Source organism: Oryctolagus cuniculus, chromosome 12 (genome assembly GCF_051225735.1).
Source record: "Oryctolagus cuniculus isolate XC-2025 breed Fujian yellow rabbit chromosome 12, ASM5122573v1, whole genome shotgun sequence".
NCBI classification, from domain to species: Eukaryota; Metazoa; Chordata; class Mammalia; order Lagomorpha; family Leporidae; genus Oryctolagus; species Oryctolagus cuniculus.
The window spans coordinates 25,744,748-26,030,657 of NC_142878.1; the positions used below are offsets into that span (position 1 = coordinate 25,744,748).

At 44.7% G+C, this 285,910-nt stretch overlaps 5 protein-coding genes and 1 long non-coding RNA gene across 27 annotated transcripts; 5 read left to right on the forward strand and 1 right to left on the reverse strand.

The window, feature by feature from the left end:
- The first annotated feature begins 7,887 nt into the window (after positions 1-7,887).
- On the forward strand, positions 7,888-77,388 carry CDKL1 (cyclin dependent kinase like 1). Of its 9 annotated transcripts, none has more exons than XM_089309733.1 (10): positions 7,888-8,183; positions 8,648-8,950; positions 45,247-45,368; positions 60,959-61,031; positions 63,283-63,373; positions 63,660-63,917; positions 68,431-68,513; positions 71,834-71,890; positions 72,859-73,014; positions 74,759-77,388. In XM_089309733.1, exons 2-10 carry the CDS (start codon positions 8,783-8,785, stop codon positions 74,864-74,866), a joined length of 1,116 nt encoding a protein of 371 aa, XP_089165859.1. In that variant the 5' UTR covers positions 7,888-8,183; positions 8,648-8,782; the 3' UTR covers positions 74,867-77,388. The 9 variants fall into 9 exon arrangements, with proteins under 9 accessions (XP_089165859.1, XP_051678785.1, XP_051678787.1 ...); XM_051822825.3 differs by having other exon boundaries at positions 8,052-8,183; positions 63,717-63,917; XM_089309735.1 differs by lacking the exon at positions 7,888-8,183 and adding an exon at positions 8,194-8,332.
- On the reverse strand, positions 76,866-90,500 carry DMAC2L (distal membrane arm assembly component 2 like). 4 transcript variants are annotated; one of them, XM_089309739.1, is made up of 7 exons: positions 90,444-90,500; positions 88,826-88,860; positions 81,959-82,042; positions 80,742-80,853; positions 79,665-79,873; positions 78,963-79,134; positions 77,389-77,745 (listed from the first exon to the last, which is right to left on the reverse strand). In XM_089309739.1, exons 4-7 carry the CDS (start codon positions 80,846-80,848, stop codon positions 77,631-77,633), a joined length of 603 nt encoding a protein of 200 aa, XP_089165865.1. In that variant the 5' UTR covers positions 80,849-80,853; positions 81,959-82,042; positions 88,826-88,860; positions 90,444-90,500; the 3' UTR covers positions 77,389-77,630. The 4 variants fall into 4 exon arrangements, with proteins under 4 accessions (XP_008267858.1, XP_089165865.1, XP_089165866.1 ...); XM_008269636.5 differs by lacking the exon at positions 81,959-82,042 and having other exon boundaries at positions 76,866-77,745; XM_089309740.1 differs by lacking the exons at positions 80,742-80,853; positions 81,959-82,042.
- Positions 90,501-90,572: 72 nt separating this feature from the next.
- Positions 90,573-146,734, forward strand: L2HGDH (L-2-hydroxyglutarate dehydrogenase). Of its 7 annotated transcripts, none has more exons than XM_002718232.6 (10): positions 90,577-90,798; positions 98,178-98,293; positions 98,930-99,081; positions 105,989-106,120; positions 117,939-118,101; positions 120,330-120,364; positions 130,460-130,627; positions 131,917-132,074; positions 134,103-134,234; positions 144,464-146,734. In XM_002718232.6, exons 1-10 carry the CDS (start codon positions 90,659-90,661, stop codon positions 144,657-144,659), a joined length of 1,392 nt encoding a protein of 463 aa, XP_002718278.3. In that variant the 5' UTR covers positions 90,577-90,658; the 3' UTR covers positions 144,660-146,734. The 7 variants fall into 7 exon arrangements, 6 of the variants coding, with proteins under 6 accessions (XP_089165857.1, XP_002718278.3, XP_069909777.2 ...); XM_089309730.1 differs by lacking the exon at positions 90,577-90,798 and adding an exon at positions 91,220-92,354; XM_070053676.2 differs by lacking the exon at positions 130,460-130,627 and having other exon boundaries at positions 90,583-90,798.
- Positions 146,735-157,245: 10,511 nt separating this feature from the next.
- Positions 157,246-262,587, forward strand: SOS2 (SOS Ras/Rho guanine nucleotide exchange factor 2). 2 transcript variants are annotated; one of them, XM_002718299.6, is made up of 23 exons: positions 157,246-157,378; positions 188,048-188,173; positions 191,834-191,965; positions 193,064-193,228; positions 201,814-202,017; positions 202,845-202,988; positions 206,364-206,474; positions 210,398-210,496; positions 214,468-214,595; positions 215,085-215,740; positions 216,127-216,208; positions 220,255-220,377; positions 225,840-225,943; positions 228,189-228,411; positions 232,397-232,516; positions 232,663-232,825; positions 240,103-240,220; positions 242,953-243,125; positions 245,714-245,830; positions 250,526-250,790; positions 252,326-252,367; positions 259,415-259,524; positions 260,871-262,587. In XM_002718299.6, the coding sequence occupies exons 1-23, from the start codon at positions 157,292-157,294 to the stop codon at positions 261,378-261,380; spliced, it is 4,002 nt and encodes a 1,333-aa protein (XP_002718345.2). In that variant the 5' UTR covers positions 157,246-157,291; the 3' UTR covers positions 261,381-262,587. The 2 variants fall into 2 exon arrangements, with proteins under 2 accessions (XP_002718345.2, XP_051678777.1); XM_051822817.3 differs by lacking the exon at positions 252,326-252,367.
- Positions 262,584-271,044, forward strand: VCPKMT (valosin containing protein lysine methyltransferase). 4 transcript variants are annotated; one of them, XR_016217866.1, is made up of 7 exons: positions 263,047-263,430; positions 263,508-263,607; positions 263,792-263,864; positions 263,948-264,068; positions 264,634-264,753; positions 266,691-266,795; positions 269,998-271,044. XR_016217866.1 is itself a non-coding variant. In XM_051822818.3 (6 exons), exons 1-6 carry the CDS (start codon positions 263,165-263,167, stop codon positions 270,010-270,012), a joined length of 690 nt encoding a protein of 229 aa, XP_051678778.1. In that variant the 5' UTR covers positions 262,584-263,164; the 3' UTR covers positions 270,013-271,044. The 4 variants fall into 4 exon arrangements, 3 of the variants coding, with proteins under 3 accessions (XP_051678778.1, XP_089165869.1, XP_089165868.1); XM_051822818.3 differs by lacking the exon at positions 263,948-264,068 and having other exon boundaries at positions 262,584-263,430; positions 263,508-263,618; XM_089309743.1 differs by lacking the exon at positions 263,948-264,068 and having other exon boundaries at positions 262,584-263,430.
- Positions 271,045-279,967: 8,923 nt separating this feature from the next.
- LOC149122985 (uncharacterized) lies at positions 279,968-280,975 on the forward strand. The gene is made up of 2 exons (XR_016217867.1): positions 279,968-280,106; positions 280,762-280,975. It is a non-coding gene; the product is annotated as an uncharacterized LOC149122985 (long non-coding RNA).
- The last annotated feature ends 4,935 nt before the right edge of the window (positions 280,976-285,910 follow it).

The window sequence follows — 285,910 nt, forward strand, 5'->3', positions numbered from 1 at the left end:
TAACACTGGAGAAGATGTCAATTTCATTAGATACCAGAGAAATAACAGATTTAAAAAAAAAATACAAAAAACCACAGTGTAATACAATCCACCAGAATAGCTAAAATGAAGAGTATGAAGGGATGAAGCTATAAAGCAACCAGAATGCTTACACTGTTGGTAGGAGCGGCAACTGTACAGTCACATTGAAAAACAAACTGAACATACACTTTCTTGATTTCTCAAATTCTGATGCCAGGTCTACAGCCAAAAGACATGTTCCCAAAAGTCAAGTACACAAAACTGTTCATTGGCTTTCACAGGTGCCAAAGTCTGGAAACAATCTGAACACCCATAAAGACTAGGAAAAAAAAACTGTGGTAAGTCACAACTCCGTGCTTCATCAGAGAGGACAAAGTACCCACCACAACAGGGGTTTCAATCCAAAACATAATGGTGTCCCATCTAAGACTCCAGACATGCGCTATGTGTTGTATAGTTTCATTTATATGAAGTTCAAGAGTAGACAAATGGATGGTGTCAGGGAAATGGTTATCTGAGGAGCAGTGAGGGAAGAATGATTGAGATGGGGGATATAGGTATGGGGATGCTTTTGAGGTACTGGAGATGTTCTATTCCTTTGTGCATTGTGATGGAAGACGTGTACTCCTGATGTATGCATTTTCTTTATGTGTGTATACATCAATAAAAGCATGTTATTAAAAAGAACCTGTGCTAAGACCTTTACTGGGGGGTGGGGGGGGTATTTAATTTGCACATTAAGTCTATGATGTAGACAGTGAGGTTCCAGTTTTACAAGAGAAAACCAAGGTTAATCACTGTCACAGAATGGGTTCTCCAGAAACTGCCATTGAGATGCAAGTAGAAATGCAAGGAACTTCTTTGAGGAAACACCTTGTATAAAGAATAAAGGGAGGAGGGACCGGGGCTGTGGTGTAGTGGGTAGAGCCACCGCCTGCAGTGCCAGCGGGCATCCCATATGGGCGCCGGTTCGAGTCCTGGCTGCTCCAATTCGAGCCAGCTCTCTGTTATGGCCTAGGAAAGCAGCAGAGAATGGCCCAGGACCTTGGGCCTCTTCACCTGGGTGGGAGACTCCCGAAGAAGCTCCTGGCTCCTAGCTTTGGATTGGTCCGGCTCTGGTCATTGCAGCCATTTGGGGAGTGAACCAGCAGATGGAAGACCTCTCTGCCTTTCAAATAAAATAGGTAAAATCTTAAAAAGTGGGAGTGGGGGCTGGGGGGAGAGTGCGCCTCTGACAAACAGGAAATGAGGAAGGAAGGACTGGACAGAGCCTCAGTCTGAGTGCAGCTCTGAGGACGTGTTGGCCAGTCACTGGGGAGCCCGAAGCCAATTGCCCGCGAGAGTAATCCTGTGTTGGAAGGGAACAACTCCGCTTTCTCATCTTCACAGAACTCCGTCATTGGCTGGGAGCAGCCTGGGGAGCCGGGCCAGTGCTGAAGTGAATTCCCAAAACGAGCTAATTGCTTGCAGCATGTTTTCTTTTCAAGGGAAAGCTAATCTCACGCATCCCTATCTGCTGCCTATCTTAATCCACTGAAAAATAGGGTTCATGCATCCAGTCATTTTGTGACTGCTTAAACAGAGATCTATCAGGAACAGCTCACATACCTAGAAAACCCTTGTCTTTAAGGGAACAGTATTTGGAAACATAAAGGTAACACAAAGATAGAAATAAAGGCTACTCCAAGCAGAGGAACTGTCAGAGCTGAATCAAGCTCCAGTGTCAAGGTTGTTTGGTTGTAATCGACGTAAAAGCTGAAGAGCTGACTCAGAGCACATGTAGGCGAGGGAGCCAGTGGACGGTCCCTACGGGCCATCAGCAGGAATCCATGCTGAAACCCTGCATTGTAGCCTTTCATGCAAGACAGACTCGGAGGGAAGAGAATCCGCCTGGCCTGGCTGTGATTACCCCTTGACCATGGACTGCGAGGAAACTGGAGTGACAGTGCCACTGAGACACATACCCGGAGCAGAAGGAACGGATGTTGGTTAACAGGAGGAGAAATGGACACTGAGCTAGTAAAAGCAACACGTGTCCCAGATAGCAATAAACCACCACTTGGTGAAGCTTAAAGGCACAAAACCACTCACCACATGTGAGTGAGATGGTTTGTTGGATCATGATATTTGACCACACATTCTTTCCTCATTTTGGCAAGTGTGAGATTTCACATGCTCTAAACAGGACATTTAATTTGGGGCCTATGACTTCATCCTGGTCGTGTTTCTCAAATCCGAGTCTTCCTGGACTGTTACTTGCCAGTGATGATGGTGGATGACTGAGGGACAGAGAATCCACAGGTCTGTGTTGGTCTCTGAGCACCAGCCAGGACGTCCCAGCCATCTGACTGTAAACGCTGGTTCAGGCTTTCAAGCGTGTGATTGTGGTTGCTGAATAACAATGGCCAGTGGAATTCTTTAAAGCCGAATTCCAAAATCTCCTCCAGGATCCCACAACCTCTATTAAAGCTCCTAGGAGGGGCCGGCGCTGTGGTGCAGTGGGTAAAACTGCCGCCTGAATCGCCAGAATCCCATATGGGGCAGGTTCAAGTCCCCGCTGCTCCACTTCCGATCCAGCTCTCTGCTATGGCCTGGGAAAGCAGTAGAAAATGGCCCAAGTCCTTGGGCCCCTGCACCTGTGTGGGGGACCAGGAAGAAGCTCCTGGCTCCTGGATTTGGATCAGCATAGCTGCAGCCATTGTGGCCATTTGGGGAGTGAGCCAGCGAATGAAAGACGTTTATCTCTGTCTCTCCCTCTGTCTGCGTCTCAGATAAATAAATCTTTTATTAAAAAAAAAAAAAAAAGCTCCTAGGAGTGGGCATTGAGCCTAGTAATTAAGACATGCACATCCCACATTGGAATTGGAATGCCTGGGTTCCAGATCCAGCTGTGCTCCTAACTCCAACTTCCTGCTAATGTAGACCCTGGGGAAGGTGGTGGCTCAAGTACCTGGGTCCCTGCCACCCACATGGGATACCTCAGTTGCATTTCTTGGTTCTGACCCTGCCTCAGCTGAAGGCACTCCCCCCGACCAAGGCACACACTTTTTTTTTTTTTTTTTTTTGACAGGCAGAGTGGACAGTGAGAGAGAGACAGAGAGAAAGGTCTTCCTTTGCCGTTGGTTCACCCTCCAATGGCCGCCGCGGCCAGCATGCTGCGGACGGCGCACGGCGCTGATCCGAAGGCAGGAGCCAGGTGCTTCTCTTGGTCTCCCATGGGGAGATAGATTTTCTAAGATCAGAAGTTAAACCAATGTAATAACATGGAACTTTGTACTAGGATATCGGGGGAGGGACTCACTGTGCTCTCCTGAGGTTCCTAAAATTGCCCCACACAGCGGAAATGGTGCTCACCCTTTGGAGAAAGGAGATGGGTGGCATCGTTGGCACCTGCCCTGTGCCAGGCACCGTATTAGACATTCCACGTGAGGGGTCTTGCTTCACCTTGAAGTCAGTGACGTGGCTATCACCACCCTAATTATGAGGGGAATGCATAATGCAGTGGGTGCCTCTCATGCTCTGTCTTTGCAAACCCTCCCCTCCATTCGTGCTGCTCATGGAGGATCTGGCCTCTCCAAGGCAGAAGCTGCAACTCCGTTTCTCGGCAGCTCAGCAGCCGGCCCAACCTCACCCACTCACGCCTCTCGGTGGGAAAGAGAGGAGCGTGAGGAAGCACGTGCTGTCCTCCATCCGTTTTCCTGGCTTGGATGGTGCCAAGGAGTCTGGTCTCCTGGGGCAGCTGGACGCAGGTTTCGTGCCCAGTTCCAGCAGTGTCCTGTGGTCCCTGCAGTGGCGGCACTGAGGTCTGACTGAGGCTACCACAGAGTGGGCTTCCTGTTTCTGGCTGTGCCAGCTCCAGATCTGGGTCTGACCCTCCTGGGGCTCCCAGAAGCTATTCACTAGCCCTTGATAAATCCCTGTCTGCTGAAGTGAGCTGAAGCCACTTCCATGTGTGGAAACTAAAATCAAAATGGTAAAGAGATACCGTCTCACACCTGTTAGGATGATCACTGTCAAAACAGTGGGGCTGGTGCTGTGGCAGAGCCGGTATAGACGCTGCCTGCAACATTCGCATCCCATACTGCCACGGGTTCGAGTCCTGGCTGCTCCACTTCCAACCCAGCTCTCTGCTCATGGCCTGATGAAAGTAGCAGAAGATGGCCCAAGTGCTTGGGCCCTTGACACCCGTATGGGAGATCCCTCCCTCCCTCCCTCCCTCTCTCTCTCTGATTTCTTTATTTGAAAGTCAAAGTTACACAGAGAGAGAGGGAGAATCAGAGAGATCTTCCATCTGCTGGTTCACTTCCCAGACAGAAGTGGCCAGTGGAATTCTTTAAAGCCAGCCAGTGAGAAGCAAGCGTGCTGACAAGACACATCTTCCTGGGGAACTTTAAGAGAAAAGCAGGAGGCTGCTCATTGTACATCACAGGTAGCTGGGTCAATGTCGACCCATTAACCACCGTGAGTCAGGGAGCGTTAGCAAATCAGGCAGCAGGGGCCCGGGGGTCAGCAGGTAGCTCATCTGCTCCAGCATCTCATCTAAAACCTCAGGTCGATATTGATGCCCACCTCCTAGGGTTAGGGTGAGGCTCCGACACAAAACCATCTTTGCATATGGCCTGCCACCAAGTAAGCACTGGCTAAATAGTAGTTGCTGCCCTTGGGGCGGCCACAGTCGTTACCTTGCACGAGATCAAGCACCAGGAGGAAGGCAGGAATCCTGCACACCTGGGCTCTCTGCGACCACGTGTCACTCTGCTGAATGTTTGTTATTTCCTTAGGTGATTAAAATTCCACAGGACTGTTTGTGCCGCCTCGGGGACACTGAAGTATTCCAATTACACAGCACTGTAAAGGCAAGATCGCTCTCCGTGGAAAATAACGTAGCCTTACCACCAGCGCTGCTTACGACACAGACCCCACGTAGCAGACCACTCCTCAGCCTCCAGAGGGCTGCACCTGCCCTGCCATCAGCCACCGCCATGGCAGATCGCTCGGCTGGAAAGACCGTTGATTGAGAGTATTGAGAGAGAGCATCCTCTCTCTCCCCAGTGCTAAATGGTGACACCAACTGTCTGTCCTCCCCAAAGCTGTTCTCTAACATTTTACTCCAACTTCCCCCAAACAAAACAACCTGCAGCTGCAAGTCACGCCAGCTCTCTGGTTCACAGCCCACGTAGCATAAATAACCGTACTGGCTCCGTACCCTACCTTCTAGTGGGCTTGGAACTCTGCCATGCTCCTTGGTAACTGAACTTTGTGGAATCCCTCAAGTTAATTTTTTATCTAACCTGGAATGAACTTCACACACAGAGGCAATGGAGAAATCTGCACTGACTTTCTCGCTTCATTCCAAAATACAGAATACAATCAAAATCGGCAAAAGGAAGCATTCACCCACACAGACCACAGTCTGGGCCATAAATCAAAGCCCAACACATGTCAAGACTTTAAATCATACAAAGTAAATTCCCTAAAAACAATGTGATTAAACTAGAAATCAATAACAGAAAGATATCTGGAAAATCCCCAAATAGTTGGAAATTAAACAACACACTTGACAATAACCCACGGGTCAAATAGGAAGCCGCAGGGAAATGAGAAAGTGTTCTGAACTGAGTGGAAATGAAAAATACAGCATAGCAAGATTTCTGCCCCGCATTTAAAGTGCTTATAGGACAAATTATGGCATTAAAGGCTTATGGGGGTGAGGGCTGGGCCAGTGCTGTGGTGCCGTATAGGTTAAGCCACTGCCCATAATGCTGCCATCCTGTAAGAGTGCCCGTTCAAGTCCTGGCTGCTCAGCTTCCGATCCAGCTCCCTGCTAATGGCCTGTGAAAGCTGTGGCAGATGGCACAGTGCTTGGGCCCCTGCAGCTCTCATGGGAGACCCAGATAAAGTCCTGGCTCCTGGCTATGGCCTGGCCCAGTCCCAACTGTTGTGGCTATCTAGGGAGTAAACTACTCTTTTTTTTTTTTTTTAAAGATTTATTTATTTGAAAGCCAAAGATACACAGAGAGATACGGAGAGGCAGAGAGAGAGAGGTCTTCCATCTGCTGGTTCACTCTCCAACTGGCCGCAACGGCCAGAGCTGAGTCCATCCAAAGCCAGGAGCCAGGAGCTTCTTCTGGGTCTCCCACATGGGTGCAGGGGCCCATTTGGGACGCCGACACTGCTGCAGGAAGTAGCTTTACCCACTATGCCATGGTGCTGGCCCCCATTTCTGATTTTTGAAAAGCAGAAACACACTGAATCACACTGGGAACCAGAGAACTTGCTCAGCTTCTGTGTTGTTTGTGAATCATTGCGTAACTACCCCAAAACCTAGCAGCCAACATTATCAGCTCACTGTTTCCAGAGCTCAGGACTCCAGGAACAGCTTTGCCAGGTGCGTGGCTCAAGGTCTCTTGCTGGGTTGAACCCAGGCTGTCAGCTGGGCCAGTCTCATTGGAAGGTCCCTAGAACTGGGGTGTTGCGTTGGACAGGCACTGCCAAGGTCATGCACAGAGCTGGCAGGGTTCCCATTGTCATGGATGACTTCACTGAGGGTTTCAGTTCTTTGGCTGTTGGCAGCCCCTCGTACCCTTCCAGGGGACAGCTCACAACATGACACCTGACTTCCCTCATAGCAAGTGACCAGCAGAGCACCCAAGAAAATCCAAGGCAGGAGTCCCGGTCCTTCCCCCCTAATCTCAGAAGTGACAGCCCATCAGGTGTCACCAAGTCTGTTCCTTAGAAGGCACCAGAAGGCCACGCCCACCCCTCTCTGGGGCAGGTGTCGTGGGGCCCCTCTGACACTGCCTGCCACTGTATCTACAAAAACATCAACATTACCCAGAATGGAACAAGACAGTGCTTTCCTCCTGAGATCAGCGATAAGACACGGATGTCTATCCTACCCAGTGCAGCGAGGCAAGAAAATGCACACCAATTAGGAGGGAACTGCACGGTCCGTATCTGCCAAAGAGGAGAATTTACCCAAATGTCCTAGAACCTGCAAGAGAGAAAACAGCCAGATGCAAATACGCACATGCAAAACTACTCAGGGTTAGTCACCAGGGGAATGCAAACTGAAACCACAGGAGGCTGTCACCCACCTATTAGAACAGCTAAGCTCTCGAGAACCCACAGGGCTGGCAAGGATGCAAACCGACTGGAACAGCCACTTAGGAAAACATCTGGGAGTCAGAAAAGCAAGTAGTTATCATACAACCCCGCAGGCCTCCTCCTAAGCATTTTCCCCAGGGACATGCAAACGTGTCCATAGGAAGGGCCAGGCTTGAGTGTTTACAGTGGCAGGTTCTACAAGGGCTCAGATAGTCTTCCCTGAGAATGAATAAACACGCACAGGGACATTGACAATGGAAACCTACTCAGCCCTGAAAAGGACCGCAGGCTGATAAATGGAACAACAGGGAGGAATCTGACCGCCACTGTGGTTTAAATGAAAGAAACTTACCCTCAAAGGGCTACAGAAAGTACGACCCTATTTACAGGACATTCCGGGAGAGGCAAAGTTACAGGGGTCGCCACGGGCAAGCAGCTTCAGGGGGGTTCACAGGCCACCTCCAGCCATCCTGGGCCCCACCCAGGTTTACACGGGGCAGCGGAGTGCTGGGCCAGGGAACCGCACAGTGATTCCGGGCTGGGCGGGAGGAATGGGACGCAGGAGCAGGTGCGGCGGCCTCTGCGCACTGGCAATTCAGCTCCTTTCAGGATCGCCCCAGGTCCTGCAGCTTCCCCTGCGGTACTCAGACCGCCAGCTGGGATCCTAAAACCTGGAACGTTCCACCTGGCCCACCCGAAGGCGCCTGGTCCGTGGGACCCTGCCTGCCTGGGCGGGGGCGGGGGGGCTGCCTCGCCTCATCTCTGGCTTCACTCCTCGCCCAGCGCTGGCTCCCCGATACCAAGCCCCAGTCTCGAGGAGCTGCCCCCAAGGCGGCCCCCAGCGGACGGCGACCCCGTTGCGGGAAAGCGCGGGCCGCCGCCCCCATCGCGGCCACCGGCCCCGGCGCCCGTGCCCGCAGCGAGCGCGGCAGCCCCGCCCAGGCCAGCCCCGGGGCGGGCGCGGTTCCCATGGGGATCGCGGGCCGTGCCCGCCGCGAGCCCAGCCGGGCGAGAGAGCCGGCGAGGAGGGAGCGCGGCGCGGCCGCCGCGGAGCCGTGAGTCCCGGGCGAGGCGGGAGGCGCGGAGCGGGGCCCGGGACCGGCCGCCCGCCACGTGGCGCCGCTCGAGGCTGCGCGGGCCCGGCGCGGGGCTGGGAAAGGCCGGCGGCGCCGAGCAGGGAGGAGGCCCCGAGCGGCCGGCCGAGGTCCGGGGAGCCCGCGGGTGTCTGCTTGCTGCGGGGAAATGAGCCCCGACATTAGAACCGGGGGAGCCCCTCGCCTTCCCGGGTCTCCGGCGAGCTCAGGTGTCTCAGATTGGATGCAGTGAACCGTAAATGACAGATTGTCTTACAGGGCGAGCCTTTTAGGGTGATGGGTTACAGGCGGGAGCCTCACCGGGCCAGCCCAGGCTGTGGCGCCTGACAGAGCTGCCATTGCAGAGGAGCAAAGAAAAAAACCAGAAAATCTTGAAAGACAGGGGCCCGTCCCTGACTCTCACAGGTGCTCTTGTTCTGTTCTAGGTCCTTGGGGGAAATAAAGCCCAGAAAACCAAAACCCTGGTGATTTGGGGCCTCAGTGCAGTCCGCGCGTGCCGTAGTCCACGGGCGACCTTTCCAAACTATGCGGAGATCCGTGTCCACGTGTCCCTCTCTGTGATGGAGAAGTACGAGAAGATCGGGAAGATCGGCGAAGGATCCTATGGCGTCGTTTTCAAATGCAGAAACAGGGACACGGGCCAGATCGTGGCCATCAAGAGGTTTCTGGAATCCGAAGATGACCCTGTCATAAAGAAAATCGCCCTTCGGGAAATCCGCATGCTCAAGGTACCAGCTCCCGCTCTCTTTGCAGTGAAGTTTGGGGCTTTAGAGAAAGAAGCGAGTGGCCGCACTGTCACAGGAATGCGTGGGACTCGGTCCCATCCGTCCCCGGTGACACACAGGTACAGTGGTACACAGGCTACTTCTCAAGTTCAGGGACAATGGAATTGAAAGACTCAGCTTATTTTGCTGCATTGTTTTGAGCTCCATGCATAGTTCTTTTCGTTATATACTCTTTCCCTGAACTCTCTGAAGACCCCCTGTGTGGGTGGGTATTTTGCCCTGGAATAAACTTATCTTTGCATTCCATTTCCACCAAGTTTTTCAAGAGCCAGAAGTTATGGGTAAGATGATGTTCACTTTCAGAGACACTCTGAATATTTTAATTTGCTTTCTTTTTTTTTAAATGCACAATACCATTTTTAAAAATATTTATTTATTTGAGAGGTAGACTTATAGACAGAGAGGGGAAGAGCCAGGTCTTGCATCTGCTGGTTCACTCCCCAAATGGCTGCAATGGCCGGAGCTGAGCCGATCCGAAACCAGGAGCCTGGAGCGTCCTCCGGGTCTCCCATGCAGGTGCCAGGGCCCAAGCACTTGGGCCATCATCTACTGCTTTCCCAGGCCATAGCAGAGGGCTGGGTTGTAAGAGGAGCGGCCAGGACTAGAACCAGCGCCCATGTAGGATTCCAGCACCGCAGGCGGAGGCTTAGCCCACTGCGCCACAGCGCCGGCCCCTAACTTACTTTTTTTTTTTTTTCTTTTTTTTGACAGGCAGAGTGGACAGTGAGAGAGAGAGACAGAGAGAAAGGTCTTCCTTTGCCGTTGGTTCACCCTCCAATGGCCGCCGCGGCCGGCGCGCTGCGGCCGGCGCACCGCGCTGATCCGATGGCAGGAGCCAGGAGCCAGGTGCTTCTCCTGGTCTCCCATGGGGTGCAGGGCCCAAGCACCTGGGCCATCCTCCACTGCACTCCCTGGCCACAGCAGAGGGCTGGCCTGGAAGAGGGGCAACCGGGACAGAATCCGGCGCCCCGACCGGGACTAGAACCCGGTGTGCCGGCGCCGCTAGGCGGAGGATTAGCCTAGTGAGCCGCGGCGCCGGCCCCCTAACTTACTTTCTAGTTGCTTCTTTCCTGTATCACCTGTAGACCTGGCTTTTCAAGAGCCGTCACGCTTTGGTAGAACAAGGACCAAAAACATTCTTGATTTTTTTAAACTCCCAGGCTCCTTTCTCTTGGCATTCTTGCCCATTTGAAGAATCAGTCAGTCACCTGTGGTCGGTCTGTTTGTTAGCTGTCAGGTTCTCATCACACCTCACGCGTATCTGCTGCCAGGCATCCCAATGTCCTGCTCTTTTAGGAAGGGAGACATGCAGCCGAAGTACCTGCGAGCTGGCCCCAGGAGACCGTGCTCTCCGAGCAGGTGTGGGGAGCTGCTTACCAGGAGCCCCTGATGGAAACGGCTTCTTTCCGGAATGTGGCGATGTGGAATGCATCCAGTGGGGAGTCACTTTGTCGGCACAGCCCTGGCCTCTGTGGCCTCTCTTAGAAGCTGACTCAATGACACGGGAGGCACAGGTGCTTGAGTGGCAGGTAGGGAACTCCTGGAGTGACTCTTATTCTTGCTCCTCCACTGCCTCTGAGCGTCTCTCTTTTCCCCGTGGCCTAGGGGCCTGGGGTCATTTCTAGGTCAGGACCCTGTGTGGGACTTGCCAGGCTTGGATCTGTGGAATGGGTGGATAACAGGAAAACTCGCTTTGGGTCTCGGTGTCCTTTGCCTGCCTGTCCTGAGATCAAGTCCTAAGGCTCACTCTCCGCACCCTCCCCAAGGGCCTGGGGACCACCCTACCCTGCGCTTCCCCCTCTCCGCAGGGGGAGAGTTCTCTGTGTCTCTCTCGGCTGCTGGGTGCTTGCACTTTCTCCGGCTTTCCCCCTACAGGTGATAATCGCATTCCCAAGGGTTCATTTGCTCCAAAGAGAAAAATCTGTTCCTAGCAGAGGAAGAATCGATTTCTGAGCCTGAAGGCCGCCTGGGAGTGCCCTGGAATCTCCCTTTCCAGGGAGCCAATTCTGTGTTTGCAGGGCACTGGCTGAGCTCCTCCGCCGTGGGGACCCTGCCTCCGCCTCCCTGTGCCCCACTACTCGGCACGGCACGGAGTGGGCCTCCAATAGGTGTTATTGTTAGACTGGGGGAGAAAAGCTAACAGACTACGCTCTCGGGAAGGGTCGGTGTTGCCATGAACTTGGGAAAGGAGTTTTGTTCTCTTGGAAGCAGAGTGTGGATGTGCTCTTCGGGACAGAGTTGCAGGCACAGGGCCGCTTTCAACGCACGGCTCCCACACCTTGTGCGCAGGCGCAGGCACCGGCACCCCCGGCTCAGACGAGGCGCTGGGAGTGCGTGGCTAGCGGTCGCTTCTTGCGAGCTGTTGCTTTTCAGAATTCTGTGATACTGCTCACCCGGAATAGCTGCGTAATCAGTAGTTGCTGACTGAGTGGATTAAGGGGATGCTACATAAAGTGTTTTCTCCGTTGATTTATTCATTAGACCCAAGTATGCGTCACGGTGTTGGCACGCAGCCGTACAGCCCGTGAGGTGACTTCTACACGCACACACACGCTCCCTCCCCTGGGTCTGCAGGGCGGGTAAGAGCCCTCCGTGGGTGCTGAGTGGCGCACATAGTGTCCGAGCTAGACTTTGAGATGTTAGGGAGGCCGAATGAGAGAAGGGGGATCCCAGGAACGGTGTCTGGGGAGAGAGCAGCTCTTTGAGGGAACCCAGTTGTCGAGGCCAGAGTCTTGACCAAGATGGCTGCTGGGTGCTAACAGGCTGGGAGAGAAGGGAAAAGAAAAACCAGTGTGTGTGGAGGGGGGTGATGTGGAGGGGAGGTGTGTGGTGTGGTGTGTTTGAGGGTGTTGTGAGTGTGGGTGGGTGGTATGGGGATGTGTGGGTTGTGTGTGTGTTTGTGGGGTGTGTGTGTGGTGTGTGTATGTGTTTGCAGGGGTATGTGTGTGCTGTGTGTATGTTTGTGGGGTATGTGTGTGGGGTGTATGTGGGGGGTGGGTGTGTGGGGGGGGGCGTGTGTGTGGGGTATGTGAGTGTGTATGTGTGTATGGGCTGTGGGGGGGTATGTGAGTGGGGGTGTGTGTGTGGGTTGTGTGGGGGGGTGTATGTGTGGGGTATGTGAGTGTGTATGGGCTGTGGGGGGGTATGTGAGTGGGTGTGTGTGTATGGGCTGTGGGGGGGTATGTGGGGGGTGTGGGGGGTATGTGAGTGGGTGTGTGTGTGGGCTGTGGGGGGTGTGTGTGAGTGTGTATATGTGTATGGGCTGTGGGGGGTATGTGAGTGGGTGTGTGTGTGGGTTGTATGTGGAGTATGTGGGGTGGGTGTGGTGGGGGTGTGGGGGGTGTGGGGGGGGTATATATGTGTGTGTGGGGTATGTGAGTGTGTATGTGTGTATGGGCTGTGGGGGGGTATGTGAGTGTGTGTGTGTGTGTGGGTTGTGTGGGGTGGGGGGGTATGTGAGTGTGTATGTGTGTATGGGCTGTGGGGGGGTATGTGAGTGGGTGTGTGTGTGTGGGTTGTGTGTGGGGGGTATGTGGGGTGTGTGGGGGGGGGTTGTGTGTGAATTCCAGGCAGCCCCGGTGGCAGCGTGGTGGTGGTGGTGTGAGGGAGGGAAAGCCCAGGAGGCTGGGCCTGCAGCAGGTGTGCAGTCAGCGACTCAGCGACTTCCTGGGGTTTTCTTTTACACAGCCCTGGGGGGAGGCTGTGAGTGCCCAGCTGAGGAGGTCGGCTTTCTTCTGAACAGAAAGACGCTGGCCAAGATGTCTCTGCTAGAAAATCGTCATTTATTTGAAGGTGTTTGGACTTCAAGGGCCAATAGAATTCCAAACATTTTTTTTTTCTTCTACAGATTAGGATAAGGTTGTCAGCATTTTAAAATGCCAGCTACAGGCCGGCGCTGCGGCTCACTAGGCTAATCCTCCACCTGCGGCGCCGGCACCCTGGGTTCTAGTCCCGGTCGGGGCACCGGATTCTGTCCCGGTTGCTCCTCTTCCAGGCCAGCTCTCTGCTGTGGCTCGGGAAGGCAGTGGAGGATGGCCCAGGTGCTTGGGCCCTGCACCGGCATAGGAGACCAGGAGGAAGCACCTGGCTCCTGGCTTCAGATCAGCGTGGTGTGCTGGCCGCAGTGCACTGGCTGCAGTGGCCATTAGAAGGTGAACCAACGGCAAAGGAAGACCTTTCTCTCTCTCTCTCACTGTCCACTCTGCTTGTCAAAAAAAAAAAAAAAAAAAAAAAACACGCCAGCTACCAGCCACTTACCAGCAGTATGTCCCTGGAGGAACACGTGTGAATACTGAACCAGGAAAGGCAGTGCTAGAAGACACACACAGTCCTTCCCCAGAGAGAGCCGGTGACAGCCACGAGCTGAGGCTTCTCTGACCCACCTGTGCATGCCCGTGTGTGTGAGTACCTGCGGGTGATTGTATGTATGGTGTATGTGTGTGTGAGATCGCCCATGTCCGTCCCATTTCTCCGGCTGCTGCCGAGAGCGGTGACCTCATTTACTTTTTGTACATCCTAATCTGATGACAGTAACCACTGTTTCTGGAAACAAAGATTCCCCTGGTCACCTGATGTCCCGCTTACAGGATCTGCAAAGGGACTTCAAAGTCTGGAATGAAATGATAAGTTGATTTTTGTGCAAAAAATCTGTAAAGTCATCTTCTTGAAGTGCTGTGGCATGTTTATAAAGATTTGTTTACTTGGAAAGCAGAGTGATGTGTGACAGCAAGAGAGCAGTGGCTTTACGCACTACGCCACAGTGCTGGCATCCCACATGGCCTGGGAAAGCAGTGGAAGATGGCCCAAGTCCTTGGGCCCCTGCACCCGTGTGGGAGACCCGGAGGAGGCTCCTGGCTCCTGGCTTCGGATCAGCGCAGCTCTGGCCGTTGAAGCCATTGAGGGAGTGAACCAGTGGATGGAAGACCCCCACCCCCTGCTGCTCTGTATAACTCTTTCAAATAAATAAATAAATGTTTAAAAAAATCTAAAAAAAGAGAATCTGATATCTGCTGGTTCACTCCCCAAAATAACCACGATGCCTTAGGTCAGGCCAAAACCAGGAGCCTAGAATGCCATCTGGGTCTCCTACATGGGTTGAGGGGCCCAAGTACTTGTCATCCTCCAGGGCTTTCCCAGCACATTAGCAGGGAGTTGGATCAGAAGTGGAGTGGCCGGTGCCATGGTTCACTAGGCTAATCTTCCGCCTGTGTCGCCAGCACCCCAGGTTCTAGTCCCGGTTGGGGCGCCGGATTCTGTTCCAGTTGCTCCTCTTCCAGTCCAGCTCTCTGTGGCCCGGGAAGGCAGTGGAGGATGGCCCAAGTGCTTGGGCCCTGCACCCCATGGGAGACCAGGAGAAGCACCTGGCTCCTGGCTTCGGATCAGCGTGGTGCACTGGCCGCAGTGCACCGGCCACGGCGGCCATTGGAGGGTGAACCAACGGCAAAGGAAGACCTTTCTGTCTCTCTCTCTCACTGTCCACTCTGCCTGTCAAAAAAAAAAAAGTGGAGCATCCAGAAGCCAAATTGGCTCCCATGTGGTATACCACTATTGCCTATAGCAGTTTTACCCACTATGCCACAATGCCAGCTCCAGATTTATTTATTTTTTATTTTGAAGACAGAGTTACAGAAAGCAAGGGACAGAGAGATACCTTCTGTCTGCTGGTTCACTCCCCGAATGGGCAGAGCAGGGCCAGGCTGAAGCCAGAAGCCAAGAACATCCGGTCTCCCACATGGGTGGAGGGGCCCAGGCACTTGGAATCCTTGGGCACATTAGCAGGGACGTGGATTAGAAGTGGAGCAGCCGGGACCTGACAGACACCCGTGTGGGATGCCGGCCTCACAGGCCGTGGTTTAACCCCCCGTGCCTCAGCGCCACCCCTTATTTGAGATCTGGATGAGAGGTGTTTGTGTGGAATGGTTGGAATGAATACTTCATGAGCAAGGGTTCCGGAAAGATGAGAGGAGCGAAGTGGAGACAGCAGTGTCGTGTCGGCACCTGTTTTTAACTGTCTCATGAGAAAGAAAGTGGGGAGGGTCAAGGGTTTGGGGCAGCAGTTTAGCTGCTTTTGGGGATGCCTCTGTCCCATCTTAGAGCGCCTAGGTTTGAGTCCAGCTCTGCTTGCCATTCCAACTACCTGCTAATGTACACCCTTGGAGGCATCAAATGATGGCTCAAGTACTTGGGTTCCTGCCACCTACAGGGGAGACCTGGGTTGAGCCCTTGGCTCCTGGCTTCGGCTTGGCCCAGTCCTGGCTATTGCAGGCATTGGGGGAACGAACGGGCAGAGGAGAGATCTGTGTTCATCTCTCTATCTCTTTGCCTTTCAAATAAATTTTAAAAATAAAATGAATAAAAATTTTAAAAAGAAGTAGCAGTTTATGGACAGAAACCTTATTTTGAAAAGGGAAGTGGAGAAATGGGGCCATAGGTGCTTGGAAGATGTGGAGTTAAGAGAAGTTTTTTCAGAGTGGCTGTTGTCTCTCACATGGGCATCGTAGCTATGTTTGTGGGCTGGTGATGTCAGTCCAGTAGAGAGAAAATGTGACGTAGGAGGAAAAAGTGCTGGAATCATGACCTTGAGTTACGATTAGCAAAAGCACATGTAATAGTGTAGTAAAAGGCCAGTTTATGGATGACCTAGGAGATTACATTTGCTCTTATTTATCTGGAATGTTGCCAGATTCCTTCCACATGCTACCCTTACTCTTTTTTTTTTTTTTTAGATTGTTTATTTATTTATTTGACAGGTAGAGTTGCAGACAGTGAGAGGGACAGACAGAGAGAAAGGTCTTCCTTCCATTGGTTCACTCTCCAAATGGCCGCAACGGCAGGAGCTGCACCAATCCGAAGCCAGTTTCTTCCTGGTCTCCCATGCAGATGCAGGGGCCCAAGCACTTGAGCCATCTTCTGCTGCTTTCCCAGGCCACAGCAGAGAGCTGGATTGAAAGAGGAGCAGCCAGGATTAGAACCGGTGCCCATATGGGATGCTGGCACTGCAAGCAGAGAATTAACCTAGTGCGCCACGGTGCCGGCCCACCCTTACTCTTTATGTAACAGGGTCTGTAAGTGGCTCCAAGCCATGCATGTAGCACTTCTCGTATGAGGGGCATGTTACACCTGCTGATGTGCAGATAACACATGAATCCCACAGGAAAGAGCCCCCCCCCCCACTTTCCAAAACTTGAACTTAAGCCTATTCAAGGCAAATTGGAGGGGTGGGGCAGTGGTCACAACAGGAGCCAGATGGCGGAAGACAAGTGCTGGGAAGGCAAATCAACTTGCAGCCAAAGTCAGACGCGATGGGCTGGAGGCGCCACAGGCCCTGTGGTGGGAAGCGGGCACTGGTTCTGTGTGATGCAGGTGGGGTGCACGAGCCCAGCTCAGCCACCTGGGGAACATCCATGTGCCCAGCCAGGAAAAGCTTGTAGATCAGAATCCTCGTTTCAGCAAGGCTCCACGCCTCTGCTGCTGGGCCTCCTCTCTCAAATGAAAGTGCGAGAAGGAAAGGATTCCATCCAGCAGGGATGGAACAAGTAGCACTCTTAGAAGGATTGGAGGCCAGGGCAGCACCTTGGCACCATGGGGTGCCCATGCATGCTTCCACATGTGGCAGGTGGTACCAGGGACGTTAGAACAGATCAGCTCCACGGCACTCAACTGCTGAAAGCAGTAGCTAGAATGTTACCCTTGATAACCCTTCCCCCCAAAGACATGAAACGTGGGAGAGCAGGAGAGGGAAACACGTATGTCAGTTGGCAGGTAGGGCTGTGACCCCGGAGACTTGGACAGACTGTCAGTCATCCCCCGGGCTGCACAGATTACACTCATGACGCTTTAGAAGGTAGATCTTGCTAGCCCCGTGTGCAGGTGGATTCAGGGTGGTTAATGGTTTGCCAAGGCCTCTTGGTCGAGCAGCGGGAATGCAGGCACAGTTCTGTCTGTCCCCAGGGTTACTCCACTGCTTTCATACGCCAGAGCCTTCAAGTAGCAAACACCGGGCTCTAAAGTCCCGATGACGGTGCGCTCCCTCCTCCCCCCACCCCTGCCTTGCTCCAGCTGGGGCCTTAGCTGTGAGATTTGTGGCTTCTGTGGAAGTCTACATGCAGTTCCTGCTGGGGCAGCCACTCTTTCTGTCTCACTGCAGAACCACTTGATGATTTGATTTGGTTTTACTTTACGTCAGAGGCAGAGAAAGCATGCTCCCATCTTCTGGTACATTCCCCAAATGCCTATGATGACTGGAGCTAGGCCAAGGCGTAAGCCAGAAACCAGTAACACAATCCAGGTCTCCAACATGGGCCACAGGGGCCCACTTACTTGAGCCATCACCATTGCTTCCTAGGTTTTCATTAGTGGGAAGCTACAGTCAGGAGTAAGAGCTGGTACTACAGTATGGGACATGGGTGTCAACCACTAGACTAAGCACCTGCCCCTGGATTATTTTAGAAGGCTAAAGTTATGTTTGCCTCAAACCAATATGGGAATACACATGGGGGTGGGGAGAATATCCATGTGAAACTCTACTGTGTTTCAATATAGTACATGAAATTTTTTTTTTAATTTGAAAGGCAAAGTGACAGAGATCTTCCATTCACTGGTTTATTCCCCAAATGTCTGCAATAGCACGGGCTTGATCAGACTCTAGCCAGGAGCCAGGAACTCCATCTGACTCTCCCATGTGGGTGCCAGGGACCCAAGTTCTTGGGCTGTCATCTGTTGCTGCCCAGGGCACGCACTAGCAGGAAGCTGGATTGGAAGCAGTAGCGGGACTCAAGCCAGGCCCTCTGATATGGGAAGCAGATGTTCCAAGCGTGGCTTAATCAACTGTGCCACCACACTGGCCCCTAGTGTATGCGTTCTTAATGAGAACAGTTTCACGGCCAAGAGGATGAAAGTTGGCTCTTGCAGGGAGGGGCAGAAAAGTCCGACCTCCTACTGGCGTAGAGCACAGATCTCTGTCTGGTGCCTGTGCAGGTACAGTTCTCTGTGGTATCAGAATTTCACAGTGCTCGGTGAGTGACTAGGAAAAATACGAAAAAAGACTCCTCTGGGGAACAGCAATGACGTAAGGTGCGTGGGGTGCGGGCAAGTGCGACAGCTGCACTCCTATGACTGTAGTTAGTCATGAGCAGCGGTTAGCTACAGAACGGTCGGAGCACCCCCTTTACCGCTCCGTCTCCACACCATCAGTAGTGTTCTGTGGGCACTGGGGCCATGTGACTGCCTGGGGACAGGGGCTGCGGCTGGGGGCTTTGGGTGCTGATGCTGTTCAAAGCTCTCAGGTGACCGTGCACAGCTCCAGTGCCTCCTGGGACCCGGCCCACCTTGTACCTGTGATTTCTGTCTCGGCATCGCCTCGCTGACTTTTTGCTGAGAGGGGCAGGGTGCTGTCGGGCCACACACCTAACAGCGGTCAGGTGGCTCAGCCATGGTGGCGGGGGGATAGTGGAAGAGGTCAGAAAGAGCAGCCATGTGGAGAGAAACAGGCAGAGGGTGCACTTCTTGACTTCTCTTTCTTTGAAAACTTTTGTTTCCTTTTTACTTGAAGGGCAGAGTGATGGGGACAGAGGAGCAGGGGTGGGGGAGGAGAAGGCACATGCTTCCATCTGCTGGTTCACTCCCCAGATGGCCTCAGCAGCCACGGCGGGGCCAGGAGCCAGGAGCTCCATCCAGGTCTCCCATGTGGGTGGCAGGGACCCAAGTGCTTGATCCATCATCTCTGCCTCCAGGGTGCAGGTTATCAGGAAGCTGGATCGGAAGCCAAGGCAGGACTCGAACCCAAGCACTTAGATGTGGGATGCGGGCATGGCAATCTTGTGACTTCACTGCTGTGTTACACTCCTGCCTCTTGGTGGAATTTCAACACAGAGGGTCCCACCCCCCAGAGGGCCCCACCTTTCAAACATCAGACCAGAAACACTGCTGGCAGATTCCGTGCCAGGCAGGCCTGGCTGCGAGGAGTAGCACCTGCGAGGGTTCCCCGTTACCCCAGCACTGACTGAGGACTCCGCTGGTGGTGCTCTGTGCCAGCGCCCCGGTCCGCTCAGTGCTGGCAGAGTGCCAGGTACACCCCCCCCACCGCAGAGCCTCACTTGAGCTTCCAGAAGTTTCCAAGCCGTCTGCTCCCCGGCTGCCCGCAGAAGGCAGGTTTCCCAGCCCAGTGAAGACCTCAGGAGGATGTTTGAGGAAATGTTGAAGAACTCGGTTGTGCTGTGGCTGAGAAGGGGCCTTGTTTGGGTACCTTCTATCCAATGGTGGAACTGCCTTGTTGAGATGGGTTAGTGAGAACGATCTGCAAATCCCTCTACCCACATCCTGCGTTCTCCTCCATGGGTCGTAGGGGATGAGAAACTCACAGGTCTCCGAGGCTCCCACTGTGAACGTAAATGAGTCAAGTACAAGAGAGACAGGTGCAGCCTGGGTGAACTGGAGAGCTCGCGTCCCTCCCTGTGCCTTCCCTTCCTTCCTTCCCCAGAAAGACAGTCAACTCCCACCCCACGGGGGCTGGGACTCAGCCAGGCCACGTCCAGGAGTAGAACGTCACTCCCGGGCTTCCCAGTGGCTAGCAGGAAGCTGGTGACCCGAGTCATCACCGCCATCTCCCGAGGTCCGTTAGCAGGAAGCTGGAATCGGGAGCCAGAGGTGGCAGTGAAACCCCGGTACTGCAGTGCGGGAGGCAGGTGTCTTCAAGCTGGGACCACGACCTGTGCCTGGGACCTCACGTCGGGAGTGGATGGCTGTGTGCTGCTCCACAGACTGCAAGCCCAGGGTGCTGGATTTTAAGTCCTGGCTAAAAAGCCAGAAATCAGAATGTAAAGTCTCCTCAGTGTTTCCCTGGAACTTTTTATTTTGGAAAACAAAACAAAACAAAACAAAAAAACAACCACCAATCCTCAAAATATATAGAAATAGGAAGAAAAGCACAGTGGTCGCTACTGTGCCATTAACTAGGTTCCTTCATCACTGTTAGAATCCCGCTGCCTTCCGGGTCCCTGCTGCGCCCTTACACACAGCTCACACTCTCTGGGCTCAACCATCTTCTGAAAAACTTAGCGTGAACCTTCTGGGGCAGAAACATTCTTCTAGATGACCACATGAAGATTTCCACACTCAAAAGATCATTGACTTGATGTTATTAGTGTTTGTAACTTCTTGTATTATCCCAATAACAGTTGTATAACTATAACTAAAGATGTAGGCCGGCGCCGCGGCTCACTAGGCTAATCCTCCGCCTTGCGGCACCGGCACACCGGGTTCTAGTCCCGGTTGTGACGCCGGATTCTGTCCTGGTTGCTCCTCCTCCAGTCCAGCTCTCTGCTGTGGCCCAGGAGTGCAGTGGAGGATGGCCCAGGTCCTTGGGCCCTACACCCCAAGGGAGACCAGGAGGAAGCACCTGGCTCCTGGCTTCGGATCGGCGCAACGCGCCTGCCATAGTGGCCATATGGAGGGTGAACCAACTGAAGTAAGACCTTTCTCTCTCTCTCTCTCTGTCTAACTCTGCCTGTGTGTGTGGGGGGGGAAGATGTATATAACTATATGTATGAGGGTACTTGAGAAGGTTCGTGGAAAATGGAATTAAAAGGTAAGTTTTATTTTGGTGCAAAAATGTGTTGAAATCCATCCATAGTTTTTTCAATGTGTTTATTTTCCATGAACTTTTTAAATACCTCTTGTATGTGTGGATTTTAAGGTTTTTTGGCATCAAAATAAACTTATCTTTTAATTCCATTTTCCATGAATGTTTTATAGTACTCTCCTATATGTACTTTTGCCAAATGATTTTAATATCCACTGATCATCCTTACCTGAATCGGTTATAATGAGAGTTTTTATAAAAGTTGTTTTTCTACAATCCTTTCTGTTCAGTTTTTTTTCTGTGCAAAAGAACTTCTCTTTAACTCCTCACCTGCCTCAACAGTTTTTACTGTTACTATAGATTCATGAATTTTTTAAAAATTCAGCACATTATGAACCATCACTATCATCATTCTTTTTGATTCTCAAATAGTCATGCATTAGACCATTGGGATCTCCTCCAGCCTACCTTCTGTCCCGATCTTTCTTTCTTTATTTTATTCTTTCTCAGGCAGAGAAACAGAAAGAGATCCTTCCTTCCCCTGGTTTACTTCACGAGTTCCTGCTAAATCTGGGGCTGGGCCAAGCCAGAGCTGCGAGCCAGAAACTTACCCAGGTCTCCCGTGTAGGTGAAAGGGACCCAACTACTTGAGCCTGATGCTTTCCTGGTGTGCAGTAGCAGGAACCTGGAACTAGGAGTGGATCCCGTATCTAAACTCAGGCACTCTGATCTGGGGTGCAGGCATTTCAAGAGGCCAACCTTTTGTTTTAAGATTTATTTGTGGCCTGCGCCGTGGCTCACTAGGCTAATCCTCCGCCTTGCGGCGCCGGCACACCAGGTTCTAGTCCCGGTTGGGGCGCCGGATTCTGTCCTGGTTGCCCCTCTTCCAGGCCAGCTCTCTGCTGTGGCCAGGGAGTGCAGTGGAGGATGGCCCAGGTGCTTGGGCCCTGCACCCCATGGGAGACCAGGAGAAGCACCTGGCTCCTGCCATCGGATCAGCGCGGTGCACCGGCCGCAGCGCACTGGCCGCGGCAGCCATTGGAGGATGAACCAACGGCAAAGGAAGACCTTTCTCTCTGTCTCTCTCTCTCTCACTGTCCACTCTGCCTGTCAAAAAATAAAAATAAAAAATAAAAAAAATTATTTGTTTATTTGAAAGGCAGAGACAGAGAAGGAGAGAAAAAGAAAGAGAGAGATCTTCCATCCACTGGTTCATTCTCCAGCAGTTGCAATAGCCAGGGCTGGGCCAGGCCAAAGCCAGGAGCCTGGAGTTCTGTCCTGGTCTCCCAAGTGGCAGGGGCCCAAGAACCTGGACTTTCCCAGGCACATTAGCAAGAAGCTGGATTGGAAGTGAAGCAGCCAGGACTTAAGCCAGTGTTTGTATGGGATGCCCATGTCTTGGGTGGTGGCTTAACCTGCTGCACCTCCATTGCACCACAACGCTGGCCCCTCAGGCAGTCAGTTAACCACAGTGCCGAGCGCCCACCTCTCTCCTGCTCTTCACCGTGTGGCACAGCAAAATGTCCCAGGCTCATCCTGCCCTAGCCCTGTCACCAGCCGGGCCTTCGGGGACACCTGGTTCCTGTCAGTGAGAGTGAGCTCTCTTGACTTTCAAATGTTGAAAAACCATTTAAAATGTTTTAGAACACCATTCAGGCCAAATAAAACACACTTGCAGGCCTACAGCTCGCCAGCCTGGAGCCTTCGGATCGCACGGTTTTCACTGGGCACAGAGAGGCGTGAGCTGGCACCTGACGGTCACTGCCAGCAGCCGGTGTAGGCAGGCGTGGGTGTTTCGTGACCCGGGTGTCAGTCACACGCAAGACAAAGCCGAGCAGTCCCTTGCCCACAGTGATGGAAACCAAACAAACCCCCTTATCATCACCCCTCCCTGTTTGTTCAACAAGTGGAGACCTGCTTCATTTTATTTTTACAAGATAATGTACTCCCAGCAAATAGTAACCGGCTGTTGTGTTTGTCCATTGGATGATTGTTCGGCTCGGCTGACAGTGCATTTATCTGGAAGGACTGTTTCCCTGCCATGCAGTGAACTCCTAAGTGATAAAGCTGCCGCGAAAACAAAAGGAACAAAAGCAGCAGAAATGAACAAGCTGGCTCCTGGCCTCCTTAAAGACGGTCTGTAAGGAGATTAAATGCATGCCACCGTCTCGGGTCACCTGTGCTCCGCCCCCCTTCAGCCACTCATGCAGACTCTAGAAAAGAGGCGATCAGACAGTAGGGAGAGGCAGAATAAGCAGGGTTGTTTTTTTTTTTTTTCTTGAAGTTTTATTTTTTAGAACTGTATTTATTTGAAAGGCAGACCACTGGTTCACTCATGAAATGCCCACAACAGCCAGGGATGGGCCCGGAGCCTGGAACGCCATCCAGGTCTCCCACGTATGTGGGCAGCAGAAACCCAAGTACTCGAGCCGCCTCCTCCTGCCTTCCCAGGGTGTGCTTGAGCAGGAAGCTGGAAATGCAGTGCACCTGGCACTCCAAAGTGGGGAGGGGGAGTGCGTGTGTCCCAAGTGTCTTCAGCGCTACACCAAACACCGGCCTCTTGTTTTGTTGTTGTTGTTGTTCATAAATAATTATATCCACGCGTGGGACACAATATGATGTTTGAGGACGTTTGCAGTGATCGAATCAGGGTGATTAGCATTTTCATGCATCACCTCCAAAATTTGTCACCTCCCACTTCACCTCTCTGAAACATACAATGTTATTAACTGCTGTCACCTGAGGGAAGTACAGTAGAACCCCAGAAACTCAGAGGAGGTGATCTTGTCATTCACACTGATACAAAAACACAATTATGCTCTTGCTCTTTTTGTCATGTAAATTTTTTATTTGACAGAGTTAGACCGTGAGAGAGAGAGAAAGGTCTTCCTTCTGTTGGTTCACTCCCAAATGGCTGCTACGGCTGGCGCTGAGCCAATCTGAAGCCAGGAGCCAGATGCTTCTCCTGGTCTCCCATGGGGTGCAGGGCCCAAGCACTTGGGCCATCCTCCACTGCCTTCCCGGGCCACAGTAGAGAGCTGGACTGGAAGAGGAGCAGCCGGGACTAGAACCCAGCACTGTAAAATATTTTTAAATTTTGCAACCAAAAACATCTCTGGATAGCACATAGTAGCATATAGTTATGGTACCACGTTCAAGCCACACTGGAAGGTAGTAATTTTTATATGGGATGGAAAATGTCTTCAATGGGCAAGGCTTTTGTCTTTCACTTTAAAATTTTTTTCGGTGTTTAAATTCACCTTTTTATTTGGCAGGGACTGATGTTTCAGACCACAAATCTGCTCTCAACAGGCATATTTTCTCGCTAATTATTAACCTCCTTTACTGTTTATTAACTTTAAAAGCCCTCCAGTAAAAACACTGCTGGCTAAAATTGCCTTCTTGTTGGGACAAGGAAAGGTCAGAGTGTCCAAAGCAGCTGATGGTATCAACCACGCGTAAAAACGACACGCTCCGTGGGCTCTGTAAGCCTCAGAATGTCGCTGCGTGGAGTTTCGGCTGTGCCCACGTCGTCTTCTGTTTCGATCGCGATAGTGCCTTTCACACACTTAGTCAGTAGAACAGGCCCAGCACCGGCCATGCGCATCTCTGGCCCGAGCTGGGTCTGGAAGCCGGAGGGGATCTCAGCGCAGGTGTCTGAGCCGAGGACCAGCCTGCGCATGCTCGTTCCACACCCCCGCCCCGCCGTGTGGCCCCAGCCAACTCTCGCTAAACCCCAGGCCCTGGTCCCTGCAGCCAGCGAGTCCAGCTTCTTCAGTACCCCTCCTCCCACTCCCGGTTGTCGCATCTTTCACTTCTCTAGCCAGCCCCCAGGCAGGATGATTGTCTTAGACTTCTTGACATTTAGACAAAGTGCGTGATTGAGGAAGCTTCCCTTTATCAAAAGAGAAGCCTGGGGCCCGTGTGGCATAGCTGATTAAGCCAGGGCTTGGGATGCCTGCTCCCGTGTTGGAGTGCCCGGTTCGAATCCCGGCTATTCCATTTCCGGTCCAGCGTCCTGCTCTGGTGCTGGAGGGGTGGGGCGGCAGTGCTGGTTTCGCTTGACTCCCTGCCACTCATACGGGAGGCCCTGCTGGAGTTCATGGCTCCTGGCTTCAACCTGACTGTTGGAGTTGTAGGCGCTTGGGGAGTGAACCAGCAGATGGACGTCTCTGTCTCTCCTTCTCTCTTTCTCTGTCTCCCTCTGTTACTGCCTTTCAAATAAATAAATCTTTAAAAAAGAGAGAGTGTGTGTTCCAGGGGGATTTCTCAGCAAAGCGGACATAGGTGAGGAATATTTTCCTCTAGGCTAGAGATAATGGTAATAATCTAGATAGTTTTGTCATAATGAAAATTGCTTGTCCCCTAACACTGATCTATTAACTAGCTCCATGAAACTAACTTCATAATATTTACCTTGGTTTTACAATATAGTCAAGAGACTTCTGCAGATCATTTAAAAATCATGAAAATAATTTATGCTTATGTAAACAACAACAACAACAACAAACAAACCTTGGAACCACAGAAGAATGAATGTAGGATGGAAAGACAGCCTGTCTTGCCCTTCTCTCTCCCTTCTCATTCTCCCAAACAGCTGCGTCCCAGGGTACTTGTGGCCTTATAGAAGGACAGGTGCAGGTACTTCACAAAGCTCGTGGAAAATAGAGTTCAGAGTCAAGGTTTGATATAAAACATATTTGAAATCATATTTACAAGGGATCTTTTTAAAATTTATGAAAATGTGTATTATGGAGAGACTATGCATGGATTTCAAAAACTTTTGCACAAAAATAAAGAACCTTTTAATTTCATTTTCCCATGAACCCTCTGATGTAAGTGCCATTCTATTCTATGTTCTGTCATTTCCTGTCCTGTACTTGATGGTATATCTTGGACATCTTGTCATGTCGATGCACACAGATACGCTGCCTTTTTAATGTTCACAGCATTTCATCATCTGAGTGTGGGATGAGGCCCCCGTGGCTCACTGAACTTCTTCCCTGTTACTGGACATTCGGGTTTGTCCAGGGGCCGATCATGTACACACAAAGCTTTGCGCATTTCAGGGAATGTTGGGGACAGGAAGTGCGGTTCCCACAAGTGGGTCGTGGGGAGTAGTGATCAGAGTCCAGTCATACTTCAGCTCTTGGGTGAAGACCCACAGGTTCTAGCTGCTGAAGCCGCATGCTGGCCCCTGGCTCAGGTCGTGTGCCTCCAAAGGGCTGTGACACATTCCATCATCTGTTAGGCTGGCCGGTTGTGGGCGGTGAGGTGTATAGGACACCCGGTGGCTCCCCAGCCACGTGCTGGTTAGGATGTCTCCTTTGCTGTATGACGGGCCCCGTGGCAGGCTGTCAGGTGGACTCCCAAGCCACTTAAGCAGATATTTACAAGGCCCCCGGATTGTGGTGCAAACAGGAAAGGTCAAACCCATCTCTCAAGTCCATTCCAGTAAGGACAAATCGCTGCGCTGTCCTCACAGCAGCTGGTCTCCTTGAAGGACAGCACTCAGGATGGGCTCGGTTTCAGCTTCTGCTGCTGCTGGCAGGTGGTTTCAGCCACGGAGGGAGGCGCCAGTGCTATTGGCTTAGCATAATTGTCATCCCTGCAGCTGTGGTCACTGTGGTCATGTGTTGATTACCCATGCATCAGGGTACTGAGAGTAAACTGACAGCCACCAGAAAAAAAAAAAAACTCCTTTTTGATTGCTCAGTGCATCCTCCATGGTAAATGCTCCTGGTTGGGCATTAATATGGAGCCCCAAGACCCTCAAGCTCCTGCCCACTTCTGCAAGTACAGTGTCTGTCTCTTTTCCAAATGATCTTTCATTCCTGCACCTTCCAGACTCCTATTAGAGCAGCTATTTGCTCCTAACTGCAGATGCATGCATGTCTCAGGTCCTTTCTCCCTCCATACAAAGTGAACCACCCAAGGGCCCCTCTTGAAGCTCTGCCCACAGGGCAGGTTCCTCCCCCCCCCACCGCCCCCGTTGTCCTCAAGGTCTCTGCTGTGAGTGGGAATGCTGTCTGCTGGACATCCATGTCCAATCAGTGCCAGCCTCACCGGCTGACCCATCTGTGTGCCAGTCTGCAGGCTTCTCTCCTCCATCATTTGGAAACTCCCACTTGAGCTGGACACCCAGGCTGAAGGAGTGACAACAGTGACATGGGAGAAGGGACCGCCTCTCTTTATAACTTGCTCATTCCCTCCAACCTGCTAGGGCCTAATCCCTCGTAGGGCAGTCAATGGCCACCACACACCCATGGAGGCTTGTGACAGGGTATCCCTCTCACCCATCTCCAGGTTACCTAAGCATTTGATACCCCATGGTCAGGTACTCTGCTCATGCCCTGTGACGTGGCTGGAGCCAGATACCTGTAGCAGGATTGGATACCCTGGGTCACGCCCCCGGAGTGGCAGGCAGCTGTGATCGCTGGGAAGTCCTCTCTTGCTCTGGGTGCTCCTGAGTGTTGGCAGCCTTCCATGACGCTTGGGCATTAGAGCAGTGTCCTCCAGGGAGGTGAGTGCTGCCCCACCAAGAGCTATCGCTGCCTTTACCGGTAGGGAGATACAAGGTGCAACACGGTCCTTCGCTGTCCTTAGAGACGATGGGGGCTGACGTTTGACCTAGAGGTTAACGTGCCAGTTAAAGGTCCCCACATCCCGTATCCTGGCTCTGGCTCCTGATTCCAGATTCCTGCCAGTGCAGACCCTGGGTGGCAGTGGTGACAGCTCAAGTAGTTGGGTCCCTGCCACCCTTCTGAGAGACCTGCATTAAGTTCCCAGCTCCTGGCTCCTGCCATTCAAGGCATGTGGGGAGTGAACCCGTGAATGGGAGTGCACTCTCCCCTCTGTCACCCCGCCTCCACATTTCATTCTCTCTCTCTCTCTCTCTCTCTGACTCTCAAAATAATAATAATAATAATAATAATAAAGGAAAAAAGGACAAGAGGTTGATTTAGGGCCTGCCTGATGGTACAGCAGGCTAAGCCACCAATTCAAGTACTGACGTGCCTGGGAAAGCAGCAGGTGATAGCCCAGGTACTTGGGCCCCTGCCACCCCGTGGGAGACCTAGATGGAGTTCTAGGTTCCTGGCTTTGGCCTGGCCCAGCCCTCGCCCTTGTGGCTATTTGAGGAGTGGAAGATACTTATTCTTTCCCTCTTCCTCCCTCCCTCCTTCCCTCCCTCCCTCCCTCCTCTTTTTCTGTCACTCTGCCTTTCAAATAAATAAGTCTTTTAAAAAGAGGCTGTTCCAACATGACCAGGGCCATTAGATGCCCAGAATGTCACATACACTGCATTCCACAGAGGCGTTTCTCCTCCCCCCGGCACCCGAGTGTCTTCATTGAGGTGCAGAGAACTTGCCGGATCTGCTCACCAGGAGGTCCAGTTGGCGTGATGCTATCAGTGCAGTGCAGTGCAGGCTGTTCCGTGGACTGTGACAGAGCCAAGTTCCCTGTGCACACTGCACTGGGACAAGAGAGCGTGGGTTAACCTTGGCCTCGGGCAGGGCAGTGAACGTGAACCGCTCTCGATCCTGCCTACTGATTGGGATTGGAAAGAACGCAGTCGTCCAATCAGTGGTTGCGTGTCAAGTGCCCGAGACCGTGGATGACTCCTCCAGCGAAGTGACGCGTCCAGCCCAGCAATGGACCGTGGTGGCTGCTGACTGTCAGGGGTTTGGTGGCCCGCCAGCCCTGCGTCCTTTCTCTGACGGTGATGCTCATCTCCGCAGTGTCACCTGGGGTCTGATTTTGCTATATTTTTAAATAATTTTTAAAATATTTATTTATTTGAAAGGGTTACAGAGAAAGGAGGAGAGAGAGAGAGATCTTCCATCTGCTGGTTCACTCCCCAGATGGCCGCAACTGCCAGGGCTGGGCCTGCAGGAGCTAGGAGTTTCTTCTGGGTCTCCCACATGGGTGCAGGGACCCAAGCATTTGGGCCACCTTCCACTGCTTTTCCCAGGCCTTGAGCAGGGAGCTGTATTGGAGTGGAGCAGCCAGGACTCAAAGAGGCGCCGTATGGGACGCTGGTGTCACAGGCGGCAGCTTTGCCCACTGTGTCACAGCACAAGCCCCCTGATTTGCATGCTGTTTTGATCAGCGGAAGGAGAGGCAGCCGCAGGGACTTCTGTTGGACCCCTCCTGCCATCTGGCTCGTACTCCATAGCTCCTCGGACCAATGCGAGCGTTTTCCAACCACCAAGCGCCACTCTCCAGCCTTGCTCTTGGGAGTGTAGGGAACGATCTCTAGGGCCGCCACTTGGACCTGCTAGGCAAGACTCTGCTGTGAGGCAGTACTTGAACCTGGGGGTGAGGGATCGTGGGTGCCGGCTTGGACCTGTAGCACAGCCCTCGAAGGGTCTGAGTGCCTCCCTCCCCTGTCCCTGTGGTTAAAGGGTGCAGCTCCTTCGGGAAATGTTTGCAGCTCCTTGTGGGGGCATCGCGGACGCCTTCTTCAGATGAGTCAGCAGTAGCAGGTTGGTCCATCGTTGACTTAGATCTAGAAACTGGATGAGGAAGTGCAGTTTCCCGTTCCAGCGCTTGACGTCAGCCTTCTGCCTGTCGCCTTGTGATGCAAGCCCAGGGTTGCACCCGCCAGCTGCCCTTCTCTCCCCACTACGGGAACCTTGTGATGAGTTCCTGTCTGAAGAAAGAAAGCCTCGTCTGGCCTCCCGTGGTGGGAATTAGGTACACCCTGCCTCCCTGGAATCTCACCTGTCCCACTGGAACCAGAGAGCTCAGCTCACTGGTAGCGTCTCCAGCCCACTGAGCCCAAGCATGTCCCTGCAGCCCCCAGGGGCCAGCCCCCGCAAGATGCAAGCCCATGCCGGTGACCTCCTCCTGCTATTTCCAAGGAAATGGCCAGCGGCTGCGTTCTGCCACCCCCCATCCTGTTTTCCCTCTAACATCCCAGCCCCTGGAGTTCCCCAGCCTTCTCGGCGTGGTGCTGAGCGCATCCCCACATGTCCCACTTGGCTTCTGCCAGCAACCTATTTAGGACTGTCCCCAGGAATCCTTGTGAGGAATTAAGCCCCAGGCCATGGGCCAGCGCTGCCACGGCCACAACTTTCCCTCTGCCCAGCCGTGTGTGCACCACTTGCATGGTGCAGCACCCTTAGGACTCGGGGTCTCATCCTTCTCTGGGGACGGTTGCTGCTCCAGCCAGAACCCCCCCACAGAAGGGGACCTACTACCCCCTCAGCCTGTGTCGGCACAGTACTTGACATCCCTCTCTCATGGGGACATCAAGTGGGGCATCTGAGGCTGCCTCCTAAAATGAGGCGCTCCGCGAGGGCAGCAGGGTACGCGCCGCCTCCCGTGGCCCAGAGGGAACTTGGAGGTTTCAGACTCCCAGAGCTCCTCCCCCGCCGGTGTCCCTAACTCCAATCCCAGGATTCTTCACTTTCCCCGCCATAGCCCTGACTTTGGCGAAAGAGCCCGGGGTGGGGGTGGGCGTGGGCTGAGAGGCTGTGTCTTGTCATCTTTGTGGCTGTGCTGCTTTTCTAATCTGGAGACCACTTTCCGGCTCGGGATCCTGTGGCTGCAGGAGCTCGTCTTGGGCCCCTGACTCCTCCAGTGGACTGGGAGCTAACCTGGGCCCCCTCCTGCGGTGGCCTCCTAACTACCAGTCGAGTAAGGCAGCCCGCACCTCGCCCGGAGCCCAGCAGAGCAGAGCTGCAGCTGCAGCCCACCAAGGCCTCCTCCGGCCCCCTTCCCCCAGCCGCCACGGGGTGAGGGTGGGGTGGGGGCTGACCTGGTCCCAGAACTCCCTCCTGAACTCTGTAAGCCATGCCCCGCGCTGGGAGCAGCAGGTTCAGCCCATGCAGTGTCTGAGACAAAAGACAGTGGCATTTTTTTGGGGGAAGTGATACCAGACAGCAGGAGTGGGGAACAGGGAAGGGGGCAAAGCCCCAGCAGGGGCCCTGGGTTGTGCTGCGCTGCCCTGAAGTCCCTGGGAAGGGCAAGGAGGAGGTGAGAGCAGCGCCAGGCTCTAGGCTCCGTTCTGCTCCAATGGCAACTGCACAAGTCTAGGTCACTAAGACCCAGAGTCAAGTTCAAAGACGTTTTTATTTTTTTATTTATTTTTACTTGAAAGGCAGAGAAAGACAAAGAGAGATCTTTGGTCTGCCGGTTCACTCCTCAAGTGCCTGCCACAGCCCAGGCTGGGTTAGGCTGAAGCTAGGACCCCAGAACCCAGTCCAGGTCTCCCAGTGAGTAGCAAGCATCCCAGCACTTGAGCCAACAGCTGCTGCCCCCCAGGGTTTATCTGCTTCTGGCTCCTCGGGAATCAAGAGCCAGAGGCAGGTACTGAACTCCGATATTAGACATAGCATCTTGATCGCTAAGAAGAGCGCCTGCCTCCCATTTTTCCACTTTTGATAGAAACACAGGTCCATAAATATTTTACTTTTAGCCTTAACCAAATCAGTAATGTAAGGGTGGTGACCAAGGGCCACTCTTGTGGCTGTAGTGTCAGAGCCTCATGGAAAGTGAACAGCTCCCAGCCCTGGCTCGCCAGTGCTGTAGAGGCCGCCGGCCTGGAGCTGTCGGATCACCCTTGTTTCCAAGAGAATCCCGTCAGTGTTGGAAGGCAGCATTTCCTGACCAGTGGGTGCTGGCAGCTTGTACAGGAGCCTTCAAAATCCTGTGAGCTAGCCGGCGCCGCGGCTCACTAGGCTAATCCTCTGCCTAGCGGCGCCGGCACACCGGGTTCTAGTCCCGGTCGGGGCGCCAGATTCTGTCCCGGTTGCCCCTCTTCCAGGCCAGCCCTCTGCTGTGGCCAGGGAATGCAGTGGAGGATGGCCCAGGTGCTTGGGCCCTGCACCCCATGGGAGACCAGGAAAAGCACCTGGCTCCTGGCTCCTGCCATCGGATCAGCGCAGTACGCCGGCCGCAGCGCGCCAGCCGCAGCGGCCATTGGAGGGTGAACCAATGGAAAAGGAAGACCTTTCTCTCTGTCTCTCTTTCTCACTGTCCACTCTGCCTGTCAAAAAAAAAAAAAAAAAATCCTGTGAGCTAAGCAGGCCAGACGGATGGCCTTCGAGGGCGTGGGGCCTGAGCTTATCACAGCCTGGGTGGCTGACACAGACGCAGGGCTGATGGCAGATAGCGGAAGGTGTCCACGAGAGAGCTGGAATGTTCCCAGATGCGCCGGGGAAACCAAGGAGAGCTCAGGTTAAATTTAACACCAGCAACACCAAGTCTTTTTTTTAAAGTCAGAGAACAGGTTTCACTTAGCGGCAAAATGTGGGGCGTCGGCATTCAATACACAGAGAGAAAATAAATGGGAGACCAAAATAAGAGGGCAGCAAAGGTGCGAACTTTAAACCTGAGCAGCATACCTGAAGGTGGCGCTAATGGCCTGCGAGGAACCCCCCCCCCGCCCCCCAAGATTGAGCTGGTATGAAGCAATGTACTGAGAAATATGACCAAGGCCTGAGACCTTGGTTTCCCCAGCTCTTCAGCGGGGAGGCTTTCTGGTTAACCGAGTCCTGAGCTGTGTCTCTGTAGAGCGCCCTAGCAGGGTCACTTGTATGTTAGCGCCTGTTGAGTAAGCCTGCAAACCCTTCTCCTGGCGTGTTGCCTGGTCCTTCTCATCCAGTGCCTCTGCGTGTCTCTAAGGAAGTCCCCTCAGTGTGGTAGCAGACGTGGAAACCCTCACGAAAGCAAGCATTCACCGTGTCGGAGCCGGAATCCCACCCTCGGTGCAGACCTCAGTGGACCCACCGCAGCCTGGTTTCAGGCCCAGAGTGCTCCCTCTGAGTTCCACCCGCGAGCTCTGAGGGTGGTGGAGGCAGCCAAGGGAGCAGGAAGGTGGTTAGAGACGCTGGCTCCGGGTCTCCCCACGCGCCAGCTGTGTCCCCAGTGAGGTCGCATGCCCCCGGTCCTGCAGGCTGCGGCCCTGTCCTCTGGTCACTCGACTTCCCAGCAGCGTCAGGCACGCCCACCACTTCCTCCTTCCAGGGTCCGCCCACCCGAGGTGTCCCGCTGTGCTGTTGTCTCTTGTCTTTGGAAGACCTCTTTCTTGGTCTCTGCTTCCTCCCCATCCAGCGCGTGGCTGGCACAAGACTCTGAACGCCTTCACCCCTCGCTCCTGCTCCCCTCTCACCTGCCTGTGGCTTTCCTTACTCTCCTGCTCGCTCCCTGCTTCTCCAGCGTCGGCCACCCTGACCCCTGTCCACTCAAAGGGCCAAAACCCTGCCGTTTCTTCCCCAAAACTTGCTCTTCCTCTTGGTGGCAGCATCTTTGTCGGCGCCATTGTCCGAATCTTCGTGTCTTTGCCCGTCCTTGTCCCCTGCCTCCGGTCTGTCACTACATCCTGTTTATTCGGATAATAAAACATAAAACAGTACCAACTCCACACTGGTCAAAGCCACCGTCCTCTCTCGGCTGTCCCTAGGCTTTGGCCTGGTCTCCTGTCGTCCATTTTGTCTTCTTCCAAGCCATCCTTTATCCTGCTACCGCGGTGAGTTCATAACAACCAACAACCTGAATGGTAGCGTATCATGGCCTGCTGAATTCCCTTTCGGTGGATTCCCATTGCACTTCTTATAAATTTCTTTTTAAAAAAAAAAAGATGTATATATTTGAAAGGCAAAGTGGCCGGTGCCGCGGCTCACTAGGCTAATCCTCTGCCTGCAGCACCGGCACACTGGGTTCTAGTCCTGGTCGGAGCACCGGATTCTGTCCTGGTTGCTCCTCTTCCAGGCCAGCTCTCTGCTGTGGCCTGGGAGTGCAGTGGAGGATGGCCCAGGTCCTTGGGCCCTGCACCCGCATGGGAGACCTGGCTCCTGGCTTCGGATCGGCACAGCACGCCGGCCATAGTGGCCATCTCGGGGGTGAACCAAGAGAAAAGGAAGACCTTTCTCTCTGTCTCTCTCACTGTCTAGTCTGCCTGTGAAAAGAGAAAGAAAGAAAAGAAGGAAGGAAGGGAGGGAGGGAGGGAGGGAGGGAGGAAGGAAGGAAGGAAGGAAGCTAAAGTAATGGGGAGGGGGGAGAGAGAGAGAGAGAGAGAGAGAGAGAGAGAGAGATCAATCTTACATCTGGTGGTTCTTTTCCCAAATAGCTACAACAGCAGGGCTGGACCAGACCAAAGCCTGGAACCAGGAGCTCCTTCTGGGTTTCCCACATGGGGGCAAGGACCCAAGCACTGCTGCTGCTGCTCTCCCAAGTGCATTCCCAAGCAGAGAGCTGGGTTGGAAGCAGAGTGGCCGGCACTCAAACCAGAGCTCCTTTATGGGATGGCAGTGTTGCAAGCAGCAGCTTAACCCACTGCTCCACAACACAAGGCCCTCCAGGACCTGTCCATTTTCTGTCTAGCTGGCCCCAGTTCTCCCAGCTGGACCGCACGCCACACTGGCTTTCGGCTTCTTAAGTGGCCCAAGTTCTCTCCTGGCTGGGGGCCAGTCACCCTGCCTGGAAGGCTGCTGCCTGTCCCTCCGCCAGCAGCCCTGCCCGTGGTCTCCTCACACCTTACTCACCCTCAGCTCTCAGCTCAAGGTCATTTCCACAGGGCCCGTTTCCTTGAGGCGGCCTAACCTGGTGAACACAGCGGGCCTATTGGTAGCTGTTCCTCTGTTTGCTGCCTGAGTCCTCTGTCTCACCCCCCGCGTGTCTCTGGTGCCTAGAGCGGTGTGTGAGGCAGGCTGGGTGCTGCACAGATGCCTGTCAGGTACCTGAGTGCGGCCAGGGGCTTCAGGCACCAGCTCTCTGCTGCCCTGGTCACCTGGAGTCCTGCCCACCTGGAGGAGCTAAGAATTTATTTTTAAATACTTACAATTAGGCCGGCGCCGCGGCTCACTAGGCTAATCCTCCGCCTTGCTGCGCTGGCACACCAGGTTCTAGTCCTGGTTGGGGTGCCGGATTCTGTCCCGGTTGCCCCCCTTCCAGGCCAGCTCTCTGCTGTGGCCCGGGAGTGCAGTGGAGGATGGCCCAAGTGCTTGGGCCCTGCACCCCATGGGAGACTAGGATAAATACCTGGCTCCTGCCATCGGATCAGCGCAGTGCGCCGCCGGCAGTGCGCCAGCCGCGGTGGCCACTGGAGGGTGAACCAGTGGCAAAGGAAGACCTTTCTCTCTGTCTCTCTCACTGTCCACTCTGCCTGTCAAAAAAAAAAAAAAAAAAAAAAAAACTTACAATTTACTGTTTCAACCATTGGTTAGGATTTAGACTTGGAGATTCGCCTGTCTCAATTAAAATGATTCTGGAAGGAAGTTGAGAAATGCTGTTAGCCATTTGAAATCATAAGAAGTTGTCTTATGCAGAAGGATAAGAGACAGCGGCTCGCCACGTGGAACGCCTGGAAGGAGTTCCAGCCTCCTGGCTTTGGCCTGAGCCAGCCCCTGCTGTTGGAGCCACTTGGGGAGTGGGTGGGAGATTCTCATTCATTCTCTCTCTCTCTCTCATTCTGCTTTCAAATAAATAAAATATATTTTTAGAAGAGAGAAAGACAGTAGCTTAAACATCATGTGACAGCTTGTGTGGCTGGAGACGCTGCAAGCGCTGGGAGGATGATTTGACGATCCACATCACAACCTTACGCTATCTGAAGAACTGGCCGTGGTGTGGTAAACCAGCGCCTTCGTGGTCCCAGCAGAGCAGTGAATATTGCAATCCTTTTGGAAAGCGGCTCGATCATCTCCATTCAGAGCCCTGACGCCATGTTTCGGGGGCTCTAGGGCTGCCCAGCCGACTTCTTTCTCAGTCAGTTTAACGGCTGCTTCCTGGCGTCTTCGCTGGGCCGCCCCTCACCCTCAGACCAGGATCCCTTGACCTGCTGTCACGTTTGTCGAATCTGTGATTGCTTCCCAAGTGTCTGTCTCCCCTCCCAGGCTCTCAGCTCCTTGAGAGTAGGGACAGTGCTCACGTCGTGTGTGTCCTTGGGTTCAGTGCAGTACCACGTGTACCTAAAGATACATAAATACTGTTGAATGAAAGGAATAGAGAAAATCGGGCTGAATAAAAATAGAGTTACTCCAAAGATTCAGTAGTTACTTTTACAGGGAGGTTAATATGCTTCTGACACTGTCCCATGTGCTTTATGTCCCTGCTGCACTTGAACTTCCTACTCTTGCAGATGGAAAACAGGTCTAGAAGAATTCACTGACTTATTCAAAGTTAAGGCCAGCTAGCTTTTAAGTTGTTCATCAAAACCTTATCTATAATAGCCATTGACCGGGGACCGGTGTTGTGGCACAGCGTGTTAATCCACCACCCATATCGGAGCACTGGTTCAAGTTCTGTCTCCTCTGCTTCTGATCCAGCACCCTGCTAATATACCTGGGAAAACAGAGCGGAGGTGGCCTCAAGTTCTTGGGTCCCTGCCACTTACATGGGAGACCTGGAAGGAGTTCTAGGCTCTTGGCTTTGACCTGGCACAACCCAGCCAATGTGGCCATTTGGTGGAATGAACCAGTAGACCAAAGATCTCTTTCTCAGTCTCTCCATCACTCTACCTATCAAATAAATAAATTTTTAAAAAAGATAGCCAATTACTGGAAAGAACCTACATGTTATATGAATAGAATATTGTACAGTTATTAGAATCTAGATTTTTCTTTTCTTTTTCTTTTTTAGATTTATTTAATGAGCATAAATTTCCAAAGTACAGCTTATGGACCACAATAGCCTCCTCCCCACCCCCCCGTGTCTTCCCTCCCATCCACAACGCTCCCCTCTCCCACTCCCTCTTCCCTTCCCCTTCACATCACAATTAATTTTCAATTATCTTTATATACAGAAGATCAATTTAGCATATGTTAAGTAAAGATTACCACATTTTGCTCCCACACAGAAACATAAAGTGTAAAATACTATTTGAGTACTAGTTATAGCATTAATTAAACACCTAAGAGTAATTGTGTATTAATTACAGAGCTCAACCAATAGTTTTAAGTAGAATATAAAATGCATCTTTTGCATTGTTGTGGCTTCCCCCGGACCTCCCTCCCTCCCGTGGCCCTCCCCTCACCCACTTCCTCTCCCCTCTCCCCCCTTCATCACGTTTCATTTTCGGTTACCTTCATATACCGAAGATCAATTTAGTATATACTAAGCAGGGATTTCATCAGGTTGCACTTGTGGGGAGCAGCTCGGACTGGACTGAGTTACTGGAATTAGGACTTATTCTGTGCATCTGCTCTCCCACAACATGGCGCTGGGAGAGAAGAAAACAGCTTCTACACAGCTGCCTCCAGTTCAGCCAATAAACTGTAGGACTTGCTCCTGATTGGAGGAGAGCAGCGTACTCGGCGTGTGGGCAGCCGAGTTGGGATTGGCGGAGGAGGACTATAAAGGAGGAGAGAGACGGCATGCACCAGGAACATCTAAGGGGAACATCTAAGGGGAACACCTGTGCAGCCCCCGAGAGAGCCGGCCGGCGGTGTGCCGCTCCCCTGCGGAAGTGGGGAATGTGGCAGGGGGAACTGCCCTTCCACGGAGGTGGAAGGGACAGTAGCCAACCCGGGAAGAACCAGCGGCAAACCCAGGGAGGGCCGAGCAGACAAAAGAACAGCGCAGGGTCCTGTGTCGTTCCTCCACGAAGAGGGGGAGCGACATAATGGTGCCGTGACTCGGATAGGAAACTTAGGACGGATTAGGAAACTTAGGAGGGAAGAAACGGGAAGAACTGGAAAATATCGGAGAGAGAGACTAGCAAACAGCCTAGGGAAAAGCCGGACGAAAAAGGTGCCGGAAGGAGCTATTGAAAGCCTAGGCATAGACTCAGATACGGACTACGGGGGGAAGCTGGGAGAAATCTCTAAGGTCGAAAGCGAAAGTGAAAGCTAGAACAAACAGACTCGGATGCGGATTGTGGGGAGAGGCCAGGAGAAATGAGGGAGGAATATTGTTGGAAGAAAGCTTGGGGAAACATACCGGGTAGAGAAAAATGTTAGGGAAATTGAAGCCGCGGGGGGCAGGCCGAGGGGGAGACGAAAGCCACTTTGGGATTCTCAAGTTAGCCCGGGAATAAGGGGCGAAAAGTTGAAACCAGAAGCGGAAACGTAAGCCAGATTGGGATCCGTCTGATTAGCCCGGGGAGCAAAGGACGGGAAGCCAAATCGTGGGGCGGAGACGTGAACTGGGTTGAATTCGCCAGGTTAGCCCGGGGAACTTAGATTGAATGCTAGTGGCGGAGACGTAAGCTACGCTGTGTGACTCGTGGAGGCTGCCGCGCGCAGACAGAGCATGCGGGGCTCAAGTAGATAGGGAACGCTGGGCTAGTGCGAAGCCACGCAGATGAGAGAGGCGCGGGCTGAAGTGGCTCAGAGCCGGAAAGCCCGGGGCGGGCGCCAGGAAGCCGCGGGGATAAGAGAAACAGAAGTTTAGAAGTAAAATGAGAGAAATAGGAATGTTGGCAGACAGAAGTAAAATGGGAGAAATAGGAATGCCCGGAGATAGAGAAAGAGAGAAATAGAAAGGCCTCCCCACAATACTGCAATGAGAAGGCTTGGATTCGGTCTGCCTGATTAGTGAGGTGATGAGCACCTGCGGGCGGCTAGCAGCTTATGCGCCGCAGGTCACCGAAGACAGGCACGAATTAACATCAATAAGGCCTCCCCACAACACAGCAATGAGAGAGCTTGGATTCGGTCTGCCTGATTAGTAAGGCGGTAAGCACCAGCAGGCAGCTCGACCAGAGTATGAGCTGCAGGTCACCGAAGATAGGCACGAACCAACACTAATAAGTCTCCCCCACAATATGGCAATGAGAAGGCTTGGATTTGGTCTGCCTGATTAGTAAGGCGGTAAGCACCAGCAGGCGGCTCGACCAGAGTATGAGCCGCAGGTCACCGAAGACAGGCACGCATCAGCGCCTAAAAACCTCCTCACAACATGGCGAAGAGAGGACCCGGATTCGGTTTGCCTGATTGATAGGACTTGTAAGAACCTGTGGCAACTCTAGCAAGTAGAGCAGAGTGTGTGCCGCGGGACACTGAAGACAGGCGCGTATCAACGCCAAAAAATAAAAAGAAAGGGGGATCTGTGGGGAGCAGCTCGGACTGGACTGAGTTACTGGAATTAGGACTTATTCTGTGCATCTGCTCTCCCACAACATGGCACTGGGAGAGAAGAAAACAGCTTCTACACAGCTGCCTCCAGTTCAGCCAATAAACTGTAGGACTTGCTCCTGATTGGAGGAGAGCAGCGTACTCGGCGTGTGGGCAGCCGAGTTGGGATTGGCGGAGGAGGACTATAAAGGAGGAGAGAGACGGCATGCACCAGGAACATCTAAGGGGAACATCTAAGGGGAACACCTGTGCAGCCCCCGAGAGAGCCGGCCGGCGGTGTGCCGCTCCCCTGCGGAAGTGGGGAATGTGGCAGGGGGAACTGCCCTTCCATGGAGGTGGAAGGGACAGTAGCCAACCCGGGAAGAACCAGCAGCAAACCTGGGGAGGGCCGAGCAGACGAAAGAACAGCGCAGGGTCCTGTGTCGTTCCTCCACGAAGAGGGGGAGCGACATAATGGGGCCGTGACTCGGATATGAAGCCTAGGCAGGGCTCAGTGTCTTTCCTCCACAAAGAGGGGGAGCAACAGCACTCACACAACCGAACCAGGTATAGGGTATTGTTCGACTAGTAGTGTTGTTTTTGAGTTTCATAGTTAAACATATTAAGGACAGAGATCCTGCGAGGGGAGCATGAACCCAGTGACTCCCGTTGTTGATTTAACAATTGGCACTTTTATTTATGACGTCAGCAATCACCCGAGACTCTTGCTATGAGCTGTCTAGGCTATGGAGGCCCCTTGAGTTCACCAACTCTGAACTTGTTTAGTCAAGGCCATATCACAGTGGAGGTTCCTTCCTCCCTTCAGAGAAAGGCGCCTCTCTCCTTGATGGCCTGATCCTTCTGCTGGAGTGTTGTTCGCCAGGATCCTTCATTTAGATTGTTTTTTGCCACCGTGTCATGGCTTTCCATGCCTGCGAGACTTTCATGGACCTTTTAGTCAGATTCGAATGTCCCAAGGGTTGATTCTGAGGCAGGAGTGCTGCTTTGGGCATTTGCCATTCTATGAGTCTGCTGTGTGTCCTGCTTCCCCCGCAGGATCATTCTCTCCCTTTTGATTCTATCTTTCATTATTTGCTTACACTGGTCTTATTTGTGTAATCTCTTCGACACTTACCCTATCTTTTTGATCAGTTGTGTATTTATATTTGTCTCTTTACCAAGTGTGCTGGCATTGGTACCTGCCTCCTTGGTAAGATTGAGTTGAAATCCCCTGGCACATTTCCAGTTCCACCATTGGAGGTAGGTCTGAGTGAGTATGTGCCGTCCTATATATCTCCTCCCTCTCTTATTCCCACTCCCATGTTCCACAGAGATCAATTTTCTGTTAATTTTTAAACACTTAAGAATGGTTGTGCATTGATTGCAGAGTTCAACCAGTGGTCTTGTGTAGAGCAAACCGAGCAACAACAACAACAACAAAAATACTAAAGGAACAAAATAGTAAGTTTTTCCTCAACAGTCTAGACAAGGGCTGCTCATGTCATTGTCTCTCATAGTGTCCATTTCACTTCAATGGGTATCATTTTAGGTGCTCGTTTAGTTGCCATCAATCAGGGAGAACATGTGATATTTATCCCTTTTGGACTGGCTTATTTCACTCAGCATGATGTTTTCCAGCTTCCTCCATTTTGTTGTGAATGCCCGGATTTCGTTGTTTTTTACTGCTGTATAGTGTTCCATAGAGTACATATCCCATAGTTTCTTTATCCAGTCATCCGTTGATGGACATTTAGGTTGATTCCATGTCTTAGCTATTGTGAATTGAGCTGCAACAAATATTGAGGTGCAAATGGCTTTTTTCACCCCTTTAATTCCATTTGGGTATATTCCAAGGAGTGGGATGGCTGGGTCCTGTGGTAGTGCTATGTTCAGGTTTCTGAGGACTCTCCAGACTGTCTTCCATAGTGTCTTTACCAGCTTGCATTCCCACCAACAGTGGATTAGTGTCCCCTTTTCTCCACATCCTCGCCAGCATCTGTTGTTGGTTGATTTCTGTATGTAAGCCAATCTAACCGGAGTGAGGTGGTATCTCATTGTGGTTTTGATCTGCATTTCCCTGATGGCTAGGGATCCTGAGCATTTTTTCATGTGCCTGTTGGCCATTTGGATTTCCTCTTTTGAAAAATGCCTGTTAAGGTCCTTGGCCCATTTTTTTATTGGGTTGTTTGTTTTGATTCTGTGGTGTTTTTTGATCATTGTGTAGATTCTAGTTGTTAGTCCTTTATCTGTTGTGTGGTTTGCGAATAACGTCTCCCATTCTGTTGGTTGCCTCTTCGCTTTCCTGACTGTTTCCTTTGCTGTTAAGAAACTCTTCAATTTTAGGTAATCCCATTTGTTTATTTTATCTTTGAGAATCTAGATTTTTCAAAAGGTATAGAGTAGCGTGGCATGATGGGTGTAATAAGTGTATATTGTCCCATTCAGACCGATGTGACAGTGCCCTTCACCTGCCACGGAGGTACCCCTTGCGTGGGATGCAAGGTCACAGCTCTTTCAGGGCATCTGAGCTGTGTTAGGGTGGCTCAGGGGAAGCTGGACAGAGCGCATGACCGCGGTGCTGGTGAGTGGGGCACGAGCGCCCGAGGAAGTGAGAGACATCCAGTGTGTCGAGGAGGAGTTGGGAGGTGGTGAGGCTGCAGAGGCCAGCGGAGCCGAGCGAGGCGGCAGCCGTGCCCTGCCGTGAGCGCTGCCAGTTTGGACGCGGCAGGTTTGACGGTGCCAGTCTTGGCACTCAGAGACGGGTGAGGGACTGCAGTGGAACTGAAGCCGGTTTCGTATGCAGTTTGGGTTTGAAAAGTTGACAGGGGGTACAAGCGAGGACTAGATGCAGAACGTGGAGGATTAAAAGATTCTAAGGTTCGAAGTCTGTGGGTGGAGTCAGTACCGAGAGTGAAAGCAATGCCTGGGGCCGCTGAGATCTGGGAGCCAAAGGAGCCCTCTGCTTTTTGCTAATTCTGTCAGAAAGCTACTGGGTGCCCCTTTGACTTGGGTTGTTGGCTTGCTGTTTGAGATATCCAAGCCAGTGCAATAGTCATCAGAGGGCTAGGGTGCCCTCTGGAGGGTCTGGATGCAGTACCCACCACCCACTCGGGACTCCAGCTTCCTCTAATGCACATCCGGGTGGCCGTGATGATGGCTCCCCCATGGGAGACTTGGTTGAGTTTCTGGCTCCCAGCGTCCAGTTTTGACCTGGCCCAGTCCCAGCTGTTGTAGGCATTTGGGGAATGAACCAGCAGATACAAGCTCTCTGTGTCTGCCTGTCTCTCTCTGTTTCTCAAACATATTTATAATTGATATATATATATATATATGTGTGTGTGAGTGTGTGTAGCTATCAGTAGGTAGGAAGATACATACATACATACATGTATATATACATAGATGGAATAAAATAGTAGTTTTATCCTGTGACATCTGGACAGTGTTAATTTTGGGGAAAAGCTTTTAGGTACAGTAACTTGAATGTGGCATTTTATAGCTTGGGGTACCCTCTGTTCTAAGACCCAGATGTCACTAATGGACTGCTATGGTTGGAATGATCTTGGCCTCTCCAAAATTCATGTTGAAGCTTAACCCTGAAGGCACAGTATTAAGCGGTGTGGCTTTCTCTGTGAAAGAGACCCCAGTGGAAAGAAGTGACAATCAGAGAAGGGTGTAGTTTTCTCTGAAGGGAGGAGAGAACTTCCACTTTGCTAATGGCCTTGTCTTAATACTGACGGAGATTGTGGATTCAAAAGCCTTTCATAGCCATAGCAGCTCATGTCAAGAGCCTCGGGTGATCAATGACGTCATACATAAGAGTGTTAATTGTTAAATTAACAACAGGAGTCACTGTGCACTTACTTCCCATGTAGGACCTCTGTCCTCAGTGAGTTGTATTATGAGAGTTAACTGTAAAACTTGCCCTCAAACATTGTGTGTGTATGTCTGCAAATTGTTGAAATCTTTACTTAGTATAGAGTTGGTCTTCTGTGTATAAAGTTAATTAAAAAATGAATCTTAATGAAGAATAGGAATGGGAGAGGGAGGAGGTGAGGTGTGTGTAGGGGGTATGGTGGGAAGAATCACTATATTCCTAAAGCTGTACTTATGAAGTTTGTACCCATTAAATCAAAGATTTCTTTGGGGGGGGGGAAAGAGATGTGGCCTTTGGGCGGTGATTGAGGCCTGAGGGCTTTGTTCTCTTGGTAACTGGCCTTGAGGGTGGAGGAGGGCTCCCTCGCCCCTCTGCCTTTGGCCGTGTGAAGCCCAGCAGCAGGCGCCATCTTGGAGGCAGAGAGCTGCTCTCAGCAGACGCCAGGGCAGCACCTGGGCTTGAACTTCTCAGAACAGTCAAAAATACATCTGCACCCTTTATAAAGTGCCCAGCCTGAACAACTTCAGTGCCGCAGCACAAAAAGACTTAAGATACTGGCTTAAGGATCCTGTGGAGGTTTGCTACTGTTTCGCCAAGTGTAATCTCCGGAGGTAGAATGTTACGTCCTGAGGATATGGAGGGATCTTACAAAGAAACTGAGAAAGTCGATGTTTTCAGTGTCTCCCTAGCAGGCGGCTTTTATTCTTCCCGCCCTTGCAGAAGTGCTGCAGAATGCAGTTCAAGAACTTCGTTTTTCTCCTCCCATCTTTTATCACTTAGGGAATACACGCATTCCTGTGATTAATACCTCTGGCAACACATTGAGTTGCCTGGAGAAACTGGGGGAAACAAACCAAACCAAACAGATGCCTGGTCCCTGCTTACAACCGAAAATGTGGAAAACAGTGTCACGCAGACGCTTATGGGGAGTGACTGTTTAATGGGCACAGATTCAGTTTTGCAAATGAAAATGCTGTTCCTAGCAGCCTTGGGTATAACAGGCGGGAAGTGAGAGCAACCCTAGTGTTCACTGAGAGACACGTGAGTGGATAAGCCAAATGACGTACACATACGGTGGAACGTTATTCAGCCTTAAGAAGGAAGGAGATCCTAACACATGCTAACTCAGGGATGACGCTTGAGGACATTACGGTGAGTGAAATAAGCCACTTACAAAAAGACAAATGCTGTATCATTCCACCTCTGTGGGGAGCCTAGCGTAGCCAAAATCATAGAGACCAAAAGAATGGTGGTTACCAAGAGCTCAGGGGAGGGGGCAATGGGGAGCCAGTGTTTTGCAAGTGAAAAGCATTCTAGAGATGGATGATAGTGATGGTTATGCAATAACACGACTGTACTTGATACCATGGAACTAGACGCTTAACCATCATTAGGATGGTAAATTCTCCGTCCCGCGCTTTGATAACAATATCTCAAATGGGCAGAAGGAAGCTAATATGACAAAGTAACACATGACTCCAAGATTCTTATAGAACATAATCTGGTAACACTATCAAAGAAGAATTGGAGAGAGATGTGCCAGCTGTTCAAATCACACCATAACTAAAGCAGATACTAATAGTGATCTGTTAGAGCAAGGAACAAGGATGGGTACCCCAGAGACAATCCATGATTGATATGTTTCTCTGTGAAATTGTTTTATTTCCTTAGCACATGAAAAAAGAGAGACCAGTGCCTAGCTGGAGTTTTTCTGGTAGGATTATGTACTGAGGGGTCAGCAAGCTGACTCCCAGATCTCTCTCCGCCAAAGCCAACATTCTCGCTGCCTTTTCGCCACACACACTTGACAGCTGCGTCTGATTGAAGAGGCTTCCTTGTTTTTCTGTTTTGAAAATGCTTCATCAGCTAGGGAGCGTGTTTACTCATGCATTCACAGCTCAGTGTGGAAAGCCTGGTGTGCTGGGGTGCAGCCAAGGAGGGAACACAGCTCCCGATGCCTTGTTTCTTAGATGCTACTGAATTCGTCTGTTGCATGTGTACCCAGAAGACATGAAACAATGAACTGAATGATGATTACCGAATAAGAGTTGCGTATTTGTCATTGAGTGACTCTGAAAGAGGCATAGTTTGGGAGGGCTTTGAGACATGAGGGACACAGGGCACTGAACCACCTGGGGGCATCACGGAGACCTCCTTGGGAAGGGACATCTGCTCAGCGCCTGGAAGACTGGCTTTGCACAAACTGCTCTGCTTTCTTTCCTAGCCTTGTCATGCTCCTCCTTGCCTCCACCATCCACCTGAGTTAGATTTTTTCATTTACAAGCTACCAACAAATGGCTCTGAAGAGGAGGAAGAGGGACATTCCAGCCTCCTTCAATCCAAGAAGCAAAACTCTGAACAGACAAGCAGCTTTCTTTTTTCTCAAGTTTATATTTTTATTGATTTTTTTTTTGAGAGGCAGAGAGAGCACACAAAAGCTCTCATTCATTGATTCACCTTCCACATGCCCACAACAGTCTGAGCTGGGCCAAGCCAAAGCCAGGAGGTAGAAGCCCAGTCCTGGGTCTCTCATATGGGGAACAGGAACCCAACTACTTGAGCCGTCACTACCACCTCCCTGCATGCACGTTAGTGGGAAGCTAGGATCAGGACCCAGAGCTGGGAAAAACAAACCCAGGTGTGCCAGTGTGGGACCGCCGTGTTCCACACCGCGTCTTAAATGCCGTGCTATGCCCCTGTCCCTAGTGTGCTTCTGTTTTATTGGAGTAATGTTACAGCTGCCTTTCAGAGCTCAGACTGAGCCCCTTGCTTTGTGTGTTTCCAGCAACTCAAGCATCCCAACCTCGTCAACCTCCTGGAAGTGTTCAGGAGGAAGCGGAGGCTTCACTTGGTGTTCGAGTACTGCGACCACACGGTGCTCCACGAGCTGGACCGACACCAGCGGGGGTAAGTGAGCGTGCCTCGCACACGAAGCATCGTCAAGATAAGGCAGTGTCTGCAACACACACTGCAGTCCAGGTCCTCAGCGGAGAGAGGACCAAAGGGGCTGCGAAAGGGATCCCAGGTAGTCGTTTTCATGAAGACACTCTCAGCAGCATTGTCAAATTGAACTTGACTTTGCTATCGCCTTGTCTCTGCATTAGATGTGGTCTGGGTGGCCAGGAAAGAAAAGGAAGGATGCTAACGATCCCATGACTCAAGGAAGAGTCCCACAGCAATGGCTGATAAGAAGGTCAAGGCTAAAACAAGCACGGTGTTTTATCTGAACCAACGTGGGTGTCTGTTCTGGGGAATTAGGACTCCTCTGGTTGCAAGTGACGAACACCCAAGTGATGTAGGCATAGTTGGCTGTTACTGGGGAGGATGGGAGTGACTCTAAGGGCTCCACTAATCTCACACACATCTCTCTCTCTGGCATACGCAGTATGTTTGTGTGCCTTAGAAGAAGGCTTGGTTAACAGAGCCTTTGTCTGAAGGAAAATCAGAAATAAAAAAGGAGAGGAGGGTCCCTTCCTCAAGTGAAGGTAGCCCCTTCCAGGGTGTGCAGAATTCAGGCTGGCTGATTGCAGCTCCTACTCACTCCTTGGCTGCAAGTTTTCAGGCAAGACACCCAAGTGATTGTGTTCCCTCTCCCTCTTCGTCTCCTGCTACCTCTTTTCTCTCACTGTGTTGGCTTCAATCTTCCCTGCAAACAAACTTCCCTTATAAGGTGGAGGGGATGTGTGTGGCATGGGATAGAAAGCAGTAGAAGGGAAAAATCCAAAACAGAAAGCATGGCCACAAGCTGGTATGACCCCAAAGAGCTGTTCTACCAGAGAGAACATTCTAGAAGAAGGTAGCATCTGCATGCAAACCCCATTGGGAACCTGATTGGCTCAGCCTATGTAATGCAACAAATCCTGGGCCAATCACTGACTGGAGGGAGTGAGCAGAATGATTAGCAGGTCCCTGGGAGATACTATTCAAAGTAACTCAGTTGAGGCAGGCTTCATGTGGGAGGTGGCCTTTGAGTTGAAAGGAAAAGAGACTTTGGAGAAGTTAAGAGTAGGAGAGGGGTATCCTATCCTCTGCTTCCCTTGCTGTGTTCTTGGGCATCCTGCTTGGGCTGGGACCAACATGAAGAGTGGGTTATAGATGAGAGCCGTAGAGTTGTGCTCCTATTCCTGCTCACAGCCACATTTCAGTGGCTGGAGACTAAGCAGCTCTTTCAAGCCCTGACCAAGGCCTTGCTCTGCCCCATGCTTGTGGTTGGTCCTGTGGGATCTGCCATGACCTCCAGGCAAATGGGATTAGAGCGGCTTGTGGTTTGTTAGGACCTTGCACTGGCTCATTGTTGACTTACACAGCCGGAGAGAGCCAGAGGGCAGACGCTGCCCTTTAGAAAGCTCCTGAAACAGAAAAATCCAAGGAGAAAGCCTGCCTTATGTTGGTATTTGCTCTTTTGACGGCCCCCAAGTGGCACTTTCAGCTAAACTCATTAGTACAGGTTATTCCTGGCCATGCGGGACTAGGGAGATGCTGCAGACAGTTTGAGGCCTTGTGTTAGATTGAGGAGCTTGGGAACACCGATTTGTGGGGTCAGAAGCAGTCAGGAGTCAGCCCTTTTTTGGCATATAATTTGAGCCGAAGAAAAGAACAGGCTAAGGAGTGATGAGAGTTTTGAAATATTTTCTTTTTAAATTCCATGGGGCAAAATACATTATGCGTTTTCCAGAAAATAGAAAATGCTTTAATATTGGAATGGGTTAGAAAAAACAAAGAGCAGCAGCCGACATTGTGGAGCAGCAGGTTAGGCTACTGCCTGCGACACCAGCTTCTCACCTCAGGGCGCCTGTTCCATTCCCTCCTCTCCACTTCTGCTTCAGCTCCCTGCTAACGCACGTGGGAAAGCAACAGAAGATGGCCCAAGTACCTGGGCCCCTGCCACGCACGTAGGAGACTTGAAGGAAATTTCTGGCTCCTGGCCCTGGTTTGGTGCAGCCTCAGATGTTGTAGTCAGTTGGGGAGTGAACCAGTAGATGAAAGATCTCTTGCCCTCTCTCTCATTAACTGCTTCTCAAATAAAAAATCTTAAAAAAAAAAAAAAAAAAAAAAAAAAAAAAAAAAACAGGAAAGACTAGTTGATAAATGTGTATCAATTACAACCAACCTTGTTACCAAGTGACAAAATACTATGGTTTGTTAAACGCATTTACTGAAGGACTTGTTTAATTGAGCAAGTTTGAAAAAATCATATTTTCAAAATTTTATTTTTTGAAATACAGAGCAAAAGAGAAAGAGAGAGAGAGAGAGGAGAGGAGAGAGAGAGAAAATCTTCCATTGGCTGGTTTATCTCTCAGATGCCCACAGCAGCCAGGGTTGGGCCAGGCTGAAGTCAGAAGCCAAGAACTCAATCCAGGTCTCCCATATGGGTGGCAGGAACCCAAGCACTTGAGCCATCACTTGGCTGCCTCCCAGAGTGTACGTTAACAGGAAACTGGAATCAAGACTCAAACCCAGGCACCAGTACGGGATACAGGTATCCCAACTGGTGGCTTAACTGCTGTACCAAACTTTTGCTCTGATTTATTCTTAGCCAGATCATTCTGTTCATTCTGAAGCTTAAGGACTTTTGCTTTAAAAATATGCCACTGCCCATTGTATCAAATATTCATCGAGTCTCCAGTCTATTTGAATTGTAATTAAAAAGTTTGACTTCTCAAAATTAAGGAGTAAATGTTTTTACACTGTATCCACCAAGGATTTTGAAATTCCTGGGAAAACATTTTTTTTTCAATTTAATGATCTCAAATTCAAAAATAAAACTTTCTAAGTATATTTCCAGTAAAGGCAAGTCAGCCCATCTGTGGGATATGCCCATACCATGGTCAAGTTGTTTATAGGTGCCCTTGCCTGTGAAACTGAGAATTTAGGAGTGGGTGAAGGTTAAAGGGACTTCCAGTTCTGTGATGCTGTTAATGGGTGATCTGGGACACTAGGAGTCAGAAGACATCCATTATCCTTGGTTCCTCATTTGATCTGTTAGCCAATATCAACAAAGGATAGGGTGTCATACATTTTTTTTAGAGATTTGAAAAGCTAGGAGCCCAGAATTCCATCTAGATATCCCACGTGAGTGGCAGGAGACCGAATACTTGGGCCACCTTCACTGCTTTCCCGGGGAGCGAGATTGGAAGTGGAGCAGCTAGGACTCTAACAGATGCTTGTGTGGGTGTCACAGGCTGTGGCTTAACCCACTGAGCCACAACGCTGGCCTCACGTTGCCGTATATTTATTTATTTATTATATATGATATTTATTATACATTATATAATTATTATATAATTTGTTTATTATATATTATATATTGTGTATATATATGAGATTTATTTATTTGAAACTCAGAGTTACAGAGAGGGAGATCTTCCATCTGTTGGTTCACTCTCCAGATGGCCACCAGCCAGGAGCTTCATCCAGGTCTCCCATGTGGGTAACAGGAGCCGAAACACTTGAACCATCTTCTGATGCTTTTCCCAGGCCATTAGCAGGTAGCTGAATTGGAAATGGAGCAGGCAGGGCTTGAACCAACACCCATATGGGATGCTGGTGCCACTGCTTTAAGTGGGCAGCTTTAAGTGCTATACCACATTGCGAGCCCTCCATGGTGCCATATAGTTTTAAACAATTATGAACAACAATATTTTATTTTGGATCTGTCTTCCTAACCATACATATTTGCAGAGATGTTGCCCATCCACTGGTTCATTCCCCCACAAGTCTGCAGCAACCAGGGCTGGCTGAGCTGCGCCCAAGCCAAAAGCTGGGTCTCCAGTGTGAGTGACCAGGACCCAGCTCTTTGACCTATCATCTGCTGCCTTCCAGGGTGTGCATTCCCAGGAAGCTGGAATCAGGAGTGCAGTCAGGAATCAGAGCCAGCCAGTGCAGAAGGGAATGCAGATATCCTATGCAATGTCTTAACCGCTATGCTAAATACCTATCCCTACTTTGATATTTTTAAATGGCTGTATAGAATTCCATCATATGGGTTGACCATGATGTCTTTATTCAATACTTTATTGATTTATTTTTATTTATTTTTATTTTTTATTTTTTGACAGGCAGAGTGGACAGTAAGAGAGAGAGAGAGACAGAGAGAAAGGTCTTCCTTTTGCCGTTGGTTCACCCTCCAATGGCCTCCGCGGCCGGTGCACCACGCTGATCCGATGGCAAGAGCCAGGTACTTATCCTGGTCTCCCATGGGGTGCAGGGCCCAAGGACTTGGGCCTTCCTCCACTGCACTCCCTGGCCACAGCAGAGAGCTGGCCTGGAAGGGGGGGCAACCGGGACAGAATCCGGCGCCCCGACCGGGACTAGAACCCGGTATGCCGGCGCTGCAGGTGGAGGATTAGCCTAGTGAGCCACGGCACCAGCCTTATTGATTTATGTTTAAAAATATGTATTCATTCACTTGAAAGGCAGAACTACAGAAAGGCCGAGAGAGAGAGAGAGAGAGAGAGGGAGAGAGAGAGAGAGAGAGAGAGAGAGAGAGATCCTCCATTTACTGGCCAACTCCCCAAATGGCTGCACCGGAGCTGAGCAGATCCGTAGCCAAGATCCAGGAGCTTCCCCAGTGTCCCCCATGTGGGTGCAGGGACCAGAGGACTTGGGCCATCTTCCACTGCTTTCCTAGGCCACAGCAGAGAGCTGGATCAGAAGTGGAGCAGCTGGGACTCCAACCAGAACCCATATGGGATGCTGGCACTGCAAGCAGCAGCTTTATCCACTATGCCACAGTGCCAGCCCCTCAATACCCTATTGATAAGTATTTCATTTGCTTCTAGTTTTTCTCTGCTCCTAATGAGGCTACAGTGAACAATTTTTCTATAAATATTTCTTTACAGTGAACGCTTAGAACATATTCTTCGTATGAGAGCTTGGCCCTCCTCCCTCCTCTCCCCATTTTGCTTGTAGCCTTGTGCGTAAATAAGTCTTGAATAGTGTCGATTGGTTGACCATCGCTGTCACAGATACAGAGGGGCAGCCGTGGAGAGGGTGGTTCCGTCAAGAGAGACGTGTTTTCTCCTTGCCGTATTTTCCGAAGGGATCTTTTACAGTCGGTCTGATGTGTTCACTTCCCTAAGCGTTCATTTCTCTCTGTTCGTTTCAACTTTGTTATTTGGACGTTAGAGGCACAGGACAGCCTTCCCCCAGAGCTTGGAGAGATGGGTCAGCTTTTGCCTCCCGAGAGCTGCTTTGTGAAACCAACGCGGAGCACGTGAAGGGCCGAGACGCTCACAGCGCGCTCAGAGCGGCCGCCAGCCTCGTTGGAAGCGGCTGATGGCGTGCGTTGTCTCTCATGACAGGCGCCTCCAATCGCGGAGGAGAATCTAACGCAGTTATCTCGGCTCAGCTTGCCTGCCTGCTTGCTCTGAACCCCGTCCTTTGCCCCCATACCCACTGTAACTTGCCTTCTTGACGGAGCGGCCTGTGAAGAGAACAGAGCTGGTACTGGGCATCTGAGCACGGGTGACTAAGCCGCCGGCTGCTGGTGTCGTGTATCAGGCCGGTTAATTTGTTTAATGTTCACCTGCTCCTTGGACATGGATACCGTCCTGGTGTGCTGGCAAAGTTAAGTGTCTGTGTCTACAAGGCCGAGGACCATGGTGAAAACAGCCGACCTGGCGGCCGGGGCTGCTGGGTTGTGTGATGGGATGACTGCTTTTCCTCTCAGTGCACTCCCTCACTTAATATTCTTTCATGCACATTTCCACTTACGTTGCAATGTAGGCTGTAGCTCTATTATTAATGACTCTATTACATCAAGTTACATTACACCTAACCCGTGTTCCCTTGTTGAGCATTCCGTCTGTGTTCAGTATGTAGCTTAATCATGATTCTGTTATAAAATTTCCCAGGGCCAGCGCTGTGACATAGTAGGTTAAGCCACTGCCTGTAGCATATGGGCGCCAGTTCGAATCCTATCTTCCTACCTAGCTCTCTGCTTCTGGCGTGGGAAAGCAGTGGAAGATGACCCAAGTGCTTGGACCCCTACACCCACGTGGGAGACCCAGAAAAAGCCCCTGGCTCCTGGCTTCAGGTCTGCCCAGCTCTGGCCATTGCGCCATGTGGGGAGTGAATCAGAGGATGGAAAACCTCTCTCTATCCCTCTCTCTCTCTCTCTTTCTGTAACTCTGCCTCTTAAATAAATAAATAAAATCTTTTAAAAAAATTTCCCCACAAATACATTGTTGTTCTTTTGTGTTTTTCCTTCAGAAGTTCTCAAAATAGGACTCCTGAGTTGTAAGTTTTTGCCAAGCTGAACGAATTTATTTTACCATGAATAATGTGGACTTATGCATGTTTTTCCTATTATGGATTCTATTACTAAAATATTTGATGAGTTAATTTCATCAGCATATAAGAAAGAGAAAAAATAACAATCCTACCCAAACTCTGTCAGGAAATATAAGAAGAAGGAGAATTTCCAAGTCATCTTACGAGGCCACTGTACCTTAATACCAAAGCCAAATAAGGACGTTTGAAGAAAAGAAAATGACACATGAATGTCCCTCATGAAGCTAGGTGGAAAATTTCCTGAAAAATCATTAACAAATCAAATCCAGAAATAGACAATGTCAAAAGTGTAGCATACTGCTGTTTCTTGATGTGTGGGATTGTAGACATCACCCACAGTCTTCTTGTTGTTTCCTCTGTTTCCTCTTCCCAATCCCCCAATGTGGGACCGCAACATTGTATCAGGGGCAGCTGGTGTGGCTCAGCAGGGACTACTTAGGACACCTTTATCTCATATCAGTGTTCAAGTTCAGCTGCTCCACTTCTGATCCAGCTTCCGGCTAATGCACCTGGAGAGGCAGCAAGTGATGGCTCAAGTGCTTGGGTCTCTACCCTGCACGTGGGAGATCCAGACAGAGTTCCTGGCTCCCAGCTTCTGCCTGACCTCTCCCGGAGTATCGCAGACACCCGGCTGCTACAGGCATTCGGCAAGTGAACAAGCAAATAGAAGATCTCTCTTTCTCTGTCTCAACCTCTCCCTTTCTGCCTTTCAAATAAATAAATATTTTAAAAAATTTTATTCAGTATTCACTGTTTTAATTATATGTATGTAAATATTATTTATATCTGAGCTTTGTATCATGCTGTTGCTTCCTTTTGTATTTTTTCCTCAAAATAATATATATTTTACAAATTTTATCTTTTAATTCCCTAATCAATGACTTATTCATTTGAGAGGCAGAGAGAGAGGAAGTTCCCACCCACTGCTTCTCTCCCCAGATGCCTGCAATGGCTGGGGCTAGGCTGGAGCTGAGATCTGGGAATGCAATCCAGGTCTCATGTGGGAACAGGAGCTCCATCACCTGAGCCAACAGTGCTGCACCCCAGGGAGCACACCAGCAGGAAGCTGGATCAGAAGCGGAGGAGCTGGGACTTGAACCAGGCATTCCTATATGGGATGCAGGCATCTTACCCACTGCTCCAAATGCCAACCCAGTTTCCCACTGCTCTTGGTAGCCTCTCATATTTTCCATAGGATAATCACACCAGCTGATTGATCAGTTCCGTGTTTTTCTCTGAGACATTCTCCCTTTGGGTGCCCTCCTCTCTCTAGGTGCCGTCTTGTGCCCCAGCCTCCTTGTCCAGCTGTCTTCCTGGGACCCCCTTTGCTGTCACCCTTGGAGTTCCCGATGTTTCTCCTTGGTTGGCTCCTGACTTCCTGGAATCCCTGCCTTCCTCTTTCTAGGTTTTTTGCTTCCCTTGGCCAAGCACATCCATCTCTGATCAGTTAAAAAGACAGCTCCACCACACAGAAATCTGGGGTGCAAACATCTCCAACGACATCCCTCCCCACCCCACCCTTCCTTGGAGTCAAGCAGGAGCCCCTCATGTTCCAGGGGATGAAGCAAAATTCCCAGATTGGTCAGGAAGAGCCGGGTGAAGTCGCGGAGGTGAGGGCTTGCGCCCCTCCTCCAAGTCTTCACTAGCAGAGAACGGATTCCCCACCACCCTCCCCAGCAGGAGGGTCTCTGCAGAGCCGTGCAGACAACCAGTGGAGCCTGGAGAGACCACTGCAGCTCTCAGTAAGGCCGCTAAACTACAGACCACCTGACACCCCCCCCCCCACCGAGGGAACAGAGTGGGGCTCCCCAAGCCCCTTCCTTCTTGGTTTGGGACAAAAGCAAGTAGAGGTGCCCTTGATTTTCCCATCCCCCCATTTCTAGACCTGGGGAGCCTACATCTTCAGGAGTACAAATCCCACCGACCCAAACCCAGCTGGGTCCCGTCCAGCCCCTTCTGGGCACTGTGTACTAGGGAGAGGAGCTGGGGATAGGGCTTGTCTATGTTTCAATAGCCTGGTCCCGTCATGGTGGAGAAGAACCAAGTCCAAGAGGAAACACAACCTCTTCCTGCCTCGGAGGTCACAGCCGAACTCATCTGTGAGTCTGCGGAAGGAAGCACTTGCATATGACCTGGAACCCCCTGGGGTTCTTAACGGCAGTACAGGATGAGAGGGAGCTGGCCCTCACCTTTACCACAGGTTGGGAGCTCAGCCACAGCCACCATTTGCCACCAGTGTGGGATCAGACATTCTGGAGCCGACCTTGTCAGTGGGGGCTGCGGCTTGCAGCCTGTCTGCTGGAGGCTGGCCCGTCCACCAGGCCCCTCCAAAGCTCTTCAGCTCGTTTGTCAGCCCCACTCGTATTTATTAAGATGGTAGAAGGCTGAGGGCGCGGTGATGACAACGATGAACGTGCTTGGCTTTTAAGTCACGCCATGGCACTCGGGACTGGCTGTACGCCGCACTCCTGGGCTCCAGGCCCCTCCCTCCTGGGCGGGACCTCTGGGGTTCTGTGACTCCTATGACCTCCTATTAGGATTTACACTCCTTGGTAGAGAGCATTCCTTGAGGAGGAATACAGGAGGATGCAAGAAAAAGAGCCTCAGACTTGCTCCTGCCCGCAGAGTCTCTATTCTCACCCTTAATTAACATTTAAAGTGCAGGGTTTGTCTTTTTTTTTTTTTTTTAATTTTAAAAGGCTCCATTACTATTGTGTGTGTGTATGTGTGTGTGTGTGTGTTTAAGATTTATCTATGCATTATTTGACAGGCAGAGTTACATAGAAACAGAGATCTTCCATCCCCTGGTTCACTCCCCAAATGGCCGCATCAGCCAGGCTGGGCTAGGCTGAAGCTGGGAGTCAGGAATTTCATCCAGGTCTCCCACATGAGCGGCAGGGGCCCAAGGACTTAAGCCATCTTTCACTGCTTTCCCAGGCACATTAACAGGGAGCTGGATTGTAAGTGGAGCAGCCAGGACTTGGACCAGCATCCATGTGGGATGTCAGCATCGCAGGCTTAGCCAACTGCACCGCAACACTGGCCCCGGGTTTTTGTTCCTGGGTGAAAATAATAGCCCTTCATAAGTTCAGGAGCCGGGGCTGTGGCACAGCGGGTGAAGCTGCTACCTGCAGTGCCGGCTTCCCATGGTGGTGCTGCTTTGAGTCCTGGCTGCTCCACTTCCTATCCAGCTCTCCGCTGTGGTCTGGGAGTGCAGTGGAGGATGGCCCAAGTCCTGGGTCCCTGCACCTGCAAGGGAGACCAGGAAGAAGCTCCTGGCTCCTGGCTTCAGATCGGCCCAACTCCAGCCATTACAGCCATTTGAGGAGTGGACCAGCAGATGGGAGACCTCTCTCTCTCTCTCTGCCTCTCTGTAACTCTGCCTTTCAAATAAATAAAAATCTTTAACAACAACAACAGCAAAAATCCCCCGTTTTACTGCCTCTTCTCTCCCAGTGCTGTGAACTACTCTCACGCCATTCTACTTTCTATGCCTTTGCATTGGTCCCTGTTTACTTCCAGAAGTTTGCGAAGCTTCTGGAATCTTCTCTCTGTGCTCAGTGTTTTGGAGTATGAGAACTGTGGGTCTTGGTTTTCATCCCTGATGCTGGCGGTTATGGGCCCTTTCTGTCTGAGAAAAAGCACCGTGGATGGTTTTTTCGCCGGCTTCCTGTCCTCTGTTTGATCTGCTCTTCCTGCACCTCCCCCGCCTGAGTGCGGGTCTCTTGGCTGCTCCTCTCATTGTCTCACAGTTCCTGTGTTGATTTCATGGATGCCGGAGCTCTGCTTCTCTCTCTGCGGGTGTGGATGGTTGTTTGTTTTTTAAGTTCTCCTTACACTCCACAGTCTTGTAGTTGTTTTTTTTTTCTGTTGGTTTTTGGACTCTAACCTTATCAGAGGCTTCCTTGGGCATCACATAGCCTGTGATCATGTCCACCGCCCCCCCCCCACCCCCACCCCCCAGGCACGAGGAGGGACTCCTGGGAGCTCTGAGCCTCTCTGCAGGCTGATCGGCTGGGCAGGGGTGGGGGTGGACCCCCGGGGTGGGGAGTGGGGGGTGGGGTGGACCCCCACGTCGGGATCTTCGGCTGACCATGGGCTTTCTTGGAGCCTGCTGGAGCAACAGGGCTGGGAAGCTCAGTGTTCACAGGTCGCGTGGACATGATCTTGACCCTGTTTTCACAGTCCGAGTGTGCTCACCACCTCGGCTGTGCCAAATGCCCTGATTTTACCCTCTCCAGGGAACAGAACTGCAGCCTTGCACCAGGCAGGAGAAATAGCGCTCCCTGGGGGCACAGAACAGGCGATCTGTTGCTGCTTTCCTGGGATCTTTTCCTAAGCAGACTTCCCATGCTCCTCTTCGCTCCCAGCTCTGCCCCTTAGAGATCCCGGCTGCTAGTCCTGGAGCGTTTGGAGGAGTCTCTGGGGGTGACTCGGCTGCTGCTCCCCCTTTCCCTCCCCTGGCTTCGGTTTCCGCGCTCTCGGATCTCTGAAGCCAGCTGCCATTCATTCAGCTACTTCCCCTACTCTACAGCGCACTGCGGTGACCTCGACTGTTCTCTCAGACCCAGTGGGTTTTGGTCTTTCGAACGTGTGAGTCTGGCAGCCCCGTGGACCGCGGCGTGCGCTCGGCCTCGGGGGACACTGGCTTCTCCCTCGCGAACTCTTAGCTCACTCCCTGGCCGGAGCCCCAGAACCACCTTCCACGGCTCCCCCTTGGTCACTTGCGTCGCCTCCTCCTGGGCTTCAGGCAGCCCCAGGCTCTGAATCCTGTGTGCATGCTTGTGCTTTTCAAACCTGTATTTCCGGTTGACCTTCCCTCTGGATCCACAGCAGGCTGCGCAGAACCCTGCTTGGATAGCCACTTAGCACCGCAAATACTCCATCCACCCCTCGCCTGTGTTCTCCCGGCGGAGGGCACGTCTTGTCACCGTTACTCAAGCTAAATACCTTGGCATCATTTCTTTATTCCTGTCTTTCACATCCAATCCCTCAGAAAATCATAAAGGCCAAATCCAGCCACCTCTTAGCACCTTAACCACTGCTCCAGATGTTCCCTTATCCAGAGAGGCTTTCTTTTTTAAAATATTTATTTTATTTATTTTGAAAGACAGTTACAGAGAGAGGTAGAGACAGAGAGAGAGGTCTTCCATCCACTGGTTCACTCCCCATATGGCCACAATGGCTGTAGCTGCGCCTATCCGAAGCCAGGAGCCAGGAGCTTCTCCTGGGTCTCCCATGTGTGTGCAGGGGCCCAAGGGCTTGGGCCATATTCTACTGCTATCCCAGGCCATAGCAGACAGCTGGATTGGAAGAGGAGCTGCCAGGACTAGAACCGGCACCCATATGGGATACCGGCACTTCAGGCCAGGGCTTTAACCCGCTACGCCACAGTGCTAGCCCCTCTTTCTTTAAAAAGATGTATTTATTTATTTGAAAGGCAGAGTTACAGAGAAGCAGAGGCAGAGAGAGAAAGAGGGAGGTCTTCCACCTGCTGTTTAACTCTCCAAATGACCACAATGGCCAGAGCCAGGCCAATCCGAAGGCAGGAGCCAGGAACTTTTTCCAGGTCTCCCACGCGGGTGCAGGGGCCCAAATACTTGGGCCATCTTCCACTGCTTTCCCAGGCTGTAGCAGAGAGCTGGATCAGAAGTGGAGCAGCTGGGACTTGAACCAGCGCATGGGATGCTGGCATTGCAGGCGGCTTTACCTGCTAGGCCACAGTGCCTGCCCCAGAGAGGTTTTCTGAACCACCTATGTGAGCCCCCTCACAGTGTGTGTGTGTGTCTGTGTGTCTGTGTGTGTGTGTGTGGCAGGGCAGATTGAAGGAGGAGATGGACATGAAGAAATTTGTGGAAAATGAAGTTAAATTACAGGTTTATTTGGGTGCAAAAATATTGAAATCTATGCATTGCTTTTTCTTAATACACATTTTTGCAAACTTTTTGAAGATCCCTCATGTGCATATATTTCCAAATTGTTTTTTCATCAAAACAAACTTATCGTTTAGTCCCATTTTCCAAGAACTTATTTGAGTGTGTGTGTGTGTGTGTGTGTGTTGGAATATCTCTGAAATCCAACCCAACACCAAACACCGCAGAATGTATTTTGTTTTTCTGCCGTTCTATATTTGTAACTCCCTTCTCCCACAAAGAAAGCCTGCCTCCTATTATCATCTCAGTGTTGCAGCTGAAAGCAATCTTGGACTCTGAGGTCCCCACATTCCAGAGGGAAAACAGTGAGAAAGAAGCGGTGAGAGCAGCCCGCCCGCCTGTGGCGCCCTGGGGCAGTTTGCAGGCACAGGGAGGAGCACCAGCGCCAGCTGTCACCCTTCGCTCTCAGATACCCCTATGGCATCATCATGCCGGCAGATGTTTTCAGAGACTCGAGTTGCCTGCACCAATGGCCTTGTATCTATTATCTATACTGCACTTCATTCATTGAATAACCAATATATATTCTGTTTTTTGTTGTTGTTGTTGTTGTTGTTTTTTTTTCCTTCTGGGCCCAAGAATGGAGGCTGGGGATAGCCTGCCCCTGAGGTCGCCTCTCCTGGCTGTGTGATTTCTAGGCCTTTCTGTCCGCACAGGTGAGGCTTTTGCAGCGTATGTGCTGCCACAACAAGGGAGAGAATTTGGCAAGAAACTGCTGCGAGCCCAGGGCCACAGCCCTGACTGAGCAGTGTCCCAGCTCTTCTTCCTGGAGGCGGCTTCTTCATTTCCGCCCTGTTGTTCCACCCTCTGTTCAGGCGTCCTCTGATCTCCTGAAAGGATTTCCTGGACGGCTGGTCTGTGACAAGCGTGGCCTTGTAGCCTGTCCCGGGGGCTGGAAGTGAGATTCTGCAGTCACCTTTAACACAACTACTGAAGAATTTCCTCCCCGGCTTACTTACCGGCCTTGGCTCAGGAGCACAGCGGCTCTGTTTAATATCTGATTCATGAAAGCAGTGAGCCCACCCGGTGGGTGGGGGTCTCCCTTTATAGTCCATTTTACTCACTGCTGTGCACAAGGGAACTTCAGAGAGCTCACGGAAAATGCGAGTCAAAGATAAGGTTGTTCTCGTGCAAAAAATTTTGCAATGCATGCCTGGTTCTTTTGTAATGCGCGTTTATCACAAGCTTTTTTGAGATCCCTCAGATTCATAGCTCTCAATTTTTTTTTCCTTGCACCAAAATTAACTTTTCCCCTAATTTCATTTTCCACGAGCTTTGCAAACTTCCCTTGTCTTTTCTGCAAAATGTTCCCCAGTGAAGTACCTTTTTCTGATGTGCACAAGGGGCAGCTGGTGCTTCCGGTTGCCCTGGTTCTTTAAGCATGGAGTCTGGGTAGAAGGCGGGCATCAGAGGCCTGGCGTGTAGTTGCTGTGGGGACGGGAGAGGCAGGACGAGGTGCACGGATGCAGCTGCCTGCCAGAGAGCAGCAGGGCGGGCCGAGGACCGCACGGCCTCACTGAGCAGTTAATCATTATGGACTTCTGCTATATGGTGTGCAGTGGGAACCTCCTCTGTGTCATCAATGAAATCTCATTACCTTAAAAAAAAAAAAATTCCAGGGGTGGACGTTGTGCAGCTGCAGGTTAAGCCGCTCCCTGTGATGCCGGCATCCCATTTGAGCACTGGTTCAAGTCCTGGCTGCTCCACTTCTGATCCAGTTCCCTCATAATGCACCTGGGAAAGTAGCAGAAGATGGCCCAAATGCTTGGGCCCGTCCACTCACATGGGAGAACTTGATGAAGCTCCTGGCTCCTGACTTCATCCTGGCCCAGCCCTGGCTGTGGCAGGCATTTGGGGAGTGAACCAACAGATGGAAGATTCTCTCTCTCTCTTTCTCTCTTTCTCTCCCTTTCCCCCTCCTTCCCTCCCTCCCTCCATTACTCTCATACTGTCTTTCTGTCTTTTGGAAGAGAGAGAAAAGATCAATCTTCCACCCATGTTTATTCCCCAAATGGCCACAGTGGCTGGAGCTGGGCCAGGCCAAAGTCAGTAGCCAGGAACTCACTCCTTCTGCATCTTCCACGTGGGTGGCAGGAGCCCAAGTGCTTCCCAGGCACAGTGGCAGGAAACTGCATGGGAAGAACTTGGTAACTAGGACTTAAACCAGCGCTCTCTGAAACAGGATGTGGGCATCCCAAGCAGCAGCTTACCGCACTGACCACAATGCCTGCCCGCCCAGAACCCGTGCAGTCAAGGGAGTCTTGAGAAACTGTGGGCCCGCACATGGAAGATGAATCTTGCTTCAGGCCATTGTCTGCAGCAACTTGAACTAATAAACAGCATCTTTGATGCTGGCTGCTAACTAACTTGACATCAGTGGAGTTAGCTCCAGGACCATGCTGCTTCCCGGTGGAATGAGGAATATGTGAGATAAGGAGTCATAAATACTCGCTGAAATCCCTGTAGGTTTTCATGGCCAGGGTCCTTTCCTGTAGAAATATGAAGGCTCTTCAAAAATTTTGTGGAAATGGGGCCGGCACTGTGGCATAGTGGCTAAAGCCACCGCCTGTGATGCCGGCATCCCATGTGGGTGCTGGTTCGAGACCCAGCTGCTCTACTTCCAAGCCAGCTCCCTGCTAAAGCACCCAGGAAAGCAACAGAAGATGACCCAAGTGCTTGGACCCCTGCACCCATACAGGAGACCTTGTGACTCCTGGCTTTGGCCTGGCCCAGCCCTGGTTGTGCAGCCATCTGGGGAGTGAACCAGTGGATGGGAGATCTCCCTCTCTGTCTCCTTGTCTCTCTCCCTGTAACTGTGACTTTCAAATAAAATAAATAAATCTTTCAAAAAAATTTTTGCGTAGCAAAAAACAAATTATAAGTTTAATTTTGGTGCAAAAAATTTTTGAAAGCTACTCATAGTTGTCTCATAGTATGCATTTTCCTTGAAATGTTTGAAGACCAGGTTTTGAGGGGAATTTTTTGCACCAAATAAACCTAGGTCTTAGTTGCATCGTCCACCAGCTTTCTGAAGTGTTGTCATGGCTGCTTGCATTCCTGTGGGCCTGCTGTCCTGAGCAGACGGCGGTGTGGGGGTCCCGTGTCCCTGATACTCTGTGCTGGTGGGAGGGTGGCCTGGGGGCTGGAGTGGCTACGTGCCGCCCAGGGCTGTCCACTGCTGAAGCCTGTCTCGCTTTACTTTTTCTCCCCTCGAGATGAATTCCATTGCTGCTCTGAGGAATGCGTCTGCGCGCTTCTTGTTTTCACCAGGGTACCAGAACATCTCGTGAAGAGCATAACTTGGCAGACACTGCAGGCCGTGAACTTCTGCCACACCCACAACGTAAGTCCCGCCATCTCCTGTGGAGACTTGGCAGGCTGAGCGCAGAGCCCAGCTAGAGCCTTGTCCAGAGTTGATATCATACTCATGTGGGTACAAATTCTCCATGAACTTGGTGGTGGGTAAGTGGAGGTTAAAAATACCCGCCCAGCACTTCCTCCCTGCTCTGGTCGTGTGAAACAGGCATTGTTGGGATTTTAAGCACCCAGTCCTATGTGCTTACTGGTTAGAAATGACTCAGGTGTCAGAGAGAAGCCCGTGCACTTGGAATCTGAATTCTTTCACACCCTCCCCCAAGGGCTCTGGGATTGAGGAGGGACCCTGTGCAGTGGGTGGAGTCCCAAGCCTGCTGCACAGGAGGTCCTGTCTGCTTTGGTGAGACAGGACCGGGCAGCCCATGCAAACCTGGAACTCCTGGGAGGCACAGGTGCTGTGACTTTCTAGTTCCTCAGTAGCTACCTGCTGCTCGCTCTCTGCACGGAGAACCCAGCTGCCGGCGTCCGAGCCTCACTGGGGCGGCGAGCGAGCACAGTCCCCTGGCTTTGCGTGGTCCCACTAGCCACCAGGGACCACTGGGCTCGGAGGGTTGCACCCCCTGGCTTGCAGGCTGCCCAGTGGCTTTCCCTGAGGCTGCGTCCCCAGAAGGAGAGAGTAAGAGAGTAGTAGCCAGCCTCCACTTCGCTGACGGCCATCTTCCTTGTCCAGCGGGGAGAGCACCCCCTATATCACTAGTAACTATCCCTGAGGGTCAGCTCACGGGATCCAGCAGGGCGGGGGCAGGGAGGCAAGGTCTGAGCCAGTAAAGACACATCCAATACAGGCCCGGGGAGCTCCGTTGGTGTCCATGTGCAGATGGGGGAGGGGACAGAAGCCTGCAAAGAATTCCCAGAGCAGACATGGAGCACATTCCTGCCTACTAGTACTTCTGACCGCATGTCATCATGGGACTCGTCGGCATTCCCATTTATAGCAGTATGTCAGGCTGGCGGCAAAACAGTAGTGATCTGAGCCCTGGGTTGTTGACAGCCAGAGAGATTATCATAAGACAATTCAAATACTGCCTTTTCCCCCCGAATTTTCCAGAATAACAAATACCCATGGGGACACACTGACCCTGATCGCCACCTCCCCCCTGCACCAGCACAAAGGTCCTTTGGAAGGGAAACTGCCCCTCCCCCCTCCATGAGGAAGCCGTGTCTCCTCTCCAGATTCTGGAAAGTCAAGAGTAACCACAGGACTTCAGGCTGCAGGCCAGGGAGGGTCTTTCAGATGGCCAAAGTGACCAGCAGCCCCTCCAGGCAGGAAAACTCCTTCGAGAAGGGAATATTTGTAGGAACCCTGAGTGCTGTTCAGACCCAACTGTCTTTGTTGCTGCTGCTGTTGTAATGTGGTTGTTAATTAGGTTGTTGATGCTGTTCTTTGCCAAGGGAATTGTCATTCAGTAAGAAAACCAACTGAAGATTCTAGAACTTTCTTCTCTCTGACACCCACCCTGGCAAAGAATGTGGGCTGTGGTCTGGAAACCACAGGTGATTGAGCCACGTCCCCTGGGGCCGGTGCAGCAGGCGGAGCTCTGGAGGAGTGTGGGACAGAGCTGACATCTAGCGACTGTCCCCAGCGGTGACGAGGACGGACGGCTGGCTGCTTCCCGCTCTTGTTTATCTTGTCGGGGCGAATGTCAGGGCTGGAGGGGAGATCACTGGGCGGGCTCCAGGTCCCACCCTTGTCTTCCCCAGCTTATCTCAGCAGGCCCAGGGCTTGTCCTGTTTACTAGGCTGACACGCGTTCTGCAGTGTGAATTCTGCTTTGGCACCCCCCTGCAGCTCCTGTGACCAGAACCTTCTCACAATTCCCCTGTCACCTGCAGTTGTCAGAGGGAACACAGGATTCCAGATAAACAAGTGTCACTGTTTAGGATAAGTGAGTCCCAAGTACCGCATGGGATGTGGCTATACTTAGAAATTGACGCTTATGTAGGATTTAAATTGAACTTGGCATCCCGTGTTTTTATCTGCAAAGTCCGGCTACCCTCCTTTTTATGTTTTGTTTGACCCCTTCTCAGTCTGGACCCTGTAGGAATTTGGGGTGACTCAGGCTATGAGTATTACATTTTATGCTGCCATTTTGCTATTTTTCAACAGGCCAGTGACTGTGAGAGATTCAAATGATTTCTCCAATATTTGCTAAATGTTTATGTGTTCCATTCATCCCATTTGTTCCTTAAAAGTCTGTTTTGTTTGATTTTTGTAACTAGTGCATACATAGAGATGTGAAACCAGAAAATATCCTCATCACAAAACATTCCGTGATTAAGCTTTGTGACTTTGGATTTGCTCGCTTATTGAGTAAGTATTGATCTTTTCTCTAAATGGAAGAGATGGGTAAAGTTCTCGATATGCTAAATGCTTTAGAAAACTAGCTTTTTTGTATATTTAGGACATCAGCTTGCCATAAATAATCATTCTGTAGCTACATGTAGATGTATGTAGATGCATATAGTGGCTTAAATATGTATGTGATATGTAGATTATGCAGATTTTATATTTTTTGCTAAAAATACTTTTCAGAAATGCTACTTTAAGAGTGGTTTTCCACTCTTAGGTCTTAGGTCTTAGATCTTCCCCTTCCCAGGTTTGATTCCAGGCTCCCAACCGTTCTTTCTGTGTTCCATGTCCCGTCCCTGGTCAGCCGGCCCCAGTGACTACTACACAGACTATGTGGCTACCAGGTGGTACCGCTCCCCCGAGCTGCTGGTGGGAGACACGCAGTATGGGCCCCCAGTCGATGTTTGGGCGATTGGCTGTGTGTTTGCGGAACTGATGTCAGGGGTGCCTCTGTGGCCTGGAAAATCAGATGTGGATCAGCTCTACCTGATTAGGAAAACCCTGGGTAAGTGGTGTTTTTGCTCTGTCTTTTGGGAATATCTTGGGATCATTTTAGCCATGTGGGTGCAGGACAGAGCCTTGTTCTTAGTCTCTTCTAATGCACGTTAGTCAGGGAAGGAAAGCTTCAGTGTCCCACTTACCCAACCCCATTACGGGTGTTCACGTTTGTTTTAATAAATTGAACTGGGGGCGGATGTTGTGGCACAGGGTTAAGCCACTGCTTGGGACCTGCACATCTCATTTGAGCATCAGTTCAAGTTCTGGCTACTCCGCTTGTGATCCAGCGCCCTGCTGCTGCTCCTGGGAAGCAGCAGATAATGGTCCAAGTACTTGAGTCCCTGCCACCCTTATGGGAACCCAAGATGCAGTACCTGGCTCCAGGCATCAGCCTGGCCTGGCCTGCTTTGTGCAGCTCCTTTGGGGAATAAACCAGCAAATGAAAACTGTGTCTGTCACTCTGCCTTTTCTTTCTTTCTTTTTTTTTTTTAATTTATTTTTTATTTGTTTGAAAAACAGAGAGGGGGGGAGAGAGAGAGAAAGAGAGAGAGAGAGAATCTTCACCCTCTGCTTCACTCCCCAAATGGCTGCAATAGGCTGGGCCTGGGCCAGGCTGAAGCCAGGAGCCAGGAGCTTCCTCTGGGTCTCCCATGTGGGTGCAGGGGCCCAAGCACTTGCCATCCACTGCTGTTTTCCCAGGCGCATTAGCAGGGAGCTGGATCAGAAGTGGAGCAGCCGGGACACGAACCAGTGCCCATAATAGGATGCTGGTGCTGCAGCAGGGGGTTTAACCCACTGTGCCACAGTGCAGGCCTCTTTTCTTTTTTTTAAGATTTATTTATTTATTTATTTGAAAGAGTTACACAGAAAGAGGAGAGGCAGAGAGAGAGAGAGAGAGAGAGAGGTCTTCCATCCAATGGTTCATTCCCCAGATGGCCGCAATGGCCGGAGCTACACTGATCCGAAGACAGGAGCCAGGAGCCAGGAGCCAGGGGCTTCTTCCGGGTCTCCCACATGGGTGCAGGGGCCCAAGGACTTGGGCCATCTTCTACTGCTTTCCCAGGCCATAGCAGAGAGCTGGATCTGAAGAGGAGTAGCCGGGACTAGAACCAGCGCCTATATGGGATGCCGGCGCTCCAGGCCAGGGCGTCAACTCGCTGCGCCACAGCAAGGGCCCCAAGGCCCCCCTTTCAAATACTAAATAAGTATTAATTTTTTTTTTTTTTAATGAACTGGGACAAGTGTTTAGCCTAGCAGTTAAGATGCTGGGTAAGAAACCTGCTTACCATATCAAAGTACCCCAGTTCCACCTTGGCTCCAGCTCGTGATTCTAGCTTCCTAATCATGTGCATCCCGGCAGGCAAAAGGTGATGGCTGAAGCAGCTGGGCTCCTGTCGCCCCGGTTCTCAGTCCCTGGCTCCAGCCCGGCTCAGCCCCAGCCATTGCAGACATCTAGGGCCATGAACCAGCACACGGGAGCTTACTCTCTTTCCATTTGCCTGTCTCAAATAAAGAAATAATTTTTAAAAAAAGTTTACAAAGATAATTAGCACTTTTTGCTCACTAACCTTCCCAAAGACACAAGATTCTCTCCAACTCATGGTTTAGATCAATTTCAACTCTAAATGAGGGTCACGGGCAGGCATTTGGCACAGTGGAGCGCCGGCTTCCCAGATCCAAGCTTCCTACTATTGCAGACTCTGGGAAGCAGCAGGAGATGGCTCAGGAGCTTAGATCCCTGCCACCCACACAGCAGATCTGATGGAATTGTAGGCTCCTGGCTTCAGCCTGGCCCCGGCTGTTGTAGACTTCTGGGGAATGAACCAGTGGATTGAAGTTCTGTGTGTGTGTGTGTGCGTCTCCTTGTCACTCTGCCTTTCAGGTAAACAAAAGTTAATTTTAAAGAACTTTGATGATCACAACAATCGTGGTTTATTTCATTGCGTAATTATTATGAGATCGTAATCGGCTTGGATGGCCCCCACCCCAGGCTTCCTGAGCAGTTAGGGTTATTCAGACTCCACGGAGGAAGACGTCACTCTCAGCGCTGGAGAGAAAGGCTGGTTCATCTGAAGTCTCTCGTCTTGTCTTGCTCACCCACCGCATTGCCCTTTCCTTTCTCTCTGCCCTTGGAGTTGGGGACTGGGCTGGGGAGGGGAGGGGAAGGCAGGCAAGGGACGGATGGCAAGACCCCCGGGCAGTGGCTGCCACCAGCAAGGCCGCGAGCCCATCTCCTTGCTGCAAGCACCCTTTCCCTTCTCTATGCAAGCTCCTGTCTTATCTCCCTCGCCATGCCTTACCTTGTCCTCTCGTCTCCCCTAAGAAACAGAAAGCTGACAATGAGATCGTGTCTTTCTTGTTGCTTATCCAGTGCCAGCATCCACACACAGCAGGCGGTAAACACCTGCTGACGACGTGATTCTGTTGCATGCCGGGTCGGGCCCCTCGCAGCCCCTGCCGGGGCACGGTGCCTTTCTCGGCTGCATGTGCTCCAGTGGCTTTAGGGTACCCGCCAGCCCTGATGGAAGAGGATATTTTTGTTTTTCAAAGTTTATTTATTTATTTGAATGACATTGACAGAGAGAAAGAGAGAGAAAGAGAGAGAGAGATCTCCTATCCACTGGTTCACTCTCCAGATGGTGGCAATAGCCAGGGCTGGGCCAGGATAAAGCCAGGAGCCAGGTGCTTCATCCAGGTCTCCCAGGGGCTTGGGCCATCCTCCACTGCCTTCCCAAGCACATTGGTCAGGAGATGGATTGGAACTGGAGCAGCTGGGAATCAAACTGGCACTCCAGGAAGGTTTTAAGGTACAGAGAACCATGTTCATGATGAAGCTCACTGAGGTCCAGGGTTAAGGCATTTGAGGGTATACGTGAGGGATTTCGGAAAGCTAATGCAACAAGAGAATTAAAGACAAATTGGGGCTGGCACTGGGCATAGTGGGTAAACTGCCACCTATGATGCCGCAGCATCCCATACAGGCGCTGGTTCAAGTCCCGGCTTCCTATCCAGCTCTCTGGTAATGGCCTGCGAAGGGCAGTGGAAGATGGCCCAAGTATGTGGGCCTCTGCTACCCACGTGGGAGACCTGGATGAAGCTCCCAGCTCCTGGCTTTGGATATGCCCAGCCCTGGCTGTTGTGGCCACCTGGGTAGTGAACCAGCAGGTGGAAGCTCTCACTCTGTCTCTCTGTAACTCTGAATTTCAAATAAATAAATCAATCTTAGGGGAAAAAAACATAAAATTATTTTGGTGCAAAAAAAAAACATACACATGAAATCCATGTGTAGCTTTTTTCCATGGCCTTTTTGAAGTCTCCCATATGCGGAGATTTCAAAACATTTTTTCCTGAAAGTAAACCCGAGTTTCAGTTCACTTCCCACAAGGTGCTGAAGCCCCCTCTGGTTTTGGTCGCTTGTCCCAAAGGGGATGAAGCAGCAGTTTTTGGATTTGAGTGAGGTGTAAAGTTCTAAAACAAAACAGAAAAAAAGCAGAGTTTGATACCTTGGGTAGGAACTCCAGCCCAGTCCCGTGGCAAGACGTGCAGGCCCCTGGCTGGGGCCTCCACTTTCCACACTGATCTAGGAGGGGCCGGGGTGTGCCCCAGGGGAGCCCCGCTGGATAGGTCCTCACCTTCTCTGAACGAAACTCTCCAGGCGTCAGAGTCCTAGAATCTCCCGGGAGGGCAGCCTGAGCCCACTTGACTGCAGTGGGCCTGGGATGAGCTCCGCACAGCCCCCTGGAGAATGGAAAGCCTCCTGTTCTTTATACTGCTGAAGATTTATTTATTTATGGATTTATGTGTTATTTGGAAGGCGGAGTGATAGAGAGAGGGAGAGACAGTAAGAGAAGGATCTTCCATCAGCTGGTTCAGCCCCCAAATGGCTCCAACAGTTGGAGCTGCTCCAGGCGGAAGCCAGGAGCCTGGAACTCCATTCAGGCCTCCCACGTGGGTGCAGGAGCCCAAGCGCTCGGGCCATCTGCTGCTGCTCTCCCAGGCGCAGTAGCAGGGAGCTGGTGGGAAGCAGAGCGGCCAGGACTTAAACTGATATGCCAGCACTGCAGGCTGAAGCTTAGCTCGCTGTGCCAGGACACTGGCCCCAGACAGGCTCCTGCCATTGCGTCACCTAAGTGCACCTTGGCAGCAGAGGAAATGGAACTTCTAATTGGTCACTAAGTTCCTCCCAGCTAGAACCTCCTCCCTGCTGTGTGTGTGTGTCCCCCCCCCCCCCCCCGCATTGATGGAGTGCTTTCTTTGGGTCAGGTGCTGTTCTCACTGCTAGGCCAATACATAGTTACCATGACCCATAGAGATACAGTTCATACGATTTTGATTGGCACTTGTTGGACTTATGCAATTTAAAAGAAATTATTTATTTATTTGAAAGGCAGAGAGACACAGCAAGAGAAGACAGCTGCCATAGGTTTGGGTTTAGATAGCGCCAGCTGCGGTGGAGGGAACACAGAGGTCTGTGTTTGCTAACCCATCTCACGTACTCTCTTCTTTTCTCTTACCCGAAGGGGATCTCATTCCCAGGCACCAGCAAGTCTTCAGCACCAATCAGTACTTCAGTGGGGTGCAAATTCCCAACCCTGAAGCGCTGGTGAGTGACCCGTGTGGCTTACCCTGCCCTGGAGGAGCCAGCTGAGTTCACAGAAAAGGGGAGCACATTGGCCAATAAGACCTTGGCCTTCACTGCTGGCTTAGAGGTTGCTGATGACCGAGGTGCGCCAGCCTGCCCAGCAGGGATGCTGAACTGTCCAGCCCCAGCCATACCTGTTCTTTATAGTTTTCAGCACTTGACCCAAGTAGCTCAGAGCCGGGCAACCTGGTCCACCCAGGAAAAGTTAACTACTCCTTCCCCAGTATCTTCCAGACCCCTACTCTACCGTCCTCACATCCCCCAGACCACGAGAAAGAAAAGGCAATGAGCTTAGAGGACAGCCGCACTCTGGCACCTCCCGCCTTGGCCGAAGTGGGGGAAAGACTCATTTTTAAACCTGGAAGACGGTAAATGTTCACACCCTTAACCCACTGTGAACAGTTTATCCCAATGAAACCATTAGACAAAGGCACAGAGCTATGGCAGTATTTAATAGAAGCCATTTGCTTTAGTGCATTCTCTTAGGAGGGGATTAAGTCTATTATGTGACGTCATTACAATAGAAATATCACATAGCCAAAGTGACTAGTTTTATATTCATTCATTTTCCAGAAAGAAGTTTACAACGAATGAAATGAAAAAAAAAATGGTTCTAGAACAATATGTATAATTTGATGTAATTGCAATAAATATTTAATACATGAATTTCTATATTTAAATATAAAAATACAAAATAATGTGATGGTATATCATGCAAAGCTTTTTATATTTGTACAAAAAAAGGTACTGCAAGGATTCCAACTGTTTACAGCAGGTAGGTATCTCCTCATAGGATTGTGGAGTGATTGCTTTTTCATTCTTCATGTTTGTAAAAAATGTTTGAATGTCTTCTAACGATGCCATATCAAAATAAAAAGCATTTCTGGGGTGGGTTGTGGGGAGCAACTCGGACTAGACTGTTACTGGAATTAAGACTTATTCTATGCATCTGCTCTCCCACAATATGGCGCTGGGAGAGGAGGAAACAGCTTCTACACAGCTGCCTCCAGTTCAACCAATAAGCAGCAGGACCTGCTCCTGATTGGAGGAGAGCAGCGTACTCGGCGTGTGGGCAGCCGAGTTGGGATTGGTGGAAGAGGATTATAAAGGAGGAGAGAGACAACATGCACCAGGAACATCTATCTGAAGGAACACCTGAGCAGCCCCCTAGAGAGCCGGCCGGTGGTGTGCCGCTCCCCTGCAGAAGTGGGGAAAGTGGCAGGGGGAACCGCCCTTCCACGGAGGTGGAAGGGACGGTAGCCAACCTGGGAAGAACCAGCAGCAAACCCGGGAAGGGCCGAGCAGACAAAAGAACAGCGCAGGGTCCTGTGTCGTTCCTCCATGAAGAGGGGGAGCGACATAATGGTGCCCTGACTCGGATAAGAAACCCAGGCAGGGTTTAGTGTCGCTCCTCCACGAAGAGGGGGAGCGACAGTGGATGCCTGGCCTTGCCAGTTGGGATATCTGCATCCCGTACCAGGGTACCTGGCTGTAAGCTCAAGCCCTGCCCCAGGTTCTAGCTTCCTGCTCATGGACACCCTGGGAGACAGCAGGTGGTAACTCAAGTACTTGCGTCTCTACCACCACCCCTATGGGAGATCTGGACAGAGTCCCTGGCTCCCGGCTTCAGCCTGGCTCAGTCCTGGCTGCTGTGGGCATCTAGGGGGTGAACTAGTGAGAGTCTGTTTCTCTTTCTTTCAATCAAAACAAATTACCATTGCATTTAAGACATCTCAGAGTAAAAGTAAGGCTTGTGAAATCCAAGGAACCAGTGCCATGTGCCCTGGTCCTTGCATCCTGTCTGTGCCTTCAGCCCCTTGGTTTGTCCCACAGTGACTGCTTCCACTTCCCCGCCTCGTCCCCTCCTGCAGCGCCAGCATTAGGGACAGAGACACAGGAATGACACCTGGCATGTGGGAGGCGACCCATCTGGCTCCCCCCTGACCTGGACATTCCCAGTTCTGCACTAAATATCCTTTAGTGATTTCCGGTTCGATTGTCCACCGCGATGCCTCAGAAACAACCCCGAATTCATGAACGTAGGAAGCTTCCCATGGTGTCCCAGAGGTTGTCCTGCAGCAGATTTCCTGTTGACAGAAACACAGGAAGGAGCGCTGCGGGGGCTGTGCTGGTGGACATCTGGCCGGGCCCTCTGTGCAGTCGGTAACCCTGACCGGGAGGCCCTGACTCCTGGGGCTGAGAATCCAGCTCAGCAGGCACGAGGGGTCCTGCGGTGTCACCGCCACAGTTGCTGAAGCGGCAGAGCCCAGCGGGGCTCAGATTGGGCATGCGCACAGGAAGGGGGGCAGGGGCTGGCGCTGGGCGGAGGCCAATGTAGATGTGCTTTAGGAATTGTTTTTCCTCCTGTTGCACGTAAGGAACTCCAAAAACTGGCAGTCTTCTGTCCTACGCTTACCAGTGACAAGAGTGTACTCGGCCGGAGGCTGGTAGCCGTCCACGTGACCACAGCACTGCACTGTGTGCCCAGGGAAGAGCCTGTCAGTCACACCCTCCCCCACCAGCTGTGCGTGCACAGCGCTCTGTGGTCGCTGGTTTCGCTTGCTGTCCCGGCTCGCCCCTCACATGGCCTGTGGCAGAGGGCCAAGTGCATCCGTGTCGCTGGCCTGTGTGCCCGCTGCCAGGCTCCGCTTCGCCCGGCCTTGGTCCTGACCCTCTGCAGCACGTGACTGTGCCTGCAGCCAGCCAGCCCTCCGTGGGCCGAGGTTGGACTTGAGGCTTCAGGGCCTCTGGCAACAGGAGGCTGGTGAGGACAAAGTCAGGCTCTTGTGGGAGGACGCAGAAGCTTATTCCAGAAAACCAAGGGGCATCTGTTCACCTGGGTGCGGGGAAAGCTATGTTGAAACTCTATATAAACGTCAGATGCAGTAATTAGGGCCTGCTTTTTCTAATGTCAGTATAAATGCCAGGAATTATTCTAGGAAAGACAAGTTATTTAACCTGAGCCAGAAAAAAGCTGAAATAACCATTTCGCAGCAGTGTTTTTTTTTTTTTTTTCATTAGTATTAGAGTTTGCTACCTGTATTGGAAAAGCTAATTGTCAGGTGGGCGGTGGAGCTTGTGAAACAGGCATGGGGAGTGCACAGAGGGAGAGCTGGGTGGGGGGGGAGGGGATGGAGGGGAGGGGTGGGGGGGTGGAGGTGGTGTTAGGAAGATGTTTCTGCTCAAAAGAAATTTCAGTAGAGGTAAATGTAATTTGATTCCATGTTGTGACTTAAAGCCCCCCCCCCCCCCCCGTTTTGTTTTGTTTTGCTTTTCAACAGGAACCCCTTGAATTAAGATTTCCAAACATATCTCATCCTGCCCTGGGACTCTTAAAGGTAAAATCACCGCTTTGAGCAGACCAGGAGGCCCAGGCAGTGGTCCTCAGTGGGGTCTCTGAATTACTTAGGTCTCCAAGAGAGGAAGTGTTTCTTTTAGAATTCTGCTCCTTTGAAGTCTATTTTCAGCTTCTAAAGTGGGTCACATTCTATTACAATGAAGACATCTGTGAGCATTTCTCACTTTGAATAAAGTTCAAAAATTGCCTTTGGAATCTAAATTACACAGAATAGAAGTTTTAGGGGGCTGGTGTTTGTTTTATAAAGGGATCTTCTTCAAACCATGGGAGCCTTTTAAATAGCCAAGGCCCCAGTACAGCTGAATGTGTTTTGATTTTACATCTTGCTTTACATATACATTCTTAGGAATGCAACCCTCACTTAAAATGAGGTACATTACTAATTAAAAGATGTGTAAGATATTGATGTCCTACATGTTTCAAAAATTATCTACTGATGCATTTATAATTTAAAAAAAAAGTAAGTTTCATGGCCTACTTAAAGGCAAAGAAAACAGATACGAATGATGTAATACCAAGGCCAGCATGTTAGGCCTCTCCTTCCCCACATACTCATATGCTTGTGATGCATAGAGGGTTTTTGGAAGGACATGCCTGTGTGTACACACACACAGACACACACACACAGAGTAACTGATTCTAGGAGGAGGAATGGGAGACCTAGAGTGGCAGAGACTTGCTTCTGCAATTTGAATTTTATTTGTGCCACATGTGAAGTACTCTTTTTTTTTTTTAATGGAAACACTGCTTTTTACGAAGTACACACAAAGGACCACGTGTGTGTATGCATGTATGTGTATGGGCATATATTATGTGTGTGGAATCTATGTGGGTAGTCAGGAGTGACTGTGGAAGTAACTCAAATTACGACAGGTGTGTTTCTCTACTTACATAAAGATGCCATCAGTACCATTTAAGGCAGTAAGAGGGGCTTCTCTGCTCTCCCAGGGCTGCCTGCACATGGACCCTGCTCAGAGGCTGACCTGTGAACAGCTGCTGCAGCACCCCTACTTTGACAGCATCCGAGAAACAAGAGAGCTGGCCAAAGACCACGACAAACCAACAAGGAAAAACTTAAGACAAAGCCGAAAGCACCTGCCTGGGGTAAAGATGGCGCACTGCTTTATAAGAGTTATCTGATTGATTACGCTTTCTCAGACCTGCCACCTGGAACCCAGCTGGAGTCCTTGGTGGCAACTGTAGCTTGCACCATCAGTCCAGCGTCAAGAAACAGGTCACAGGCTCTCCCCACCAGGGCCCAGGGACATCTGCCTCCTGGAGCCCATCCTCCCTGAACCCTGCAGGCGTCCTCGCCCTGCTGTTTCCTGCGGCCACACAGGGGCCAGTGTTCCCAGTGTGCATGAGTGCAGGTTGCTGCCAGGTTCATGAACATGAGTCCAGCTCAACGCACTTGTGTTTCAGAGAAACAAAATCAGATTTGTAGTTCTTTTTCATCACATTTGCCCTCAGTAGTAACACTCCAGGTTTATCCAAAAAAGGAACGGTTTTCCTCCCTGATCCCTGAGTTGTCAGAATTTGCTAGGGGAAGTGAGCACTTCCAGTGATTATCAACAGAACAGCATCCGTACACACACGACCAGCCTTGAAAATTCCTGACTGGGAAAACTGATAAAACAGCCTGATAGTCAGTCTTGCCCTAAGGCAAAAACTCCCGAATGAGCTGTAGTTGGGACCATACCTAAGATGAGCTGGCTTCTGGTCACCTCTGAGTCTGTCTAGAGGCTTCTTGGGCTAAGCATCAGCTTGCCTTAGTCTTGCCACTTGTAGCCTCCATTGCTCCCTAACACCAAATGGTATCTGGGTGATATGAGGCTTGGCAGAGGGAGGAGGGCCAGGAGTCCATTAGGAACCCGCAGGAGCTGCGTGGCTGCAGGTAAGCCACAGTAAGAAAACAATGATTCTATTTTACTCCCTCTCATCTATGACCCAGGTAGCAAAACAGGCCAGAAACGGACTCCCCAACCCCAGTTAGCCCTGTGTCCCTTCTACTTTGTGAAGGGTCCTGATGGAAATATGTCCACTTCAAAAAACAGGAGAAACAACCAGGAGAAACAGCATTGAAGTACAGCAGGTTAAGCCACTGCCTGCGACACTGGCATCCCATATGAGGACTGTTTTGAGTTCTAGCTGCTCCACTTCCGATCTAGTTCCCTACTAAGGTGCCTCAGAAAGCAAAGGAGGATGGTCTGAGTGCTTGGGCCCCTGCCACCCATGTGAAAGACCGGGATGGAGTTCCAGACTCCTAGCTTCGACCTCACCAGCCCTGGCTGATGCAGCCATGAGGAATAAGTGAATTAGCAGATGGAAGATCCTTCTCTCTCTCTCCCTCTGTAACTCTGCCTTTCAAATAACTTTAAAAAAGAACTGGGGAGGGGAACCTCACTAGTTGGAGTATTGCTTTTTTTAAATTTTATTTATTTATTTATTTATTTATTTTTGACAGGTAGAGTGGACAGTGAGAGACAGAGACAGAGAGAAAGGTCTTCCTTTTGCCTCTGGTTCACCCTCCAATGGCCGCCACGGCCGGCACACCGCGCTGATCCGAAGGCAGGAGCCAGGTGCTTCTCCTGGTCTCCCATGGGGTGCAGGGCCCAAGCACCTGGGCCATCCTCCACTGCACTCCCTGGCCACAGCAGAGAGCTGGCCTGGAAGAGGGGCAACCGGGACAGAATCTGGCGCCCCGACCGGGACTAGAACCCGGTGTGCCGGTGCTGCAAGGCGGAGGATTAGCCTAGTGAGCCGCGGCGCCGGCCGGAGTACTGCTTTTAAGTCCTAAAGGATTCAACTGTTTGATTTAAAGTTAGTAAAAACTGTTTTGTATTTCCAGCTGCAGTACTTACCCCAGCTCACGAGCAGCAGCATCCTTCCGGCTCTGGATAAGAAGAAGTACTACTGTAATACGAAGAAACTGGACTACCGCTTCCCAAACATTTAAGGAGCTCTGGGATTGATGCCATCGGAATGGATCCGTTATTTGAAAAGAAATGTTACACATTTGATTGAAAACAATTACAATGTTGGGAACACACCAGGAGAAAACACAAGCCAATAACTGGGAGGCCTCTTGGCAAGGGATGAAGGGAGATTCCAGACCCAGTCTTCCATGCCTGACTGTGGTGTCCAGAAGGGAAAGACTTGTTTGGAATTGTACTTTTGTCTTTGTTTATCTAAGCAGTCAAGTTTATGGATGGAGTATAAACTGTATCTACCGCCTATACTACTGGCAAAATTAGATGATGTCAAATATTTCTGTTTCAGTTAGACCACATGCCCCAGGGGAAAAATGGGTTACAGAATGCCCGTATGTGTGTCTGCAGCGCTCTGGTGCCTTGAGTCTGATCGCACCCCCCCTTTCAAATTGTCTCAACATCATATTTAGGGATAGTTTTAGTTCCTAAAATCAAAATGTTTAAAATTCCATTTCCTGTTTGTTCTCTCTCTTGATTTTGATATTTTAAAACAATCTTTGAGGATATTTAAGTTCAAAGTATTTAAAATCACATGGATTATCATAAAGACTTCATAGTTCATTGCTGAAAGTTTTAAAGCTATGCTGATGCGCTGCTACCAGACTTTTGCCTTTCCCTTCAGTGAAGACTGCCTCTTGGTCAGTCTGCAGATGGATGGACTTACTGGAATCCATATGTTCTTGCTGACCCGTTTCTCTTCGCAAACAATGCATGAAGCTTGGCAGCTGCCCAAGGTGGTCAAAGAGTAGAACAAGTCCTACAGGCTTTGCAGGAACTGAACCTGTCAGCCTGAAAATTAATACCACTTCATTTTCTCCAGCTCAGCCTCACCCTTGTAGATAGATCTACAGGGAGAACTGTATATACTGATCAGGGTTTTGGAAGGACCTGCTTCTGAGCTTTTAACTCGAGTCATGAAAGTTGTTAGCTTGTAAATTGGTGTTTTCCCTGAAACATCTTTTTACATTTTTATGTGCACACACACATATGTGTATGTATATCTTACCTAATAAGTAATATATTACAAATAAGAAGTTAGTTTAAAAGGAGGATTCCTAGCCTTGTACCGTAAGACTGAAGTTGATGACATGTAAGTAGCTTTGATTTGGCCAACTGCTCCTAACCCATAAGCTTTTTCATCCTTGTTCCATGGACACAGGGCAACATGCAGCTCCATGTCTGGTTCTTACAGCTCAGTGCTGTTTCTTCTGTGTATGCTGCCACTGTTTCCTCGTAGTTCCCAGCCATGGTTTCAAAGCTGTATTGTATTGTACCTTCAGAACATTTCTTCTGCACCCTAATTTTCTTTCTGTGCTCATTTTCTTCATGACAGCACCTGACCTACTCACTCATTGCTGAGCAATCCACTACATACTGGCATCTGTCCAATAATTTTGGTTACCCAACCAGTTTAATGACATCCTAAGGCTTCCTAATTCCTGTAGCTTCTTGCATAGACCTAGGAGTGGGTTAAGGAATAGTCCCTGTGTTATTCAGTTGCGGCTATGCCACCTTGATTCCAATGACAGGGAAGAACACCCAGACTCTACAAAGAGTTAACATTTTTGTCTTTTTTTTTTTTTTTTTTTTTTTTTTTTTTGACAGAGGCAGAGGACTATAACTGCCCAGTTCACCCAGTAGTTTCACAGAAAATCATTCAGAATCAAAATGCAGCTGTGCACAAATCATGGCGAATCAGTTCTGTCAGCACATGGCAGTGAACCCCTCGACAAAGAGAGCTGTTTTCTCTGGCGCGTCCAGTCAGCTCATGCTCAGTTTAACTGTGTCTATAATCCTTTTCTTCAGCATGGAATCACACTGTATCACATGACACCATTCTCCATCCTTTCTATTCTCTGTTCTCCAATGGATTTCACTGATAGTGGCAATTATATTAGTAAACAGTATATATTTATGCTATGTATTATTTACATAAGTTGGTTTCCAAAACAACTAAAATTCATCTTTCTGCTTGAAAATTGCATTATGGTGTTTATTATGAAATTATTTTTTAAGAGAAAAGCTTAGCCTGCTAGTCTTTAACAGTATTTCCTCTGTTCTGTTGCCATCAGCAGCACTATATGAATTAAGACAAGTATCTCTGTCCAATTTTCATAAAAAAAACTAACCTAAGCTTACAACATAGGTTAGAAAGCATTTAATCTGATCAAGTTGATATGCTATTAAGAACACAGAGATGCAGGATCATGAGAAAAGCATGCAGACCGGGAAGCCATATACATGGAGGCCTCAACAACCTTCAGCTACTTTGCATATTTCACTTCATTAATCTGTAATTTGGGTTTTAGATCATCATGATTGTGCACTTATAATAACATGCTTCAACAATTTTAAAGTTAAATATAATACAAATTAGTTATAATAAATAGATATCCATGTTATGCTCCTGATCACTTTGATGAATCTGTCTACATGAAAAGATATTTATATGGGTATTTGTATTAAATACTGAATCTTACAACTTAAATGCTACCTAATTTGCATCTTTATTAACATGGTTTATTGTATTCAAGTCTCACTTTCAACAGAGTAGCTTTAGTGAGTCACATCCAACTATTTCCTACTACGTAGACTCTCCATTTCTACAATGCCATGATAAGACTTCTTCATCCTTCTGTGAATGATCATATAATATCTGTTGTTGTTTAGGACCAACGATTTGAAATGCTCCTTTATACTAAAATAAGACACTTATTGGTCACTACTGTTTTACTTCAAGTGCAATTCTAGTTGCAGAGAAGGCAGTGCAGTCTTAAAGGCTTGAACAAGATTTTCTTTTTCTCTGACTCCGGGAAGATCACTTAACAGCAAATACTTGAGGTTTCTATAAAAATGGAAGGAAAAAAAGGTCAATGTGGCCTTGACTTTCATAGAATTAAAATAAAGTCATTACTTTCAGGAAAAATCAGATAATGTGTTATCGCCCTATACCTTCAGAAAGTCTTTTAGAAAGTGGTCTTAGAGTAAAAAAAAGTTTGAAAACCACATATAGTTTTTTTATATTATACATATTCATGAACTTTTTGAAGATCCTTCATATGTATGCATTTCCAGAAATATTTTGCACCAAAATAAACATCTTCTAATTCCATTTTCCCTGAACTTTTTGAAGTACTCTCATGTGCGCATATATTTATGGGATGCCATAGATGTCCTTTGCATGTGAATTAAGTGAATCAACCCAAAAAGAGGAAAAAACGTGGGAAAGGCCTTAAAATTACTCATTTCTACTGGAAGATGAAGCTCGGAAGCCTCAATTAATGTAAGAGATGAACAATCTTGTACTTTTGATCTTAATGTTTAAAATTCTTAGGCTTCCTGTGATGCTCAGGTTATTGGCAGATCCTTTCATTACATTGAAGCAGACCCATATTAACTGGAGTCAGAATTTGAACAATGGGATTTGATTAAACAAGTGTATTCTTCATCATTCTGATAAGACTCAGATTCCTGCAATTTTAGAATTAAACGTTCCTTGTTGGGAATCTGCTTTCACATTTGGAGCTGAGTAACATGCTCTCTCTCGGCTGTGGCACAGGTCTGGCTGGCAGCACAAGGGATGCATGGCAGCTTTCCTAACCGAGAGATGCCTACTAATGAAACCTCTTACAGCGTCGGGCAGTGTCAAAGGCTCCAGAGGCTGGTGAATATCTCAAGGTTCTTTTTCACCTCAAACAATTGTCCAGTTACTGCTAATAGATGTCAGGAAATACCAAAAACATGAGGAAAATGACTTTAAAAGATGGAGAGGAAGCGTAACAGCTAATGCTTATTGAGGGCTTATGGTGGCAGGCACGATTCTAGGTGCTGTATATAGATTTAATTAAAAAAAAAAAAAACCCTCTTTAGGCTTTAAAACCTTAATATATTAAAGTTGATCATTTTAACTTTTAAAGTGTTACAGGTAAAACTGAAATTATTTTCTTAAATTATATTTTTCAAAACCTAAAAGAAGACACCATCTCTCAACTATTTTAAATTCTGATTATTCACTCACCTTAATATCATTGTCAAGGTTGCATTTTGGCCTTGACCACCTACCTTAAATGACACAAAGCAATGATGCCTTTGTCTGTGACATTCCCACAGGAAATTATCTCCATTTCCAATAAGCTTTTCTGTAATTTTTCAAGTTGACTAAGCCTCTTCAAACAGTCATCCTCGATATAATGACACTTGCACAGCCGGATTTTTTCAACATGCTCTAGGCCCTCTGCAGGGAGAGAAAGCACCGTTTAAGAATCTAATTTATCAGTAAGAAGACTGCTTCAGTCTGCCCAGGACTGTCCTGGGTCCAGGGGTGAAGTCCTCAATTCTGGAAGCGTCCCAGTCCCATGAATACTGGGATGACTGCTCACCCTCTGAGCCGAACGACGTGTTCACTGTGCAGGTAGTGCTGAGCACAGGGCCGCTGGGCAGGCACAAGCCCTGCACTGGAGAAAGAAACGCCCACACAAGCAGGGGAATAACTGGATACAATTACTGAGGGCCTCTCAGTGGCGGGATCTTGGACAAAGATAGTTTAGGCTTGCATTTTAAGTGAATAAATCACAACATAAAGGCATCCAGAAACAAGCTTAGCTGGGTGGGGAAAAGGTGTTTGTAACCTCTTCTTAACTTGAAAACAATCCGGGAAGAACAACCTTCATTATACTGACCTGGGCTAAAAGCACCTGCCTGTGACTGTAATAGTGAGTCACAAGAACTCGCTAGGAGCTATGAGCAAAATGACAGGGTAGTTACCCAGGTGATCAAATCCAATGTTCATGATGCAGGAGTCGGTGGCATCGATGGCTTGAATCTTGTATTTGTCCAGAGGGCCTGTTGGGAGGTTGTTGTAGTCCTTCTGCCACCTCTCCTGGCCGTGGTAGCGCACGGTGGCCCCACAGCGCAGCAGCCACTCAGACGCAGCCCTGTTGGGGCCGACATCCTTGATGCGGTCATGATCCACTCTGTAGAGAACAAATGAAGCTCACTTCAACTATAATCACTGGTGTCTCAGATTCCAATATGAACACAAAACAGCAACAACTTTTCATTTCAAACAACTGAGGAGGGAGGTAAGTATATCAAAACCAAACCCCATTCTGCAGCTCTATGTGCTCATTTTTTGCTTTTGTGTTTCCAACTGAACTCTGTCAAGGCATATTATTTTTTACACGAGTTTTTCAGGCACATATGAGCCTTCACTCATTCATGTGTAACACAGAGTCTGATACCAGAGACATTCAGCACTACATATTAAATGAATGATAACACTGGGTTGGCACTGGTATAAATGATAAAAGGATAAAGAAGGCAATGTTCTGAACCCATTTCCAAATTAATCTCAGCAGTGATATTTATTACTTTCTACATGTGCCTTTTTCTCTAGTTAGTGATCATAATGATATATTAAACGAGAAGATCAGTTTCAAAACACTTCTAAGCATGTTACCTACTGATGTTTTAACAACTTAAGTTCCCTTGATATCATTCAAAAGGATATCTTAAGAAGCCAAAGAATATTTTTAAATGACATTTATTACATTTTCCTGATTACAAAAGTAATATGTACTCATTTTTGACAACTAAAGACATCCAAAGGACAAATAAGAAAAAACAGTGAAATCCTACAACCACAGTTATTTCGTAATCTATTTTTTTCTGGTCTTTTTCCCCACTATGTTCACGTGTATGTTTTGTCTGTACACAAAATTCGGGTCTTACTACACACATTGTTCAAAAACTATTTGATTAAAAAAAAGAAGAATTAGAGAAAGCTACTGGGAACTCCTTAGCTGTAACAAACCCACCTTTCTTCACTTTAGAGTAACTTACTTATTAAATACTGCATTCAACCAGCCCCAGAAGTATCTGGAATCACATGACCATGGGCATTTCTTTAAGCTGCACAGTTGCTGGGGGATTTTTTGCAACAGCATCATTTGATCTAGATATGCAAAACAGAACTCACATTAGATCACTGACGGCCAGCCAGAGTCCCTGCCTACTCACTTCATAACCTCATGGTCAATACTTCTGTGCCAGCAAAGCTGACGACGCACTGGCTACTCCGCAATTACCGAGGCGCTCCCGTCTCTGCTTCTCGGGGGTAGGGGCTTTTGCTGCCAACAAGCGGTTGGACTGGATGGTGTCTAAGATTCTTTCCAGGGTTAACACTGAGTTCCATTGTTTAAACCTCAACTGGAGTTGTGTCCGCAGTGTGGCCACCTAGTGTTCATGCAGGCAGTGGCACCACAAGTGAGATGAAACCAGCCAGCTCTATCCCCAGTCTGCACTAGTAGTGTCAAAATGACAAACTAAAGTTGCCTAACGTGTTGAGGTTAAGATGCTTACACCCAGGAAGAGGAAGGACGCGTGAAAATGGATCCGTGACAAGGCTGCAAGGGTGTCACCAGAGTAGTACTAACAGAGCACTTGGGCGGGAGGGGGGGGCCAAGTGGCTTCACCTCTCTGACCCTGGGTTTTCTTACACGTAGAAGGTGATGATTTGCTCAGATGATTCCCAGCTGTAGAAATCTATAACCTGGGTTGAGACAGTGAGTTTTGATCTAGGTCTCAATCCGATTTATTCCAATTAGTGTTTCTCCAGGAGTGTGCCAGGTGTGTGTGTGGGGGGAAACATAAATGAAACCTGGCATCTGCCCCCTGAGGAGCTGCCAGGTTAATACGCAGGCACAGTGGCCCACAACAAGTCACTGCATAGTTCAAATAAATGACAACCAAATCAGGGAGTTAAAATAAGGAAGAGAGGATTTCAAAAGAGCTGCCATAAAGACAGGATTTCAAGAGACACAGGTACCAGGAAACTTTATGCCGGGTAATGAGCTGAGGCAGGATCGTTTACAGCAGGTTGCTGTTCAGGTTGGTTAGCGTGGGGGTCATGAGAACAGGCACCATGCTGCCAGGCCGGGGAGGGCATTTGGTGTGCATTCTGCAGGCATCTGGGAGTCACTAAGGTAACAGCACGCAGCACTGGTATTGTTAGAGCTGTGCTTTAGGAAAATTAGCAGGGGCTGGTGGTGTGGCAATACCTGTGATGATGCCAGCACCTCATAGGAGTGCCAGAGTTCCAGTCCTAGCTGCTCCATTTCCTATCCAGCTTCCTGCTAATGCCCCTGGGAAAGCAGAGGAAGAAGCCCCAAGTATTTGGACCCCTGCTATTCACATGGGAGACCCAGAGGAAGCTCTTGGCTTTGGCCTGGCCTAGCCTAGGCCATTAAAGCCATTTGGGGAGTGAACCAAAGGATGAACGCTCTCTCTGTCTCTCCCTCTCTCTAACTCTCCTTTTTAGATAAAAATAATTAAATCTTTTTTAAAAAAAAATCAGAAGGAAATTTACTCAGCGGCGGCAAGATTGAGAGTTAATAGGATGGGAGAGACAGCAGTGAGGGCTTCAATCTCATGTGGCCAAAGGTAAGGGGCTAGTTAGGAAAGGAGAGGAATGACATTGCTGGGGTACATTCCCCATGACTGAGATGTCTGGGGCAGGGACCAGAGGAGTTGACAATGACATCAAGTTTTGTTTTGGGGTCACTGTTAGGATAGTGATGCTGTAACAGGAAAAATCAACATCAAAGTTGTGGGTTTAGTTTTACTTTCTGCCAGCTTTTCATATTCTCAGTAAGATATTGGCAGGACTTCTAAGTGGAGGTGACCAACAAATCCTTGGAATCAGAGTCATAAAATGTTAGCACTGGGAGGAATTTAGATCACTGGGACCAAATCTCCCTTTCAGAGATGAGGAAACCGAAGCTCTGGTATTAAGTAACTTGCTGACACCCTAAATCCTTCCTGGAACAAGGTGGGTATTAACACACACATGTGTTTGAAGGGACTTGCTCAATGTTTCGCAGCTAATTGGTGGAGTGCTGAAACACTCCAATTCTCTCTCCCACCAGTCCAGGGCCCATTTCTCAATCACTGGGTGGTTCAAGCTCAAGAAGAAGGAGGAAAGGGCTAGAAAGACAACTGCAAGGGGACTGCTCTGGAACTGCGGAACAAACTGAGATAGGCTGTGGAACAGTGAGGGTGACACTCGAGGACAGGACCCAGGGGGTCACAGTGAGGGTGACACTCGAGGACAGGACCCAGGGGGTCACAGTGAGGGTGACACTCGAGGACAGGACCCAGGGGGTAACAGTGAGGGTGACACTCGAGGACAGCACCCAGGGGGTAACAGTGAGGGTGACACTCGAGGACAGCACCCAGGGGGTAACAGTGAGGGTGACACTCGAGGACAGCACCCAGGGGGTAACAGTGAGGGTGACACTCGAGGACAGGACCCAGGGGGTAACAGTGAGGGTGACACTCGAGGACAGGACCCAGGGGGTCACAGAGAGGGGTGACACTCGAGGACAGGACCCAGGGGGTAACAGTGAGGGGTGACGCTTGAGGACAGGACCCAGCGGGTAACAGTGAGGGTGACACTCGAGGACAGGACCCAGTGGGTAACAGTGAGGGTGACACTCGAGGACAGGACCCAGGGGGTCACAGAGAGGGGTGACACTCGAGGACAGGACCCAGGGGGTAACAGTGAGGGGTGACGCTTGAGGACAGGACCCAGCGGGTAACAGTGAGGGTGACACTCGAGGACAGGACCCAGGGGGTCACAGTGAGGGTGACACTCGAGGACAGGACCCAGGGGTAACAGTGAGGGTGACACTCGAGGACAGGACCCAGGGGGTCACAGTGAGGGTGACACTCGAGGACAGGACCCAGGGGTAACAGTGAGGGTGACACTCGAGGACAGGACCCAGGGGGTGACAGTGAGGGTGACACTCGAGGACAGGACCCAGGGGGTCACCTACACCCTCCTTTATCCCTTTTCCACCAGCATTCTGTTTTCATTGCGGGAAATCTCTCCCCCTGCTACCTCCTCTCACTCTCTCAACCCTTCCAGTTTCTTGTTAAGCTCTCTGAAACTGTGCCTACCCCTAACACTGCACTGGTTGCCAAACTCATTTATCAGTCTGGACCTTCTTAGCTGCTATTCAGGCTGTTACCTCAATTTGCCACTCCATCCCCACCAATCCTCTCTGTGGAAACCTTCCCCAACTTCAAGACCCTACTCAAATGCCATGGCCATTTACTCTGCACTGATTCACTTAATACGTGTCCATGTATTAAATAATGTACTTAGTTGAAAAGAAATAACACACACACACACGCACACAAACAGGCACAACATGAGAAAGAGACACTTAGAAAAATATGATTGCTGACCTCACAGAATGTACTGAATAGTGAAGACAACAGATGACATGGAAATGAATGAATGCCACATGGTGTCTTAATAGAGGTCAGAACAAAGGCCACATGAGATCAAAGAAGGGAGTACGGGGAAGGCTTCATAGTAGAGGGCTCTTTTGAGGCAATGATTAAGAGTTTCCCATTGTGGGGGCCCAGCACTGTGGTGCAGTGGGTTAAAGCCCTAGCCTGCGTGCCAGCATCCCATATGGGTACCAGTTCTAGTCCTGGCTGCTCCATTTCCGATCCAGCTCTCTGATATAGCCTGGGAAAGCAGTATAAGATGGCCCAAGGCCTTGGGCCTCTGCACCAACATGGGAGACCCAGAGGAAGCTCCTGGCTCCTGGCTTTGGTTCAGCTCAGGTCTGGCCACTGCAATCATCTGGGGAGTGAACCAGCAAATGGAAGACCTCTCTATCTGGCTCTACCTCTCTCTGTAACTCTGTCTTTCAAATAAATAAATATTTTTTAAAGATTTTATTTATTTATTTGAAAGTCAGAATTACATAGAGAGAAGAGAGGCAGAGAGAGAGAGAGAGAGAGGTCTTCCATCTGCTGGTTCACTCCCCAGATGATCGCAGTGGCCAGAGCTCGCTGATCCAAAGCCAGGAACCAGGAGCTTCTTCCGGGTCTCCCACACGGGTGCAGGGGCCCAAGGACTTGGGCCATCTTCTACTGCTTTCACAGGCCATAGCAGAGAGCCGCATCGGAAGAGGAGCAGCCAGGACTAGAACCGGCGCCCATATAGGATGCTGGCACTTCAGGCCAGGGCATTAACCCACTGCATCACAGCGCTGGCCCCTCAAATAAATAAATCTTAAAACAAACAAACAAACAAACATACAAGAGTTTCCCATTGGAAAGCCAAAAAGTATGTAGAGCAAAAGGAAGCAAGGAAACATTTTATTCATTTCCATTTGTTTCAACATAATGTAAAACTTAATAAATATTTGTTAATAGTCTTCAACAGTTGACATTTCCACGGAGAAAGGTGAATCAGAGGAGCTTATTCAGCAAGTAAATTGTGGTGGTCTTTGAAAATGAAATAATTTCATTTAATTTTGGCCTATCTTTTGGCTTAAAGAGAAGGCCAAATGTATTTCAGCTGTGATCTATAAAAGAACTAGATATTACATTTGAAATAAATTATAGATAAAATTAAATTTATATTTGGTAATAAAGGTTTAAAAATATTAGGCTACTTTTACATTTTCTTTTTTGTTTTAAGATTTATTTATTTATTTGAAAGGCAGAGTTACAGAGAACAGCAACTTAGCCAAGCAATTTTGGGAATTCTTGTTTTCTTTGCTTGAGTCCAAGCACCACCACTGGGAATGAGGAGACCTCTAGTGGTGAGTTGTTGGATTTGCTCTGGCAAATTAAAAGAAGCTGGTTAAAAGCAGTTAGGAAACAGCCACTACTAAATTGCTGCTGCCATAAATAACCCAGGAATTCAAATTATGAAAACAAAAACCAAAGCAAACATTCCAATCAGAACTTGGCCTATAGCCATGAGTGTGTAACAGTGTTTCTAAAAGTTGCAATTGTGTTTATAACTTAGAGGAGGCCAGATTGCTAATGTGTTACTCAAAATAGGATATTTACAAAGTGTTTTTTCTGTAGATTTGATCTAGAGTTTTAGGATTGCATAACAACAGTAATTTTTAAAGTAGAAGTTCTTACCATTGTATTATTTTTAAAAAGATTTGAAAATCAGAGTTACACACACACCCACACCCACACCCACACACAGAAATCTTCCATCTGCTGGTTCACTCCTCAAATGGCCACAATAGCCGGGGCTGGGCCAGACAGAAACCAGGAGCCAGGAGCTTCATACCAGTCTCCCATGTGGGTTCAGGGGCCCAAGTACTTGGGCCATTTTCCAGTCCTTCCCCAGGATCATTAGCAGGGAGCTGGATTGGAAGGGGAGCAGCCAGGACTTGAACCTATGCCCATAAGGGATGCTGGTGCCACAGGTGGTGGTTTTACCCACTATGTCACAGCACCAGTCCCATCATTATATTCTTTAGAACTTTATCTATTAACTACATGAAATCTGTTCTTTTTAATTAAAAAAAAGGTGAGTGAAAAAAATGTCAATAAAGTATAAGTTTTGATTTTACATATTCAATATAATTAGTTAGGCTACTCAAAGTGACAGTTAACTTGGCGGTCAAAAAAAAAAAAAACAAAAAACAAAAAACACAGTTTTTGAGGCCATACATTGTGGGCAGAGGAGTGTAAAGCAATCACAATAGGGGAGGTTTTTCCCTCATTACTAAACTATTCCACTATAAATCATCAATTACTGATTCTAATTCAATTCCCAAGGTATGTGCCATCCCTGAGGACAGACCAACAGAAAAGTCCACTAGAAATTGGAAGCAAAGGCCTTAGGAGCAGTTAATTAGATCAACACTGTTGCTCCCCCACTCGCGGAGGAACGACACCAGACCCTGAGCTGTTCTTTTTGCCCGGCCCTTCCTGGGTTTGCTGCCGCTCCCCCACTCGTGGAGGAACGACACCATCCCGGGTTTGCTGCCGGCCCCCCCTCCGCCCCCACCTCCGCACCCCCACCGTTTTCCCCGCTTCCGTGGAGGAGCAGCACACCGCCGGCCGGCTCTCTCAGGGGTTGCTCAGATGTTCCTCAGGTGTTCCTGGTGCATGTTGTCTTTCTCCTCCTTTATAGTCCTCTTCCACCAATCCCAACTCTCCTGGTATTCTCTCCCAACGTGCTGAGCATGCTGCTCTCCTCCAATCAGGAGCAGGATCAGCTCCTGCAGCTTATCAGTCGAATTGGTGAGGCAGCTGTGTAGAAGTTGTTTACTCTCTCTCAGCACCATATGATGGGAGATCAGATGCATAGAATTAGTCTTAGTTCCAGTAATTTAGTCTAGTCTCGGTTGCTCCCCTCAAACATCACACGGCACTCACTGAACTAACTTCTCATAGGTTCTGGACTTCCCTGGAAGACAGTGAACCTGAAGTGGGAAGGGTGTATCAGAAATATGAATGTCTCTAGCCACAGACCTGACAAGGTGTATGAATGCCAGGTAAGATTTTGATTTGAAATTATTTGACACAAGCTACCGTACAGTCTAACCTTGGAGGGGTGTGGGGAGCAACTCAGACTAGACTAAATTACTGGAATTAAGACTTATTCTATGCATCTGCTCTCCCACAATATGGCGCTGAGAGAGGAGTAAACAGCTTCTACACAGCTGCCTCCAGTTCGACCAGTAACCTGCAGGAGCTGATCCTGCTCCTGATTGGAGGAGAGCAGCGTACTCGGCGTGTGGGTAGCAGAGTTGGGATTGGTGGAAGAGGACTATAAAGGAGGAGAGAGACAACATGCACCAGGAACATCTAAGAGGAACACCTGAGGAACATCTGAGCAGCCCTCGAGAGAGCCGGCCGGCGGTGTGCTGCTCCCCCGCGGAAGTGGGGAAAGTGGCAGGGGGAACCGCCCTTCCACGGAGGTGGAAGGACAGTAGCCAACCCGGGAAGAACCAGCAGCCAACCCGGGAAGGGCCGAGCAGACAAAAGAACAGTGCAGGGTCCTGTGTCATTCCTCCACAAAGAGGGGGAGCGACAGAGGGGGAGTCAAGCAGAGCAATTTGTACAAAGAGAGCATGTGTACTCTGAGTCATTTCCCCCTTGCTAAGCAAGGAAACACATGCTCAAAGTCACTTGATAATTCTTAAAAATCATGACAAAAGTCTGATCACAGCCCCTAAAGTATGTAATTATGTATTCAATCTAGTATCAGATCAACTGTATCCTGTGTAAGCTAAAAACCAATGATGTCTACTTTATACCTACCAGAATGGTTAAAACAAGAAATAGTGACAACACCTTGATGCTGTTGACAATGAGAAGTACTTCAAACATTGCTGGTGGGAGTATAAAATGGTACAGCCACTGTGGAAAAGTCAGGCAGTTTCTTACAAACTAAATATATACTGTGTTCTGGCTCAGAAGGTGGTTAAGCCACATCCCGTATGAGCCCTGGTTTGAGTCATCGCTGCTTCAGTTCCAATCCAGCTCCCTATTTTATTTTTTTAAGATTTTAATTATTTACAGTGAGAGGGAGAGACAGAAAGGTCTTCCATCCACTAGTTCACTCCCCAAATGACCACAACGGCTGGAGCTGAGCTGAACTGAGCTGATCTGAAGCCAGGAGCCAGGAGCTTCCTCTGGGTCTCCCACACAGGTGTAGGGGCCCAAGGACTTGAGCCATCTTCCACTGCTTTCCCAGGCCATAGTAGAGAACTGGATTGGAAGAGGAACAGCTGGGATTAGAATAGGTGCCACAGGCAGAGGATTAACCTACTGCGCCACAGCGCTGGGCCCCTGACTCCCTATTAATGTGCCTGAGGAAGCAGCGGAACATGGTTCCAGTGCTTGGGCCCTTGCCATCCACATGGAAGACCTAGATGGAGTTCCAGGCTTATGGCTTTTATCTGGCCAAGCCCTGGCCAACTTGGCTTTTTGCAGTGAGCCAGCAGATGGAAGATCTCTCTCTTCTCTGTCTCTCCCTCTCTCTGTGTAACTCTGCCTTTCAAACAAACAAATAAATATACTTAAAAAAAGAAAGACAAATAAATATACTTTTTAAAAGTATTTTTTAAAAAATTAAACGCACTTACCATATAACTCAGCAATTTGATTCTTGGGACTCACCCTAGAAAAACAAAACACCTGTTCACACACAGTTATACATTAATGCTCATAATAGCATTATTCTAGCAACTGAAAAATGGAATAAATTCAAAATATATTTCAATGGGCAAATGGTTAAACATCCTGCAGTATATTCATATTATGGATGGACTATTGCTATGAATACATGCAAAAATTTGGATGGATCTCAAGGGATTAGTTGACTGAAATGCTAATCTCTGAAAGTTATATACTGTACAATTACATTTCTGCAACATTCTTGAAATGACAACATTTTAGAGGGGCAGATGGGGGCCAAGCTGCACGGGGAAGCTGTGCTTATCAAAGGGGTGGGGGAGGGACTCTCGCAGCGATGAAACTGCTGTGTTGGGACCTTGGTGATGTACACCACAGTCTACATACGTGGCAACACGTAATCTAATGGTGCACACAGAAATGCTAAACTCAGAAAATCTGAGTAAAATCAATGGGTTCTGCCAGCGTCGAGAGCCTGGTTATGATATTATACTCCAGTTAGGCAAGATGGGGAGACAGAGTGAAAAATACACAGGATTTCTATTGTTAACAACTGTTAATCTACAACCATCTCAAAAAGTTGAATGTTTACAACATTTTTTTTCCAACCGTGATGGAACAAGCAGGCAACATGCTACATTGTTCTCACCAAAAAATCAAAATATGCTGTCCTGGTAGTGAACAGCTGCGGGTTATCTAATTCTTCACTTGGCTCAGGACCCGAGAAGCCTCAGGCTCCTGTCATCTGCTGGGGGTGGGTGGGGGGGTCCAGCTCACTGAGGACCTGTGGACAGTCCTAGACAGGTGAACTGGCTTCCCAGAGCCACCTTGTTAGCGACCTGACCAGGCAAGTCAAGCCCTTCCGGCCAGAGCCGTCGCTACCCTATTCATGATCTGTGCAGCTGCGTGGACTCTATGGATTCCAAACTGCCAGCGAGCACCGAAAACGGGTGTTAAACTAGCACGGAGACAGAGAACCACACATTTTCAGTAAGAAAGTGCCTTAGAGCCTACGTAGCTCATCACCCGCACATTACAGGTAAGGAAACAGAGGTGAGCCGACCTGTACAAGGTGAATTTACAACTGTATGTTGGCCCAGAATTTCAGAAAAAGGCACAGACTGATGAACGCTGATAGACCAAGCTCTCTGTCCATCCAGTCCCCAGTGCCCCGCCCAGAACTGAGTATTTACAAGGAGAATCAGTCACTGATTATGAGCCGCCGCCAGTGACCTCATAAAAGAAAAGTCTACAAGGGGCCTCCCTCCAGCCGGGGCGCCCCTGTTGGGTGGACCCTGGGTTCGGTGTGGGCCGGGCCATGTCCAGCCTTGGGCCTGCAGCTGCCCGCAGGGGGCAGGTCGAGCGGGGAAGGGGAGCCGCTGGACGCGCCCAAGAGTTTTCACCAAAATCGCGCCCAGACTTTCTCCCGCTCTGCGGGAAGGGTCGGTGGCGCGCGACCCGGCGGGCCAGGTTTTCAGTCAGCTCAGCACCGCGAGAAGGGACGGGCAGAGGTGTGACCACCACCGCCGGCCGACCCCGCCCCGCTCGCGGCCTAGCTCCGCTACTCACAGCGTCGGAGAGAACCAGTGAGCCACCGTCCCCGGCGTCTACGGCGCCGGCCAGCCCTGCGCCCTCCGCTGCGCGCGCCTATTGGTTACCGGCGCCTTCCCACGTGGGCCAAAGGCGCAACCCTCATTGGTCCCTGCTCGAGGGGCGGAGCCAGAAAGAGCACGCCCGGGAGCCGACTGGAGTTCAGGCTGAGGGGAGAGGAGGGGGCTCAGGCGATGGTGGCGGCGCTGCGTTATCTAGGGGGGGCCTGCAGAGGGGCCCGCGGGGCTCTCCGCGGGGGCTTCCCCAGGGCGTGCGGACCAGCGTGGCGGAGGCCCTGGTCTCTGTGCAGAGGTGACCGTAGCGCCAGCACCAGGTGAGTGGCCGGTGGCCCGCCCTCGCCGCCTTCGTTGCTGTTGCTTGTCTCCGAGGTGCCCTGTGCTAGACCTAGGCCCCTGCTCCTACTTCCCTGTCCCAGGCGTGAGGAAGTCGGGATCCTGTGTGGAGCTCCAGCCTGGAAAGCCAGGAGCTGGCAACCTGCAGGGTTCGTCTGTTGCATTTCTGGGCGCGAGGTCAGGCGGTGTTGAACAGAGGTCAAGAGCGAGTGTGGCGTTGGCCACTGCCCCTCAGCTTACTGTTCTGCCCTGGGCGGGTTCCTTACCCGCCTTAGAGGATCGGTTGTGGATAGGATCTTAGTGTCTCCCGTAGGGGGTCGATTTGAAGAGAAAAGGCCCTGGCGCACAGGAAGCGTCCCTGGTGGTGCTTGGAAGAGCTGGAGTCTGTGTTAATTCTTTCAGCTCCTGGGGCCCGCTGCCTGGAGCTGCCCCTGTCGGAAGCAGCTCCGTTGCTCATCAGAGTCTGCAGAATGCAGCGTCTTGTGACGAAGCTGGGGGTCACATTCCAGACCCGCTGTCTGCCTTTGCTCTCTGGCGAAGGAGCGGGTCGTGCCGGACGGTGGGCTCCGTGGGTGTGAACAGAGCTTGTTCGAAGACAGATGGCGTTGCATGACGTAGGAGAGGGGCTGTATCGCAGCACGGTTTTAATTTTATTCTAAGAACCACAAGAAACGGTTTTAAGGAGGCCAGGGTGATTAAAGGTTGCTATTTGAAAAGTTAACTCTGGCTTCTGTGTGTCAGTGGATTGGAGGGGAATTAGAATGAGATAATCGTTAATAGCCCTGGGATTGTGGGATCTATAGACAATTGAGAAACGTTTTCATTAAGGGAAGAAATCTAGGATTGCTGAAGTTTTTAAAATATTTTTTATTTTGAAAATGATTATATATTCAAAGGAAGTTGCAAAATAGAGAAGTCCCATGTAGTCTTCAACCCCCATTTACCCCAATGATAACATCAATTTAATACAGTGCCAAAGTCAGGATATTGCCGTTGGCACAGTCTGTGGATTTTGTTCAGATTTCATTAATTTACATGCATTTGTTTGTGTGTAGATCTATGCAATTTAATCATACATGTTAATTTGCATGAACACCACCTTAGTCAAGATAAAGAAACATTCCGTCACCACAAAGACAGTCCTTCATTGAACGCCCGACCTCCCCACCCTTCCTAACCCTTGACAACTGCCGTTCTCCATCATTACCATTTTGAGGATGCTGTGTGAGTGGTGTCATTCAGGATATGACCTTTTAAGATTGGCTTTATCACAGCATGAGGTCCTTGAGATCCATCCACGGTGTTGCTGATATTCGTAGTAGGGTTTTCGTGTTGCTTTTCCCCATTGTTGGGTAGCATTCCATGGTATGGGTGTGTGGTACAGATCATTCACCAGCTGGAGGACGTCTGGGCTGTTGGCAGTTTTTGGCTGTCATGAACAAAGCTGCTGTGAACATTTGTGTACAGGTTTTGGTGTGAACATTAGTTCGCATTTCTCTGGGAGAAATGCACAAGAATGCCATTGATGAGTCATGGAGTAAGTACATATTTAGTTGTTTTTTTTTTTTTTTTTTTTGGACAGGCAGAGTTAGACAGTGAGAGAGGGAGAGAAAGGTCTTCCTTCCATTGGTTCACCCCCCAAATGGCTGCGACGGCCGGCGTGCTGCGCCAATCCAAAGCCAGGAGCCAGGTGCTTCCTCCTGGTCTCCCATACGGGTGCAGGGCCCAAGGACTTGGGCCATCCTTCACTGCCTTCCCGGGCCACAGCAGAGAGCTGGACTGGAAGAGAAGCAACCGGGACAGAACTGGTGCCCCAACCGGGACTAGAACCCGGGTGCAGGTGCCGCAGGCGGAGGATTAGCCAAATGAGCTGCAGCGCCAGCTTATCATACTTAGTTTTTAAAGAGACTTCCATGCTTTTTTCCAGAGTAGCTGTACTAGTTTGCATCCTAACCAGCAGTGTGTGAGTGATCCAATTTTTCTTCATCCTCATCTGCACTTTTACTGTCACTTTTTAATTTTAGCCATTCTAATAGGAGTGTAGTGATATCGCATTATGGGTTTTTTTTTTTTTCAAAGATTTTATTTATTTGAGAGGTAGAATTACAGACAGTGAGAGGGAGAGACAGGGAGAAAGGTCTTCCTTCTGTTGGTTCACTGCCCGTATGGCCGCAACGGCCGGAGCTGTGCCGATCCGAAGCCAGGAGCCAGGAGCCAGGTGCTTCTTCAGGGTCTCCCACACTGGTGCAGGGGTCCTTCTCCTGCTTTCTCTGGCCGAAGCAGAAAGCTGGATCAGAAGTGGAGCAGCCAGGTATCGAGCCAGCGCCCCTATGGGATGGAGGCACTTCAGGCTAGGGCATTAACCTGCTGCACCACAGCACCAGCCCCTCTCATTATGGTTTGATTTGCCTTTCCCTAAGGCAATGGTGTTTGAATAATCCAGAAACTTACAGTGTTTGAATCTTGTCATGTACTTATTGGCCATCTGTATATCTGTCCTCTGATGAAATATTTGTTAATTCCTTTTGTCCTATGGCTGGTTTTGAGACTCTTCTACATATTCTAGGTACAGGTTCTTTATCAAAAATGTAGCTGCAAGTATTTTTTTCCCAATCTTGTTGATTATCTTTTCATCCTCTTAATAGTCTTTTTTTTTTTAAGAGTTACTTTATTTATTTGAAAGGCAGAGTTACAGAGAGGCAGAGAGAGAGAGAGAGGAGTCTTCCATCCGCTGATTCACTCCCCAGATGGCCACAACAGCCGGAGCTGCACCAATCCGAAGCCAGGAGCTTCTTTCCCGTCTCCCACGTGGGTGCAGGGGCCCAAGGAGTTGGGCCATCTTCCTCTGCTTTCCCAGGCCATACCAGAGAGCTGGATCAGAAGAGGAGCAGCCAGGACTTGAATCGGCGCCCATATGGGATGCCGGCACTGCAGGCAGAGGATTAACCTAGTGCGCCGCAGCGCCGGCCACAAGAAGTTTTAAATTTCGATGAATCCAGGTTAGCCACATTTTTCTTATAGACTATGTTTTTGATGTCAACTCTAGGTCCCAAAGATTTTATTCTATTTTCTTTTAAGGGCTTTATCCAGAGTATTTGATATAAAAAATGTTACTATTTTTAGTTCCAAGGTGGTAGTATGTGTGTGTGTGTGTGTGTGTGTGTGTCTAATATTTTTTAAATTATTATTTGAAAAGCATAGAGAGGTGAAGACAGAGAGTTATATTCCAATCACTGGTTCACTACTCGAGTGCCACAAAGGCCAGGGCTGGGCCAAGCTGAGTCGAATCAGCCTTCATATGGGATGTTGCATCACAGGTGTTGTGGCACAGCTGTGCCCCAGCATGTGTGTTTTAAAGAGACCTTTAGAAATAACATTTTGAAACATTTACAAATGAAATAATGATGCTTAGGATTTGCATCAAAATTATTTTAAAAAGGAGGGAATGAAATACATGGGGTATGGAAGGCACAGATTTGTTGTGCGTTGATGACTTTTGAAGATGCATGATGTGTATATGGGGATTCATTGTCCTCTTTTCTCTAACTTTGCATTGGTTTGCCCTTTTTCATAATCAGAAGCTTTTTAAAAAGTTACTGTTAAACTGCTCATCGGTGCTGGCTTGCGACTGAGATGTGGAAAAAGCTGTCCCCTTGACCTTCAGATGTCCTCCAGTGCTCACCTGCTGCTGTTCTGGGCGTCTTTCCCATAGTGGCTGCTTGGACTTCCGTGCTTTCCTTGTGAAGGGTGCCTCCATCACCTCATGTTGTTGTGTCGAACAGTGATTTTTCAGGTTTGAGGGCGGGAAGTAAAGGTGACATAAATAATTGGAAAAAGTCTATTTAATGCATAGTTTTATGTTAGAAAATGAAACGTTGATTAATGGGGCCAGCATCGTGGTGCATCCAGTTCAGCTGCTGTTTGTGAGACTTATATCCCTTATCAGAATGCTGATGGCACAGCAGGTTAAAGCCTCAGCCTGCAATGCCAGCATCCCATATGGGCACCGGTTCATGTCCCAGCTGCTCCATTTCCGATCCAGCTCTCTGCTATGGCCTGGGAAAGCAGTAGAAGATGGCCCAAGTTCTTGGGCCCTTGCACCCACATGGGAGACCTGGAAGAAGCTCCTGGCTCCTGACTTCGCATCGTCTCAGCTCTGGCCATTGCAGTCATTTGGGGAGTAAACCAGCAGATGGAAGATCTCTCTGTCTCTGGCTCTACCTCTCTCTGTACTCTTCAACTAAATAAAATAAATCTTTAAAAAAAAAGAATGCTGATTGAAGTCCTGACTCCTTCGCTTTTGATCCAGCTTTCTGCTAACATTAGGGAAGGCAGTGGAAGATGGCCCAAGTATTTGGGCCCCTGCCACACTTGTGGGAAACTCAGATTAGGTTATTGGCTCCTGGCTTTAGCCTGGCCTGGGCTGACATTTTTGGGCATTTGGGGAATGAACCACTGGATAGGAGATCTCCCTGTCTCCCTCCATCTGCCTCTTCTCCCACTGTCACTGCCTTTCAAATAAATAAGCAAATCTAGGGCTGGTGCTGCAGCTCACTAGGCTAATCCTCCACCTGCAGTGCTGGCACCCCAGGTTCAAGTCCCGGTCAGGGCGCTGGTTCTGTCGCGGTTGCTCCTCTTCCAGTCCAGCTCTCTGCTGTGGCCCGGGAAGGCAGTGGAGGATGGCCCAAGTCCTTGGGCCCTGCACCCGCATGGGAGACCAAGGGGAGGCACCTGGCTCCTGGCTTCGGATCAGCGCAGTACGCCGGCCATAGCAGCCACTTGGGGGGTGAACCAACAGAAAAGGAAGACCTTTCTCTCTGTCTCTCTCTCTCTCTCCCTGTCTAACTCTGCCTGTCAAAAAAAAAAAAATCTTTTTCAAAAACTAAAATTTGATTAATGATTGCAATAGAATCTGCAAAATCAAGAGCCAAGTAAAATTTTTTGGCTGAGAAACTGTAACAAAGGAAAAGCTCCGCCTTGCCAAGTGTTTTGGGTTTTGTTTCTATTTCTGAGACACTGAGGGACAGATAGGGAACTTCCAACCACTGGTTCAATCCCCAGATGCTCACAATGGCAGGGGCTAGACTGGGGCCAGAGCCAGGAGCCAGGAACTCTATCTAAATCTCCCACGTAGGTGGCAGGAACTCAATTACTGGAGCTGTCAGTGCTGTCTCCCATGGTCTGCATTGGCAGTAAGCTGGAGTCAGAAGCCTGAGCCTGGGCTTGAACTCAGGGACTCCCATGTAGGATGCAGATGGCTTAACCACTAGGCTAAATACCTGCTCCCACCAAAGGGTTTTTATTAGAGTTCCCCAGAGGGAGCAAGGATGAGAAACACTACTGTACGAGTCAAGACCACTCCTGCGGAGTATGAAGGTGGTGCTACTTTTTTCAGAAAAGTGAAGCTTGAGAGCTAAGCACAGCATCATAGCCCGACCTGGGGGTAAGGGAAAAAAAAAAGTAGAAAAGAAGTGGCTTTCTTACACAGGTGCACACACACACCCCTTCCTTTTGTGGGCCCAGCTGTTCTTGAAGGGTACTTACAGTTTATTGGTCAGTATAGATATCACCTTGATTAGGAAAAAAGTACATAAAATATGACTAAGTCATATGCACACCAATAACTTAAAGATTTGTAAATGCTTTGAAAACCTACCTTAGTAAAAGATTATGGAGGTTTGTAAAGCCTGTTTTACCAGTAATTATATTTGTGGAATTCTTGGGAATCACGTGTAGATTTCCTAAAAGATCTGCTTATTGTAGAAGTTGTAAAAAGGGTCAAGGTTAGGCCGGCGCCGCGCTCAATAGGCTAATCCTCTGCCTGCGGTGCTGGCACACCGGGTTCTAGTCCCAGTCGGGGCGCTGGATTCTGTCCCGGTTGCCCTTTTCCAGTCCAGCTCTGCTGTGGCCCGGGAGTGTAGTGGAGGATGGCCCAAGTACTTGGGCCCTGCACCCCATGGAAGACCAGGAGAAGCACCTGACTCCTGGCTTTGGATCAGCGCGATGTGCCGGCCATTGGAGGGTGAACCAACGGCAAAGGAAGACCTTTCTCTCTGTCTCTCTCTCTCACTGTCCACTCTGCCTGTCCAAAAAAAAAAGGGGGGGTGGTGGTCAAGGTTAGTAAATCATGTAAGTAACTATATGAGAATATGAGTGTTTTACCCTTTTGTGAAATTATTTTTTTAAAAACATATTTAAAGGCTTGGACTTTGCTGATGTTAGTAGTGTTTTAGTTGACCAGTGCAAGCATTTGCCAATAACCACTATTAATGTAGTGGACCCAGAATCCTATTTCACTTATGCTGTTGTTTTTTATCATCTCTTAACTGTGGGCCTTGTTCACCATCGCACACACCCCTTGGTAACAGGTTGATCCCACCATGCAGTAATACTGCAGAGAACTACCTGTTGAGCGCCACCTAGAGGCTATCCTTGTCCAAGTTATGAGGCACTTAGACTAAAGGAGAAAATTTTATGCCCTTATGACCCTAAAATTAGCTTAATATATAGGATTAAATTTATCAGATTCACACATTAGACCCTAAGTTGTCCAGGGGCTGTTTCTGGCTTCTCATGTAGCTGCAGATGTGACAGCATTTGTTACCAAGTTGATGTACTTCCATGAAGGATTTTGAAATGGAAACTTAGGTCACTTTTCAAAGGGAGGGCCTACTCTCTGAAGTTTCCCTCTTTTCTGATCTCATAAGACCTGGATTTGTTGACCATGTAATCTTTTAAGCTTCTAGTTGCAGAGTTAGAGAAATTATTCATGCCCTTTCTAATCTTTCAGGTGACTGTGTAATCCAGGTTTGTTGTGGTTAATATTGTGGTTCTGAGCCCATTCTGGACTGGTTATTTCCTTTAGGCTTGATGTTCTTACTGTAGTTTACTTCTTATCAGAAAAAAGAAAGTATAGATTCTTGCACACTGAGGTGTTAAAGGCATAGTGTGTTAGCCTGTCCTCCACAATCCTACAGTTCAGTTTGGAAGGACTGAAGGTAAAGAGAAGTCTGCCGCTTAACCCAGCATGATCACTGATATAACCAGCCAGGGACTGGGCACGATAGAGACCCAGGCAGCCTGGCAAGCAGCCATCCTCCCCGCCAGCGGGCTGCAGCTGACCTACCTACTGACCAGCAGTGCATGTAACTTTTAAAGGTTCGTTCATGATTAATCTGCTGACCAGCAGAAAGCAGCTTTAAAAGGTGTGTTCATGAAGTGAAGCCAAATAGCTCAAAGCCCAGTACATATCTGATTGTAAATTAATAGTATAATGGTCATTGATGTTGAGAATTATGCCTGTGACCTTTGGTGAGCCCTACTGTGAACGTGTGTATTTAATAGTGACTTTCTCTTAAAGCTCATTTGATGTAGTCATTGTCGGAGGTGGAATTGTGGGGCTTGCCTCTGCCAGAGCACTCATCCTGCGACATCCGGCACTTTCGATTGGTGTTGTGGAAAAGGAGAAAGACTTGGGTATGTATGCTGTCAGCGTTGCCTTTGGGCTGACTTGGTCACCTGGTCATTTTGTCGCTTCTGACTCTGGAGCTGAGTGTCCATGTTAGTATCTTGGTTTGGGTTCTCCTAGAGGCAGAGGCTGGGACAAGGACTTGGGTGTAGTTGATTTATTTGAGAGATTATATGAGAAGGCAGGAGTTGAGGGGGTGGGGAGAGTTAAGATTGGGAAAGAGGAACAGCCATACAAAGGCAGTGTTGGAGAACTTGATGTCACCAGGGCCTCTGAGGGGCAGGAGTGTGTCTTTCTTTGGTTGAGGATTGTCCATAATATGTTGAGCCCCACTGCCTCCCAAAAAGTTAGAAATAGCCCTAGGCCAGAATGCAGAGAGCCGTGGAGGATGCACAGATGGTTTGCTGGTAGTGAGAGGTGAGCGTGTGCACCAAACTTACAGCTGAAATGAGAGATGGGCTGAAGAGGTGTGGCGTGGGAACTAGGGATGGCTCCTGGAGAAAGTTACTAGTGATCTGAGCAAATTCAGGCAGAATTTTGAAAGATAAAGTCTCCTAAAGCTTCAAGTGTAAGTTTGTTCTCTCACCTTGTAGGCTTTTTCTGAGTCATGTGCTTTCTCTTACCCTGTTTCTCTTGTTCTGTAGCTGTTCACCAGACTGGACATAACAGTGGGGTCATTCATAGTGGAATTTATTATAAACCTGAATCTCTGAAAGCTAAATTATGTGTACAGGGTGCAGCCCTCATGTATGAGTACTGTAACCAAAAGGGAATTTCCTACAAGCAATGTGGCAAGGTATGGTGTTTTACCTGGGCCTCGACTTACTCGTAACTAACACTTTCACACTGATGCTTAATGTTGAATTTTTAAAAATACCTGGCTTTTCCTTCCTTTGTATCTGTGTGCTTTGTGAAATCTAATTTTAGGAAATAACTTTGAAAAATATGATGTGACTTACTCTACTTTTTATTTTTTTTATTTTATTTTTAAAATATATTTGAGAGGCAGAGAGAGACAGAAAGCGAGCATATTCGCATCCACTTGTTCACTGTTCAAATGCCTACAATGGCCTCAGGCCAGAGCCCAAAACTGGGTGATGGGAACTCAATCCAGGTCTCCCATGTGGGCAGCAGCTTGAGCTGACACCACTGCTTCCCAGGGTCTACATTAGCAGGAAGCTGGAGTAAGCATTAAACCGAGGCATTCTGTTATGGGGTGTGCACATCTTAACTAGTGTCTTTAACTGCTGGGCCAAATGCCTTCCCCTGCATGTACTTTAAAAAATAGCTTTATTGGCATATCTATCATATCTATGTAGTTCAGCCATTTAAATGATTTTAGTAGGTTCACAGAATTGTGCTGCCATTGCCACTAATTTTAGAATATTTTCACACCAAAAAGAAGCCGTACTATTGATGGTTACTTGTCGCTCCCCCTCTTCGCGGAGGAACGACACAGGACCCTGCGCTGTTCTTTCGTCTGCTCGGCCCTCCCCGGGTTTGCTGCTGGTTCTTCCCGGGTTGGCTACCATCCCTTCCACCTCCGTAGAAGGGCGGTTCCCCCTGCCACTTTCCCCACTTCCGCGGGGGAGCGGCACACTGCCGGCCGGCTCTCTCGGGGGCTGCACAGGTGTTCCTTCAAATAGATGTTCCTGGTGCATGTTGTCTCTCTCCTCCTTTATAGTCCTCTTCCGCCAATCCCAACTCTGCTACCCACACGCCGAGTACGCTGCTCTCCTCCAATCAGGAGCAGGATCAGCTCCTGCAGGTCATCACTCAAGTTGGCGAGAGACAGCTGCGTAGAAGCTGTTTCCTCCTCTCCCAGCACCATATTGTGGGAGAGCAGATGCATAGAATAAGTCTTAATTCGAGTAACTTAGTCTAGTCCGAGTTGCTCCCCACAGTTACTCTATATTCCAATCTCCCTTGGTCCCTGGCAGCCATTACTATACTTTACGTTTCTGTGGATTTGCCTGTTCAGGTCGAATCATATACCATGTGGTCTTTTGTGAACTGTTTGTTTGACTTAGCATAATGTTTTCAAAGTTCATCCACATTTTAGCATGAATCTGTACTCCATTCCTTTTTATGGCTGAATGATATTTCATTATATGAATATCCCACATTTTGTTTATTCATCATTTGAAAGAATTTAGGTGGTTTTCACTTTTTGGTTTTTATGAATGATGCTTCAGTGGACATTTGTGTACAGATGTTTGCGTGAGCATATGTTTTCATACCTCTTGTATGTGTTTCTTCCTGTGAGTTGGATTGTTGGGATAGTTAACATTCTGGGGAACTGCCAAATAGCTTTCCAAAGTGCTTTTTTACTATTTTACATTTCCACTAGCAGTTATGGGGGCCCCAGTTTCTCTATATCCTTACCAATCTGTTAATGTCCTTTTTATTTTATCCATCCTATTGAATATAGGGGCTATAACTTAGTGCAGTTTCAATGGTGTTGAGTATCTTTATTTTCAAAAATTAGTTTATTTTTAATTGACAAAATTGTATATACTTATCATGTTCAGCATATTACACCTGTTGTAGATAATATATGAATATTATTCAATATAATGATTAATAATGTGATTAGCATGAAATATGTATATGTGTGTAATGGCTAAATATAATATTTAACCAATATATGGCCTATATATTGGTTATCACAGACTTACCATTTATTTGTGGTGAGAATACTCAAAATGTACTCTTTTACCAATCTTCAAGAATACATTGCTCCTAACGGTAGTCGCAGTGTTGTATAGTAGATCTCCAGAACTTAATCCTCCTATCTGACTGAGATTGTATAGCCTTTAGCCAACATCTCCTTACCACCTGCACCCTGGTAAGCACCATTCCACGCTCTACTTCTATGGGTTCAACTTTTTCAGATTCCACATGTGAATGAGATCATGCAGTATTTATGTGCGTGGCTTGCTTCACTTAACATAATGCCCTCCAGATCCGTCCATGTTGTCACAAAATGTAGTATTTTCTTCTTTTTTAAAGACTGAATAGTATTGCATTGTGTACATGGACTACATTTTTTTTTTTATCTATTCATGAACACTTAGGTTGATTCCCTATCTTGACTATTGTGTGTAATAGTGCAGTGATCATGGAAATGTGTATGTCTTTCTGACATAATTTGTTTCCTTTGGATTTATATACAGAAGTGGATTTTCAGGATCTGTGTTGAACATCTTGTCATTTCCTTATTGACCATTCATGTGACTTCTTTAAAGAAATGTCCATTCAGTTCTTTTGTCCATTTTAAATCTTTTGCTCATTGATCATATTTTCCTGAGTTGTGTGTATTCTTTATATATTCCAGATACATTATCCTGTAGTCCCCCCCGCCATTAAGAGGATTTATTCCAATACCTGCAGAAGATGGTGTAAACTATGGATATACATATCTACAATAGTTTGATTTATAATTAGCCTCAATAGAATTAATAACAATAATTAATAATAACATTTATAACCATGTATTATAATAAAACTTATGCTAATGTTATCTCTTTCTCTCTGTCTCTCAAAATACCTTCTTATCCTCACCCCTCTTATGATAGTGTGAGACGATACTTAAAGACAGCACTTTATCACTTGTCTTTGACATATCAGAATAGCCAGCATTACTGCTGTTGTGTTTTTGGGCCGTTATTAGGTAAAATAAGGTTAACTTGAACACAATCACTTTGATGCCAGTCTCATAACTGATGTCAACACTGAGTACAAAGAGGCAGGTGACACATACAGTATGGATATGCAGGACAAAGAAGTGACTCATATCTGAGGCAGCACGTGGTGGGATGATGTGAAATTTCATCCCACTGCTCAGAACAGCTTGAAATTTAAAATATATAAATTGTTGGGGTAAACAGTTATAGCATCCATTTGGATACCTATGTCCCACAGCTGAGCACTTGTGTTTGATTCCTGGCTCTAGCTCCTAATTCCAGTTTCATCCTATGCAGGCCATAGGAGGTAACAGTGATGACTCAAGTAATCGGATTCTTGCCACCCATGAGGGAGCCCTTTACTAAGTTCCTGGCTCCTGACTTTGTCCCAGCTCAGTCTGGGCCATTGCAGGCATTTGGGGAGTGAACCAGTGGGTGAGAGTGTGTTCTCTCTCCCTCTCCCGCCTTTCACAATCTCTCTCTCTTTCAAATAAATAAATATTAATTTAAAAAACTTATCAGTTATTTATTTCTAGGATTTTCCATTTAATGCTTTTGACTTTTGGTTGACTCTGTATGAAACCGTAGAAAGCAAAACCTCGGTTGGAGGAACTACCACGATCAGCTCTGTGATTTTATCCCACTCTGTAGTTTTTCTTTCTTGCTTTCTTGAAAGCACTGATGTTTTTTATGTAGTCTAGCTTATCTTTTTGCTTTGTTGTACTTTAATATTATATGTAAGAAATCATTGCCCAAGACTAGGTTGTAAGGAGTTCCTCGTAGTTTCTTTCCCTCCCCCCACCCTGGGCATTTTCTAGCTTTAGCTGTTACATTTGACTATGATTACTTTTGTATTCATTTTATATATGGCACGAGGAAGGTGACCAATTTCATTCTTTTGTGTGTGGATATCTAGTTGTTCCATTGCTCGTTGGAAAGACTATTTCTACATTTTTTTGATACCCTATTCAAAAATCATTGGAGCATAAATGTTAATGGATTCTCAATTGATGCATATGTCCATTCGGTCTATTCTTAGGCCAGTATAGGAAGTGAATCCTCCAATTTTTTTTTTTTTCTTTTCTGGGACGCTAGCTTTTCCAATTTTGGAAGTAACATCACTTTCTCCAAAAATGCTGCTGGAATTTTAACAGGAGTTGTGTTGAATCTGTAGATCAATTTGGAGAATATTGCCATCCTAACAGTTTTAAATCTTGCAAACTAGGAATATGAAAATTCTGCTTATTTTTATCTTCTTTTTTTCAGCAGTATTTTGTCATTTTTGGTTCTGCAAGGCTTATACTTCTTTCATCAAACTTATTCCTCAGTATTCTTTCTGAATATTGTGAGGAAAAGTGTTTTCTCAGGTTTACTTTTACAATAGTGAACCAACAGAAGTCTCTCTCTCTCTCCCCCCCCGCCTTGTCCCTCTGATACTCTTCTTTTCATATAAATAAATAAATAAATTTTAAAAAGATTTTTAAAAAATATATTCTGTGTACTACATACATATAGAATACATTTTTAGGTAGATTTTTTTTAAAGATTTATTTATTTATTTATTTATTTGAAAGTCAGAGTTACACAGAGAAGGAGAGGCGAAGAGAGAACAGAGAGGTCTTGCTCTGCTGGCCGCTCTGCTGCGCCGATCCAAAGCCAGGAGCGTCCTCCGCGTCTCCCACACGTGTGCAGGGGCCAAGGACTTGGGCAATCTTCTACTACTTTCCCAGGCCATAGCAGAGGCTGGATCAGAAGTGGAGCAGCCGGGTCTCGAACTGCGCCCATGTGGGATGCCGGCACTACAGGCAGTGGCTTTTACGCGCTACGTCACAGCGCTAGCCCCTAGATAGGTATTTTATCAACATGATTTGTAAATATTTTCTCCCATTCTGTGAGCTTTTTTTTCTTCCTTTCACTTTTTGGGAGCATGTCCTTCATTTCTACTTTCTTTTTTAAGGTTAATTTTTTTAACGTAAGTATCCTTTCTGCCGTAATTAAAAGTAACACCTAGTGCAGTCATTCAGTAGGGTGATTGGGACAGTGCTGAGACGCCCACAACCCTGTGCTGGAGCGCCGAGGTTTCAGTCCTGGCTGTGCTTCCTGCTAATGTGCATCCTGGGAAGCAGCAGGTGGCGCCTGAGCCCTCAGGTCCTGCTACTCCTGTGGGAGACCCGAGTGGAGTTGGCCTCCCAGCTTTGGCTTGGCCCAGCCCTTGCTGCTGAGGGCTTTTGGAATGTGAATCAGCAGATGGAAGATGCTTTCTCTCCTTTTCAAATAAATAAAAGTTTTTTAAAAGATTTATTTATTTATTTGAAAGGCAGATTTACAGAGAGGCAGAGAGAGAGAGAGAGAGAGGTCTTCCATCTGCTGGTTCACTCCCCAAATGGCCACAATGGCCAGAGCTGGGTCGATCCGAAGCCAGGAGCTGGGAACTTCTTCCAGGTCTCCCACATGGGCGCAGGGGCCCAGGGACCTGGGCCATCTTCCACTGCTTTCCCAAGCCACAGCAGAGAGCTGGATTGAAAGTGGAGGAGCCACCAGTGCTCTTACAGGATGGTAGCACTGCAGGCAGCAGCCTCATAAATAAAGTTTTAAAAACAAAAACTATTACCTCATAAGAGTGTTGACTCCTCAGTGCCATGTGGTCACTTGTACATTCTGATGTACCTGTGACTGCGACTCTGCTGTCCCCTGCTGGCAGCTGCTGAGTGACAGAAAAACGACTTCAAGCAGATGCTTGGATTTGCTGTTTTTCTCTCTGCAACAGAATGCATTCCTAAATGCACTTAACCCTGGTATCCATGGGAGGCTGATTCCAGGACACCGACAGCTGCCATGGTCTGCTGATGCTCAGCTCCATCCTAAAAAGCGGAAAGGTGTTTTCTTATAACTCATACCCTCCTGTGTGCTTCATCACTGGACTACTTACATGCCCCAGACAGTGTACGCGCTATGGAAGTATTGGCTCAGGGTAGCGACTGGGGAGAAGTCTGTACTCGTTCCTTAGGGCTGCAGCTCTTGCTCATCTGTTGAGTCCACAGTTGATCGAAGCTGCAGATGTGGGACTCGGGATGTGCAGGGCTGGCCGCATGTGTAATTCATTCTTGAAGACAAAAGGGATGGCCTCTCCCTCCGAAAGCCCATCGCACCGAGCACCAGCTGTCTTTCTGCCCACTGGGACTTCACACTTTCTTACAGGAATAAGGCCATGCTGTTTTGGAAAAAATAAATACATATAATGACTAAGCAACTCTTGCTCCTCTTTGGTACTGAGAGAGTGAAAGGAATAGGGTTGCTTATGGCCTGCTATGACAGAAGTGGAAATAGAGGCCTCATCACTTTTGGGGAAACTTTGTTATAATGCAGTTTTGTTACAACTTTTCTTGATGGAGGATGAAAATAAAGTCATGCAGAAAGGGAAAAGTAGACACTAAAGAAAAACAATTTTAATCAACAGTGTTTGAATCAGATGAGGGTACTTTAAAAAGTTCATGGGAAGTGGCTGGCATGTGGCACAGTGGGTTAAGCAGCCACCTGCAACACAACGCTGGTTTCCCATATTGGAACACCAGTTCCAGTCCTGGCTGCTCCACTTCCTTTCCAGCCCCCTGCTAATGCACCTGCGAAGGTAGCAGATGATGGCCCAATTGTTTGAGCCCCTGCCACCCATGTGGGAGACCCAGGTGGAGTTCCACACCCCCAGCTTAGGCCTGGCTGAGGTCCAGCCTTTGCTACCATTTGGGAAGTGAAACAACAGGTGGAAGAGTTCTGTCTCTGTCACTGTGCCTCTCAATCAGTCAATCATCATTATTTTGAAAGTTCATGGAAATTAGAATTAAAAGATAAATTCCTTAATACACAATTTTTTGAAATCTGTGCATAATTTTTCATAATGCACATTTTCCATGAACTTTTGAAAACCTCATACAATAATTTATTATCTTCTGTTGGCTGTGTCTGTTGCAGCTGATGATACATTCAACTCTACCCATGTTCTCTACCATTTTTCTTTTTAAGCTTATAGTAGCCGTTGAACAAGAAGAAATTCCCAGACTTCAGGCCCTGTATGAGAGAGGCCTGCAGAATGGTGTCCAGGGCCTGAGGCTGATCCAGCAGGAAGATATAAAGAAGAAGGAGCCATATTGCAGGGTAAGTGATTCTGCAGCCTCATGCATGTGTTCAAAGGAATATTTTCACTTGAATCCTGTGCATGGAAGCTGAACCTGCGTTTGCAGGAGGTAGAAGTCATGAGAAGTCAGTTAAGTGATTCCACTGTAGAAGCAGTGACATTGTCAGACACAATAAGGCACTGCCACAAGCTCTGGTCACCTGCTTGCTCCTTTTCCTGTGCCAGCATTAGCAAAAGCAAGAAGTAGGCATATTTACAAAACTCTGAGTGATGATGTGGTTGGAGCATCAGGTGTGTAGAGAGAGCCAAGAGGCGAGGCTGCAAAAGGCAGGGTCAGGCCCATACTCAGGTCCCAAAATTCATGCTGATGACTCTGAAGTTTATCCAGCAGGCATGGGGAGCTGCTTTAGCTTGTCTGAGGAAGGTAGCTGCAGTGCCTGATCTGCCTTTTGGAAAGATAAGGCTGGCCTGAGTGTGAAGTGTGGTTAGTAGAGTAGCTTGCTTGAAACACGCTTGGGGGAAATCTCATCTTTATTCATGAGACAACATGAATAATAATTTAATAGTCACTCTGCCTGTCAACTTTCACTTGGTAAGCGTTTGGAGACTATCAGTCCAGCCCTCAGTTCCACTGATACTCGGTGAATGGCTTCCACCTTATTACTGAGAACATATATTACCTAGACTGTAGTATCTGTTTAAGAGAGTGTCACCTTGAACTCCCTGCGAGGCGATGCTTATTAAAAGATTAGAGAAACACTGTTTATGGGATATAGTCTGGAGAACATGAAGACATTTCTTCTTCATCTCTCCAGACATAAATTCAAGTCTCACATCTGCTTCTTGGGTTCTGATTTATCTTTTTTGTTAAGAGTTATTTATTAACTTGAATTGCAGAATGAGAGGAGGAGAAACACACACACACACATATGCACACACACACACGCACACGCACACACGGGGTGGAGGGGGAAGAGAGAGAGAGAGAGAGAAAGAGAGAGAGAAGTTACTTCCCAAATGGCCATAACAACCAAGTGTGGGTCAGGCCAGAACCAGGAACTACATCCTGATATCCTGCATGGGTAGCAAGGGTCCAAGTCCTTGGGCCATTTTCTGTTCCCTTCCCAGGTTCATTAGCAGGAAGTGGGATTGGAAAAGAGCAGCCAGGATTGGCACTGGCACTCTAATATGGAATGTCATCTTTGCAAGTAGTGGCTTAACCCTCTGTACCACACACTGGCCCCAGGTTATGCTATTTCTAAACATTAGACCCCTCATTTGTAAAATGGAAGTTCTTCTGAGAATTAAATAAAATGCTACTTGTAGAAGTGGTAGATATTATTGTATGCTTATGTGAACAATTAAGTTCACATGGGTTTACATATTTGGATATTTTTCTGTAAAATCTGTTAAGATGTTAGGGATGTTTACTTATGTATATTCTTTCCCCTTGGTTTCTATTTCCTCCTTTCCTGATGTTTTACCTTTTTTTAAAAAGATTTATTTATTTATTTATTTGAAAGGCAAGAGTTACAGAGAGTGGGGAGGGGAGGGCAGAGATCTTCCATCTGCTGGTTCACTCCCTAGGTGGCCGCAACCGCTGGAGCTAGGCCGATCCAAAGCCAGTAGCCAGAAGCTTCTTCCGGGTCTCCCACACGGGTGCAGGGGCCCAAGGACTCGGGCCATCTTCCATTGCTTTCCCAGGCAATAGCAGAGAGCTGGATCAGAAGTGGAGCTGCCAGGACATGATCCATATGAAATGCCCATATGAAATGCCAGCACTGCAGGCAATGACTTTATCTGCTACGCCACAGTGCCGGCCCCTGTTTTACTTTTTTTAAAAAATTATTTATCGGAGGGGCAGAGAGGGACAGACAGAGTGCTCCCATCTGCTGGTTCACTTCTCAAATGACTGCACTGGCTGAAACTGAGCAGCTGGAAGCTGGGAGCAGAGAACTCAGTGCAGATGTCCCAGATGGTGGCAGGAACCCAAATACTTGAATCATCACTTGCTGCCTCCTCAGGCCAGAGCCAAGTACTGATCCCCCGTACCCCAATATAGGATGCTGAGCATCTTAGCCACCAGGCTGAATGCCTAGCCTCTTTTACTTCACTTTTTTAAAAAAGTGTTTATTTATTTTCATCTACTTCAAAGGCAGAGTGACGGAAGAAGAGAGAGAAACAGAGATGGAGAGCGATCGTCCACCCACTGGTTCACTCCCCAAATGCTCACAACAGCCAGGGCTGGGTAAGGTCGAAGCCAGGGGCCAGGAACTCCATCTGGGTCTCCCCCATAGGTGGTAGGGGTCCAAGCACTTGAGTCATTATTTACTGCCTCTCAAGATACATTAGGAGGAAGGTGGCTTGGAAGCAAAGGTGCTGGGAATTGAACCCAGTATCCAGCATGGAACACGGGCATCCCAAGGGACAGCTTAACCTGCTACACCACAATGGCTGCCCCTACTTTACTTATAATTCATTATTTTTCTATAATTCATATCAGTTCCTTTTTAGAGCAAAACAGGCTATTTAAAAAACATGGAGAGGATGGTGTTGTAGCTTAGTGGGTAATACCACTGCCTGTGATGCCAGTATCCTATTTGGATGCCAGTTCATGTCCAGGCTGCTCCACTTCCCATCTACCTCTCTGCTAATGGCCTGGGGAAAGCCATGGAGGATGGTCCACGTGGTTGGGTCCCTGTACCCATGTGGGAGACTTAAATGAAGCTCTTGAGCCTGACTTCAGCCTGGGGTGGTGCAGCCCTGGCTATTGTGGGCATTTGAAGAGTGAGCCAACAGTTGGGAGATTTCTTTCTGTCTGCATCTCAAGTAAATAAAAAATAAATGAATAATTTTTTTTTAAAGAGCCATCAGGTCTCCCAGGCCCAAACATAAACCTGAAGTACTCCTCCTTTAAAAACAAACAAATAAATAAAAACACTGGAGAAAGTCCCTAATATGTTGCAAAACCAGGGATGCTCCATAGAAGAGCTGGTTGTGTAGGCTGAGGCCATTCTTCAAGGGGAAGTCTCTGTACTTTTTGCTCAGCTTTGCTGCAGTCTTAAACCTTCTCTAAAAAGTTAAGTTTATTTTTAAAAATTGAGATTGGGGCTAGCATTGTAGCATAGTGGGTAAAGCTACCGACTGTGATGCTGGCCTCCCATATGGGCACTTGTTCAAGTTCCTGCTGCTCCATTACTGATCCAGATCTCTGCTATGGCCTGGGAAAGCAACGGAGAGTGGCCCAAGTGCCTGGGCCCCTGCCAGCCACGTGGGAGACCTGGAGGAAGCTCCTTGCTCCTGGCTTTGGACCAGCCCAACTCCAGCCATTGAGGCCATTTGGGGAGTGATCCACCAAATGGAAGATTATCTCTCTATAATTTTGCCTTTCAAATAAATAAATAAATCTTTTTAAAAATTTGATATGAAACTCATTTCCTATCTCTTGTCTATACAGTGCTTTACAAAACGGCTGAGTGTGGCCAAAGACAAAATCGTAATAAATTTAGTTTAAAGATCTAATCGCCTTGTATTAATAATTCATGAATGGGGCCGGTGCCGCGGCTCACTAGGCTAATCCTCCGCCTAGCGGCGCCGGCACACCGGGTTCTAGTCCCGGTCGGGGCGCCGGATTCTGTCCTGGTGGCCCCTCTTCCAGGCCAGCCCTCTGCTGTGGCCAGGGAGTGCAGTGGAGGATGGCCCAGGTGCTTGGGCCCTGCACCCCATGGGAGACCAGGAAAAGCACCTGGCTCCTGGCTCCTGCCATCGAATCAGCGCGGTGCGCCGGCCGCAGCACGCCAGCCGCGGCGGCCATTGGAGGGTGAACCAACGGCAAAGGAAGACCTTTCTCTCTGTCTCTCTCTCTCACTGTCCACTCTGCCTGTCAAAAAAAAAAAAAAAAAATTCATGAATGGAAGGATGTCTCATCCAAATATTAGAAAAGAGTCTTTTCTGAGGTGAGCAGAGAAACTTGGCTGTCTAGGCAGAAAAGGGCTAAGGAAAGCAGAAACAGGGAACAAACAGCAGATTCATCGTTCCACAGTTATTTTTCTTTTAAGCTTAAAACAGAGAGGTCTTCCTTATCATGCTGGCTAAACTTGCCTATTGGGAGTTTTGATTACTGCCCCTTTCTCCTGATTTCTTGGAAGGTGAGATAATCAACTAAGTTCTGGTTTGGTGACATGGGTCTTTGGCATGAGTAACTCTATTTTGGTTTGGTCTTTTGGGGCCTCGTGGAGGCACTCCATCCCAAACAATGGCCTCTGATAAATTTTATCCTTAAGTGCTTCCATGGCCGGCGCCGCGGCTCACTAGGCTAATCTTCTGCCTTGCGGCGCCGGCACACCGGGTTCTAGTCCCGGTCGGGGCACCGGATTCTGTCCCGGTTGCCCCTCTTCCAGGCCAGCTCTCTGCTGTGGCCCGGGAGTGCAGTGGAGGATGGCCCAAGTCCTTGGGCCCTGCACCCCATGGGAGACCAGAAGAAGTACCTGGCTCCTGCCATCGGATCAGCGTGGTGCGCCGGCCGCGGCAGCCATTGGAGGGTGAACCAACGGCAAAGGAAGACCTTTCTCTCTGTCTCTCTCTCTCACTGTCCACTCTGCCTGTCAAAAAAAAAAAAAAAAAAAAAAAAAAAAAAAAAAAAAGCTTCCTGAAAGTGCACTAAATGTGTTGCTATTTCATAGCTTTATGTAATTTCATGAATTTCATTGTGAGATGAGGGTGTTAGAATCTCCCTGATATGTTCCCATCAAGTATTATCCTGGGAAATAAATCAGTTTATAACCTCCTTCAAAAATCATGTTGGAGGGGCCAGCCTTATGGCTTAGTGGGTTAAGCCACTGCCTATGATACCATCATTCCATATGGATACTGGTTTGATACTGGTGGCTACTCCACTTCCAATCCAGCCCCATGCTAATATGCCTGGGAGGGCAGCAGAGGATGGCCCAAGTACTCACACATGGGAGACCTGGAAGAGGCTCCGGGCCTCCTGGCATCGGCCTGGACTAGCCCTGGCCATTGAGATCATTTGGGGAGTGAACCAATGGATGGAAGATCTAGCTCTCTCTCGTGCTCTTTCTCCTGTCTCTACCTCTCTCTGTAACTCTACCTTTCAAATAATTTTTTGTAAAGATTTATTTATTTATTTGAAAGTCAGAGTTACAGAGAGGCAGAGGCAGAGAGAGAGAGAGAGAGAGACAGAGAGGTCTTCCATCTACTTCACTTCCCAGATGACTGCAACGGCCAGAGCTGTGCCAATCTGAAGCCAGGAGCCAGGAACTTCCTCCAGGTCTCCCACACAGGTGCAGGAACTCAGGTGCAAGTGGAGCAGCTGGGACTCGAACTGGCACCCATATGGGATGCCAGCACTGCAGGCCATGGCTTTACTTGCTACGCCACAGCGCCGGCCCCTCAGATAAATATTTTTTAAAAAGTTATGTTGGAATGGGTGTTGTGAGGCTGCAGGTTAAGCTGCCACTTGGAATGCCCACATCCCATATAAGAGTGCCCAGGATTGAGTCTAGGTTCCCCTTCCAAAGCAGCTTGCTGCTAATGAGCTTGGGAGGCAGCAGATAATGGCCCAAGTACTTGGGTTCCTGCCGCCCACATGGAAGACCTAGATGGAGTTCTTGGCTCTTGGCTTTAGCCCTGGCTCAGCCTCAGCTATTGTAGGCATTTTGGAAATGAACCAATGGAGGAAAGATCTCTCCCTATGTCTATCTGTCTTTCTCTCTTTCATTCTGCCTTTCAAATAAATAAATGATGTTTTTTTAGAAAGACGTCAATTTTTGGCACACATTTATTTAAAAATTTTTATTTATTTTCATTTTATTTAATGACAGAGATCTTTTATCTGCTGATTCATTCCCCAAATGCCTGCTGGGGCTGGGTGAGGCTAAAGCCAGGAGATCAGGAACTCAGTCAGGGTCTCCCATGTGGGTTGCAGGAACCCAAGTATTTGAGCCATCATCTGCTTCCTCCAAGGTTACAAATTAGCAAGAAGCTGGATCAGAAGCCAAGAAGCTGTGGTTTGTTTTTTTTTTTTTTTTAAGATTTATTTATTTTATTATTTATTTGAAAGGCAGAGTTACAGAGAGGCAGAGGCAGAGAGAGAGAGAGAGAGAGAGAGAGAGGTCTTCCATCTGCTGGTTCACTCCCCAGATGGCTGCAACTGCCAAAGCTGAGCTGATCTGAAGCCAGGAGCCAGGAGCTTCTTCCAGGTCTCCATGAGGGTGCAGGGGCCCAAGGGCTTGGGCCATATTCCACTGCTTTTCCAGGCCACAGCAGAGAGCTGGATTGGAAGTGGAGCAGCTGGGACCACAGGCAGAGGCTTAGCCCACTACTGCACAGTGCTGGCCCCAAGAATCTGGTCTTAATCCAGATACTCTGGTATGGAATGCAGGAGCCATAAGCAGCCACTAAACTAGCTTTACCAAGTGCCCGCCCTCTGCCGTGCATTTTTATTTCCTAATGAAAAACTCTTTCGTATTTTAAGATTACTATCAGAAAGAAAAATAAAAAATGAGTGAGATAGTGAGCTGCTGACCTCATTGTAGATTTGATCATGATGTAAAAATAATTTGATTGTAGAGTTTGAAAAATAGGGTTCCTGGTTTCCCAGACACTGAAATTTGGGGAATTTGGACCATTTCATCAATTATTGTCAATCATTTGTCCCCGTGAAGGGCTCTAAAGATGAAAAAATAGGAATAGGAGCCAATGATTCTTTGAATGATGCTTAACTGTTAAAAACAAAACAGGGGGCTGGTGCCGTGGCGCAGTAGGTTAAATCCTCTGCTTGCGGCTCCAGCATCCCATTATGGGTGGAGGTTCTAGTCCCGCTGCCCCTCTTCTGATCCAGCTCTCTGCTGTGGCCTGGGAAAGCAGTAGAAGATGACCCAAGTCTTTGGGCCCCTGCACCCGCATGGGAGACCAGGAGGAAGCACCTGGCTCCTGGCTTCAGATCGGCGCAGCTCTGGCTGTTGCAGCCATCTGAGGAGTGAACCAATGGAAAGAAGACCTCTCTCTCTGTCTCCCCCTCTCGCTGTCTGTAACTCTGCCTCTCAAATAAATAAATAAAATCTTTAAAAACATAAAAAAGGAACTTCCCACCTGTTATAAAGGTTGAGGAGGAGACTGATGGTGTTCTCCACACCTGCCGAGTGATTGTCATGACTGCTTGGAATGAGGTAGATGAGGCACGTGTGTACAGATAAGATCACTTATATGCGTGTGTTCTTGTTTCCCACAAGTGGCAAAGCTGGTTGTTCCTTTCCCAAGGTCACACAGCTCCTAAGGACCATCCTGCCCTGGAGCTGATTCAAGATTGATTTTTTTTTTTCCTGTTCAATTCAACCAAAATGTTCTTGTTTACCCTGGGCCCCGACACTACAGTTAGGCACTGAATGAGATATGGCTGTCAGCCCAAAGGAAGTTGTATTTTATCTGAAACCATAATTTTAAAAGAAGGAGAGGTATTTTGGCAAACTTGGGACTTTGTCTCCTACAGTGCTCTATGGAATACCACACAGTGGTTAAAAAAAAATGAAGTCCAGTCATTTGCAGCAAAATGGAGAAATCTGGAAAACATACTGAGTTAAATAAGCCAGTCCCAAAGGGACAAATATATGTTCTCCTTGATCTCTGACACCTAACTGAGCACCTAAAAGGAAACCTGTAGAAGTGAAACTGACACTATGAGAAGCAATGACTTGATCAGCACTTGTCCTGACTGTGGAGGAACAGCTTACTATTTTATACTTTTAGTATTTTTCTTTTTCTACTTAATACCATTGGTTGAACTCTTTACTTAATACAGAATTATTCTTAGGTGTTCAAGTCTAATTAAGAATTGATCCCTGTAAAAAATAAGAGTGGGAATAAGAGAGGGAGGAGATGTACAGTTTGGCACACATTCCCACGGACTTACACCTAGGGTAAAGCTAAAAATTTGCCATAGGATTCCAAATTCCATTAAGTTGCCAGGTATTAATGCCATCTTACATGTTAAAGTGATTATATTAAGTATGTTACTGATCATATAGATAGAATTAAGTGTCAAAGGGATCAAATAAATAAGGCCAAATGTCTGGTAATAAGAACAGATAGAATTTAAAAAGAGAGAATGGGCAGGAATGGGGGGAAGAAACACTATATTCCTTTTTTTTTTTTTTTTTGACAGGCAGAGTTAGAGAGAGACAGAGAGAAAGGTCTTCCTTCCGTTGGTTCATCCCCCAAATGGCCGCTGTGGCCGGCACTGCGCCGATCCGAAGCCAAGATCCAGGTGCTTCCTCCTGGTCTCCCATGCAGGTGCAGGGCCCAAGCACTATGGGCCATCCTCCACTGCCTTCCCGGCCCACAGCAGAGAGCTGGACTGGAAGAGGAGCAACCAGGGACAGAATCTAGCACCCTAGCCAGGAGTAGAACCCAGGGTGCCGTCACCGCAGGCAGAAGATTAGCCTAGTGAGCCGCGGCGCCGGCCGGAAACACTATATTCCTGAAAGCTGTACATATGAAATTTGTATTCATTAAATAAAAACCTTAAAAAAATAAAAAGGAATATGCTGCCAAAACAAACAAACAAACAAACCTCAGAGACCACCCCTCCCTGGCAGGCTGAGTGAGTAACTTAGCACAGGGTGTATCCTGGGAGGCCTCCACGAAGCGAGGTGCTTTACGTGGTACCAGCTTGTCATCGCGAGTGCTCACACGCGCTTAGCTGAGCCTAGAGCTGGTGGGCAGTACAGTCGGATATTTCACACCAGCGCGTTGCAGGGATCCCTCCCTTCTCCCCCAGCCTCAGCACCACTGCAGGGATGGTGGGTGCAGCTCCCGTGGCTTCTGATTCTGCCAGGCCCTCTCAAAGAAGTTGTTTCATTGCACAGCTCTGAGGGGCTTCTCTTCACAGGCCCCTTTAAGAACACTGCATTCTGCCGTGGGAGGATACTAGAAGACATTAAACCGCCTCAGTAAACTTTGACCTTGGAGGATAACTCTTATCAGCTCCATCAGAGCTTAACTGCTCCCTCTGACCTTGGCCTTTTCTTACAACTTATCTGGTCCCGCCTCCTGGCTCAGTCTCCTCCCAGCTTTCCCTGGCCAACTTGCCTGGTTCTTTTCCAGCCGCCTAATGTGCCATAGCCTCAGATTTCAAGCTCTGACTGACCTGCTGACCTGGACGGTGCACACCCAGCTCCTGGCTGACAGCCCCAGCGCTGTGTCCCCCAGCCCCCTCCTGATTTGGCTGGCTCTGTCCTGTAGGCAGCCCTGGCCCAGGGGACTCTGTCCACCTTTCCCCACCACACAGGTCTAGGTGGGGCATGCCAGCACCTCATGAGGAAGAGCAAAGCCAAGCCTAGGAAAAGGAGGGAGGGCCTGGAGAGGGAGATCGAGCATGTTTCAAAACAGACCCTCGAGTCCCTTCCCTCCGTAAGCAGGAGTCTCCTGTGTGTCAGGCATTGTCCTGGGCCATGCAGGCACAAGATGACCAAGAAGGGTATTTGGGATTCCAAAAAACTACTGATCTAGAATGAAGTGCAGTCTGTCCCACTGTTACCATACTAGTCACACAGTCTCATGCTGGGTAAGGAAGTTTTTGTGAACTCAACTTGGACTTAGTATTATCCTGAGCTAGCTTCCACGGTTATTGTAGCCAGAATACTGTTTATGGGCCAAAGTTGAGTTACAGCTACTAAACTTACGGAGTACTGGGACAGTGACCAAGTCTAATATGAAGTGTTACATGTATCACCTGTATTAAAACAGAAGGGATGATTGCCCATCCTTAACAACTGCTCTCATATTCTGCAAACAGGACTGTCAGGAAATTGATGAAGTTTTTGCCAGTGTTTCTCCCAGTCTTTGAAGAGACAACTGGGTATTTTGTGAGCCTTTACCCGTAGTGTGAGTGGCCACCTGGAGACTTTGGTCAGCATGAGTGGCAAAGTCAAAGCTTTTTTTTTTTTTAAAGATTCATATTTATTTATTTGAAAGGCAGAGTTCCAGAGAGGGGAGAGACCTCTCTGTTTCTCGAGAGAGAGAGAGAATCTTCCATCTGCTGGGTCATTCCCCAAATGGCCACAACTGCTGGAGTTGGGCCAATCCGAAGCCAGGAACCAGGAGCTACTTCTGGGTCTCCCACACAAGTGTTAAGTACCTCTGCTTCTCTGTAACTCTGCCTTTCAAAAAGATAAATAAATCTTTAGAAACAGACAAACAAAAAAATCTTTTCACTTAAAAAAAAAGCTTTTAAGGGCTAAGCAGGTTGTTCGGGGAGGGGCAGGGTGATGAAATATTTAAAATAATAGTATAAGAGATCTTGTTCTAAAACTGCAACAGCGACAGTGCTGTGCCGGCCGGGTGAGAGGATGGCAGAGGTTACCGTTGCACCAGCCTCTATATGTGAGTGGTCTGCTTAGGAAAACTTGTTTGGGAGAATTGATGTACTCGTACAATGTAAGGCAGCAGGAAATTGTGTTATTACCAACGATCACCAAAATGTAGTCAGCGTATAGTCTATAAAATTATGCTCTTGTATTTCTCTTCAGAATTAGAAAAGGCCAATTTCACATTCAAAATTTAGTCTAAAAAACTAAACATGAGTTTTTAGATTATTCATCATAGAGTCTGGGTATGTCTTTTTTTTAAAAAAGATTTACTTTATTTATTTGAAAGAGTTACAGAGAGAGATAGAGAGAGAGAGGTAGAGATAGAGAGAGAAAGAGGTCTTCAGTACTCTGGTTCACTCCCCAGATGAATGCAAAGGCCGGAACTTCGCCGATCCACAGCCAAGAGCCAGGAGCTTCTTCTGGATCTCCCACATGGGTGCAGGGACCCAAGCACTCGGGCTATCCTCTGCTACTTTCCCATGTGCATTAGCAGGGAGCTGGATCAGAAGTGAAGCAGCTGGGACTCGAACCGGTGTCCATATGGGATGCTGGTGCTGCAGGCCAGGGTTTTAACCCACTGCACCATAGCAGCAGCCCCTGGACATGTCTAAAATGGCAGAAGCAAAAGCAGGTTACAGCATTGCTCTGCAAACATTGAGGATAGCTAGAACAACTTACCTGAGTTCCCCCCACCCCCATAAGTATTTGGTATGCTGCTGGGAAAATCTCAGTAGAGCTTATTTAAAACCTAATTGCTTGGTTAAGTAGAATTCAACTCGGAATCAGTTATGATTCTGATCAGAATCAGATATGGAGAGGGAAGACTAGGACTGAAAACACTCAGTGTGACACCAAGAAGTGCTTCCACATCCCATATCAGAGTGCCTGGGTTCCAGTCTGGCTCCACTTCCAAACCCAGCTTCTTGTTTATGTGCACCTGGGACACAGCAGGTGGTGACTGAAGTACCTGGCTCTGTGCCACCCCTGCGGGAGATCTGGATTTTGTTTGAGGTTCCTGGCTTCAGACTGATCCAACCCCAGCTGGTATAGGCATTTGGGGGAGTGAACCAGCAAATGAATGACCTCTCTCTGTCTCTGTTTCCCTGCCTTTAAAATACAATTTAAAGCAATAAATACAAATTTTAAAAAGAGAGATCACCTTACTGAAGTTGCTTCTCTAAAGGAAAAACTGGTCTTTGGTAGGAATTTTCTGGAGTGGGCAGTATCATTTCTCGTATCTGTCACTCACATTATATATATGCCCAGTGTCACATTTAGACACTTAAAGAGCTAACTTTTGTGTTATTTTTTTCTTAAACAGTATCAGATTTTTCCCAGGCGTAGAGAATGTATGTTATCTATCAAAATAAACAAAAGGATTCAGCCAAAAATGGAATTTTGAGCAAACCTCATGGATTCTTGTCCTGACTTTGTTGTAATTCTGTTCCAGGGTCTAATGGCTGTAGATTGTCCATACACTGGCATTGTGGACTATCGGCAGGTTGCTTTGTCCTTTGCCCAGGATTTCCAACAAGCGGGTGGTTCTATCTTAACCAATTTTGAAGTAAATGATATTGAAATGGCTAAAGAAAGCCCTTCAAGAAGTAAAGATGGTAAGCCATTCTTATCTTTTCTACTGAATACTTGTAGTGACTTTTTAAAAACCTTGGGGTCGCTTTTTCTGGATTGGTGCTAATGGAAGGGTCACCAGGAGCTAGGCTGGAGTAGGTCTCAGAGGCAGGCGCACAAGGGATAGTGTGCGGTTAGATGTTGGACAGCCAGGGCTCCTCAAAGGTCCCCAAACACTTCCTTGCCCTGCAGGTTAGAGTCAGAATTGCTTGTTCAAAATGAAATTTTGATATCACCAATACTTCTTGAATCAAACCAAACTTACTGTCTGGGGAGAACTTAGGAGAAATTGGGAGAATTGATGTACTCGTACAATATAAGGCAACAGGAAATTGTGTTATTACCAATGATCACCAAAATGTAGTCAGTGTATAGTCTATAAAATTATGCTCTTGTATTTCTCTTCAGAATTAGAAAAGGCCGGCCGGCGCCGCGGCTCACTAGGCTAATCCTCCGCCTTGTGGCACTGGCACACCGGGTTCTAGTCCCGGTTGGGGCGCCGGATTCTGTCCCGGTTGCCCCTCTTCCAGGCCAGCTCTCTGCTGTGGCCAGGGAGTGCAGTGGAGGATGGCCCAAGTGCTTGGGCCCTGCACCCGCATGGGAGACCAGGATAAGCACCTGGCTCCTGCCATCGGATCAGCGCGGTGCGCCGGCTGCGGCGCGCCGACCGCGGTGGCCATTGGAGGGTGAAACCAGCGACAAAGGAAGCCCTTTCTCTCTGTCTCTCTCTCTCACTGTCCACTCTGCCTGTAAAAAAAAAAAAAAAAAGAATTAGAAAAGGCCAATTTCACATTCAAAATTTAGTCTAAAAAATAAACTATACATGAGTTTTAGATTATTCATTTATAGAGTCTGGGTATGTCTTTTTTTAAAAAGATTTTTTATTTATTTGAAAGAGTTACAGAGAGAAGGAAGGAGGGAGAAGGCCTAGGAATAATAAACCTTTTTAAAAATGTTTATTTTATTCTATTTATTTTTTTTATATTATTTATATGAAAGACAGAGTGACAGAGACAGACAGATAGACAGAAAGAGATCTACCATCCACTGGTTCACTCCCCAAATGACTGCAATAAGTAGAGCTGTGCCAGGCTTATGCCAGGAGCCTAGAACTCCATCTGGGTCTCGTGGGTGGCAGGGCTCTAAGTGCTTGGGCCATCGTCTGCTGCTTTCCCAGGTGTATTAGTAGGGAGCTGGATCAGAAGTGGAGCAGCCAGGACTTGAGCTGGAGCTCCAATAAGGAATGCTGGTATCCCAGGTCAGCTGAGCCTGCTGTGTCACAGCACTGGTCCTGGAATAAAACTTTGGATGATTCTTGGGCACACCCATGTTTCAGAAAGACATCCCGTGTTCATAACACGATTCAGCCATTCTGAACACCCCCACTCCTGTTTTACACAGCACTTAGAGTTTATTTTGTTTTGAGGGTGTGAATATTTTTTTTAAATCAGATGAAAGATTTGAAAGGCTTCTATTTGCTACTGGGAAATCTGAAGGAGAAAAAAAAGTAGTGCCATGTTCTTTCTTCCTTGGCAGGTTTTAAAGACGATCGAGGCCATTCTCCTCGGCCTTGTAAATTTTAAGAAGATGAACCAATTTGAAGTAATTAAGGCTGTTGTCTGTAGGCAGCATAATGAATCTAATTTACAGTAGAGGTAGATGTAATCTTATTTGCTGTTCATATACACTAAAAGACTGAGATCCCATGTATCCGAGTAGAAATTAATCTGATAGACAGTTGGTTTAATATTGGAAGTGTTTGGGTGGTGATAACCTTGCTTCTCTCAGCAACAGAGAACCTGCAAGGAATCAGGTCAGCAACACTTGGACAACACAACTTCTTCTGTAATAGCTGTAGCTTGTGGGAAAATACCTACTGATTTATCATGATCCATTGTATAGCATGATTTCTAGGACTGTCATTCAAGGAAAAGTTGGCACTGTGTTGGAGCTCAGATGGGGAACGGTTTATAAGCACAGATTAAACAAATTAAAATAGAATGAGCTAAAAAACATGCCAGAATTTTCAAGACTGTCAAATGTGGACTAGTTTAGTCTTATTACTTGGTAAAACACTTCAGAATGAAAAGTAGGTTGCAAGTGTGGTTATGATAGAAGAAATTCATTTACATTTGTTACTAATATAATATTTCCAATAATATTGATCTTCTTTTGCTAAAAATAAGTCTTTTACAAATTCTTTTTTTTTCAGGGATGAAATATCCAATTGTTATAAAGAATACAAAGGTAAAATTCCTTAAGCCAAACTACTTTCTGTTTTTTCCCTTTCCCTTTAGTAAAAAGTTGAATTAATCCAAAGTGTTGTCTTTAAAATATATATATATTTATTTATTTAAAAAAAGAGAGACAGGCACAGACACACTGTTCCTAATTCACTCCCCAAATGCCTGTAACAGCCAGGGCTGGGCTAGGCTAGGCTAGGCTGAAGCCAGGAGCCTTGAACTTAGTCTAGGTCTCCTACATGGGTGGTAGGAACACAAGTACCTGGGCCATCAGCTGCTCTCTTCCAAGGTGCACATTAGCCAGAAGCTGGAACTGAAAACAGAGCTGAGACTCAACCCCAGGCTTTCTGATACGGGTTTCAGTCATCCCAAGAGATGTCTTAACCATTGTTCCAAAAGCCCACCTCACACGGTGCTGTATTTTAAGCCATTGAATGAAATTGGTCTAATGTAACAGTAACCCCAAGAGAAATTCTTTTAGAGATATTTAATAACTTTTATTCTAAGAAGAGTTTTGGCTTTGGAATGTCTTCATAAAATGGCACACACACAAAAGGATAATAAACACTTGGAATGGTTACTCTTAAGGCAAAACTGAGAGGTATTTTATTGCTCTGCTTCCCGGTCTGGGTTAACTTACTTACTAACGAGAAAACTTTGAGGGGGTGTGCAGGTTGTGCAGAGGGAGATGAGCTGCTTTTCTTCTTTCTCACACAGTGTCAAACAAGAATCACAGAATGACAGAGAAGCGTGGATTGCCTTGTCTATGGCAGCGTCAGGGTCCAGTTCCGGAAGCAGAGTCATTCCTGAGTATTCTAGGATTCCTGGTGGGAATCAGGCCTCATGCAGTTGTGAAAGGATCTGGGTAAGCAGAGATCCAGATGGGACTCTGCATCCCAGACGGTACCTCCACGTGTCCAGCTGCTGGGGGTGGGGGTTGATGGGCTGCAAAAGGGAACCCTCTCAGAGCTCTGAGGGTGCTCTTGCCTCTGGGTCTGCACCCAGGCAGCAAACTGGGGCAGTTCTTGAGGATCAGTAGTTGGAAAACACAGTTGGAAAGAGATCTGGGGTTCACTGGGCCGTGGCAGTGGGTGTCAGCCTGTTTCTACATTAGACCACATTGGATGGGGATGACCTTTAAACAATAGTGACCACTGCTTTCCTTCTGCCTGCCACATCTTAGGCAGTGCCTGACTCGGTGTACTTCAAGATGGAACTATACAGAGGAGGGAGTTCTGTCAAGCAACCCAGCTTAACCCAGCTGACACAGTACAGACCCACCCCTTGTTACCCAGGCATTCATATGCACGCTTCACTGCCACAGTTAGCTTCAGAATAAAGACAGTAGTAAAACTGTGCTTCCACCCAACAGGGTGTAACTGGCCCTCAGGGAAGTTCACTCTATCCATCTTTGGGTGGTGTGCATTCTTTTCTAGCTGAGCCGTACTCCTGTGAGATCCTGGAACTTCAGTACTGCAGTACAAGGTTAGCCTCTGTTTATGCATCTTGTGTTAGATTAGTAGTTCTCACCTGGAGGCGATTTTGCTCCCCAGGAGACATTTTTGCTTGACACAGCTTGGGGAGATAGAGGGGGAGAGGGAGAGGGAGAGGGAGAGCAACAGTGTTCTAGCATCTGGTGGGTAAAGGCCAAGGTTGCTGCTCAACATCCTTCAGTGTGGGAAACAGACCTCTAAAACCCAGATGTGTCCAGCCCCAAATGCCAGTGGTATTGAGGGGGAGAAACCCTCTGTCTGATAATGGGGGGATGGCAGGGAGGGCTGTCCTACTCTTCCCAAGCTGCCATACAGAATACCACCAAAACTGAGTGACCTGAACAACAGAAATCTCTCTTTCCTTCTTTTCCCCCAGTCCCGTATGCTGGAAGTCAAGGTCAGGGTGCTGTCAGGTTGCTTTCTGCCGGGGCCTCTCTAACTGGCTTGTAAATGGCCGTCTTCTTACCAAGTCCTCCCACGTCCTCTTCTCTGTGCGTATGCAGAGTGATCTTGAGTGTCTTTTCCTCTGTGTGTGAGGACCCCAGTCCCATTAGATTAGGGGCCTCCCTTATGACCTCCTGTAGCCTTAGTTACCTCCCTAACAGTCATGTCTCCAACTCATTTTAGGAAGTCAGGCTTCAGTGTGTGGATTTGAGGGAACACAATTCAGTCCTTAACAGTGGGACACAGAAAGAATGGAATAATCTATAGACAGAGACATTTTACTTCAAAGTAAATAAAAGATCCTCATAACTACAATATTCTGTAATTAGTCATAAGGTCACAGCTGATAGATAATTTCCTTCTTCCACTACCCATTCCTTGTTTTCCTTCCGTTTGGCAAGTATCTCAGCTGGTCATGGTTCCCAGTCTGGTAGAGTAACCCAGATTTTCATTCCTGAAGTATGTGTGCCATTAGCTGTCCTGCCTATTTAAGGTTGTGGTAATTCCTGGTAACTCTTAAAACAGTACATAGAATAGAGCTGCCCCTGGAGTGTATTCCAGAAGTACTCCTTTATCATCTCAAGCTCTCTGTGTAGTAGCAACTGTGTTTCCCCTTAAGAGCCAGGACAAATTTCCCATTCAACCCAGCAATTCCCTCTGCCTTTTGATTCACTGGCCTAAGAAGCCTGGAGTGGCCAAGTATGCCAGTATCAACTTCCAGTTTAATGGAACCATTGCTGATTCTCCAATGAAAGTGTTTTCCCATTGGGAACTAAGACCTACACATCATCAGAGCACCAAGGTATAGGGAGTGAAAGCAAAAACCTTACTCATGTGTCCCTGGGGTAATAGTGAGGAGCTACTCCCATTCTTACCTCTTAATTTCCAGTCATGTGATTCCTGGCTATGGGAGAAACAATATTATGTATAATTATATGCATTATATATAATGTAGATACATTCATTGATTTATAGCACAGATAGCATCCTTGGAGGACATTGCCCAACCTTTCAAGGTGTTGCCAGCTAGCTAGTGTTGTTATTCAGCCTTCAAAAACCCATTCTACTTTCTGTCACCCAGTGACTACAGGATGATAGGGGAAATGGTCATCAGGAAATTCTGTAAGCGTGTGCTTTATTTCTTCTCTTCATTTGCTGCAAAATAAGTTCATTAATGAGAAGTAAGAGAAGTAACGCTTCTGTGTAAGATACTGGGATGGTAAGGAAAGCATCCTGTGAGTTTACAGGTGGTAGTTTTTGCACAAGCTTTGTGGGCAAGAAAGGCAAATCGATTGTCCATTCCAGTGAGAACTAAGTGCTCCTGCTTTTCTGTGCTGGAAGTGGTCTTGGGGATGTGCCTATGGCTGTGCTGTTCTCTGCTGTCTGCAGATCGAGCTCTCAGTGGCTGTGGACAGATCCAGCCTTGGTGAGTGAGTCCATTGCTCAGCTCATGCATCTTCTCTCCGTCTTTGCTGCTGTAACTATTTCTTTCCAGCTTTATGGAGTAATAATTGACAAAGTTCTACATATTTAAGATGTACAAGTATAATGTCATAGTTGGATACATGAATATACTGTGAAATGATTACCATACAATGATCAGGTTAGTTCACATATCCATCACTTCATAGTTAGGAGCTTTTTTGGTGGGTGCTCTCTTAGCAAATTCAAGTATACAATACAATGTTATTAACTGTAGTCACCATTGTTATATGTTAGATGCCCAGGACTTAATCAGAATATAGCTGAACACCTGTATCCTTTGAGCTGTATCTCTCCCATTTCTGCCACCCCATTCTCTTAGTTCCTAGCAACCACTATCCTACTCTCTATTTTTATGGATTCAGCTTTCTTTATATTTCACATATAAAGTAAGACCATACAGTGTTTGTCTGTCACTGTCTGGCTTATTTATACTTAGCGTGACATCTTCCAAGTTCATCTGTTTTCTCACAAATGGCAGAATTTCCTTCTTTTTCTATAGTTGAGTAATATTACATTGTGTACATATACCACATTTTCTTTATTCATGTTGTTGGACACTTAGATTGTTTTCATCTCTTGGCTTTTGTGAATAGTGCTGCATTGAACCTAGGAGACCAGCTATCTCTTTGAGATACTGATTATGATTTGTGGGGATAGATACCCAGAAGTGGGATTGTTAGATCATATGGTAGTTCTATTTTTAATTTTCTGTTTCTCACTGATGGCTGTACCAGTTCACATTCCTGCCAGCAGTGCATCCTACGTCGTCACCAGTGCTTGTTATCATTTGTCTTTGATCTTAGCCATTCTAAGAGGCGCGAGATGCTTTCTCGTTGTGGTTTTGATTTGCACCTCATTGATGATTAATTATGTGAACACCTTTTCCCTTACCTATTGGCTATTTGGATGTCTTTGAAAAAAAATCTATTCCAATCCTCTGCCCATTTTAAAATCAGATCATTTAAGTTTTGTTTTGTTTTTGCCAATTAGTTGTATGAGTTCTTTATATATTTTGGATATTAACCTCTTACCAGATATATAGCTTGCAAATATTTTCTCCCATTATTTAGGTTGCCTTTTTACCCTGTCAATTGTTTCCTTTGTTGTTCAGGAACATTTTAGTTCAATATAGTCCAATTTGTTTCATTTTGCTTTTGTTGCTTGTGCTTTTGATGTCCTGTCCAAGAAGTCATGGTTAAGACCAATGTCAAGCTTCTCCCCTATGTTTTCTTCTAGGAGTTTTATAGTTTTAGGTCTTAGATTTAAGTCTTTCAAGTCAATTTTTGTAAGTAGTTTAAGGTCAAGTTCCAATTTCATTCAATTACATGTAAATATCCAGCTTTCCAGGCACTATTTATTGAAGAGACTATTCTTCCCACTAACTGTGCAGTTTATAAAGCCATCAGTAAGGACAGGGCTCCCTGGGGAAAGAGCAGGTCTGCTGATTGTTGTAATCTGGCACAGTCAAGATTACTCTTCCATAAGCATTCCTATGGTACCCAAATATCTTTACATCTGTGCTGTTCGGAGTGCTATGTTCACAGATCTTTTTTCCACAGCTCCTTTTCCTGACTATCTAGGTAATCCATTAGTTACTGAACATGAAGAAGTACAGATCCATACTTCTGGCGTAGATCCATACTTCTGGTGTAGATCCATACTTCTGGCATAGATCCATACTTCTGGTGTAGATCCATACTCTGGTCCTCTCTACTTCTAGGGAAGATAGATAACCGGGTGTTATGTTCAAAGTTCTGCCCACTGCAGAGATTGCGCTTCACCACACTTTTTCAGGGCCGCTCCAAAGTAGGGCTCCAGTGCCACAGCCTTACACTGTCAAAGTGCTTTGCGAATGTTGTGTAGACCCAAAGGCAGACTGGCCCTATATTTTGTCTTCCTTGGTCAACTGGTCATAGGGCCAGAATCAGGTACAGGAGAAAGAGGCAATTTAGCGGGAGTAGGGCTTATAGGAATTTGAACCACTTGCCCCTGCAGTGTTGTGCCTGCAGAGGACCTGTATAACCCTAATATATTTGTCCTTCTTCCTGATGACAGAATATTGCTGTACTTACCCAGTTTTGTGGTTTGATGAGTCAGACAGTGACCAAGTTAATATAATGGGTCATTCAAATGGTGGCTTGGTGATCTGCGGTCAGATGTGCGTTCAGAAACAGAATCACTTTCTCAAAAGGAAGATGCTGCTGAGGCTGGTTTCACGTTTCCTCCGACACTTTCAAGTTCTGTGCTGTGATTGACCTGTAGAAGCCTGCCAGCAGCCCTGGAGACTTTGCCACCTGCCACAGACACTTCAGTTGTCATCAGACCTGCTGGGTCATGTGATCTAAGTGGCAGAGCAACCAGAGTTTCAATTCAAAGAAAGAATAGCAGGCTGTTTTTGTGCCTGCCCCCATGTGCAGGACATTTTCACTAGAGTATGCTATGTCATGTGATGGAATGTATAACAGGACCAGTGAGATACCAGTGGATATTTATTTCGCCCAGTTATTGTAGTTGTTTATGCTTTTGTCATTTTGTTTAGACAATTTTGTTATTTTCTTTATAGTATAATTTTGGGGTTCAAATTCAGAATTTTGGGTTCACTTACCAAGTTGACCATCTGTGCTTTTATATGAATGGAAAGAAAGGAATTTTTAAAAATTAACTTTTAGGGGAGAAGTTGCACATTTGTACATTGAATATGGGAAAAACATCTTTTTCACTCATTAAAGAACAAAAGAGATGCACTGTTTAAGAAGAAATTTAGGATTAGGGATGGTGTTTGTCCTATCAGTTGAAACACTGCTTGGAGCTCCTGCATCCCGTGTCAGAATATCTGGATTTGAGTCCTGACTCTGCTCCCAATTCCAGCTTCCTGTGAAAACATACCCTGGAAGGCAGTAGGTGATGCCTCAAAGTAGTTGAGTCCCTGCCACCAACACGGGAGACACAGGTTGAGTTCTCAGCTCCTGGCTTCATCTTAGTCCAACCTCAGCTGTTGCGGGCATTTGGGGAGTAAACCAGCAGATATGAGATCTGTATGTCTCTCTCTCTCTCTCTCTCTCTCTCTCTCTCTTTCTCTCTCTTTGTTCTCTGCCTTTCAGATAAATAAATTTATGATTGATTATTCAATGTTTATCTAACTTTCCATTTGAAAGTGAAATTCATATGTTGCTGGATTTAATTATTGTTTTATGTATGACACAAAATTATTTCAGACACTTGTGCTGGTTTTAATTTCTTTCTTGAAAACTTTTAAAAAAGAGAGTAATTAGGCTATTGCATGCTAGTGCCGCTCTGCAAATTCAGCTCATATCTTTACATTTATGGTAGGCCTTTCTACCACATCTTGTGTTCTGAGAACAAAAAGGACTACTGACCTTTTAAGTAGGAACAGTGCATTTAAATCACATAAAAATATGTCTTGTGCTTTTAGTATAAAACTCTGGATGCACTAGAACGATATTAGAACAGGGCAGTGTTTGTTGTTGCTGACACAGCCCTTTTGACTTAAAGGGTCTTAAAACTATATGGCTTAGTCTAGCTAATTTTCATTTTAATTCACTGTAAAGAAGTTTCATCTGGTTTTCTGAAAAATGCGACTTGTAGTAACCCCTGAAAAGGAGCTTCACTTTCTGGCAAGAGCAAAAATCAAATGCATTTAGAGTTGAAAATACAGCACAGCAGAACAAGGCTGAATCAGTGAGGGCTGGAAAGAGAGTGTTGTGGTGAGGTGAGAATTCCAAGGCTTCAGAAATAGGTTGGCTTAGAAGATAATCGGGGGACCAGCGCTGTGGCGCACTAGGTTAATCCTCCACCTGCAACGCCAGCATCCCATATGGGCGCTGGTTCTAGTCCCAGTTGCTCCTTTTCCAGTCCAGCTCTCTGCTGTGGCCTGGGATAGCAGTAGAAGATGGCCCAAGTGCTTGGGCCCCTGTACCCACATGGGAGAACGGGAAGAGGCACCTGGCTTCTGGATCGGATTGGTGCAGCTCCGGCCATTGCAGCCATTTGGGGAGTGAACCAACAGAGGGAAGACCTTTCTCTCTGTCTCTCTCTCACTGTAACTCTACCTGTCAAATAAATAAATTAAATCTTAAAAAAAAAAAAAAAAAGACAATCCGGTGGCCGGCATTGTGGCACAGTGTCTTAAGCTACCACCTGCATCTCCAGCATCCCACATGGGTGCTGGTTCAAGTCCTGACTGCTCCACTTCTGATCTAGTTCCCTGCTAATGGCCTGGGAAAACAACAGAGGATGGCCCAAGTGCTTGAGCCTTTGTACCCTTGTGGGAGACCTGAATGCAGCTCCTGGATCCTAACTTTGACCTGACCCAGTCCCAGCCATTGCAGCCATTTAGGGAGTAAACCAGTGGGTAGAAGATCTCTCTCTTTCTCTCCCCATCCCTCTTCCTCTTCATAACTCTGCCTTTCAAATAAAGAAAGAAATCTTTAAAAAAGGAAGTAAACAATCTAAGAACAAGAAGTTACCAGGAACAAGGAATTATTGGTTGTTTATAAGTAGAGAGATGGGAATTAAATTATGGTGGTGAATAGTGATGAAATTATCTAAACCTGGTAGAGTGAAGCTAAAAATGTGCCCTTAATAGCCATAGAAATGTGTGGGATACTTTTTGTAGCTTTTATTCCACATTTAATTTAAAAATGACTTTGTAGCACTAAAATGCCTAGCAGAAGACTTTAGACCTTGAAGGATATTTTTTAGTTTTTATGAAAAATGACACTTCTGTGGTTAAACATCTCCTGTCTTTGGTGTTTCTGGCCCTGGACACCACCCAACCACATGGAAACATATTTTTGGAAGCAAAACTTTAATTTTATATAACATATACTATGGAGAGCTAAGAAAACTAAATACTACTTATTTTCTATTTTTTTGTTCTTAACAAAATGGAATCCACTGTGTTGAAGACTCTTGATACTACGTGCTTGTCTAACCATTTTTTATCGATTAGGATAAAATCTAGTTGTGATCACAGACATTGGATAGATTTCTTTGGAAAGTCACATTCTATTTGTGAATTTTTTTTTTTAAATCAGGATAATAATAAACTTGACTAGGTTATTCAACTTTAAAAAAAAAATGTGTGGGAAATTACAATGGCCTAAGATTAATAGTCTCCTGACCACTAAAACAAACCCTGACAGTAGTGTGTGCTCTTATTAGGTGCGAATTGAATGGATGAAGCTGCTAAAGTAACCTCAGCTTGCAAAGTAAATATTGATCAGAAATAAAAGATAGCTTGGGGGCCTGGTTGCAGTTGGTACTGAGCAGGATTGACTAGTGTGAAATAACTCAAGAGTAATAGGGTAATTACTCAGGACAGGAGATGCTGTCCAAAGCACAAAGGATGCCAAATTGGTGGCGGCCATCTAAATGACATTTGCTTCTTCATGCAACAAATGATGAAGCTCTCTACTGTAAAACAGGTTTGTGTGTGCATGCAAGCATAGCATGTTTACTTATTTATTTGAAAGGCAGAGAGACAGAGACAGATAGAGAAGTTCCATCCACTAGTTCACTTCCTAAAAGTCTATAATAGCTAGGCTAGCCAGGCTTCCTGAAGCTGGAAGCCAGAAACTCAATCCAGGTCTCCCATATGGCAGGGACTCAACTACCTGAGCCATCACCTGCTGCCTCCCGGAGTGCACATTGGCAGGAAGCTGGAATCAAGAGTGGAACTGGGACTCAAACCTAGGTACTCCAATAAGGGAAGCTGGTGTTCTAAGTGTTGTCTTAACTGCTACACCAAATACCTGTCCCACGTGGGTTGTTTGTTAATTATCCTTGCAAGGGTCAAACATTTTTTTAAAAGATTTATTTTTTTTATTTGAAAAGCAGAGAGAGAGAGAGAGAGAGGTCTTCCCCTGGTTCACTACCCAGATGGCCACAGTGGCCAGAGCTGGGCCAATCTGAAGCCAGGAGTGTGGAGCTTCTTCCGGGTCTTTTCCCACGTGGGTGCAGGGGTCCAAGCACTTGGGCCATCTTTCACTGCTTTCCACTGCTTTCCCAGGCCATAGCAGAGAGTTGAACTGGAAGTGGAGCAGCCAGGACTCAAACCGTAGCCCACATGGGATGCCGGCACTGCAGGTGTGGCTATGCCACAGCACCAGCCCCTCAACCATTATTTTTTAAAAAGATTTATTTGTTTATTTAGAAAGGCAGAGTTATCCAGAGAGGGAGGGAGGAAGGAAGGGGGAGAGAGAGAGATTATCTTCATCTGCTGGTTCACTCCTGAAATGATCACATTGGCTGGGGCTAGACCAGGCAGAAGGCAGGAGCCTGGAATTCCATCAGGTCTTCCACATGGGTGGCAGGGGCCCAAGGACTTGAGCCATCCTCTGCTGCTCTCCCAGGCGCAAAAGCAGGGAGCTGGATTAGAAGCAGAGCAGCCAGAACTGGAACCATTGTTCATATGGGCAATACAAGCAGTGGCTTAACCCACTGTGCCACAGTGCCCAAGGTCAGCCATTGTTGTCTCTAAACTATAAATACTGGAGAACTATTTTTTTGCTGATACATACCCATGTTGAATATCCTCTTTTAGAAGAGAAACCTGTTTCTCTACCTTCATTTTCTTTCCTGTCATCTCTTGCCCCCTTCTTGGTGCATTCTGCTCCTCTCTGCTTTCTACAAATCACACTTCTGTTTTGCACCAGGGAGAGGAAGTTCGGAGTCAGTATGTTGTGACATGTGCGGGGCTTTACTCAGACCGCATTTCCGAGTTAAGTGGCTGCAATCCTGATCCTCGAATTGTACCATTCCGGGGAGATTATCTGCTGCTGAAGCCAGAAAAATGCTATCTTGTAAAAGGGAACATTTATCCGGTAGGTAATACGTCTGTCTTCTCACTCTATTCAAGCTGGTTGTGGCCATAAAAGGAATGAAAAATATTTTCCCCTGAACTGAAGGGAGATTTCAGAAGTCTGTTTGTGCAGGCATTTCATCTCGTCTCTGCAGGTCGATCCCTAACGCTGTATTCTGATGTCAGGGTCGCTGAAGTGTAATGAGCTACCTGCAAGTAATACGCATCTCCAGAATCCATGAGCGTACGTGTGGACGTGAGCAGTGCCGTCAGGATTCTCCTCCTCCCTGGTTAGGGTGCACTTGCGAGAGTACTGGGCTTGGACACCATATTTCTCGGTTCACTAGAGGCGCAGAACAGGGACATGGCTGCCACATGGTTTCAGGAGGAAGAAGACAGAGGCATTTTACAGGAACAGTTTATTCTTCTGCCTGAAACTACCCTAAAAATTAATGAACCCCTTAAATACATTAGCTGAACCAGATGAAGTTGCCAGCCTTCAGCCAATTGATGTTTTTGACTTTGCCTAAACATTCATCTGCCTGGATTGAATGCATTCCCCTTTGCAGACGCCTCTGCTATGCATGTGCGTGTTTTCTTGCTTTCTCTTTTCGTTCTTTTTTCCTGGCAGCTTTGCTTTTGCTTGCCAGTCACAGCCATCCTCAATGTGGGAGAGAGAAAATAACCCGAAGTAGCACAGTTCATCTCTTTTCTCGTTACCAAGCAAGATGAGTAGGTAGGACAGAGTGCTCCAGTGCCAATAGCGTCAGTGTTTCCTGGCTGGCATTTCTAACTCAAAGCAGGTTAATGGTGATGTATATGGGGGCCAGTGCTGTGGTTTAATGGGTAAAGCTGCTGCCCGCAGTGTTGGCATCCAATATAGGCACTGGTTCAAGTCCCAGCTATTCCACTTCTGATCCAGCTCTCTGCTATGGCCTGGGAAAGCAGTAGAAGATGGCTCAAGTCCTTGGGCCCCTGCACCCATGTGGGAGACCCGGAGGAAGCTCCTGGCTCCAGATCGGCACAGCTCTGGCCATTGCGGCCATCTGGCGGCTGAACCAGCGGATGGAAGACCTACCTCTCTCTCTCTCTCTCTCTCTCTCTCTCTCTCCCCGTCTGCCCCACTGTAACTCTGCATTTCAAATAAATAAATAAATCTTTTAAAAATAGTAATATATATGTGAGCACAGCTCACAGTGCAAATTAAACACATGGGAAGACAGTTTTTATGTTACCAGCTGAATGTTTGCATCTGTAGTAAGATGGTGTGCTAAATAGGGCTAACAGTTCTTTGCTGTATTAAATCCGTAGGTGCCAGATAGCCGGTTTCCTTTCCTAGGAGTCCACTTCACACCAAGGATGGACGGCAGCATTTGGCTAGGACCTAATGCAATTCTTGCCTTTAAACGGGAAGGTTATAGACCCTTTGATTTCAATGCCAGAGATGTTATGGATATAATTATCAATAGGTAACAACTTTATTCTCTTTAAAAATCATCTACGTACTTATGTTTCTAATGTGGAAAATCTGTCTTCATAGTCTATTTCTTGTGGAAATCTTCGTGTTTGTTGTTTGCATATTGAATTTCCTATTCATCCAAATGAAGGTCTTTGTGGAGTAAATGTAACATTTTAACCTCCAGAAAATTATGAGGAGCTAGCATGATATCTTGGTGAAAAAGAAGATGAAGTAGCTTGGTGTTTGGAGCAGTGGTCAAAATTGCCACATCCCATATCAGAGTGTCTGGTTTGAGTCTATCTCTGCTTCCACTTCCAACTTCCTGCTAAGACGCACCTTGGAAGGCAGCAGATGATGGATCCATGCTTCCCACGTGGAAGACCTGTATTGAATTCTGGGTTCCTAGCTTCAGCCTGGCTCAGCCCAAGCTGTTGCAGGCATTTAGGGAGTCAACCATGATGGAATATCACTCTCTGTCTCTGTCTCTCTCTAATCTCTGTCCCTCTCTCCTTTCTAAATAAGTAAAAATAAATCAGTAAAATTAAAAAAGAAAATATGGGCTGGCACTGTGGCATAGAAGGTTAAGCTTTCACCTGCAGTGCCAGCATCCCCAGTGGGTGCCAGTTCAAGTCCTGGCTGCTCCACTTATGATCTAGCTCTCTGCTGATGGCCTGGGAAAGCAGCAAAAGATGGCCCAAGTGCTGGGCCCCTGCACCCACATAGGAGACCCAGCAGAAGCTCCTTGCTCCTGGTTTTGGCATGCCCAGCCCTGGCCATTGTGGCCATTTGGGGAGTGAACCAGCGGATGGAAGATTCTTTCTCTTCTTCTTTCTCTGTGTCTCTGCCTTTCAAATCAATAAATCTTTAAAAAGAAAAAAATAAGAATGTAAAAGCCATTCATACATCTGGCAATCCAAATTTGACCACAGTGCTAACCTTCTCTGTTAAGGAAAGGAAAATAAAAAGAATATGAAATTTGCAAACAAAAGATTTTCTTTTAAAAGTAGGTGTCTTGCTTTGATAAGATTATTTCCAGCCAATCACTGTCATTTTGTAAAAGATTAGAGAATTTGACAGTGACCAAGATTGTTTCCTTTGGGATTGTTTCGTTTGTATGTACTATTGTGTTGACCTCCAGTGTAGGATCTTCACTATGGTAAGAAATAACTTAGTGAGGTATTTTGTTTGGTCTTTTTTCTGCTGTTTATCTCTGGAGAGTTCCATATCAAAGTCACTAGAAACCTTTAAAAGCTATACTTAGCTTATATTTCACCCTTCCTAGATTCCAAAGCAGAGGGTTTAGAGTGGAGCCTGTAAAAAATACCTCTTTACATTCATACGTGCATACATAGACTCTGCAGATGTGAAGGTCTGTTAATGTCTTTTACATATGCTGAAAACATGTAATATTCGCATTAAGAAAGACCGTGGTGGGGGCAGCATTCTGGAATGGCAGGTCAGGCCCCTGCCTGCAACACTGGCATCCTACTACAAGCCCCCACTGTTCTACTTCCAATCTAACTACCTGCGAATGCACCAGGAAAAATAGCAGGAGATCGCCCAAGAACTTGGGCCTCTGCCAATGATGCGGGAGATCAGAATAGAATTTGAGGTTCCTGGCTTTGACCTGGCTCAGCCCTACCCCCAGCCATTGTGGTCATTTGTGGGGGGTAAATCATTGTATGGAAGATCTTTTTCTCTCTCCCCCTTTCTTCCTGTTACTCTGCCTTGCAAATAAATAAAAATCAATCTTTGAAAAAAAAAAAAAAAAGACTAGATGTTAGTAGACCTTATAGAATCCCAATTTGAAACCAGCATTCCTTGGGAATTTGACTTTGGAAGATGTTTCCTTTTTGGTTTGATGAAATTTTCTTCTTACGTTGGCCAAAAGTTGATATTCTTTATTAAGTAATTTTTCTGACTTTGACAAATGTCTGTGATGCCATCAAAACTGAAAAATCGAATGATTGTAAAAGTGCTTTTTTAGTAATAAGTAATTCCTAATTCCTCTCATGAAGATATTTTTCTCTGTTTTCAGTGGCTTGTTTAAACTGGTGTTCCAGAATTTTTCCTACGGAGTTAGTGAAATGTATAAAGCCTGTTTTCTTGGTGAAACAGTGAAGCACCTTCAGAAGTTCATCCCGGAAATTACCATCGGTGACATCCTCAGGTGAGGAGAGACCGGAAAGGCCGTGAATACAGTGCTGGCCTGGGTGAATAAGTAACCCAGAGGTATGGGTTGACTTTGTATTCAGTAAGCAGTCTTGCAGGGTCCATCAGAATGTCCGCAGGATCTGCCATGTTTCCCAGTTAAGTCGTTGAATTCCCCTGCAGCGTGTGTATTAGTCATGGCTGCATCATGGCCTGTGGTGCTGTCCATCTGTAATCACCCAGCCCGCTTTACAGCTCTGAACTGAAAGCGTCATTGTGTCTAGTAATCACTCATGATCACAGTTGTCCCTCAATTAAATAGTAAAAAACTCCCTGGCCACTTAACTCTGTGACTCCAGAACCTTTTTGTCTTTAATTCTGTGTCAGATCATTGATCACCATGTTAACTTGTTAGGCCGGCCACCGATCAAAACATATTCTGAGTGGTTCTTGAGACATTTTAGAAACCCCGGGACCTGGCATCCACCTTTCTTTGTCCCATTTCTTTTGTTCTTTCTCGGGTCCTACTCCTCTGAGGGCAGAAGTGTTTTGCTGGGCATAGCAATCTAAGTCTTTGCTACCAGCCTGTGAGGCAAAGTAAGGATTACTTAGTTTTTTTTTTTTTTTCTCCTTGGGGATAAAAGCCTTTATGGACTGGATCTGTATCCTGAATACCACCCAAGCTTAAGTGTTTTTCCCTCTTTGATGATGTTTTTGGACTGTTCACCTCCCCCATCCCCTGCAGCCGCTCTGCTGTTTATCTGTTGGGCCCGATCAGCAGTGAACTTTGAGGGGCTTCCTCCTCTGTTGTAGTCCATCCCCCTGGAGTTTCGGGAGCACGGCACGCCCGCCTCCTCAGAGCAGCTGCTGAGCAGGCCTGTTGTAAAATGTCATCGGCGTGACCGTGGAGCCGAAACCAGAGCAGGAGCAGTGTCAGCTGCCTCCCCCAGGGGCCGTCCTGATCTAAATCTGCCTGATGCATCACTCTGAGGCAACCTCTGAATCCTTGGAAGAACTATTAAAGCCCAGTTCATGTTTGGACCTTAGCCCCCCACCCAATCACTGCTTACCTTCCGGAACGGAAGGGAGAGAAACACCTGGGCTGTATTTTCACTCACTCACTCTCTCAGTCAATAAAAGCTCTCTTCTTACCAGTGGTGGATTCTAGCAGACTGGTCACGCTTTATATCTGAACAGACTGGTCAAATCTGGTTTCTGTTTCTGCTGTTACGGTTTCTTGGAAAAGCCATTAGGTGAGCACAGTGAAGTCTGTGTCAAAGCAGTTGCGGCGAATTCACTACTCATATTCCGCTTCAGAGAGGCCTGAGGGACACTCCCCAGAACAGCGGGCTTCTGGTGGTGGAGCTGGGGCTTGTGGGTATTTTAGGGCCGCTCCTGTCTCTGGGTGTGAGAGTGTGAGTCTTAGTGACCGGTGTCGCTGGTGTGCAGTAGGAAACAGCACACAGCCACTCTAGACAGGAGCAGCTGGGGGCATTCAACCCAACCAGGTGAGTTTCTCTGTAGCAACAGAGAAACTGAATGTATTCAGCACTTCCATTTGACCCATCTTCTCTTGAGTCCTGTGGCTATTAAATGCAGGAAATTGTCAATTAGAAAAAGCAAGTCGAAGAAGGGTAGTGTTTTTTTTTGTTTTTTTTTGTTTTGTTTTGTTTTTTTTTTTTTTTTGACAGGCAGAGTAGACAGTGAGAGAGAGAGAGAGAGAGAAGGTATTCCTTTGCCGTTGGTTCACCCTCCAATGGCCACCGCAGCCGGCACACCGCGCTGATCCAATGGCAGGAGCCAGGTACTTCTGGTCTCCCATGGGGTGCAGGACCCAAGGACTTGGGCCATCCTCCACTGCACTCCCTGGCCACAGCAGAGAGCTGGCCTGGAAGAGGGGCAACCGGGACAGAATCCAGCGCCCCGACTGGGACTAGAACCCGGTGTGCCGGCGCCACATGGCGGAGGATTAGTCTAGTGAGCCGCGGCGCCGGCGAAGAAGGGTGTTTGATACCATTTTTGTAAGTCTGAAAACAAGCCTAACAATACCATAGATTGTTTATAGGTTGCATAGGTAATGGAAAATTAAAAACAAGCATGAAGGTGATAAACCCCTTATTCAGAAGGGTGCTTACCTCTGGGGAGGGAAGGAAATGAGAGTTCCACAAGGTTGTCCACCGTATCTGTAATGCTCTATTTCTTAACCCGTTTGATAAGAAATGGGTATCCATTACGTTATTCTCTGTACCTTGTTATATGCCTTATTATTGAATAGTAATAATAATAATATCAGTAGTTTTTTCCACAGCTTGAAGCTCAATTCCTGCCTTATTTCATCTTGAAATGCAGTGTATTAAAACCATAAATGCCCTCCCATTAGTTTTGTGGCAAAAGCATATCAAGCAATTCTTTTTTTTTTTTTTTTTTTTTTGGATTTATTTATTTTTATTTGAAAGTCAGAGTTAAAGAAAGAAGGAAAGATACAGAGATCTTCCATCCACTGATTTACTCCCTAGATGGCTGCAATAGCCTGGGGTAGGCCAAGCCAAAGCCAGGAGCTTGGAGCTTCCACGTCTCGGACGTGGGTGGCAGGGACCCAAGCATCTGGGCCATCCTCTGCTACTTTTTCCAGGTCATTAGTAGGGAGCTGGATCAGAAGTGGATCAACCAGAACTCAAACTGGTACCTATATGGGATGCCAATGTTGCTGGTGGCAGCTTTACCTGTTGTACCACAGTGCCAGCCCCAAGCAGTTCTAGAGAGTGAAAAAAATTGAAGCAACACTCTCAGTGGGATATGTTGCACAGGATGGTGTCCTTAAGTTTCAGCAAGGGTGTCCAGCCTGACACGTTGCCTAGCTAGAGCAAATAATTTATTGGTGAATATTTGATCAGAATGTGAAGTTATAATCAGTCAAATATATGCATTAGGTATGTAAACTTCTCATTGTTAAATGATAATCTTAAATGCTCTTCATTTGAGCTATAAACTTCTTTGATTTATCTGGTGATTAATTTTGACATCTTAATTCTAACAGCAGTTTGTTAGCACTGTAAAGATGTAAAAGAAAAAGATACATGAGGGGCTGGCACTGTGGCATAATGGGTAAAGCCACTGCCTGCAACACCGGCATCCCATACAGGCACCAGTTGGAGGGCTGGCTCCTCAGCTTCCAATCCAGTTCCCTGCTAATGCACCAGGGAAACCAGCGGAAGATGGCCCAAGTGCTTGGGCCCTTACCACATATGTGGGAGACCCGGATGAGGCTCCTGGCTTCCATTGCAGCCATCTGGGGAGCGAAGTAATGAATGGAAGATCTCTCTCTCTCTCTCTCTGTCTCCCCTACTATGTAATCTGCCTTCCAAATAAATTTTTTAAAAGATATGTAAATATGCTGTATTCTTTTTTACACATATTATTTTGGAAGATGTCTCATTTGGGGAATTCTAGAGTAAATTTTCAGGCAAGATGCTTTCTGTTGATACCTAGACTATACTATGTCCTTGTGAAACGCCAGAGCCAAAGCCAGCATTTCTACGATAGTTGTAATGGTCAAATGTGATCTAGGTTAGAGTTTTTCAATCTTGATGCTGTTGCCATTTTGGATAAAATAATTCATTGTGGTTGGGGACTCTAGTTTTGTCTCTAGACATTGCTAATGTCCTCTAGGTGGAAAAATCTCCCTTGGTTAAGAATTTGAAAACACTCACACTTCAAAATCCAAGAGTCTAGAGAAAAGATAGTATACATAGTATATATCCTTTTTTTTTTTTTTTTTTTTTTTGACAGGCAGAGTGGACAGTGAGAGAGAGAGAGAGAGAGAGAGAGAAGGTATTCCTTTGCCGTTGGTTCACCCTCCAATGGCCGCCGCGGCCGGCACACCGCACTGATCCAATTCTACTTATTCGGCCGGCGCCACTTTATTATTTAAAAAATAAACATAAGCCGGCGCCACTAGGCTAATCCTCTGCCTTGTGGCGCTGGCACAACGGTTCTAGTCCCGGTTGGGGCGCCGGATTCTGTCCTGGTTGCCCCTCTTCCAGGCCAGCTCTCTGCTGTGGCCAAGGAGTACAGTGGAGGATGGCCCAAGTGCTTGGGTCCTGCACCCCATGGGAGACCAGGAGAAGCACCTGGCTCCTGCCTTCGGATCAGCATGGTGCGCTGGCCGCAGCGGCCATTGGAGGGTGAACCAACGGCACTGGAAGACCTTTCTCTCTGTCTCTCTCTCTCACTGTCCACTCTGCCTGTCAAAAAAAAAAAAAAAATCTATTTATTCAAAAGTCAGAGAGTTACACAGAGAGAAGAGAGGCAGAGAGAGACAGGTCTTCCATCTGATGGTTTACTCTCCAACTGGCCGCAACGGCTAGACTGCACCAATCTGAAGCCAGGAGCCAAGAGCTTCTTCTGGGTCTCCCACGTGGGTGCAGGGGCCCAAGGACTTGGAGCATCTTCCACTGCTTTCCCAGGCCACAGCAGAGAGCTGGATCGGAAGAGAAGCAGCCGGGACTAGAACCAGCACCCATATAGGATGCAGGCGCTTCAGGCCAGGGTGTTAACCTGCTGGGCCACAGTGCCGGCCCCAATAAGGGCTTATATTTTCATTGCTACTTCAGTGCTGGAAAGGAGGCCTAGAGTCCCTGTAAGTAGAAAGTTGGAACCCAGAGTCCAGTATAAAGCCAGTATAAAGGGACTCTTGAAGGAAGTCTAGAAAAAATATTTCCTTTGTCACTAGAAAGTGTTAAGGCGTTGTATCTGCCCTGGTCTTGGGTATGGGGAGTGGGAGGAATCCTCTAAAAATCTAAAATCCAGGGCCAATGTTGTGGCGTAGTGGGTAAAGCTGTTGCCTACAATGCTGGCATCCCATATGGGTACCAGTTTGAGTCTCAGCTGCTCTACTTATGATCTAGTTCCCTGCTAATAGCCTGGGAAAAGCAGCAGAAGATGGCCCAAGCACTGCCACCCACATGGGAAACCCAGAAGAAACTCCTGGCTCCTGTTTTTTTGTCTGGCTAAGCCCTGCTGTTAGGGCCACTTGGGAAGTGAACCAGCAGATGGAAGATCTCTCTCTGTGTCTCTCCTTCTCTCCTCTCTCTCTCTGACTTTCAAATACAAAAACATATCTTTAAAAGAATTTTAAATGCATCACAACTGTGGAGTTTCAATTTATAGCACCCACTTAGTTTAGTAACATAAACTCAGAAGTTAATTTAAATGGTGGTCCCAGATGTGTGTGGATTTTGCTTCGACTAACCAACTCTTTTCCTTCTCTCTCTTCCTCCTCCCTCCTGTTTGCTCTGTCCACCTCCCTTCCTGTCTCATTTTAAATAAATTAGAGAAAGAGAGAGAGAGAGTGAAAATCAGGGTAATTTAGAGAACATTACTGTAAGATAAAGGTGCAATGTGGAAGTTAAAAGACATGGGAAAGAAAATGGAAAGATTCCAGCCTATTTCACATAGGAATTCCTTAGAAATTAAGAAACAATACTCCAAAACAAGAGTACCTAAGAATTTTCTAGGACTGACAGAAAGACATCACATTCAGAATAAAACTAAATATGAGAATGGAAATATACCTCTAATTAGAAGAGGAGTAAAAAAGAATATAGAAAACTCAATTAATTAAGAAGGGGTTGTAGGGCCAGCATTGTGGCTTAGTAGGCAAAGCCACAGCCTGCAGTGCCAGCATCCTATATGGGTGCCAGTTTGAGTCCCAGCTGCTCTACTTCCAATTCAGCTCCCTGCTAATACACCTGGGAATGCAGTAGAGGGTGGGCCAAATTCTTGGGCCCCTGAACCTATGTGGGAGACCTGGAAGAGAATCCTGGCTGCTGGCTTCGGATTGGCCCAGCTCCGGCCCATATAGCCATTCGGGGAGTGAACCAGCAGATGGAAAACCTCGCTCTCTGCCTCTCCCTTTCTCTTTTGTATTCAGGGGATGGAAGACCGCTCTCTCTCTCTCTCTCTCTCTCTCTCTCTCTCTCTGACTTTCAAATAAATCTAAAAAAGAGGAGGGAGGAGGAGGAGGAGGAGGATAGAAACCTTAGAAAAATCAGGTTAAATACCTTAAAATAATGTAGTAGAAAACACATCAATGATTGCAATAAACGTCAATGTACCTAACTCAGTAGTTTAGAGATTGTTAGGTTGTGTTTTTAAAAATCCATCTATGTTTTAAGCAAAATATTAAAGAAAGATGAGTACTGGATTCACTCCAGATAAAACATTTACTTTCAGGCAAAAATATTATTATAAAGAAAAATATTAGCCGGCGCCGTGGCTCAATAGGCTAATCCTCCACCTTGCGGCGCCGGCACACCGGGTTCTAGTCCCGGTTGGGGCGCCGGATTCTGTCCCGGTTGCCCCTCTTCCAGGCCAGCTCTCTGCTATGGCCAGGGAGTGCAGTGGAGGATGGCCCAGGTGCTTGGGCCCTGCACCCCATGGGAGACCAGGAAAAGCACCTGGCTCCTGGCTCCTGCCATCGGATCAGCGCGGTGCGCCGGCTGCAGCGGCGGCCATTGGAGGGTGAACCAACGGCAAAACGGAAGACCTTTCTCTCTGTCTCTCTCTCTCACTGTCCACTCTGCCTGTCAAAAATTAAAAAAAAAAAAAAAAGAAAAAAGAAAAATATTGCATGAGGGTACCTTACAAAGGTTATAAAATGAAATTTTTTTTTAAGGTTTTTTTTTTTTTTTTTTTTTGACAGGTAGAGTGGACAGTGAGAGAGAGAGAGAGAGAGACAGAGAGAAAGGTCTTCCTTTGCCATTGGTTCACCCTCCAATGGCCACCGCGGCCGGCGCACTGTGGCCGGCACACCGCGCTGATCTGATGGCAGGAGCCAGGTACTTATCCTGGTCTCCCATGGGGTGCAGGGCCCAAGGACTTGGGCCATCCTCCACTGCACTCCCTGGCCACAGCAGAGAGCTGGCCTGGAAGAGGGGCAACCGGGACAGAATCCGGCGCCCCGACCGGGACTAGAACCCGGTGTGCTGGCGCCGCAAGGCGGAGGATTAGCCTAGTGAGCCGCGGCACCGGCCATAAAATGAAATTTAAAATAAGTTTATGGAAACATTATACATTGCCATGAACTTTTTGGAGATTCATTTGCATGAATTTCAAAACTTTTGCACCAAAATAATCTTATCTTTAAATTCCATTTTCATTGAACTTTTTGAGTTCAATAGAGATACCATATTAGACATATCATTAGAGATAAACTTGATGTATATAACAGAGCTATGCAATACAGAGGAAAAAAAACTAGCATAGTTACAAGCAGAAATCAACAAGTCCATAATTGTAGTAGGTGACTGTTGCTTAAACATGGATTAAGCAGACAAAATATGAGAAGATTTGAATAACACAATTAAAACACTTGCAGGCCTCATCCGTCTCCATTATAAACTCCTGTATTATTCAAGCCCTCTTTGGAATGTTCACAAAAGCTCAAAATGTTCTAAGCCCTAAAGCAGTTCTTCACAAAATTTAAAAATTGGACACAGAAAAACCACGTTCTCCTGTCAAAGTCCAGTAAGTCTGAAGATAAATAACAAAAATACCCCCTGCCTTCATATTTGAAAATTAAATAGGAGTGGTTTACTTCTCTTATACCATATGTCCAAATAAATATTTCCCAAGCAGATCTATATTTTTAGAATAGCAGTAGATCCTGTGAATTTTATAAAAATGATTGAGTCTCTTATTTGTGTTGGTCAAAGATGTCCGTTGTAGTTTTCATAGCTCTTTGCCCCATCCCATTGTGTATTGTCTGTCCCACCAGAAGAATGTGACACTGGAATCTAGATGAGTAAATGCAATTTGTTTCATGTTTATGTGTTCTTGTTTCTGGACACAGAGAGATAAGCTTCTAGGATAAACATTCCCATTAAACTTAGCTATAAACATTGCTATAAACTATAAATATATGGCTACAGATAGCATTCAATTAAATGTAGCTGAATTAAGAGAATTTGGAATTTAAAATTGTAAAGTGTTTAGCCCTGGAACTAGCACTGTGCCTGAGCAAGTTAAACTGCCACTTGCAATGGGGAATGCCTGTTCAAGTCCTGGCAGCTCCACTTCTGATCCAGATTCCTTCTTATTTGCCTGGGGAGGCATAGGATGATGGCCCAAGTGCTTAGGCCCCTGCTACGATGTGGGAGACCTGGAATGAGTTCTGGGCTCCTGCTTTCAACCTGGCCCATTCCCAGCTGTTGTGGCCATCTGGGGAGTGAACTAGGAGGAGTAAGATATCTCTCCCTCTCCCTCTCCCTACTACCCCTCCCTCTTTCCCTCCCTCCATCTCCCTTTATCTTTCTGCCTTTCAAATAAATAATTTAAAAAAATAAAATAAAAAATAAAGTTTCTAGTCCTGTTGACTACTAACTGTGTATAAGATATAGCTCTCAATATGAAGGTGAGGTAGAGTGTTGACCAATACACTGTTCTTGCCCTCAAGGACAAAGTTTATTTTATCTGAGATTTCCAATGTAACACTTATCTCAAGCTGAAGTGTTCTTACGGGACAGCCCATAGGTAATCTTGCAAAAGAAAATCCTAGTGTTGCCTCATATGCTAAAGGACACGAAAGAATTTGGTAGTCTAAACATTTCATGCTAAATAGCTACTTTGGTTGGAAATTAAAGAGATCCTAAGAAAAACAGTATTTTATGGTTTTTTTTTCTCAGTTTGGATTATAGGTTTTGAATAGTTGGACAGAAATGCAGGAGACATGGAGAACATAATTGATATTTCGCAGAGAAATTAGTCACAACTTAAACCATGGTTAATTAGTATTAACTTCTAAATGTTAAGAAGGGGCAAAGGGGCTGCTCTGAACTGTGGAGGGGAAGGTTTTACACGGGACACTCAGCCTCAGACCTGCTCACAGCACTGTGTGTCCCCAGCATACTGGTCTCCTGCTAGTGCAAGGAGTGGAGCAGGAAAACTCACCCCAAGAGACCTCAACAGCAACAGCAGCACTTCCCAAGGAAAGCGGGGAGAAATGCTGCTTTGATGGGTTATCACCGTAAAATAGAGACTGCGCCAAACGGACCACGACCACGCGCTGTCTTCTGCACTCATACACAGCTTCACCCTGAGAAATGCTAGCTGGCAGTCCCAGTCCATCATTTTGTGTTCTAAGCAATATATCTGATTTTTTACTTGAAAGTGTTTTTTTAACTTATTTTTATTTACTTGAAAGGCAGAGTTACAGAGAGAGAGGGAGAGACAGAGAGATCTTCCATCCTTAGTTCACTCCCCATTGGCCACAATGGCCAGAGCTGTACCAATATGAAGCCAGGAACCAGGAGCTTCTTCCAAGTCTCCCACACAGGTACAGGGGCCCAAGGACTTGGGCCACCTTCTACTGCTTTCACAGGCCATAGCAGAGAGCTGGATCGGAAGTGGAGCAGCCATATGGGATGTCGGCACTGCAGGTGTTGGCTTTACCTGCTATACCACAGCACCGGCCCCTTTTGCCTGGTTTCTTGAATCTTGGTGATGTGTCTGACAGTCATTTTCACAGCAGGTTTTCTTGAACAGTTTCTGAGGAGGTGCTTTTGGATCCTAAAAATCCAGTTAATTTTGATTTCTCCTGTAAATTTTAACTATTTTCAAAAGTAACAGAAATCTCATATCTGTACTCAGAATACAGAACTTTAGGGACTGGCACTGTGGTATAGTGGATAAAGCTGCTACCAGAGACACCAGCATCCCATATGGGTGCAGGTTCAAGTCCCAGCTACTCCATTTCTGATCCAGCTTCCTCCTAATGGCCTGGGAGAAGCAGCAGAAGATGGCTCAAGTCTTTGGACCCCTGCAGTCACGTGGGAGACCCAGAGAAAACTCCTGGCTTGTGGCTTTGTACTGGCCCAGCTCTGGTCGTTGTGGCCATTGGGAAGTGAACTAAGATATGGAAGAACTCTCCCCCCCCCCCTCTGTAACTCTGACTTTCAAATAAATAAATGAATCTTTTTAAAAATTCAATAAATAACCTATCTCAAATGTGGATTTATCTGCTGCTTTTGGAAAGGACAAATGTGTACTTATTTAATAAGCATTATTATGTAATAGACCTTATGCTGTAGGCTAAGGAAACATATCTTACAGCCTAACCCTGGGCTAAATCCAGATCTATCAGGTTTTCTCACATAATCATACATTTACAGAATAAAGACTGAAAACCACAGCCTCGTAAAGTGCCCTGTCTATTCCAGCTGGCTGACAACCACTCTTTTACTTTCACAGAGGTCCTGCTGGAGTACGCGCCCAGGCCCTGGACAGAGACGGAAATCTGGTAGAAGATTTTGTATTTGATGGAGGAGTTGGGGATATTGGAAGTCGCATTCTTCATGTGAGAAATGCACCTTCCCCTGCTGCCACTTCTTCGCTTGCAATTTCTGAAATGATTGCAGATGAAGTGCAGCAAAGATTTGAATTATAAATCATGAAAGGAGCTAGGTATGCATTGTAATTGCACATCTGCAACAGTTGTGTACTGGTTGCATCCTTCCATTTTAATTTAAGAAAATGTTTTTAAGATAGCATTTTTAAGGCAGAGATAACTGCTGGATTGTTAAAATGATGTAACATATGAACATTTTTTTTAACTAAGATCCATGTTCTTTTACTTTGTGAATAAAGAGGCGTGATACAGCTGTATCTGTTCCGAATCCCTGGCTTTGCTAATACCCTGTCCTTAGCAACCATGAGTCAGAGAATATTTGGCTCTTGTAGAATTTGGGAGAATGATGTTATGAAAATCTGATTTTTTTTCCCTTAAGTCAGTTTTTTAGTGTTGTAATACGTGAGCTTTTTAGTCTGTCCTAGATAAGAAAATATGATATAGCATAAGTTGTAAACATTCTCTTAATCTTGAAGAGTCATAGAAGAGCTCACATTATTTAGAGCAACATTATTTGTATTTGAAATTAAAAACTCTTGATTTGGGGGTGGGCTTCTGGCCTCACAGTGAAGACGCCGGTCGAGGTGCCCATGTCCCGTGATGGAGTGCCTGGGTTCGATTCCTGACTCCGGCTTCCAGTTCCAGCTTCCTGCTGATATAGACCCTGGAGGCCGCCACCAATGGCTCCCATAATGAGGTCTCTGCCACCCACGTGGGCAACCTCCATTGTGTTCCTTGCTTCTGACTTTGGCCTGACCACACCACAGCTTTGGAAGGAATTAGATTCTACCTTAGCTCTCATTTGTGAGAAATAACTTGGCAGAACGACTCAAAACCTTTGTGACACCTGGGCCCCTTATAGCTGATGTGGTGAGGGGTCTCCCTAGGGTCTCGCAGTGGTCCGCCCTGCCAGACTGTTGCCTGCTCTTCAGTCTTCTGTGACTAAGAAACTAGAAGGACGTAGAACAGGTAGGATTTTACAAGAGCAGTTTAAGAATCTTAACCCTGATGTATAGAACTGGAATTAAAATAATTTTTTTTCCTCTCTTATATATCCGTTCTTCGGCCACACGAGGGTTCTCAAGACGTTGGCCAGAATCGCTAATGAGTCACGCGTATGTGGTTTTTCAGGGCTTCTGTGAATTTTATGAGGTTACTTCTCCGCTTTGGGTTCACACCTTCACTTTGAGGCATTCACTTTTGTCAGCCGCGAAAGTGCCTTACGTCCACACGCACTTCATGAGTCTCTCGAGTCGGTGCCCAGTGCTGTGTTGTATTCTGTGTGTTTGCGTGTGGCTTCTCTGCTACAATGATGCTTACTGTTTTGGAAAGTTGGGGAATAGAAACGAGAACGGCGACGCGGCGACCTGACTGGGGAAGCCATGGTAACAGAGCCCTGTCCAGGGGGACGTTGCCATCCGTTCTCTCACGTGGGCTCTCTCCTTTCCCTGTCTCGCTCTCTCTTTCTCCAAAGTTCTGTGAGGACTCAGAAGGATGTGCATTTTGGTCGACAGGAAAAGCTTCTGTTTGCTGCCTTTTCACTTCAAGACTTGATGATCACACTGACTGAGCTACCTCATCCATTAATCTGCAAGGACATTCATCAGCTTATGTTCAAGCAGCAGCACATCCCAGGTGCACAGAACAGGCAGTCACTACTCAACACTGGGGATGGACACCCTGAAAACACTCAAGTCACTCACAGAAGAAGCAGACCCTACCGGTTCTTCATAATAAAACTCATTCTTGCAAGAACTACAACACAGAGATTATTTGTTTTGTTCCATTACAAGACAACCAAGAAGTAGAGATTATTGTAATTCTATTTCATCAGCAGTAAAATTGCATACACATCATACTGTGAAAGACTGAAATCACAAAAATAACTATTGTAATTCATGCAATCCTCATTCCCTGTGAGTCTGTGTTATACTCACAAGAAATACAAGTGGAAAATTTCTTGAAAATGTTTTGAATTATGTAGGTTACTATGTTTGTAAAACATTTGATATTTGTATCAATAGGGCTTTGTTGTTTAATACTGATATGATATTTAAAAGTTTTGTGTATTTCTGAGAGGAAATGTATATTAATATTAAAAATATTTTAATGAGCTTGGGTGTTGTGGAGAGCAACTTTTTAAGGTCTATGAAAACTTTTATTCAAATACATTTCCCATGTATAAAACAAACTATCAGAGCTTTAGATAGCAGCCCATCATTTAAAAAAAAAAAGCAAGCTGCTTCTGTATTTGTATATATTATAATAATGAGGTAATTTATATTACGAATTAGAAGAGAAGCATTTTAGATTTTAGCTTCAGAGTAGTTTGGGAGGAACTCTTAGCACAAGCAAGTAAATTCTGGGTGATTGACCTTATGTGACGTAACCCTTTTATCCATACACGTAAGTGTCAATCGAAGTCCACCCCATGACCCTTTCAGAGCATGTCCTGTTTGGGGAGCTGCCTTTACTATTGGCAGAGTTCCATTTAGCCTGAGGCCATTTGAAAATCTCCCCACTGGCCTGTGGGATAACCTGGACTCTTAGAACTTTCTTCAGAGGATAGTGACGAGGGTGGTGCATAGTGCCGGCCCCAACAAGGGAGTTTACAGGGCCTGCTCTGGAGACCAAGCCCGATGGCTGTGCCTGGGAACCATCCCTGTGAGTGTGCAGATGGTGTCTGCAGCGTCTAAGGGCTGGCTCTGCCCTCCTGGGCCCTTGATCTACATCTACACTGCTTTGGTCAGATGTTTCATCTTTCAGAGCATGTATTATCCAGAGATCTTATGAACATTTTTGAGGAGCAATTCTGAAGCCAGTTACTAAATTTTTAATGTACTCGTTGAGAGTTTTTGCAGTCTCTCTATCAGGATTTGCAAGGACAGGGCAAGGTGATTTGAGAAAGAGAAAGCTCCCTAGAGATGCTTTTGAAGAGTTGGTGCCCATTAAAGGGTTTAAGACGAGAAATAAAATCCCAAATCCCTGAAGAGAAGAGCAGTGGTGATAACCAACCAGCTGTGTGTTTTCTGGCCTCAAGGATTGTGTTCTTTTTGTTAGGTGCTAATATTTTCTGCCTCTTGGATAAGATGAGAAATTTTGTCATTTAGATTTGGCGCCGGCTCCGCGGCTCACTAGGCTAATCCTCCGCCTAGCGGCGCCGGCACACCGGGTTCTAGTCCCAGTTGAGGCGCCAGATTCTGTCCCGGTTGCCCCTCTTCCAGGCCAGCTCTCTGCTGTGGCCAGGGAGTGCAGTGGAGGATGGCCCAGGTGCTTGGGCCCTGCACCCCATGGGAGACCAGGAAAAGCACCTGGCTCCTGGCTCCTGCCATCGGATCAGTGCGGTGCGCCGGTTGCAGCGCAAAGGCCGCGGCGGCCATTGGAGGGTGAACCAACGGCAAAGGAAGACCTTTCTCTCTGTCTCTCTCTCTCACTGTCCACTCTGCCTGTCAAAAAAAAAAAAAAAAAAAAAAAAGATTTGGCAACAGACAGGTGTGATGGCACACCTTGGTTTGCCTGGATGTGCAACTTTGAATTTTGGAAAGGACCTCAAGGTCGGCGAGTTCTCTATTGCTAGAGAACTTTAAACTTCAGTCAAGCTCTGTTTAAAACTCTGTAATGAGAATGCCCTTTCTTAACTTCAGTGATCTCAAACAAGATGGAGTGGAATGAAAGAGCTGGAGTGGTGATTGTTTTTTCCATGTTTTTCAGATATCATTTGACTTAAATTTTCCCACTGGCGATGTGAGAGATACATTTTAAGTATATCAATTTATGAACAAGGATGTTTTTGGACTGGGGACAAGTTTCCCAAATCATACTGCACACATTTCAATTTCTGTTTCCCAGAATGCCTAGTTCCTCCTAACTGATTGTTAGATGTTTGATCAGTAATTCTAGCTGAGGCAAGTACAAAGTTCCAATTGCCTGGATCCTTCTAATTACCAGGAACTAAGCATGTTGGTTATGTTAAAGGCTGATAGGAAAAGATTGTCTTCTTTTTTTTTTTAAAGATTTATTTCCTTGAAAGAGTTACACAGAGAGAAAAAGGAGAGGCAGAAAGAGAGAGAGAGAGGTCTTCTATCCGCTGGTTCACTCACCAATTGGCTCAATGGCCAGAGCTGCGCCAGTCCAAAGCCAGGAGCCAGGAGCTTCTTCTGGGTCTCCCATGCGGATGCAGGGGTCATGGGCTTGGGCCATCTTCTACTGCTTTCCCAGGCCATAGCAGAGAGCTGGATTGGAAGTGGAGCAGCCAGGACTCAAACTGGGCCCATATGGGATGCTGGCACTGCAGGCAGCAGCCTTTATGCCACAGTACCAGCCCCAAGATTGTCTTCTAATACCCAACTTTGTGCTTTAGAATCTGGGGCTATCAAATTGCTCATTTCAATTACTGTGCCTGTCAGAATTTTGTACTTTAAGTTTATAGACTACTCACCAAAATTTCTTAGTTTTCTGTAATTAAAGAAATAAAAAGTTTAGTATGAAATATTATTATTATGTTAGGGGAGGGCATTTGGTACAGCTGGTAAGATGCTGCTTGGGATGCTTGCATCCCATATCTGAGTGCCTGGGTTGGAGTCCCAGCTACGCTTCTGATTCCAGCTTACTGCATCTGCACACCCCTGGAGGTGATGGCTCAGATAACTTGGGTCCCTGCCACTCATGTGGGAGACCCAACTGTGGTCCTAGCTCCAGGCCTAACCCAGCCCTGGCTGTTGTAGGCATTTGGGGAATGAACTAGTGGATGGAAGATCTCTATGTCTGCTCTTGTTTTTCTCTGCCTTTCCTATAAGATGAAAATAGATAAATAAAAGTTTAAATACCACATTATGTTAGGGAAGGTGACATGCCATTGAACATTGCAAGGTTCTACCAGCATTTTTAATTGAGAGGATAGAGGTTTCCTATGGAACGAGTATACAACGATGGCAGTTATTGGGCTGGCACTGAGGCTCAGTGGGTTCAGCAGTTGTCTGTGGCTCTACAGTGCTGCATCCCACCATATGGGTGTGGTTTGAGTCCCAGCTGCTCCACTTTTGAAACAGCTCTCTGCTGATGGGCCTGGGAAAGCAGCACTAGATGGCCTGAGTTCTTGGGCCCTTGCCCCCATGTGGGAGACCTGGATGAAGCTTCTGGCTCCTGGCTTCGGCCTGGCCCAGCCCTGACCATTATGGCCATTTGGAGAGTGAACCAGAGAATGAAACATCTCTCTCTCTCTCTCTCTGCTTCTCTCTCTGTAATTCAGTCTTTCAAATAAATAAGTAATCTTAAAAAAACAAACAAACAAACAAAAAAAAAAACGATGGCAGTTACTCTACAAATGGCTATGGCAGTGGGGAGTCACGGGGTAAAGGGAACCTGAAGGATCATTCCAAGATACTCAGCTTCCAAGAGAAGCAACGAAAGTTTTCAAGAAGGCCATATCAATGGATCACACCAGAAAAATCACCGTGTTTTCCTAAGTAAGGAATACATGAGCATTTGGTCAAAAGAACCAAATTTCCGAGTAGTAGAGTGACTAGAGCATTGCATTTATAAAACAAAACAATGCCTGCGCCGCGGCTCACTAGGTTAATCCTCCGCCTTGCGGCGCCAGCACACCGGGTTCTAGTCCCAGTCGGGGCGCCGGATTCTGTCCCGGTTGCCCCTCTTCCAGGCCAGCTCTCTGCTGTGGCCAGGGAGTGCAGTGGAGGATGGCCCAGGTACTTGGGCCCTGCACTCCCTGGGAGACCAGGATAGGTACCTGGCTCCTGCCATCGGATCAGCGCGGTGCGCTGGCCGCAGCACGCCGGCTGCAGCGGCCATTGGAGGGTGAACCAACGGCAAAGGAAGACCTTTCTCTCTGTCTCTCTCTCTCACTGTCCACTCTGCCTGTCAAAAAAAAAAAAAAAAAGCCATTTTGTGGGCTACTTGATACAAACTCACATATTCTACCCCTGAGGGAGGAGGTCTGTGTTGGTGGTATATTATTTTGAATTCGGTTGCAAAGAATAGAATCTATTCCAGCTAAACAAGAATACATTTCTTCTTAGGCTTATTAATAATTAGAAGGCTGCTGAAGTAGACTGTATGTTGAACTTTCAGGAACAAGTCCCAGAGGCACCCTACAGATGCAGGCTACCATGAAAGCGCTTCCAAACAATTAGGATGCACACACAGGGAACTGCCATGCAGTGAATCTAGCTGTTGCAGCAAAAATGCCAGAGCTGCAGCTTCCAACTCGCTTCTGCCTCCTAGATCTGACATCAGTACATCTGATGGGTCCAACTTAAATCACATGCAAAATCCTGGCTTCAAGGGAATTTAGGAAGTATTGCTTTTACCTTTCTAATCTCTGACAGTAGGAAGAAGAGAATGGATATTACCTGCTATATACTCTATCCATCACAGTAATTATGCACAAAAGTAAACAATTTAAGCAAATTGCCATAATTATTAACACTTTGAGGTGTGCTAACCAGTAGTTGTTTTATTTCTTGTCTTTACTAAATGCCTGTTTTGTGATCAAGATCCATATGCATATGTGATTATTGACAAACCAACCCCCAGTTGGGAGCTGTACTGAACAGATTATGAGGACTTTAATTGCTGACAGCCCAACTTTATAATTATCAGGACTTGGAAAGATTTTATTTCAATAATATAATTAACAAGCACTTGAATGGTGCCTTTCCATTTCACTTTTTTTTTTTTTTTTTTTGACAGGCAGAGTGGACAGTGAGAGAGAGAGACAGAGAGAAAGGTCTTCCTTTGCCGTTGGTTCACCCTCCAATGGCCGCCGCAGCAGGTGCGCTTCGGCCGGCGCACCGCGCTGATCCGATGGCAGGAGCCAGGTGCTTATCCTGGTCTCCCATGGGGTGCAGGGCCCAAGCACTTGGGCCATCCTCCACTGCACTCCCTGGCCACAGCAGAGAGCTGGCCTGGAAGAGGGGCAACCGGGACAGAATCAGGCGCCCCGACCGAGACTAGAACCCGGTGTGCCGGCGCCGCAAGGCAGAGGATTAGCCTAGTGAGCCGTGGTGCCGGCCCTCCATTTCACTTTTATAATAGAAGTTGCTGTCTTAGGGCCAGTGTTGTGCTGCAGCAGGTATATTCACCACCTACAGCACCAGCACCCCATATGGGCACCAGTTCCTGTCCCAGCTGCTCCACTTCCAATCCAGCTCCCTGCTAATGTGCCTAGGAAAGCAGAGAAAGATGACCCAAGTGCTTGAGCCCCTGCACCTATGTGGGAGTCCTGGAAGAAGCTCCTGGCTCCTGGCTCCAGTCTGGCCTGACTTTGGCTGTTGTGGCCATTTGGGGATTGAACTAGCGGATGGAAGATCTCTCTCCCTCTCTCTGTATAATTCTGACTTTCAAATAAATTTTTCTAAAAAAATAAAGAAGTTGGTGTCTGGAACAGTCTGTTCCATACTCATTAAACATGACTTTCCATCTGGTAATGGTGGCAATATTTGGATGACTTCAGTGTTGTCATACCAGGGGACATGATTGCTACTCTATGAGAGATAGTACAAGGGTACTTAAAACACCTTAAAGAAAAATGGAATTAAAAAATAAGTTTTGCAGTGCAAAAAATATTAAAATATATGCATAGACTTTTCAGAATGCACATTTTCCATGAACTTTTTTTTTTTAAAGATTTTATTTATTTGAGAGATAGAGTTACAGACAGAGAGAGGGAGAGACAGAGAGAAAGATCTTCCATCCAATGGTTCACTCCCCAAATGGTTACAAGGCCAGAGCTGAGCTGATCTGAAGCCAGGAGCCAGGAGCTTCTTCTGGGTCTCCCACGCCGGTGCAGGGCCCAACCACTTGGGCCATCTTCTGCTCCCTCTGCCCTAGCAGAGAGCTGCTTTGGAAGAGGAGCAGCCTGAATGGGATGTGGGCGCCACAGGCAGAGGCTTAGCTTACTGCGCCACAGTGCCGGCCCCTTCCATGAACTTTTTGAAGACTCCATATATACATGGATTTCAAAACATTTTGCACCAAAATAAATTCATTTTTAATTCCATTTTTCATGAACCTTCTGAAGACCCTTCTCATATGAAACAAAGACAATGCTTTGGGGAGAGGGGAGCATGATTTTTAAAAAATTAGTCATGGAATTTCATAAAAAATTACAGTTCCTCCTGAGAAGACATTTTTTGATGCTCTGCATGCAGGGGTGGGCTTTCTCAGTTTGAGTCTCATTGAAGGGTCAAAGGGCAAAGGATCACCTGAGCACTTGCTCTGACTTCTTTGATGCAGATGAACTGTGAGAAAAACAGCCAGCAATGGCAATGAACCATGGCAGTGAAGGACAACAACATTTATTGTTTCCTGTGGTATTGCTTTGGTTTGCTGCTGACTGGCAGCACTTGTAGCTTTAAATAAATTGAGGAAGTATGAGAGAGTAAATGGGAGAAATGTTGAGTAAGTCCTAGCCAATGTTTTTCAATGAGAGATTTATGGTAAGTATTAACTGCATTTTAAAACCTAGGATTTGCTTGGGTCATTCGAATGATCTCCCAAAAAATAACTCTACATTTCAAAAAAAGCATGCAAAGTTGCACCAAATTATTACCACAGTAGTTAGAATATTAATCTTAGTTTAAATTTTATGATCGAACTTTTTATTAGACCCTCCCTCTTATAGTATGCACAGGCTTAATACTTGCATTTTTTTCACACTTGAAGCAAATATATATAAGGAACTCGAAATTTTTCATGAAGTTACTTTTAACTAAGCAATATGTTGAATAAATACTGCATTTATGTGGTTAAAAATTCAAAAGTCACAAAAAAGTACACAGTAAAGTCTCTCCCTGTCCTCCAGCCACCGTTTTCATCCCTGTGGCAACAGAAATCTTGTGTGGCATTGCAGATAAATAATTTATAATAAAATACAGTCTCTTTTTAAAAAAAAATATGAGTGGTACCATATTCTATTCTGTATTGCATAAGTATGGCCTGTTCTTTCCACTTTGCAGCACATCTTGGAGAATGTTCCACAGAGGTTTGGTTATTTTTAACTAGATGGAAGATACTCCCCCTCCCCCTCCCCCTCTCCCTCTCCCTTGTGCGCTCTCTCTCTCTTTCCCCCTTCCTCCCTTTCAAATAAAATAAAAACAAAAACTTAAAAATATTTTATTTTCCCACCAATTATATATTAGGGTGCCTGTTTCCCCATATCTTCACCATCATAGTGTATGATCAACCATTTTGATTTGTGTTATTTTAATTGGTAAAAAATTAAGTGCAAAAATTAACAATGTAATTTAAATTTGCAGTTTTCTTTTTTTAAAATATACATATATTTATTTGATAGGCAGTTACAGATTGAGGGAGGGAGAGTCAGAGAGAGGTCTGCCATCCGCTGGTTCACCCCAAATGGCCACAACAGCTGGAGCTGGGCTGACCCAAAGCCAGGAGCCAGGAGCTTTTTCTGGGTCTTGCTCATGTGTGCAGGGGCTCAAGCACTTGGACCGTCTTCCACTGCTCTCCCAGGCCATTAGCAGGGAGCTGGATTGGAAGTAGAGCAGCCAGGACTTGAACTGGTACCCTTATGGGATGCCAGTACCGCAGGTGGAGGCTTAGCCTACTATGCCATAGTGCCCACCCCAAATTTGTAGTTTTTTAATGAGAGTAAGCTTCAGCATTTTTAATGTGTTTAAGAGACATTTAGGTTTCATTTTCTGTGAACTGTATTTTCATATCTTTTATCCTTTCCCCCATTAATTTAATTTTTTTTTTTTTTTTTTTTTGACAGAGTGGACAGTGAGAGAGAGAGACAGAGAGAAAGGTTTTCCTTTGCCATTGGTTCACCCTCCAATGGCCGCCGCGGCCTTTGCGCTGCAACCGGCGCACCGCACTGATCCGATGGCAGGAGCCAGGAGCCAGGAGCCAGGTGCTTTTCCTGGTCTCCCATGGGGTGCAGGGCCCAAGCACCTGGGCCATCCTCCACTGCACTCCCTGGCCACAGCAGAGAGCTGGCCTGGAAGAGGGGCAACCGGGACAGAATCCGGCGCCCCGACCGGGACTAGAACCCGGTGTGCCGGCGCCGCTAGGCGGAGGATTAGCCTAGTGAGCCGCGGCGCCGGCTATTTTAAATTTTATTTGTAAAACCTTGCCTATATGTTAAAGAAATTAACTCTTCAAAGATGAGCTACAGATATTTTTTCCAGTTTGCTATTTGCCTTTTGGCTTAGTTTATGGCTTTCTTTTTAAAGTTGAATTTATCTCTCTTCTAGATTTTGTGTCATATGAAAAGGTCTTTTGTACTCTGAGCTTATAACTTTATGGCTTTATTTCTGACAGTTAAATCTTTGACATATCTGGAATCTATCCTCGTGTCGAGTGTGGGTATGAATCTAATATTTTTTTCTGGATGGCTCATTTGTCTGGTTGGGGAACTCTTCTGGTGTCACTCTTGGATGATCCCACATGGATCATATTTCCAGCCCAGAGATCACAACTCAGGCGCCTGCAGAGACTGGGCAGGTTACATAAAAGAGTGAGCAGTGCCAGGTGGGGAGGACAGCCAACTGGAAATGGGATGGCATACTTTTCTAAAGAGGGCAGCCACTACCTGCGCCTGCTCAGTATTCCCTTGCGTAAAGGCCGTAGGACTCCCTGTAGCTGGATCTTTGTCAAGAGAAGCTGGAAATACACATTTTTATATGTAATCTCTGGGTTGTAAAATGTGAACCACAATGTCAAAAACTTAAATACAACCTTGGCCAAACAAAATATGTCTTCAGGCCAGATCTGCCCTAGAAAAAGCCTTCTAATATCCTTGGCCAAGAATGAAACTTACCACTAACAACTTGACTCTCCCAGGAGAAGATACAGCGACAGCCTGGTAGTTTATGGCTGGGGGCTGGGAACAGGAGAGAGAAGTGAGGACACTGTATATAAGCAGGTCTTAGCCCTCACACACTAAGATTAATTGTAGAAATACAAGCTTCCACTATCCCAAGTGCGGGGAATGTGGATGTGCCCATTTATTACACGACATTCTTGACTCATTGGGTACTTGATTAAAAATGATCTCTTTAAGTTTTCCCACTCTGCCCTTTTGATTTTGCCAAGCTGAACACACCATGCGTTTTTGGGGGGAGGATAATTGTTCAGCCACTGGTCCTGGGCCTGAAATTGTGGCACAGACTTGGTTTTTTGGAGCTTGTCTTTCCCTTCCTCACTGGTGGCCAGGGACAGGGCGTGAAGGACTGATTGTCCTCTTTACAGCAGGTTAATAGTCATGTGCTCAGTATCTTTCATGAGATGGAATTTGTGCTAATCATACAGTTTCCAGAGTCTATGCTTCTTCAACTTGGAAAAGCTTGTCAGAGATCTTACTGGGAGTTGCTAACGAGTAAATACCTCCTCGCAGGATCGGATCCAGATTCGGTAGGACCCGAAGCCTACACAAAGTGGAGGATAGATTAATAGCTCAAAAATATCTACTGATTTTTTTTTTAACGATCTGATTTTGTGAACACACAGGGGCCTGTGCAAGTGAGGGACCTTTCACTTCAAGCTTGATGGACGTCATTGTCATTTGCCACTTCTGGCCCTGCCACCGAGGGCTAAGAGATTTCCAAGCCGTCTCTTCTCGGCTCCCCACAGCATCACCAAGTGAAAGTTACCGTCTCCTATATCCAAAGGAGCCAAGTCCGCCACAAACACGTTAATTACAGTGTCTAACCCCAAAGCCCTTTTCCCTCACCAACCCTAGACCGTCTCCCACCACCGCAGTCCACGGACTCCTCAAGAGCCGCACCGAATCGCGATTGCCTTGGGAAGCTAGAGGGGAGGAAGAAGAGTATGCGTAAAAAGAGTCAGTAACTTTGCCGAGTCTGTCTGGAATAGGCGAAGCTCCCGGGAGAGGCGGACCCCCCGGCGGGCCCCCTGGCCCCAGCACCTCCGCGCCTGGCCGGCGCCGCTGCCAGCTCCGCGGCGCGCATGCTCCGTGCGGGGCTTCTCCGGCGGCCGGGGACGATGAGTGCCGGGCCGAGGGGGCGGGCCGAGCTGCGAGTGCGGGGCCCCGGAGCTCGTCTGCGGCCTCCGCGCTCTCTGCGCCGCTGCTGAAGGGGCGGCGGCGGCGGCGGCGGCGGCCAGCTCCGTCCGCGCGAGTGTGGCTCTCCCGCCCGACGCGCGCGCCCCGTCAGTCCGCAGGGCCCTCTGGAGGTGACTCGGGCGGGCAGGGCTGGGCCGAGCCGGGCGGTGTTGCGGGCCGAGAGGGCGGGGATGAGGCGATGAGGAGACGAGCAGCAGCCGCCGCCGCCGCCGCTCTCCGCCCGCCGCGGCCGTAGCGGGAGTCTGGGCCGGGGTGAGGCCGGCTGAAACCTTCAGGGCTTCGGACCCAGACAAAGGAGGAGGAGCCGCCCGAGAAGCCGGCCAGCGCCGCGGCGAAAGGAGGTCGCCACCGGGGGTCGCCCGGGCTCGCGGGCCGCGGCGCTTCCTCTGAGGGAGCTGCGCGACAGCGGGGCCGCCCGGGCCGAGGAAGCCGTCCCCGGGTCCCCGCCCGCCCGCCCGCCGGCGCCGCCTCCCAGCCGCCTGGGCCCGGGCGGCAGGCGGCGGCCGCCGGCGAGGCGAGGCGAGGCGGCCCGTGCCCTGCCTGTCAGGCCATCGGCCCGGCCCGGCCCACGGGCCGCCCCCGATGCGGAGGCGCTGCTGCCGGGGCCATGCAGCAGGCGCCGCAGCTGTACGAGTTCTTCAGCGAGGAGAACAGCCCGAAATGGCGGGGATTGTTGGTCCCGGCCCTGCGGAAGGTCAGTGCTGGGGTCGGGACGGCCGAGGGAAGGGCCGGGGCGGCCGCGGGCTGCATCGGCGCAGCGGGCGGCCGAGGTGTCCGGCCCGGGGGCCCCCCGGAGGGTCTGCCGGGGCGCAGCTCGTCCTCCGAGGGCTCGGGACCCCGGGGCCGAGCTGTGTGTTTTTGGCTGGAGACGGGAGGGTCAGCGATTGCCCGTTGCATCCAGAAAGACCTTTTCTCAAGTTTTTTTTTTTTTTTTTTTTTTTTTTTTGCCTGATCCCGGAAGGAAGGTTTTTGTTATGATCATAAAACTGGATTTCATGTTGCAGTCGTTTCGAAAGGCAACTTCCGCCGTTGACCAATTTGTTGTCCTCGGGCTGAATTCGGCACGAGAAGGTCCCGCTGGCGTTCAGACAGTTTCTGAAACAAAAACACCTTTTGGGGGCGGGGTAATGACTTTGGGGGGCAGCCCCCCGTAGGCAGTGTGCTGGTCTAAGGGTCCCACTGCCGGAGAGGCAGAGCTTTTTTGTTTTTGTTTTTTGGTAGCCCGGCTCTTTAGCCCGTGTGTGAATGTCAGTGAGTCAGGATTCTCACCTTTGCAGCTCTCAAGGTGAACTTAAAGCGCCTCCCGCTTCCTGCCAAAGGTGTCTTACAGAAGATTTCCCTTAAAGAATTCCGTGCGTGTCTTCCCTAGGTGCGATGGAGGACTCGGAGGGATTTTAAGGAACAAACCAGGGGCAAGCTCATCGAAATCCATCTTTGGAGTTTGAGTGCATTGCTAGGGCGCATCTCTTCAGGAGGCCGCGGCGTCAGGCTTCCTCTGTGATTTTAATTACTAATCACACGGTCATTTTTATAAGAAATCCTTTTTGAGGTCCAAGCACATTGGAAGGCCGTAAATGGCAGCTGAACGTGGGCTCCCTTTGCCCTTGATGCAAACTTAGTCCCTTCTGCCTTCTGTGCCAAGTAAGAAGGAATATAAAATAATAAAAATGTAAAAGACAGCGCTTGGAAAATAAGTCTTTGCACATTCAGTTTCATAAATGAAAGTAAGACATGTGTTTTAAAGGTAAAAACATTGTCCTCATGCATTTGAAGTTTCAGATTTTCCTTCTCACAAAGACTTGTTGCTGCTTCTCGTGGAGCAAACACCAAGTCCTGTGTTTTTAGAGAACTTGGTGGAGGTGACTGAGGGGGCTGCAGAGTTATTTCACTGTTAGAGCAAGTGCTAAAGCGGGACATTAAAGTGACTATTCTTCCATGTACAGCCCAGTTCTGTACAGAAAGGGAAAGAAATGGAAAGTGTGCTGAGTAGTGATAATGAAACCTGGCCTAAATTAAAAAGAGGGAAATGCTTAGATATTAATTAGCCCTGCTGCCACACAGAAGTGTGAGTGCGGTTGTCAGGCAGGCCTTATGGGTAGCATTGGGACACAGGTGTATAACCGTTAGTACTTTCTGGTAGCAAATGGCATTGGAGTGGGTGTTGCATGATTTACTTAATTGGTAGCTTTGACTCTAATAATTCTTCATGTACTGATACAGATTAATTTTTCAGATTGAGCTGGAAACAAAGCTAGGGCTAGCATCCCATTCTAGTACATTGCTTTGGTACTGTTACTTTGCATTTGTATGTCCTACTTGTTTCCTGGAATATAGGTACCTTATGTGGATACTATGTTGTCATATGCTACATTTATGGTATTGTCTATGCCTAAGAAATAAATACATCTAAGAAAGTTTAGTCTTTTGAGGCAAATACAAAAACAAACAAACAAACAAATAAACTTAGAGGCCGGTGCTGCGACTCACTAGGCTAATCCTCCGCCTTGCGGCACCGGCACACCAGGTTCTAGTCCTGGTCGGGGCGCCAGATTCTGTCCCGGTTGCCCCTCTTCCAGGCCAGCTCTCTGCTGTGGCCAAGGAGTGCAGTGGAGGATGGCCCAGGTGCTTGGGCCCTGCACCCCATGGGAGACCAGGAGAAGCACCTGGCTCCTGCCTTCGGATCAGCGCGATGCGCCGGCCGCAGCGGCCATTGGAGGGTGAACCAACGGCAAAGGAAGACCTTTCTCTCTGTCTCTCTCTCTCACTGTCCACTCTGCCTGTCCAAAAAAAAACCAAAAAACAAAACAAAACAAAAAAAAAAACTTATTAACTTGCTCTTATAGAACTGAGGTGCATTTTTTATGTTTTTGGAAAATTTTTGGTCAGAGTAATCTGGATTATATCATTTTGTGGTGTTGGAGACATTGCAACATGTGGGTTTGTAGTGTCTGCTAAAAGTTGTAGCTCTTTTTTCTTTTTTTTTTAAAGATTTTTTTTTGACAGGTAGAGTGGACAGTGAGAGAGAGAGACAGAGAGAAAGGTCTTCCTTTGCCGTTGGTTCACCCTCCAATGGCCACCGCGGCCGGTGCGCTGCGGCTGGCGCACCGCGCTGATCCGAAGGCAGGAGCCAGGTGCTTCTCCTGGTCTCCCATGGGGTGCAGGGCCCAAGCACTTGGGCCATCCTCCACTGCACTCCTGGGCCACAGCAGAGAGATTTGAAAGAGTTACAGAGAGAGGTAGAGAGAGAGAGGTCATCCATCTGCTGGTTCACTCCCCAGATGGCCACAACAGCTGGAGCTGCGCTGATCCGAAGCCAGGAGCTTCTTCCAGCTCTCTCACGTGGGTGCAGGGGCCTGAGGACTTGGGCCATCCTCCACTGCTTTCCCAGGCCATTGCAGAGAGCTGGATGGGATTAGGACCAGCGCCCATATGGGATGCTGGCGCTTAAGGCCATGGCTTTAACCCACTACACCACAGCGCCGGCCCCAAGTTGTAGCTCTTAAGGGACTTGAAGTTCATTCTTCTTTTGCTGAAAATTTCAAATTGTGGTGTCTGTAACCATGTCTTTGCACAGTGAGGATTTCTGCCACTTCTGGGGAGATTGCCTTTACATTTCAAGCATCTAGAATTTCGCTTCCTTTCTGCAGTTGACTAGCTATATAAAACTACCCGGATTTTACTGTAATATTTTTTTCTTTTGTTGGTGTTACCATGGAGCATGTGGTGTATTCCAGCTTCTTTGATTCATTTAGTGTTTACTGAACACATTTTAGGTTCTTGATACCATACTGGATCTTAAGAATACAAAGGTGGATTTTAAAAAGTAAAGGCCCTTGTTTAAAGGTGTTTATCACCTAGACTGAAAATTCTAAATTATGATGTTTTGTTTCATGAAAATGAAATAGTATTTCTGAGTTCCAAGTTCTGTAAGGAGTATTTATGTGTGTGTGAAGTGAGTAATGTAGTTTAATTGACTCTATCAAGTTAGTCCACTTGGGTGTCTTGGTGGAACTTCCAAAATATATATATATTATATATATATATACACATACACACACACACATATATATATATATATATATATAAATACAGAATGACAGAGAAAGCTGGAGGGACAGAGAGAGAAAGAGATCTTCCATCTGCTGGTTCACTCCCTAAATGTATGCAATGGCTGAGGCTGGGACAGAATGAAGTCAGGAGCCATGAACTCCATCCTGGTCTCCCACATGGTGATAGGGCTCAAATACTTGGGTCATCTTTTGCTGTCTTCCAAGGTGTCTAAGCAGGGTCATGGATTTGAGGCAGTGCAGTTGGGACTCAAATTGGTGCTCCAGTATGCAATGCTGTCATCACAAGCTGAGGCTTAACCCAGTGTGACATAATGCAGTGTCTCTGAAATTGTTAAAATACAGCTTTCAGAAAGGTAAAATCATGATTTTTGTGCAAATGTCAATGGACACGTGTCATTGGTTTTGATTCAACCTATTACTTAGAGAACTAGTAAAATGTCAAAGCTGCTCATGAGAAACTTTGAGGAGGTAAGTACTTATAGACAATTTAATAAAAGAGTACTGAGCTCAGATTGTTAGGTTAGATACAAAATTAGTTAACTTCCTGCAAGAACATAAAAGAGTAAGTTTTGGGGGCCAATGTTGTGTCCCCGTGGGTTAAGCTGCCAATTGCAATCCAGCATTCCATGTTGTAGCACTTGGCTGTTCTGTTTCCGATCCAGTTCCCTATTAATGTGGCAGGAAAGCAGAGGAGTATAGTTCAAGTGCCTGAGTCCCTGCTCCCCACATGGGAGACCTGGGTAGTCTTGAGTTCATGGAAAATACATAGTATGAAAAAACTGTGCATGGATTTCAAAAGTTTTTTTTAAGTACTTTTTAGAAGGTTCTTATTTTTCATTGTATTTTAAAGACAGAGTGAGGGGCCAGTGCTGTGGCATAGCATATAAAGCTGTTGCCTGCAGTGCTGGCATCCCATGTTGGCGCCAGTTCGAGTCCCAGCTGCTCTACTTCCAATCCAGCTCTCTGCTTTGGACTGGGAAAGCAGTAGAAGATGGCCCAAGTCCTTGGGCCCCTAACCTGCGTGGGGGACCCAGAAGAATCTCCTGGCTTCTGGCTTCAGATCAGCCCAGCTCCAGCTGTTGCAGCCATTTGGAGAGTGAACCAGTGGATGGAGGACTTTCTCTTTTTTTTTTTTTTTTTTTTGACAGGCAGAGTGGACAGTGAGAGAGAGAGACAGAGAGAAAGGTCTTCCTTTGCCGTTGGTTCACCCTCCAATGGCCGCCGCGGCCGGCACGCTGCGGCCGGCGCACCGTGCTGATCCGATGGCAGGAGCCAGGAGCCAGGTGCTTTTCCTGGTCTCCCATGGGGTGCAGGGCCCAAGCACCTGGGCCATCCTCCACTGCACTCCCTGGCCACAGCAGAGAGCTGGCCTGGAAGAGGGGCAACCAGGACAGAATCTGGCGCCCCGACCAGGACTAGAACCTGGTGTGCCGGTGCCGCAAGGTGGAGGATTAGCCTAGTGAGCCGCGGTGCCGGCGAGGACTTTCTCTATCTCTGCCTCTGCTTCTCTGTAACTCTGCCTTTCGGGTCAATAAATAAATATATATGTATATTTTAAAAAAGAGTGGGGTCAGCATTGTGGTATATAGCAAGTTAAGCTGTAGCCCATGTTGCTGATATCCCATATGGGCACCAGTTTGCGTCCCAGCTGCTCTACTTCCTGTCCTGCTGCCTGTTAATGCACTTGGGAAGGCATCAGAAAATGACCTAAGTCTTTGGGTCCCTGCAGCCTTGTGGGAGATTTGGATGTAGTTCTTGGTTCTTGGCTTTGTCCTGGCCGGACCCTAGTTGTCACAGCCATTTGGGGAGTGAATCAGCGAATGGACCTCTATCTCTCCACCTCTTCCTCCCTCTCTGTTACTCTGCCTTTCACTTAAATAAATAAATCTTTAAAACAAAAAAGAGTGGCAGAGATTGAGAGAGACCTTCCATTCATTAGCTGATTCCCACAAAAGTACCTGCAACAGCCAGTGTTGGGCCAGCCTAAAGCCAGGTGCTTGGAACCCAATCTGGGTCACCAGCATAGGTGGCAAAGATCTAAGTATGTCAGCCATCATTTGCTGCCTCCCAGGATGCACATTAGAAGGAAGCTGGATTAGAAGCTGAGTAGCCAAGACTTAAACCAGATACTCCAATATGAAATACAGTTATCCCAGTGGTATCTTAACTGCTATGCCAAATGCCCATCCGTCAGAAATTTTTTGCGCAAAAATAAACTTATGGCTTATTTATTTTCCATGAACTTTTTGAAGTTCCCATGTGTATGTATGCTCATGTGTGCATGTCTCTATGAGTATGTATTTATTTTTTAAAGCACCATTGTTGATGTTGAAAATGGAAGGGTTTTTTTCAAAAACAGTGAGTATTCATTTCACTATGTAGAAACACAAAAGTTGAAAAATTAGATTTATGGCAAAGTACTTTTGGAAATAGAAATATTGTTCTTTACCTTTTTGCTTATTTGTTCTTTATTTATAAAGCACAACCTCACGTAGGCATTTAAAAACATACAGAGTGGGGCTGGCATTGTGGCATAGCAGGTAAAGCTGTCACCTGTGACACTGGCATCCCATATGGGCACCAGTTCTTGTCCTAGCTGCTCCATTTCCAATCTTCCTCCCTGTTAATGGCCTGGGAAAGTGGCGAAAGATGGCCCAAGTATTTGGGCCCCAGCACCCATGTGGGAGACCCCGATGAAGCTCCTGGCTCATGGGTCGGGAGCTCCCAAAGTCAGGAACGCAATCCTGGCTTCTCACATGGTGGCAGAAATCTTATCACTTGAACCATCACCAGTGCCTCCTAGGATCTGCATTGTTGGAAAGCTGGAGTCAGGAGCTGAAGCCCAGATTGAACTCACGTGCTCTGATGCAGGACACAAGTGTCTTCAATGCTATGTTAAATACCCACTCTATCTGAAAATGATTTAATCAGATTTTTCAGTCCCTGATCCTTCCTTTGTAGATGTCCTTTCTGTAATTGTTCTGAACCAAGCTATCCATGGAAAAGAAAATGTCTGTTGTCTTACCATCTGTAGTTGGAAATGTCAGAGAGAGCCAGAAAGAATTGGTTGAGTTATTTTGTTACTGAGTCTAATTTGATTCAGGTTAAATATGAATCTCTCCATCCCATGATAATTTGCTGGTAGATAGCTATCTAAAAGGCAAGAGATGTGAGAGAATGTCTGGATTAATTAATAGCAATCTATGGCAAAGAAAAACTAGGAGCTTTGATTCAGAAACGCGTATGTAAAATCTGATGCGGTTTAGTGTTTCTGCCTTTTTTTTTAATTCCTTTTTTTTTTTTTTAAAGAATTGTTTATTTGAAAGAGTTACAGAGAGATAGGGAGAGACAGAGAGAGGAGAGAGATCTTCCACCTGCTGGTTCACTCTCCAGATGACAACCACCAGGCCTGGGCCAGGCTGAAGCCATGAGAAAGGAGCTTGCTTCATCTGGGTCTCCCACGTGGGTGCAGGGGCCCAAGTACTTGGGCCATCCTCTGCTGTTTCCCAGGCACATTAGCAGGGAGCTGGATTGAAAGTAGAGCAGCCAGACTTGAACTAACTCCCATGTGGGATGTTGGTGCTGCAGACGGCAGCTTGACCCACTACACCACAGCATCAGCCCCGTGTTTCTGCCTTTGTGCCTGTGTCTCAGAAGTTTGTTTTAGAAAATGGCACAAGATCTTTTTTTTTTTTTTAATATTTCATTTATTTATTTGAGAGGTAGACTTAGAGAGAGGGAGAGACAGTGAGAAAGGTCTTCCATCTGCTTGTTCACTTCTCAAATGGACGCAACAGTCGGAGCTAAGCCGATCTGAAGCCAGGGGCCAGGAGCTTCTTCTGGGTCTCCCACGGGGGTGAAGGGGACCAAGCGTTTGGGCCATCTTCTACTGCTTTCCTAGGCCATCTCAGAGTGGTGGATCAGAAGAGGAGTAGCTGGGACATGAACCGACACCTAATTGGATGCCGGCATGGCAGGCGGAGGCTTAGCTTACTATGCTACAGTGCTGGTCCCAAAATGACAGGAGATCTTTCCTTGGGCCAACAAGAAAAGTATAGGGTGATTTGAGAAAATAAAATTAATGTCACTGGTGTGTAATGGAGTCAAAGAAGCCTTCTTTAAGATGTACTGAATTCTGGAGGATATATTAAAATAAATTACTGAGTGTCTAGTGTCTGTTCTTGGTCATGAGGACCTAGCAAGGCCCTTACTGTCACAAAGCTTGCATCCCACATGGCTGTGGCAGAGGCCTGGGAGAGATAGAAAAAGAAGTAAACAATTATCTGAAAGATCAGTTGGAATTAACAAGAGAAAGGGAGAGATTTTGAACAGAGGGAAGGATAGGAACAGGACTTGTTTTTAAAAAACAAACCAAAAAAGGAGATAAGGCCACTGTGGTAGACTATATATAGGTAGACCTAGTTAGTGTCTCTAATTGAGAATAAGAAGTACTTACTGTGGAGTTATCATTTATACACCGAAGTAATTAGATTAACCTGATTAGAATCGTGTTTGGAAATATCAGTCTAAACAAGAAACTAGTAAGACATCCTATGATTTTTTTTTTTAATTTTTGTTTTTGTTTTGACATAAGGCCAGATCTGGATTTCTTAAAGCCACTAAATGTAACAGTAGAACTCGAGGGAGTCATTTGGAATTACTCCAAACTAATAATGACCCAAACTGACTCAAGGGGTTCAGCCAGTACTGGATGAGCATTAGGAATGCGTTTTAACTTGCTGCAGTTGGCTCCCTGTCAGCCATGATTTAGTAGTCGCCTTCTATTTTCAGTTTAATTTTGGTATGGTATATTTGGAGCAGTAATATTCCATTAAAGTGTTTTATGCTGAGTAGCCAAAGCATTACCTATATTACCACTTGACATAAATCAAATATATGTCTTTTATATTAACCATAGCCTCTTGTTCAAGGGAATAGTACTTTGATTATATCCTCTGTTAGCCTGCATATTTGGATCAGCAAGGAATTTTAATGGGACTAATAGATTTAGCATTATGTGATATAGAAATGTTAAAAATTAACAACCTGAAATTCTTTTCTTCTTTTACATAAAAACATGATAGTAAGTAGTAAGCTTTTTTTTTTTTTTTTTTTTTTTTTTTTTTTTTTTTTTTGACAGGCAGAGTGGACAGTGAGAGAGAGAGACAGAGAGAGAAAGGTCTTCCTTTTGCCGCTGGTTCACCCTCCAATGGCCGCCGCTGCAGCCGGCGCACCGCGCTGATCCTGGCAGGAGCCAGGAGCCAGGTGCTTTTTCCTGGTCTCCCATGGGGTGCAGGGCCCAAGCACCTGGGCCATCCTCCACTGCACTCCCTGGCCATAGCAGAGAGCTGGCCTGGAAGAGGGGCAACCGGGACAGAATCCGGCGCCCCAACCGGGACTAGAACCCGGTTTGCCGGCGCCGCAAGGTGGAGGATTAGCCTATTGATCCACGGCGCCAGCTCAGTAGTAAGCTTTTGAACTGTATAATGCAGTCAGTAATTCATATGTTATTGTGTAGGAGTGAAGCAACACAGTGCAAATACCAGTAAGATCTGGATATATGAGCACTAGTATTAGTTCAAGTAGTTTTCTATACCCCACTACATTAAATGATTTTGTAAACTCAAAACAGTATCTCTTCCTTTCCAAAGCACTATTGTAGTTTTTAAATCGACTTTTTAGAGGCACGTTACAGTTGATCTCTTCCTCCTTGAAATCCTTTCCTCCTTTGGCTTTCAGAACACCAGACTCTCCTGGTTTTCTCTGCATTTTCCTTTGGGTCTTCTCCTTTCATGTTCCTCTTTATTTTCCCAGTCACCTCATTCTGACCTCCCCAGAGTTTAGTTTTTAGACTTATAGTTACACTCATTCTCCTAGATATTCTACTCTGCCTCACTGTTTCACGTATCATCTGTACCTGATGATTTCCAAATTTGATCTCTCCTACATTGGGATGTTTGTCTTTTTTCTGAATGCTTCCACATAGACATGCTAGATATCTCAACTAATAATGACATCCCTCCTTCCCCCCAAAACTTGCTCCTTTTGTAGTGGTTCCCTTATCAGTAAGAGGCTATTCATCCTTCTAGTTGCTCAAACTAAAAGTCTTTTCTAAAGTTTATTTATTTGAAAGGCAGATTGAGAAAGAGAGATTATCTTCCATCTGCTGGTTTACTGCCCTAGTGGGGCTGGGATAGGCTCAAATCAGCAGTCAGGAACTCCACTGGGGTCTTCCACATGGGTAGCAGGGAATGAAGTGTACATTAATGTACATAATGTACATGGTGTACATTAACAGGAAGCTGGATTGGAACCCGACACAGTACTTGACCTTAGGCACTTGATATGGGATCTGGGTAACCCAAGCAGCCACGTAACCCGCTGTGCCACAATGCCAGCCCAAACTGAAAATCTGTAGCTATGCTTTAATTCTTTTTTTCATGTCATACTTCTAATCTGTCAGCGAATCCTTTCAGCTCTATTTCACATTACAACTATATTCAGACATCATTTTGTACTTTTCCACTTCTATCACCTGGAGCCAAGTCATCATCAGTTTCCTAGAGTATTGAGACAGCCTCGTTGTTGTTCACCTCTCTTCTACTTTTGCCTCATTCCATCTCCTCTCAACACAGTAAAGTGAGATTGTGTCACTCTTCTTAAGAACTTAGTGCTTCTTTGAATGAAAGTCAAAGTTCTGGGACCAGCGCTGTAGTGCAGCAGATTAATGCCCTGGCCTGAAGCGCCGGCATCCCATATGGGTGCCGGTTTGAGAGCCGGCTGCTCCTCTTCCAATCCAGCTCTCTGCTATGGCCTGGGAAAGCAGTGGAAGATGGCCCAAGTCTTTAGGCCCCTGCACCCGCATGGGAGACCCAGAAGAAGCTCCTGGCTCCTGGCTCCTGATCGGCATAGCTCTGGCCATTGTGGCCAATGAGCAAGCGGATGGAAGACTTCTCTCTCTCTCTCTCTCTCTCTGCCTCTCCTTCTCTCTGTGTAATTCTTTCAAGTAAATCTTTAAAAAAAAAAAAAAAAACCAAAGTCCTTTCAGTGGCTAGCTCTTGTATGTTCTGGTGCTGTCCCTCATGCCTTGTAATGCTCTTACTTTATTTACTACCCTTTCTTGTCTGATCTACTCCTGCCTTTTACTGGCTTCCTTGTTCCTAGTCTCACAACTTTGTAGATGATGTATCTTCTGCCTGCAACACCCTTCCCTAAATAATCACCTAACTGGCCCTTTAAAGTCATTTGAACCTTTATAGTTAAATGTCTTTTTTTTTTTTTTAAGATTTTTATTTATTTATTTGAAAAGCAGAGTTAGAGAGAGGCAGAGGCACAGAAAGAGAGGTCTTCCATCCGCTGATTCACTTCCCAAATGGCTGCAACTGTTGGATCTGGGCCGATCCGAAGCCAGGAGCCAGGAGTTTCTTCTGGAACTCTCATGTAGGTTGGGTGCAGGGGTCCAGGGACTGGGGCCATCTTCTGCTGCTTTCTCAGGCCATAGCAAAGAGCTGGATCAGAAGTGGAGCAGCTGAGACTCAAACCAACACCCATCTGGGATGTTGGCACTGCAGACAGCAGATGACGCTATGCCGTCACCTATAGTGCCGGACCCTATAGTAAAACTTCTTGAAGAGACCTTTCCTTGAAGTCTATCTAAAACTGCTACATCTGTCTTGTTTTTTGAAGAGTTCCATGGGGATGTTCACAGGTGTTCACAACATAACCCAGACTTGTTATTTTCTCCCAAAAACCTACATCTCCAGGATAAATGATATACCCAGTTCCTGAGCCAGCAACCTAGTTATCATCCTTTCCCTCTCTCATACCACACATTGCAGCTTCTCTGTTCTTTCTCCTCAAGTAGAAATTTTCTAATTTCTTTCCCTGCATATCCCCCAAAGAATTTCACAAAACCTGCATGTTTTTCCATTGATATTTAACAATTTTCATTGTTTCATTGTAAATACTTTCAGAGGATGATTTTGTATGTGTTATAAATAGTGAAGTTGTAAAACGTTTCTGTCATTTTTTTTTTTTTAAGATTTATTTATTTATTTGACAGGCAGAGATACACACACAGAGATCTTCCATCTACTTGTTCACTCCTTAGATGGCCACAGTGGCCAAGGTTGGGCCAGGCTGAAACCAGGAGCTTCATCAGGGTTTCCAACATGGGTGCAGGGGTACTTGGGCCATTTTTCTGCTACTTTCCCAGGTACATTAGCAGGAAGCTGGATTGGAAGCAGAACAGCTGGGACTTGAAACGGCACCCAAGTGGGATGCTGGCATCGCAAATGGAGGCTTAAACCAGTATGCCACAACCTTGACCCCTCCATCAGTCTTTTAAGTGTATGTAATGCAATCTAAATACCCAAATAGTTTTATACCTGCCATCCTTTTAAAATGCACATGTTGGGGCCTGCCTTCTGGTACAGGGGTTTAAACTGCCACCTTCAACAGCAGCATCCCATATGAGTGCAGGTTCAAGTTCCAGCTGCTTCGGTACTGTTCCAGCTCCCTACTAATGTGCCTGGAGAAGCAGCAGAAGATGGTGCAGGCACTTGGGCCCTTGCCATCTAAAATGCCAGTTCCAGGATCCTGGCTATGATCTGGCTCAGCCCCAGCCATTGTGGCCATGTTGGGAATGAACCAGTTGATAGAAGCTCTTTCCCTTTCTCTGTCTCTCTCTCTGTCTATAACTCTGCCTTTCAAATCAATAAAAATCTCTAAAAATACATGTCAGAGTGCTTCTTTAACAGTTGATAATTTTACTTTTTATCCCTGTGACTTTTCATTCCACTTCCCCCACATACATGTGTGTTTTATATATATATATATATATATATGTTTAAAAGTCTTTTATCTCTCCTTTGTATTTATACTTCTTATAAGAATAAAAAGTCTAATATTGAATTTTTAAAAATTTCCCCTAGAACCAACCATATGAATATTGAATATGCATATCTCAATAATATCTGTATACTCTGTATGATTTTTAGTTCATGTTTCATGAGCAAATATTATTTATTGTTATAATGAGATAGGGTCTTGCTCTAGTAAATCAGGTTTTAGCATCAGTTGTTTTCCTGTTTCCATTTTTATAGATGTAAATCCTAAGAACTTTTGTTACATAAATAGAAGAAACATTTAAAGATACCAAATCCAGTTTTTAACTTCAAATTATATGACTGTTTAAAATTACATAGTATACCTGTCATCAAAGTTTGCTTTTGATGATTTCTTAACCAGCAACTTAATTAGGTTCTCCTTTAATTTTGTTTAAAGCAAGAAGTTGGAAATCACCTGAGTTGGAAAATAATTCATTACCTGGTTTTTAGAGTTATTTGCTTTTTCATTTGTTGGCTTTTTTAGGACTTATAAAATAATAACTATAGCTTACTTTTTTAACTTTTTTACTTAGAGGTCCTTTGTTTAATTCAGTGTATCCAAAAAAATTGGATGGTAAAAATAATATTAATTTCATTACACTGTGACCAATACAATATATATTGATAAAATGCCTTTTTAATTTATCTCAGCCTTTTTTTCTTAAAGATTTTTTTTTTTTATTTGAAAGGCCAAGTTATATATAGATAGAGGAAGAGACAAAGCAAGATAGGTCTTCCATGTGCTGGTTCACTTCCTAAATGGCCACAATAGCTGGGACTGGGCCAAGTGGAAGCCAGGAGCCAGGAGCTTCTTCCAGGTCTCCCACATGGGCACAGGTGTCCAAGCACTTGGGCCTCTTCTGCAGCTTTCCCACATGCATTAACAGGGAGCTGGATCAGAAGTGGAGCAGCCAGGTCTTGAACCTGTGCCCATATGGGACGCCAGCACTGCAGGTGGTGGCTTAACCCACTACACCACATCACTGGCCCCATATCTCGTTCTTAAATATGTTTTTATTGAGTCCTTGGAGCTACAGTTCTAGCTCATTGTATTGGATGGATAACAAATTATCATAGACATAGTGGCTTAATACAATACCCATTTATATCTCACAGTTTCTGTAGGTCAGAAGTCTTGGAACTGCCTAGCTAGGTTTTCTGTTGGCATCTTACAAGTCTGAAATCAAGATTTTGTTTGAGGCTTTGGTCTCTCATTTGAGTCTTGATCTCTCCTCCCAAGCTGAATAATCATAAGATTATTGACACAATTCATTTCCTTTCAGTTACAGGATTGATACCCTCAGTTCCCAAAGGCTGCCGCCATTCCTTGCTAAACAGCCCTTAGCATAGCAAGGTTGACAGAAATGCGTAAATTGCTACTTCTTGTCTTGTACTTCTAGATCCACTTTTAAAGGATTCACCTGATTAGGTCAGGACTGCACGCCCTCCCCCCCCCCCCTTTTTTTTTTTTTAAAGATTTTTATTTATTTGAGAAGTGGAGTTTATAGACATTGAGAGGAAGAGACAGAGAGAAAGGTCTTTCATCTGCTGGATCACTCCCCAAATGACTGCAACGGCCAGAACTGGGCCTATCCAAAGCCAGGAGCCAGGAGCTTCTTCTGGGTCTTCCACACAGGTGCAGGAGCCCAAGCATTTGGGCTGTTTCCTACTGCTTTTCCAGGCCATAGCAAGGAGCTGGATCAGAAGAGGAGCAGCAGGGACATGAACCGGCACCCATATGGGATGCTGGCGCCACAGGTGAAGGATTAACCTACTGCGCCACAGTGCCGGCCCATAGGACTCCCTTTTGATCAACTCAAAAGTCAGTTGACTAGTGGCTGTGGTGACTTCATCACAGGAATTTGCCATGTAGAGACCTAATCACAGGAATGATAGCCCATCATATTCACAGGTGCTGCCCATGCTTAAGGAGAGGGGACTATGCTGGGCATTTATATAAGTGGGTGAGAGACTTGGGGGCCATCTTTGAATTCTGTTTACTGCATTTACTTGTTTTATGGAATTTAACTACTACATAACTGAATTAGTAAGGCCAGAGAGGAAGAGACAGATTTTCCATCTGCTTGTTCACTCCCTAAATAACTTCAACCTTTGGGCCAGGCCAAAACCAGGAGGTAGGAACTCCATCCAGATTTTTCCATGTGGGTGGCAATGACACAAGTATTTGCTGCTGCTGTCCCAAGTGCATAGCAGGAGGCTGGGTCAAAAGCGGAGTTGGTGGGACTTGAGCTAGCACTCTGATGTGGGATGCCACATCGGATATGAGATTCTGGCATTGTTGCTGTCAAGCCTTCCAGGATCATCATTTTTATATTTTTTTCAAAAATCTGACTTAATTTTTTAATTCAGATGACTGTGTTGGGGCCAGTGCTGTGGCATGGCAGGTAAAGCTGCCGCCTGCAATCCTATGTGGGTGTCAGTTCAAGTCCTGGGTGCTCCACTTCTGATCCAGCTCCCTACTAATGCACTGGAAAGCAGTGGAGGATGGCACAAATGGTTGGGCCTCTGCACCCACGTATGAAACCTGGAGGAAACTCCTGGCTCCTGACTTCGGGTCAGCTCTGCTCTGCCTGTTGTGTCCATTTGGGGAGTGAATAGCACATGAAAGATGTCTCTGCTCTTTCTAGCTCTGCCTTTCAAATAAATAAATAAATATTAAAAAAAATGAATGTGTTAATATGTGTCATGCCAATCATCTCACTTTCTGAATTCAATTTGTAAAATAGCTAGATGGGGCTGGCACTGTGGCATAGTGGGTAAAGCCACCTCCTGCAGTGCCAGCATCCCATATGGGCGCCAGTTCAAGTCCAGGCTGCTCCACTTTTGATCCAGCTCTCTGCTATGGCCTGGGAAAACAGTGGAAGATGACCCAAGTCTTTGGGCCTCTGAACCCTCATGAGAGAGACAGAAGTTCCTGGCTCCTGGCTTCGGATTGGTGCAGCTCTGGCTGTTGCAGCCATCTAGGGAATGAACCAGCGGATGGAAGACCCTCCCTCCCCCGCCTCTCCTTCTCTCTTTGTGTAACTCTTTCAAATAAATAAATAAATATCTAAACTATATATAGCTAGCTAAGGTATGAAAACTTGGTTTGATTGTTTTTCTTTTAAAAATTTATTTTATTTATTTGAAAGAGTTACAGAGAGAGGTAGAGACAGAGAGAGGTTTTCCATCTGCTGGTTCACTTCCCAGATGGCCGCAACAGGCGGAGCTGCGTCTATCTGAAGCCAGAGGCCAGGAGCTTCTTCTGGGTCTCCCACGTGGGTGCAGGGGTCCAAGGACTTAGGCCATCTTCTACTGCTTTCCCAGACCATAGCAGAGAGCAGGATTGGAAGAGGAGCAGCCGGGACTACAACCAGTGCCTGTATTGGATGCTGGCACTTCAGGCCATGGCTTTAACCTGCTGTGCCACAGTGCTGGCCCCAACTTGATTGTTTTTCTATTGAATGGCCTAGGTAGTAGTAACCTTAATATATCTTTTTTTTTTTTTTTTTTTTTTGACAGGCAGAGTGGACAGTGAGAGAGAGAGACAGAGAGAAAGGTCTTCCTTTGCCGTTGGTTCACCCTCCAATGGCCGCCGCGGCTGGCGCACCGCGCTGATCCGATGGCAGGAGCCAGGTACTTATCCTGGTCTCCCATGGGGTGCAGGGCCCGAGCACTTGGGCCATCCTCCACTGCACTCCCTGGCCACAGCAGAGAGCTGGTCTGGAAGAGGGGCAACCAGGACAGAATCCGGCGCCCCGACCGGGACTAGAACCTGGTGTGCCGGCGCCGCAAGGTGGAGGATTAGCCTATTGAGCCACGGCGCCGGCTGTAATATATCTTAAGTATGTCTTAAAAATATTCTTTTTTCTTTATTTTCCTGGCTTGTTCCCTGAGGAGAATTTTTTAAAATGATTTATTTACTAATTTGAAAGGCAGAGTTACAGATAGAGAAATAGACACACACGCGCGCGCGTGCACACACACACACACACACACAGATCTTCACTCTGCTGGTTCACTCTCCAAATGACCGCAACAGCCAGGGCTGGGCCAGGCTGAAACCAGGAGCCAGGAGCTTTATCTGGGTTTCCCACGTGGGTGGCAGGGGTCCAAGCACTTGGGCCATCAGGAAGATGTGTTTTTTGACAATAGGATGGAAGGGGCAAGTTACTGAAATAAAAGCACAGTTCTCTCCGTTTAGTGTTCTAGTATTTATTTATTTATTTCATCCTAGAGTAATGCCATGGTGAGTTTCAGGATATGTGAGAGCTCTGCCTTTCCTTAAGTGTAGTGGAAGGAGGGCATTTGTGAAAGGAAAGGAGGGAAAGGAGACCCTCTGCCTTGGTACAAGTTCCATGTCAAGCATCTTCTTCAAGAAAGAATACTTACGGTAGAATGCTGAGGGATGTAGGAGTTTGCCCCAGGGATCCGCCCCCCTCCCCATTTAATTGTATATTTGTTTATATGTGAGGTAGAGAGATAGATAGAGGGCTCCCATCTGATCTTTCACTCCCCAGGTGTCTGCATTGGCTGTAGCTGGACTGGTATGAAAGCAGGGAGCTGAGAACTCAATCCTGGTCTCCCAAATGGGGAGCAGGAAACCAATTACTGAAGCCATAACTGCTGCTTCCTTGGATAGACATTAGCCAGAAAACTGGAGTCGAGCTGGAGCCAGGCATCAAATCCAAGGTACTCTGGTATAGGAGATGGGGATGTCTTCATTGGCATCTTTTTTTTTTTTTTTTTAATTTGTCTTGCTATCTTGCTATTTCCTTTTTTCTTTTTTGTAAGATTTATTTTATTTATTTGAGAGGTAGAGTTACAGACAGAAAGAGGGAATAACAGAGAGAAAGGTCTTCCATCCGCTGGTTCACTTCCCAAATGGCCACAAAGGCCAGAGCTAGGCTGATCTGAATCCTTTAGCCAGGAGCTTCTTTCCAGTCTCCTGTGTGGGTGCAAGGGCCCAAGCACTTGGGCCAACTTTTACTGTTTTCCCAGGACATACCAGAGAGCTGAATTGGAAGAGGAGCAGCTGGGACATAAGCCAGCGCCCATATGGGATGCCAGCGCCACAGAAGGAGGCTTAGAATACTATCCACAGCACCAACCCCTTCCTTGGCATCTTAACCACCAGGCTAAACAATTGCCCCACCCAGGAATTCTTAAACTTTTAATGAATAAGACAAATTTAGTGATATTGATCTTTTCTAGTTCGCAGGAGGGAAAAAGCCAGTATTATTTTTCTCTCAGAAATGTTTTAAAAATCTTTACTGTCCAGTGATTAGCAGAATATTGTAAAGTTAATGAACAAGAGATGTCGAGATTTCTTCGAAGGAAAATGACTTATCATACTTGTTTTTTTCTTATAGACATACACCTATAGGTTGGCTTTTTGGTTTTTTTTTTTTAACAGATTTATTTATTTCAAAGTCTGAGTGACAGAAGGACACCCCACACAGACACACACAGTTTTCCATCTTCTGATTCACTCCTTAAATGACTTCAACAGCCAGGAGTGAGCCAGGCCAAAGCCAGGAATTAGGAACTTCACATGGGTGACAGTGACACAAGTACTTAGGTCACCATTCACTGCTTTCCCTGGTGCATTAGCAGGAAGCTGGATCAGAGTTGGTGGGACTCGGAGTGATAGGATTTGAGCCAGTTCTCTGGTATGGGATGCTGGTATATGTGCAAGCAGCAGTTTAATCCTCTGTGCCACAGCGCTGGCCCCATGTCTCTAGTTTTGATTTTAAGTTTTATAATCATTTTTACCAACTTTGCACTTGCTAACCATGGTGGAATATAAATGTCTTACTGTTTCACATTCTGCAAAGAGTACTGACTTCCAAATGCTCTGCCGCTGGAACAAGTAGGGAATCATTTCTAGTCTGTACTTTCTTAGCTTTATAGGCGAATGGCCTGCTTTGTATGAAGGTGACATTATGGGAAATGGCTCATAAGCTATTTAATTCCATTCAAATAAAAAATTTTTTGACAGGCAGAGTTAGACAGTGAGAGAGAGAGAGAGACAGAGAGAAAGGTCTTCCTTCTGTTGGTTTACCCTCCAGATGGCTGCTATGGCCGGCGCGCTGCACCGATCCGAAGCCAGGAGCCAGGTGCTTCCTCCTGGTCTCCCATGCGGGCGCAGGGCCCAAGGACTTGGGCCATCCTCCACTGCCTTCCCGGGCCACAGCAGAGAGCTGGACTGGAAGAGGAGTAACCCAACAGAATCTGGCAGCCCAACCGGGACTAGAACCCGGGTGCCGGCACTGCAGGCGGAAGATTAGCCTAGTGAGCCGCGGTGCCTGCCAAATACAATTCTGATAACAAAAATTTTAACTTGAGCCAATCTTTCTTATGTATTTTGTTATTTTATGATAAGTCCTCAGCTAATGTTAAACTAAATAGAATGAAATTTCTATCCTGTACTTACCTGCATTTAATTAAACTACATTTTGGAGATAATCATGTAGCCTAACAATTAAGATGTCAGTTAGAATACCCATGTCCCACATCACAGTGCCTAGCTTTGGTATCCAGCTCTTCCTTCTGTCTCCAGCTTCCAGCTAATACAGACCCACAGAGGCAGTGGATGGCTCCAGTAGTTAAATCCCTGCTACCCACTTGGGAGAGCTGCGTTGAATATCTGGCTACCAGCTTTGGCCTGGTCCATCCCCTACTATTCCAGGATTTTTGTTTTTCCAAAAATGTATTTATTTCCTTGAAAGTCAGAGTTACACAAAGTGAGAGGAGAGGTGGGGGGGTGGGGTCTTCCATCCACTGGTTCACTCCCCAGTTGGCTGCAACAGCTGGAGCTGTGCTGATCCAAAGCCAGGAGCCAGGAACTTCTTCCGGGTTTCCCACAGGAAGACTAAACAGGCATCCATACCACAATCCCATGTTTAGGTGTCAGTCAAGTCCTAGCTACTCCGCTTCTAATCCAGTTCCCTGCTCATGTGCCTGGGAAAGCAGTGAAAGATGGCCAAATTTATCTAGGCCCCTGCCACCAACGTAGGAGACTCAGAGTTCCTGGTTCCTAGTTTTGGCCTGATGCAGCATGGGCTGGGCTGTAGTGGCCATGTGGGGAGTGAACCAATAGACGGAGATCTCTCTCTCTCTGCCTCTCTGTCTCTGTCACTGTGCCTTTCAAATAAATAAATTAAAAAAAAAAAAAAAGATGAACCAGCACTGTGGTGGAGCAGGTTAAAGCTGTGGCCTGAAGCGCCAGCATCCCATATGGGTGCTGATTCTAGTTTCAGCTGCTCCTCTTCCAATCCAGCTCTCTGCTATGGACTGGGAAAGCAGTAGAAGATGGCCCAAGTCCTTGGGACCCTGCACTCACATGGGAGACCTGGAAGAAGCTCCTGGCTCCTGCCTTCGAATTGGCGCAGCTCTGGCCATTGTGGCCATCTGGGGAGTGAACCCGTGGATGAAGGACCTTTCTCTCTGTCTCTACCTCTCTCTGTAACTCTGTCTTTCAAATAAATAAAATTCATCTTAAAAAAAAAAAAAAGAAAAGAGGGGAACTGGTGGTGTGGTTTAGTGGGTAAAGCCACTGCCTGTAATGCCAGCATCTCATCCAAGTGCTGTTTTATGTTCTGGCTGCTCCACTTCTGATCCAGCTCCTTGCTAATGTGCCTGGGAAAGTAGCAGTGGATGGCCCAGGGACTTGGGCCCCTGCCACTAATGTGGCAGAGCCAGAGGAAGCTCCTTGTTCCTGCCCTCATACCAGCTCAGCTCCAAATGTTGCAGCCATTTGAGGAGTGAACCAGCAAGTGGAAGATCTGTTTCTCTCTCTCTCTCTCTCTCTCTCTCTCTCTCTCTCTCTCTCTCTTTGTTTTCCTCTATCTCTCTGTAATTCTGCCTTTCAAATAAGTAAATAAATCTTAAAAAACATTCTCTGCTTAAGGGTGACAACATTTTTCTCTATTTGTTTTTCTTCTAGGAGTTTTATAGTTTTAGGTTTCACATTTAGTGCCATGGTTGATTTTAGTTAATTTTTATATGTGATATGATGACTCTGTACATAATATATTTGGTTTCATGCATATGGGTTTTTGGTTGTTCACCATTTCTTGAGAAGGTTGTCCTTGCTCCTTTGCTGACGATCTTCATGTCTTTTTGAAAAAAATCATTCATTCATATATTATGTGGATTTATTTTTAGAATCTCTGTTTTGTTGCTTTGATCTTTTTGCTTTTCTTTCCATCAGCATCACACTATTTTGATTAACCTAGCTTTATGAAAATTCTTGAAACCAGATGATTTTAGTCTTAGGGCTTTGTTCTTAGAGTTGTTTTGGTTATTGTAGGGATTTTTAAATCCACATGTAAATTTCTACAAAAAAGCCTGCTGGAATTTTGATTTGGATTGTGTTGAATTAAGACCATTAGTGAAGAATTGACATTTTTTAATTTTCATTTTTTTTTAATTATTTATTTGAAAGTCAGAATTACACACAGAGAGAAGCAGAGGCAGAGAGAGAGAGAGAGAGAAAGGTCTTCCATCCATTGGTTCACTCCCCAGTCGGCCACAACGGCTGGAACTGTGCCTATCTGAAACGAGGAGCTAGGAGCTTCCTCCGGGTCTTTGCACGCAGGTGCAGAGGGGCCCAATGTCTTGGGCCATCTTCCACTGCCTTCTCAGGTCATAGCAGAGAGCTGGATGGGAAGCGGAACAGCCGGGACTCGAACCGGCGTCCATATGGGATGCTGGCACTGCAGGCAGCGGCCTTACCCACTACACCACAGCACTGCCCTAATTTTCATTTTTTTTAAGATTTATTTATTTACTTGAAAGTCAGAGTTACAGAGAGAGAGAGAGAGAGAGAGACAGTGAGAAAGGTCTTACATCTGCTGTTTCACTCCCCAAATGGCTGCAATAGCCAGAGCTGGGCTGATCTTAAGCCAGGAGCTAGGAGCTTCTTCTGGGTCTCCCACACAGGTGCAGGGGCCCAAGCACTTGGGCCATCTTTCACTGCTGTCCCAGGCCATTAGCAGGGAGCTGGATCCAACTGGGACTCAAACCAACACCCATATGGGGTGCAGGCACCAAAGGCAGCGGCTTAACCTACTACACCACAGCACCGGCCCCAGGAATTAACATCTTATCAATATTGAGTCTTCTAATCTATGAATAAAGTTTTTCTCTCTTATTTTTAAAAAAGTATGTATTTTATTTATTTGAAAGACAGAAAGAGATTCCCTGGCCACTTGTTCACTCCCCAAATACCTACAACAGCCTGGGTTGGGCCAAGCTAAAGCCAAGTACTGGAATTCATACTGTAGCTCTCTCATGTGGGTGGCAGGGATTGGGTTGCTTGAGCCATCACCTCCTTCCAGCATTGGCTAGAAACTGGAATCTGAAGCTGATCTGGGTCTCAAACCCAAGCCCTCTGATACAGGATTCTAGAGTGCCAGGCATCATCTTGACTGCATAGCAAAATGCTACTCTTGTCAGCAGTAGTTTGTAGTTTTAGTGAATATCTTTGAATGAAATATCTCTTTTTAAATTGACTTGACTTTCAGAATGAAAAAACTTCCAGTGTATTCAGCTGATATTTGAAACTTCTGTATCAGAAACTTCTGTGGGGCTGGCGCTGTGGCATACCAGGTAAAGCAGCAGCCTGCAGTACCAGCATCCCATGTGGACACCAGTTTGAGTAACGGCAGCCTCACTTCTGATCCAGCTCTCTGCTATGGCCTAGGAAAGCAGTAGAAGATGGCTCAAGTCCTTGGGCCCCTGCACCCACGTGGGAAACCCAGAAGAGGCTCCTGGCCTCGGATAGGTGCAGCTCTGGCCATTGCAGCCATCTGGGGAGTGAAACAGCAGATGGAAGACCTCTCTTTCTCTCTCTCTCTCTCTCTCCCCCCCTCCCTCCCTCCCCACCTCTGCTTTTTCTGTAACTCTGCCTTTAAAATAAATCTTTAAAAAAGAAAAGCAAAAAATTTTTAAAGATATTGGTGATAGAATGACAAATTTGGCATAAATAAATGCCAGTCAGACTGTGTAGCCAAAGGCATTTATTTTCAGATTATACCTGAAACTCAAATGTTAGCATGTGCTACTTAAATTTTTTACTGTGAATATGTAAAACTGAAAAATATAAATTAGAAAATAAAATTTGTATACCTTGTCAAATGCAGTATTTAGGACAAAATTTAAAATTAAAATACTTTATGTGTTTATACATGTATTTATAATATTACCACTATTCTATTTATAGTATATGTGTAAGGAAATAGCCTTCTGGCACTTTGAAAATATGGTGTAACTAAAATATGGGTCTAACTTGTTAATATACTTTTAAAGACTGAAAATTATCTTAATTGCTCTTTTTCTGACTAGTCTTTCAGAAAAATAGAGATGAGTTTGTTTTGATTAGTTGATTTTATATATACTGTCTCTTGGGTGCTGAGATAATAAATACTGTAGAAGTACAAAACTGCCATTGTCTTTTCATTGTCATCTTGATGTCTCATTAGAGTATTTATGAGTGGGATTGTGTATTTGTCCTTAGGACTATTTTCATATTAAATGAAGAAGTTTGGCATAAAAAACTTGAGTACTTTGTTAAGTTACTTACAGAGACCATAATCAAAGAAAAAAATCCATCTGAGGGTTGGCATTTGGCCTAGCAATTAAGACATCACATTTTATTGGAGTGCCTGGGATGGATACCCCACTGCTTTCCCGACTCCGGCCTCCTACACATACAGACTCTGGAAGACAGTGGCTCAAGTGATTGTGTTTCTGCCATCTTTGTGGGAGACCTGGATTGAATTCCTCACCTTCAGCCATTGCAAGCATATTGGCATTGAACCAGCAGTTGGGAGCGGTCTCTCTTTTCTTCAGCCTTTCAAATAAATAAATACATTTTTTTAAAAGTCCAACTCAGTTAGACATTATTAGTTATTTTCACTTAGTAGGATCCTTGGTCTTTTATGGAAAGATTCTGTAAGAAAACAACTTAGGAAATCCATTGCTGTACTTGCCATATAAGTGTTTTATATGAAAAGAAGTTTTGTTTTTCTACAAATCTTGTAGAATGCTAAGATGTATGTAAGTTTCTTCTTGTTATTAAAGAAGTATGTGGTGTGAAAGGAAGTATTTACCTAGTACCTATTTTGAATTTAAAAGAAGATTATAAAGCCTGACTTTCTGACATTGGCTTATGAAATTCTAACTCTGTTACTTAAACTTTGCTTACACAAACTTCTTTAACGAGTACTACTTCCTTATTAGTACTTTCCTGTGGTCATCTTCTTTTCCGCTCCCCCCTTCAAATTATTTTTATCAGTTAGTTTGTATTTGTTGAAATTATAATAACTAGCTTCATTAAGCTTGTTAGGAAAAATATCAGTTTCTTTTCCATTTATATACAATATTTTCTGTTTCCTAGCAACATTTTCTTTTTTATTTTTTAAAAGATTTATATTTATTTATTTGAAAGAGTTACACAGAGAGAGGAGAGGCAGAGAGAGAGAGAGAGGTCTTCCATCTGCTGTTTCACTCTCCAGTTGGCTGCAATGGCCGGAGCTGCGCCAATTCAAAGCCAGGAGTCAGAACCTTCTTCCGGGTCCCCTATGTGGGTGCAGGGGCCCAAGGACTTGAGCCATCTTTTACTTCTTTCCCAGGCTATAGCAGAGAGCTGGGTTGGAAGTGGAGCAGCTGGGACTTGAACCAGCGCCCATGTGGGATGCTGGCGCTTCAGGCTAGGCCATTAACCCGCTGTGCCATAGTGCTGGGCCTTTTTTTTTTTTTTTTTTTTTAAGATTTATTTATTTATTTGAAAGAGTTACACAGAAAGGAGAGGCAGAGAGAGAGAGAGAGAGGTCTTCCATCCGCTGGTTCACTCCTCAGTGGGCCGCAATGGCTGGAGCTGGGCTAATCCCAAGCCAGGAGCCAGGAGCTTCTTCTGGGTCTTCCATGTGGGTACAGGGGCCCAAGTACTTGGGCCATCTTCTGCCTTCCTAGGCCACAGCAGAGAGCTGGATCAGAACTGGAGCAGCCGGGTCTTGAACCGGCACCCACATGGGATGCCGGCACTGCAGGCAGTGGCTTAACCTGCTATGCCACAGCGTCGACCTGGCTTCTCCACTTCTGATCCAGATCCCTGCTAATGTGCCTGGGAAAGCAATGGGAGATAGCCCAAGTCGTTGGTACCCTGCACTCATATGGAGGCCTGGATGAAGTTTCTGGCTCCTGGCCTTCGCAGCCATTTGGGGAGTAGTGAACCAGTGGATGGAAGATTCCCCCCCCCCCCTCCATAACTTTGACTTTGAAATAAAATAATTCTTTTTAAAAAATGAATTCACGGGGCTGGCACTGTGGGGTAGTGGGTAAAGCTGCCCCTTGCAGTGCCAGCATCCCATATGGGTGCCAATTCGAGTTCTGGCTGCTCCACTTCCGATCTGGCTCTCTGCTGTGGCCTGGGAAAGCAGTAGAAGATGGCCCAAGTCCTTGTGTGGAAGACCCAAAAGAAGCTCCTGGCTCCTGGCTTCGATTCTGCGCAGCTTTGACTGTTACGGCCAACTGGGAGTGAACCAGTGAATGGAAGATTTCTCTCTCTCTCTCTGCCTCTCCTTCTCTCTCTGTGTAACTCTGACTTTCAAATAAAATAAATAAATCTTTAAAAAAAAAATCACTTGGTCTGGCCCTGCCAAGACAAATGCAAGCTGGATTCAAAATTCAATCACTGAGCAGACTGATAAAAAAATCAATTCACAAAACTTATTTGCACAATTTTGCTTTAAAAAATTTTATTCGTTTACCTAGTTGGAAGGCAGAATGACAGAGAGAGACAGAGAGCAGGAGAGATCTTCCATCTGTTATTTTGCTCCCCAAATGCCTGAGACAGCTGGGGCTGGGCCAGACTAAAGCCAAGAGCCAGGAACTCCATCTGGATCTCCCACATGGGTGTCAGGGACCCAAGCAGGAAGCTGTATCAGAAGCAGAGGTAGACTCAATCCCAGGCACTCTGAGAGGGGATGCACACATTCCAAGTGGCAGTTTAACCCACGGCACCACAATGCCTGCCTCTTGTGCAGTATTGATTCTCCACAGAAACAAAACCATTAGAACACACACACACACACACAAAGGGAGACTATTAAAGCAATTGGCTATGAGTTTATGGAGGCTTAGACGTTCAAGGTCTGCATTTGGCAAGCTAGAGAACCAGGAAAAACACTGAAATAAGTCCAGCCTGATTGAGAAGATCTGAGTTCTAGGAGAGCTGATGGATATAAGTTCCATTCTAAATGATACCTCAGCTGGAAGACAGGCAGATAAAAAGAGTTCTCTATTACTCAGCCTTTTGTTGTATTCAGTGCTTCACTAGACTGGATGAGGCCATGTGCCTTGAGGAGGGTAGTCTACCAGTCCATTTTTTTGGGTAAATATTTATTTATTTATTTGAAAGGCAGAATTACAGAGAGGCAGAGAGAGAGAGAGAGAGAGAGAGAGAGAGTCGGTCTTCCATCCAGTGATTCACTTCGAAAATGGCCTCTATGGCCAGAGCTGGGCCAATCTGGAGCAAGGAGGAGACTGGTGCTTCTGTGTCTCCCATGCGGATGCAGGGGGCATTTTCCACTGCTTTCCCAGGCCATTACAGAGAGCTAGATCAGAAGTGGAGCAGCCGGGACTCAAACTGGTGCCCATATGGGATATTGGTATTGCAGACCGGGGCTTTAACCTGCTGTGCCACAGCTCTGGCCCCTGTCTACCAGTCCAGATGTTCATTTCATCCCAAAACACTCTTACAGACATACCCAGAAATAATGTTAAACCAGGTCATTAAAACTTTACGTCTTTGAAGTCATGTAGGCTTATATAACATGCTGTGATGCAAATCTCAGTATCTGGACACTAAAATTAACCATCACAATGAGTAATCATCTGCAAATTTGTTTGCCCCTTACTGATTTTTATACTTTTGGTTCTCTTGCTTTATTGCACTAGGACCTCCAGTACAGTATGGAATAGAAGTGATAATAGATACCCTTACCTTTTCCTCAGTCGCAAAAAGAAAAGTTCTTGTGTTTTACTATCAGGTATTGTTTTATTCTAGTGCTTTTGTAGATACTCTTTAGAACTTGAAGGTCAAAAGTTTCAAAAAATTAAAGTTATTGAAAGTATATTTTCTGATCACATGTGATTATTCTAAAAATCAGTGAAAAATAACTTTTTATCAACTTGAGGAAGGTCACTAAGAGATTTTGTTATGAATTAATGCTGAATTTTTTTCAGATGCTTTCTTTTACATCTACTGAGATGATCATTGTTATTTTTCTTCTTTAATCTGTTGACATGGTGAATTATATTGCTTCATTTTACAGCATTAAACTCACTTCATCTTCCTTGGAATAAATTCAACTTGGTCATATTGTGCAGTCTTTTTATATATTATGCAATTTAGTTGATACTTTATTTGGAGACAGGGAGAGGCAGGCAGATAGACTGAGAGAGTTCTCATCTACTACTGATTTGCTGTTAAAATGCCAGCTGTGGCTGGGCTAGTTGACAGCTGGGAGCTGGGGAATCAACTCAGGTCTCCCACATGGGTGGCAGGGACTAAACTACCTGAGCCAGTCCTGCTGCTGCCAAGGGTGTTCGTTAGCAGGAAGCTGGAGTTGCGAGTGGAGCATGACCTGGGAGCCAGACATTCTGGTATGAGATACAGGTGTACCAGTTGGCATCTTAGCCGGTAGGCCAAATGCTCACTTAAGTGGATAATTTATGTAAGCCTTCATTTCTGGGTTTATGGGTGAAAATAGCCTATACTTTTTCTTTCTTTCCTTCCTTCCTTCCTTCCTTCCTTCCTGCCTGCCTGCCTGCCTGCCTGCCTGCCTGCCTTCCTTCCTTCCTGCCTTCCTGCCTGCCTTCCTGCCTGCCTTCCTGCCTTCCTGCCTTCCTTCCTGCCTTCCTGCCTTCCTTCCTGCCTTCCTGCCTTCCTGCCTTCCTTTGCTTTTATGTTAAAGAGAGCCTGTTTTGGGGCTGGTGCTGTGGCGCAGTGGGTTAAAGCCCTGGCCTAAGGTGCCGGCATCACATATGGGCATCTGTTCTGGTCCCGGCTGCTCCTCTTCCAATCCAGCTCTCTGCAGTGGCCTGGGAAAGACCATCTTCAGTGGAAGATGGCCCAAGACCTTGGGACCCTGCACCCACATGGGAGACCTGAAAGAAGCTCTTGGCTCCTGGCTTCGGATTGGTGCAGCTCCAGCCGTTGCGGCCATCTGGGGAGTGAACCAGCAGATGGAAGACCTCTCTCTCTGTCTCTACCTCTCTCTGTAACTCTGTCTTTCAAATAAATAAAATAAATCTTAAAAAAAAAAAAGAGAGAGAGAGCCTGCTTTGTCTGTTTTCCGAATGAGTTTGCTTAAGATTATTGCATTTCTTACTTAATGTTAATGACCTTGTCGTTGAAGTTATATAGGCCATATAATATGCTGTGATGCAAGCCTCAGCAAATTTCAAAAAATTAAAATTATTGAAAGTGTATTTTCTGATCATTTTATTATTCTAAAAAGCAATGAAAAAAGACAACTTTAAAAAACCCAAATGTTGGGGCCAGCGCCATGGCTCACTTGGTTAATCCTCCGCCTGCGGTGCCGGCATCCCATTTGGGCACTGGGTTCTAGTCCCGGTTGCTCCTCTTCCAGTCTAGCTCTCTGCTGTGGCCTGGGAGGGTAGTGGAGGATGGCCCAAGTGCTTGGGTCCCTGCACCCACATGGAAGACCAGGAAGAAGCACCTGGCTCCTGGCTTCGGATCGGTGCAGCGCCTGTCGTGGCAGCCATTTGGGGAGTGAATCAATGGAAGGAAGACCTTTCTCTCTGTCTGTCTCTCTCTCACTGTCTCTATCTCTACCTGTCAATTAAATTTTAAAAAATCCCAAATGTTTAAAAAATAAAAACTATATTTCTAGATTCTTAAGGTCGAAGAAGAAACAAGGATGGAAAGCAGAAGCTATTTTTAACTAGAGGAGTACAGAAACATTGCATATTAAAATATATGGATTTTTATAAAAATAATATTTAGAGAAAAATGGAAGAGATTTGTTATCAAACCAAGATAAGTCTTTATGATGGCTTGCATCAGAAGGCCAATATACTGAAGGAAGCCGTGATACTTTGGGAAGAGAAAGTATATTGAGAGGGAGCTGATAAGCAGAAACACTGGAAAGGCAAGTTCTCATTGGGGGACTTGGAATCAGTCCAGCAGTATAAGATGTAGTTTTTTTTGTTTTATTTTGTTTTTAAAGATTTATTTATTTGAAAGGCAGAGTTACAGAGAGACAGAGGTCTTCCATCTATTGGTTCACTTCCCAAATGGCTACAACTGCTGGAGCTGAGCCAATCTGAAGCCAGGAGCCAGGAGCTTCTTCCTGGTCTCCCATGTGGGTGCAGGGGCCCAACCACTTGGTCTATCTTCCACTGCTTTTCCAGGAGCATTAGCAGTGAGCTGGATCATAAGTGGGACAGACAGGACTCAGACTAGGGCCCATAGGGGATGCCAATGCCACAGGCAGAGACTTAACCTACTATACCACGGCACCAGCACCCAGAGATGGTTTTAATTTTGGCATGTCTGTTAAGAGAAGGATGATGAGGTGAGGTCAAGTGCAGAGTGTGGCAGTCTGGGAGTGGCTCCTATAGGTGTCCCTTTTTCTACTCTTCCTCTGTATCTTCATTGTTCACTTCCTTTCTTTAATTCTGGATTTCTGTGTTCAGTATACCTGTAGAGTCTGACACAGCTCTGGTATACTAAGTTCTAGTGGTTCCCTAGTTTTCTTTGCTTCTGCTGGCTAGATTTTTCTTCTTCTGTACATGTACAGGTTGTATGACACACAGTACTTTATTCTGGGTTCCCATTGTACAATTATTATGCCTTAAAAACCAGGAAGTTAATAAATAATGAAGATAAATAATAAATGAATAATAAATGAAATATACATTGTACATAAAATAGGATCAACAAAACCAAGAGGTGGTTCTTGAAAAGATTAATGAAAGTGATAAACTTCTGAGACACTGATCAAGAATAAGAATGATGGGGCTGGCATTGTGGCACACCCGCTGTCTGCAACACCAGTATCCCATATGGGCGCTAGTCTTGTTCCAGCTGCTCCACTTGCAATCCAGTTCCATGCTCAGGCACCTGGGAAAGCAGCGGAAGATGACCCAAGTACTTGGGACTCTGCACCCACGTGGCCAACTCAGAGGAAGCTCCTGGCTTCTGGCTTCCATCTGGCCCATTGTGGCCATTTGAGGAGTGAACCAGCAGATGGAAGATTTTCTCTCTCTCTCTCTCTCTCTCTCTCTCTCTCTCTCTCTCTAACTCTGCCTTTCAAATAAATAAAATAAATCATTTTTAAAAGAAGAGTAAGAATGAATATACAAGTAACTAATATTGCAAACAAACAGACTTAGGTACAGATTCTGTAGACCTACATAATATTGAAGGCTGTAATATACAATCTTAAGCTAATCTTTTGTCCCTCATTTTGTTCAGAGGTGGATCGCTCAGGAAATGGCAAAGTCTAAGTTGTAAGTCAAGCATTTTTGGCAATGGTTGATTTAGTGCTGGGTACATGATCCAAATGTGAGGGAGAATTTAATGCTAAGTTTTGAGAATAGAGATAGAAATTGTCAATTCCATGCTGTTTTCTTTTGAGAAAGCTTTAATTACTGATTCTATTTTTCAAAATAACTCTGAGACTATTTGTTTTGTTTTCTTTTTTGTGCCAGTAGCACTAACATCCTTCTAATATCACAGAGTAGAAAGAATAATATTTCTTTCAACAAATATTTATTGAGCACTTATTAAATTATGTGCTAAGCACTGCTTTTCACCATATTTCTCATATCCAGTCTGATTGGATTATTTTTAGGACAGATTGATGGGTTCTAACTTTAGGAAAATTAAAAATGACAAAGGCGGCTCACCGTAGGTAGGTGTTGGCAATAAGAGCATGCGTTTGTAAAAGCTGAGTAGTGTTTACTAAGTTCTGTGAATTGTAGAATAGAAGGGTGTTTTAATAGTACCTCTTTGTAAAGATTGATGACCTAGTGTGACTTCTAGTGGATTAGTTGACTTCAGAGTATTCATGAATCCTGAAATTATGTAGAATACTTTATGTGTATATGCTGTTTGGTGGTAGGGAGAAGAGAGTTCAGTGGCTTTTGATGGGTATTCAAAGGTGCCAAAAAAGGTTAAGAAACAGGGCTATGTAGGTTAAAAGTTTACATAGACCCTCAAATATAACTTTTTCCTTTCATTTTGTTTTATGTCTTTATTTGAGTAATTGTTCTAGTAAAATATTATTAATTTTATGTGTGGTTCTCTTTGACTTTGTTCAGTTCCTATTTTTTGCCAGTGCTTTAACCAAAAACTTTTTTTTAAAGGTTCAGGAGCAAGTACATCCCAATCTCTCAGCTAATGAAGAGTCTCTCTATTATATTGAAGAGCTGATTTTTCAGCTGCTTAATAAATTATGCATGGCCCAGCCAAGAACTGTTCAAGATGTGGAGGTAAAAATTATTTTGTTACTTTAAAAAGTCATTGAACCACTGTAAAAAAATTTTTATATGTAAATCTTCCTTATTCTAAATTATTGTGGAAATAAAAACCACAAAAATTATGTTTGGTATATATTTTCAGTTCATTTTTGACAAAGATGTCAAGACAGTTCATTTAGGAAAAGTTTTCAGCAAAAAAAAAAAAGTGCTAGAACCACTAAATAAATTTATAAAGAAAAAAAACCTTGAAAGATCTCACACAGCAGACAAAAATTTATTCAAGAGGGATGATAACCTTAGACATAAAAGCTGAAACTCCTAAGTTCCAGGGAGAAAATGCTGGAGACTATCTTCATAATCTGGGGCCAGGCAAATAATTTTTTAGATAATTCAAAATGCAATAGTTATTGAAGAATAAAATTAAGAAAATTAAAAGGTATAAATAACAGATTAGGGGAAAATGTTTTTATTATATATTTCTGAAAAGGGACTTACATCTAGAAAATGTTTAAAATTTCAACATACCAATAACAAACAGATACTTTTCTTGGAATGAGCAGAGGTCTTAAACAGACACTTCATAAAAGACAGAGTGAGCACTAATATCCAAAAATTAAAACCACTCTGAGATATCATTTCATATGCACCAAAAGGGATTAAAGACTGATTATATCAAATGTTGGTAAGGATGTAGAGCAACTCCAAGTTTTACACAAGTCTAGTGGGAGTATAAAATGGTATTAACATTTTGGAAAATTGGGAGTTTCGTGAAAAGTTGCTAATAACCTGTGACATAGCAATTTTACTCGTAGGTATTTAACCCTAGAAAATGAACATACATATTCACAAAGAGACTTACACATGAATGGCAAGCAGTTTAATTCATAATAGCCAAAAGTTGGAAGCAACTCAAATTCTGCCAGTAGGAAAATGGATAAACAAATATGGTAGATTGATAAAGTGGCATAGTACACAATAATACAATAAAACAATGATCTGTTGATATCTGTAGTAGTACAGCTGCAATTCTCAGGCATAGAGAGTGGAAAAAGCTAGACCTAAAAGAGTATGTGTTATATGATTTCATTTTTATGAGATTGGGAAACATCTAAAATCAATTGGGTATAAATGAAGATGATGGTTGCCTATGAGGAATGAAGATCAAGATTATAGACATGTCTCGACTATTGAGGGACAGTTTTTTTTTTTTCCATATAATTGTTGAACTCTTTACTTAGTACAGTTAATCTTCTATATATAGAGTTAATTGTAAATAGATCTTAGTAAAAAATAAGACTGGGAATAGGAGAGGGTGGAGGAAGAGGGGTGGGAGTGTGGATAGGAGGGCAGCTACAGTGGGAACAATCACTATGTTCCTAAAGTTGTATTTATGAAATTCATGAAGCTTGTATTCCTTAAATAAAAGGTTTCTTTGGGAAAAGAAAAAAAAGATTATAGACATATTTTACATCTTAATTGGGGTTGTGATTACATGGATATAAACATTTTCAAAACTTACTGATTTGCATATCTAATCTCAGTGCATTTTACTTCATATAAATATTACCACAGTAAAGCATTAATGTAAATCTGAAGGTTGTCATTGATTTAAAAATGTTTTCCTCTAAAAGAGTATGTGTAGATTAGTGTCCAGATACTTGTTTTGCCTTGTTTATTTGGTGAATGTTTCTAGAATTTTAGAAATACATGTCAGTACAGCTTTAAGAAATTACCTTTGTACTACACTATTTACATTATCTCTCTTGAAGTTTTTTCTATGATAAAGTAGCAACTTTCAGTGTAAAGGAAAAAAATCTTAATTTTGGAGTGATGTGCTATTAAGATTTTGAAGGATTGTTGGCACTGAGCATTTGTTTCCCACTCTCTGCTATAATGTTTGAACATTAAGTAAATACATTGAAAGAGCACGTCTCCATACATGAAATCTGCCAAAATCTGAGGCTACAATTTTAAAAATAGGAAACCCTGCTAAATTGGAGTTTGATTCCACTATCAGCAGTTTTAATTATTCATGCCAGTCACTGGTTAAATTTAAGATTAGATGAATCACAAAGGCTTGAATTATTCTTGCTAGAATACTTCCATATCCATTCTGAGCTCCCCAACCCAGTTGATCTTCCAAGAGGTTATGATATCTGTTCTTTTAAATTATTACCTATGTTTGAAGCTCTACCACTAGCAAAAGGTAAATGGCTATATAATAAATATTAATAAATTAGCAACTTCTGAGTAAGTAGTTTCAACTGTGGAAACATACTTAAAATCACTAATACACTATTTCTTGCCTTTACTCTCTCCCATATATGCGATATATGATTACCTTTTGCTTTTTCCAGTTCATCTTTTTTTCTTTTTTTAAAGATTTATTTATTTGAGAGGTAGAGTTACAGACAGTGAGAGGGAGAGACAGAGAGAAAGGTCTTCCATCTGTTGGTTCACTCTCCAAATGGCCCCAACAGCTGGAGCTGCGCCGATCTGAAGCCAGGAGCCAGGTGCTTCTTTCCAAGTCTCCCACTTGGGTGCAGGGGCCCAAGGACCTGGGCCATCTTCTGCTTTCCCAGGCGAAAGGCATCTGGGCCATCTTCTACTGCTTTCCCAGGCCATAGCAGAGAGCTGGATTGGTAGAGGAGCAGCTGGAACTAGAACCGGTGCCCATATGGGACATTGACACCGCAGGCAGAGGATTAACCTACTGCACCACGGCGCCGGCCCCAAGATTTATTTTATTTATTTGAAAGACAAAGTTACAGAGAGAAGTAGAGTCAGAGTCAGAGAGAGAGGTCTTCATCCACTGGTTCACTCCCCAGATAGCCGCAATGGCCGGAGCTGTGCCCGTCCGAAGCCAGGAGCCAGGCGCTTCTTCATGTCTCCTGCGTGGATGCAGGGTCCCAAAGACTTTGGCCATCTTCTACTGCTTTCCCAGGCCATAGCAGAGAGCTGGATCAGAAGAGGAGCAACTGGAACTAGAACTGGCACCCTTATGGGATGCTGGTGCTTCAGGCCAGGGCTTTAACCTGCTGTGGCACAGTGCTGGCTCCTCCAGTTCATCCTTTCTTTCTTTTTTTTTTCTTTTTTTTAATTTGACAGGTAGAGTTAACAGACTGTGAGAGACAGAGAGAAAGGTCTTCCTTTCGTTGGCTCACTCCCCAAATGGCTGCTACAGCTGGAGCTATGCCGATCCAAAGCCGGGAGCCAGGTGCCTCCTCCTGGTCTCCCACATGGGTACAGGGGCCCAAGCACCTGGGCTATCCTCCACTGCCCTCCCAGGCCACAGCAGAGAGCTGGACTGGAAGAGGAGCAACCAGGACTAGAACCCGGCACCCATATGGGATGCCGGTGCCGCAGGCAGAGGATTAACCTAGTACGCTACAGCGCCGGCCCCTCCAGTTCATCTTAATTATCCTCAAACTTTCTTTTTCAACTCTACTGTTTTCTTTACCCATCAGAATTGTGTGGAAAAATCTTGATAGTCCTGTTAATATTTTTTTAAACCAAAAAATTCAGTTATTAAAAGAATCGGAATATTCTGTGTCACTAGCTAGCATCTTTAATGCTAGCATTAAAAATAATGATAAATTTCAATTTTATATGAATTTTCTACTTGTGAACAGTTAAATTAATACTACAGTGATTCTGCTATGATCTGAACAGGAACGAGTTCAAAAGACCTTTCCTCATCCAATTGATAAATGGGCTATTGCTGATGCACAATCTGCCATAGAGAAACGAAAACGAAGAAATCCTCTTTTACTGCCTGTGGACAAAATCCATCCTTCGTTGAAGGTATGAACAATTTAATGGGAAAGTTTTTTAATAACAAATAATAATTCTATTTGTGTAGCATTCTTGTGTTAAAATAGAATTGTGGCTTGGGCTTGTTAATGTGTACTAGCATGAGTATGTATTTGTATGTAAACATATAAATACATGTATATATATATATTTTAAATATTTGTTTATTTATTTAAAAGTCAGAGTTACACAGAGAAGGAGATGCAGAGAGAGAGAGAGAGGTCTTCCATCCCCTGCTTCACTCCCCAGTTGGCAGCAATGGCCGGAGCTGCACTGATCTGAAGCCAGAAGCCGGGAGATTCTTCTGGATCTCCCACTTTGGTGCAGGGGCCCAAGGATTTGGGCCATCTTCTACTGCTTTCCCAGGCTACAGCAGAGAGCTGGATTGGAAGTGGAGCAGCTAGGACTCGAACTGGCACCCATATGGGATGCCGGCACTGCAGATGGTGGCTTTACCCATTACACTGCAGCGCTGGCCCCATACATGTATATATTCATATGTGCTAAAAATATATTCTGATGTAATCAGATTACCTTTCATATAATGTTAAAATTAATAATGGTGATAATGCATTTTGGCATATTCTGATGACTGCTGCATTTGATTGATTCTTATGTGGTAGGCCATGATTCTCAATCTTTTGTTGACTGAGAAAATAGATTAATCTATATTTTCACAGATATTTTTATAAAAATGTCAAAAAGTAGCTTAGGAGGTATTAGCCAATAGAATATGCTTAGTGTACAATAGATTTGAAGACAGATGGAAGATAGTTATTTGTAAAATGCATTTTGCGTAATATATTCCGAGGTTTTTAGTGAAGTCTCAAGCTTTCTATATTAAAATCAGCTATTTTCATATGATGAAAAGCAGATTCGTTAGATTAGATGTCTCTTTAAAAAAGAGTAAAGGCCTTGATACTGGGACCAAAGACTCACTTCGTATCCTGTGGCACCCATGAGTTTAGACAGTTGATTTATAGAAAGTTTTGTTTTAATAAACAAGTGTGTTAAATAGGAATTTTTACAGTTTTAACTGATACTTCAAAGTGACATTGCATGGAATTAAGTTATTTATTTTTTCCACAGGAAGTTTTAGGGTACAAGGTGGATTACCATGTGTCCCTATATATTGTGGCTGTACTAGAGTATATCTCAGCTGATATTTTGAAATTGGCTGGTAATTATGTTTTTAATATCCGACATTATGAAATATCTCAGCAAGACATTAAAGTGTCAATGTGTGCAGATAAGGTAAGTGTTTATAGGTATTTAAATTTACTTAATAATAATGAATATATGTCATTTTTGTCTCAATCTCTTTTAACTCGTGATTTTATTAGTACTTTTTACAATTCCTGGTTTTGAAATACAGAAAAATCCTGGCTTTACAGAATAAATTTAGTATTTCTAGATTTTCATACCTGTGGAATGATTGGGATTTCCTTTTTTTTTTTTTTGACAGGCAGAGTGGACAGTGAGAGAGAGAGAGACAGAGAGAAAGGTCTTCCTTTTGGCGTTGGTTCACCCTCCAATGGCCACCACGGCTGGCACGTTGCGGCCGGCGCACCACGCTAATCCGAAGGCAGGAGCCAAGTGCTTCTCCTGGTCTCCCATGAGGTGCAGGGCCCAAGGACTTGGGCCATCCTCCACTGCACTCCCTGGCCACAGCAGAGAGCTGGCCTGGAAGGGGGGCAACCGGGACAGAATCTGGCGCCCTGACTGGGACTAGAACCCAGCGCCGCTAGGTGGAGGATTAGCCTATTGAGCCGCGGTGCCGGCCTTGTTTTGCTTTGCTTTTAAGAACCTTTTATGTACAGGAAGAAAGGCTAGGATCTGAGAATTTAGTCTGTATCTCTCATGTGGGCGACAGGGGCCCAACTATTTGACTTACCACTTGCTACCTTCTGGGGCACATTATTAGCAGGAAGCTGGAATTGGGAGTGGGGCCTGTGCTCAATCCCAGGCACTCTGAGGTGGGAAGTGAGCATTTTAACCTCTGTATCAAACACCCACCCCAAGTAGAACATACTTGGTTTCACAGAGACAGAGGCAGAGAGAAAAAATCTTTGTAATGCCAAAGACACTCCCTTAAGTAATTTTTTGTTTGCAGATATGACTTCCTTCCTGGCTGTAAAGTATTTAGGGGAAGAAATTGAGTCTTTCATTTTCCTCCCTCTTTTTTTTCCCCTTTCCTACTTTTTCTCCTTTTTTAAAAAAAATCTTTTTAAATCAATGTTTTGAAGAACTTGTTATGTGCCAGTTACTAAGCTGAGCATTGAAGGTATAAAATTGCATATGATAGCACTCCTTGTGTTAGAAGGAATTTATTTTAGTGTGAAATAAAAATAGTATAAACAATAATTGCAGTACAGTGTGATTAAAATTGTTCCATGAATAAATCTAAAGTTCGGTGAAAGTAGTCACTGGAAGGGACTGGAAGACATCACAGAGAAATGCCTAAATGGAGCTTTGACAAGTGAACAACCTCAGGACCTGGCACATGCCAGGGAACCTCAGCCCTCACTGCACATCAGAATTACCAGGAAGCATTTTTAATCCATAGAGAATATGGATATCTATATCTCAACCCTAAAGATTTGATTGGCCTGGGTTGGACCTCCAAGTCTCAGTGTTTTTGAAAACATCCCAGGTGATTCTGATGTGCGTTTATGTTTGAAATCCATTGTATTATGTCATAATTTCAAAAAATGATTTTCATTTTTGTTTTACAGTAATAATTCCTTATTCTACTTTGACTTTAAAGTTAGATTACATATTTTAGAAGTTTATATTTATTTGAAAGGCTAAAGACAGAGACAGAGATGGAGAGGGAGAGAGAGATCTCTCTGCTGGTTCATTCCCCAAATGACTGCAGTAGCTAGGGTTGGGCCAGGTCATAGCCAGAAGCCCAGAACTCATTCTGGGTCTCCCAGGTGAGATGCAGGGGCCCAAACACGTGTGCCATCACTGCTGACTTCCAGGATGCCCATTGGTAGGAAGCTGAAGTCAGAAATGGAGCTGGGACTCAAAACTCCCAGGTGTGTGTGTCCTAGTGTGTCAAATGCCTACCCCAGAAGTGCTTCCTTTTTAGCTGAACCATTTGAAAGTAAGTTGCCAACATAGAGTGTGCTACAAACAAGAATATGACAATAAAACTACATTGGTATTAACATATTAACATCATCTAACCCCATTCAGGTTTTGCTAGTTGTTCCAATGATGTCCTTAATAGCCAAATAATCCAGTTTGAAATCATGTGTTGTTTATTTAGCTGTGATGTATCTTTTTTCTTCTTCAACCAGAAACAATTCTTTGTTCCCTTAACTTTTATGACCTCGACACTTAAGAATTACAGGTTAGGCGGGCGCCGTGGCTCAATAGGCTAATCCTCCAACTTGGGGTGCTGGCACACCGGGTTCTGGTCCCGGTCAGGGCGCCGGATTCTGTCCCAGTTGCCCCTCTTCCAGGTCAGCTCTCTGCTATGGCCCGGGAGTGCAGTGGAGGATGGCCCAAGTGCTTGGGCCCTGCACCCGCATGGGAGATCAGGAGAGGTGCCTGGCTCCTGGCTTTGGATCAGCGCGGTGCGCCGGCTGCAGTGGCCATTGGAGGGTGAACCAATGGCAAAGGAAGACCTTTAAAAAAAAAGAACAGAAAAAGAAAAAAAAAGAATTACAGGTTACAGATCAGATGTTTAGAATGTCTCTCAGTTTAGATTTTTCTGATATTTTCTCTTGATTGGAATCAAGTTGTACTGTGTTCTCATTTTATCTTCTCCCATGCTGCATGTGGATGCAATTTTTATGTGTCCTGTTAGCAGTGTATTCACTTTGATTACTTGATTAAAAGGATTGTGTAGGTGGTCTGGTGGTTAGACACTGTTTTCTGTTTTCTACTTCCTGAGTTCAAAAGCCAGTTTCAGCTCCTGTCTAATACGAACCCTGGGAGACTGCGTTGATGGCTCAAGTAATTGGGTTCCTGCCACACACATAGGAGACCTGGATTAAGTTTCTGGCTCCCAACTTTGGTTTGGCCTGGTCCCTGGGTGTCAGTGGCATTCAGGGAGTGAACCAGCAGATAGGAGTGCTCTTTGTCAAATAAGGAAACTGAAATTTAAAATAAAGGGTTTTTTTGCTAGGGTTCTCTTTGAGTTACTCTTCTGTTTTGTAATTAATAAATGTTGTGTGGGATATTTTGTTACTAAGTATTTTGTTCCTTTCATGCCTTAAATTTTTTATTTGGTTATTTTAATATAGATTCATTGATTCTTATTTTATTCAAGGCCAGAATCCCTTACTTCATTGTTTATATAGGTGTTCAGATTTGTCCCAGATGCAGCCACTGGGAACTCCAGTTAAGGTTTTCTATTTCTGCCTTTGAGCACTCCCCTCCTTCCTTTTTTAAAATATTTTATTTATTTATTCAAAAGGCAGAGTGACGAGTGGAGGGGAGTGGCATCTTCCATCTGCTAATGCAGTAGCCAGGCCTTGGCCAAGCTGAAGCCAGGAGATCCATTCAGGTCTTCCAATTGGGTGGCAGGAACTCAGTTACTTGGGTCGTCCTCCACTGTCCTTCAGGTGCATTAGCAGGAAGCTGCATTGGAAGCAGAACAGATAGGACGTGAAGCAACACTCCCCCATGGGATGTGGTGTTGCTTAACTTGCTACATGGCAGTGCCAGCTCTTGTCTTTGATTTCTTTAACTTGAGTTTTTTCTTTTTTTAAGTAACATTAAATTTGGGTTTATCTTTGGGAATTTCATACTGTTACTAAGGCAGAGAGGCAGAGATCCAGAATATTTAAATATTTTAAATTTAAAATACAGAATCCTGTTCTGTCATTCAGCGTTTTAGATATCCTATTACCTTTTTCTAATGTATAGAAATCTGGGCAACTATTTTTTTTTTTTTTTAATTTTTTTTTGACAGGCAGAGTGGACAGTGAGAGAGAGACAGGGAGAAAGGTCTTCCTTTGCTGTTGGTTCACCCTCCAATGGCCACCACGGCCGGCGCACTGCGGCCGGCGCATCGCGCTGATCCAAAGGCAGGAGCCAGGTGCTTCTCCTGGTCTCCCATGGGGTGCAGGGCCCAAGGACTTGGGCCATCCTCCTCTGCACTCCCGGGCCACAGCAGAGAGCTGGCCTGGAAGAGGGGCAACCGGGACAGAATCCGGCGCCCTGACCGGGACTAGAACCTGGTGTGCCGGCGCCGCAAGGTGGAGGATTAGCCTAGTGAGCCGCGGTGCCGGCCAACAACTTTGTTTTAATTGAAGTTATTGAATAAAAATACTAAAAAAGACAACATAAGAAATGAGATTTTAAATATATGCTATTAGAGACATTTTTCTGTTACCACTTTTCTTCATTGTAGCCTTTAAGTGAGCTACTATTTCAGCTCTTGTCTAATGCAGAGTCAACCAGTTTTACTTGTAAAAGGCCAGAGGATAGATATTTTAGGCTTTGTGGGCCATAGTCTTTTTTACAACTGCTCATTTTTGACTTTGTAGCATTAAAGCAGCCATAAATGAATGAGCCTGGGCTGTGTTCCAGTAAAACGTCATCTGAAAAGCAGGCAGTGGGCTGAATTTGCCTGTGTACTATAGTTTACTGACCCTGGTTTCAGACTCCCCTGTCAGGATCCCTTTTTATCACAGGACACTCCTGTGGTAAGTTAAATCTGGATCACTTTGTGAGTCTAGTTATGTGAGTGAAGTAACGAGATCATGTAACATGACGTGATCTTAGTAAATCCAAGCTGATTTCTGGTGATCACTATTTCAAGAGCTCACAAACTGTTTAATAAATTCTTTGAAAAACTGATTTCTGGTGATCTGTATAAATTGTCTGACAGGGAAATTGAGAATCAACTTTTCCCCATCACATTTAAAAATAAAAGCATCATCTGAGAGATTGCTAAGAATAGTCAGATGATCTTAAGCAGGAATTGGAGAACTCACCTTCTACTCTGTCACTCTTTGAAAAATAGCATTTAAACTGGAAAAGAAGAACATAAATGCTTAAGAAGGAATTTGATGTTTAAGAAAGGTGAGAGGAAATAAGCACTCAGAGCAGCTCTAAAGAAATTGAATTCTCAGGACCGGCGCTCTGGCGCAGCGGGTTAACACCCTGGCCTGAAGCGCCGGCATCCCATATAGGCACCCGTTCTACTCCTGGCTGCTCCTCTTCCAATCCAGCTCTCTGCTGTGGCCTGGGAAAGCCGTGGAGAATGACCCAAGTGTTTGGGCCTCTGCACCCACATGGGAGACTTGGAAGAAGCTCCTGACTCCTGGCTTCGGATTAGCACAGCTCTGGCCGTTGCAGCCAATTGGGGAGTGAACCAGTGGATGGAAGGCCTCTCTCTCTCTCTCTCTCTCTCCCTCCCTCCCCTCCATCTGTATAATTCTGACTTTCAAATAAATAAATAAACCTTAAAAAATTTTAATTTTCCAAACTTATACATAATAGGGATTGAGTTCTATGCTTTCTTTTTTTTTTTTTTTTTAATTATTTTATTTGTTGAGAGGCACAGTTAGAGAAAGGGAGAGATAGAGAAAGAGATATCTTCAGTCCTCTGATTCTCTCCCCAGTGGCCATAGTGGTTAGGGCTGGACCAGGCCAAAGCCAGGAGCTTCATCTGGGTCTCCCATATGGTTGCAGAGGCCCTAGCACTTGGGCCATCTTCCTCAGCTTTCCCAGGTATGTTAGCAGGGAGCTGAATCGGAAGTGGAGCAGCCAACAATTGAACTGGTGCCCATATGGTATGCCATTATTGAAGGTGGCAGCTTAACCCACTGTGCCACAATGTTGACCCCAGGTTCTATGTTTTTTTGTTTGTTTGTTTTTTTGTTTTTTCATAGGCAGAGTTAGAGAGAGACAGAGAAAGGTCTTCCTTCTGTTTGTTCACCCCCCAAATGGCCGCTATGGCTGGCACACTGCACTGATCCGAAGCCAGGAGCCAGGTGTTTCCTCCTGGTCTCCCATGCGGGTGCAGGGCCCAAGCACTTGGGCCATCCTCCACTGCCTTCCTGGGCCACAGCAGATAGCTGGACTGGAAGAGGAGCAACCAGGACATAATCTGGCACCCCAACCAGGACTAGAACCCAGAGTGCCAGCACTGCAGGCGGAGGATTAGCCTAGTGAGCCGCGGGGCCGGCCTCTATGTTTTCTTACATGGTAATATTACTCTGTTTCTAAGCCTGGCTCTCCCTCTTTGTTGTTCTTTATTATAAGTCTAATAATTTACAAATGTATAGTACACATATGTTGTTTAAACAAGTATTTTTGTGTACTTACTGTGTGTCAGATGCTGTGACTTTTAAGATGAAAAGATGGTCTTTAATCCATAGAAGGTCACTGTTCCACAGGGACAGATATTTCAATATAAATTAGGTGCTCCTTTAGGGAAGAGAGAAGATTGCTAATGGAGGACTGAAGCTAGTGGAAAAAATTTTGGTAAGGAATTAGAGAGGGTTTGGAAAAGCTGTATTAAAAATGATTTTGGGGCTAAATAATGAAAAATGGATAGGGGTTTATCAGATGGATAAATGTGATAGTTGTAAGGGGAGGGGAGGTAAGAGAAGACATAATAGACAGAGGGGAATAGAAGGAACTCACCAGATTTAAGAGGTCCTTCTTAGAGTCAACAGGATTTGGAGACTGATTTGACATAGGAGAAAAGTTGTAGAAGTGATAAATCTAACGTAATGACAAATTTTCTTGTTACAAAGACCAAGTTTAGTAATGTTACTAGTGGTTCTGAAATGGGTGGCTTATATGTAGGTTCTGTTAAGGCAGGGAGGATATCTAACAAGCCTTTGGCAACATTTCTCTAAGGTTCAGGGAGATACTGAAGCTAAACACTTAAAAGTCAGTATTGCCTAGATAATAACTTGAAATCATTTAAGGGGATGAATTTACTCTAGGAGAAAGTACAGTAGATGCTTCCAACTGATGGCCTACTGGTGAATAGGGTCTCCATGTATGTTTTTAAATTCTTGAGTTATTTTCCACTTAACTGAGATTAACAGATCTAAAAATAAGATATAAAAATCCAGAGTCCAGACGCTTCTTGAGAAAAGAAAATCAAAAGAGCTAACAGAACATAGGCGACATTGAATAGTGTACTTTATCTTTAGGTACATAAGGTACACACACCTTGCAATTTACCACATTGTCTACTGCTTCTAATATATTATCGTAATGTTAGCTGTCTGGCTCTCATAACAGTTAAATTCACGACTTATGGTATAGTGTGACCAAAAGTCTGAAGTAGCTGGGAATTGAAGGTGATGGTGTTCATTGGCAAGAAGATGGGTTGCATGGAGCAAGTAATAAGGAGTGGGGAAGGATTTTAGTGTCACAGGATTTTTTTTTTTTTTTTGACAGGCAGAGTGGACAGAGAGAGAGAGACAGAAAGGTCTTCCTTTTGCCATTGGTTCACCCTCCAATGGCCGCCACAGCCAGCGCGCTGCAGCCGGCGCACCGTGCTGATCTGAAGGCAGGAGCCAGGTGCTTCTCCTGGTCTCCCATGGGGTGCAGGGCCCAAGCACCTGGGCCATCCTCCACTGCACTCCTTGGCCACAGCAGAGAGCTGGCCTGGAAGAGGGGCAACCGGGACAGAATCCGGCGCCCCGACCGGGACTAGAACCCGGTGTGCCGGCGCCACAAGGCGGAGGATTAGCCTATTGAGCCACGGCGCTGGCCTGTATCACAGGATTTGAGCCTAGGAAAGCAGGTTGGGATTAAATTGTGAATGGCTGTTATCTTAAGATTTTATACAGAGGGCAGTGAATTCCAATGTCATTTTTAAAAAAATATTTATTTATTTGAAATTCAGGATTACAGAAAATGTTTGGTCACCTTTTTCCTATTGCTTTTGATTTACAAGTGTTTCTTGCTTGGTGGTTGATTTTAATGTATAGCAGCTATCTGTACCACAGCCATGTAAACATTAGTGATATGCAAGTGAACATAATCACAGTTGTTGGTGTAATAATTCCGTGTTGGAAATACATCCTCCTTCAGCATCCATGGGGAATTAATTCCAGGACCCTTCAGAGATACGAAAATCTGCAGATGCCCAAGCCTCAGTATAAAAAGGCATAGTATTTACACATAACATACACATATGCACCATTACCCTTTAAGCCATCTCTAGATTCCTTTTGATAAGTCCTACAATGTAAATACCATGTAAATATTGTTATATTACATTGTTTAGGGAATAATGACAAGAAAAAATATTTTCTGGCTGTGGTTGGTTGAGTCCAGAGAGGGCAATGTTATTCATCATCTGCCTCTACAGTAGTACCATTTTAGTTTTCTCCTTGCAACTTACCAAAGTGCATACCACCATTCTTATAATATGATGGATATCTATCATGTTGAATACTTACCATTGCCAGATATGGTAGTATGCATTTTAGGTGCTTTATCTCATTGTTTTATTCCATCAGTTACATTTTACATGTAAGGAATTTGAGTCAACAGATTAACTTATTCATAATCACTGTTAAGTAAGCAGCTGAGCCTGGGATTTTTGGCTCAGATTGTTATTTTCTGAAGATATGCTCTTTTTTTGTTATATTATATATATGTGTGTGTATGTATGTATGTATTACAAAAATGAAGATAGGTATTTCACCATTTGGTTGAATTTTTTCCAGGAATATTTATTTGTTTATGAAGATTTTCAAAAAGTTCATGGAAAATTTGTATTATGAAAAAAACTATGTGTGAATTTCCACAATTTCTTGTACCAGTGTTTTAATTTCAAGTACTTTCAACCAGTCTTGTGAAAATAAGGAAAATTAGGTTCTACATCACTGATTTATATTTCCCAGGTTTTGATGGACATGTTTGATCAGGATGACATAGGTTTGGTTTCTCTCTGTGAGGAAGAACCTAGTTCTTCAGGAGAATTAAACTACTACGACCTTGTAAGAACTGAAATTGCAGCAGAAAGGCAGTATCTACGGGAACTAAATATGATCATAAAAGTGTTTCGAGAAGCCTTCCTGTCTGACAGAAAGCTTTTTAAACCTTCTGTAAGTATCTTTTTGGATTTGAAATTTTATATTTCCCCAAAGCAAATAGCAAAAAATGGCAACTAGTAATGTAGCTTATGAGTACATAAAAGTACTTATTTATGTATTGGTGGGTTTTAGAAATATTTGAATTGTTGTACTGAAGTAATAAATGCAGTGACAGTGAAAATTGGATACAAAAATAGGTAGGGAGATTTTACACTGGAATGCAGTCTTTTTCTGCCATGCAGTATCTGAGATTTATAGTTCTTGATTTGGAATTGGTGAGAAAGATGAGTGTTCTAGCAAAAAAAAAAAAAAAAAAAAAGACCCATGTTTTTACAAGTCTTTTGGCGAGTACTTTAAAGCAGTATTTTAGTTTTAGCAGTGGAACTTTTGAAAAATAAAAGTTTACATAGCATGTCACATAAAAATTGAAAGCCAAGTTATAGCTGGATTAGGAGCCTACTTCCTAGTGATCCCATTGTCATTAACCAGATCTATAAGACTATGATCAGGTCTTTTAGCATCTTAAATGCTTAGACTCCTGGAGTGCCAAATTTCTTTCTGTAAGCAATCATTAGAATCACCCACAATGTAATATTTTTGAATTACTGAACAAAACTGTCTAGAATATGTACTTCCCAATTTTTTTTACTGTCTGTAATCCAAGAGATTTTTTTCTTCTTCTGTTCTAATGATTGACTTTTTACTGTGTCTTGGAATATGTTAATATGAGATTGGGTGAAAATATGCCCATAACACTCACGTTACTATTTATATTTAATAATTTTAACCATAATTCTCGACCTCACATGTCTTATATAGCCTTTCTTTTTCTTTTGTAGGATATTGAAAAGATTTTCAGCAACATTTCAGATATTCATGAGTTAACTGTGAAGCTGTTAGGCTTGATTGAAGACACAGTTGAAATGACTGATGAAAGCAGTCCGCATCCCTTAGCTGGCAGCTGTTTTGAAGATTTGGCAGAAGTAGGTTTATAAAACTACTTTAGCTATTTGTTTTTGTGAAAATTAGAAAATACTGCTGGCTAGTTCAAAGAATACTGAAGATTTAACCAACAGCAAACTTAAATCACATTTTCTAATTTTTAGTGATTTTAGTAATTTTTCATTACAGTGAATTTAGAGTAATATTTATAGCATAAATTTATATAATAGCATAGTAAAATTTAGGAATTTTTTAAATGGAGAGTATGTTTAAGGTGAAGAAAATAACTTATTACCAACTTTTAAAATTTTCATTTCTTTTTTATTAATAGTTAATAATTGGGCCAGTGCCGGGGCTCAATAGGCTAATCCTCCACCTTGCGGCGCCGGCACACTGGGTTCTAGTCCCGGTTGGGGTGCCGGATTCTGTCCTGGTTGCCCCTCTTCCAGGCCAGCCCTCTGCTGTGGCCCGGGAGTGCAGTGGAGGATGGCCCAAGTGCTTGGGCCCTGCACCCCATGGGAGACCAGGAGAAGCACCTGGCTCCTGGCTTTGGATCAGCGCAATGTGCCGGCCGTGGCGGCCATTGGAGGGTGAACCAACGGCAAAGGAAGACCTTTCTCTCTGTCTCTCTCTCTCACTATCCACTCTGCCTGTCAAAAATAAAAAAATAAAAAAAAATAGTTCATAATTGTCCATGTTTAGGGGATACAGTGTGACATTTCAATACATGTATATACTGCATAATGATCCAGTCAGGGTGATTAGCATTTCCATCTCCTTATCATTTGGAACGTTCATGCTCTGCTCCTCCAGTTCTTCATAAAATATACGATAGGTTGATGTAAACTGTATTCACTCTGCTGTACTGTAGAACACAAAACTTATTCCTCCTGTCTAACTGTGTTGTGTACCTGATGGTCAGCCTCCCTCTACAACCCTCCCCACTTAGTCCCTCCTTACTTTCTAGTAGTCACTACTCTCTTCTAGGAAAGGAAACTTTATTGAATATAGCTTTTAGCTTTTAAGGATTTTAGCCTCAGTTTTCAAAAATAGAAAAGTGAAAAATCATTTGTTGCCTTTAAATGATTATAAAAGTAAAATAGCTTATTATCAAATTTTTCAGAAAATAGACAAATATATATATAATGAAAAATAACTGCTTTGCAACACCAGCTATAACTTATGTATATGTATTTCTATATATTTACCCATATGTATTTACAAAAAATAGAGTCCTATTTTGTAATCTGATTTTCTTATTGTATGTATTATGAACGTTTTCCATATTAATATCCTTCAATACAATCTTTATGTCTAAATAGTACCATATTATATGGAGATACTGCAACATTTTAACCACCTGTTTTCCATAGCTTGTTGTTTTTCCCTTTATTTCTTGTTATTAAAACAACAGTGCAATAAATAATTGCATTATACCTTTTTTTTTTCTGTTAGGATATATTCCTGCAAGTGGAACTGTAATATTAAACAACTAAGTACATTTTTGAAACTTTGAAAGAGTTTTCCAAATTCACTTCCAGTTAAGTTTCATTGTTCAAGAAGTTTGTGGAAAGGGGGAATTAAGAGAGAAGTTATTTTGATGCATAAAATTTTGCAAATGGGTAGTCTTCAAAAAGTTGATGAAAATTGGTATTAGAAAACTATTCATGATTTAAAAATTTTTTACACCAGAATAAACTTAACTTTGAATTTTTTCCCTAAGCTTGTATAAGTACTCTTAGAATTCCTTCCATTCCCTCATATTAATTTTGAGTGATTTCTTACTCATTTTTGACAGTTTTTGGGGAAAAAAATTGCATTTCATTGCCCTTTAATTTAGCTTTAGCTTTTTTGTTTTTTAACTAATAATGTTGAACATCTTTTCGTACTCACTGGCTGTTTTTATTTCTTTTGGAAAACAGGGCTTTAAAAGTGCTGTCTTTGGATTGCATTAAGAATGTTTCCTAACTTTATAATCTCTAACACTAACTGATAATCTCTGCCTTGTAAAACAAACTGATAGTGTAGAAGTATTCAGTTACTGGTGCCTGGCCAAAATACTCAGCCTTGGTTTTTAGGAAATTTTTATGTTGTGATATCATATTAATTTGTGACCTACTTGCCGTATTCTCAGATATCATGGTTCTAAACTCCTGTATTTTCATTGTTTATTTTGCCATATATACATAAATATAAATATAAATTTTGCCATTTTTACCATTTTAAGTGTCTGATTTGGTGGCATAGATTGAATTCATTGTATCATATAACCATCATCACTATTTCCCCAACTTTTTTTTCATTCCCCAAATGGAAACTAACCAGTGAGCAATCCCGATCCTCTTCCCCTTAACTTCTTGTAATGTTTAATGTACTTTTTGTGTCTCTGAATTTGCCTAATTTCGATATTTCATATAAGTGATACTACATAGTATTTATTTTTTGTGTCTTATTTCATTTTACCTTAATGTTTGCAGGGTTCATCATGTTATAGCATGTGTCAGAACGTCTGTGTAGTGGAGTAATATTTCATGGAATATATATACCATACTTTAGTTTATCCATCCATTTGTTGATGAATGCTTAGATTATTCTCACCTTGTAGATACTGTGAAAAATGCTACAGTGTTTCCAGTTCTTTGAGGTATATACCTAGGAGTGGAATTGCTGGTTCATGTAATAATTCTTTGGTTTATTTTTGGAGGAACTACCATTTTACGTGTCCCCTGGCAGTGTGTGGGACAGGGGTTCTTATTTCAGCATGCTTGCCAATACTTGTTTGTTTGCTGGAGAAACATACTACTTTTGTGTTTTTAAAACAGAAAAAAAATGAAACAAAACTTTAGGTCTAACCGAACATTGGAGTTGTTGAATATTATAAAATATTAGGAATTTTTAAAAACAGACATTAGACAAACCATGGGCAGTTTCTGTTTTGTTATTTTGTAGTGTATTATCTTGGCTCTGCTTTCTTTCTCTAGTTTTAGAAACTATTGAGTAGATAAAATAGAAGTATAACATTTACTTCCTTTGAAAGTATCCTAAGTGAAAACTCATTTCAACCTAGTTAAGCCCACCTGAATTTCAAATCCTAGCTTTCTTTTACTAATGAATACACTTTTCTCTTCCTTAAGATAAATGTCCATAAGCGTTTTATTAATTTGGTACATGTGACCACAAAGTCTCATGTTTTTGGAATTGTAGACCTTGTCAACAGTTGTTCAACATCACTACTTAGATTTTTAAAACTTTACCAGTCTCAGTCATAATTACTGTTTGTCTCCTTGGAAAGAAGAGAGCAAAAAGTGATGAAGCTAGTTAAGGATTTAGTTGAAAATTTGTCATTAAATAGTCTGTACCATATTAGTAGAGAAGATGTTCTTTTACTTAACACATTTTCCTTTTCTAAAAAATAGGAGCAAGCATTTGATCCTTACGAAACGTTGTCCCAGGACATTCTTTCACCAGAGTTTAATGAACATTTCAGTAAGTTGATGGCCAGACCTGGTGTTGCTCTACACTTTCAGGTAAACCTAAACTGAATGTTATTTTTATTTAAAAATACAAAACAGAACGAATATACATATGTATATATTTATTTATTTGCAAGTCAGAGTTACACAGAGAGAAGGAGAGGCAGAGAGAAAGAGAGGTCTTCCATCCGTTGATTCACTCCCCAGATGGCTGCAATGGCCAGAGCTACACCTATCCGAAGCCAGGAACCTCTTCTGGGTGTCCCATGGGGTGCAGGGGCCCAAAGACTTGGGCCATCTTCTACTGCTTTCCCAGGCCATAGCAGAGAGCTGGATCGAAAGTCGAGCAGCTGAGACTCGAACTGGCATCCATATGGGATGCTGACACTGCAGGCGGCGCTTTACCCACTACGCCACAGTGCTGGCCACAAAACAAATATTTTGTCATTTTATCCTTTAAATGTTTATGGATCTAGAATCCTTTTATAAAGCAGTTGGAAAATAGTTCTTCAGTTTTCAAATCCTGTTCATTTAGAGCCTGTCTGAATGTTGTCTTCTTTTTTCTGTCTTACATTCTTTTGCTCTGTTCTTAATGCAAAAATTTTTTCTAGTATATAAAAAATACTGAGTGAGATATTGGAATGAATATGGAGAGCTATTTTCAGTATCATATTCCTTTCAGAAAGAAAATTTGGAGAAATCTTAAAAATATATACATATATTTTATATATTTATTATATATGTAAAATATATAAATATATTTATATAAATATATAAAATCATATTCTCTGTTTTCTCTGTCAGGCTTACATTGTAAAGGAGATAGAACTACACTGAGGGGAAGTATGCAGATAATTATGCAAGTTAGTTGGCTCAGTAATGCCATTAGATAAAGTGAAAATAAGTGGAGGAAGACAAAGTTGTATTTTTGCTCTCTCAACCCTTATAAACGAAGATTACATTGTCCTAAATGATGCTTGACTCCTTATAAGCTATAGACACTAATCATTTAAATTGGCTGTTTCACTTCAGCATATGAATTTGGGCAAATCTGATTTCCTAAAACAAGCAAATAAACAAATGGACATATCCCCTTTCATTTTTTCACTTTGCAGCCAGTTGTCTATTTTTTTTAAAAAGATTTATTTATTTACTTGAAAGGTAAAGTTACAGAGGCAGAGAGAGAGAGGGATCTTCCATCTGTTGGGCTGATCTGAAGCCAGGAGCCTAGAGCTTCTTCCAGGTCTTTCATGTGGATGCAGGGGCCCAAGGACTTGGGCCATCTTCCACTGCCTTCTCAGGCCATAGAAGAGAGCTGGTTTGGAAGTGGAGCGGCTGAGACTTGATCCAGTGCCCATATGGGATGCCGGCACTGCAGTTGGCGGCTTTATCTGCTATGCCACATCGCCGGCCCATGTTTTTTGTTTTTGTTTTTGTTTTTGTTTTTGTTTTTTTTGGTTAACCATTCTTAGTCACAATACTATCATCTGTGTTCTTATCCGGATATAAACTCTGGACTTCATACACACACACACACACACACACACAAAAACACACACATTTATATATATATATATATATATATATATATATATATATATGTTTAATATATAAAATCCAAAGTAATTCAGATCACTGAATTAATTAATTAATTAATGCCTTATTAGTCCATTCAGGCTGCTGAAACAGAATACTGTGAATTAGATTGCTTTTAAGCAACAAAACGTGTTTATCTTAGTTCTGGAGGCTGGGCAATCTGAGATCAAGGCTCCAGCAGATTCAGTGTCTGGCAAGGTCTTGTTCTGGTACATAAATGGCACTTTCTCCCTTACATGCTGCAAGGGGCAAGCAAGTTCTCTCAAGCCCCTTTTATTTCTTAATTTTTTAAAGATTTCTTTATTTACTTGAAGGGCAGAGACACAGACAGACATTGAAAGATTGAGATCCACTGGTTCACTCCTTAAATATCTGCTACAGCCTGGACTAGGTAGAGCTGAAGCCAGGAGCCAGAAACTCCGTCTGGGTCTCCCATGTGAGTGGCAGTTTCCCAAGTACTTGAACTGTCATCTGTTGCTTCCTAGGTTGCACATTAGCAAGAAGCTGAATCAGAATTGGAGATGGGACTTAATCTAGGCAATTCTGATAATGAGATGTATGCATGCCAAGTAGCCACTTAACCTGTTATGCCATAATGCTCACTTCAGAACAAGTTATAATTTAACCTAAGTTACTCAGATCTGAGAATTATAAATTAGTTATCTGTGAGGATATTTTAAAGAAGCATAAATTCTTTTTCACATTGTATATCATTCTTGTAGGTATTTGTCTTGTGTGTAAAAATACCAGTAAATCAACCTTGCAGACATTTGAAATCAACAATAGTGACTCTTGAATCCCTTATAACTTTTAGAAGATCATTTGTTCAATTGAATAGTAGTATTCAAAACTAAGGTACACTCATCTCCAGCTTTACACCAACATTTTTCAAGGGATGTAAAAGCACAGATAGCTTTTTTTTTTTTTTCTAAAAGATTTATTTACTTATTTGAAAGCGTTAGAGAGAGAAGGAGAGGCAGAGAGAGAGAGAGGTCCTTCATCCACTGGTTCATTCCCCAATTGGCCGCAGTGGCTGGAGCTGCACCGATTTGAAGCCAGGAGCCAGGAGCTTCTTCCGGGTCTCCCACGTGGGTACAGGAGTCCAAGGACTTGGGCCATCTTCCATTGCTTTCCCAGGCCATAGCAGAGAGCTGGATCAGAAGTGGAGCAGCCGGGACCCGAACTGGTGCCCATATGGGATGCCAGCACTGCAGGTGGCGGTTTTACCTGCTATGCCACAGCACCAGCCCACACAGATAGCTTTTAAGGAAATCAATTCCTAGTTTGCCGGAGATCTTGTTTGTGTTGGTTACATCCTTTTTTCCTGCCTCTCTTATTTAATACCTCTTGCTATATTAATTTCTCATTGTATATTGGTTCAGGGTGTAAAAATCTCCAGAGTACATACCTCCCCCTGCAAAAGCAAAATTAAACTAAATCAGCCAACCAACCAACCAACCAACCAACCAGAAAACCCAAGCGTAATATATTGTTCCTGTGGAAGAGTTCAGTGAGTACAAAGCGAAAGAGTTTCCAAAAGAAGAGTATGGGGATAATTATGGTAAAAACTCTTGATAGTGAAATGTCCTATCTGCTTGTGTATGTCTTGTCATATCTATCTGAGTATCTTCAAGATAAAAGGTGAGATGGTTATCATGGGGTGAATACTAACTTTTCTTTTTTAAAGTCTTGGTCGTCCATTTCTGGTAGCTGAGAGGAGAGGTTTGTGAAGTTCTCATACCTGGGTGTTCTGTCTTGAGAGCAATTGTAGCTTCTGTAGGTGCTTCCAGTCCTTAAGACCATGATATTAGCATGTTACTTGAATTTCAGATTAAAGTCAAATTTTCTGACAAATTAAGTCTGATGTGGTTGGTTGTCATTGAAGATTGGCTTTGTCAGTTAAGTTATGTAACAGATGTTTTTCATAAATTAAATGAGCTACACTTGAAAAGTGTTTAATTAATGTTTGGCAAAATATATTTGTCACATTGACGGTATATAGCATCCCCCAAAATACATCCTTTGTAACTATCTAAACTTAAAGCATTTTTTATGATGACATAAAAATGTGCAAGAGAATGCATAGATTTTTCAAAATTCCTTGAAGCAAAAATGTTTGAAGACAAGCTGTAGAGGACTACTGTGAAAGTTACTTTATCTGTATAAGAGAGGAACACATGTATATATTTATCTAAAAACTTGAACAAAGGGAAGGGAAAATCTTGATTTATATAGCCCTTCAATTTCAATACAGAATATGTTTTCCTTTGTAGTTTTGATAAATGTCTGTATCTTGAATTTTGAAAGCCTTTCTCTTTAAGGTACTGCTATTATATATCCTTGATATCTGAGATACACTCTTGTATCTTTTTACTTTACAGTCCATTGCTGATGGCTTTAAAGAGGCAGTTCGTTATGTCCTTCCACGCCTTATGCTAGTTCCAGTGTATCATTGTTGGCATTATTTTGAATTATTAAAGGTAAGAAGAAAGCTTCCTGAGCCTGAGTATTTGTTTTTCTGAGGCCTGAAGTCTACTGATGTCGTCGTAGTGTTTTTGGTACTTTTTACTCATAAAAATAAAGTAACTAAAAATTTATAACTTCTTTACAGGAATGTTGGAGAGAATCCTGTATTTCTTACTTGTCTTCAGATCATCTGCATGTGCTAGACAGAAAAAAATGTGTCTTTATATGTGGATTCTTAATATAGGATCTCACAGTACTAACCTGAGAGAATAGAATTTTTTAAATTAATTTGAGACATATAATATGAGTCTTTTAACTTTTGTTTTATATAATTAATTTATAACTTTTATGTATAATATTTCTCTAAGTGTCTTTCTCATTTATTATAAGAAGATTTATTTGTTTGAAAGGTGGAATGACAAGAGTGAGGGGGGAGAAAGAGAGATGTCTTCCATTGCTGGTTCACTCTCCAAGTGGCCATAACAGCAAGGGCTGATCTAGGGCAAAACTAGGAGCTAGGAATTCCACCTGGGTCTCTTATGTGGGTGGCAGGGATTAAATTACTTGAATTGTTATCTGCGGCTTCATGGACACATTAGCAGGAAGCTGAATCAGAAGTGAAGCAGCCAGGACTTGAACTGGCCCTCGGATATGGAATGCAGGCATGCCAAGTGGTAAGCCACTGTGCCACAATGCCCATCCCTCTGTCTTTTTTTTTTTTTTTTAAGATTTATTATTTATTTAAAAGTCGGAGTCACAAAGAGAGAGAGAGGGAGAGAGAGGGAGAGAGAGAGAGAGAGATTCCATCTAGTGGCTTACTCCCCAAATGGATGCATCAGCTGAGGACAGGCCAGGCTAAAGCCTCTATCTTATTTTATTTTATTTAAAAAGTATAATTGAAGTTGACATTTTTTATGTGCATTTGTAGTGTTCTTCCTCTTAGGACCAAGCAACATGGCAAAAATGTATATGTAACTTTTTAAAAAATAATTCTTTGCTTTTACGTTAATTATTTGACCAACCAGTAGTCTTGCAACATTGACCAAAAAGACCTGGAGACTAATGATTACTTTATGGTAAAAGTAACTGTGGCCTTAGGATGGCTCAGGGTATCATGATGAAAATCCTTATCTCAGAGACAGACACAGTAGCTCTAAGAACAATTTTAAAAATTTTAAAAACTAATCATCTAAGGGTGGGCATTTGGCCAGTGGTTTAGATGTCAAAGTGTGTGAGTTTGATACCCACCTCTGACTCCTGACTCCAGCTTCCTGTTAATGCAGACCCTGGGAGATTTCTGTCATCTGCATGGGAGACTTGGACTGAGTTTTTAACTTCCAGTGTTGGCTGGATTGTGGGCATTTGGGAAGTGAACAGCAGTTGGCAGCTTTCACTGTATCTGTTCTCCTCCCCACCTCAAATAAATCAATCAAAAAGCATAAAAAGATAAAAACCAGTCATCTAGATAGGGAAAGACATGTTTCAGTTAAATAGTTAAACCAGAGTTTTTAAATGTTGTAAAATATTAGAAGGCAACTATAATGATAGAACTTCTGTGAAGACATGAACATTATCTAAAAAAATTACCAATTTAAATATACATCTGAGGCTGCCTGTGTATTATTTATTATTTCTATGAAGCTTGAAGTCATTTTTATAAGTTCTTTATGGATCCCTTAGTCTCCATGTGGTACATATAGTCAAGCTGCTCATCTATTTGTGCATGGAATCTGGTGGGCTCCTACTGTGGGTGATAGGACTCTATAGAAAAGTGTTTCTTAAGGTAGGTGTTCATCAAATCATTGAATGATTTTACTGCCTAGATGCCTACATGATTTACATAGATGGGCTGGTGCTGTGGCACAGTGGCACAGTGGATTAAGCCTCCGCCTCTGGTACCAACATCCCATATGGGTGCCAGTTGGAGTCCTGGTTGCTGCACTTCTGATCCAGTGGAAGATGGCCCAAGTGCTTGGGCCTCTGGGAGACGCAGAAGAGGGTCCTGGCTCCTGGCTTCAGATCAGCACAGCTCTAGCCATTTTGGCGATTTGGGGAGTGAACCAGTGGATGGAAGACTCTCTCTCTCCCCCTCCCCTTCTCCTTCCCTCCCCTTCTCTTCCTGTCTATAACTCTGCCTGTCAAATAAATAAATAAATCTAAGAAAAAATATATACATAGAATTATTCTGGCTTTTGATATTATTACTAGTGGATCTGATAGACAAAGTCTGCGCTGGTGGTCTAAAGCAGCAACTCAGCATTCCAAGGGAGAGGCACAAAATAATCAACCAAAAATATACTTTGCTTCTAAAGAACAATGAAAAAGTTGAGGAAGAAAATTTTACTGAGTAAGATATGTTGTAATTATACTTGAAAAGGGGAAAGAGTCTGAAAGTAGGCAAAGATCTTCATATGTTAGCTGGAGTCTGTGAAAATCAGTGGTAATAATGTGAAAAATGAGAATGGGTGATTGCCAGAAAATCTCCCAACTCTCACATGTTCACTGTGGGAACCACTCTGAAAGATCAAGGGAAAGGACATAAGGAACATGAAGTCGGAAAACAGCAAGTCATTGATAAATTCTGATGCTTGTTCAAAGGTGGCAGATACTCTTATTAAAGGGTATCAGTGCTGTAAACCCTCAGAGAATGAACAGAAGAGAAATGACCCCTGTGAACAATGAAACTATAATCCTTGGACCAAATACATATTATCCTCAGTTTTAATTCATTGACAGCAACAACAGGAAGAAACAGAAATGTAGAATGGCAAGGCAGACCACAGAAGAAAAGATCTTTAAAATGCCAAGAAATTTAAATATTCCCACAAAAGAGGTTATACAAAGGACCAGTAAACATATATTCAAGCTCATTAATAATCAGTGAAAACCAAATTAAAACCACAGGATGAGAGCCAGTGTTATGGAGTAACAGGTAAAGCTGTTACCTGTGACGACAGCATCTCATATGGCACTGGTTCATTTTCCAGCTGTCCCACTTCCAGTCCAGCTCCCTGTTAATGGCCTGGGAAAAGCAGTGGAAGATCACTGAGTGCTTGGGCCCCTGACACCCACGTGGGAGACTCAGATGAAGCTCCCGATTCCTGTTTTTGACCTGGCCCAGTGCTGGCTGTTGCAGCCATCTGGGGAGTGAACCAGCTGATAGAAGATATCTCTGTCTGTCTCTGTGTCTCCCTCTCTCAAACACTGACTTTCAAATAAATAAATCTTTTTAAGAAAAAAAGCACAGAGTGGCATTACATTCATCATACCAGATAACAGATATTTGAAAGTCTGAAAATGTATATAAACAGCAACATGAACTCTTCTTTTTCTTCCAAGATTTGTTTGTATTTGTTTGAGAGGCAGAGTTACAAGGAGAAGAGGAGAGACAGAGACAGAGAAATCTTCCATCCTCTGATTCATTCCCTGAAGGCCTCAATGGCCCATGCTGGTCCAGGTGAAAGCCAGGAACCTGGAGCTTCTTCTGAATCTCTCACGTGGGTGCAGGGGCCCAAGTACTTGACCCGTCTTCCACTGCTTTCCCAGATGCATTACCAGGGAGCTGGATCAGAAGTGTGGCAGACAGGTCTTGAACTGGCACCAATATGGGATGCTGGCGTTGCAGGTGGAGGCTTAACCTGGTATCATGAGCTCTTAATATATATTTTGCATAGAACTTTTATTCTGTAAAGAGTATAAACTGTACAATTCCCTTTGGAAAACTGCTTTGTATTATCTTTTAAATTTGAAGATGTGTATACTATATGATCAGGCAGTGCCAACCCTGATTATGTACTATAAAGAAGTAAAATGCAGGGGCACTTATTTGGTTGTTGTGACTTGGTGGGTTAAGCTGCCTCTTAGTATCAGAGTGCCTGAAATCAACTCCCACCTCCACTTACCATTCAGTTTCCTGCTCATGTACTTGGGAGGCAGCAGTTGATGGCCCAATGTAGTTTTAATTTTTCTTTTTGGTTTTTCCCAGCAATTGAAAGCATGTAGTGAAGAGCAAGAAGACAGAGAGTGTCTGAACCAAGCTATTACTGCTCTCATGAATCTCCAAGGTAGTATGGACCGAATATACAAGCAGTATTCACCTAGACGCCGACCTGGGTAATTCCATTGAAAACACGAATGAATGCCTCTGCATATTGACTGTATTTAATGCCTGGTTTTTCAAGAAATGTAATATATATAGTGAACATTGCATTCTTCAAAGTTATACTTTTCTTTCACATCTTTCTTTCACTCTTCTAGTTTTCACATTAGTATTGCCATATTGTTAAGATACATACACATAACAACTTTAAAAAGTAAAGTTAGCTATTTTTTTGTAGCAACTGTACAAGAAATTTAAGATTCTTTACAATTTTAGTTCTTAAAGTATTAGGAATGAAATGTAGCACATGTAATACTTTCACAAAAATGAAATGAAGGCATATATCATTTAGTGGGAAAATTAGAAGGAAATAAATGCTATATGTAAAATGTAGTATATGATTAGTTACGTTTTTGTCACTTAATTTGGGGTAGTTCACATTTGAAGCTATGGGATTGCCTAGCTGTTGAATAAGCTAAATGTAACTTGGTTTGTTCTTTCAGGGATCCTGTTTGCCCCTTTTATAATCGTCAGTTAAGAAGTAAGCACCTGGCTATCAAAAAAATGAATGAAATTCAGAAAAATATAGATGGATGGGAAGGCAAAGATATTGGACAGTGTTGTAACGAATTCATTATGGAAGGACCATTGACAAGAATTGGTGCAAAGCATGAACGGCATATTTTTCTCTTTGATGGCTTAATGATCAGCTGTAAACCTAATCATGGCCAGACCCGGCTTCCAGGCTACAGCAGTGCAGAATACAGATTAAAAGAAAAATTTGTCATGAGGAAAATACAAATCTGTGATAAAGAAGATACTTGTGAATGCAAGCATGCTTTTGAATTGGTGTCCAAAGAAGAAAACAGCATAACATTTGCTGCTAAGTCAGCTGAAGAGAAAAATAATTGGATGGCTGCCCTTATCTCTCTTCATTACCGCAGCACTCTAGATCGAATGCTGGATTCTGTATTATTGAAAGAAGAAAATGAGCAACCACTGAGATTACCAAGTCCAGAAGTGTATCGTTTTGTGGTAAAAGACTCTGAGGAAAACATTGTTTTTGAAGACAACTTGCAAAGTAGAAGTGGAATCCCTATTATAAAAGGAGGAACTGTTGTGAAATTAATTGAAAGGTTAACATATCATATGTATGCAGGTATGTGAAACTCATTACAAGTGCTTATGTGGAGCCTGGAACCAAAAAGCTTTTTAATGAAGTTTAAATATTGTTGAGGCTTATAAAAAATGGATTGCTTCCAAAATATAAAAATACTGCAAAATTGAAAGAAACAAATGTCTCTAAAATGTAATGTTAACTTAAGTCATTTAAAATATTTGGAAAATTTGATATTCCTATATTTTGAATGAGAATTTGAAAATAATACTCATTTATCAAGAAATAACATGATTGGCAGGAAATGCCTCAAATAATGCCCAAAGTAAAAATAGAAAGGAAGAAAGGCCTCAAAATGTGATGATAGTCTGAATTAATTAAACTGAATAAGTTGAACATGAAACCTGTTTTCTGCTCTTCCTTTGCAGATCCCAATTTTGTTCGTACTTTTCTTACTACATATCGTTCGTTTTGTAAACCACAAGAATTGCTAAGCTTACTGATTGAACGGTAAGAAAAACATATTTTACTTACATGAACATTTTGTAAAGTTTACTATTTTATACCCTGCAAAGTATTTAGTACCTAGTATATATACTTAGATAGTGTTGAACATAATTTATTTGTCATTAAATTAGCAGTATTACTGTCATTTTCAGATAATGTACTCACTGAAATAATTGTTTATAATAGAAGTCTTTTCAGCTGTTAGTAATGTTTCAAGTGGTATTTAGAAAGAACAAACAGGAGAATTAAAAAAAAAAAAACTATTTTAGTGAAGATTGTGCAGGAGAGCTGGATCAGAAGTGGAGCAGCCAGGTCTCAAACCGCCACCCATATGCCCATATGGAATGCTGGTGCCTCAGGCCAGGGCGTTAACCCACTGCGCCACAGTGCTGGCCCCTTTATGATTAATTTTTTTTAAGATTTATTTTATTTATTCGAAAGTCAGAGTTACACAGAGAGAGGAGAGGCTGAGAGAGAGAGAAAAAGAAAGGGCTTCCTTCCATTGGTTCACTCCCCAAATGGCCGCCATGACTGGAGCTACACCGATCTGAAGCCAGGAGCCCGGTGTTTCCTCCTGGTCTCCCATGTGGGTGCAGGACCCAAGGACCTGGGCCATCCTCCACTGCCTTCCTGGGCCACAGCAGAGAGCTGGACTGGAAGAGGAGCAACCGGGACAGAACCGGCACCTCAACCGGGACTAGAACCGGGGGTGCTGGCGTCGCAGATGGAGGATTAACCAAGTGAGCCACAATGCCGGTGCCTATGATTAATTTTTGAGATGAAGCTTTAGTTTAAAAAATTTTTGATATTTTAGTGGCATATAAAATGCCTTATAATTTAAAATATAGAATCTGTACTCCAAAATGATTTTTGTTTCACATTTTAAAATTTAATACTGGGGCCCATGTTGTAATGTGGTGACACTACCATCTCATATTAGAGCCTTGGCTGATTACTCCACTTCCTATGCATCTTCTTGCTAATATGCCTAGGAAGGCAGCCTATAAAAGCTCAAGTACTTGGACCCCTGCCTCCTTTGTGGGCAATCTGGGGTCTTGTGGATTTGGCCTGGCTCAGCTCTGGCTGTTAGAGCCACTTAGGGGATAAACCAGCAAATGGACTGTCTCTCTATTGCTCTGCCTTTCAAATGAATAAATAAATCTTGAAAAACAAAAAAACCTTACTGCCATAATTCTATCTTGACTGTTACCATGAAACTAAATTTATCAGACTAAGTCAATGTAATATGTTATGAAGATCAGCTTAGTTGGATTTCCATGCCCAAAATATAGAAAGCAAAATCATTAAATTTTATAATTTAGTCATATTTCCTATGGTTGGGCAAGATTTTTTTATTTTTTTATTTATTTTTTGACAAGCAGAGTTAGACAGTGAGAGAGAGAGAGAGACAGAGAGAAAGATCTTCCCTCCCGTTCGTTCACCCCCCAAATGGCCACTACGGCCCGTGCGCTGTGCCGATCCGAAGCCAGGAGCCAGATGCTTCCTCCTGGTCTCCCATGTGGGTGCAGGGCCTAAGGACTTGGGCCATCCTCCACTGCTTTCCCGGGCCACAGCAGAGAGCTGGACTGGAAGAGGAGCAACCAGGACAGAACCGGCGCTCCAACCGGGACTAGAACCGGGATGCCGGCGCCGCAGGTGGAGGATTAGCCTAGTGAGCCACGGCGCTGGCCGGGCAAGATTTTTTTTTAAAGACTTATTTTGTTTGAGAGGTAGAGTCACAGACAGAGAGAAGGAGACACAGAAAGGTCTTCTATACACTGGTTCACTCCTCAAATGGCCACAACAGCTGGAGCTGGGCTGTTCTGAAGCCAGGAGCCAGGAGCTTCCTCCAGGTCTCCCACGTGGGTACAGGAGACCCTAACTTTCATTTTAATAATATGAATGTTTGTTTGTGTTTTTTTTTTTAAAGATTTATTTATTTATATAAACGTCAGAGCTACACAGAGAGAAGAGAGGCAGAGAGAGAGATAGAGAGGTCTTCCATTTGCTGGTTCACTCCTTGATTGGCTGCAATGGCCGGAGCTGTGCCAGTCTGAAGCCAGGAGCCAGGAGCTTTTTCCAGGTCTTCCACTTGGGTGCAGGGGCCCAAGGACTTGGGCCATCTTCTATTGCTTTTCCAGGCCACTGCAGAGTGTTGGATGGGAAGAGGAGCAGCCGGGACTAGAACCAGCACTCATATGGGATGCTAGCACTGCAGGCGGTGGTTTTACCCGCTGTGCCACAGCACTGGCCCTATGAATGTATTTTAAACATTTTATTTTTAATTTTTTTAAACTTATTTTTTTAAGATTTATTTTATTTATTTGAAAGAGTTACAGAGAGAGGTAGAGCCAGAGAGACGTCTTCCATCAGCTGGTTTACTCCCCAGATGGCTACAACAGCTGGAGCTGTGCTGATTCAAAGCCAGGAGCCAGGAGCTTCTTCCAGGACGCCCACATGGGTGCAGGGGCCCAAGGACTTGGGGCGTCTTCCATTGCTATCCCAGGCCACAGCAGAGAGTTGGATCGGAAGAGGAGCAGCCGGGGTTAGAACCGGTGCCCATATGGGATGCCGGCGCTTCAGGCCAGGGCTTTAACCCGCTGTGCTACAGCGCCGGCCCCTATTTATTTATTTTCAAGGCAGAGTGATGCAGAGAAAGAGAGGGAGAGAGAGGATGCAGTTGATCTTTCATCCAATGTTCACTTCTCAAATGACTACAACAGCCAGGGATGGTCCAGAACAAAATCGAGAGCCTGGAGTACTCCATCCTGGATCTTTGCCTTCCCAGGCATATTGGCAGGGAACTGAATTGGAAGCAGAGCAGCCAGGACTCAAACTGGCGCTCCAGTATGGGATGCCATGAGTAGTGGATTAACCCAATACCCCACAACACTAGCCCCTTAAAATATAAATATTCAAGGTAGATTATTAGGGACCAGTTTTGTGATGCAGCCAGTTAGGCCTCCACCTGCAGTGCCAACATGCTGTATGGGCAATGGTTCGAGCCCCGGCTGCTCTACTTCCAGTCTGGCTCCCTGCTAGTGGGCCTGGGAAAGCAGCAAGGATGACTCAAGTGCTCAGGTCTGAATGAAGTTCTGTGCTGCTGGTTTCAGCATGGCCCAGCCCTGGCCATGGCAGCCATTTGGGGAGTGAACCAGCAGATGGAAGATCTCTCTCAGTCTTTCAAGTAAATGTGCTGTGCATTGAGATTTAATGCTATAACGAGTACTCAAATAATATATTTCACTTTGTGTTTCTATGGGGGTGCAAACTGTTGAAATCTTTACTTAATGCATACTAAACTGATCCTCTGTAAAAAAAAAAAAAAAAAAAAAAAAAAGAAAAGAAAAGAAACTATCAACTCCCAACTTGACTCTCACTGGGATTAAACATGACAATAGGTCTGATCTGATTTCATCATCATTAAAAAAAATCATCTATTATTTTTCACTTTATGTTTCTGTGTGGGAGCAAACTGTTGAAATCCTTACTTAATGTATACTAAGCTGATCTTCTGTATATTAAGATAATCGAAAATGAATCTTGATGTAAATGGAAGGGGAGAGGGAGTGGGAAAGGGGAGGGTGGTGGGTGGGAGGGACGGTATGGGGGGGAAGCCATAGTAATCCATTATTCGTACTTTGGAAACGTATATTCATTAAATAAAAGTTAAAAAAAAATAAATAAATAAATCTTTAAAAAAAGAGATGAATTATTAGATAAGCCATTTTTGTCTTGTTCTTTAAAGAGATTTTAATTTTCATGGATTCTTTTCTTGGATCTTTTTTATCTCCCTGTAGACATTTTCTGTAGTGCTATTATAGAACTTTTTTTTGATAAAAGTGAGACTACCAAACCTTAGTACTGAACAACTGAAGGGCACTTTCTCGCGCTGTATAGTATCTTATGGGAAGTTTGAAATATAATTGTACTTTTGCTTGAAATGATAGGAAAGGGGTTTGCTTAGTCAAAATAATTTTTCCTGTTGTACTTGAAATCCTTTTCATTTATATGTGAATAGATTTCTTTGTGTTTGCTTTTTCTCTCAGGTTTGAAATTCCAGAACCTGAACCTACTGAAGCCGACAAATTGGCAATAGAGAAAGGGGAGCAGCCAATCAGTGCAGACCTTAAAAGATTTCGCAAGGAGTATGTGCAACCAGTACAACTGAGGTTTGCCCTGAATATTACATTTTCTATGTGCCATTCAACTTTAAGTACATAGTTAATACTGAAGCTCTTTTTTTTTTTTTTGCTAGCTCTTAGTTCTTAACTCAAATAAGCATTATTGTTAACTTCACATAATTTAAGTTAAGCTTTGAGACTTCTTTCTGTATGAAGCTACTGTTAAATATCCTAAAGAAATTTAATTATTTAAATATACTGTGTTATTTGCAACAGATACCTCTGGCATTTGATATTATTAGGCTTATGGACTAAGATACCTATTTTTTTTTTTTTTTTTTTTTTGTAAATAAGAATTACAAAATGTCAGGGAATGCATTTGGTACAGTGGTTAAGATGCTACTTGTGACACCGTCCTGTTTTGGGGCATCTGGGTCTGATTCCTGGCTCCACCTCCGATTCCAGCTTCCTGCTAATGCACACCCTGGGAGGTAGCAGGTTATGGCCCAAGTACTTTGGTCCTTGCTATGTATGTCAGAGACCTGGATGGACTTCTGGTCTCCTGGCTTCAGGCTGGCCCAGCCCTGGTCATTATAGGTACTTAGAGAGTGAGCCAGCAGATGGAAGGTCTCTGTTTCTGTGTCTTTGTCATTCTATCTGTGTCTCTGCCTTTCAAGTAAAATGAAAATAAATTTTAAAATTATAAAATATCATATAGTCTTGCCTACTCTTTCACCAATTTTTTAAAAACCTTAATCTTTCCCCGTATTTTTTCTTTTAATTCATATTCTGTTGTGATCACCTAGTAATCCTGGGCTTTTTTACACTGTACCATAGTTTGGACTAGGTCATATTAAGCAGAGTAGCCAAGTCAGGATTGTAACCATGTCTGTTTCCATAGCATTTTGTATTGAATGTTGAAAACTGGAAACTCCTTTGATTAGTCTTCTTTACAGTCCAAGTGACAACCAAAGTGTGTTACCTACTTCTTTCCATGAAACTGTTGTCATGTTACATGTATATTGTCTAAAAATATTTTTCTCTGTGAGTGTTAAGTTTCCTTGATGATTGCTAACAAATCAGTTATAACTTTGAAACTGAGTTTATTAGTTATTTGTTTTCTAGGATAATTATCACAAATAAATGCAGTTTTAAAGGAATGATAATGCTCATAAGTATATGTCTTTCAGCTAAAACTTTTAACATATCATTGTTTGTATCAGAAGATCATATTATTTACCCACTAGCAATAAAGAAATAATTAATTCTTTTCTTCTGGCGCTGGTACATTTATACTAATCTACATTCATAATAAGTCCCTTAATATGAGGCATATAATTAGGAGATTGTTATATAGGGCAGAGTGAAATATAATCTTAGGTATTTAGTCAAATAAATTATTTCTAGATGTTTTCTGTTTTCTCAGTTTGTACTATGGTGAATATAGCAATTATGTGAACTATCATATTATGGTACCATTATGATTTTATTGGGGAAGAAGGCTATATGAGATAGTTACTCTACTTTGAATGTTTAAGTAGCTCAGAAAAATACATTACTGTAAAATCTCAGCTATAGCTGAGATTAGAACAGAGTAATTAGGGAAGACATCTTTCAAGAGGTAATATATGAGATTGGCCCAAAACATGTATAGAATTTAGATAGGCAGAAAGATGACTATAGATACTCATGGTGATAGGAAATAGTCTGAACAAAGATAAGTAGGCAGAAATGAAAAGGATATAATTGACATGAAAGGAATTGAAAGCATTACAAGTAACAGTAGATGAGATTAACTGCAGAAAGTGGAGTAGAGTTGAAGATGGCCTTGAAATCCAAGCCATGTTGTTAAAACCTGTTCTGTATACACGATAGTAATTTTTTTATTTTTTTTCTTTTTTTTTTTTTTTACTTATTTATTTGAGAGGTAGAGTTATAGATAGTGAAGAGGAAAGACAGAGAGAGAGGTCTTCCTTCCGCTGGTTCACTCCCGAAATGGCCGCAACGGCTGGAGCTACATTGATCCAAAGCTGGGAGCCTCCTTCTGGTCTGTGGCTGCAGGGGCCCAAGCACCTAGGCCATCTTTCACTGCTTTCCCAGGCCATAGTAGAAAGTTGGATTGGAAGAGGAGCAGCTGGGACTTGAACTGGGGCCCATATGGGATGCTGGCGCCCCAGGCAGATGTTTAACCTACTGTGCCACAGCGCCAGCACCAGTAATTTTTTCTAATTTTTTTTTAACTTGAAAGAGCTACACAGAGAGATGGAGAGACAGACAAAGAGAGATCTTCCATCTGCTAATTCATTTCCCGGATGGCCTCAATTGCCAGGGCTGAGCTAGGCCAAAGCCAGGAGCTACGAGCATCATCCAAATCTCTGACATGGGTACAGGAGACCAAACACTTAGGCCATTCTCCTCTGCTTTTCTCAGGGAGCTGGATCAGCAGTGGAACAGCCGGGACTAGAACTGGTGCCCATGTGGGATGTCAGTATCACAGGAAGCAACTTTACCCACTACACCACATCAGGGCCCATAGAAATTTTCAATCCAGAGTAGTTTGAGAATTTTACAATGAACACCCATAAGCCCACCACTTAGATCTATTGTTAATATTTTACAACTCTTGTTTTATCACTTACCTATTCCTTTATTGTTTTTCTGTCAGTCAGTCTAATTTTGGATGTATTTCAAAGAATGCTTCTAATTAAATTCTTCAACTGGTATATCATTACTGTTCAGTATTTATTATTTTTTGTTTTGAAATGTGCATATAATGAAACAATGTACCTTAAGAGTACTTCGCTTGAATTTTAACAAACATACATCTCTATAACCTAAAACTTTCCAGAAATAGATTGCTACCATACCCCAGAAAGTTCCTTTATGCCCCTTCTAATCAATTTTTGTTGCTACTGACCAATGGCAGTCTTCTGATCACCAAAGATTAATTTTATCTTTTTAGAATTTCATTTAAATGGCTTCTTACATTCTGTTTTTGTGTTTGACTGCTTTCATTCAATATGCTTCTGAAATTCATTTGTCCTATTTTATTGTGGATGGAGTGTTTGATTATATGAAAATAGCCTGTTTATTTTTTCCTTTTGGAGGATACCTGGATTTTGCCAGTTTTTTTTTTATTATGAATAGGGCTGCTATGAATTTTACCTTATTGTGAATGTATTTTTTTTTACTTGTCTTGTGATAGTAACTCAGAGTGGAATGGTTGGGTCATAAGATGGGTATATGTTTACTTTTGAAAGAAACTGCCAAAATGTTATCTCAGCATTTTCACCAGCAATGTGTGAGAGTTCCACTTGCTGTTTATCGTCACGAGAACTTAGTAATATCAGTCTTTGTATCTTAGCCATATTGCTGAGTATCCCATTTTGGTGACTAATGACGTTCAGAACTTCTTATTGTCTTGTATTAACTAATCACACTTATTTTTGAAGAAATCTGTACAAATCTTTTATATTTTGAGGGTTTTTTTTATTAGCTAGTTGTAGAAGTTAATTGAGTAGGATTAGATGCCAGTTGTTTGTCAAGTAAACATTTTGCAGATATTTTCTCCCAGTGTGTGGCTTGCCTTTTACTTCTCTTAATGATCCCTTTTGATGAACATAAAATTTTAATTTTGATGGAGTCTGATAATGTTTTTTCTTTTATATGATAGTAATTTTAAAAAAAATTGTTTTACTGATTTGAAAGGCAGAGAGAGACAGAGAGGTAGATAGATACGTACCATCTGCTGGTTCATTCCCAAATGCCTGCAACAGCAGGGACTGGACCACTTTGAAGCTAGGAGATCTAGTAAAAAGTGAGTATCTGGTATCTGGCATGTACTTGACAGGGACCCATGTATTTAGGCCATCCATGGCTGACTTCCAAGGTGAGCATTAGTAGGAAGCTGGAACCGGAAGCTGGGTGGAGACTTGAACACAGGCATTCCAGTATGGGATGTGAATGTCCCAAACTATGTCTTCACTGCCATGCCAAATAACCTCCCCATTATGTGATAATAACTTTAAAAAATATTGAATGCTATAGAAACTAGAAAACAGATAAAGTAGAAATAGAACTATTTGAATTAGTCTAAGTGTAAATTAAAGCTAACACCTTTGTGATCTCTTCAAATGTTCTCTAAGCCACAGAACTAAGCAAATACATGACTTAAGGTCGTTCTATTACAGATACCGTGACAGAGACTGAGAATTAAATGTACTTTATTTCTAAAAATTTATTTATTTGTTTGAAAGGCACAGTGATTCCGTTGGCTCATCCCAAATGCCTGGAATAGCTGAGGCTGGGTCATACCAAAGCCAGAATCCTAAAATTCAATCCAGATATTCCACATGAGTAGCAGGAACCCAGTGACCTGAGCCATCACCTGCTCTCATAGGGTATACAGTCGCAGTTAGCTGAATTGGATGTGGAGCTGGGACTTGAACCCAGGCACTCTGATGTGGGCATGCCCACTGGGATGTGGGCATCACTAGTGGTGCCTTAACCCTTTTGAAATGTTCACTCCTAAATATATTTTCTTAGCCTGTGGGCGGAAAAACTCATTGTCTGTCAGTTAGGGATAAATATAAACTAACCTGGAAATAGTCATTGGTTGAAGTAAGAATGGAAAAAAAATCCTAGTGTTATTAATGTATGCTATCTCTTTGTTGGTGAATGGAATATTATGTTTGCAAATGTTACTCATCATTATTTGTTTGTAAGGTTGTATGTAATCATTTTTGTGATACTGCAGAACAGGATAGTTCTGTTAAAAGTACTATTTTTCTTTGGATATAAAATAAGAAAATGTGGCCGGTAGTGCCACAGCTCAATAGGCTAATCCTCCACCTGTGGCGCCGGCACACTGGGTTCTAGTCCCGGTCGGGGCACCAGATTCTGTCCCGGTTACCCCTCTTCCAGGCCAGCTCTCTGCTGTGGCCCGGGTGTGCAGTGGAGGATGGCCCAAGTCCTTGGGCCCTGCACCCCATGGGAGACCAGGGGAAGCACCTGGCTCCTGGCTTCGGATCAGTGGTGGTGCGCTGGCTACAGTGCGCTGGCTGCAGCAGCCATTGGAGGGTGAACCAACGGCAAAGGAAGACCTTTCTCTCTGTCTCTCTCTCTCACTGTCCATTCTGCCTGTCAAAAAAAAAAAAAAAAAAGTAGGTATATTTGTAGATTACATAAAAATCGATGGTAACACTTGAATTTAAAACAAAATAGACTAAATTTAATTTTCCACAACATAAAAACACTTTTCCTTAACATAAAAAAACTACATTTTTATTTTTAGGAATATTTTGAAGTATAGTTTTAAAATAATGCATGATCTGGAGACCTGCATTTTTCACAGTATTGAAGCGCTTAAACTATTAATTAGATACAGGTCAAAGATTCTGAGTATTATATTGACCCTTGTATGACAAGCTATCATCTTGGCATTTGAGGAAGGAAAGAAGTCTAAGTAATGGCCAGATTTCACTAAAATACGTTTCTTTCCGTTTCATCAGGATCTTAAATGTATTTCGGCACTGGGTTGAACACCATTTTTATGACTTTGAAAGAGATTCGGAATTGCTTGAAAGATTAGAATCCTTCATTTCAAGTGTAAGAGGTATTTATTTAAAAGTTTGATTAAATATTCTGTTGGACATGATTTTTTTCAAATTTGGGAGACTTTTAATTAAAAGCTAAACTTTTTCATTTTTAAAAAGCTGAAATAATATTTGGAATGTTTTTTTATAGACTAAGAAGCCCATAATATTTATTCAGAAATAATCTGAAGTCTTAGAACCTTGCCTTTTCAGTTTTTAGGGAGAATATTTTCTTTTAAAGAAGTCAAAAATACTCTTTAATAAATTTAAGTTGTTTAATTTTTACCTTGTCTCAGAGTTGCCGTTGCTTCAGTTAAATAAAAATGTGCATAATTTTTTTTTGTTTACATATTCTCCTTGATCTTGTTTTCTAGCTTTGGATGATTAATAGTTTTTTTTAGTAAGATTTATTTCCACTGGAAAAGTTTTTGATATATTTTGATACATTAAAGATGGGAATTTCCTACTTGAAATCTCTAAATCACAACCCATGAAGTAAAATTATAGGCCATGAATATTTAAACAAATAAATATGTTATAAATGTTTATTATTGGATGAAGAACAGTTATGTTTTATTTGACAGTAAAACACATTAAGAATATCATAAAAGGGGCTGGCACTGTAGCGCAACAGGTTAAGGTGTGGTCTGCAGCACCAGCATCCCGCGTTAATGCCGCTTTGAATCCTGGCTGCACCACTTCTAACACACACACATACATACACATTAGAATAAATCAAGAGTAAGTGGTGTGATATTAATGTCTAAAGTTTTTCCTACCTGAGATATACCTGAGGATGACTAAATAATTCATGAGGAAAAGTTTATTTTTATAGAAATAATTCTACTAATATGTGAAGAAGAAATGAAAGATTATCACCCTTTCTCAATTCCTGGTAAAATAATAAGGAACTGGGCATATGAGTGGACAAACATCATAAAAAGACAGAGAACTAGACATTGTATGCTTCTCTTAGAAGTGTTCTTAGCAAGTATTTGTATTAAAAAAAAAATTCTGGATCGTGTGTCTGGCTTGCAGAAAATATAGGTTACAGAAAAATATGGCAGGTAAAACCTTAGGGATGAAAGTGACAAATTGCAGGTTTGAGGAACACTTAAGGACAAGTGATTCAGTTTCTTCAACAAACGAGTTGCAAGCAAAAATGATCGATAATGGCCAGCATTGTGGCGTAGCAGATAAAGCTGCCATCTGTGATGCCAGCATTGCGTAAGGGCTCTGGTTCAAGTCCTGGCTGCTCCACTTCAGATCCAGCTTCCTGCTAATGTGCCTGGGAAAGCAGCAGAGGACAGCTCAATTCCTTGGGCCCCTGCACCCACCTGGGAAACCTTCAAGAAGCTCCTGGCTCCTGGCTTCAGACTGGCCTATTGGGGCCATTGCAACCATTTGTGGAGTGAACCAGCAGATAGAAGACTTCTCTGTCTCCTGTCTCTCCCTCTTTCTCTCATTATTTTCAAATAAATATTTTTTAAAAATGATTGATAAAGGGGAAACCTACAGGTTAAAGGAGACTTGAGACATACTGACTAAATACAGTAAGTCTATCTTGTTTGTGTCTTTTCAAACAAACCAACTATAATAAAACATTTGTGAGACACAAATAGTTCAACTAGTAAATGAGGAAGGAATACAATTCCCAGTAAAATAGTAAATATAAGGAATTATCACGAGCAAAGAAACATCACAAAAGAGATTAACACCAACAATAGTTGAAGATAAGTTGTCAGTTTAAAAAATTTTCTCTATCATTTTAGAGATATTTAGGGAGTCTGTTCTTTACTCTATAAATGCCTGCAATGGCCAGGACTGGGCTGGGTCAAAGCGAGGAGCCAAGAACTCAATCCCTATCTCTCAAATGAATGGGCAAGGAACTCAATTACTTGAGCCATCACCACTGCCTCCCAGGATCTCCATTAGCAGGAGCCAGAACCAGGAATCTAACCCAGACACCCTGATGTGGGATGTAGGCATCTTAACCACTAGGCAAAAAGCCTGCTCCCCACAAGTTGTGATTTTTTATATGCATAATGGTGTTAGAGTTATTATTTTGAAGAGACGTTTGGAGACAGATACTTAAACATGAATGCATGGTATGGTATCTTGAATTTCTTTCAGAATAACCTGGAGAGAGAGGAGGGGCTTGAGCCCTGAGTTGGTAGTTGTTGAAGTGAGGTGAAAATAAGAGATCTTATTTGCACTTCTATCTGTCAAGTAAAAGGTGTTTTTGTTTATTTGTTCTTTTTCTAGGGAAAGCTATGAAGAAGTGGGTAGAATCAATTGCTAAGATCATCAAGAGGAAGAAGCAAGCTCAGGCAAATGGAATAAGCCATAATATTACCTTTGAGAGTCCACCTCCACCAATTGAATGGCATATCAGCAAGCCTGGACAGTTTGAAACATTTGATCTCATGACACTGCATCCAATAGAAATCGCACGTCAGCTAACACTTTTGGAATCTGATCTTTACAGGTAGACAACAAATATCTTAATCAAATGTCCTTCTCTGTTTTTAAGAACCATAGACATACCTCTACCTATTATTATAACATTTTACAAATTATTCATGAGTGCTAAAAAATACTTCATCTCTTGTGAACTTAGAAGACAGCTTACAGCACAGCTTTTAACTGTAACCTGTCCTGCAGGTATAAGTCTTGTATCAATATGTAGGCCTAGATTAGGGCCTACCCATTCTTCATAGAGGAGTGCAAAAGAGAAGACTAAAAGCAATAGCAGAGTAACCACTTTCAAGGTAATCACCCCTCTCCTACTACTACTGACTTTCTCACATTGCTGTAGAATGAGGTCATTCAGCCACGTCAGTACAGATGCTAGGCTCTTGACAACTAAATGAATCGAGTACTGAATGAGACAGGGTTTATTCTGTCCCTGACAACTCAGGCTCTTGCAGCTAACAATTCCCTGTCAAAAAAACTAGCCCTTATCACTCTCATTAAACCAGAAGCTTTTCCGCATTCAGAAACAGGCCCACTTAAGAAGCTGTCCTGATTAGCAGCCATATTCGATTTACTGTGACTATACTGGGAAAAGCAACAATGTATAAATTTATTGCTAAGGGATATGTAGGAAAGCACCACAAATAAACTTTATATTCTTTGGAATTGGCCTCTGATTTTTCTTGGCTGTGCCATTCAGAATCAAGCCTTTGGCATACCCACTGGAGATTATCAGTATCTAGTTCAGAAGCATTGTGTTATATTTGAAGTAATTTGAAATTTAGGGGGCTGGCGCTGTGGTGTAGCGGGTAAAGCCACTACCTACAGTGCCAGCATCCCATATGGGCGCCGATTTGAGATCCAGCTGCTTCACTTCCGATCCAGCTCTCTGCTATGGCCTGGGAAAGCAGTGGAAGACGGCCCAAGTCTTTGGCTGCTAGCTTTGGATCAGCACATCTCTGGCCATTGCGGCCAGTTGGGGAGTGAACCAGCGGATGGAAGACCCCCCCCCCCCCTCTCTCTCTGCCTCTCTTTCTGTGTAACTCTGACTTTCAAGTAAATAAATAAATTTTTAAAAAAAGAAATTTAGGTAGGCTTTTTTGTTATGTTTTTTATGCTTTGAGAATTTTTATAGATGGGAGCAAAGGGATTTGTGACTGGAGGTAAGCAAATAGTACTGAATCAAGGTTTTCTTTGTAGTGGAACTGTTATATAAATGAACATCAGAAAGAAACAAACCAATTAGCTCCTTGTGGAACTGCTTTGAGAACCTAGAAATACCTGTGTTAATTGATATGTATTATGGAATAAGGATAACATACATAAAATATTGACATTCTTTGTAAACTGAGTTTCTGGTGAAATAATAGTGCTATTCAAAACTTATTTCAAAACTATTAGTAAGTGACCGTTTATATTCATATTTTTTAATGAATAACCACATCTGTGTAGGATATTGAGAGCAATGCTACTAATCTGCTTTTCAGTTGTGTATTTTTGATTTAGTTTATGCAGTAATTTATTCAGCTCTTCTTACTAAATATCTCAAGCATCCTAAAAAGATAGAGAGTAATATATTGAGAGCTCATGGGTAACAAAAGTTTTACAGATAAAATTGAAATCTTTCGGCCGGCGCTGCGGCTCACTAGGCTAATCCTCTGCCTTGCGGCGCCGGCACACCACACCAGGTTCTAGTCCCGGTCGGGGCACCGGATTCTGTCCTGGTTGCTCCTCTTCCAGGCCAGCTCTCTGCTGTGGCCTGGGAGTGCAGTGGAGGATGGCCCAAGTGCTTGGGCCCTGCACCCCATGGGAGACCAGGATAAGTACCTGGCTCCTGCCATCGGATCAGCGCGGTGCGCTGGCCGCAGCGTGCCAGCCGCGGCGGCCATTGGAGGGTGAACCAACGGCAAAGGAAGACCTTTCTCTCTGTCTCTCTCTCTCACTGTCCACTCTGCCTGTCAAAAAAAAAAAAAAAAAATTGAAATCTTTCACGTAATTTTCACAATCCCATTGTTTTTCTTTTTCCCAGGAAATAACTGCTAATCTGAATTTGTTATTTACTGTTGCCCTATATATATTTATAGTTTCTATACATAAACACATATTCTTAAACAGTGTATGGTGTTATTTTGCACATTTAAAAAATTTATGTATTTGAAAGTCAAGCTGCAGAGAGAGAGATTTCCATTCACTCCCCCTGTGGCCACAACGGCCAGGGCTGACCGGCCAAAACCAGGAGCCATGAACTTCATCCAGGTTTCCCATGTGGGTGCCAGGGGCCCAAATACTTGGGCCATCTTCCACTTCTTGTCCTAGGCCATTTTCAGGGAACTGGATTGGAAGTAGAGCAGCCAGGACACAAATTGGCATCACAGGCAGTGGCTATACCTGCTGCACTACAATGCTGATGCCCTGTTTTGCACATTTAAATAAAATTTATTTGAGAGGCACAGTGCACCCATCCTGATGTACTCCACAAATGTCCACAGCAACCCTGTGGCTGAAGGGGAGAGCCAGGATTGCCATCCAGGCCTTCCACATGGGTGGCAGGAGCTCAATTACTGTTTTTTTTTTGTTTTTGTTTTTGTTTTTTTAAGATTTATTTATTTATTTGAGAGTTATAGAGAGGCAGAGGCAGAGGCAGAGAAAAAGAGGTCTTCCATCCACTGACTCACTCCCCAGATGCCTGCAACAGTCAGAACTATGTTGATCAGGAACCAGGAGCAGCTTCTGGTCTCCCACGCAGGTTTCAGGGTTCCAAGCACTTGGGCCATCTTCTGCTGCTTTCCCAGGCCATAGCAGAGAGCTGGATCGGAAGAGGAGCAGCTGGGACTCGAACTAGCACCCAAATGGGATGCTGGCACTGCAGGTGGTAGCTTTACCTGCTATGCCACAGTGCCGGCTCCGATGCACATTTTTAAACTGTATGTACGTATGCATTGTTCTTTCAGCATTGGTTTACCAAATTGATTTTGGTGTTTTAGTAGCTCATAAGTCTGGTTTTGGTTTGCTGCTCTGTCGTACTCCATTGCATGAACACTGCAGCTTCTTGTTGAGTTACTAAGTTAATTTGGAAGTTTTCACTCTTGAAACAGTGCTTTACTGAACATTATTATAAATGTTTTCTTATAGCTTTGTATAAGAGTTTTTGTTTGGTATATAACTAACTAGTAAAAGAATTGCTGAGTCCATCTAGTATGTATAATTGTACTTTAAAAAGTTAGTAAAGGGGCTGGAATTATGGCCTAGGAGGTTAAACTGCCACCTGCAGTGCCAGCATCCTATATGGTCACTGGTTCAAGTCCCAGCTGCTCCACTTCCTATCCAACTCCCTGCTAATGTGCCTGGGAAAGCAATGGAAGATGGTACAGGTGCTCGTGCCCCTGCACCCCCATGGGAAGAAATTATTGGCTCCTGGGTTTGGACCAGCCCAGCTGCTGCCATTGCAGCTTTTTTGGGGAGTGAACCAGTGGACAGAAGATATCTCCCTCTTTCTGTCCCTCACTCTCTGTAACTCTGCCTTTCAAATAAATAAAATTAATCTTAAAAAAAGTTAGTGGAAATTTTATTAAAAGATAAGTTTATTTTAAGGCAAAACATTTTTGGAAGCCACAAACTCATGTATCTTTAGTACTATAAGGTATTACCAAATTGTTTTGCATAGTGATTATAATTTTTTGTTTCTGTATCAATGTTGGAGAATTCTTTATCATATTTTTACCCAACTGGTACTATCAGACTTTTGTTAGTCTGACAGGAGTAGTGTGGGGTTTCATTGCAGTTTTATGTTCTTTTTGTTCCTTAGTAAGAGACCAAGTGGTTTTTGTTTGTAGCTATTCAAGATTGCTCCTTTATGAATTATTTGTTATGTGCTCGGTCATTTATGCTTTGGGTTGTCTTTTTTCTTAGTTTTAGGATCCTTCATAAAAGTTGCCCTTTTCCTGAGATTTAGGATTCTTGGTAAGAGTTAAGTTACAATGATTTTTTGAATTCCACAGGAAAGTCCAACCTTCTGAGCTTGTGGGGAGTGTGTGGACCAAAGAAGATAAAGAAATAAATTCTCCAAATTTATTAAAAATGATTCGTCATACCACAAATCTTACCCTCTGGTTTGAAAAGTAAGTTTTTATTTACGCTGACTTATTACTCATTAACAGTCATAGTATGAACACATATTCAAGCTTAAAGCCTGTAAAATAGGTTTCTTGTTTTCTCAATGAGGTGAAAAAACTATTCTAATTCGTGAATTCTTTGTTGCTGTTAGATGCATTGTGGAAGCAGAAAATTTTGAAGAACGTGTGTCAATACTAAGTAGAATTATAGAAATTCTGCAAGTTTTTCAAGATTTGAATAATTTCAATGGTGTATTGGAGATCGTCAGTGCAGTAAATTCAGTGTCAGTGTACAGACTAGACCATACCTTCGAGGTAAGTTTTAGGCTTCGCTGTTTCATCCTTTTGGAGGAAGATAAAGTTAATTTGAAAGATTACTTCTATTACTTATCATTTTGAGTAAATCCTTTGTAAATACATCTTTTTCCCTTAAACACAGTGATAAAAAGATACTGGATAAAAATCAGTGTGCAGTATAAGCCTAGGGTTCATCAGAAAATATGGGATTTATGCCTCTTTTTAATATCCTTACCTAAATGTAATAAAGACCCAAGTGAATTTTTTTCAGTGGCACATTGGTTGATAGTCTCACATAAATGAGAAAGCATCTTCAGTTATACAGATACCTTCTTAATCAACTTAAGTATATAGTAAAAAAAAAACACACACAACATGGCAAGAACTCTTTCTAAAATTTATTTGAATGTTTCAATAATAAAATAATGCATTTAATATTTATTAAAAAGGTTAGAGATGAAAGAAAGAGAATTATATATTTTTGTGTGTATTTTTAATTACAGAATTGAGATTATATTGTGCATAGATTTTTGTGACCTGTGTTGTCTTCACATACACAATTTTCTTTTATTAGCTAGTTTTCAGAATTAAGGTTTTTAATGATTGCATGGTTTTATATCTCATGAATAAACCGAATTTGCTCCATCAACTCTATTATGGGACAGTTCAGTTATTTCTGATTTTTGCTGTGCTAAATAATTTAGTGGTTGACGTTTGACATAAGGGTTAAGATACTGGGGCCGGCGCTGTGGCGCAGCTGGTTAAAGTCGTGGCCTGCAGTGCCAGCATCCCATATGGACACTGGTTCAGTCCCGGCTGCTCCGCTTCTGATCCAGCTCTCTGCTTTGGTCTGGGAAAGCAGTAGAAGATGGCCCATGTTCTTGGGCCCCTGCACCTGCGTGGGAGACCTGGGAGAAACTCCTGGCTCCTGGCTTCGGATCAGCTCGGCTCTGGCTGTTGTGGTCATTTGGGGAATGAACCGGCGGATGGAAGACCTCTCTCTCTCTCTCTCTCTCTCTGTAACTCTGTCTTTCAAATAAATAAAATAAAAATTTTTTTTTAAAAAAAGGGTTAAGATACTGCTTGAGATACCTGCATCCTGGGTTCAAGTCCCAACTCTGCTTCCAGTTCTGACTTACTGCTAATAACGCGCACCCTGGGAAGAGTAGTTGGATCCCTGCCACCCACGTGGGATACCCAGATTGAGTTCCTAGCTCTTGACTTCACTTCAGTGTGACCCAAATACCTGGTGCAGGTCAGTGATCCAGCTAGGAACTCAGTCTGGGCCCATGTTCCAGCTATGGGGGATCTCTATCCATCTCTTTTTATCTTTTTGCTTTTCAAAATAGATAACATTTTTTTTTTTAAATCATAGGATATCCATATATACAAATCTTTGTAAAAATTTGATTTTTCTCCTAGAATAAAATTTTTTTGAAGATTTATTTATTTGAAAGTCAGAGTCAAGGAGAGAGGGAAAGACAATAGACAAAGAAAGAAAGATATCTTCCATTTGCAGGTTCACTCCCCAAATGGCTTCAACAGCTTGGGCCTGGACAGGCTGAAGTCAGGAGTCTGGAACTCCGTCTGCATCTCCCATGTGGGAAGTAGGGGCACAAGTGTTGGTGCCATCTTCTGCTGCTTTCCCTGGCACATTAGCAAGGAGTTGAATTGGAAATGGAGCAACTGGGACTTGTAGGCGTGTTTATATGGGATGCTGGTGTTGCAAGTAGTGTCTTAACCTGCTGTGCCCACACTGCCAGCCCCCTAGAATAAATTTCTATTGGTGGAAATCCTGGGTCAGAATATTTGTACATTTTAAGACTTTTCATAGGTTTTTTGGTAAGATTTATTTTATTTATTTTGTAAGACAGAGTTAGAGTGAGGGAGAGAGAGGGAGAGATGAAACTTCTCATACTTTTGCCAAAGTGTTTCCTAATAAGACATGAAAAATGTTACTGGGTATTCACTAGTTTTTTTTTTTTTTTTTTAAGATTTATTTGTATATTTATTTATTTATTTGAAAAGAAGAATTACAGAGGCAGAGGTAGCGAGCTGTAGATTATATGGGTCAAAAATAAAAACTCATTTTAAAAATTAAATGTCTCTTTTTAAATGTTTTTTGGCTGCTTTTCTTCTTTGTGATTTATCTGTTCATGTCCTTTGGTGTTTATATTTTATTGATTATTATATAGATTATGAAGATACTAAAGATTTTAACTTGGTCAAACTCTGTATTTTCCCATTTGTATATACCTTTGTTTTTACCTGCTTTTCAATTAAAAATACACTTTGACATATTTCATAAATCAAAACTCTGTTAGTGAAGGGTAGTAAGTTACAAGCTTGCCTATACAAATATTGCTTTTGGGGGGCTGGCACTGTGGTGCAGTGGGTTAAAGCCCTGGCCTGCTGCACCAGGGCTCTGTTTTGAGTGCCAGCTACTCCACTTCTGACCCAGCTCTCTGCTATGGCCTGGGAAAGCAGTGGAAGATGACCCAACTCTTTGGACCTCTGCACCTGCGTGGGAGACCTGGAAGAAGCTCCTGGCTCATGGCTTTGGATCAGCTCAGCACTGGCTATTACAGTCATTGGGATGGAAGACCTCTCTCTCTCTCTTTCTCTCTCTCTCTCTCTGGCTCTGCCTATCTCTGTAACTCTGTCTTTCAAATAAATAAAATAAGTCTTTTTTTTTTTTTAATATTGCCTTTGGGGCTGTGAATTTTTACAGTCTCTCTGAAAAGTCATCTAGCAATGTATTTGAAATCAGAAGTACACATATCTTAAAGAAAATCCTAAAGAAGTAAAAGTACCAGATTTTGTAATGTTATGTGTACATAGTCACTATATCTTTATTTGTAGTTGTAGAAAACAAGAAGTTACCTGAATGCCCCTCACTAGGAGAATAATTACATGCATTATCTTAACAACTGTAGTGTGAAATATTGTTCAGCTATGGAAAAAAAAAGTGAGTGGATCTATGTATATTGTCTTGGAAAAATACTTGTGATTGTTATGGGCAAAATCCATAAGAAAGCTTCAGAATAACTTATGATTCCATTGTAGTATAACAAAAAGAAAAACTATAAATTTTTAAGTGAAATTACTTGAGTATTGACAATAGTATAGAAGAATGTATATTCCTTTTTTTTATTTTTTATTTTATTTTTTTTAATTTTTTTTATTTTTTGACAGGCAGAGTGGACAGTGAGAGAGAGAGACAGAGAGAAAGGTCTTCCTTTGCCGTTGGTTCACCCTCCAATGGCCGCCGCGTCTGGCGCACCGCGCTGATCCGGTGGCAGGAGCCAGGAGCCAGGTGCTTTTCCTGGTCTCCCATGGGGTGCAGGGCCCAAGCACCTGGGCCATCCTCCACTGCACTCCCTGGCCACAGCAGAGAGCTGGCCTGGAAGAGGGGCAACCAGGACAGAATCCGGCGCCCCAACCAGGACTAGAACCCGGTGTGCCGGCGCTGCTAGGCGGAGGATTAGCCTAGTGAGCCGCGGCGCCGGCCTCCTTTCTTTTTTTTTTTTTGTAAGATTTATTTTATTTATTTGAAAGTCAGAGTTACAGAGAGAAGTAGAGAGAGAAAGAGAGGTCTTCCATCTGCTGGTTCACTCCCCAGATGGCTGCGACGGCCGGAGCTGTACCAAAGTGGAGCCAGGAGCCTCCTCCAGGTCTCCCACGTGGGTGCAAGGGCCCAAGGACTTGGGCCATCTTCTACTGCTTTCCCAGGCCATAGCAGAGAGCAGGATTGGAAGAGGAGCAGCTGGGACTAGAACCGGCGCCCATATGGGATGCCAGCGCTTCAGGCCAGGGTTTTAACCTGCTGCGCCACAGCACCAACCCCTGTGTATATTCCTTTCTTAACATTGCTTTCTTTAGTGGGTTGTAATTAGAGGAGAGGAGAGGAAAAACTGCTTTATGTATGCATTTTAATTTCTATAATTTTTAATTTCAGTCTGATTTTGAAAAACTCTGGCATATTTTATTCATTTTGATATGTTGGGTTTTAATTTTTTTGAAAATATTGGATACACAACAGTATTTGTAAAATTATGTATTAAGTATAAAGAATAAAAATTAAAAAAAAAAACCCTATCTCTGAGGCATCCAGTTTCCTTCCTTGCCACCTCAGGATCAACCACCATTCTGAATTTTTTTTTTTTTGACAGGCAGAGTGGACAGTGAGAGAGAGAGACAGAGAGAAAGGTCTTCCTTTGCCGTTGGTTCACCCTCCAATGGCTGCCGCGGCCAGTGCACTGCAGCCGGCGCACTGCGCTGATCCAAAGGCAGGAGCCAGGTGCTTCTCCTGGTCTCCCATGCAGGTGTAGGGCCCAAGCACTTGGGCCATCCTCTACTGCACTCCCTGGCCACAGCAGAGAGCTGGCCTGGAAGAGGGGCAACCGGGACAGAATCCGGCGCCCCGACCGGGACTAGAACCCGGTGTGGTGTGCCGGCTCCGCAAGGCGGAGGATTAGCCTATTGAGCCACGGCGCCGGCTACCATTCTGAATTTTACGCTTTATGTCTCTAAACTTTATTTATTTGTTTGAATATTTAATTTTATGTGAATATAACTCTGCAATGACTCTCACTCGGTATTATGTCTCCTAACATTTTCCATGATTTTTCTTATAACTGTAGCTCATAGTCATTTAATAGCCATATTATAGGAATAAATTTACCAAAGTGTACTCACTCACTTATTAGTTAAGGATTATTTGGGTTGTTTCCCCTGTTGGGCAATCATCAGCATTTGTCCTATGAGCATTTTTTACATGTATATACACATGTACACACATGCAAGACCCTAAAAGAATTTGTAGAAGTACATTACTAAATAATAGGATATGGGTGTCTTCTACTCTGCTAGATAAGGCTAAATTGTTTTAAGTAGTTGTAATTTACACTCTAATCAAAAATTTATGAGATCCAATTATTTCACGTAGTCACCAACACTGGTATTGTTAATCCTTTAAATTTTTCTAGTCTTGTAGTTTGGGTTTCTATTTCCCTAATATCAAATGTTTATTGATTCTTTGTATTTCTTCTTGTGGAAGTTTTCAGACTTTCATTGTTTTTTCTTGTGGAATTGTATGAATTCTCTTATATTCTTTATTCTAATCTTTTGTCAATTATGTGTGCTATCAATATCTCCTCCTAGATTGAAGCCCTTTCTTTTTTAATCTCTTATGATTCTTTTTGAGAACAAGAATTCTTAATTTAGTCAAATACACTTATTTTTTACTTTGTAATTAGCATTTTTTGTATTCAATTTAATAGATTTCCCCTCTGTTGTCTTAATATTTTGTCTTTCTCATGAAATCTTAGTACAGCTAAGAATGCATTTTGAATATGAATAATGTTAGTGTCTAATTTCAAATTTTGTTCTATATGCCTACCCAGTTGCTGCCATGCATTTATTTCCATCTTTGCCCCATTAATCGGAAGTGTTAGCTGTACTGTTAGTCAAGGTCCACACGTGTGGGGCTGTTTCTGGCTTTTCTCTTCTGTTCCTTTTTTCTGTTTGATTTCTCCTGTGTCAGTGCCATATGTCTTACTTGCCATAACTTTATATTAGTTCTTAAGAAGGAATAGGATACATTTCCACCAACCTTATTTATTTTCATTTTTAAAAGTGGACCTATTGGCCCTTTGTTTTTTCTGTGTAAATTTTAGATTTGTGTAAGTTACATTAAAAATTTGAATATTTAATAGGAGTTGCATTGGATTTATAAGGCAATTAGTGAAGAATTGACATTTTAACAGTGATGAATCTTCCCAACCATGGACGTAGTTTATCTCTGCCCTTATTTACTCATTTAGTGAACTTTCATTGTTTTCCTGACAGATAGCTCACACTGATTTTGTTAAATTTTTATTAGATTATTTTTTAAAATCATGTCTTCTTTATTGATGATAGGTTTTCATATATAACAATAAAGTTGATTTTTGGTTATTGGTTTTATAGAAAACATTAGTAAATTCTCATTAGTAGTCTATATGTGAATTTATTTAAGTTTTTTCCTAGAAAGTCATATGCTCTATAAATAGTGACAGAATTTTTTCTTTTCTTGTCCGTGTTAGCTAGGACTTTTTTGTAGTGCTGAAAAGGCTACAATGCAGTCATCTTTATTTTAGCTTTTTCTTTAACTTAAAGGAAATACGTTGAATAGTCCTTCTCTCCTCCTTCTCTCCTCCTTCTCTCCTCCTTCTCTCCTCCTTCTCTCCTCCTTCTCTCCTCCTTCTCTTCTCCTTCTCTCCTCCTTCTCTCCTCCTTCTCTTCTCTTCTTTTCTTTTCTTTTCCTGATTCTGAGGCCAGAGTGCTGTTTAGGACATCTGCCATTCTATGGTTCTGCTGTGTATCTAGCTTCCACGTTGGATCATTCTCTCCCTTTTTTATTCTATCAGCTAGTATTTGCAGACACTAGTCTTGTTTATGTGCTCCCTTTGGCTCTTAGTCCTATCATTATGATCAATTGTGAATAGAAATTGGAACTAACCCAAATGCCCATCAACAGTAGACTGGATAAAGAATAGTTTTTCAAGTGTAATGTTTGCTATGGGTTTTGTGTGTGTGTGTGTGTGTGTGTTCGTGTGTTATAAATTTTTAAAAAAGTGTTTTTTTTTAATTTCTTTATTTTATTTATTTGAGAGGCAGAGAGAGAGAGTGCGTTCCCACCTACTGGTTCATTCCCAAAGTGCCTGAGAGCCAAAAACTCAATCCAGTTCTGGCAAGGACCCAACCACTGCCTCAGAGTACACATTAGCAGAAAGCTGGGCCTTGAACCCAGACACTCTTTAAAAAGGACGTGGGTATCGCAACCATAGTCTTAACCACTATGCCAAACACCTGCCTCATGTGTATATACTTCAAATTAATTTACAGTAAGAAAATGTAATAAATATAAAAGAAGTTCCTGTGCTTAATTTGTTTACTACATTTTTGTTAGAATCTTCTTACTTTCCTTCTCTTTACCAAAATTCACTTTACCCCTTCTTTCAATAGAAAACTGTTTGAATACCAAGGGATTATAATTTTCTTCTCCTACCTCTGTAACTTGAATTCCTAGCTAATCAGAATTATAACTAACAGAGTCCTGAGGAAGAAATTTTTTTTCTTGTTTAACCCTCTGTTTATTTTGGAAAAAACTAAAGTTTTAGGTTTTATACTTATAAAGAAAAAAATCATTTCAGACAATGCCAAAGAATAACAATTTTATAAAATTTAAAACTCTACATTTTAAATATGATTGAATTGTTTTAAAAATTATACTCAATTTATATTTTTTAAAGGCATTGCAGGAAAGAAAACGAAGAATTTTGGATGAAGCTGTTGAATTGAGTCAAGATCACTTTAAAAAATACCTAGTAAAACTTAAGTCAATCAATCCACCTTGTGTGCCTTTTTTTGGTAAGTTACTAAATATGAATGTATTTAGAGAATGAGTGTGTTGTAGCCAAAAGAAAAGGCTAGGCAGTAGAGGCAGGTTGTCCCTACTTTTTATCATCTTATCTACTTTCATTGGCTATATTTATTACTAAGAAAATCTTAAACTCTTTACATCATTACCTATGCAATAATGATTATGACAATTACCTCATTGAGTTGTTGTAAGACTTAAAGATATTTTAACTGTACTACCTGATACAAAGTCTAGCACGTAGTAGGCACAGGTGAAATGGTAACTTATTTTTATTGTATCTCTCTAGTTACATCACTGCTGCAATGTTTGTTTCCCCCATTTTTTTTTTAACTCATGTTTTCTCTATATTAGAGGCTTTTAGGTGACTTTTCAGAATTAAGATATTGATATACATTAGGCAGCATTTTGTAAGGTAAAGTTTTCTTTTTTTTTTTTTTTTTTTTTTTTTTTTTTTTTTTTTTTGACAGGCAGAGTGGACAGTGAGAGAGAGAGACAGAGAGAAAGGTCTTCCTTTGCCGTTGGTTCACCCTCCAATGGCCGCCGCGGCCGGCGCGCTGCGGCCGGCGCACCGCGCTGATCCGATGGCAGGAGCCAGGAGCCAGGTGCTTTTCCTGGTCTCCCATGGGGTGCAGGGCCCAAGCACCTGGGCCATCCTCCACTGCACTCCCTGGCCACAGCAGAGGGCTGGCCTGGAAGAGGGGCAACCGGGACAGAATCCGGCGCCCCAACCGGGACTAGAACCCGGTGTGCCGGCGCCGCTAGGCGGAGGATTAGCCTAGTGAGCCGCGGCGCCGGCAGGTAAAGTTTTCTTAAACGTAGTCATGTGTTTAACGACAGGGACACGTTCTGAGAAATGCATCTTTAGATGATTTCACTGTTGCATGAACATCACAGAGTACACTTGACAAACTCAGATGGGATAGGTCAGTAGGTCAGTGCCTCAGTGTGACTGACAATCTAGAGACTCAGCAAACATGAGATAAGTGAGGCCACTGCCACTGTAACATGTCAGTGTTTTACAGGGAACTTTTTTTTTTTTTTTGTAAGTATAAGGAATATACTCTTAGCAGTAAAAAGTATGATATAGTAAATATATAAACCAGCACCATAATCATTTATCATTAGCAAGTATTATGTACTGTTGATAACTGTGCGACCCCGTTGTATGACTGGCAGCACAGTAGGCTTGTTTACGTGGACATTATCACATGACATGAGTAATGTGTTGTGCTACAACAGTATGATGAATGCTGCATCATTAAGTGACAGGAATTGTTCAGCTCCATTATATTATGGGACTATCATCAAATATGTGGCCTGTTGTTGACTGAAACTGTTATGCAGCTCATCACTTTTCTATTGATAAAGAATGATTTGAATCATTTTCAGCTTTAGCACTATTGACATTTTGAGCCAGTTAGTTCTGTGTTGTGAAGGGTTCTCATGTACACTGTAGGAAGTTTAATAGCCTCTTTGCCTCTATTTACTGGATACCAGTAGTATGCTTCTCCTCACTGTGATCACCCAAAGTGTTTCCAGATGTTCCCAGATATCCCATGGGGGACAAAATTGCTTCGAATTGAGAACTGTCAATTTAAATGAATCATTAGTTATGCATGAAAAAGAGATTAAAATCATTTTTATATTCCAGGGGTGAGAAATAATTATTTTTCTATCTGAATTACTGGCTCTGAAAATAATTAGTTTATAACTATGTAATCTTATTAACCAAAATTGGCTTAAAATACTGATTAATAATCACTTAAGATTATTAACCTTAAATATTTATAATCATATATTAAAAATTTGTCATAATAATATAACACAGAGGTTAGTGTTGTCGCACAGTGTGTTAAGCCCCTGCTAGTGATGCAGGCATCTGTATCAGAGCACTTATTGAGTCCCAGCTATTTCACTTCCAGTCTGATTCCCTGCAAATACATATGGGAAAGTAATGAAAGATGGCTGAAGTACTTGGGTTCCTGCAACCCCTGTGGAAGACCCTGATGGGGTTCCTGGCACCTGAGTTTGGCCTGGCCCAGACCTGTCGCAGCCATTTGGGGAATGAACCAATAGATAGATTTCTCCCTCTCTCTCATTTTCTCTCTCTGGCACTCTGTTGCAAATAATGAAAATTTTTTAAAAATAGATTTAACACTTAAAATTTAGACTGTGAAATTAGGGTTTAGAAAATTTTAATTTAAAAGTTTTAATATTTATTTTCATTTCATTTGACAGAGAAGAGTCTTCCATCCACTGTTTTACTCCCCAGGTGATCACAACAGCCTGGGCTGGGCCAGGCCAAAGCAAGAGGCCAAAACTTATCTAAGTCTTCCTCATGGTATCAGGGACTCAAGTACTTGAGCCATCTTCTGCCTCCCAGGGTGTGCATTAGCAGGAAGCTGTATGGGAATCAGGAAAGCATACATTCCAGTATGGGATATGGATATCCCAAGCAGCAACTTAATGGCTGTACAACACTCCTGCCCCAGTAAAGCTTAATTTGCCATCAGACTAGTAGTGCTCATTTTCTTTTTATTTTAAATTATTTCCATGTTGAATAATTCTTACTGGAAAATTAATGACTAAGTCTATTAAACATATCAACATTTCAGGAGTAGAATTGCTGAATTATATATGATGCCTTTCAATTTTATTAGGTCAAATATTGATTAACCAATTTTAAAATAACTTTTCTTTAAATGTTTTCTTTTACTAGGAATATATTTAACAAATATACTGAAGACTGAAGAAGGAAATAATGATTTCTTAAAAAAGAAAGGGAAAGACTTAATCAATTTCAGTAAGAGGAGGAAAGTTGCTGAAATTACTGGGGAAATTCAGCAATATCAGAATCAGCCTTACTGTTTACGGATAGAACCAGAAATGAGGGTAAATATTTTCTTTGCTTATCTTTAAAAAGTGTTCTCTAAGAAATACCATAGTCATTTATGATGCTATTTATCTTGCTATGAAAATAATAATAGTCACTAGATAAGTTAATTATTCTACATTATCTACAGTTATTAATATTATTAAGTACTTTGTCTTGAAAGTTTTGCTTCTTTGTGAGCTGGTTCAAGCAACAATTCCACAAAGTAGAAATGGAAGAAGCTTTCTGATGTCCATGCAGTAAAAAGAAAATCTGCTACTAGTATTACCATTGATTGAAAGCCATTTTAGGTATTTTACATGTGCTGTGATAACATTACATGACTGATTTCTTCAGATGAACTCTGTGTTTAAAGACTCAATAGGGGCTGGCACTGTGGCACCAGCATCCCAAATGGGCGCCGGTTCTAGTCCAGCTGCTCCTCTTCCAATCCAGCTCTCTGCTGTGGTCTGGGAAGGCAGTGGAGGATGGCCCAGGTCCTTGGGTCCCTGCACCCACGTGGGAGACCGGGAAGAAGCACCTGGCTCCTGGCTTTGGATCAGCGTGGCTCCGGCCGTTGAGGCCACTTGGGGAGTGAACCATTGGATGGAAGGTTCTCTCTCTATTCCTCTCTGTGTAACTCTGCCTTTCAAAAAATAAAATAAAATAAATCTTTAAAAAAGAAGACTCATAGAGGAAAGGTCAGGAGAGTGGTGAATATATGTATAACAGAAGGTTTTTTTCAACATTCTATCAACTAATGTCCTATTTTCAGGAATAGTGTATAATGTTGATTTTGTGTTACCATAAAATGGAAGGTACCTTCCAAATTAGAGCAAATTGTGATATTATGGCCAGTGCTAGACCAGACTGAAGCCAGGAGCCAGTAGCTTCTTCTAGGTCTCCCGCATGGGTAGCAGGGGCCCAAGCACTTGGGTCATCATCTGCTGCTTTTCCCAGGCCATTTTCAATGAGCTGGCTCAGAAGTGGAGCCACTAGGACATGAACTGGTGCCCATATGGGTTGCCGGTGTCATAGGTGGCAGCTTTACATTCTACATCACAATGCCAGCCCCGTCTATTCACATTTTAAACCATAGTTAAACACTCTAAATCATATTTAAAAACAGTGAGAAAATAAAGAGTAGCTGTTATAGCTTTCTGAAAGCCTTTAAATCACTATTTGGTCATTTTGTTAGTTTAGCTAAGCTGAGTATAAGAACAACTTAATGTTGTTAGAGAGTAGTATAGGGGCTGGCGCTGTGGCTTACTGGGTAAAGCCAGCACCTACAGTGCTGGCATCCCATATGGGTGCCAGTTCAAGTCCCAGCTGCTCCACTTCCGATTCAGCTCCCTGCCAATGCACCAGGAGAAGCAGTGAAAGATGGCCCAAATGCTTGGGCCCCTTCAATTATGTGGGAGACCTGGAAGAAGCTCCTGGCTTCAGATCAGCCCAGACCTGGTTGTTGAAGCAGTTTGGAGAGTGAACCAGCAGATGGAAGATATCTCTCTCCCCGCCCCCCCCTTCTCTATAACTCTGACTTTCCAAATAAATAATCTTTAAAAAAAAAAAAAAAAAAACAACCAAGTTCTATGGTGTTACCTCACTTTTACAGAAAAATTCAATATATATGCTTTTATTCACACAGGAGAAACATTGGAGGATATTCCAATGATAAAATGTAAACAGTGAGAGATGTCTGGTTAGTGAGATTATTGTTTCTTCTTCTTTTTTGGTACTTTGCTAACATCATCTAAATGTTCTGGTTAAATTTAAACCTAAAACATTTTTTTGCATTAGAAGTTAGGACATCTAAGTTCAGATTTCTAGTTGTTCCAGAAATTACTTTTGAATAGACCTTAATCCAACTTAACTCCATTTTTTGGTGATTTTCTAAATTTAATTGTGGATTATACCTGTAATTTTGTTCTATATTTAGTGTCAGATTAGTGATGATCATGCTGTTTTCTTAGTAAGTACAATTTATATGTTATCATAGTAATGACAAGTGATACTATTGAGCTGTTAATATAATAATAAATGAAAATCTCATCTTTTTTTTAAACGATTTATTTGAAGTGTAGAGTTATAGGGAGAGTGAGAGTCAGAGAGAAAGATCTTCCATCCACTGGTTCACGTCCCAAATGGCTGCAACAGACAGTGCTGAGCCGATCTGAAGCCAGGAGCCAGGCGCTTCTTCCAGGTCTCCCACACGGGTGCAGGGGCCCATCTTCTACTGCTTTCCCAGGCCATAGCAGAGAGTTGGATGGGAAGAGGAGCAGCTAGGACACAAACCAGCACCCATATGGGATGTTGGCACCACAGGAGGAGAATTAACCTAAGGCACTTCAGCACTGGCCCCAAACTGCTCATCTTAATTTAACTTTAAGGCCAGAATATAGCTTCTACAGAAATTACACAATCTTATTCAAAAGCAGAGAAACTAGAATGAGCAATTCTTGTGAACTTCACAGATGTGATCCCTTCTTTCATTGATAACTGTTTTAGCACTAAAATGATGAGAAATAATTCTCTTCAAAATTTTTAATATGACATTACTGTAGTAAGACCTAAAATATATACTTAATAGGTATTTGTTTAATTCCAGAGATTCTTTGAAAACCTTAACCCCATGGGAAGTGCATCTGAAAAAGAGTTTACAGATTATTTGTTCAACAAGTCTCTAGAAATTGAACCCCGAAACTGCAAGCAGCCACCTCGATTTGTAAGTCCAATTTTAGAAAAATTGTTCTGCTTTTAAAATTAGTGTTATTTTCATTATTTAGTGACTTTTTCCTTTAACACTGCAATATAATCAGCTGTTTCTAGGTGTTTGTTTTATAGTACTATACTGTTTTATAGTACTATACTATTTCTAAAATTATATTATGGAGGAAAATATCAGGCTTTTGATAAAATCTTACTTTTATCTTAGTGCCACTTTTTTTAGAAAGCTTTTATTTAATAAATATAAATTTGATAAGTACAACTTTTGGATTATGGAGGTTTTTCCCCCATACCTGCCCTCCTACCCCCAAACCATCCCACCTCCTACTCCCTCTCCCATCCCATTCTTCATTAAGATTCATTTTTAATTATCTTTATATACAGAAGATCAACTTTATACTAAGTAAAGATTTCAACAGTTTGCACCCACACAGACACACAAAGTATAAAGTACTGTTTGAAGAGTAGTTTTACCGTTAATTCTCATAGTATAACACATTAAGAACAGAGGTCTAACATGGGGAACAAGTGCACAGTGACTCCTGTTGTTGATTTAACAGTTGACACTCTTATTTATGACTTCAGTGATCAGTGTCATGAGCTGCCAAGGCTATGGAAGCCTCTTGAGTTCACAAACCTTGACATTATTTAGACAAGGCCATAATCAAAGTGGAAGTTCTCTCCTCCCTTCAGAGAAAGGTACTTCCTTCTTCAATGACCCCTTCTTTCCACTGGGATCTCACTCACAGAGATCTTTCATTCAGGTCATTTTTTTTTTAATTTTTTCTTTTCTTTTCTTTTTATTTTTTTGCCACAGTGTCTTGGCTTTCCATGCCTGAGAAACTCTTATGGGCTTTTTAGCCAGATCCAAATGCCTTAAGGGCTGATTCTGAGGCCAGAGTGCTGTTTAGGGCATTTGCCATTGTGGGGAGCAACTCGGACTAGACTAAGTTACTGGAATTAAGACTTATTCTATGCATCTGCTCTCCCACAATATGGCGCTGGGAGAGAAGGAAACAGCTTCTACGCAGCTGCCTCTCGCCAACTTGAGTGATGACCTCCAGGAGCTGATCCTGCTCCTGATTGGAGGAGAGCAGCGTACTCGGCGTGTGGGCAGCCGAGTTGGGATTGGCGGAAGAGGACTATAAAGGAGGAGAGAGACAACATGCATGAGGGACATCTAAGGGGAACATCTATCTGAAGGAACACCTGTGCAGCCCCCGAGAGAGCCGGCCGGCGGTGTGCCGCTCCCCCGCGGAAGTGGGGAAAGTGGCTAGGGGGAACCGCCTTTCCACGGAGGTGGAAGGGACGGTAGCCAACCCGGGAAGAACCAGCAGCAAACCCGGGGAGGGCCGAGCAGACAAAAGAACAGCGCAGGGTCCTGTGTCGTTCCTCCACGAAGACGGGGAGCGACAGCCATTCTATGAGTCTGCTGTGTATCCCGCTTCCCATGTTGGATTATTCTCTCCTTTTTAATTATATCAATTATTATTAGCAGACACTGGTCTTATTTATGTGATCCTTTTGACACTTAATCCTATCTTTATGATCAGTTATGAACTTAAATTGATCACTTTAACTAGTAAGATAGCATTCGTACCTGCCAACTTAATGGGATTTGGAGTCCCATGGCAAGTTTTTAGCTTTACCCTAGAGGTAAGTCGAGGGAACATGTGCCAAACTGTACGTCTTCTCCCTCTCTTATTCCCACTTTTAATTTTAACAGGGATCAATTTTCAGCTGGATTTAAACACTTAAGAATAATTCTGTATTAATTAAAGAGTTCAACCAATGGTATTGAGTAGAAAAAGGAAATACTAAAAAGAATAAAATAGTAAGCTGTTCCTCAACAGTCAGTACAAGAACTGATCAAATTATTATTTCTCATAGTGTCAGTTTCACTTCTACAGGTTACCTTTTAGGTGCTCAGTTAGTTGTCATAGATCAGGGAGAACATATGATATTTGTCCCTCTGGGACTGGCTTATTGCACTCAGCATGATGTTTTGCAGATTCCTCCATTTTGTTGCAAGTGATCAGATTTCATTTTTTTTACCACTGTGTAGTATTCCATAGAGTACATATCCCATAATTTCTTTATCCAGTCTTCTGTTGATGGGCAGTTAGGTTGATTCTATGTGTTAGCTATTGTGAATTGAGCTGCAATAAACATTGAGGTACAGACATGTCTTTTATTTGCCAATTTAATTTCCTTTGGGTAAATTCCAAGGAGTGGGATGGCTGGGTCATGTGGTAGGGCTATATTCAGGTTTGAGGAATCTCCAAACTATCTTCCATAGCAGCTTTACCAGTTTGCATTCCCACCAACAGTGGATTAGTGTGCCTTTTCCCCCACATCCTCACCAGCATCTGTTGTTAGTTGAATTCTATAGGTAAGCCATTCTAACTGGGGTGAGGTGAAACCTCATTGTGGTTTTGATTTGCATTTCCCTGATGGCTAGTGATCCTGAACACTTTTTCCTGTGTCTGTTGGCCGTTTGGATTTCCTCTTTTGAAAAATGTCTGTTTAGGTCCTTGGCCCATCTCTTAAGTGGGTTGTTTGTTTTGTTATGGAATTTCTTGACCTCTTTGTAGATTCTGGTTATGAATCCTTTATTAGTTGCGTAATTTGAAAATATTTTCTCCCATTCTGTCAGTTGCCCCTTCACTTTCCTGACTGTTTCTTTTGCAGTACAGAAACTCCTCAATTTGATCTAATCCCAGTTGTTAATTTTGGCTTTTGTTGCCTGTGCCTCTGGGGTCTTTTCCAAGAAGTGTTTGCCTGTACCAATATCTTGCAGGGTTTCTCCAATGTTCTCTAATAATTTGATGGTATCAGGTTGTAGATTTAGATCTTTAATCCATGTTGAGTGGATTTTTATGTAAGGTATAAGGTAGGGGTCTTGCTTCATGCTTCTGCATGTGGAAATCCAGTTTTCCCAGCACCATTTGTTGAATAGACTGTCCTTGCTCTAGGAATAGGTTTTAGCTCCTTGGTCAAATATAGGTTGGCTGTAGATGTTTGGATTGATTTCTGGTGTTTCTATTCTGTTCCATTGGCCTATCCATCTGTTTTTGTACCAGTACCAGAGTGTTTTGTTTATAACTGCCCTGTAGTATGTCTTGAAATCTGGTATTGTGATGCCTCTGGCTCTGTTTTTGTTGTAGAAGATTGTTTTAGATACTCGAGGTCTCCTGTGCCTCCATATGAATTTTAGCATCATTTTTCCCACATCTGAGAAGAATGTCTTTGATATTTTGATTGGTATCATGTTGAATCTGTAAATTGCTTTTGGAAGAATGGACATTTTGGTTGTATTGATTCTTCCAATACATGGACATGGAAGATTTTTCCACTTTTTGGTATCTTCTTCTATTTCTTTCTTTAAAGTTTTGTAATTCTCATCGTAGAGATCTTTGACATCCTTGATTATGTTTATTCCAAGGTATATGATTTTTTTTGTAGCTTTTGCGAATGGGATTAATCTTAGAAGTTCTTTCTCAGCCGTGGCATTGCCTGTGTATACAAAGGCTGTTGATTTTTGTGTATTGATTTTATATCCTGCTGCTTTACCAAACTCTTCCATGAGTTCCCATAGTCTCCTCGTGGAGTTCCTAGGGTCCCTTAAATAAAGAATCATGTGTCTGCAAATAGGGACAGTTTGACTTCTTCCTTCCCAATAGACCACTTGTTTACCTGTCCACTCTTGATCCCTTCTAATGTAAGAGGGAAAGATGTGAGAATCTAACAGGTAGCTGAATTGAACAAAGAACTGAAAAGATTTGGGAAGGAGTAAGCCAGATGTATCATGGCTCCTCTGGCTTGAGCATGTCTGTTGCCATTAGGGTTCATTGATCCATGATTGCCACTGGAACCCATTTCTCTCACAGAATTAGCTGCCAGGATTCTCATTACTCCAGGCATTTGCATTGGTTACAGGAATAATGGAAGACCAATTTCTAAGTAGCTAACTGAAAATGTAGCAAGGTTTGAAAGGAAGTAGAAACATTTATAACAAGAATGTTGGGCAAAGCAATAATAAGCTAGGTAGTTTCCTGTTATCTCATCTTCACAACAGTTGTATGTTAGAGATCTTATCCTCATTTTACAAATGAAGAAAACTGAGCGTTACAGGGAATAAATGAAGTTTTCCAGAGATATTGGCACAGTTGAGAATCTGAGTTCTGTGATCTTTTTCATTTGGTTTACCACTGCTAGAGTTTTTTAAATGGGGCAGAAATTAGGGTGGAGGACAACGAGAGTAACTTTCTCCAAAAACTGTAAAGTACTGTTGTGGAGGTTTATCATTCAGTACAGAAAAGAAGGGGGGGGATTTTTTTTTCTGATGCACATAGCATAATGTGTCACATAAATCATTTTCCCCATAGATATTTGTAAAACTGATATATAATTTGAAAGAGAAGTTTAGGTTCATACGTTTTAGGGGCAAAAAGTTGTTTGCACACATATTGTCAAGAATTTATTTCTACAGTTAGGGAAAGAGATTGCCTTATATTCAAGTCCATCTTAAAGAGTAAGCTAATTAAGTCCAGAAATTTCTACAGGCTGTTCTTAGAGATTGAGATTGTATTCCACTCTCTTAACTGTGTGCTTAAAAATTATTAAGGTAACTCTAAGTCATAAGAACAAAGTACCACAAGTTAGTGATGTTTGTTATGTTTGCTTTTCATAGCCCAGGAAAACAACCATCTCCTTAAAATCTCCTGGAATAAGGCCCAATACAGGCCGACATGGCTCTACCTCAGGCACTTTACGAGGTCATCCAACGCCATTAGAAAGAGAACCGTATAAAATAAGCTTTAGTCGGATTGCTGAAACTGAGCTTGAATCAACAGTGTCAGCACCAACCTCTCCAAATACACCATCTACTCCACCAGTATCTGCTTCTTCAGACCTTAGTAGTGTGTTTTTAGATGTGGATCTCAACAGTTCCTGTGGTAAGTGTCTGAAATACACTCATAAAAAGGAATTTTGTTTTTCAGGTAATTATTGTCATCTTTTTAATTAGGACACTATAGAATTCTTTGTAAGCTGTATTAGTATGAAAAATGACATCCAACTGTAAAAATGGTGATTAACATAATAACATCATCTGTGCAATGTTTATACATATTATTTTTTTAAGATTTATTGACCGGCGCTGTGGCTCACTAGGCTAATCTACTCTGCCTGTGGTGTCGGCACCCTGGGTTCTAGTCCCGGTTGGGGCGCCGGTTCTGTCCCAGTTGCTCCTCTTCCAGTCCAGCTCTCTGCTGTGGCCCGGGAGTACAGTGGAGGATGGCCCAGGTCCTTGGGCCCTGCACCCGCATGGGAGACCAGGAGGGGGCACCTGGCTCCTGGCTTCGGATTGGCACAGTGCAATGGCCGCAACGCTCCAGCCGTAACGCCCCGGCCATAGCAGCCACTTGGTGGGTGAACCAACGAAAAAAGAAAGACTTTTCTGTCTCACTGATTAAATCTGCCTGTCAAAAAAAAAAAAGATTTATTTATTTATTTGAAAGTCAGAGTCATGCAGAGAGAGAGAGAGAGAGAAAGGTCTTTCATCTGCTGGTTCATTCCCCAGTTGGCCGCAACGGCCGGAGCTGCACCAGTCCGAAGCCAGGGGCCAGGAGCTTCTGTTGGGTTTCCCAGGCGGGTGCAGGGGTCCAAGGACTTGGGCCATATTCCACTGCTTTCCCAGGCCATAGCAGAGAGCTGGATAGGAAGTGGAGCAGCTGGGTCTTGAACCAGTGCCCATATGGGATGCCGGTGCTTCAGGCCAGGGCATTAACCTGCTGCACCACAGCACCAGCCCCATGTACTGTTTATTTTTGAAGATTGATTTATTTAATTGAAAGGTAGAGTAAAAGGGAAAGAGAGAGAGATTGTCCATTGGCTGATTCACTCTCCAAATGGTTGCAAGGATTACACTGGGCCAAACTGAAGCTAGGAAATAGAAACTCCATCTGAGTCTTCTACATGGGTGGCAGGGGCCCAAGTATTTGGGCCATCATTGGCTATTTTCCCAGGTGTTTTCTCAAAGAGCTGTATCATAAATGGAGCAAGTAGGACTCAAACTGGCACTCCCATATGGGATAGCAGCAATGCAGGCAGCAGCTTAACCCCCTACATCATGATGCTACCCCTGTGCATATTATTTGCTAATTTAGTCATTCAACAAAGATTTTAGTACATTTTGGGCTCCACAGTCCCTCATAAGGGAGCAATAGACAGTAAGAAAACAGGTAAGTAAGTTCTATGCGGGAAATTAAGGAGAGACTATGATAAAGTAGGAATCACTTATGCTAAGAAAGGAAAAACATTCCAGGTACAAAGAGTACTGGGTTCCTTTTCTAAAAGGTTACATAGCAAAAGATGGTGATAAAGTTCTGTGCTGTATATGTATTGATATTACTTTATGCAGATATTTACAAAATGAAGCCATATATATAAATTATCCTCCTTTGCGAATTGATTTTTCTTATTCCAATAGGCAGCAATAGCATCTTTGCTCCAGTGCTCTTGCCACATTCAAGTAAGTAAGCATATAAGTTGATTCTAATAAAACAATTGTAAAGGGAATAATCTGGTTGATTAAATTTACATTTGGATTACCGGGTTTTAGCAACATTTGAAGAATAAGAAATGAAAGAAATCTTATAGATGAATTACTTCTAGCTGTGTACTCTTGAAACTTTACTATAGTTTGTTTTCATCATTTTATGACCTGTCTACATGCTAGGGATTATGTGATCTTGAACAAATTACCTCCTCTAAATTATTAAAGATGGAATGCAAGTACTATGTAGAATACCTAGCACATTGTTTGGCAAAGAATGAATAGTAATTTCATATCACTATCACTCTCTGGGTTTTGTGTTCCTTCAATTGTCTCCTTCTACATTGTAGTCTGCCTTTGTGAATTAAAGCTTCAGGTATTTCTTGTAATTTATGGATCTTTCTTATTTTTTTGTTCTGTAGTAGAGATGTCTTTATCATGTGTATTAGTTTTTGAGTGCTGCCATAACAAAATACCACCAACTGAAAGTCTTAAAAAAGGATCAATTTTTTGTTTCATAGTTATGGAGGCTAGGAATAAAAAATCAAGTTATTGGCAGGGCCATTTTCCCCCTGAAAATTGGAAAGGAAAATCTTTTGTTGCCATTTCTAGCTTTTGGCAATTGCTGGCAAGCCTTGGCATCTTTTGGTTTATAGATACATCAGTTCAGTCTCTGCTTCTTTTGTCACATGGCTGTGTTCTTTCCCATTTTGTCTCCTCTTCTCTTCTTCAAAAGACACTGTCATGTCATATTGGATTAAAGCCCACTTTAATGCTTTGTCCTATTTTGATACATCTTCAGGGACCATATTTCAAATAAGGTCATAAATACCTGTACTGGGCATTAGAACTTCAACATATAGAGGGGATAGGGAGTGGGGGAGAGACATAATATTAACTGCAACACTGTGTCATTTTAGAACCAGGAATTCTAAACATTATTTTGTATGATAGTAAAATACATTTTTCATTGGGTAGGAAAATGTTCAGAATAACTGCATAAAATTCTGAATATCCCTAAAACATCCCCCTAAAAAGAAAGAAGATAGTAATATCAAAAGTGCTCAAACAAAAGAAGAAAAACAGTAAGACTCTATCAACAAGACATGAATAGATCCTGCATTTCAAAGAAAATACATGTTGTAAAGAAACAGATAGATAACTGTCATCCCTCAAAATCTAAGAGGGATTTTAATTATGGCATACTTGGTTGCCAGTTCAGTCTTTTGAGTTAATATTTTTTTCTAAGTATGAGCAAGGCTGTGTCAAAGGTACATTACTGGGGCTGGCGCTGTGGCCCAGTGGATTAAGCTGCCGTTTGCCATATTAGCATCCCATATCAGAGTGCCAGTTTGAGTCCTGGCTGCTTCACTTCCAACCATCTTCTTGCTAATGTTCCTGGAAAGGCAGCAGATCTTGGTCCAAGTGCTTGGGCCCCTGCCACTCATGTGGGAGACCAGGATGGAATTCTTGACTCCTGGCTCTCTTCTGGCCCAGACCTAGTTCTTCTGTCAGTCTGGGGAGAGAGCCAGCAAATGCAAGATCTCTATAGCTCTCTGTCTGTCATCCCCTCTCTGTCTGTTACTCTTTCAAATAAATAAAGTGTGTTATTTATCCCATGTAAATTGGCATTTGAGGGTACTTCAAAAAATTAATGGAAAATGCATATTATGAAAAAACTGTATGGATTGCAGAATTGTTATACCAGAACTTATCTTCTGGCTCCATTTTTCCATGGATGTTTTGGATTCACCTTATATTAGTATGACTGTCTTAGATAGCAATCTGAAAACAACATATCAAGCCATAAAAACGTTCACACCCTTTGGTCTTAGTCATTTAACAGAAAACTGAATATAGATTGAGAATCTGTAATCTGAAAATCTAGTATACGAAATGTTTCAAAATGCAAAACTTTTTGAGTGCCAACATGACACAAAAAGTGAAAATTCTACACCTGGCCCTATGTGACAGGATGTAGTCAAAATGCAGGCACACTATTCCACTTTCCTGAAGGAAAAAAGACCCTCCTAGCCCCCATTAGCTGGGACTTCTCAAAGTACACCCACAGAGCATAATTATAATGACACAGGTGCAAGCGGGACACACCAGTGACAGGTTCTTCACTGTGTTTTTTTGCTTACTCTCTGCTGTGTGGTAAGGTTATTGGTGGTTGTTGGTGTTAACAGCTGATAAAGGTATTCTGGTGATGCTACTGTGATGCTTAGTTACTGTGAACCCATTCTTTTTTTCACTGTATTACTGGCATTTTTACTCTATAAGTACTTATGTGTGAATAGATGTAAGAGAATTATTGCTAATCAGGGATGTATAAATTCAGTCAGGAATGATGGTGACGCCGGGCTGCCACAGATGACATGGAGGCTAAGACTATCACCTTTGCTTTCTGATGGTTCAGTGGACATGAACTATGTGTCATGCTTGTCCATGTGTGTAAGACATAAATACATTTTGTGTTATGAGTCCCATCCCCAAGATAGCTCTGTGTATATGCAAATATTCCAGAGTCCGAAATCCAAAACACTTTTTTCTTTTAAAGATTTATTTTATTTATTTGAAAGACAGTTATAGAGAGAGGAAGAGACAGAGAGAAGTCTTCCATCCTCTGGTTCACTCCCCAAATGGCCTCAATGGCCAGAACTAAGCCAATTCAAAGCCAGGAGCCAGGAGCTTCTTCCAGGTCTCCTACATGGGTGCAGGGACCCAAGGACTTGGGCTATCCTCTGCTGCTTTTCCAGGTGCATTAACAGAAAGCTGGATTGGAAGTGGAACAGCCTGTGTTCCAGAGGATGCCCTCATAGGATGCCGGCACTGCAGGCCAGGGCTTTAACCTGCTGCACCACAGTGCCGGCCCTCCAAAACACTTCCTTGTTCCAAACTTTTTGAATAAGGAATACACAGCCTGTACTTAGTTTGTACCAGCTACTCTGCTAAGTACTAGGAATTCTGGAACAAACAAGAACAACAAAGTCTTGCCCTTATTTATATACACACATTTTTTTGGATGAAGTCACATGTGTGCAGATCATATTGTTCATCCCTCTTTCTTGTCTTTTCTCCTTTTCATCTTTCCAAACTAATACCGTCAGACAGCTAGTTGTAGGACTCAGTCCTCAGACCTCTTTTCTTATTCATTTAGTTGTCACTTCTTGTATCATGATTTATTCTCATCATTTCTGTGATAAGTCTCAAGCCTGTATCTCTAGTCAGACCTTCTCTTCAGACTGCTGAACTTTCCATTTGGATGTCTTAATAGGAATCTCAAACTTAAATTCTTCACAGTCAAGCTTCTTATCCCCTCCAGTGTTGTTCTTCCTACTACCTCCTCATCTTTATTCTAATAGCAACCATTATTAGGCCAAAAATATTAGAGGTATCTTTTACTTCTTTTTTTTTCTCACACCCAAGTGTGATACATCCTCAAATCTTTTTTTTTTTTTTTTTTTGACAGGTATAGTTATAGATAGTGAGAGGGAGACTGAGAGAAAGGTCTTCTTTCCATTGGTTCATTCCCCAGTGGCGGCTACGGCTGGTGCTGTGCCGATCCAAAGCCTGGAGCCAGGTGCTTCTTCCTGGTCTCCCATGCGGGTGCAGGGGTCCAAGCACTTGGGCCATCCTCCACTGCCCTCCCGGGCCACAGCAGAGAGCTGGACTGGAAGAGGAGCAACTGGGACAGAATCCCGCACCCATATGGGATGCCGGTGCTGCGGGTGGAGGATTACCAAGTGAGCCACAGCGCCGGCCCCCATCCTCAAATCTTGATTTCTCTAGAAACATATCCATGAGCTAACCATTCCACATCATCTCTACTGCTGCCACCTGATCCAAACCACCATACTCTTTCTCTCTCTCTTTACAGTAGCACTGCAACTTCCAATTTTCTCTACTTTGCAACCTCCAGTTTTCTCTACTTCAGTATGTTTTCAACACAGCAGACAGGTCTTATAATTTTAGTTAGACCTTGTCTTGCTTGGGTTTAAAGCCCTCCATTGGCTTTCTGTCTCACAAGTAAAAGCAAAGGATTTTTCAAAGGGCCTACAAAGGCTTACATGGTTTGACCTCCTTTGATCTGTTAGTAGACCTCCTCAAGTACTGTTCTGTCCCTTGGCTCATGCTACTCCAGCTTCTCTGCCACTGGAACACAGTAGACATATGAGGGAGCTTCAAAAACTTCATGGAAAATATTTTGTTTCAAAATATTTTAAAATTCTTGCGTACAAAATCTCTCCTAAACAATTTATGAGTGCTGGTTTGAGTCCTGGCTGCTCCCCTTCTGATCCAGCTCCCTGCTAATGGCCTGGGAAAAGCAGCAGAAGATGGCCCAAGTGTTTGGGCGCCTGCCACCGATGTGGGAGACCCAGAAGAAGCTCCTGGCTTTGGCCTGGCCTAGCCCTGGCCATGGCAGCCATCAAGGGAGTGAACCAATGGATGGAAGATTGATCTCTTTCTCTCTCTCTCTTCTCCCACCGCCCTCCATTCTCTCTTTGTAATAACTTTGACTTTCAAATTAATAAATAAATAGATCTTTTCCTAAAAATAGAAGTTCATGGCAAGTATGTATTATGAAAAAAACTGCACAGATTTCAAAAGTTTGCACCAAAATGAGCTTTTTAATTTCATACCTTTTTGAAGCACCTTATGTTACTGCATTTGGACTTCTCTTGCCATTCCTTCTGCTTATGATGCTCTTCGCTCATTCAGCCTCACGGCTTGCTCCCTCGCCTCCTCCAGGCTTTTGCTTGATGTTAACCTTTGTGAGATCTTTCCTAATCATCCTATTTAAAATTGCTCCTCTTCTACTGCTTTCCATATCCCTTCCCTACCTAATATTTATTTTTATAATTTCTAGCCATTATACATTTAGTAAATTATCTGTTCTCTCTCCATACCCTAGACTCCAGGAAAAAATAATTTACCCCATTTTTTTCACTATTATATTACTAGTACTTGGAAGAGTACCTAAGGGTATATATAAGGTGCCCAACAATCATTTGTTGAGTGGATAGACGGATAAATGAATGGCAAAAAATTGGAAGTGACTTAATTAACTAACATTACAGATATGATAGAGTATCTCACATTCACAAGTTGGAATACTGCAACTATTTAAAAATGTTCATGAAAACTAATCTTAGAGAGAATGTTGTTGATAGAAAATAAAACTATTCACACTTGAATGCCTGCTATGGAGAAGTGTAACTTTGTGGTTAAGTGGTGATTGTAGAGTCAGACCCACATTCAGGAACCCCCACCATTTAGATGTCTTCTGCTTCCATGTGTGTGTTTCTGTAAGGAGAAGACCGATGTATAAGACTGGCTTACACAATAGGAAGGCATTCTCCATAGATGTAATTGGAAGTCTAGAAGAAGACTGTTTTAAGACTGGTTGCTTCAGTGGTTTGGTGACTGGGTTTCTTTTTGATTCTGTGTTGTCCAGATGATCAGGTTTATCTAAGGCTGTTGCACTCCAGGCCCTGAGGATGCTGGCAAGAGTAATAAAGTTTATATGCTGCTTTGTTCAGTCAAGTAATGAGGGCAGGGGTACAGAGACAGATTTACCCAGTGCTGTTCTAGAAGAGCAAGGAACTTTCTTTTCAGCAGCTTCTGGAAAGCTTTGAGATTTTGCTGGTATCTGAATTAAGTCACATGTCTACACTTAAACCAGTCACCCTGGGTGTTGGAATGAGATTGCTAATTAAGCCTCATCTCCAGAGCTGGAACTAAAGAGTAAAGTTAGCTTTTCCTGAAGCACATGATAAAAATCTGGTAACGTTAAAAAAAAGTGAGGACATGAGGCCTGTTCTTGGGTGGGATAGGGTGCACTGGACAGGATTGGCTGACTAACCTGAATAGGACAGATTTCATCACCACCACCACAAGGAGCTCTCACAAAGAACAGAGGATGCTGGTTCGGCATGAGGAACATATCCATAGCAGGGGGTGCTCTGCCTTGCCTCCCCATGCATACTTCACAGGCATCCTTTTTGTGTTAGCTGCTGGCCCGTGCGTCAGAGTTAACTGCAGAGTCACATGATCAGGACAGAGGTTTTTGCCATGGAGTAATGAGTTTGGTATCTCTACTTGGATGTCTCATAAGAAGTTCACTTAGCAGGCTTAAAATTAAACTCATCAACTTAATTCCCTGCTAGCTCCTATGAACCCAATCTCAGTATGATGACAAACAAGACATAGTTCCTGCCTTTTATAATGTCTGTGTTATATATGAACAGGGACTTGAACTGTAATTACAGTTTTTAATAATTATATGAAATAGATAAAAGAAATCAAAATGAAAGTAATTCTTATTCTTTGGTTGACCTGTTTAGTAGTAATCTCCTCTAACCCTTTATTATTTCATAAATTTCCTTTTGTTATTAAATAACATATACATTATCAATGAGGGACTGGCAAAGAGAAAGTTATATGAAACAAACCTACTTTATGGTCCCCCATATGGAGGTTTTCTTACTTTCGTGGTAATGCACCTAAGGCACCTCATTGTAATACATGATACCTCAGCAATACATGATCTCTTCTTAGGATGTTTTTTCTGGAAGCAACCACAGCATATATAAACATTTTTGTTTTTGTGTAATGTTTTAGATATCTATTGCAAAGGTGGGGAAACTTTTTTCTGCCAAGGACCATTTGTATATTTATATCATTCACAGGCCATATAATATTATCAACCTAAAAATTATCCTGCTATAGATTTTTTGAACTTTTAAATGCTGCCTGTGGTTGCCTTGGCAGGGCCAGAGCTAAAGATTTCATGCACGTCAGGACCGGGTGTTCCCTACCCCCCCATCTGTGATATCTGCCATGTATCAGGCACTAATAGGTGCCACAGGTGCCACACGCTACCATTTATTGGGGGCAGGGTGAGGGGATAAACCGAAAGTCTAAAAGACAGTAATAGCAATAATAGTCTGACAAATGCTATTACAAAAGGGATCACAAATTACAATGAATTGTGTTTATCCTAATCTTTTTCTCCTCTAGAGTCCTTCTTCAGTTCCTGTGGTAGTTTACATAAATTAAGTGAAGAGCCACTGATTCCTCCCCCTCTTCCTCCTCGAAAAAAGGTTGATCACGATGTGTCAAATTCCAAGGTAATCACCAGGACATTGATTTACCTCTATTTACTCAAAGTTGTGGATCTTCTAAATAGTGCTCTTTCTTATACGGAGTCTGCCAGTTATATTTTGGCTATCCTTTATGTTTTTTCAACATTTATGTTGTTATGTTTGGAAAATATTTAGTTGTTCAATCCTCAGGAAAAAAATAAGAGAGTGGGTAAATGACAGATACTGAGTACATTTTATTTCTGGTACAGACGGAAAGAACTTTAGTATTTAAAGAATTCCTCAAATTTGAATTGGTGCTTCTCAAACTTAAGTGTGCATTAGTCACCTGGAAGGCTTGTTAAAACCAGATTGTTGGCCGGCGCCGCGGCTCACTAGGCTAATCCTCCGCCTAGCGGCGCCGGCACACCGGGTTCTAGTCCCGGTCGGGGCGCCGGATTCTGTCCCGGTTGCCCCTCTTCCAGGCCAGCTCTCTGCTGTGGCCAGGGAGTGCAGTGGAGGATGGCCCAAGTGCTTGGGCCCTGCACCCCATGGGAGACCAGAAGAAGCACCCGGCTCCTGCCATCGGATCAGCGCAGTGCGCCGGCCGCAGCGCACCGGCCGTGGTGGCCATTGGAGGGTGAACCAACGGCAAAGGAAGACCTTTTTCTCTGTCTCTCTCTCTCTCACTGTCTACTCTGCCTGTCAAACAACAACAACAACAAACCAGATTGTTGAGCCCCACCACCAGAATTTCTGATTCAGTGGGTTTGGGGTAGAGCCCAAGAATTTACTTTTCTGGTAAGTTCCCTACTGGTACTGTTGGTTCAGGCCCTGGATCACACTTTCAGATCTACTGCACTGAGCCTCACTGGGCAAGTAGAAGTAGATGCCTGGTAAGCAGAAACTGGATGTTAAGACTCCGACATTACGTCCTTTCCTGTCTATAAAACTGTGTGTTATTTTCACTTACTTATCACTGTAATTCAAATAAATAAACTTCTACAATGTAAGACCAGCAAAATAACCTGAGGATTTATGTTCTGTTATCCATTTATTTATTTATATTTTTAAAAATTATTTGGATTTTAACAGATTCAAATATAGTTCATAGATACAGCTTGTATAATGATATTCTCTTCTTCCTTTCATGTTTCTTCCTCCCACTCTCCCTCCCTCTCCTTTTCTAAGTTTTCAATTTAAATATCTCATATAAAAATATTAAATTGAACCCTGAATTCATCTGGGAGGAATTTACTCATAAATATGATAATTAAATCAGATTGATCCATTCTGAGCCTCTGGATTTAACTTGATACAGCATCCTTTAAATTTTTATTACAAAATTTTCAGGAGAACAGAAAAGTAGTTTACTTACTTTATTTTTTCTTGAGGGGAATATGAAATCTGATGATGACCCTCCTGCTATTCCACCGAGACAGCCTCCTCCTCCAAAGGTAAAACCCAGAGTTCCTGTTCCTGCTAGTGCATTTGATGGACCTCTGCACAGCCCACCTCCACCACCGCCAAGAGATCCTCTTCCTGATACCCCTCCACCGGTTCCCCTTCGGCCTCCAGAACACTTTATCAACTGTCCATTTAATCTTCAGCCTCCTCCACTGGGACATCTTCACCGAGATCCAGAGTGGTTCAGAGACGTTAATACATGTCCGAATTCACCAAGCACTCCTCCTAGCACTCCCTCTCCAAGGGTACCGCGTCGATGCTATGTTCTTAGTTCTAGTCACAATAATCTTGTTCATCCTCCAGCTCCACCTGTCCCTCCAAGGCAGAATTCAAGCCCTCACCTACCAAAACTGCCACCAAAGACTTACAAACGGGAACTTTCGCACCCTCCGTTGTATGGACTGTCTTTGTTAGAAAATGCAGAAACTCCTCAATGACCTTAGCCATATGTAGTCATTGACACTGGAATAGTATTTGTAAAGTTTTTTTTTTAATTTATTCAAAAAAGGCATAGTATTTTAGTACTATTTTGTAATGCTTTTACAAAAATGCTACTGATCAAATAAGCTTTTAAGAATTGGAAAAATAAAAATTCAAAAGTCGTTCACCATTTTCCTCAGGTGGTCAGTAGCATTGCCTTGTCTTGGATCCTCTGTGCTGCCAAAAGGCCAGTATAATGAATTTATAATTGCACTGTAGACTCTGCTAAAATATGATTTAAAGTGACATTGATTGCACTGAAAAGGGATAGTGCTTTTGTGGAATTTTTCAAATTTGAGTAATAGCTGCCTTTTTAAGGCAATGAATTTACATAAACATGGAAGCTAATGGTGTTACTGATTTTTAAACCTCTTTGACCATCTTCTAGTTTTTACTTCTAGTTTTTACATCTAGGAGAATTGTGAATAACACCCACAGTTCTTAAACTGTTTAATGCCATGTCTTAAATGCCAGTATTTGCTGCTGAAGACAAAAATGAAAAGTAGGATGAAAATAATAGAATGCACTGTTTATTATTTTGTCAGATGTAAGCAAGGACTACATAACCCGATCATAGAGGAGAAAGGGCATGTATCTCACTCAGATGTGCCTTTGTTTTTGGCAGACTACGGTGTCTTTAGCTCATCAGTTGCCTATTGTTTTGGAAAACAAATATGCCATCAATGTACAGTTTTGTTTATATTGTATATTTAAAGATAATGCTAATAACCTATATAAATTTCAGTGACTTGAGGACTATAATACAATCTGCTACTTTACTAATGCGTAAATTCAAAGGAGAAACTTCTTATGGCATAGGAACCAGCTGCCTTGCCTTCAAAACCTAGTAACCGTCTCTGTAAATCTCCTGTTAACTGAAACTTTTAAAAAAAATTTTTTAGATTGGTAATATTTAAACCAGCAAATACTTAAAGCTTTATTAAACTTTTTAATCAGAGGAGTGACACTTTTTTTTTTTTTTTTTTTTGGTATTTGTACACCCTCATTGGAAGTGATGAAAAGCATATTGCGGACAGTGCTGTAGCAGCAATTGTAAAGTAGCCCAAAGCCACGTTGTTTATTTACTGGTCTGTGGCCTTTTACTGTGCTTTGTATCAGAGTTCTTAACAAGATTAATAAATCACCCAGTCTTAATTTTTAAAAGGCTTTTAAAATACGTGTTTTTATTATAAGAAACCAAGGAGAGATTGAATCCTGTAGATTCATACACACGTTATTTTGTTTTGTGCAACACATCACATAATCCCAAAGAATTTAACTGACGTAAACTCTAGAGGAATAACTGCCTTCACTGTTAAGCCCAAACGACAAGCTTCAGCAACGTTTGTACGCATTCCTGTGAAAACCGGGAGCTAGCAGGCGAGGGGACTCGGGATCACAGCCGTCTTTGGTTGGATCTTGGAAGTTGCCTGAACTTAAGGCGGTGACCACCGTGTGAATCCGTCTCCATCCATATAGAAACAATGTGAAGTTTCCTTTGTTTTATTACAGGCGGGTTATCGCACTCGGTTTTTCTGGAAAAGAGATTTCTGCTGACTAGGGGTTGGGGAGGCGGGGCATAGCGCTCGGTCCCGCCCACGTAACGGTGCCCCCGCGGCTTTGGGAACTCGCGCACGCGCCGTGGCACCATGCGGCCAGCTCCGCCACTCAGGGCGGGGCCGCGGGGCGTGCGCGTGGGTGTGACGTCACTGCATGCGCCGCATCCTGTGGTTTGGCTGCGATGGCGGCAACTGCGGAGACGTCGGAGGAGGACCCACTACGGAGCTTTGTGCGAGTTTTGGAGAAGCGGGATGGCACGGTGCTACGCCTGCAGCAGTATAGCTCCGGTGGCGTGGGTTGCGTTGTCTGGGACGCAGCTATTGTCCTTTCTAAATACCTGGAAACACCCGGGTTTTCTGGCGACGGGACGCACCTGCTGAGCCGGCGGTCGGTCCTGGAACTGGGCTCAGGCACCGGAGCCGTGGGACTCATGGCCGCCACCCTAGGGTAAGCGCTGGCGGCGGGGTGCAGCCCGGTGCCCACTGCGCAGCCTGTGCCTAGTCCTCATCGACGTTATTTTGTAGGGCACATGTTGTAGTCACCGATCTTGAGGAACTGCAGGACCTGCTGAAGATGAATATTGACATGAACAAGCATCTTGTCACTGGTTCTGTTCAAGCCAAGGTACTGAAATGGTTTGTATGGCCTTTCAGCTTGTTTTAAGATAGCGATCTGTAGCCTGCCTTTAAATTGCTTTTCACCGAAAGGGTGGTTAATACGAAGGGGAGTTTCCAGTTCTTTTATTATAAGACAAGAGTATGGTACATGATTCAAGCAACAATTAAAATATTTGTTTGACGTTTTTAAGGGGGGAAGAAATAGAAGACTTTCCTTCGCCACCAGACTACATACTGATGGCCGACTGCATATACTATGAAGAGGTAAGCATTCAGTGAGCGAAGTCTCCTCCTTGAGATGAGCTGTATTTCGTGGATTCTAAAGCACACGTTTCTTCACATTTTAGCGTCTCTGAGTTCAGACTGTGTTATAGTGGATGATGCAGTGAAGAGATGACAGAAGTCACCAGGGACGCATGATACACCCCCCGTGATTAAAATACGGGCCCGTGAAGCATGTTGAGAAAGGTGTAAAATCGCTTTTGTAAACTTTTTGAAGAATTTTGCCATTTGTGAAATGAAAAGCTGAGGTCATCTTATTTTTTCCTTAGCTGAACATGTTAAAAATGACATTGAGAATTAAGTTGCATTCCAAAGGACTCCTTGTGGCAAGATTTATTAGATGCATGGAAAGGTTTTTCTGTAAATGTCAGTCTGTACACTGTTATGGGCATCACTCGTCATCAGAATAATGTCAGGGTTAGACTTCTGAAAGGTTAATTGTCGGTTGCTAAATCCTAAATTAGATTAAGTAAAATGAAAATGTGAAAGATTGAAACCCATTTATTTTCTCATGGAATCTTTAAAATACAGTTATTAGAGTGCTTTTTCTGGAAACTAAATTCGATAAAATGGAGTTGATTAGTTAAGAGTTGTTTTCCAATCATTTGTGGAGCTTGAATTACATCTGCTTTGTTGGATAGATTTAAAGATGAGTAATTGATTATAATAATTATAATTATCCCTCCACTCCCCATGTTCCTTTTATAGTAGAAAATATTTGTCATAAAAATATATATTCCTTTTTCAATAGTCTTTGGAGCCATTGCTGAAAACCCTAAAAGATCTCAGTGGATATGAGACTTGTATTATATGTTGTTATGAACAACGAACAATGGGGAAAAATCCAGAAATCGAGAAAAAATACTTTGAGGTAAGAAAATCTCTCTTTGTAGTGATTATCTTCCAGAGAGGTTTTATATAACTGAGTTCAAGTATCTTATGGCAGTTTGGGGTGGTAAACATTGTGCTGGTGTGACCCCAAGGAGAAATCTGCACAATCCATGATTTTTCTAAGCCCTCTCCCCTCTTTTTCATCTTGCATGACACTTTATCTTTTTTTCTCATTGGTTGATACACTATCTAATAGAACAATATAAAATAATAATGGTGACCCTCTTTTGTGAGAAAGTTGTTAATTTTTATTCAACATGATGTTTGTTTTTGAGAAATATCAATGATGGGTATTTCACTTTTGGAGAATACCTGATGGAAATGTACAGGTGATAAATTTTTGCTTCTGTTTTTCAGTCACATTTTTATGAAACTTTAACCTAGATACCTACCTATTTACAACTTTTTTTTTTTTTTTTTTTTTTTTTTTTTTTTAGATAGATAGACCCACAGGAGGTTGCACAAATAGTACATAGTCTTATGTAAGTTCAATCCTTTTTCCCCTGGTGGTACCCATACCCACTTTATATGGGCAAACATCCATTCCATTACAGGTGACTGATTTTGCAGGAACAGCTAGGTACAGTTTTGTCTACTGAAAGGACTACTGTTCTTTAATGAGAAAGCAAGTATATGGCTGTGCTAAAATTTTTTGTTTTATTTTTATTTTGAGAGGCAAAGAAAGAAAGACTCCCATTGGCTGGCTTACTCCTCAAATCCCTCAGCTCAATCTGGTCTCTAACGTGGGTGTTAGGAACTCAATTCCTTGAGTCATTACCACTGCCTACCATGGTCTGCATTACCAGGAAGCTGGAATTGGGAACTGGAGCTAAGAATCAAACCCAGGCACTCTGATGTCGGACGTAGATGTTTTAGCCACCAGGCTGACTGCCTGCCCCACTAAAATGTTTTTTAAAAATTTCTGTTTTTTTTTTTTTGAATATGCAAAATGATAGTGACCTTTTAAAACTAGAATTTTTTTTTTTTTTTTTTTTTTTGGACAGGCAGAGTGGATAGTGAGAGAGAGAGACAGAGAGAAAGGTCTTCCTTTGCCGTTGGTTCACCCTCCAATGGCTGCCGCAGCCGGCGCGCTGTGGCCGGCGCACCGTGCTGATCCGAAGCCAGGAGCCAGGTGCTTCTCCTGGTCTCCCATGTGGGTGCAGGGCCCAAGCACTTGGGCCATCCTCCACTGCACTCCCTGGCCACAGCAGAGAGCTGGCCTGGAAGAGGGGCAACCAGGACAGAATCTGGTACCCCGACCGGGACTAGAACCCCGTGTGCCGGCGCCGCTAGGTGGAGGATTAGCCTAGTGAGCCGCGGCGCCGGCCTAGAAATATTTATATTAAAGTTTCATTGAGGTAAAACAAACATGTGAATGTACACAATCCAGTACTCAACAATTTTTCATGTGCATAAATGTAGGTAACTGCTTTCCAACATGAAGATACAGACATTTTCTTTCTTCTTCCCTTTTTTTTTTTTTTTTTAAAGATCTATTTGTTTATTTGAAAGGCAGAGTTAGAGATCTTCCACCCGCTGATTCATTCCTCAGCTGGCCACAATGGCTGGAGCTGCCCCATCTGAAGCCAGGAGCTTCTTCTGGGTTTCCCACGTGGGTGCAGGGGCCCAAGTTCTTGGCCCATCTTCTGCTGCTTTCCTGGCAGCAGGGAGCTGGATTGGAAGTGGAGTAGCTGGGGCTCAAACCATTGCCTGTCCAAGATGTCAGCTTCTCAGGCAGCAGCTTTACCTACTGTGCCACGACTCCTGCCCCGATGTGGGACATTTTCAGGACCTCTAGAGGCTTCCACATTGCCTCTTTCCAGTTGATTTTTCCCCAGAGGTACCACTATTCTGATTTCTGTCGCCACAGGTCAGTTCATGTTACGAATTTGCAACATTTCTGTTTTAAATTTACAGCTCCTTCAATTAGACTTTGACTTTGAAAAAATTCCTTTGGAAAAACATGATGAAGAGTATCGAAGTGAAGATATTCATATTATATACATAAGAAAGAAAAAATCGGTAAGTACATTCCCAGTTTTTCGTCCTCTGGGGAGTGGGAGGTTTCATCAGCTGGTTACTGTGTCTGGGCTTTTGTGCAGTGTAGACCTTGATTTTGATGTGCTCAAAGAGCTCTGATGGTTCCTGGAGGCACTGACTCTCAGTGTTGCGATCACTTAAACTATCTTCCCTTGGTTTCTTGCTCTGAAATGAGGTGTGCTTCTTTTTTTAAAGGTCCCTTCCATGGTAAGTTTTGTAGCTCTGTAACTGGGCATTACCTCAGACAAATGACATAGCTAAAGTTTCTTTTATCTCTGTGAGGTTTTTTAAATGCCAGTTCTAATCATTTTGAGTTTTGTTCAGCCACTAATTTTTTTTTAACAAAGTAAAATACAGCCAGGTAGATCTGTCCATAAAAGAAAAATACAGTCAATTAAACAGTTTCTCAATATTTTCCTTTGTTGGTGCTTCCTTTCCTGGGTATAACCATCATATTTTTTTGCTGGTTGCTTCTGTGACATCTAGAGTTTGAGCCTGTAGAAGGGAAGAATTGTATCTTACCCATGTTTGTATTACCACACCTTTTGTATACGTGACACAAGTCAGGGACATGATGAATTTTATGAATTAAAGATGTTGATTTTAATAACTCCTGCTTGTTTCTGTTCTCTTTGCTTTGAGTGAATTTGTTCCTTAAGTTTTCTGACTGAATTTTAGCCAAAAGTAAATATAATTTATACTTTTAGGGAACAGGAGTAGGTGTTAAGTCTAAATCTAAGGGGAAAGGGATGATAGGATTAGGATTAGTGATTCGGATCTGCATTCACATGGCAGAGTTCACCTTTTAAAATTTTGTTTTGTTTTGTTTATTTAAAGAGCACAGTGACCGAGAAATCTTCCATCTGCTGGTTCACTTCCTAAATACCTACAACAGCTAGGACTGGGCCAGGCTGAAGCCAGGATCCTGAAACTCCATACAGGTCTTTCGCAGGGTAGCAGGCACCCAAGTACCTGAGCCATCACCTGCTTCCCTGCAGGGTGCACATTGGCAGGAAACTAGAATCTGAAGCAAATCTGGGGCTCAAACCTAGGCACTCCAGTCTGGGATGTTGGCATCCCAAGCAGCATCTAAAGCACGGTGGCAAATGCCTGCCCCAAAGTTCACCTTTTAAAGTATACAGTTCAGTGTTGTAGTATTTTCAAAGTTGAGGAAATCATCACTTTCTCATTTTTTTACATTATTTTGCTCTTTTTATTAAAGTATTTATTTGAAAGGCAGAGTGGCAGAGGGAGAGACAGGGAAAGAAAAACCCTCCATTGATTCATTTTCAAAATGCCAGTGCCCACAACAATTGGAGGTAGGCACGCCAAAGCCAGGAGCCAGGAACTCCTTCCAGGTCTCCCATGTGGGTGGCAAGAGCCCAAGTACTAGGGTAGTCATCTGCTGCCTCCCAGGGACTTCAATAGGAAGCTGGATCAGAAGCACAGAGTAGCCAGGACTCCAGGATGGTGTGTGGGAGCTAGTGCTAGTTTAACCTGCTGTGCCACAGCCTGCCCCACCATTTTCTAACTTTAAAGGTTTTTATGACCCCAGAAAGAAATTGCATCCCTATTAGCTGTCACTTCTTGTCCCCACCCCCACCTGTCCCTGCCTATGGCGACCACTAAGCTGTCTCTGGATTTGTTCTGTGCATGTCATATAAATGGAATCATATACTGTGTTGTCTGTGTCTGGCTGCTTTCACTTGGCACTGTTTTCAAGGTCCTGTTTTAGCATAAGCCAGGATTTTACTTTTTGTCAAGTAACATTCCTTTGTGTAGATATACATATCCTATCCGTCCATCAATTAATGGCCTTTTCATTTGTTCCTGTTTTTGACTGTAATGAGTAATTCTGCCATGAACATTCATGTGGAAATTTTTGTGTGAACATGTATTTTCAAATCTCGAGTGTATACTTAGAGTGGAATTGTTAGGTTATATGAGAGCTCTGTGTACCTTTTGAGAAATTGACAGACTGTTCGAAGCTCCTGTACCATTTTACATTCCCACCATAAGAGGATGAGAGTTCCAGTTTCTCCACATCCTTACCGTCACTTGTTATTGTTTATCTTTGCTATTACAGCCAGCCTAGTTGGTGTGAAACAGTGTCTCATTGCGGTTTTTATTTTTATTTCCCTGGCAATGAGCGATGGTGAGTATCCTTTCGTGTCTCCAGAGAAATACTTTGCCTATTTTCAAACTGAGTTGTCTTTTCCTGATTTATTATAAGAATACTTTATTTATTCTGGATACCAGACACTTCTTGGATACATGGCTTGGAAATAATTTTTCCAGTCTGTGTCTTTTCATTTTTGTGGTAGTATATCCTTTAAACAAATTGTCTTTTTAAAAGTTTTTGAGAGGCAAGGAGACAGAGAGCTCCAGTCTACTCTTTCATTCTCCAAATGACTGTGATGGCCATGGCTGGATTGGGTTGGTCCTAGCAGCCAGCAATTCAACTCACGCCTCCTACATGGGTGGTAGTGACCCAATTACCTGAGCCATCACCACTGCCTCCAAAGTTCTGCATTAGTAGAAAGTTGGAATCAGGAGTAGGAGCCCAGAATTGAACACAGGTACTCTGATGTGGGGGGCAGGTGTCTCAATCTGCATCTTTTTTTTTTTTTTTTTCTTTAAGATTTATTTGAAAAGCAGAGTTAGAGAAATATTCTGCCTGCTGGTTCACTCCCCAAATGGCTGCAACAGCTGGGGCTATGCCAAGCTGAAGCAAGGAGCCATTAGCTAAGTCTTCTGCATCTCCCACATGAATGCACAAGGACTTGGGTCATCTTCCACTGCTTTCCCAGGCACAATCACAGGGAGCTGGATGGGAAGTGGAGCAGCCAGGACTTGAACCAGCCCATGTGGGATGCTGGCACTGCCAACGGCAGCTTAACCCACTGTACCACAGCTCTGGCCCTTCAGCCTGCATCTTAGCTGCTAGGCTAAATGTCTCATACTAGTTTTTTCTTTTGATAATGTCTAAAGCATCTGTTTTCTCTTGGGGTGCTTGTTTTTTAGGTATCAACTAAGAACATTATATGATGCTATGGTAGTTCACTTGAATTGACAATTAGCCACTCCTAGGAATCTTCTCTAATACTCAGTTCCTAGTGAATACCTAATTGGTGGTGAGCAACAATTCTGTAAGTTTTCTTTCTTTCTTTTTTTCTCTCTGTAGAAATGTCCATCATGAAGCTTTTAGCTATCTTACCCAACCCTTTGACGACCTGGGTAAGCTCAAGATGTGAATGGAGCATGTGAATTCAGCATGGGACGATTGTGTTCACAGATTTTTTTCCAGCATGTCTTTAGACATCCAATATATAGAGGACAACTACCACAATCTGTGTAAAATACAAAAAATACCTGCCTGCCCACTGACGGGCCTGAAATCCAACTGAGGTTTTACTTAGCATCAGATTCTGCATATAAGAAACACTGGGAATCAGTTAATCAAAAATTAGGATTGGGATTAGTCTAAAGTCTGCAAAAAATAAATAATGAAGTAGCATGGTTGACTCAACTTAGTTTCAGAAAACTAAAGAGAACATTGATTCAATTTCAAAGAGAGTTGTCTATTACAATATAATGTTTTAAAATTCAGACCAGAAAATTTTAGTTATCTTCAAGACAGATAAATTTTCAAGTTGCTTCATTTCTTCTAAGTTATTTTTTGTACTCAAATGTTCTTTTACTTTAAAAAAAATGGGAATGTTGTCTTGTACACTTACATTGGCCAAATTTTTCTTATTTTCCTCTTCTGAGTATGTGTATATGGTTTAAATAATAAATTGGACTGTGCTGTGCTGCTGAGAAGACAGATGGAGGGGACAACAAAAGGATCTTTACAAAGTTTTCCATTTGTGAATGGAATGAGAATGTAAAGCCTGTTTTCAGGCTTGTGGACTTGAGTGTCTCATGTACTTTTCTCTTAGGTTTGTCTTACAAGAAAATATGGCAAGAAAAAAAAACACTGGTGTTAACTTGCTTACATGAAACAGGTTTTTTAATAATTACAAATGTTGTTCTGGATACGCTTCCCAAATCATTTTTATTCTGTCCATATCACTTTTGCATTATGATAATCATCTGCTCTCACAGGCTCATCTGTCAAGGACTTGAATTGCCAGTTCCAAAAAGTAGTAGCCAAACTGAATTCTGGTATGCACAGGCATTGGTGCTAGATGGCACATTTTATGTGTTAAAATAAACACTGTTTTTGAGACCTTGTGACTCTGTGAATGTTTCAGAAATAAATTTTCAGAAAATGAATATCCAACACAGGTGACTGCTTTCCAGAATGGACAAAATCAGTGCAATTTAAAGGTCAATGTCAAAAATAGAGTTCTTTCCCTTCAGTCTTATATCAGTCTGTAAAGTTTTTTACTCTGTTTGAAAATACCTTGTTCACACTGCCCTTATTAACTCATTAAGCAACTTATGCCAAAAAGTCAGTGTAACCCAAATGCATGATGCTGTGCTAGTAGTGGTAGCACTAGCCATTACATAGCTTGTTCTGTAACATTGTAGAACTCATGAAAACAACTGTAGTAGTCCACCCAGATTCCTCATCTTTTTTTTCCCTGCAACTTTTCTGTCCTCTTCCACCTTTCACTCTGCTAATGTGCAGTACCTGTGGGTCTTCAGCCTGAAGGGCCCCTTAACTTTACTCTAGGTGCCTTAGTCTTGGACAGGTGCAACTTATCATCCAGAATTTCCTGGAACAACCCTGTGGAAGTCACTTCCTTACTTTTCTCCTCCCTGTCCTGCTAGTTTTGCTTACCACCTTTCTAGTAAATCCCTGGCCTAAGGTACTTTAGAGGTAAGTAATTTGTAACAGTTGAGTGGGACTCCTGGTCTCCCCTTCTGGAGTGAGTAAAACCAAAGCTGAGGTCAAAATGAGTCCCACAGTTTGTTTTGTTTTTAAGATTTTTATTTATTTGCGAGGTAGAGTTATAGGCACAGAGAGGGAGAGACAAAGACAAAGGTCTTCGATCCTCTGGTTCACTCCCCCAGTGGCTACAATGGCCAGAGCTGGGCCAGTCAGGAGCCAGGAACAATTTCTGGGTCTCCCATGCCGATGAAGGGGCCCAATCACTTGGGCTGTCTTCCAGTGCTTTCACAGGCAATAGCAGAGAGCTGGATCAGAAAAGGAGTAGCCAGAACTAGAACCAGTACCCACATGCCATGCTGTAGCGGTGGCCCTGCCAAGTCTCACATTCTTTTTTTTTTTTTTTTTTTTTTTTGACAGGCAGAGTGGACAGTGAGAGAGAGAGACAGAGAGAGAAAGGTCTTCCTTTGCCGTTGGTTCACCCTCCAATGGCCGCCGCTGCAGCCGGCTCACCGCGCTGATCCTGGCAGGAGCCAGGATCCAGGTGCTTTTCCTGGTCTCCCATGGGGTGCAGGGCCCAAGCACCTGGGCCATCCTCCACTGCACTCCCTGGCCATAGCAGAGAGCTGGCCTGGAAGAGGGGCAACCGGGACAGAATCCGGCGCCCCAACCGGGACTAGAACCCGGTGTGCCGGCGCCGCAAGGTGGAGGATTAGCCTATTGAGCCACGGCGCCGGCTAAAGTCTCACATTCTAAGATCAAATCATTGCTGGTGGTTTGGACCAGCAAACTTCAGGGTTTACTGAGGTACTAGTTAGAGAACATCCTCTCTCACCAGCCCCTATTCCACAGAGAGCTGGGAAGCCCTGGGAGAGTTCCCTCGTGGAGGAGTGCAGTTTTGGGGGAATAGCCTTCAGCCCTTTGGGCTCTCCCCATTATGAGGGAACAGACTGTGTTCAGAAACCATGAGAAGGGATGGTGGGAGCACCTGTGAGAAAAGGGCATTGACTATGATCCTTCGAGGCTGAGAAGTGATGAATTGGGAGTTTGAAGATCTCTATGGCAGCATGGCACTGGGGAGGTTAAAAAGGCAGGTTCAGGGTTGGGTATGTGGCCTAACAGCTAACTCTTGACCATCAGAATTCATGGGTTCAGTCCCTCTGGCTGCTGATGCAGACCGTGCAAGGCTCCAGTGGTGGCTCAAGCAGTTGGGTTCTTGCCAACCTTGTGGGAGACCTGGATGGAATTCCCAACTCCTGGCTTCCCCCATTCCCTGGGCTTTGCACACATTTGCAGGGGGAGGGTTGAGTTGATATAGGAGGTTATTCTGTCTGTGACTGTAACCAGTCAGAATACAGCTAGCTGAAATGTCAAGGGGTGGCCAATGCCTGGGGAAACTTTCCAGGAATAAGTCCCAATCCTCTGGGCTAGTGGAGTTTACTGCTGTGCTCATGGAACACAAACCAGTTATCAAAATGCAGTCATTGCCAATTAAAGAAAGGGTTGCAACCCCACATAAGGGAGTGTTTGTCAAGCCAGGCTGCCCATTCAGTCACCTGGAAAATTGAAAGCAGGCAAAAGCCAAACTCAGGCCCTAGCCCAGTCCAATTAAATAGGAGGTGTGGTACTTCTGTAAAAGAGCTCCAGATGGTTTTCATGTTTAGTCTAAACTGAAAGCCATTGCAGTAAAGAAGCCTCTTAGCATCTACTTCCCAAGGCGCAGAGAGCAGAGAGAAAGGAAGAGAAAATACATAAAAATGAAACCATCTGTGATTACAATGGGCCTGTGCTGCTTAGGGAGGGAAAAATGTTCAAGCCCAATGTAGAATCCTCTGAAATGCCTGAATACTTAGAGAATTGGGCCAGGAAGGTAAAGGTGATGCTGCTCGAAGAACAGTGGATTCAACAGCTAGAGGAAGGATTGCTGTCCTGTGACTCCAGCCCTTCCTGCACACCAGCTTAACTTCGAAGGTCTGTGCAATTAATTGCATATCCTCACATTGCAGTCTGCGATAGTTCCTAGTCCATGGGCTCTGGATCATGTGTTTGGTGAACTTGCATGTGAAGTTAGATTATTTAATATTATTTTAAGAAATATGAATCCAGAAGACTAGTGGGGTATTTTACACAGCATTTAATATTTTTTTACCCTTAAAGTTTTTTTGGTTAAATTATATAAAAAATACTAACTCAGATTACAGGTACCTATTGAAGTGTGTGGGTGACAGGAATAGGACTGTTGTTCCGAGAGTTCCCTGTAGGGGGCATTGCTTGTCTTTGTCTTTGAACAGTTGATAGCAAAGTTGTTGAAACAATCCCTTTTGTTAAAGGAGAGTTGCAATCACACTTGTATTTTAAAGCTGAATTAGATTTGAAAGAATAAGTATACTTATGAGTTACTTTAGAATGTAAGGATGTAAGTTAAACTGGACAATTTCTTAGAAAATTTTGTTTGGTTTATCCTTCTGTCATTTCATTGTGATAAGCCTTTTAAATGTCATTTATAAAGCTACATAAATTGAAATTCATAAAACATTTTCTCTGCTGTTATCTATGAGAGGGAGACATTTAAGAGGCTAAATTAGTTCAAGTGAAGTTCTGAAAATTAAATTCACCTTGAAAGTACCTTTTACATAATGCATGATTTTACATCTGAGGTACTTGGAACTACTAATTAATTTTAATTAGTTTTCAAACTCATGTTCCTGATTAGAGTAGAAGCTTTTACATTAAAAGCCTGCAGCTCTGTCCTCAGCTGTCTCAGAATCCTGCAAGTTTAGGTCAGCTGTCTGACTTTTGTTTTTTCTTTCCTCAGAAAACATCAGAATTTGAAAGAGTTTTGATTCATTAATAAATATTTAGGTTTTTTTTTTGTTTGTTTGTTTTTTTTTTTTTTTGTTTGTTTTTTTTTTTTTTTTGGACAGGCAGAGTTAGACAGTGAGAGAGAGAAAGACAGAGAAAAGTCTTCCTTCTGTTAGTTCACCCCCCAGATGGCCACTACGGCCGGCGCGCTGCACCAATCCGAAGCCAGGAGCCAGGTGCTTCTCCTGGTCTCCCATGTGAGTCAGGGTCCAAGCACTTGTGCCATCCTCCACTGCCCTCCCGGGCCACAGCAGAGAGCTGGCCTGGAAGAGGGGCAACCGGGACAGAATCGGGCGCCCCGACCGGGGCTAGAACCCGGAGTACCAGCGCCACAGGTGGAGAATTAGCCTAGTGAACCGCGGCACCAGCCTAGGGTTTGTTTTATTTTGTTTTGTTTTGTTTTAAGATTTATTTATTTATTTGAAAGGCAGAGTTGGAGGTGGAGAGAGAGACAGAGAGAATTCTATCTGCTGGTTCACTTCCCAGATGGCTCCAATGGCCAGAGCTGGGCCAGTCTGAATCTTGGAGCTTCTTCTGCATCTCCCATGTGGGTGTAGAGGCCCAAGGACTTGGGCCATCTTCCACTGCTTTCCCACGCACGTTAGCAGGGAGCTGGGTCAAAAGTGGAGCAGCCAGGACTTGAACTGGCGCCCATATGGGATGCCAGCCCGAAGGTGGAGGCTTTACCTGCTACACCACAGTGCCAGCACAAGTATTTAGTTTCAGTACCATAGAGAACTTCAGTCTATTGCAAACACAGGAAAAAATTGTGGCAAAATCTTACTGTAAAGGAAAAGAAAAGTTTATGCTTTTCATAATTCTGGATAGAAAACCTATTTTCACCAGTTAATACTGTTAGGTCTTTGTGGTAGTTGAAGATAATGTCTTAAGTTCCTTTGCATTGAAGTTCTACGAATAGTGATTTCTCATCAGTTGTTTGTTTTCCATCTACTTAAAAGTCAGAGATCTTCTGGCCACTGGTTGGTTTATTCTCCAAATGTCCGCAGTTGCCAGCACTGGGCCAGGCCAAAGCCAAGAACCAGGAACTCTATCTGGGTCTCCCACATAGGTAAAGGTGCCCAAACACTTGATGTCAGATATATTACCTTAGATTATAGGTACCTGTTGAAGAGTGTGGGTGACAGGAATAGGACTGTCCTTCCAAGGTGTGTTACCTTGATTCCTCATCAGTTGTAAGAAGCATTCTAAGTAATTGATTATTAATAGCAAGATGCCATTGTTTTGCAAATAATAGACTTAAAAATATGCTGAAACGAACTGAACATTTTTTTGACATACATTCTGGAAACTCAGAATACAGACCCTGAGACGAGACCATATAATAGTTTGAGTTGAGGTTTTGCCATTAACTAGCTGTGCGACCTTGAGAAAGTTACTGAAACTTTCTGTGCCTTTATTTTCTGAAGTGGAAGGTGAGGAGCATAATACTGTGTACCTCAGGTTGCCATGGACATTAAAATAGTTGAATAGATGCAGCACACTTACTGGCACAGAGTTTAGAGTTCAGTAAGTTTGATTATAGTAGTGGAGTTACGGGTGGAACTTGGAAAACGTGCACAGTGCAAGCCGATTGTCTCTGTGTTGAGGTGTGAGACCCAGGCCTCTTTCTAAGAGTCTAAGACACGTGTGAAAGTCCTCCCCTCCTCCCATGTCATTGTGGGAATGGCAGCTGGGATGGCAGGAAGTGAAGAACACTGTTCCACAGTAAGGTTATCTAAACACGTAAGCAGTTTTAGAAAGGAAAAAAATATGGGGAAGGAAACTGCTGTTCACTTTTATGGTTTTAAAGCAAGTAGTGTGAGCACTTGAAGGTCACTGGTGGTAGAGGAAATCTTTACTTCTAAGTGTGGGAGCCTGGGTTTGCTGGCTGGAGCTCCAGGGTTAACATTCCATTGCCCCGACCCTTGGCCAGTTCTTCCTTCTGAGGTTCTTATCTCTGTTAAACCTGAGGCCAGTTAGATAGCAGGTAGCTTAAAAGCATAGCAGAAGGTCGTTTTTCTAAGGTCTGTGACTTGATCTTTCTGCATAACAAAATTTTAACTCTGAAAGAACAAGGTAACTCTTTAAAATACTTTTGTATTAGTTGTTTTATGGATAAATGATAATTCCTTTTCTATGTAATAAGTGTGTGTGGTGGGAGGCAGGGGCTTAACTGCTTCCTCAGGCTCCCTGACTGTTAATCAATGAAAAGAATGACTGAAACCTGAGTTGCTCCTGCTTGTCCACCAGCCAACGTAAAGTGATACAGACACCGAACTACACTGTGGTAAACTTTCAAGGCTTCTTTCTTTTCTTCTTTAAAGATTTACTTATTTGAACATCAGAGTCATAGAGAGAGGGACAAAGATATCTTCCATCTGCTGGTTTGCTCCCCAGATGGCCACAATAGCTGAGGCTGGGCCAGGCCAGAGCCAGGAGCTTCATCTGGGTCTCCCACATGGGTGCAGGGGATCAAGCACATGAACCATCTTCTGCTGCTTTCCCAGGCACATTAGTGGGGAGCTGGACTGAAAGTGGAGCAGCCAGGACTCAAACCGGTGCCCATTTGGGATGCCGGTGCTGCGAAGAGCAGCACTAGCCCCTACTTTCTTTTCAGTGGGTGGAAAAGCTTGTCATGAAAACTAAGTGGATGGTATTAACTTTTAGAAACATTTTTATAAATTAATTCATTTTGATGAAGAATCTTTTTTAATATTCATAAGGTTGAAAACGAATATTTCTTCCTTGCAAAACAAAAATAAGACTTTTAAAAAGGTGCTAGCCCAGATGCAGCTCTTGTTGACTTAAACGTTTGAGTAGTTAACAAGTTTCCTTGTGTTATTAGCTCTAATGAGGTGGCGCTGGCAGTCTGTTAAACCCTTGATGGGTCAGTGCTTTTAAACACTCTGGAGCAATTTTTAAAAGTTACCTTTAGGGTCTGGCATTTGTGGCTCAATCAGTTAAGCAGCCACCTATGATGCCCGCATGCTATGTGGGCACCGTGTCCAGTCCCCACCATTCCACTTCTGATTCAGCTCCCTGCTAATTTGCCTAGAAAAGCAGCAGAAAATAGCCCAAGTCCTGGGCGCCTGTCTCCCACATGGGAGACCTGGATGGAGTTCCTGGCTCCTGGCCTCTGCCTGGCCCAGCCACAGCTGTTGTGGTGAGCCAGTAGATGGAAGATTTTTCTTTCTGTGGGTCTCTTCCTCTCTTTCTTAACTCTGCCTTTCAAATAAATAAATCTTTTTTAAAAATTACATTTAACTCACATTTGTTAATCTTCTGAAGTCCAGACACTAACACTGTGAGTTTTAGCCCGTGTGTTGGCTCATCATTGCTTTGACGAATCTTTGCCAGGATTCTGTGTGTACTGTACAAGCAACCCCATGTTGCTGTATTCGGCACCCCACCTGGTTCTTTTAAAGAATGTGTCCTAAAAACCTGCTTGTTGGGCGTGCATTCCACAGCTCCATATTGAGGTGCTCCAAATAGAATCCAAAAGCTTTTATCCAAAACTTAACTGAGACGCTTTTCACTTCTATTCAGAATAATTATAAAGAATAACCTCATGGCATATAATGCACCTAGAACCTAGTTTCCTGAAACTTGAAAACAGGAAAAACAAGTTTCACGCTTCCATAAATAATAAATGTTTAACCAGACAGTGTCTTTGGACTTCAGTGCCATTTACAAATGTAGCTATAATAATGTTGTTTTAAAATTACCATCTTCTTTCCAAATCTTGATATAGGAATTTTTATTTAAAGAGTTAGTTTCTATATTTGAAAGGCACAGTTACAGAGAGATAGAGACAGTATCTTCAATCTGCTGGCTTACTCCTCAAATGGCCGCAACAGCTGGGGCTGGGCCAGGCCGAAGCCAGGAGCCAAGAGCTTCATCCAGGTTTTCCATGTGGGTTCAGGGAGTATTTTTTTTTAACTCTGTTCAAAATTCTCCTTTTACTCTCAGGCATATATTGGACATCCACATTCGGTGTGTTATTCTCTGTCCCTGTGAAATAATTGTCCGGTTCTTGAGACCGGGAACCGGGGAACAGGAGAGGCATAGTGTGACCATTGGGAACAGAACTCCCAGTTAACTCTGGAAGACAGCTCCAGTTCAGTTCTAAATCTGATCACCTTCCCTTTCTGTACCCAAGTCTTGAACAGATTGTTTTTCTGTGAAGGAGAAAATGACTCACTTGATTACTGCCTAATCTAGCTGTATGTCCTCCGGCAAGTTGAACTCTGTCAATGTTAGTGTCCCTTTCTGTAAACTGAGTATCTGCTGGATAGCACCATGGTGATTGCTAAATTAGATAATACTCGGGAGCAAGGTGGGGAAGGAGGCCGTTTGCCCAGCCTAAGCCTAAACTGTTCATTTTGAGAATTCATACTATTGAACTTAGAAGCTAAAAAGACACATGAAAAACCATTCTAAGTCAATGAGGTATTATGGGTCTAGGAAAAGCAAAAGCCTCAGAGCTGGAGCTGTGGTGTAGTGGGTAAAGCTGCCACTTGTGTGGCCAGCATCCCCACGTCCTGGCTGCTCCACTTCTGGTCCAGCTCCCTGCTAATGTGCCTGGGAAAGTAGTGGAAGATGACCCGCGTGGACCCTGCACCCATGTGGGAGACCTGGATGACATTCTTGGCTCCAGGCTTCAGATCAGCTCAGCTTCGACCACTGTTGTGGCTCTTTGGGGGAATGAATCAGCAGATGGAAGATCTCTCTCTCTCTCTCTCTCTCTCTCTCTCTCACTGCCTTCCAAATTAAAAAAAAAAAAAAAAAAGAAGAAGAAGAAGAAAAAAGCAAGCTTTGATAGGAAGGAACGATTTCAAATTCAGCACAGTGACTGCCATTTACTTTTTTTTTTTCCCCAAAGATTCATTTCTTAAAGATTTATTTATTTTTTTTGAAAGGCAGAGTTAACAGAGGGGCAGAGAGAAAGAGAGGTCTTCCGTCTGCTGGTTCACTTCCCAAATGGCCACAATGGCTGGAGCTGGGCTGATCCAGAGCCAGGAGCCAGGAGCTTCTTCCAGGTCTCCTGTGCGGGCACAGGGCCCCAGGGACCTAGGCCGTCTTCCATTGCTTTCCCAGGCCATAGCAGAGAGCTGGATCGGAAGTAGAGCAGCCAGGACTTGAACCAGTTCCCATATGGGATGCCAGCACTGCAGGTGGCGGCTTTACCCGCTATGCCACAGCACTGGCCCCAGTGTCCCCTTACAATGGCACTCTTTATAAAGTACTCAGCTTAAAGAGCCACACACCGTGATGCTGGGCAGTTGTGTGTGTAATTGGCAGCTATGTATAGTGGTTGAGAGGCAAAAGAGAGTGGAGAGAGGAAGATGAGGTCTTACAGATCACCCCGAATGTATGGCCCAAGTATTTCTGGGAAATACCAGAATTCAAGGAATAATCAGATGAAATCATGAAACGTCTGCTTTTGTTTCAGGGTCAAGCTGTGATGATGTTCTTCAGCAGCCATTTGTGTACTTGGTACACTGAGACTTGCCGTCAGCCTTCTGTGTGCCAAGTTCGGATTTTGTACCTCTGCTTCCAGGTTTATTCAGTGATGCTGCCCTGCTTAGTTCACTGTGAGCAGTGTCCTCTTTGTACCATGACGCTTGAGCTGCTGTTGTAATACCTGGTCCATATTCTAGAAAAATGAGGGAAGACACCAAAAAGAAAACAAGAGGGGGGAAAAAAAAACCTCTCTTTCGAAGAACTTACTGCACTGACCTGTCTACCCCATGACCAAAGCCTTTAAGCAAACAGCCTCATCTCCCCAGTTAAAAGTTCATGGGTGGATGTCGCATGACACAAGCTAACCCCACAAAGTCCCCCCTAGGTAAGACAGACTTGGGATAGCCAGTGCTTAAGGACAAAGTAAGCTTTGAGCTCCCAAGAGTAAAGATGAGCACAGTAAAGCAGAGTCTGGATACAGAGACAGGATTCTGGATGCTGTCCTGATGATTCCATTGGATGTCTGAAGCCAGCTGCACCCCCAGACTCTCAAGATGTGTGTCCTGATTAACTTTGTTCTGTTGGCTTCATGTTGGGTCTCTCTCCTTTGCAGTTGGTCAGGTCCTAACTTGGTAGATCCTTCCAACCTTTTTGCCTATCAAACCCTACTTTTAAGATCCTTCCCATGGGCTGGCGCCTTGGCTGAGTAGGCTAAGCCTCCACCTGCTGTGCTGGCATCCCATGTGGGTGCTGGTTCATGACCCGGCTGCTCCTCTTCTCATTCAGCTCCCTGCTGGCAGCCTGGGAAGATAGCCCAAGTGCTTAGGCCCCTGCACCTACATGGAAGACCCAGAAGAAGCTCCTGGCGTCAGATTGGCTCAGCTCTGGCTATTGGAGTCATTTGGGGAGTGAACCAGTGGATGAAAGACTTTTTTCTCTGCCTCTCCCTCTCTCTCTCTCTGACTCTGCCTCAAATAAAATGTTTTTTAAAAATTAAAAAGATCCTTCCCAAATAATGCTTTTCCCAGGAAGTAGTCTACCTTTTCAAGTGCATTTTATCCCTTATTCCAGTTAAATCATCTCTGCAATTAATTTAGGAGCTTCCCGGGATAGTATTTTTTGCTGGAAATATTTATCAAACTACAAAAGTATACGTAAAACTAGTCAGAAAGCAGAAGTGAGGAAACAAAAGGATGTTGTAGGAGTGTTTTGGTTTAAATGTGTTGACAAAAAAGCAAATCCACCTCTTTTGTGCCTGGAAAATTGTCAAGCCGCCTTCTCTCCCTCTCCATCATAGGATCATTATTTAGAGGGAATAATTCAGGAGCTGAATAAATGAATTGCTTAGAAGAGGGGGCTGGGCCAGAGTAACTCTGGTGGTTAGACGTAGGGGTGTGTGGAAGTAGAGGGGCGTTAGGAGTGGTCGCGGAGAGGGAGGTTTGCTCTCTGAAGAGCAAGTGGAGGAGCTGGAAGTATTTCCTTGCCATCCTTCCGTTGGGTTACAGGGAAGCCACTTGTGTGTGGGGTTTTACTTTTTTTCCTTTGCTAATTCCCTTCAGTTACGCAGCTTTGAGGAAAGTCTGACACTTGGGTGCAGCCTATGTGTGGTGGCAGAAATTGAAAAAGGAGCCCGTGTGTAGGAAACATACCTGCCCCATATTCCGGGAGAAAGGAACAGGAATTTCTAGATGGGAAGGAGCTGGAAGCACCAGCAGAGCTCACCAGGTAGACAGGACAGAGCTGGAAGGGGTGGGGGAGGCATCCACACTGGGTGGGCCACTCACGTGAGATGCAAGGTAAAACCTCCTCTTGCCCAGTATATACCAGATGAAGTAGAGCTGACCCTTGGGGTACAGATGTTATAGATGCGATACAGTAGCCCCCTCTTATTCAATACTGCCCTCTATGGCTTCAGACACATGCAGTCCACTGTGGCCTGAAAATATTACATGGAAAGTTCCAGAAATAATGCATAAGTTTTAATAACATTTATTATGGTATATTATTATAATTCTATGTGTTAATAGTAACACTGTTATTAACTAATAATTATGCCTAATTTATAAATTAAACTTTATTATAGGTATAGAAAAAAACAGTGTGTGTAGGATTCTGTACTGCCTGTGGTTTCAGGCATCCCCTGGTGTCTCAGAACACATCTCCCATGGATTAGGAGGGGGAACTGTCATATCTGTTTTACCAGCCTTGAGAGTGATACTGCAGAGCCGTCAGAATACTCAGAAAGACTGAAATGAGCCTAAATTTTACATCACCAGATTTGCAAATACAGTCAGTTTACACATCTTATTATTCCAAGTAAATCAGTTTACACATCTTATTCCAAGTAAATCAATAAGGTGGTTTATTTTTTTTTTTAAGATTTATTTATTTATTTGAAAGAGTTACACAGAGAGAGGAGAGGCAGAGAGAGAGAGAGAGAGGTCTTCCATCTGATGATTCACTCCCCAATTGGCCTCAACAGCCGGAACTGTGCCAATATGAAGCCAGGAGCCAGGAGCTTCTTCTGGGTCTCCCATGTGGGTGCAGGGGCTCAAGGACTTGGGCCATCTTCCACTGCTTTCCCAGGCCATAGTAGAGAGCTGGATTGGAAGTGGAGCAGCTGGGTCTTGAACCGGTGCCCATATGGGATGCTGGCACTTCAGGCCAGGGCGTTAACCCGCTGCACCACAGCGCCAGCTCAAGTGGTTTCTAAATTAATTGTGATTGGTTGTATGTGATGCTTAGATTTCTTATGTTGTGATTGTCAGTTAAGAGGAAAGCAAATTCTAAAACAAGAGGTAGGCCTCTGTCACACAGGTAAGGTGCCGCATGGGACGCCTGCATCCCATATCGGAGTGCCTGGGTTCGAGTCCTGCTTCCAGTTCTGATTCCAGCTTCCTGCTAGTGTGCACCCTGGTAGGCAGCAGATGAGAGACTTGGATTGAGTTTGGGGTTTCTGGCTTCACCTTCATTCAGCCTTAGCTGTTGAGTGTATTTGAGGTGTGAACCGATGAATGGAAGATCTCTCTGTCTATTTCTTTGTCTCTCTACCTTTGAAATAAAATGAAAAATAATTAAATAAATTTTAAATATTATATTAAAAACTCTGAAACAAGACCATGAGTCTCAGAAGTCTCCAGGATTATCCTTGAATAACTTTCCAAGTTCACCTCTCCAGAAACACAATGCAGTGACTGACCTACTGTTCCCACAGTGGAGTCCTAGACTGGTCAAGGTAGCCTTGATGATTGACAGATAATAGGCTGGAGTTGCAGGAGAGTTAAATTACCATCAAGTAGGAAACCAGATTAAATGTTGTGGCTGAGTACGGATGGACCTGTGACTGTCAAAGCTGATCTGAGTGCTGTTGTATGTGATCTTGTTTAATTTGATCAGGGCTCATGTAAGACGCAAGCTAATACTGCCACTTACCAATTCTGAGCTTTGCATTTTGAGAAGGATCTCTGTCCAGACCTGTGAAATGACAGAGAGAGAGAGCGCGAGCAAGAGAGCGAGAGAAAGAGGTGTGTGTGTGTGTGTGTGTGTGTGTGTGTGTAAGGGAGGGTGAAAGCTGTTAAGTGGCTTTGCAATTAAGTCATAAAGGCTGGTGGAATCTGTGGGTTTCTGTTTCTTCCCAGTGTCTCGAGGGCACAGATGAAACTTCACAGTAGCCTTGAATAGTGTGACAGTTACTCTGCAGCCAAAGCGAAGGCTTTGTTTGCTGCATTTCCCTGAGGTCCTTGGCAGGAAGGCTGGGCTTCTGCAAAGAGGGAGTCCAGGGTCCTGCCTGTTTAGCTTCCCCTGACTCCTCAGGGACCCTTGTCCAGCCATGGAGGATTTCCCTCTGCTCTGACTCACGAGGAGTCCCTGGGGCATCGTTCCAAAGGGTCAGTGCCACATAGTGACTGTGAGTGGGAGAGTGGCCCTGCGGATCCCCTCAGGTCACTCTGCCTCTCCTGGTGGAAGGTTTGCCTTGGCACCACTAGGTGGAAACTTCCTGAGCCAGAGCGGAAGCCAGAGGGTGAGGGCCGAGCGCCCGCCTCTGCCGTTGACTTGCTGCGAGTCCTTAGGCAGGTTGCTTGGTCTGGGGTGGTGGGGGTGGTGATGACGCTTTTTTTCTGTCCACCCCCAGAGTTCTTGGGATGCCGAAATAGGAAAATGGGTGTAAGAACCAAATGTCAACTTGAGAGCTGGGTGGAAGTGTGGGTTCCCGTGGTTGGTGGTGCTCACCGCTGACAAAAGCTTGATTCTTTCTTTCCCCTTCTCAGCCAGCACGCTGTGCTGTAGCCGGATAACAGCTCTGCAGAGGGCGCGTCTCTGCCCGCAGTGCCGTCTGAATGAGCTGACCGGGGAGCGGAAGGGCTTCCCTGAGAGGGGTGGAGGTGGATTAGGGCCCAGCTCCCCCACTCTCAGGCTGTCTTCCTTTCAAACCCTGGTTGATCCTGGACCGGATCTTTTCAATCTCCCCCATCACTCTCAGCCCAGATGACGGAGGCGGGGCGCCATCCTCTGTCTTCACTCATGTTCAGCCGGCCAGGCCCGGTGAGCAGTGCGGGGGATACCAGGAGGCTGCTTGCTGCCTGGCTAGGGAGCCAGTGCCTAGGAGTGAGCAGGAACTGACCATTCATGGTGTCCCAAGATTTTATAAATACTTGTTATCATGCTTATTACTAGGGCCTGGAGCGGGACGTGGTTTACAGATGTCTTTCCTTTGACTCCTCCAGCCTATCAGATGAAGCTCTTCTCAGCCCAATACCTTGTCTTATTTCATTGTCCCTGAAAGGACTTCGGGTTGTGGGTCTTCTTACACAGACTATAAGTGTGCCTTGGGTTTGCCAAAGCTCAGGGGCCTAACAGCAGCCCAGCCCCATGATAAGTTGTGCTGCAGAGGCTGAAGCCAGGCCCTGGACACTGGGCATCCAGGGCACCAAAGCCCCAGGGACCCTAGCCCATAGGACAGGCTCCTCCCCCCACCCCGAGCCTGCAGCTCAGCCGCAGCGACCCACGGCCCACGACATTTCCTCTCTGCTGTGCTAGCTCAGAGGGAGGAAGTTGGGCGGCTGCCTGGGAGGGCGTGGCCCAGAAGGTTCCTGAAGATGAGGAGAGAGTGCGGGGAAACACCCCGAGATTGCTGCCTGTGCTCCATCTGTGAGCACCCCCCTCAGTTTACAGCCGCAGAAACGGCCTGCGCAGCGACCACCAGTGTCCGGCTTTACCCACTCGGACAGTCCCACGTGCCCTGTGCCTACCCACGCCGCTGAGCCGTCCCTTGGATGAGGCGCCTGTCTACGGATACCTTTCCTCTTCCAGGAACACTGCTCATCTTCAACAAGACGGGGTCCCAGCAACCTAGCACACTTACGTAAACCCCCAACTGCAGCCCGTGGGGACGGCCCTCACGCCTTGCTCTGATTTTCCTGGGATTTATTTATACTCATCTAGGCACAGGGCTGGGGAAGGAGGAAGGCCGTTAACCTAGACTCCAGCGCCTCTCCACGTGTCTCCCTTTTTTTGTTTGTTTGTTTTAAGATTTATTTATTTGAAAGGCAGAGTTACAGAAAGGCTGAAGCAGAGAGAGAGAGAAAGAAAGAGTGAGTGAGTTCCATCCACTCGTTCACTTCCCAGATGGCCACAATGGCCAGAGCTGAGCTGATCCAGAGCCAGGAGCCTCTTCTCCCACATGGCTGCAGGGGTTCAAACACTTGGACCACCTTTCGCTGCTGTCCCAGGCGCTTAGCAGGGTGCTGGATCGGAAGTGGAGCAGCTGGAACTTGAACCAGTGACCATATGGGATGCCAGCATTGCAGGCTTCAGCTTTACCCACTATGCCACAGTGCCAGCCCCAGATGTCTCTTTTTAAAAAATATATATATATATATATATATACACACACATATATATGTATATATATTCACACACACATATATATATACAC

What these genes read in the sequence shown, in the direction of transcription:
- VCPKMT (XM_051822818.3), top strand. Translation starts at nt 263,165, where the DNA reads ATGGCGGCAACTGCGGAGACGTCGGAGGAGGACCCACTACGGAGCTTT. An exon ending in CTCATGGCCGCCACCCTAGG is followed by an intron (nt 263,431 to 263,507) that starts GTAAGCGCTGGC and finishes GTTATTTTGTAG; the next exon opens with GGCACATGTTGTAGTCACCG. An exon ending in TCGAGAAAAAATACTTTGAG is followed by an intron (nt 264,754 to 266,690) that starts GTAAGAAAATCT and finishes TTAAATTTACAG; the next exon opens with CTCCTTCAATTAGACTTTGA.
- L2HGDH (XM_002718232.6), top strand. Translation starts at nt 90,659, where the DNA reads ATGGTGGCGGCGCTGCGTTATCTAGGGGGGGCCTGCAGAGGGGCCCGC. An exon ending in CCTACAAGCAATGTGGCAAG is followed by an intron (nt 99,082 to 105,988) that starts GTATGGTGTTTT and finishes TTTCTTTTTAAG; the next exon opens with CTTATAGTAGCCGTTGAACA. An exon ending in TTGTTATAAAGAATACAAAG is followed by an intron (nt 120,365 to 130,459) that starts GTAAAATTCCTT and finishes GTTTTGCACCAG; the next exon opens with GGAGAGGAAGTTCGGAGTCA.
- DMAC2L (XM_008269636.5), bottom strand. Translation starts at nt 80,848, where the DNA reads ATGATGCTGTTGCAAAAAATCCCCCAGCAACTGTGCAGCTTAAAGAAA. An exon ending in TTGAATGCAGTATTTAATAA is followed by an intron (nt 79,874 to 80,741) that starts GTAAGTTACTCT and finishes TGTTCTCTACAG; the next exon opens with AGTGGATCATGACCGCATCA. An exon ending in ATTGCTTTGTGTCATTTAAG is followed by an intron (nt 77,746 to 78,962) that starts GTAGGTGGTCAA and finishes CCATTTTTATAG; the next exon opens with AAACCTCAAGTATTTGCTGT.
- CDKL1 (XM_089309733.1), top strand. Translation starts at nt 8,783, where the DNA reads ATGGAGAAGTACGAGAAGATCGGGAAGATCGGCGAAGGATCCTATGGC. An exon ending in ACTTCTGCCACACCCACAAC is followed by an intron (nt 61,032 to 63,282) that starts GTAAGTCCCGCC and finishes TTTTGTAACTAG; the next exon opens with TGCATACATAGAGATGTGAA. An exon ending in CTGCCCTGGGACTCTTAAAG is followed by an intron (nt 71,891 to 72,858) that starts GTAAAATCACCG and finishes CTGCTCTCCCAG; the next exon opens with GGCTGCCTGCACATGGACCC.
- SOS2 (XM_002718299.6), top strand. Translation starts at nt 157,292, where the DNA reads ATGCAGCAGGCGCCGCAGCTGTACGAGTTCTTCAGCGAGGAGAACAGC. An exon ending in GTTTTGAAGATTTGGCAGAA is followed by an intron (nt 202,989 to 206,363) that starts GTAGGTTTATAA and finishes TCTAAAAAATAG; the next exon opens with GAGCAAGCATTTGATCCTTA. An exon ending in GGATCTCAACAGTTCCTGTG is followed by an intron (nt 250,791 to 252,325) that starts GTAAGTGTCTGA and finishes TTATTCCAATAG; the next exon opens with GCAGCAATAGCATCTTTGCT.